Raw genomic sequence first — 288,358 nt, forward strand, 5'->3', positions numbered from 1 at the left:
TTCTTGCGTTGAGACCCTCTTTTCTTCACCTTTTTAACCGTGGAAGCACTGGCATTTGGTGAGACCGGGTTTGACATTATATCATTCTCCGTGCTGCTCCCCTCACCATAGTCAAGCCAGTCCTTACTTAGATTAGTACATCTGTTTTCAGAAAAGAATGTATTATTATTTATTCCCTAGTACTATTAAAGTATATGAGCATTCTGTATTATTGCCACCCACTTTTTCTTCATATGTCTTGTTTAGTTTCTGTGTGAAAAGTTACCTGTGTATGTTTATCGGAGAGTGAAATAATGAGCCTACACCTGTAAGTGGAAACATCCTGACCAAATCCTAGCAATACAAATATCCAGCTGAAGTCATGAATTTTGTGTTTTTCTATGTTTTTTTTTTTCAAAGTGGAATGGTAATGTGGAGGTCCACTGGAATTATGAGACAAGGCTGCAGCGAATTATGCGGCAGGGCAAATTACCTGGTACTGATGGAGCAAGGATTCGCACATGAAGCGACTTGCTTGTATTCATGAAACTTGAATAACGTTAATAAATTAATCAACATGTCATCATCATCATCTTTATTTCGGCATCATGTGCCATAAAAGGTACAGATAACATTGAATATAAAACAGTAGATATTAAGATATATGCAAGCATAAAAACATGTAAAAACGTTATACAAATATAGACATTCTTGGACTATCTGACTCAGGATTTTTCATTATAACAATTTTTCATAAGTCCCCATTTAGAAGATATCTCCTCTTGTGCTAGACGGACCCCAAATATTTGGCTAAAGCAAAAACAATATGACCAGATAGATCAGTCTTTAAAACCCTGTATGCTTGCAGGCAACGGGAAAAACCCAAGTTTTTGCATAGTGGGACAATCCATTTTCTCTGCGCCTGCACATATGCATTACAAAAAAACAATATGTGCAAATCAGTTTCCTGATCGGATTTGCATCCGGGGCAGTAAGACGGGGATGAGTCGGCCCATTTACTGGTGAGGGCGCGTAGCGGTAAGCTACCATACCTCCATTGGAGATTCAGTTTCCTAATTGATGTTGGGGCTATAATGTCTAGGATGACTTCAAACCTATATCTGTCCTTAATTATGAAAAAAGATGACGTTAGGGTGCCTGGGGAAGTTCCTTGCATATGGATAGCAAATTTACTTTCCTGGTACAGGGTAATAAGCTGCCTCCGTGTAACCCCGGGACAAGATCTAAGTGGGTCAAGCCATAAGGTAGGAATCCCCGATTTCATCAGTTCTTTCTTAATGAAATTTAACCAAGGGATTTTCCCGATGTTTGGGAAAGTGAGAATTTCTTGCAGTTTCACCCTATAGTTGTCTAACTCAGGAACTGTCCAGACCCTACACCAGAATACCAAGGGCCGCAGGCCCATGTCTTCGTCTAGAGGTCTCAGAGCCAGGTCGAGTCTAATAGGCAGCAAGGGTGTGCTAGAAGGTAGTAGTAGGAGCTGTCTGATAAAATTGTTCTCGGTTACTACCAGATCCCGGTTGCACGTGTGGCCCCACAGTTCACTACCATACATAGCCGCTCCCCTGGCTTGTGCTCTATAAATCTCTAGGGCGGGACCCACCGGCTTAAAAGTGGATTTATTCTTGGTGACTAGTTTGGTCTTTCCGCCTGCTATTTGGGCCAACTTTAATTGCGCTTTCTCCCGTTGGTGTGCCCATGACATTTTTTTATTTAGGGTAATCCCTAAATAGTCAAAGGTTCGGACCCTATCCAGCTTATTAGATCCAATACAAGGATTGGAGTGAACTCTAAATGGGGGGTTGAAGACCATATATTTGGTCTTCAAAGCATTGATCTCTAGGCCGTGATCTTTACAAAAAGCCTGAAAGCCGTTGAGAACACGCTGAATTCCCATTAGAGACTTGGAGAGCAGCAGGGTGTCATCCGCAAACATAATTGCGGGAACCCTGCTGCCTCCAAGTTTGGGAGCATCAGCATTCTCAACACCATTCAAGTGCGCTATTACCCCGTTGACAAAGAGGCAGAACAGGGTAGGTGTAAGCACACAGCCCTATCTAACCCCCCCTGTCAACGGGGAATTTGTTGGAGAGTGTCCCTTCCCGGCCATATCTTACCTGGGTGTAATTATCAGTATGTAGTCTGATAACCATAGTTAATAAGTATTGTGGGACCCCCAGACCAGAGAGCACGGACCAAAGTTTTGTGTGCGGTACCAGATCGAAGGCCGCTCTTAGGTAATCGAATACAGTGTAGAGGCTGCCACCCTCCTACTGTACCGTTTTCCAAAATATTATGGAAAGCCGAAAGACTTGGTCTACAGTGGACACTTTATTCCAGAAACCCACCTGGTATGGGCTCAGGACTGAGTGATCTTTGGTCCATTCTAGTAAACGGTCCAAGATCAGCCTAGCGAAGATCTTTTGGGGGACGTCTATTAGACTAATAGGCCTGTAGTTGGCTGGGAGCAGAGAAGAGCCCTTCTTGAAGATGGGTACAATCTCTGCCCCCAGCCAAGTAATAGGCACCGGCATCCCCTCCAGGATTGCGTTAAATAAAACCTGTAGATATGGGGCCCAGATCGTGGGTTCGCTTTTAAATAGGTCGCCAGGGAGTTTGTCCAACCCAGGTGCTTTTGCACTGGCAAGTCTAGCAATAGCTGCGCCTACTTCTGCCAGACTAATTTTATCCGTGTCCAGAAGTGGCGTAGTAGTCGTGCCTGTCATCGAATCTACTTGAGCCTGATCGGGATCCATGTCAGCCTCGGTGTATAGGGATCTGAAATGGTCCTCCCACACACTAGGTGCGATGTTGGCCTCCACTGCCGGAGCGGGGTCAGCCGAGCCGTTTTTGACGATCTGCCAAAATTTCCTGGAGTCTTGGTTTTTGAGCGCATCGGTCATGTCTGCCCAATTACTATAGTCCCATTCAGTCGTGGCGTTGGAAATGAGGCATTTATACTCCCTTCTCTTAGTTCTTACCAGGGAGATGTTATGCTGCTGCTTCATCGCCGCTAGTAGATCGGTTTTAGCCTTTCTACAGGCAGCATTAAACCATGGGGCACAAGTCCCCCTTCCTTTACCTTTTTGTAACATTGGTACATTTTTTTTTTTTTAGCAACAAATTTATAAATTTTATAACTATGTGTGACATTCATCAAATTGTTATGGTTTTAATTAACTAAACAATAAAGTTTAAATTTCCTTCCTTTACCTTTACATTGCTTCCGCTCCGGGTTCAGAACATCAGCTAAAGTGGTGCACATCTCAAGATGGAGTACGCCGAGTTCTCTATAAGTCTCCTGAGGCGACAAAGGGTGGGACATAAGGTTGCCGACTTTTTGCAAAACAGGAACAACCTTTGCATATAGCCTCTGGATGACCTGGGGATTTCCTGCAATTTTAGACCAGCGAACTCTACGCCGGTTTGTAGATAAAATCAATCTTGGGTCTGCACAATCACCACCACCCTGTTTTTGTGTGGTTATGCCCGGGGTTAGAATTTTTAAAATCAGCGCGTTGTGGTCGCTGTCGGCTCGAGGTATTACGTTAAAATCCACAATTCTGTCCCATGTACTCAAAAACAGCGCTAGTTCCTCGATGGTACTAGAAACTTTTGTTATACCCACTGGTCTTGAATTGACATTTATCAGAGCCAATTTAATTAAATCAGACCATTCCAAGAGTATACATTGGACGTCTAATGAATAAGTTAATAAAACCCTTGCTTTACAGCCCAAGTGGGAAGCCACCCAAATAAGTAATCCACCTGATGGGCGGTCCTTCCCCTTCCAATTCGCCCCAATTGAGAATGTATCAAATCCTACACGCCGATGGTCCTCTCTTGCCCATGTGTCTTGGAAGAGGCATACATCCTGTAAGTCTATGAATGCCCCCCAGTCAGGGGAGTCCAGTTTATTAGCTATACCAGCCAAGTTCCATGAATGGAGGGAAATGGAGCCCCTATCGCAATGGTCTGCATTAGGACAATTAATCATCCCATTTACATCTGAACCACCCAAGCCGGACATAGGCTGCAGAATAATCTCGTCGCGGGAGGAAGAATTTCTCTTAATAGTGTAAGGGCAAAATTCTTTGCTCAGCCTGGGAATAATGGGAATACTGGGCTCACAGTGCCCTTCTGTTACCTCCCTAATGACTTTTTTTGAACCCCCCCCCCCACTAAGGAATTACTAAAATTTGGCTGTCAGTCCACCATCTCTAGGCAACTAAACCTGTTGGCGGTCGGTAGGCCACCCCAATTGCCCCTGTGTGCTTCTTCCCTAGAGCCTTGTACACCCCAAGTGCCTCAATTTTCATTCCTAGAGGGATGCCCTACTGTGTACCAGTTGCTGTCATTATTCCAATTACGTGTTGATCCGCTCCTGGGGGGATAGAAAAAGGAGAGGCGTCATGTTGCGATCCCCTCATAGCTAACCTGAGTGTTCCAGGTGCATATATATTCAACAGTATGGGGGTCCACAAAATTAACCAATATGCAATCGCCCTTTACCGTTTTTCTTTCATATCCCACCCATGCTACCCTACGCACTGTCAAGATCTTACTAGTAAGGTTCAGAGGTAGGGGCCTGTTTGTATTTACCCAATACTGAACTTTGTTTTTTAAGGACCAATTAGGTTCCTTCTCAACTTCACTCAGTTCAGGGACCCCCGTCATGACCACCACATAGGGGCTTGCCTCAGGAGGCAAGTTAACCGGTCGTCTCCTATGTGGGCCGCTGCCATTACTGATCTTATTTGGCTGCAACGTGTGGTTCCTAGGGAGAGAGGGCCCCTCTTTCAACGGGGTAACACAGGCTCTTGTTTTGAGTGCTATTGCCTTCGTGGCAATGGAACCAGACTTAGATTCTGTATTGGTCACAGTTGCTAAAGATTTTTTTATAACAGGGGCAGCGGGTTTAACTGGGTTTGTGCTTGAGTTAGTTCCCCCTACTTTATTGGACCCCCTTGGATTTACTTTTTTTTGGGCATCGCACATGTCAGCTAACTGTTTTTCAATGCGAGCTAATCTTGTGTCGATGGGGGTGAGGTAGAGTTTAAAAAGTTCAGCAATCCTAGGTAGGAGTGCAATGTTTACCTCATCATCTCTGACACTAATCCTATCAGAGATGTCTGCACCTCCTGTGATCACACTGGAGGTTGCTTCGTTTGTAGGAGCGATACCAGGGGAATCAATGACCATGGACAGGTTTTGGACAAAGGCCTGGGGGGCCTTTATAGATTGTTTACCCCTATCTCTTTTATTTTTGGGGTTATGTTTTTTGAGAATAGGTTTTTTTGGAAGGCTCCCTTCCTCCTGGCCTTCAGCTGGGTGTTACTCAGATCAGTAGGGGGAGTAATATCAACTAGATCTTGGGTGTTATTCAGGTCCAATAAATCAATCAATCAATCAATCATAACACTTGTATAGCGCACTACTCACCCGGAAGGGTCTCAAGGCGCTTGGGGGAAGGGGTCCGCTACTGCTCGAACAGCCAGGTCTTGAGTTGTGTCCAGAAGGCGAGATGGTCCAGGGTCAGCCGAAGGTGGATGGGGAGGGAGTTCCATGTCTTGGCCGCCAGATAGGAGAAGGATCTGCCTCCGGCGGTGGCTCTTCGGATGCGTGGTACGGCAGCGAGGTCGAGGTTAGTAGACCGTAGCTGGCGGGTGGGCATGTAAAAGGTCAGGCGGTCGTTGAGGTACTTGGGGCCCAGGTTGTGGAGAGAATTGTGTGCGTGGGTGAGGAGCCTGAGCGTGATCCTCTTGTTGACGGGGAGCCAGTGCAAGTCCCCCAGGTGGCTGGAGATGTGGCTGCGTCGGGGGATGTCCAGGATGAGTCGGGCGGAGGCGTTCTGGATGCGTTGGAGTCTTTTCTGTAGCTTGGCTGTGGTTCTGGCGTAGAGGGTGTTTCCGTAGTCCAGTCGGCTGGTGACGAGGGCCTGGGTGACCGTCTTCCTGGTTTCGGTCGGGATCCATCGGAAGATCTTGTGAAGCATGCGTAGGGTGTGAAAGCATGATGAGGAGACGGCGTTGACTTGACTGGTCATCGAGAGGGAGGAGTCCAGGATGAAGCCCAGGTTGCGTGCGTGGTCTGTTGGCTTAGGAGCGGTGCCCAGGGCTGGGGGACACCAGGAGTCATCCCAGGCGGAGGGCGATGGTCCCAGTATGAGGACTTCCGTCTTGTCTGAGTTCAGTTTCAGGCGGCTGTTCTTCATCCACTCTGCGACGTCTTTTATCCCTTCGTGTAAGCTGGTTCTGGCGGTGTCGGGGTCTCTGGTGAGGGAGAGGATCAGCTGGGTGTTGTCGGCGTAGGAGATGATGTTGAGGTTGTGTTTGCGTGCGATGGCAGCAAGAGGTCTCATGTAGACGTTGAAGAGGGTGGGGCTGAGTGATGATCCTTGCGGAACGCCGCAGATGACTTCGGTGGCCTCGGATCCACACTTTGTTGAGGATCTAGTGAGAGATGGGAGACTGATAGGTCTACCATAGCAGGTAGGCTCTGTCTATGGGCTTGAATATCTGCATTGGATGTTGTAGGGGTTTCTTGGGTAGCCCGGGCCTTAGATTGTTCGGGAGTTATTGCTGTGCCAAACTGACCCATTGAGGATCTTTTTGCAAGCACTAGGTCTTGGGATACTCTTCTTTCCAAGGAAGAGATTTCCTGATCAATAAAGGAATTAGCCCTTAGAAGGAAGTTGTCTAATGTACCAGATTGTGGCAGACCCCCCGCAGCAGTTTTACTTCTGGACCCTCTCGTACTCATAATTATTAGGATAAATAACTAACCCACAGGACTCAACGATATAACTGTTCCTGGTATGACAAAAACGTATAACACTAAAGTGAACCAAACACCTATGTTATGTTATTTATTTTTTTTGTATAGCGCAACGGTTACTCAAAAAAGAGAATCCCGGCGCTTTAGGTAAGGTGAAACAGGTTTCAAGATAACACAACACAGATAAAAACAGTTCAAAAGTCCACAAAAGAAACAGAGCTACAGGCAAACCTATTGAGAAAACAGCCAGGTTTTGAGGCCTTTCCTAAAATCAAGAAGAGTAGTCGCCCCCCGCAAAGGGAGCGGTAAGGAATTCCACATCTGTGGGGCCAGCAGACTGAAGGAGCGGCCGCCTAGGCGAGCCCTCTTCACACGCGGAACAGCCGCAAGAAGTAAAGATTCCGACCTCAACGCGCGAGTAGGATGGTAGAAAGTGAGTCTCTTTTGAAGATGTTTGGCTCCCACCTCATGGAGAGCTTTATAGGCCAAGGTCAGAGCCTTAAAGGCAATCCGTTTGCGGATGGGTAGCCAGTGTAGCGTCACCAACAACCCAGAGGCGCTGGTGCGTCTACTTAGGCCAAAGATGGCCCTGGCCGCCGCGTTCTGTGCCACTTGAAGCCTCTGCAGCAAATACTCTGGCAGGCCCAGGTACAGACTGTTGGCATAATCCAACCTGGAGCCTATCAGGGCCTGCACCGTCAGCCTCCTGTGATCCTCGGACAGGAGAGGCAGAAACTTCCGCAACATTTTTAGCAGGCCGAAACAGGTGCCGGTTACCCCCAGAATCTGGGCTTTCATCGTCAGCCCCTTGTCCATCTTAACCCCCAGGTTTTTAGCCATGGGAGAAGAGCCGGACGGAGGGAACATGTCGATGGGCCACCAGGCCTGCCAGCAGGGCTCCGAATCGCACCCGAAGAAGAGAACCTCCGATTTATCGGAATTGCACTTGAGGCTGTGCAGTTGGAACCATGCGAACACAGCCCCAAGGCAATTCTGGATGCTCTCCCCGTCAAAGTCAGCCCCCCTCTCACATGAGAAGAGGAGCTGAGTGTCGTCGGCATACGACACGATCCGGGCACCAAAAGACTCCGCCACCGCCGCCAAAGGGGTCATATAGATATTAAAGAGGGTCGGGCTCAAAATAGAGCCCTGAGGGACCCCGACTCCCAAAGGCGGCATTACAGCGGTGTCAGATGATGTCCAGATCGTTTGCCGGCGGCCGGCCAAGAAGGAAGAAAACCATTTGAGCACCGTCCCCCGCAGGCCAATCTCAAAGAGTCTTGCGAGCAGGCCCTCATGGGGGACGGTGTCAAAGGCCGCCGACAGGTCCAACAACACCAGCATGACTTTGCCCCCGGAATCCAGCACCCCTTTGATGGTTTCCGAAACCTCAAGGAGCGCGGTCTCGGTGCTGCGGTTTGAGCGGAAGCCTGACTGGGAGTCGTGCAAGATCTCGTGAGACTCCAAAAAATTGGTGAGCACCGACTGAACGTGCTTTTCCAAGATTTTTACAAAAGCCGGCAGCAGCGAGATAGGCCTGTAATTGGCTGGGGCTTTCGGGTCAAGTCCCGGCTTTTTAAGCAACGGGATGACCATTGCCTGCTTCCAAGATGGCGGCACCTCTCCCGAACTCAACGAAAGGTTGAGAAGAGGGTGAGCCAGCGGATTAACCACCTCCGCCAATTTACCCAGAAGCTTAGCTGGGCAGGGGTCAAGCGGAGACCCAGATTTTAAATTGCCCATGAGCGCAAGGGAGGCGGAGGCTGGCAGAGATGGAAACTCCGCCAATATGGCGCCCTGCATGACTGGGGGGGGCATACCCGCCTCTGGCACCGGCAGCGTGACCGGTCCACTCGAAGGAAAGGAGTCCTGGATGAGTTTGATCTTGCCTGTAAAAAAGCACGCCAGATCTGCTGCCCAGGATTCTACAGGGCCATCTTCCAAGACGGTGGTCCGGGGTGAGATGAATTCTCGAACGATAGTAAAAATCTCCTTACTGGAGTTCGAAGCTGCTTCGATTCTCCCCGCGAAATAGGCTTTCTTTTCGAGGCGGATGTCGCGGTGGTAAGCTTTAACCGCAGCCTTATAGGCAGACCTGTCCTTACTGTCGTAATGTGCCCGCCAGGCCCTTTCGGCTACCTTGCACTGCTGCCGCGTAGCCCACAGAGCCGAGGTAAACCAAGGGGCCGAGACCCGCTTAGATGTCGGGCGGGGGGGCAGAACAGGGGCCAGGTCATTCAGCCTCTCCGTCAGCCACTTTTGCAGGGCCTCCAAGTCGCTTTCTAACTCGCCAGACAGAGGGCAAGGGTGAGTCACAGCAGCCTGGGCTAGCATCTCAGGGGTCACCCTACTAAATGCCCTACAGGCTCGTCCCCTCTGCTGTGGGACAGGGTTCAACGCCCTAACCTTGCCACTGATTACAAATTTGGCAAGCCAATGATCCGACCACAGGACCGGGAGAATCTCTTTCACTACCAACGGAGAGGTCGAGAAAACCTAGTCTAGGGTGTGCCCCTTCTCGTGAGTCGGACCCTGTAGATGTGGGGTCAGGCCCAGCGGCGTCATCGCCTCCAAGAGCTTAATAGCGGCGGGGTCCGATGGATCATCCATCCGGATGTTGAAGTCCCCAGACACTAAGCAGTGTTCTGCTCTCAGGGCTAGACCCGCCACCACCAAATCAAGGTCAGCAAAGAACGTCCCAAGCGGACCGGGGGGGCGGTAAACTAGCAGTCCCTTCACTGATTGGTGCGGCGCTAGCGCGATAGAAAAAGCCAGCGATTCAGAGCCGCGGATGTCCTCAGTGGGCAAGATGGTACAAGATGTGCCCTTCTTTACCACCAATGCGACCCCGCCACCCCTGCCCTTTGCTCTGTCCTTCCTGAAGACATCATAATCGGGCGGAATGGCCATAGCCACATCGGGATTAGACGCTTCGCCCCACCAAGTCTCCGTCAACATAAGGCAGAGTGGCCTCTCCGTCTCGAGGAGCTCAAAGATGTGTTGCGCATGGCAGCTAGCCGACCTGGTGTTTAACAGCATACAGGCATACTCCGCGCCAGCGATGTCAATAGGCGGAGTAGATGACAGAACCCGGGTAGGATGCCAGCCACAACCCGGACATCGCAGCTTGCCCCTATGGCGGGCCGGAAAAACAGTGCGGCAGCAGCACTCCCTGACATGCAAGGAGCGCAGCTCCATCGAAGAGTACCGCATCGAAAGGGCGCCCAGAGAGCTCAGTCTCGGTAACCAAGGCCCCACCCGCCGCCAAAACGCCTCCGGGACGCTGACGGGCGCCGACGGGCAGGACTCTGGCTTGACTCCGGCGCGAGTCAGGCGCTACCGCTGCTACCTACTTATGGGTACAACAGTAAGTCCGGAGTTAGGGGGATGGCCCAGCCCGGCCTTACACGGCCTCTAACGGGCTAAAACGGGCCCGCCCTTGGCCCGGGCTTAGCCCCGTGCTTGGTCCCGCGCACGTCCCGCATGCGCATTACAGTTACTCCTTTTGAGGGAGGAGTCGCAGGAGGGGGCGGGAAGAGGACCAGCTGCGGCCGATCAGTGCCGCTGGGCAGGCTGGTCCTCGCAGTCCCGCCTCTGTCCGTGTGTAGGTCAGGCAGTGGAAACAAAGTCCTCCGGTTCCCAGGCAGTCAGGGCCAGCAAAGTTTCAAAACCAATGAGCGGCCTCTCCGCGAAGCGGGGGCCGCGAGAAGTAGCGTAATGGCCAGATGATGAGATGCAGCAGCAAGTTCAGACAAGGCAGCAAATCTTTACAGGCACCCACCGGACACAGACGCTGCTGGATCTTTTAAGCAGGAGGGGGCGGGAAGAGGACCAGCTGCGGCCGATCAGCGCCGCTGGGCAGGCTGGTCCTCGCAGTCCCGCCTCTGTCCGTGTGTAGGGCAGGCAGTGGAAACAAAGTCCTCCGGTTCCCAGGCAGTCAGGGCCAGCAAAGTTCCAAAACCAACGAGCGGCCCCCGCGAAGCGGAGGCCGCGAGAAGTAGCGTAATAGCCAGATGATGAGACACAGCGGCAAGTTCAGACAAGGCAGCAATCCTTTACAGGCACCCACCGGACGCAGACGCTGCTGGATCGTTTAAGCAGGAGGGGGCGGGAAGAGGACCAGCTGCGGCCGATCAGCGCCGATGGGCAGGCTGGTCCTCGCAGTCCCGCCTCTGTCCGTGTGTAGGGCAGGCAGTGGAAACAAAGTCCTCCGGTTCCCAGGCAGTCATGGCCAGCAAAGTTCCAAAATCAACAAGCGGAACCCGCGAAGCGGCGGCCGCGAGAAGTTGCGTAATGGCCAGATGATGAGACGCAGCAGCAAGTTCAGACAAGGCAGCAATCCTTTACAGGCACCCACCGGACACAGACGCTGCTGGATCTTTTAAGCAGGAGGGGGCGGGAAGAGGACCAGCTGCGGCCGTTCAGCGCCGCTGGGCAGGCTGGTCCTCGCAGTCTCGCCTCTGTCCGTGTATAGGGCAGGCAGTGGAAACAAAGTCCTCCGGTTCCCAGGCAGTCAGGGCCAGCAAAGTTCCAAAACCAACGAGCGGCACCCGCGAAGCGTGGGCCACGAGAAGTAGCGTAATGGCCAGATGATGAGAAGCAGCGGCAAGTGTAGGGAATATGTCGCTTCTGCGCACTAGAGCTAAGATGGCTGTTCTGTGTCCTCACATGCGAGAAGCTTGCACTACTGCTTTTGCTAAGCTGTTCGTTTTGCCTAATCCTAATGCTATTGTTAAATATAAATTAATGGGTTTAGAGTAGAGATGCATGGTATACATTGTATTCATTTATTCTGTGTTCTAAAATTATTTCTCTTCTACTTTTCATGTATCGTAATGTTTGGGCCTGGGAGGTGTCATTACTCCATCTTGAAAATCAATCTGCGCATGTCAAGACTCCAGAGGGAGCTGATATCATTTGTCATTGAGTTTAGAGTAGAGATGCATGGTATACAGTGTATTCATTTATTCTGTGTTCTAAAATTATTTCTCTTCTACTTTTCATGTATCGTAATGTTTGGGCCTGGGAGGTGTCATTACTCCATCTTGAAAATCAATCTGCGCATGTCAAGACTCCAGAGGTAGCTGAAATCATTTGTCATTGAGTTCGAGCCAAGGACAGTCTCAGCCTAGATCCGCCTGGGAAGATCAACTAATGACCCCACGAGAGGAAGACTAAATGATATACAATGTATTTACCAATAGAACATTCATTGTTAGGTGGAATAAAATGTCATGTGAAATAAATTGATGGGCGGGAACATAAATTTAATATTCAACACTGAGGTATAAAAATTTGGTGTGGCGTGATGACCTCTCCTCACTCGTTGACCAATCAAAATTGGGGAACCCTTACACTTGCAACATTGGGGGGTGGTACACTGACCTGGAAAATAGTATAACTAGGGTAGGCTTTGCTAGTTAATTTGTCCGACTTGTCCGAATAGCTGACCTGTCACTGACCCAACGCACTCAATCGGGGACTAAGAGCAGAGGGCTGCGGAGCACTCTATCAGAAGATTCGCTGACCCAATCAGGGTTCTTGGAAGCTGAGGTGCTGGCGAAGCACTTTGTCTGTGAAATCGATAAACCTGACTGTTACCTGCAGAGAGGGAGAAGCGCAGGTGTTGCAACTGAACTGTGAGTGCTGGTCTTAATCTTTGGTGGTCCTGTCCTGATCCAAATATGGTTTCCCTGTCCTAATTCTGATCTGCACCGGCTGGCCTACTGGCAACTGCAACTTTTGGGGTTCCTGTCCTTTCAACTGACCCGTGGCCAGGGTTGGTCTTCACACCATTTTAGGTAAGTATAAAACTGTGTGGGTTTGTCATCATATATCTTGTTCCTTCTCTTAACCCTCCCTATACGTGAAAGCTTTGATTATATATATATATATGTTCCTTTTCTTACCCACCCTATGGTTAAAATCTTTAGAAAATTCCTGAATAGCATGTTCCTTTTTTCTTACCCGTCCTTTTAGTAAATGATCAATACATTTTGATTTAATAGTGTGTTCCATTTTCTTACCTTCCTTATAGTTGAATGATAAAATCATTTACATACTATGTTTCTTTTTTTCCTTACCCTTCCTTTAAACTTGACGGCTCATATTGTTTGAATATATATAATGTTCCTTTTTCTTACCTTCCTTTATTGTTAAATGATTAGTATAATATATCTTTTGCATAGTTATACATTAATTCTGATTTTCATTATTGAGAGACTTTTTGTGTTTAATCTCTGGAACATGACCATTTATGAAATTTAGATAAAGAGTGTAAAACTTCCAGAGTCTGTGGTTATTATATGACTGCAAATGCTATTGTTTATTGAACTATCTTTAAAACTAACTCTCTGATCCAATAGGTTACAGGTACTAGCGACAAGGATTGGTAAGTCCATGGTAAAGGACCTAGGAGGTAAAAATATCTGGTAGTAGAGCGAAGGTTACCTGATTAAGTAAATGAGGTATTGATTATGGGCCCAGGTGAGTATGGTAAAATTATAGTCGGGTGACCTGCGCGCTCTATCAGTACAATGCAGCACATATTTGGACAGTATTACTTCATTGTTTTGAAATTTGTATACATGGTAATAATGTCTGGGAATAATGTCACCTCATTAATCCTATTCAACAGCCAAATGCATAAATAAGCAACTGAAAGATGAACAGTTAACCTTTGCAAACACCTCGGCTACGTTTTTAGAAACTTTTTATTCATTTGAGCTAGAAAAAAATTTCAGTGCCTGAAGAGAGGCATATTGCGTTCAGTATGTCGGTTCAGGCTGCTGTTGAATTCAAAATTTGCTAACATGAGTGACAAGAATTTTCAATTCTATTGAGGACAAGGAGGCGAGGATTATGCTTTCTCATTTCTTTTAACAGAAATGCTCAGCAGCCAATTAGAAAACAGTATGTAAAAAACTAACCACAATACCAATGAACACCAGGGTATCACATGACCAACCATAGAGACAGTAGTATAAAACGTCATCCAGAGAATACCAGATCCTCTTTCTTTGGTGATGAAAACAGTTCAGATTCAAAACAGGCAGTCCAAAACGTTGAACATAAGGAAAGGAAGCAACCAGCAGCAGCAAAAGTCCATGATGAAGAAGAAAAAGGATGCTTGCAGCCATAGACAAATGGAAACAGAAGACAACCAAACGACAGGATAAGCCAGGCTGAACAGAGACCTCTACTTCGGGTCAGATCCTGAAAAGAAACATAGAGCCGTAATACACATCCAGTGCATACGAAATCAAGAAATAGGAGTGGGGGAAGAAAAAACAAGGAATAGCAATAAACAAATTTCCATATTCAAATAACAATATTCCCGAACAAGGTAACACATGCAGAATGCAACAAAGATGGTTGGGATAATCCTTGCCTCCTTGTCCTTAATAGAATTGAAAATTCTTGTCACGTATGTTAGCAAATTTTGAATTCTTTGTCAGGACAGGAGGCTCCGATTATGCTTGTTCAAAGCTGATCCACCACAACATAAGCAATATGCACAATTGGCTTATAGTAAAAGGTCTTAAACACAGAATCAGACGACCAATCAGCGGCCTTCATGATGTCCATTAACGTCACTCCCATGGAAAAAGCTTTAGAAGCCATAGCCCCTCGTGCAGAATGTGTACCAAAGATAGAGACATCAATACCAACCTCAAACATGAGCCATCTGACCCAACGGGCCAGCGTAGCAGGGGTGACATTACGAAATGGCTTTTGTTGAGCAATTAACAATTGACCATGCATATCGTGATGAAAAGGAGCAGTACTAACCTCATAATCCTGAACACATTGGACAACACAAAGTTTGGGATTGTTGGGAAAAGAAGGATAGGTAACAGAAGCAGTGTTACATTTCGTGCGTTTGGAGATAACAAAAGTAACACCCTCAGGCGTGAAACTGCGACCTGCCCGGCCCAGCGCGTGAACATCAGATACACGTTTGCATGAAACAAGGCATAAAACACAGTCAGTTTAGCTGAAAGTTGTTTGCGGGACAACAGAGAATTGGAAGGCCAGGGCCTCCAAGAAACGCAAAACAATGGAAACATCCCACAGGACCACGTATTTTGGACCTGGTGGTTTCACTAGATGAATACCTTTAAGTAATTTTGAAATCAAAGGATGTTCACCTGCAGGCTTGCCATCAATTTGGAAATGACCTGCCGAAATCGCTGAACGGAAATTATTCACCGTGTGATAAGCAAAACCGGAGGAGGTGATGGAAGCCAGAAAATTAACGATCAGAGAGACATCTGCCGAAGTGAGATCCACCTCCCACTGAGCACACCAATCACACCATCATTTCCAAGACCCTGCATAATGTTTGTGGGTGTTGGGTGACCATGCCTTGCTGATAAATCTGGAAGCGTCTCGCAAAAGGCCTGGGACTTGCCAGCAGTCCCCGAAATGCGCCAAGCTACCAGGAGAAGATGGTAGGGTGCGATCAAGTGATGAGGATGCCCTAGAGGGTCCAGCAAGAGTTTCCAACGATGGGGAAGAAGGAGCAGTACTGCACAACACATTTCCAGGAGAACTGGAAACCAGGCTTGAGCCCTCCATGGAGGAGTGATCAGAATCAGCTCCGACTGATAATGCTTTGTGCATGCCAGGACCCTGGGAATCATCATGCATGGGGGAAAGGCATAACACAGGAGCGAAGGCCAGGTGTGCAGAAATGCATCCGTGCCCAGGGCTTCCGGGCCCAGTCTCCAGCTGTAAAACAGGGGAAGCTGGGTTTTGAGACGTGACGCAAACAGGTTGATCCGACACTGGCCCCAAAGATGGGAGAGAGAACGGAACATGCGGGGTGAAGTCTCCAATCGCTGAAATCCCAAAGATGCCGCAAATTCCAATCCGCAATTAGGTTGTTGCGACCGGGGAGATACTCTGCAATAGCAGTGATCTTCCTCTGAAGGCAAAAATGCCAAAAGTCCTTGGTTATTTACGCCAAAATCTTGGACTTCATCCGCCTAACTTGTTGACATACCGAACCGCTGAAACATTGTCCATGCGGAGAAGTATGCAACAATTGGTCTGACATGGAAAGAAACAACGGATCGCAAAAGATCCCGCTAGTAACTCCAGGCAATTTATGTAGAGATTTAACTCCTCCCGAGACCACCAACCTCCAGTCGACAACGGACCACAACAGGCTCCCCAGCCCCATAGGCTGGCATCGGATTCTCTCACCACCTCCAGGGATGATCCGAACAGGGCTCGCCCATTCCAGGCTTCCATATGGTCCAACCACCATAGCATCTCCCACCTCGCTTCCTCTGAAATAGGAACCAGATCTGAATAGCAAAGGCCTTTCTGGAGATGCCGAATCTTCAAACATTGAAGTTCCCAGTAATGGAGGGGGCACAGAAATATTGCCTGAATCGAGGAATCCAACAGCCCTACAACCCATGCTAAAGATGTCAACAACACATTCTGTTTGAATAAAACCAAATTCAACTCCCTCTTGATGGAACAAATCTGCTGATTGGGCAAGAGGAGTTGACAAGGAAAGGAATTGATCTGGAAGCCTAGGAATTCGATCAGCTGAGAAGGTAAAAAAATCGATTTCTGAGGATTCACCAGAAAAACCAGAGATTGTAAGAGAGTGATGGACGACTCCAAATGCGTCATCAGCGTTTGAGGACAATCCGCCATAATTAGGATGTCGTCCAGATAGATAATCAGACTCACTCCCCGAGCACGCAAGGATTCCACGACTGGCCTCAGAAGTTTCATGAAGCACGAAGGTGCCGACGAGGGGCCGAACTGGAGAATTTTGTACTCGAACCAATTCTCCTGCCATTGGAACTGCAGGAACGGACGATGAGGACAGTAAATCGGGATGGACAGATACGCGTCTTTCAGATAGATGACGGACCATCCAATCTACCTTGCGAAGGAGATCCCGCAGAAGATGAATGCTTTCCATTTTGAAGTGGAGATAAAACACCCCTCCGTTGAAGTCTTTGAGATTTAGAACCAACCAGGACCCGCCCCCTTTCTTCTTGACAAGAAAAACTGTGCTTACAAAACCCTTGGTATGGTGTGCAGTCTGAAGTATCGCCCCTTTTTGCAGAAGGGAATCGATGTCTGCTGAAATGAACTCTTGATCCTGAAGGGAGAAAACTAGGGATGTAGGAGGGTGGGACTGAGACAGAGGATGGTAAAATTCTCTCTTGTAACCATGAACAGTCTCCAGCACCCATGCATCGCTGGAGATCAGACACCAATTTTGCAGAAAATACTGAATTATTCCCCCCAAAGCTACTTCCGAAGCCGAAATCAACCTCACCTGAAGTGTTGGAATATTGATGATCCCCGCCAAATCTTCCTTTTTTATACTGACCTCTCCCTTTGCGAGAGGGATAGAAATTTGACTGTGCATTGTAACCTGAATCATGTCCTCCACCTCTTTGGGACTGGAATCCCCGTTGGGAATTCTTGTTAGCGCAGCGGCCGAACGATCGTCCCCTGTGTCGTCCGGCCCTGGCAAAAGCCAGATGAAAAGCCCTTGGTATGGAGGCCTGAGCCTTGTCCAGACCACTAAAAGTGGCTATGAATTTTGTCAGTTCTTTCAAGAAAGGCTGGCCATAGAGCAGGCCCTGAGCCAACGGGCCGGACGAGGAGGAGGACAGCTCTGCCAATTTAGGATCCAGCTTGAGAAGAATGGAGCGGCGCCGCTCACACAAAATCATGCAATTGGCATTACCCAACTGGCAAATAGCCCATTGGGATCACTCAATTAACTCATCAGGATCAACAAGGGCCGAAGATTGCTTGGCCTGAAAACCTAGGTCCAAGATCTTAGTAAGAGGGCCCAGTAAGTCCAGCATTTTATCTTGGCAGGAACGCCAAGCTCTGTCAATACCCTTCTTCGGGTCTTTGGCATATTTCTTAAGATACGTGACCATCGTAGGATCCACCTGCGGAGTGTCAGCCAAATTGTCGACCAAATCTGAACGTGGACACTCAGACATAAGGCGGGCCCTGACATCCTTCTCAAAGGGCTGGCGAATATGTGCCGGAACATATTCCACCACAGCAGGGGATGGAAGCCAGGAAGACGAGTTTGGGTGAATGATATCAGAAGGCTCAAAAGTGAGAAGAGGAGGATGCGTGGGAGCATCAACATAGTGCACCTTACGAGCCTTCTTCCGTGGTGGAGGGTCATCCTGATCAGACGAAGTAGAGGAATGAGTGTCATCAGTATCCGTAAGCTGAATCTTGGAAGTAGAAGCCACTACCGACGTCTTAGAGGAAGACTTTTCAGAGGACAAAGTTTTGGCTAGTTTCAGAAAATCTGACTTATGAGGGTTAACAGGAGACTTAGAGGAAGGACGAGAAGACGGCAACCAGCCTTGCTGTTGCGCATATTGAGACAAGTGACGTTTTAAGGGAGTAATCTCACGAACAAGTGCTTTATTAACTAAATCCAAAGCCTCAACCAAATCGTGCTCCATAGAGCCAGAGGTGTCATCGTCATAGTAATAGTCATCATCTTCATAATATTCAGTCATAGTGACACGAAGTGTAATAATAATGCCCACAGAGATGACAACATCAAAGGCACAATGCAGGGGGAGTGAACAAACCCTACACAAGCCAGTAGCACAGCCAGAACCTGTGGAACACACTGCAAACAGTTAAATCGTGGAGGGAGGGCTTGCTGCAATGATAGTCACTCTAGGCAAAGCCTATGAAGGTTCAGCAGTCCAAAGCTTCAGTTTTGGCAAAAGGGCCTAAATGGGCCTTATATACCAAGGCAGTGTGCAAAGGACGCTAAAAACATCTTCCTCCTGTCAAATCTCCGTGTATCTATGGAGAAAAACAAACAAAATGGCCGGCCCGGTAAATGTAGAGAGGAGCTCTCACGCACCGGGCGTGAGTCTTCTAGCCCCAGTCTCCCGCTCCACACAATCAAGAGAAGGTGCGGGCGCAAAGCGCTCAGACCCAGGGAGGTGACCACACGCTCCCTGCAATGCCTGTGAGAGGAAAAGTGGCGAGCGGTAATAAGGGCACAAGTAAAACAAAGCGGCAATGAAACAATGCTGCAAAGGAACAACACACAGCGGCAACGTGTGTATACAATGCCCAAACAGAAGGGCTAGCAGGCACACGCGCAAAAGGCACAATAAGGCATGTAAACCACAAGCAAGAGGAAAGTATATAAAAGTGCACTTAACTGGCTGCGGAGCAGCAAAGAAAGAGGATTTGGTATTCTCTGGATGACGTTTTATACTACTGTCTCTATGGTTGGTCATGTGATACCCTGTTGTTCATGGGTATTGTAGTTTCTTTTTTAGCTACTGTTTTCTAATTGGCTGCTGAGCATTTCTATTAAAAGAAATGAGAAAGTATAATCAGAGCCTCCTGTTCTGACATAGAAGTGGCCCAGTGGCTAGCCTTCTCAATCAAGCATTATGGTGGTGTGTGTAGAGTTTAATGTTCTTCGTGAAATACTGTTAAAGTAGGGGGAGTGGAACGGTGCACAGAGATACGAATTTTTGAAGTAATTTTATTTTTTCCGTCACATACTGCTCAGTACGTTATCGAAATCGTCTTATACACTTCCATGTAGTTGTGTGATGAGCTGTGGTGCTTTAAGTAAAAACTAAAATGTGCCTCATTTTTTTACTCTTCATCTTCCACGATACAGCAGCAGTTGTTGGTTTCAACTACCCAAAGTTCAAAATTCCTTTGAAAAAAAGAAATATGACATGGTGCACACAATGGGAAGGCACGGTTCGTCTTCATCACTATTCTGCTGTGCATCTTCAGATCCCCCTAACTCCCAAATGTACCTTCACAGTGCAAATGATCTTTGAACCCCTTGTCATGATGCCGTTTTCATCCTTGAATTTAATGAACTTGCCACATCTTTGGCTCCCTCCTCCAATAAAAGCATTTGGACATTTGATTATTAGGATTGATGACGCAGCCCATAACTTAGTCGGCCTCCCTTTCCCCCCTCCCTTTTTCTATGCATAGGTCACACAATTCACACACCTGACAATCTCTATGCCAGATATTCTGTTATTCTCGCTCTTGTATCCGGTGGTCTTGTACAATCAGCTCTTTTTTTATTTAGCTTGAGAATTCACATCAATTTATTGCTAGCACAAACAGGAAGATATATGTGTTCTCACAAAGGCTACCACTAATTCAACAGTGCACTCAAGAATAATAATGCAAAGCATTTTCAAATTATATATACCATGCAGTATCCAATACTCATGGAATTAAAACACGACCCTCCTTATGAGCTGAGAAGGGAAGGAGGTATGACCAGGGATATCTTAAAGATTTTGGGGTTCCCTGTTCGGAACAGCTTTCATTTATAATCTGATTACAATGTTTTAATGCCCTCTTTGGCCAGGTCCCTGGCACCCCAACAGGAACACTGGTCCAAATTCGAAATGTGTTTCCATGTATTATTCAGGGATAGTGACGTGTGTTTTCAATATTTTAATAGAGCAACAGCTCACTAATAATATTACAAATATTCTGTGACCCATCTCCAGTTTCAAATATGTGAGGTTGTGATTCGATCTAAAATAATTTTTTATGATTGTTGGATTGTGTTAAAAAATATGAACATAAAATATTTCTGCAAAATGTCTATGACAGACTCCAACACATTACCCATATTAAAAATAATTTAAAGGAAAACAGTATTTATAACTATGAGGCATATGTACATGCCTCTACCACCACAGCATCGCCATGGAAACGTCACTTACGCTGATGTTTCTGTGGCGATAGGGGCTTCACCTTATTTACGACGCAGCGTTAAGCCTTGTACAACAGGATCCCTTTCAGGATATGCTTAGTAACCGTGGGCGTTGTTCGCGTAGTAGCGTGACACGTAGCTGCATGAAGTGCACTTCATACTACGCGAGCTACGCAAACTGCGTAGTGCACTGTGCAAAATGCTGTTTGCACTGATTAAACAGTGCCGGATGCTTGTCCGCACTGTGCAATCAGTGCAAACTGCATCTAGCACAATGCAAGCAGTTGTTTTCTGCCGCACAAGTAGATTTCTACTCGAGCTGCAGCTTTCTCAACACGGACTAGTAGTTTCTCATCACGAGCGGTCACGAGTATACGCAACCACTCACCATGAGAAACCTGACCTCCCCATGTTGAGAATCTCGCTGGGAGCTTTATTTTCCATGCTCACGATCGGCAACTTGATGTAACTGATCGCAAAAGAGGAAAAAGTCTTGCAGGGATGTCATTTTGCTCGCGGTCGCCAACTTGACGTTGAGGACCATGAGCAAGCAAAAAATTACTATTGTGCGTGTTTGCACTGTGCTACGTGCAATTTGCGTAGTGCGAAGTAGCGCAAACTATGCAAGCGTAGCATAGTACTTCGCCCAGGTTTAATGCTTAGCGTGAGGGGGTTGGGCAGTGGGTGTTGCAGTGGTCGTTCCACCGCAACACCCATTGATTTTGACGCTGCCCCTTATTTCAAGGGCAGCATAAATAGGAAGCAGCGCCAAACTTAAGACCAGGGAAATCCTGGTCTTAACTTGGCGCAACAAGGAGAAATGCTTTATTACTTCTCGTTTTTGCTTTTTCCATGTGTGCTGCCTTGTGCAGCACACATGGAAAAAGCAAAAAACCTTGGCTTGTTTATGTTCAGGCAGGTGACCCATCCTGCACATAACACTTTTTAAAGAGAATGACATTTTGTAACTTCCATGTGTGCTGCATTAAGCAGCGCACATAAAAGTGACAAAATGGCATTTCAAGATAGTTTATGTACAGGAAGGTGGACTGAACATTATCAGTAAGGAGGAATCGGCACTAGAGCGTAGTGAAACAAAAGGCCATTTATTAAGCATTCTTGAATGCGTCTCCATCTGACAAGTACCATAGAGCTAAGCAAAGAGCAGGCACACTGAACGATGGTAACATGGGTTTTTGTAGCAAAGATTCCAGAGAAGGAATGCCCAGAGGTAAATAGAGGTCTGGGACGAATACACAAATGAAACAATCGGTAAGAATCAACAATCTTGGTGTCTTGTGTAATTGTTGCATCCTGAAGCTGCACAACAAGATAGGCTATCTGAACAAACTTTATCTGAGGCTTTACCATTGTTTAATGAACCCAGTGGAGACATCAGCTGTTCTTTTGTGCTGACTTTGCTTTTTTACTCAGCCTACAATGTCTCAATTTAGATGTGTTATCTAATGTTTATGCAGGTGTGATGTCAAGCATACAGTCAGGCTGAAAACAGGACAGAGGTGAGCATGGATGAGGCACAGCTGAATTAAAAAACAAAAGATTCAGATTTTACATTTTCACAGTACTTCCTTTTCAGCTGTACTGAATCTTTTTTAGAAGGTACATGTGTTAGTTTCATATACTAATATTCATTAGTTTATCTATTTCAAGTTGTAAGATAATTTCTCGATTCAGTTCATGAGCACAGACTGGGGAAGGTTTAATACTATGGCAAACATTTATACAAGTGGTGCATATCATAGGGGCACATTGAATGCAGCAGCAGCAAGTGAGAAAGATGGCTCTTATGATTACTATTCCCATTATTAATTTCCAACCCCATGTGAAGATAAGTCCCTGTAACCACTCGGACCAGAATGTGTTCCTTGGTCTTGATGTATTTTTGCAGCTATTTTATGTAATTTGGAAATGGCATTATAGACTGAAGGAGCGTGGTCAGGTATGAACATGCAACAGCTGCTACCAATGATGCTGCATGCTCAACCACGATCGGTGAGCACTTCATCAACTACCATTCTATTCTGAAGAGTTACAATCCTTGTAATTTGGGGCTCTTCTGTAATATTTCCAAGAGCCATTGTGTCTGATTAGTTACTGCTTCTACTACTCAGGTTAGGCGTCTAATCTTCCTGCTGTTTAGGGCACCAACAAAAATAGAAGAGTCCCAAATTAAAATCAACGTATAGCTGTAATGCTGTATCAGGCTGATCTACTTCATCACTATTTATGGTCCTTTTGAATCTATTTAAAGAAATGTCATTAAACAATTTCTGTTTTTTATGATAGGAGGCAGGTGCTAAGAACACAGGGGGAAGCAAAAAGAACATAAAACAGATACCGGACCAAGTGACTGGTAGATGATAGTAATCCTTATTTCCACAAATGAAGTAAGTGTTATGGGAAGACAGAAGAGTGCTATTGTTTGTTCTAGTAATATTTAAAACATTTTAACAGTCACTTTTACCCACAGGAATACTGCCAATGCTGCTCACACAAAGTTCTGCTCGGGCTCTGGTTACAGCGATAACAGGAGGTCCATTACCATTGGCTGTTTGGGTGTTGGGGAAGACATATCTTGTGGAGGAATTTCCTCTGCGATATTCCTCCATTTCCCATACAGTTCCTTTGGATTGGGGCTCTCCTCCTTCATTGTGGTAACAAACCCTGTTGAGCTGGGCATTAAGTCTTCCTACATCAGCGAAAATCATTTGACTAATTTCAACAATGCAAACTAGGCTCTACAGGAGCCATTATGTTAGAACGGCAAGGGAATAAAAGGCGTTTCTCCCTTCTTCTGATGAGCTGTCCTCATTCCAGAAACCCAGCAGTTGATTGTATTCGTAGCGTTGTGGGTATGATGTAGAATTTGCATGAAAGTGTTATTGAGGTAGGACATTCAATGTTTTTTTTCATGATAGGGAAGAGAAAAATAGAAATGTTCTGTGGAGACAGGAAAAGTAGCAAGCAATAGGGTTCGTGCGGGAATCATTTTCTCCATTGTCCAAAAAACTGCTGCCAATATTATCAATAGAATGATCCGAGTCATCATACACAGAGTCTTATCTCTGTTTCGCAACTGCAACTTAGATCCCAATTTCTGCATTTCTCCTTCTCGGTATTAATACAACCACAGGTCGAAGAGAGATCCAGGCAACACTGAACACTTATCACAACCTCCTCTGAACCTAGCTCAGCCGATTCTGTGATCCTACCGTGTCACAGCCGAACCGTTCCACTAATTGAAATCAGTCTTGTGGTATCTCTATCTGCTCCTTCCTTCCTTGGTCTTAGATCGAACCTTGCTGTTGAATGTATAGTTTGATCAGGAAAAAAATTATCTTCATTTAAAGGAGCAACACGAGTATGTAAGATATCTTTCAGATCAATTCTGCCTTCTGGCTGGAGAACAGTTGGTGGGATTCGTTTGCAGTGTGTTCCATGAATCCAGTGACGTCTGTTGCTGACACGGACAGCAGTTCGGGTTGCCAGCCGCATTTGCTCGACGTTCTTTCAAAGAGGTTCCAGATTCTTAGAACGCTGGAAGTTCTTGACTAAGATAAAGTCACCAGGTTGGAGACCATGGGCCAGACCCACTGATTTGTGTGGAATAGCTTCATGCACCTGCTGATGAATCAGAAACCGTTTTTTCAGTTTTTAAGATAATCACTCAAAACAGGGTACTGTATTACTTTAATCATATTTGGTCTTGGGGGTCCCCATTCATTCATAGGCCTAACAAAAATCTTGCAGGGAGAAAATCCAATCTTACTACGTGGGATGGAATGAACAGATAACAAGGCTAGCGGCAAGGCATCTGGCCAATTAACCCCTCCACTACGCCGAACGTTCCGCCCTGGTGCTGAACGTTCTATTGCGCGGGCGGGGCGGCAACGTTCAGTGGACGTGTGCAGCACTACCGAGGTAGTGCACGCGACGTCCGCTGAACGTGCGCCGCACTGAAGGGGTTAAGGCCTGTTGTTACCTGTATTTTCGCAAATTCTAGTTTCAAAGTGGCATTGTACCTTTCTACCAAACCCACTGCCTGGGGAAAATTAGCTAAAACAGTTGCCAATGCTGAGACTGACTATTTAGTTTGTTAGATGGAATTCATGATACTAAACATGAAATTCAGCTTTAAGGATTGCTGCTTATTCAGACGTGCACTTTTCAATTCTTGTTTATTTTATCGATCCACAACGTTATTTGTGCATTTCAATACAAAACGATCATAGACATTACAAAAGACAAAATATTTACATAACCTGGAAAAGAAAACGTTTTAAACCAAGTTGTTTGACCACAAAAATTCTATACATTCAGCCAATTTTGCATTCATATCACAATCATACAAACAACCATCCTACAATACAAAACAAAGATCAAGCAAGGTTCCTTGCCACATTTCAATGTATGTTTTTTAACATTTGAAGCAACCAAAAAACACTTTAAAGATTCACTCAATGAACAGAGAATTATTTTCCTATGTCAAATGTTGACTTCTTAGATGGCAAGGGACCAGGTCGGTCGACGCGTTTCGAACCACTATTGTTTTACGGGTTCTCCTCAGGACCATAAACTTTCTAAAAACAAAACAACAAAACAACAAGTTTTAGACTAACTTAACTCAAACTAGACCTTTAGCCTAAGGTCTGACGCCACACCCCTCACGATGCTTCCCTACCTTCAGTAGATCACAATCTATTTGGGATCCTTGTGAACCATTATCCATACATCACGTATACCAACTCTCTGCAGAAGGAAAGTAAGTGAAATTCAGATATAGACAACCAAAGACGCTGTGTAAGTCTAACGTGTAATTCAAAGGCCTAAAAAGGCTTACCATGTGATATGGGATTAATCCTGTAGGTGGTGCCCCTCACTGTACTGTATGTATTACTTCTTCCAGTCTGTGCAAACACAAAAACGTCCTAAATTCCTAAAAGGGAAAGTAACAAACATTTACTCTCACAACCGACCTGTATTTGGCCGGTTACAACTTAGCCCTCCGGGATGCTTACCAAATGATTTGGAGTAACAGTGGGCAGTCTCGAACGCAGCGTCCGCTGCTTCACTCACAGATCTTCTGTGTCCCTGCAATAAAAATGCGTGCCGGGTGTAAATTGTCTTTTCTATTCGAATTCCTCAGACTCATGATCGCACCTTGCGGTCCCAGTCTTACCAAATTGACTATATTTCCTTCAAAGTCACGGCGATTAGAGTCCTGTTGTTTGAAGGTCGGCGTTCGAATGACAGCGTTGTGTTCGTTAGGGACTGATACTTCCTGTTTGGTCACGTGCTTCGCATATGGAATTGTGGATGCTGTAGTTTACTGGCATACAGAATAAAACGGGTCTCTCACTGTTTGAGGGAGCAACACAGGAATAAATTGCTTAGACAAACATCCAGTGCGTGGGATACACAAGTCAAAACAGAACCCACACTCAAGCACCCCCAAACGGGCATCGGCCAACGGTGCAGAGTGGAGGCATCGCTCACAGTTATATACTTACAAGGGTTTAAATATTTCTGAAAATTCATTTAGGCCATTTGTGGCAGTGTTAAATATCATAATAAGGAGGGCTTCCCTTTGGCTCAGACGTGCCTCCAAGTCACCTCCGCGAGGGTCTTTGTCAATTTTGGAAAGGACAGTCCATCTCAACTCCTCTTCCTTATGATTTCTGCTGATCCAATGATTGACTAGTGGCGCATTCTCAACTTGTCTACGTATACGTGATTTATGTTGAGTGATGCGTTGTCTAATCTCCTGGGTCGTTTTTCCGATGTACAGGCTCGGGCATGGGCATAGCACTCCATAGATCGCATTTCTGGTTTTGCAATTGGTAAATACCTCATGCTTCCAGTGTATCCCACCGAAGGTAAAAATGGAGTTCTCCATGGTTTGGTCACAGCATGTGCACATTCCACATTTCTGATGTCCAATCACGGGGGTTAAGCCCAACATGCTTCTCAATGATGGATTTTGTTCCAACAGAAGTGATGCCCGAATGATATGGTTAGCAACACTTTTTTCTTTCCGAAAGGCAAACAATGCTCTTCAACTTTTTGGATGTGAAAGTAGTGGCATCTGCAGGAACTTTGGCCACAACGTTGTTCCGTAAGGAGACGGATAGGAACAAGGCTCTCCATTATAGCAGCAATCACCCTCGGAGCCTCAGACAGAATCTACCGTTTGGACAGTTTCTACAGATTCGTAGAAACTGTTCAAACAAAGAGAGTTACTTCTACCATGCTAATCAACTGAAGGATCGTCTCCAGCAGCGAGGATACCCAAATAAACTACTAAAACATTCCCTCAAGAGAGCCTGGTGGACACCACGGGAAACTTTACTGGAGAAAAAAATCAAACCTGAACACAATCGATCAGTATGCGTCACCACTTTTTGTCCCAACGCGCATCAACTGAGGAAACTAATTCTATCCAATTGGCATTTGATTAAGGGTTTACATGAGGATTTTCAAACATTGCCATTGTTTGCCTTTCGGAAAGAAAAAAGTGTTGCTGACCATATCATTCAGGCATCACTTCCATTGGAACAAAATCCATCATTGAGAAGCATGTTGGGCTTAACCCCCGTGATTGGACATTGGAAATGTGGAATGTGCACATGCTGTGACCAAACCATGGAGAACTCCATTTTTACATTCGGTGGGATGCACTGGAAGCATGAGGTATTTACCAATTGCAAAACCAGAAATGTGATCTATGGAGTGCTATGTCCATGCCCGAGCCTGTACATCGGAAAAACGACCCAGGAGATTAGACAACGCATCACTCAACATAAATCACGTATACGTAGACAAGTTGAGAATGCGCCACTAGTCAATCATTGGATCAGCAGAAATCATAAGGAAGAGGAGTTGAGATGGACTGTCCTTTCCAAAATTGACAAAGACCCTCACGGAGGTGACTTGGAGGCGTGTCTGAGCCAAAGGGAAGCCCTCCTTATTATGAAATTTAACACTGCCACAAATGGCCTAAATGAATTTTCAGAAATATTTAAACCCTTGTAAGTATATAACTGTGAGCGAAGCCTCCACTCTGCACCGTTGGCCAATGCCCGTTTGGGGGTGCTTGAGTGTGGGTTCTGTTTTGACTTGTGTATCCCACGCACTGGATGTTTGTCTAAGCAATTTATTCCTGTGTTGCTCCCTCAAACAGTGAGAGACCCGTTTTATTCTGTATGCCAGTAAACTACAGCATCCACAATTCCGTATGCGAAGCACGTGACCAAACAGGAAGTATCAGTCCCTTCCGGCACAACGCTGTCATTCGAACGCCGACTTTCAAACAACAGGACTCTAATCGCCGTGGCTTTGAAGGAAATATAGTCAATTTGGTAAGACTGGGACCGCAAGGTGCGATCATGAGTCAGAGGAATTCGAATAGAAAAGACAATTTACACCCGGCACGCATTTTTGTTGCAGGGACACAGAAGATCCGTGAGTGAAGCAGCAGACGCTGCATTCGAGACTGCCCACTGTGACTCCAAATCATTCGGTAAGCATCCCCGAGGGCTAAGTTGTAACCGGCCAAATACAGGTCGGTTGTGAGAGTAAATATTTGTTACTTTCCCTTTTAGGAATTTAGGACGTTTTTGTGTTTACACAGACTGGAAGAAGTAATATATACAGTACAGTGAGGGGCACCACCTACAGGATTAATCCCATATCACATGGTAAGCCTTTTTAGGCCTTTGAATTACACGTTAGACTTACACAGCGTCTTTGGGTGTCTATATCTGAATTTCACTTACTTTCCTTCTGCAGAGAGTTGGTATGCGTGATGTATGGATAATGGTTCACAAGGATCCCAAATAGATTGTGGTCTACTGAAGGTAGGGAAGCATCGTGAGGGGTGTGGCATCAGACCTTAGGCTAAAGGTCTAGTTTGAGTTAAGTTAGTCTAAAACTTGTTGTTTTGTTGTTTTGTTTTTAGAAAGTTTATGGTCCTGAAGAGAACCCGTAAAACAATAGTGGTTCGAAACGCGTCAACCGACCTGGTCCCTTGCCATCTAAGAAGTCAACATTTGACATAGGAAAATAATTCCCTGTTCATTGAGTGAGTCTTTAAAGTGTTTTTTGGTTGCTTCAAATGTTAAAAAACATACATTGAAATGTGGCAAGGAACCTTGCTTGCTCTTTGTTTTGTATTGTAGGATGGTTGTTTGTATGATTGTGATATGAATGCAAAATTGGCTGAATGTATAGAATGTTTGTGGTCAAACAACTCGGTTTAAAACGTTTTCTTTTCCAGGTTATGTAAATATGTTGTCTTTTGTAATGTCTATGATCGTTTTGTATTTAAATGCACAAATAACGTTGTGGATCGACAAAATAAATAAGAATTGAAAAGTGCATGTCTGAATAAGCAGCAATCCTTAAAGCTGAATTTCATGTTTAGTATCATGAATTCCATCTAACAAACTAAATAGTCCGTCTCAGCATTGGCAACTGTTTTGTTTTATTATCGTATTGGCTCAGCCTTGCTGAGTTTGAGCCTAGACCCATCTCTGTTGTTAGGTATGGGGAAAATTAGCAGCATGATGTAGGAAGGTGGATATCTGACTATGGTTACCCCCAAACTTTTTGCCTGGTGTTTAGCTGGTTTTTGACTTAGTTGGCCTGGGATCCTGCTATTCAGGGCCCCAGGCTGATTGCTCTCTCCTTAAAATGGACTCCATGTACCTTAGGTGCATAACACAATTGGAATTGGTTCACCTTATAGGCCCCTGTAACAGTGTACCATAGGTACCCAGGGCATAGGTGTAGCCAAGGCCTACCAGGGGCTGCAGCATGTATTGTGCCACCCCTGTCCTGGCCTCCATATTTGACACAACTGGCTGATCACTCAGCTGGGGTAAGTTGGTGTAATCACCTCTTACTTAGGTACAGTATGCCTGTGCCTAACCCTAAACTGGACACATATGTTCCTATCAGCCACTCCTATGGAAGGCCTCATCAATCCTGGAGGCAGAGTGCTTGGAAATATGTGAGATGGTGCTCTAGCATGAGCTGAGCCTGTCTGCAGCTGTCGGGAACCACTCCCTAAGCTGTTCCGGGATATTGCCATACCATATACTCTTAAGTGCATTATAATCCTCGCGGTTAAATGCTATCTTTGGTTTGGCTTTATCAAAACATGTCGAGTAAGGTGTCATACGAATTGGAATACTATCCCCTCGCCAGTTCTGGCGACGGGGATAGCATTCCACCCTTCTAGAGGGACACGACATGTGTGTAGCCTTAACCCCGGTTAAAGTTAAACAGAGCCTCAGCATCACAAAATGGATGCTGCCACCACAGACACGAGTCTGGCCTCCTGCTGCTGACCGAAACTCGGCAGATGGTGGCCTGGACAAAGGGTTTCCTGCCTTGGGAGGTGCGAGCACCACCCCAGACAGGGTTTTGTGTATTGGGTAGGACAGGGCTGAATAGAATCAGACATGCCCGGGGCACACAAGGTGTCCCCGTGCATAGGCCAGTCCAAACCGGTCCTGGGACTTTCCAGACCCAGGCTTGGCGCGGAACTGGACAAAGGAAAGGGGGTGTAACTGCCCCCCTTCCTGGTTCCTCCCAGAGGAGGGACTTAGTAGGTGATCCACCCCTCAGATTGGGAATAAGAGTGGGAGCAGTGCCATTGCACAGCAGATCATCCTGAAATCAACTTTAAACAAGAAGAAGACTGGACTTCGACATTCTGCTGCACAGAAGACTGAAGAGAATCTCCCTTGTGGCCTAGGAGTGGCCACCCTGTGAACACAGGCACCAACCAGCAACTCGACGTCTGCTTTGCCGCCGCCTCCCGCCGGAGCCCGAGCCCAGAGCCCAACAAGAACCAGACTCCCAGACCTCTCAGAGCCCGATCCACAGTCCCTGCAAAGAAGGGACCCGTGGAGGCACCGAGTGACGTGGGACCGGACCTCTTGGAAGACACTCAAAAAGCTGACTGCGCAGCTTCTGAGGCATCCTCGACGTTGTGCTTTGGGGACTGAGAACCCCCACCACCGAGCAGCCCTTGCACCGAAGATCAGCCCTCCAGCATCTCCACGATCTGCGTGGGGCCCTTTTGCATTGTGCCACTCGACGCGCCATCCCGGCCACTAGCCACGTGGTCAGCGGCCATCTTGGCAACGAAACCGACGATCTACACAGCAGGTCTGGTTGCTCCAGACCTACCCAAGCTCCTGTAAAAAGGAGCACCCGCTCTGACCTTGCTGGTCCGAGTGTTAAGCATCTTTCAACTTCTGCCTGGCTTGCTTTTGCCAAGGCCTGTTCGCTCCGATCAAGTTGCCGACACCGCCAACAGCGAGAAGCCTGCATGGGACAGCTCGTGATCGACTCCTGGACGTCTTCGACCCCGGGTATCCACGTGGCTGCAGAAAGAAGCTACCCGACAACGCCTGTTTGCACCCGACATCGCCTGGTTCCAATCTGGTTCCACGGTAGTCACTGGCTAGTGACTTTGAACACTGTCCCCTCTGCTTTCAGGTCTTCACATCTTCAAATCCACCCTTGGATCCACTGGAACTCTTCACATCGAGCCGCCTGCAGCATCTTCAGCTCCAAGCACCATCGACCAGCGTGACGAAACCCGACACAACTTCGACCCTGTGCACCCGCTTCCTGTGGGTGAGGTAACTCAGCTCCGCCGGTGCTCCTGCACTGGTACACATCTCAAGGGCCTGTGTCTTAAGTTTCAGCTCCGTAGGTCACTCGGAAGGTTCCTAACTTTCTAACTTTGTACTTTTTACGCACCATAGACTTTACATTGGAAAGTGCGTGCACTTTGAAACCTGCACCCGAGTCCCGTGGGCCTCTCCCGACTTAGTCACTGCTAGTCTCGAATAGCTCCAGCGATTCCCAAAGCCCTAGGCCTGTTCCCTTTCCTATTGGTATCTCTTATACCACTTTTTAAGTATATGGTTTAGGTGGCCCCTAGGGCTCATCCATATTGTGCAACTTTTGTGTATTTTAAACTGTCTTGTGATTTAACGCTTGTGCTTCTGTGCTCATAAAGAGTCCAGGGGATTTTATAGTTAATAAATCAATATATATTTTCAATATATATCTGTGTGGTGTCCCTTTCATTTGGTATTCAAGGGGGTTGTGTATGGTATAACAGCTGGCTTCACATGCCTTTCAGAGTTTAGCCTAAGACTGCTTTGTCCACGTTACCACTAGGATAACTGGTCTACAAGGTTGAATTACAACCAATCATCATAAGGGTTGCTTGGCATGGTACAAAGTGATCACTAGAATTAGTGAGCATTATATACCAGGCCAACTTCTCACATTGGTGAGCAGCGGATTGGGATCTGAGCTTGCTGTTGTTTTACCATTACAATCTTTGAGATTATCATTTGAAAGATCATACAGGTACCTGCTAGGTACATATAAAACAAGACTAGTATACTTAAGTTCTACTGAACTTAGTTGTTATAGAGCAAAGGGAGTAGCACACCCTAGCTACAACTACTAGATAGGTTTAGTAGGTAAACACCAGTGTAGGTAGATTGCAACACATCCACCCACACTAGAGCAATGTCTGGAGCAGAAGGGTCCAGTGGACTTACTCCTGTTGAGAGTGACCCTTCAAGGGCACCATCCAAATTTGCTATTTTTTCCTTTAAGGAATTAAGACAGCTTTGTGTCTTAAGGGGTCTGAAGACAGGGCCTTCCCCTACTACAGACCACCTAAGAGAGCTCTTAGACCAGTCTGAGACTCTAAAGCCCTCTAAAGCAAACCCCACAGGGAATGCTGAAGGAGGCCATCCTTCAGAGGATGACACTGTAGACACCCCTGCCCCTATCATCCTGGTAGATGAGGAAGCCTCCACCACTGGAGCTCCTCAGGTAGATGAAGAGGAAGAGGAAGAGGAGGAGGAGGTGGAAAGCAGTGAGTCAGATGATGACAGAAATAGTCAGGTGCTGGTCAGTAGGCTGAACCAGGCTAACTTAAGCCAACTTGGGAATGAATCTGGTAACAACCCATTCAGACCCCCAGGTGGACTTAACCAGGGGCATAGGAGGAGGAGGAATCACTCAGGTGAATCCAATACCTCCCATGTCTCTAGAGGCTCTCATGGTCACTCCAGAAGGGAGATGACTAGCCCTCAGAGAAGGGAACATGAGGCCAAATTGAGAGAATCTCAAATTAGAGAGGCTGAATTGAGAGTCCAGAGACAAGAGTTAGAAATTGCCCTGGCCCAAGAGAAACTTGCTAGAGCAAGACAGCCTAGAGAGAGTGGATTAGGATCCACTGGTGGCAGCAATATCCAGAAGGATAAAGACAGGTCCTTTGATACAAGAAACCTGAGTAAGATTGTGCCCCCCTACAAAGCTGGGGATGATATCCACAAATGGATGACTGCACTTGAGAGAGCCTGCATGGTACAGCAGATCCCTCAGGAGCAGTGGGCAGCAATCGTGTGGCTCTCCTTTGAAGGTAGAGGCAGAGACAGACTCCTCACAGTTAGTTATGAGGATTCTAGAAACTACATGGTCCTGAAGAGTGCTCTGATTGATGGGTTAGGCTTAACCACTGAACAGTACAGGTTAATGTTCAGAGATACCCAGAAGACACAGACTCAGGACTGGTCTGAATTTGTTGAGTGTGCCACTAAGGCTCTGGAGGGCTGGTTGCTGGGAAGTAAGGTTACTGACTATACAGGATTGTATAATTTAATTATGAGAGAGCAAATCTTAAGTAATTGTCAAAATCAGCTTCTACATCAGCACCTGGTTGACTCTGATCTGACCTCCCCACAAGAATTGGTTAGGAGGGCAGACAAATGGGTCAGAACCAGGACCAGGCCTAAGAACCAGGGTGGTGACCAAAGGAAAGAGACTACCAAGCCTCAAGAGAAGGGTGGGGATAAAAGTAAGGAAAAGACTTCCCCAGGGCCCCAAAACTCCAAGAATGGGGGTGGGTCCCAAGACACTTCTACAACCCAGAAAAAGCCTTATTGTCATACCTGTAAACAGGTGGGGCATTACAAAACAGATAGCTGTTGTCCCAAGAATGGCAATAAGGAGAATATACCTCCAGGTAAGGCTCCAACACCTCCTGTCACTGTTAGCAGTGGTCCCCCAGGTGGTGGGAGCACCCCTAAGAATTTGGGTGGGTTTACTTTTGGAGGACAGGTGGACTCTGGCCTATCCAGGTCCCCTAACTCAGATACTCTTGTCTATGAGACTGGCATGGGGTTTGCCAATTTCACTGCTTGCCCAAACACTTTGAGCAAGTATAGACAGGAGCCCCTCATCAATGGCTTGAAAGTTGAGGCCTTCAGAGACACAGGGGCTAGCATCACCATGGTGGCTGAATGTCTAGTCCCCTCAAGGCAACTTTTACCTGATGCCAGATATCAGGTGACAAACATTGATGGCATAGAAACCAATCATCCCATGGCAGTAGTCAATCTTAGCTGGGGAGGTGTCACTGGCCCAAAGAGAGTGGCAGTGTCAGCAAACTTGCCTGTAGATTGCCTACTGGGTAATGATTTGGAAATCTCAGCCTTGGCTGAGGTTGAACAGCAAACCCATTCTAGAATGGTAAATCTCCATGGAAAGGTTAGTGGGGCTGTGATGGCTACAGCCCCCATCCAAGATGTCCTTCCTGAAAAGGTTGGTAGGACTGAGCAAACCTCAGCCCCATCTTTAGATAACTTCCCTCCTGAAAAGAGTAGCAGGGCTGTACTAGTAACAGCCCATACCCAAACTGAGTCTCCTCCTGAAAAGGTTGGTGGGGCTGTGATGGCCACAGCCCAAACTCAAACTGATACATGGGTAGTGAAGCCTGAAATGATGGATCACTCCACCCAAACAGAGAGCATTGAGGAGGAAGAGAAATCTCCCTCTCACCAGACTTTAGGAAAGGATCAGCCTCCTCAGGGAACTGATCTTACCCCTGATGAAGGAACTGTCCCAGAGGTTGTTAGGCCTGGCCTGACAGAGCCTCTGATGGCAGTGGACCCTTCTCAGGTGGGACCCAGTCTGGAGCAGGTAACCTGCCCCTCTCTACCTTGCCTTACTCAGTCCAGGGCTGCAGAGGACAAGAAGGACAGTGAGACCCAAAGGGCCCCCTGTCAAATAAAGCACCCCCATCAACAGATTAGGGGCACCAAAACTAGTAGCCCTAGTGAGGTGAAAACTTTAAAAACTCCTGAGGGATCCCCCTTAAAAGTAGTTAGGGACCTCCGCCAGATGGATATTGTTGGGCACAGCCAAACCTGGGACCCTAAGGGCCCAAACCTGATCTGTCCCTCCAGTAAGCCAAACAGAGGGACTCAGCCTCCAGCTTTAGGTAGCCAGAGATTGACCCTGAGAGCACAGTGCAACTCAGTCAGAGAAAGAAAGCCACACATGGTGGAGAGTGATTGGAGGAAGCTGAGCCCTACAGAGGAAACTCACTTCAGTACTCCATCTCAACACCAGCCTTTGACTTTGCAAAGACACACCACAGGTAGAGATTCCCTATGGTGGAGACCCTCAGATACCCTTAGGGTGAGGGATTGCTTAGTGGACCATGAGACAGGGGGTTACCAAGCCAGAGCTGGTACTTCCTTATATGGCCACTTAGGCAATATAGGCTTACCTGGTCAAGGATAGCCTTATCTCCTTTCGTTTGGGGGGGGTTATGTAGGAAGGTGGATATCTGACTATGGTTACCCCCAAACTTTTTGCCTGGTGTTTAGCTGGTTTTTGACTTAGTTGGCCTGGGATCCTGCTATTCAGGGCCCCAGGCTGATTGCTCTCTCCTTAAAATGGACTCCATGTACCTTAGGTGCATAACACAATTGGAATTGGTTCACCTTATAGGCCCCTGTAACAGTGTACCATAGGTACCCAGGGCATAGGTGTAGCCAAGGCCTACCAGGGGCTGCAGCATGTATTGTGCCACCCCTGGCCTGGCCTCCATATTTGACACAACTGGCTGATCACTCAGCTGGGGTAAGTTGGTGTAATCACCTCTTACTTAGGTACAGTATGCCTGTGCCTAACCCTAAACTGGACACATATGTTCCTATCAGCCACTCCTATGGAAGGCCTCATCAATCCTGGAGGCAGAGTGCTTGGAAATATGTGAGATGGTGCTCTAGCATGAGCTGAGCCTGTCTGCAGCTGTCGGGAACCACTCCCTAAGCTGTTCCGGGATATTGCCATACCATATACTCTTAAGTGCATTATAATCCTCGCGGTTAAATGCTATCTTTGGTTTGGCTTTATCAAAACATGTCGAGTAAGGTGTCAAACGAATTGGAATACTATCCCCTCGCCAGTTCTGGTGACGGGGATAGCATTCCACCCTTCTAGAGGGACACGATATGTGTGTAGCCTTAACCCCGGTTAAAGTTAAACAGAGCCTCAGCATCACAAAATGGATGCTGCCACCACAGACACGAGTCTGGCCTCCTGCTGCTGACCGAAACTCGGCAGATGGTGGCCTGGACAAAGGGTTTCCTGCCTTGGGAGGTGCGAGCACCACCCCAGACAGGGTTTTGTGTATTGGGTAGGACAGGGCTGAATAGAATCAGACATGCCCGGGGCACACAAGGTGTCCCCGTGCATAGGCCAGTCTAAACCGGTCCTGGGACTTTCCAGACCCAGGCTTGGCGCGGAACTGGACAAAGGAAAGGGGGTGTAACCGCCACCCTTCCTGGTTCCTCCCAGAGGAGGGACCTAGTAGGTGATCCACCCCTCAGATTGGGAATAGGAGTGGGAGCAGTGCCATTGCACAGCAGATCATCCTGAAATCAACTTTAAACAAGAAGAAGACTGGACTTCGACATTCTGCTGCACAGAAGACTGAAGAGAATCTCCCTTGTGGCCTAGGAGTGGCCACCCTGTGAACACAGGCACCAACCAGCAACTCGATGTCTGCTTTGCCGCCGCCTCCCGCCGATGCCCGAGCCCAGAGCCCGACAAGAACCAGACTCCCAGACCTCTCAGAGCCCGATCCACAGTCCCTGCAAAGAAGGGACCCGTGGAGGCACCGAGTGACGTGGGACCGGACCTCTTGGAAGACACTCGAAAAGCTGACTGCGCAGCTTCTGAGGCATCCTCAATGTTGTGCTTTGGGGACTGAGAACCCCCACCACCGAGCAGCCCTTGCACCGAAGATCAGCCCTTCAGCATCTCCACGATCTGCGTGGGGCCCTTTTGCATTGTGCCACTCAATGCGCCATCCCGGCCACTAGCCACGTGGTCAGCGGCCATCTTGGCGACGAAACCGACGATCTACACAGCAGGTCTGGTTGCTCCAGACCTACCCAAGCTCCTGTAAAAAGGAGCACCCGCTCTGACCTTGCTGGTCCGAGTGTTAAGCATATTTCAACTTCTGCCTGGCTTGCCTTTGCCAAGGCCTGTTTGCTCCGATCAAGTTGCCGACACCGCCAACAGCGAGAAGCCTGCGTGGGACAGCTCGTGACCGACTCCTGGACGTCTTTGACCCCGGGTATCCACGTGGCTGCAGAAAGAAGCTACCCGACAACGCCTGTTTGCACCCGACATCGCCTGGTTCCAATCTGGTTCCACGGTAGTCACTGGCTAGTGACTTTGAAAACTGTCCCCTCTGCTTTCAGGTCTTCACATCTTCAGATCCACCCTTGGATCCACCGGAACTCTTCACATCGAGCCGCCTGCAGCATCTTCAGCTCCAAGCACCATCGACCAGCGTGACGAAACCCGACACTACTTCGACCCTGTGCACCCGCTTCCTGCGGGCGAGGTAACTCAGCTCCGCCGGTGCTCCTGCACTGGTACACATCTCAAGGGCCTGTGTCTTAAGTTTCAGCTCCGTAGGTCACTCAGAAGGTTCCTAACTTTCTAACTTTGTACTTTTTACGCACCATAGACTTTACATTGGAAAGTGCGTGCACTTTGAACACTGCACCCGAGTCCCGTGGGCCTCTCCCGACTTAGTCACTGCTAGTCTCGAATAGCTCCAGCGATTCCCAAGGCCCTAGGCCTGTTCCCTTTCCTATTGGTATCTCTTATACCACTTTTTTAGTATATGGTTTAGGTGGCCCCTAGGGCTCATCCATATTGTGCAACTTTTGTGTATTTTTAACTGTCTTGTGATTTAACGCTTGTGCTTCTGTGCTCATAAAGAGTCCAGGGGATTTTATAGTTAATAAATCAATATATATTTTCAATATATATCTGTGTGGTGTCCCTTTCATTTGGTATTCAAGGGGGTTGTGTATGGTATAACAGCTGGCTTCACATGCCTTTCAGAGTTTAGCCTAAGACTGCTTTGTCCACGTTACCACTAGGATAACTGGTCTACAAGGTTGAATTACAACCAATCATCATAAGGGTTGCTTGGCATGGTACAAAGTGATCACTAGAATTAATGAGCATTATATACCAGGCCAACTTCTCACACATGACATTTTTGCTTTACCCCTAATCCTTTCATTCAATACTCTATTATCTGGCTAGTAAAGTGGGGGCCATTGTCCACTCCATAAAACTCCACAAACCCGAAAACGTGGAAAGAACTTGTTTAACAGAATTTTAGCTGTTGTCAAAGCTGTTTTGTCTTTGTCTTAGGATAGCCTTCTACCCACTAACTGAAGGAGCAAACCACAACTAGTACCTACTTTAGGTTGTTACAGCGCATTATTTGTATGTAGTCCATTTGGAGTGCTTCAAAAGGAACCTAAGGTGAAGAAAATCCACCCGTAGGGGTGGATACTCCCTTCCCAGGATTGTGCTGTAAGCAGATCATACATTTTTTAACCGAATGCTCAGATATTTTCCGAATGAGCGGACTATCCCAGACTGTATCTAATTGGGAAACAATGTTCTTGGCACTAACGTGAGCAGGTCCATGAGCCATATTCACAAATGGCAATACATAGGCAAAGTGCAATTTCTATTTTGACACATCTTTTGATTTCCAGCATCCTTCATCATCTAGCACTCCTTCCTTTTGCCATTCTGGCCTTTCTTGTTCAGTGGCTGACTGCTGTATGTCCTTAATCTCTGTATACATGTTTTCCCATCTTTCAGCTTGGGATCGTAACGCATACATTTTACTCATGAGTGCACTGGCAGTTTCACATGCAATGTCATCCGCAAAAGCATTTCCTTATCCCAGCGTATCATAACTTTCTTGTGGGCACTACATTCGATGATGGCTACACTCGTTGGCAATGTCAAGGCAGTAAGAAGACTGTTTACCAATTCGCCATGTTGTATTTTTGAACCATGGGAGATTAGGAATCCCTGGTCCTTCCAGAGCTTGCCAAAGTTGTGTGCCACACCAAATGCATACTGACTGTCCGCATAAATATTCACTCTTAATCCATGACTGAGTTCACAAGCCCTCAAGAGCGCAATGAGTTCAGCTGCTTGGGCAGATTTTTGTGGGATATGGGCTGTTTTCACCACAGTCTGTAATGTAGTTATAGCATAGGATGTAGAGGTTTTGCCATCAGGTAGTCTTAAACAAGAGCCGTCCACCCATAGTTCTCCCTCAGGGTGTAACAAAGGTGTATCCTTTGGATCTTTTCTTCCCTTTTTTTTCTTCTGTTAGGAAAATACAGTCATGCAAATCATGAGCTTGATCTGCTGGCAAAGGTAACAATTTAGCTGGGGTAAATGTCAAACATCTCCTAAGTGTGCTATGAGGTGCCAAAAGCGTAAGTTCGTATCCTGTGAGTCTAGCGCTAGTCAAGTGTTGTGTCTTAGTCTGATTCAGGAGTGCAGCCACAGAATGTGGTCCCATGACCTTAAGCTTGTTGCTCAACACTATTCCCTCAGATTGCCGTATAGAAATCGCTGTGGCGGCAACTGCTCTGAGACAACCTGGAAGTCCCCGTGGCCACTGGGCCTGATACAGCTGAGAAATAGGCACATGGACGATGCTTATTACCATATGGCTGTGTCAAAAAAGAATGCACTTCCTTCTCTCACGTGTACATATAATATGAAAGGCTTTGCATAGTCTGGAGTGCCTAACACTGTAGGAGAACAAAGAGATGCACAAAGCTTCTGATATGCTTCCTGACATTCAGATGTCCATGGTAGAGAATAGGGAGTGTCTTTAGTAACAAGGGACAATAGAGGTTTGATAATAAGTGAGAACTTCGGGATCCACTGTCTACAGTAGGAAGTAATACCAATAAGTGCCCTGACTTCTTTTTGGGTACTTGGAATAGGAATTTTTATGATAGTTTGTATACTGTCTTTAGTCAGAGGAGTGCGACCTTCTTAGACAAGAGGTGACCTAAATAAGTGACCTCAGACTGACAAAATTGTAGCTTATTCTTAGAGACGTTATGTCCCTTAACAGCAAGGTGATGCAAGAGAGAGAGAGAGTGGCCTTTTTACAATGCTCAACTGTTTCTGCGGCTAGCAAAATGTCATTGACATATTGCACAAGTGTAACCCCTGGTGGCAAAATAAGTTCATCCAACTGTCGCTTAAGTACCTTACGGTAAATGCTAGGGATTTCTGTATAGCCTTGTGGAGCCCTACAAAATATAAATTAGTGACCTCGTAATCAAAACCCAAAAAGATATTCACTGTTTTCATGTATAGGAATAGAGAAAAAAGGCATTTTTTAGGTCAATAACAGAGAATACTGTTGCTGTAGGTGACATTACTGTGAACAAAGTCCTAATATCAGAGACAACAGGATATTGGGGCATCACTATTTTGTTGCCCTCTCTCATATCAATCACAAATCTGTAAATCTTATCCCCTGTTCCATCGCCCCATTTTAGAATGGGGAGAATGGGGCTATTACATACATTAGAGGAAACTTCTTCAACAACTCCTGTACGTATCATGTCAATAACAGAGAATACAGTTGCTGTAGGTGGGATTACTGTGAACAAAGTCCTAATATCAGAGAAAACAGGATATTGAGGCATCACTATTTTGTTGACCTCTCTCATATCAATCACAAATCTGTAAATCTTATCCCCTGTTCCATCGCCCCATTTTAGAATGGGGAGAATGGGGCTATTACATACATTAGAGGAAACTTCTTCAACACCTCCTGTACGTATCATGTCGTCAATGATAGATATCAATGCATCCTCACCTTCTTTTGATATTTTATATTGTGGGACCCTTGGTAAAGAAGCATCCTCTCAGACCTGTATATGTACTGGGGAAATGTCCATTCTTCCCATATCTGTGTCAGCAGTAGCCCAAACACATGAAGGGACAGAATCAAGATGCGAACTTGGAGAAAATTGTATTGTTTAGGCAATTTGTTTTCCCCAAAAATGACAAGTACTCCAGATGGGGAACAATGTATAGAAGCATGGAAATATTTCAAAAGATCAAGTCCCATCAGATTACCTGGAGCATGTGGGGGAAGTAAAAAAGGGACTGTAGTGATCAAATTCTCAACCAGCAAAGGTAGTCTTTGGGACACAGGATTACGAGTTGGTTTTTCATCAAACCCTATTAATGTATGTGATCATTTAACCTGACAATGGTGTCCCAGGGACCAGTTCCTGAGATATCACCCTACGTATTGCCCCTGTATCCAACCAAAATTTCTGATCCAACCCAAGTATGGTGGCTATTATATGGGGCCCTGACTGATCTACAGGTATCTCAACTGGTCCTCCTTGTCCTACCCTGTCCTAGGCATAATGTGTTCCCACAGTTTCCTCTGATTCCCAATCCTCCAAGAATATTCATTATTTCGTTGATCAAAATAATTTGCTGACCTATTTCTCTTTGGAGCTTGAACCTGCTGTGGCTGCTGTCAGGGGGCTGAGATCCCCCGATTACTATTCACTTGTCCCCTTCCTCTCCCACAAGCAGCTAAAACAGGACATTCAGAACATCAATGTCCTTTCTCCTTGCAATAAGCACATTGATGGAATCCTAGTGGAGTTTGTCTATGCGGTGTCCCTACTGGAGTTGCTTGTCTATAATTTTTACCATAATTTTGACACTGCCTAGACTTTGAGGTCCATAGGCCTGAACCATAATTACCTTAGTTTTTAATTCTTTTAATTTTCCTTCTTTTCGTTCTTGCTCAATGGTCACCTGATTCTGATATTACTGAGCCATATCTAATATAGCTTTTGGGGTTACTGAAGCCCATGTGCTCTCAGAATTCTTTAAACGAACTGATATCTCTGGAGGTACATTTCCCACAAATCTATCTACAAATAAATGTGCACCCATATGTGTAGATGTGTCTTGCCCACTAAAATCTTGGAACACTTCCTCAAAGCGAGTAAAGAAATCAGAGACGGCCTCTCCCTGTTTTTGTTTACAAGCAGTAAGGAGTGCCCAAACTATTTTCCTGGCCAGAACCATCGTTTTTATGTAAGTAAGAATGCTACCAGGCAGATCCAGTATGAGCTGACTAGGTTTCTGACAAGGTTTATTATCTCTATCAGCTGCTATTATGGCAGCCCAATCTCCTCCCAAATCAACATCATGATTCTGTTTCTGAGTAAGTCGCCACATATTTGGTGGCAAGATCATGCTGAAAAACATATCAATATCTGCTAAAGTCATGATTCAAGAATCAATGGCTGCCTGTACATCATCATAAAATTCTCTAGGATTTTTCCGTATGTCTGGTAAAGAGGCTTTTAAAGTAAGTACATCTGCCCTTTTCCAGGGCGTATATATCCAATTATACAAAACAAATGGGCTCTAGCATCAGCACTATTTGGGGCATCATTATCTGCATTTTCTCTTCCAGTAATGAACTGTTGCACAGCTTCCCTCATAGGTCTTATTTGGAGAGAGGAAGAGAGTTCATTTTGGTATCCAAGTATCCTTGCTATGGCAGTACTAATTCTATTTACAGGGAAGGTCCCTATCTGACACTGTCGATTAATAGCTCTAACATCATCTGGGCCATTTTGTCCTGTAATCATCTCCCATGGAACCATAAGTTGATGAGAAAGCTTATTTATGAGACAAAGAAGCTCACCCTCAGAGAAATACTGTAGCTGATCTATCATTTCTTCTACTTCCATTTCTAGATCACTCAACCAATTTAATACCATCAATCTTATTGCATCGTGACGAAACTGGGGTACAGTAGAATGAAGAACCCAAGGGGTCAGGACAGATACAGGAAGTACAGAATCATCAGTAATTTCAGGGGCAGTGGCCTGAGGTGGAGGCGCGGAGGCATGGGTTGGGGGCGTAGTGGCCTGGGTTAGAGAGGGTAAGGAATGTACCTGGTACTGGTTGGAAAATAGGGAGCTGGACAACTGCAGGCAAAGGAGGGGAGCCGAGGGGACAAGGTGGCGAAATTTGGTGGTCCATGGAGAAGAGGTGTCAAGGGTACATATGGGGGCGGGGGTTATTCAATGAATAAGCCATTAATATCTAAGTCCACATCTGCTTGGTTGACCTGAACTGCTACTGTTGGACTAACTTTATATTCTTTAGATGTCAATAATTTACCCAATGGGGGTCTCAATTGAACAAAATGTTATTGAATCACAAGCGGGTGGTGGGTGCTATGGCCAGGGACCAACGTTCTTCAAGTAGATTGGTAGCCCCAGCCTTAGCAGTGTATGAAGGAAAAGCTGTGGGTTCAGCAATGTATGGTGCTGAGCTCTGGGGCTTCAAAAAAACTGAAGAGATTGGAAGATTAGAAGAACTAATTTCTTAGAGATCTGGTATCTGTCCCTATAATACACCACTCAAGCCTTTACTCTCTGACCTGGGCAGACGCCCTTTTAGTGAGGTGGCCAGACTTCGTCCCCTTTAATACTGGGTAAGATTAAGACGCACCCCAGAACTCCATAATTATGCGACTGGTCTCTCTGAGCGTATTACCCTGGATACTAACAAAAGGGTTAAATGGCTTAGGGATTTAAGGGACATACTGACCAAACTGGGTTTCGCCGAATCCTGTGCTAACCATGTCCCCCGACCAAGACCGAGTCAAAAAAGATCTATTGTAACTGGGTTAACCACCAGGATTTACACAACCCAAAACTTGGGAGACTAACTGATGAGTTCTTGCAGCACAAACTGGTTGGATCCTTTGAACCATATTTAGATTTCATCAGGATACCTAGACACAGGGCATTATACATGCAGTTTAGATTTGGGTCCCTAGTGCTAAATACCACACTGGCCAAATAGGATCCATTAAACCATACTCTAGCTATCTGCCCTTGCTGTGATGCTCCGCAAGAAACTATAGCCCATTTATTTTTTGTTTGCCCAACTTACAAACAGGCTAGTGCCAAATGGCTCAAACTGGGCACAAGAAACCATCTCGTTACTCTACGTATCCTGAGAACGGACTCATCCAGGTCCTTGTTTGTATGTGGTGTTGCCAAGTATCTGGGATGTACTTGGATTAAAGCACAAAACAAGAAAGAAAGTCCAAATAAACAAAACCTAATTAAGGGCTAGTAGAGTAAGCATAAATATAGGAATGATTTGTAAAGTATTGCTGATTAATTGATAAGTGCGAGATATATGTATTAGTAATTTTATACATTTTAAATCCAATGGTGGAACACCAAATAGGACAGGATGCTTAATTTTAGAGTGATTTAGTATAGCAAGGTTTTAAATGTTTTAACCATATGAAATGTAATTTTATACTCTTTTATACAATTGTGAAATGCTTTTATGATACTTGCTATTGAATAAAGCTAATTTGAAGGATAATCTTTGCTCTCTATCTAAAAATTCATTTTTCTCTTGAACTTCCTTATCCTTCAATTCCTTATACTTCTGATACTCTGTTTTCCTTTCCTGTTTCCTTTGTACCTTCTCTGCCTTGAGCCGCACCGCCTTCACTTCTTTTCTCCACATACGCAACTGTCAAACATAGCTGGCCTAACTTTCTTTATAAACAATCGTTTCTCTACATACTCAAGTTTGTGAGGGTCCATGGTTCCCTCTAGTGCCATTACAACTGGGGATCCCCTTTTGAATATTTGTTCCATAATGTACTATACATGATGGGACAAATGCTATATTTGATGTACATCTCGAAATTCAGCGTACCTTCCGACTGACTTGCTTCCAAAATGCTCTGCTTATCGCAGCCAAAACGAAAGAACAAGGGAACCCTACTCACTGTGGAACCAGGGTGTAGACTTTATATAGGAAACAGAGGTTCCAGTGAAGTGATATAATCTCTTTGTATGGTAACATTAGAGCATAATAGCAATAATAAACAAGGGTTATATGGGATGTTAAAGAGAGAAAAGGAGGCTCACAACGAAGAATTCTGATAATGCAATTACATTTATATAAATAAATCAAGATACATACATTTACAAGAATATATCAGTGCAAAAAGTGTCCCCAGTGTATATATGAAGAACCAAAGGAACAATTGAGTTATTACTGGTGACTGTATTTACAAGGTTTCTGAGCAATTATTGTGTCAAGGAAAGCGACCGTTCTGAATATGTACAAGAGAGATATGCATAAACTTTACACAATCATAAGTGCTGTTTGCAAGGTTCGTTTTCCTTTTTATCGTCAACGGCGTTTCGACCCTGTGGTGAATAGAGGGTCTCATCAGGACCAATGGTAAGGGCATATCTGAACGATAAGATAAAGATAAGGAAAGGACTGGACCTATGCTTATCGCAGCAGCAACAACAAAACTTCCAAAGGGTGCTAAACACAGGCATCTTATATAAGATAAACAAAAACTTATAAACAAAGAGAAATAAAACATATTCTCACAATACCTGTAAGAAAAAATGTTAATCAAAACAAATGGCAAGCTTCAATTACCAAGTCAAAAATAGATTTCAAATAGCAAGACAATTTCTAACCAAATGAACCAGTTCAATACAGATTCACCTTATGTGTAGTCTTCCAATCCCATCTGTGAATCCTCCCTGAACCCAGAAAAATTACCGTCCGAAGGCCCAAGTCAAGGAACATCAGTCGGAGAGCTGAAAAATCACCTTGAGCCATGAGCAACACTAGTCTCCTCAGGTGGGGCGCCCCTGAGCGAAGTTCATCTTACTGACACAATCTCCTCCCGAGGTCCGACTGCAAGCCTTTGGTGGGGCCCCACATTCGGACGCCAATTTGAGGAGCAGATTTATTTCAATCTGCTGGTGCAGGGTCACCACACTTGCCACGGGTTCATATCAAGTAAGGAGGAATCGACATTGGAGCGAAGTCAAACCACAGGTCATTTATTAAGCTTTCATGAATGGGTCTCCATCCAACAAGTACCATAGAGATACTCAAGGAGAGAGCACAATGTACGATGGATACATGGGTGTTTGTAGCAAAGATCAAGGACAAAGAACGCCCAGAGGTAAATAGAGCTCTGGGAAGAACACACAAATGATACAATCCGTAAGAATCAACAACCTTGGTGTCTTGTGTAGCTGTCGCGTCCTGAAGCTGTACAACAAGATGAGCTATCTGACCACACTTTATCTAAGGCCTTACCATTGTTTAAAGAACCCAGTGCAGACATCAGCTGTTCTTTTGTGTTGACTTTGCATGCTTACGCAGCCTACAATATCTCAATTTAGATTTGTTACCTAATGTTTATGCAGGTGTGGTGTCCAGGATAGAGCCAGGCTTAAAACAGGACAGAGGTGAGTATCTTTGAGGCACAGCTGAATTAAAAAAAGAAAGAATCCGATTTTACATTTTCACACACCCTTGCACGGTGCCTGCATTGGAGTTACACTGGTGGAAATGCAAGGCTGCACCATATTATCGTGAATATGGTGCAGTCTACCTTTCTGAAGTGGCAGAGTGAGACGTTAAGCCATGAAGGCTAACGCCTCACTCCGCCACTTCTTTGAAAATATCCCCCTATGTCTGTTTGACAATCATTCTTGGTACTAGGTCAGGGCTGTGTTCTGAACAGATCCAGCTCTATCAGGGGGCCCCCAGAAAGGCTAGGGCTCTGGAGCAGAGCCTACTTTGTTCATGCCTTAAAAAGTCTCTGGTCATGGCAGGGCGAAAATCAAAGGAGTAGTCTCCTTAAGAAAAATTATCAAGGCAGGCTATAACAGTTACCTCTAGATCCTGACCAATAACGAAACCATGAAGACAATAAGACTTTCTTTAGGGTCATTCACAGACAAATCTGAGATTATGTTTGGTGAGCAACATTGAATAACTTAGATGCTTATACTGCGGTATTCTGAGTGTCATAAAATATATATAACGAAGCTCAACTTATCTATGATGCCACTAAAGAACCCTGATGTGAAAAACATTCCTACTGGTTACATTTTACAAATCTATGATTCAATGTTAGTCATGCGCAACTCAGATCACCTCCCTGATTCAACAGCTATTTATCAGTTATATATACTTGAGATAACTATGGCTGTTGACTGTTGAATTTCGATGTTTTTGTTCTTTTAAACACTGTTTCAACTAGCATTTTCACCTAACTATAATGTCCCTTTAACCATTAGTTTTTCAGTGTATTTCTAAGACTTTTTTTAATCCATTGTACAATATTATTACCATGCATATCTCTAATGGCACTTTAACCTTTGTTTCTTAAAGGAAAAATCTCAGGTTATTTAAATGTGAAGTAACATATTACAATTCCTACCTATAACATCACTATAACCTTTGTTTTTTCACCATATATAAATACTACACCACATTGTAGTTATAATTAGTTTTGAGTTTCCATAGTAAAAGAGTTTTATTGTTTTGCTAATATCTTTGGTACAACTTGACGCACAAAGCTTTCCAAAAATAAGTTCATCCACCTCAGGTCCTTCCTTGAAAGTTTCAAGGTTATCTGTCATGGGGAGGTAGGGGGAGGGTGTGTGAGAAAAACGAATTGTCCCAAAACGTAATTTCCCCATTCAATTTCCCTAAGGAATTTTAAACAGGGATCCCGGAAGAAATGGATTAACAAAATTACACCAAATTTGGCAGTAAAATAGACCTTTATCAAGAAAGAGAGCATGCTCTCATTTGGGGTAAACTTGTTCAGCTGTTTTTGAGAGATTAATATTACAAAAAAGAGATATTTGGATGGGTAATGTCCAGATATGCTCTGATTGACAATTTTAAATGGGACCTGTCAATTCTGATTGGTTGGCCACAACCTTAACAATATCTTAAGGCTGCCATTACAGGACTTGCGGGGCATGGTCCCTGAGGCCTGGAAATGAATTACAAAAAATATATATAAAGGCGCTGAATGAGCACATCCTGACTCCAAAGGGCAAGTGGGGTACAGAAGGGTACTTCTCCTTGAGTGGCTGGCTACAACATGGAGAACATGTTGTGGCAGCTATTACAAGACTCTTTGACAGGGTCCTCATTGAAATGCATTGCAAAGAAAGCCTTTTTTTGAGTGACACAAAAAAAGAAAACATATAAATGTAATAAAAGATTTTAGCCAGAATATATATCATTTGTTGGTGATACCATACTAATTTTAGGAACAGTGGTGTATTTTAAAGTGATTTTAACCTGTGTAAAATGCTGATCACCTGCTGGGATTTGATGAACCATGAAAACTGTTTTCTCTCATGATTTTTTCATAAAGGTTATGGAATAGGCTCCAGAAGCTTAGATGAGAGCACATGTTCTGTAACTTCTAACTTCCTCAGCCATGTAAGAATAAAGTATGGCATGCTGAGTAAAACATGTGCTTCCGGCATCACTCTCCCTCTATCTCTTGCATGACTGATGGGCCCGGATAGTGGAAATGCCTCATCAGATTTTGTTGCTTCTTACTGGACATTTCTCCATTAAACCATTTATAATGGCAATTTCAATTAGGTGTGTAGAACCCCTTTCATCCTCCAAAAATGAGAGATGGCAAAGGGTTAAACCTTAAAGGTTTATTTTCAAAATGTAGTCATACAGAAATAGGACAATATAATCCATCAGTAATCGGAGTGCAAAGCTCAGGTGTATTGCAGAGTCAATAAAAGAACTCAGTAAAATTTCGGTCATCAAAATATTGATTGTAAAATGTTATAGCAATCCAGCATGAATTTGCCTTTTAAGTAAGTATGAAAGGGCTCCTAACACATCCATGAAGAGAATACTTTTATACAGATATTGAACAAAGAGCTTTATACATTCAATTAATTTATGCATGATTCTCGCAGTATTAACCAATCAGAATTTACTAGTGTGAAACAGTTGCAAATACATACATTTTGAAAGTCTCTCATAGTTCTACAACATGGAGCTTCTCACAAACACTACCTGTACTAGACTAAATACTGTTACATTAATGTGTGATTCTACTAAGACAGCTAGTTAGAACCTTGAACATTTACAATTCGGCAGAAATTACATTTTAATATTCTTGTGAACTCTGTTGTCTTGCTGGTGAAAATGCATTCAAATATTTTTAGAAATAAGAGTTTGCCCACATGACATAGGACATTAGCTTTAAACCTTTTATTAAATTGGAGCATGAGGGCTACAATTACTATGTTAAAGTTTGAGATTCATTAGTGTCATGCATTTATTTTGGAAACAATAAAATTCGCAAACGCCCACTGATGATTCAGTAGAATCATCACATCTTGCCCTTCTAAAATGCATTTTACAAAACTGTGATCATCAGCTTTGGATTCTTCTGTCTGGATTCTTCATGATCCCTTTTCTCATCATAAAGCTGGCTTTGCAATACCTCCAAATTGATATTGTTTCTATTCTGTTTATTTCCTACAATGTATCCCACCCCTTGACTAAATATATATCCTCAACCTCTGATAAAGACAATAACCCTTGATACAACAGAAGGATTATTAGTATGGGGTTAATATTAACGTAAGAATTACTCCTCTTGCGTTTCCAAACCACTCCCTTACCTGTGCAAACCCTCTTCCAGTGAGACTAAATAAAAAAGCTATTATTTCCCATGTACCAGTCTCCTCTAATTCTTTGACTTTATGAGGGATTTTAGTTATATTAAGCACAAACAAAGCTGTCAATCGGGTTTTGAATTTTGGGTACAAAAGCACAGCACAGTTGTAAGCTCAGCATGTATCAGACTCTACCTTCTATTTGAATGTTTATTGCAAGTACATTTTGCATTATCATGGCTCACATAGCAACTTATTTCTTTTCAACAACCTTTAGTGCTCCTGCATTGTTAGTAGCAAGCCTATGCACTAAGGTAGACAATGTTCTTATCTTCACATTGTTCAAGGCTACTCCTGAAGGCATGGAAGAAAATATCTCCCAAAATGTGTTCAAAGTTACAGCTACTTCTCCTTAAATTAGTAATGTTTCCTCTGCTAAAGTCAGCTGTATGGTATATTCTTGCAATACCTAATGCAGCATAGCAGCTTCCCACTCAATGATGTGCTAACTAAAAATATGTAGTTCTACCACAAACATATTTCCCTTATGCTACCTTCTCGTTCTGGTAACGCTTGATCCTTCACCAAATTAGTCTGTTCAAAATCCGTCCTACCCACCATTTGAGCAGTCTTGTCACTTCTCTTTCACTGATGATGCACATTTCTTTCTTCTTTACGAACTCCAAGTTTATCCTCAAATGCATTCCTGCTCTTCCAACATTTTCTTTCCCCTATCTAACTTACGATTATCCCATCATTTGATCTTACCTGCTCCTTCCGTATCCTGTTGTTAAGTTTAGCTATACAAATTCATTCAGCATGGTTAATATTACATTGACACTTACATTCCCTTCTGTTTGTTTAATTAAGTTGAAAATAAGACTGAAAATGCTTCACAATGTTTTCTCTTTTACTCACCCTTCCAAATTATTTTTGGATCTGAGAAATAGGTTTAGTCATCTATATGACCTGATAATAAAACAAATTCAAAAACACGCTACAAGAGGATATATAGGATAATGCAAGATTACACTAAGTAGTTTTCACAGCTACAGAGAAGTAACAAAAGCAAAGAGAACAGCAGTTTTCTACTTCCATTAACTTTATATATTCTACTAGAGTTTGACAATAACTATATTTTAAGATACTTTCAGACTTTGCCTTATGTATAAATCTTCATTCTAACTTTTCTTTACTAGTGTTTGATTGAACTTACTGTTACATGAAGCATATCTATCTACTCTGTCTGTTTTCTAAAGTGAGTGCCAACTTCTTCAGGTGGATTCCTCTGGTCTATAGAGTCCTTAAACTGATGACCTAAAGTAAAAATTGTTTATTTTTTGGTAAGATATTCAAAGTTAGAAAATCACTTGACATTATTCTTGCACCTTGACTACAGTTTCTAAACCACATGGGGGGTCTTCAAAGTCAGTTTGATGGTCATTTAAGTCAGTACTTTCTCTCACAAAGTAAGTTCATTCAGGTTCTGAGTAATTCTTGTTTGACTTTCTAAATCTTCTTGTTCTCTTACTTTGCAAGGGGTGCTTCATATGCTCATAAGTGCTAATGGGAGTGCATCTGTCCAGTAGAGCGATGTGGAGGTGATTGCTTTTGCCAGTTTATATTTAATTATCCAGTGAACCCTCTCTACCACTTCTGATGCTTTCATGCTATAACTGCAGTGGAACGTCTGGTCTATGTCAAAGGCTGTGCACAACAGCTGCATCAACTCACTTCAATACCTATCTTGATTTGATTCGAAATAAACAAGCATGTCAAACCTCAGGATTACCTCACTCAATAGTAGTTTGGCAACAGTGATACTATTTTATATTTCAGTCAGGTATGCCTCTAAATTACATGAAAACAAACATACTCCTATGATGATATAATGCAGCTGATTACAGCTTGACATTTCCAAGGAATTGTGCTTGTTGGACTTGACCCTTTTTACAGGGTCATCCTCAAACATTTAGCCTCCAGGCCTCCACTTTCTGCTGAATTGTTTTTTGTTAGCCTTAGGGCTCTCTGAACTTTACCTTCAAAAGAAGAGAGTTTCCCAGAAAACCAGAAAAGACTGGGTTTTAATTAACAAAAACAAAAGGGGGGGTTCCTTTCTGTGTTATTCAATTGGCTATTGAAAATTAGACACTTTGCAGATAATCACAAACCACTTGTAACTAGACATGTAAAGATATTTATAATCCAAAAACTCTATAAATTGCTCTTTGTACTCATATTTATTAGTAGGAAAACATTTAATTACAATTGTACAATACATAGTTAGGCACAGTCTCTATTCAGTGTTAAAACCTGCACATTTCATTACATAATAAGGTAATTGATATTCACATACATGTGTTGCACAAAATTTTACAAAAAACATCAAATTCAAAACAATATTGAACAAATATCACAATTGTCTTAAAATTTTTTATAAAAAATTTACTTTTAAAAAAATCACATGGAGTCCTTATGTCGACGCGTTTCGGTGCTTGAACTTTAATTTGTGTAAGCACCTTCCTCAGGACTGAACATTTATTTAAAACAAGATGTCTTCTTTCTGAAAAGACGAATAAATACAATTAGTTTTAAAATATCCTACAAAAGAGGGAAAATACCTATTTTTACATGTCATGTCTATCTGCTTTTATATAGGCTGATAACTTAGCTGCAATGAAGTTCCTTACTTTTATTTATTTGTGAGTCATTTATTTTCATTTGTCTCCTGGACCTTTTGATTAACTTTCAAAGTCCTCCTTATGGGTCTATTTCTGATATATCTACCTATAATAGTAAAGGGATATATGGTCAGATTTCTATCATTTGTTGACCACACAATTCTTTAATGGTTTACCTAAACACAACTACTTACTTCGCAGTTGGAAATGTGGTCATATATTTATACCCTGCACGCTCAATTCAGCATTCGTTATTTTCTGGCGTGCGCATCCTTTGCACCATTTAAAAGTCCTTATATTGCCATCATTCCTGAGGGATCAAAGAATAACATTAATGATGCCTCAGGGGACTATACATGGTGTTTTTAAAAAAAGTTGTGTATGAGCTGCCAGACTTACGTTGCTGGTTTAATTCCACATGGGCCTTCAGCTTGTCAGGCTCTCTCTTTTTATTGAAACTTGACAGCGTTGGAATGTCGGGGATTATTACTTTGTTCCCTTTACTCCCATCTTGCCCTGCTTGATAATGCAGCTAAATGAACCTGTTAACAAATAAAATGTTTTAGCTTTTCACCAAGTTCACTCTTTTAATCATAATGATTAATATCCGCCAGATTTATTTATTGCCCCTTCACTGGCTCCCGCCCGCTGGCTTTCCCTATTTTGGGGATAAAACCAAACGAACATTCCCATAACAGTATGTTGAATGTTAGCGGGAAAAGTGTCTTAGGGGTCCGGCATTGGTTTTACGTAGTTCGGTCTCCTACTTGGCGCTCTACTTTGCAGTGTATTAAGCTACATGTAATAAACGATTTAGTCACAGAAAAAGACGCAATTTTAAAGAGATTAATCTAATTACAAAAGAGCGGTAAAGATATTCTCTGAACTTTACAACTGCTAACCAGTGCTAAAGTGGTTGTGGCCTCTCCTTAAAACATGTTAAATTGACTTATAGCCAATTGGCATATTTAATTTATTTGCAAGTCTCCAGTAAAGTGGAACTTCATGTACCCAGGGTCTGAAATTTAAATGCTACTGGTTGGCCTGCAGCACAGAATGTGCCACCCACTTAAGCAGCCCTTTAAACATGTCTCAAGCCTGCCATTGCAGCCTGTGTGAGTGCAGTTTTAAACTGCCATGCCAACCTGGCAGAGAAAACCTTTTGCAAGCACAAACTTTTCTTTGTAATACATAGGTCACCCCAAGGTGGGCCCTTGGCTCCCCAAGGGCAGGGTGCTGTATATTTACAAAGTTGGGCATGTACTTTTAACCTTTACATGTCCTCTTAGTAAACAGGACAAGTACACTTAATCTGGACATGTGGATACCCTGCCAAGAAGAAGGACTAATGTGATTTCACAAGGGCTGCCACTCTGCTGGACTGCGTCTCTAAAGGAACTGCTGCCATGCTGTTCTTACCTGCTGCCTTCTGCCCTCTACTTGGGGAAGATGAACTGGACCTGCAACTTCGTCTTAAACCAAGGACCCGGAGTTATCCAAAGGGCTAGTCTGCTGGCCTCCTGATCTGAGCCTTGGGATGTAAAAGGCACCCCAATAACTCCTGGGCCTGTAGTCAGCAAGTACCTCACCCTTAAGTGGTGCCGTTGAGGTCTTGGACCCTTGGTAGGGCTCACAGGCGTTTTAAATCAAGCATTTGGGCCCTTCAAACTGTCCTGTTCACACCTGACCCACGCTGTGCAGACCAAAATCCAGTTTGAGCTGTGCACCAGCCTGTTTCTTCACCCAGCAGCATCGACAGCCCATGGGGGACTGCCTACATGAAGCTCTAGCCTGCCTGTTCAGCATGCCCAGTCTGCTCTTCTCATCACGCTGCCTGCCGCCCGTAACTCTCCTCTAAATCTTCATCACCCTCTCCAATGTGAATGGGTCACTTGACACAAAATTTGAGAAGGTAAACCTTTCAAGGAACTAATCTGGAATTGTAAATGACCCGCTTTCTATTGCGGTTGGCCTGAACCTTCAACTTTGACTTTGACTTGGTCTTGGTCCAGCAGGGTTGAGAACACTACAGCACCTTAATGACACATTGTCAGCTGCCAAAATCACCTGTTAATACTTAGTGAGGTGACTACTTGTCATTTGTTGGTTTCAAGTGCAAGTCAAGAGAATTGTACTTGATTGTGGGATCTTCACACTGTCCCCATTCTGCTGAATGCTCATACTGGCACAGTAACTAATTTCAGGCAACCAGGGAGCTCAGCGACAATTGAATTGAGTGTAGCTGAGAAGAATGCCACTGGCCATTTCTGAGTCTGTGCCATTGACACACAGACAGCATGCAACATTTGCACTTTTGGCCGTACAAAGTAAATTCTTTTTTGTAGTCTGGTATTCCTAGAGCAGGTGTAATGTAACCTTTTTTTAGCTCTAGGGAGGCTTCCATGCATTCCTTGGTACTAAATCACTGATGCTGCTGTGCATAAGCCTCTATAAAGGCTTCAGAACTATGGGAAAGCTGGGAATCCACTTGTGACAGTAGCCTACCATTCCCAAAAATATTCTGATCTCCCACTGTGAAGATGGGCACTTCATACTTAGGACTGTGGAAATGTGTTCTTATGACACCCTTCATGCTCCTTTCTCAATCAAAAGCCCTAGATAACGAAATTCTTTCTGACAATACTGCTTTTCGTCTGAAGAAACAATAACCCATTCACAATGAGGTGGTTGAACAGACTGTCTCTGTCCTGTCAGCAGGTTTCTTTTGTCACTGATGCCCCGTGTAGATTGTTGATGTACTGCACCAATGTCAAATCAAAAGGCAACTGTAAAGTCTCTAGATTTTTCTTTAGGATTTGGTTAAAGAATGGAGGACTTTGTGTATACAATTGAGAAGCTCAACACCACACAAGAGTTTCATCTTGGAATCTGAAAGTAAAAAGGTATTAGCTGTCCTCATGTAAGAAATGGAAAAGAATAAAAGACTAAAATCAATTACCATACTCCACTCAGATAAGAAAGAATTTGGATAAAAATAACACCTAGAATCAGGACCACAGAACAGGATGGAATGACACTTTGAGTTACTTGGGCTCTCAATTACTTATTTTAAAATGGCCTCTTCTAACAAGCCGTTAATCATTATACCAGCTACTCTTAATGTAAGAGCTTGTATTGGAGCATTTGTGTAAAGTCTGCATTTTGCCTTAAAGTGAGTTTAATTTCCTGTGAAATCCCACACTACCTCCTTCACTGTCTCTTAAATCAAGAGGTTAATCCTCCTCAGCATGGACTGGGTACAGCTTACCTACTGGCTCTTGAGACTTTATTTGAATTCTCCATCTGAAGCCTGAGTCTCCACACCTTCCAACATTCAGTAGCTCCCACATTTGATTTTACAGGGCAAGTCCCTTCCAAGTAGGTTCACAGAACTTGAATTGCATATCACAAATTGGTGATTTTCTCCCGTCAAACCCATTTTCACTGGAACTGGGGCTGAATTTTGTACACTGCTTATTGGTAATACCTATAACTTGGATCCCTTCTCCCTAGAGTGGTATGTTTGGAACTTCAACCATTGTAACAGTTGAGCAGGTACACTCTTTATAGATCAAGACAGATACGAAGTGACCATTCACCTCACCGTCTACATACGGCCCACTCTGGTCTATTCCTAGACTTGCACCATGTATGCAATCCTCTTCCAACCTCAGGCACCACCACTGATACTGATCGAGGCCAATAGGAATATTAACCTCCTGAGAAGCATGATAGTTTATCATGAGCAAATTGTGCTGACCTCTGGGATATGCAAAAGCAACAGTTGATTGACAGAATGCAGAACAATGTCAAACATTCACCCCAGTGCAGAGATCTGGGTCTCAATCCATCGTTTTTTTGCTCACCATGACATTCCAGTTTAGCCCCAGCCATATGCAAATTAGTCTTGACCCTGTGCCTCATGGGAAGAGTCCAGCCCAGAACTGCCTCCCTGGACTAGAAACAAGCATCGTAGGACAGGTTTCGGGGCTACACCCTCTTCAGCCAGGATCTCTTGAATCCAGTGGCATGGAGAGCACGGGACTCACACGTGAGCATACCCGTCCCGCTCGGGGTGACATATGGCCATGTCTGAACTGGGGTGGTGGAGTGAGCTAAAGAATGATGATGGATTAAACCCAGATCAGGTGACTGGGGGTAAGTGTTTGATTTGCTCAAGCACTCAGTCCATCATCCCCTTTGGTATCGCTTTGTTTGCCCTAAGTTGGCAGGGTATGCCCAGACGTGGGTCCCTTGCTCACTTTGCCACTGTATACAAGCTAGCCTGACTGATGACGGCTGATTAGCCAGAAACTGGTCCCAGGATGCTTGCTTCCGCTCCAGGGAAGACATGGCTTTGACAGTTTGGGCTGGACTGTTCCCATGAGGCACAGGGTCAGACTGATTAGCATATGGCCATGTCTGAACTGGGGTTGTGGAGTAAGCTAAGGAATGATGCTGGATTAAACTCAGATGAGTTGACTGGGGTAGAGTGTTTGATTTGCTCAAGCGCTCCATCCATCATCCCCTTTGGTATCGCTTTGTTTGCCCTAAGTTGGCATGGTATGCCCAGACGTGGGTCCCTTGCTCACTTTGCCACTGCATTCAAGCTAGCCTGGCTGATGACGGCTGATTAGCCAGAAACCGGTCCCAGGATGTTTGTTTCCGGTCCAGAGAAGACATGGCTTGGCAGTTCGGGCTGGACTGTTCCCATGAGGCAAAGGGTCAGACTGATTTGCATATGATCATATCTGAACTGGAGTGGTGGAGTGAGCTAAAGAATGATGATGGATTAAACCCAGATCAGTTGAATGGGGGTGAGTGTTTGATTTGCTCAAGCGCTCCATCCATCATCCCCTTTGGTATCGCTTTGTTCGCCCTAAGTTGGCAGGGTATGCCCAGACGTGGGTCCCTTGCTCACTTTGCCACTGCATTCAAGCTAGCCTGGCTGATGACGGCTGATTAGCCAGAAACCGGTCGCAGGATGCTTGTTTCGGGTCCAGGGAAAACATGGCTTGGCAGTTCGAGCTGGAGTGTTTCCATAAGGCACTAGGTCAGACTGATTTGCATATGGCCATGTCTGAACTGGGGTGGTGGAGTGAGCTAAATAATGATGATGGATTAAACCCAGATCAGTTGACTGGGGGTGAGTGTTTGATTTGCTCAAATGTCCATCCATCATCCCCTTTAGTATTGCTTTGTTCGCCCTAAGTTGGCAGGGTATGCCCAAACGTGGGTCCATTACTTACTTTGCAACTGGATTCAAGCAAGCCTGGCTGATGACAGCTGATTAGCAAGAAACCGGTCCCTGGATGCTTGTTTCCAGTCCAGGGAAGACATGGCTTGGCAGTTCGGACTGGTCTGTACCCATGATGCACAGGGTCAGACTGATTTGCATATGGCCATGGCTGAACTGTGGTTGTGGAGTGACCTATTTAAGGATGATGGATTAAATTCAGATCAGTTGACTGGGAGTAAGTGTTTGATTTGCTCAAGCGCTCCTTTCATCATCCCCTTTGGTATCGCTTTGTTCGCCCTAAGTTGGCATGGTATGCCCAGATGTGGGTCCCTTGCTCACTTTGCCACTGGATTCAAGCGAGCCTGGCTGATGACAGCTGATTAGCCAGAAACTGGTCCCAGGATGCTTGTTTCTGGTAGAGGGAAGACATGGCTTTGACAGTTCGGGCTGGACTGTTCCCATGAGGCCCAGGGTCAGACTCATTTGCATATGACCATGGCTGAACTGGGGTGGTGAAGTGAGCTAAAGAATGATGATGGATTACACCCATATCAGTTGACTTGGGATGAGTTTTTGATTTGCTCAAGCGCTCCGTCCATCATACCCTTTGGTATCGCTTTGTTCGCCCTAAGTTGGCAGGGTATGCCCAGACGTGGGTCCCTTGTTCACTTTGCCACTGGATTCAAGCTAGCCTGGCTGATGACAGCAGATTAGACAGAAACTGGTCGCAGGATGCCTCTTTCCGTTCCAGGGAAGACATGGCTTGGCAGTTCGGGCTGGACTGTTCCCATGAGGCACAAGGTCAGACTGATTTGCATATGGCCATGTCTGAACTGGGGTGGTGGAGTGAGCTAAAGAATGATGATGGATTAAACCCAGATCAGTTGACTGGGGATGAGTGTTTGATTTGCTGAAGCGCTTCGTCCATAATCCCCTTTGGTATAACTTTGTTCACCCTAAGTTGGCAGGGTATGCCCAGACGTGGGTCCCTTGCTCACTTTGCCACTGGTATCAAGCTAGCCTGGCTGATTACGGCTAATAGGCCAGACACCAGTCCAAGGATGCTTGTTTCTGGTCCAGGGAAGACATGGTTTGGCAGTTCGGGCTGGACTGTTCCCATCAGGCACAGGGTCAGACTGATTTGCATATGGTCATGTCTGAACTGGGATGGTGGACTGAGCTAAAGAATGATGATGGATTAAACCCAGAACAGTTGACTGGGGGTGAGTGTTTGCTTTGCTAAAGTTCTCCCTCCATCATCCCCTTCGGCATTGCTTTGTTCACTCTAAGTTGGCAGGGTATGCCCAAATGTGGGTCCCTTGTTCACTTTGCCACTGGATTCAAACTAGCCTGGCTGATGACGGCTGATTAGCCAGAAACCGGTCACAGGATGTTTGTTTCGGTCCAGGGAAGACATGGCTTGGCAGTTCGGGCTGGACTGTTCCCATGAGGCAAAGGGTCAGACTGATTTGCATATGGCCATGTCTGAACTGGGATGGTGGACTGAGCTAAAGAATGATGATGGATTAAACCCAGATCAGTTGACTGGGGGTGAGTGTTTGCTTTGCTAAAGCGCTCCCTCCATCATCCCATTCGGTATTGCTTTGTTCACCCTAAGTTGGCAGGGTATGTCCAGATGTGGGTCTCTTGCTCACTTTGCCACTGGATTCAAGCTAGCCTGGCTGATGACGGCTGATTATCGGAAACCGGTCCCAGGATGCTTGTTTCCGGTCCAGGGAAGACATGGCTTGGCAGTTCGGACTGGTCTGTACCCATGATGCACAGGGTCAGACTGATTTGCACATGGCCATGTCTGAAGTGTGGTTGTGGAGTGAGCTATTTAAGGATGATGGATTAAATTCAGATCAGTTGACTGGGACTGAGTGTTTGATTTGCTCAAGCGCTCCTTTCATCATCCCCTTTGGTATCGCTTTGTTCGCCCTAAGTTGGCATGGTATGCCCAGATGTGGGTCCCTTGCTCACTTTTCCACTGGATTCAAGCTAGCCTGGCTGATGACAGCTGATTAGCCAGAAACTGGTCCCAGGATGCTTGTTTCTGGTAGAGGCAAGACATGGCTTTGACAGTTCGGGCTGCACTGTTCCCATGAGGCCCAGGGTCAGACTCATTTGCATATGACCATGGCTGAACTGGGGTGGTGAAGTGAGCTAAAGAATGATGATGGATTACACCCATATCAGTTGACTTGGGGTGAGTTTTTGATTTGCTCAAGCGCTCCGTCCATCAAACCCTTTGGTATCGCTTTGTTCGCCCTAAGTTGGCAGGGTATGCCCAGACGTGGGTCCCTTGTTCACTTTGCCACTGGATTCAAGCTAGCCTGGCTGATGACGGCAGATTAGACAGAAACTGGTCGCAGGATGCTTCTTTCCGTTCCAGGAAAGACGTGGCTTGGCAGTTCGGGCTGGACTGTTCCCATGAGGCACAAGGTCAGACTGATTTGCATATGGCCATGTCTGAACTGGGGTGGTGGAGTGAGCTAAAGAATGATGATGGATTAAACACAGATCAGTTGACTGGGGTTAAGTGTTTTATTTGCTGAAGCGCTTCGTCCATCATCCCCTTTGGTATAGCTTTGTTCACCCTAAGTTGGCAGGGTATGCCAAGACGTGGGTCCCTTGCTCACTTTGCCACTGGACTCAAGCTAGCCTGGCTGATGACGGCTGATTAGCCGGAAACCGGTCCCAGGATGCTGTTTGCGGTCCAGGGAAGACATGGCTTGGCAGTTCGAGCTGGACTGTTTCCATGAGGCACTAGGTCAGACTGATTTGCATATGGCCATGTCTGAACTGGGGTGGTGGAGTGAGCTAAATAATGATGATGGATTAAACCCAGATCAGTTGACTGGGGTGAGTGTTTGATTTGCTCAAGTGCTCTGTCCATCATCCTCTTTGGTATTGCTTTGTTCGTCCTAAGCTGGCAGGGTATGCCCAAACGTGGGTCCATTACTTACTTTGCAACTGGATTCAAGCAAGCCTGGCTGATGACAGCTGATTAGCAAGAAACCGGTCCCAGGATGCTTGTTTCCAGTCCAGGGAAGACATGGCTTGGCAGTTCGGACTGGTCTGTATCCATGATGCACAGGGTCAGACTGATTTGCATATGGCCATGTCTGAACTGGGATGGTGGACTGAGCTAAAGAATGATGATGGATTAAACCCAGATCAGTTGACTGGGGGTGAGTGTTTGCTTTGCTAAAGCGCTCCCTCCATCATCCCCTTCGGTATTGCTTTGTTCACCCTAAGTTGGCAGAGTATGCTCAGATGTGGGTCTCTTGCTCACTTTGCCACTGGATTCAAGCTAGCCTGGCTGATGACGGCTGATTATCGGAAACCGGTCCCAGGATGCTTGTTTCCGGTCCAGGGAAGACATGGCTTGGCAGTTCGAGCTGGACTGTTTCCATGAGGCACTAGGTCAGACTGATTTGCATATGGCCATGTCTGAAATGGGGTGGTGGAGTGAGCTAAATAATGATGATGGATTAAACCCAGATCAGTTGACTGGGGGTGAGTGTTTGATTTGCTCAAGTGCTCTGTCCATCATCCCCTTTGGTATTGCTTTGTTCGTCCTAAGCTGGCAGGGTATGCCCAAACGTGGGTCCATTACTTACTTTGCAACTGGATTCAAGCAAGCCTGGCTGATGACAGCTGATTAGCAAGAAACCGGTCCCAGGATGCTTGTTTCCAGTCCAGGGAAGACATGGCTTGGCAGTTTGGACTGGTCTGTACCCATGATGCACAGGGTCAGACTGATTTGCACATGGCCATGTCTGAAGTGTGGTTGTGGAGTGAGCTATTTAAGGATGATGGATTAAATTCAGATCAGTTGACTGGGAGTAAGTGTTTGATTTGCTCAAGCGCTCCTTTCATCATCCCCTTTGGTATCGCTTTGTTCGCCCTAAGTTGGCATGGTATGCCCAGATGTGGGTCCCTTGCTCACTTTTCCACTGGATTCAAGCTAGCCTGGCTGATGACAGCTGATTAGCCAGAAACTGGTCCCAGGATGCTTGTTTCTGGTAGAGGGAAGACATGGCTTTCACAGTTCGGGCTGCACTGTTTCCATGAGGCCCAGGGTCAGACTCATTTGCATATGACCATGGCTGAACTGGGGTGGTGAAGTGAGCTAAAGAATGATGTGGATTACACCCATATCAGTTGACTTGGGGTGAGTTTTTGATTTGCTCAAGCGCTCCGTCCATCAAACCCTTTGGTATCGCTTTGTTCGCCCTAAGTTGGCATGGTATGCCCAGATGTGGGTCCCTTGCTCACTTTTCCACTGGATTCAAGCTAGCCTGGCTGATGACAGCTGATTAGCCAGAAACTGGTCCCAGGATGCTTGTTTCTGGTAGAGGGAAGACATGGCTTTCACAGTTCGGGCTGCACTGTTTCCATGAGGCCCAGGGTCAGACTCATTTGCATATGACCATGGCTGAACTGGGGTGGTGAAGTGAGCTAAAGAATGATGTGGATTACACCCATATCAGTTGACTTGGGGTGAGTTTTTGATTTGCTCAAGCGCTCCGTCCATCAAACCCTTTGGTATCGCTTTGTTCGCCCTAAGTTGGCAGGGTATGCCCAGACGTGGGTCCCTTGTTCACTTTGCCACTGGATTCAAGCTAGCCTGGCTGATGACGGCAGATTAGACAGAAACTGGTCGCAGGATGCTTCTTTCCGTTCCAGGAAAGACATGGCTTGGCAGTTCTAGCTGGACTGTTCCCATGAGGCACAAGGTCAGACTGATTTGCATATGGCCATGTCTGAACTGGGGTGGTGGAGTGAGCTAAAGAATGATGATGGATTAAACACAGATCAGTTGACTGGGGTTAAGTGTTTTATTTGCTGAAGCGCTTCGTCCATCATCCCCTTTTGTATAGCTTTGTTCACCCTAAGTTGGCAGGGTATGCCCAGACGTGGGTCCCTTGCTCACTTTGCCACTGGACTCAAGCTAGCCTGGCTGATGACGGCTGATTAGCCGGAAACCGGTCCCAGGATGCTTGTTTCCGGTCCAGGGAAGACATGGCTTGGCAGTTCGAGCTGGACTGTACCCATGATGCACAGGGTCAGACTGATTTGCACATGGCCATGTCTGAAGTGTGGTTGTGGAGTGAGCTATTTAAGGATGATGGATTAAATTTAAGCCTGGGCGTAGTTCGCGTAGCCGCACTCCGCGAGCTACGCGAAGATGCACTTGCACTCCGCGAACTACGCATAGCTCCGCGAGCATGCGTAGTAGCTTGCTTGACCCGTTCGCAAGCCATTTTTCGTCTTCGTGAGCGCCGTGGAACTCTGGAACCTGCTCGACACCACATCTCCAGACGTCGCCTTCCTCACGGAAACATGGATGAACGCCTCCTCAGCGCCCGACATCGCCGTCGCCATCCCGGACGGATACAAGATCACCCGGAGAGACCGCGTCAACGAGACAGGAGGAGGCATCGCCATGGTCCACAAGAACACCATCCGCATCACGACCAACTCAGACGACACCCTCACAGCCGCTTAACATCTTCACTTCCAGATACACACCGACCCCAAGACCACACTCAGAGGCACCCTCATCTACAGACCCCCAGGACCTCGCACACAATTCAGCGAAGACATCGCAGACTTCATCAGCCCGCACGCCCTCGCCTCCGCTGACTACATCCTCCTAGGGGACCTCAACTTCCACCTGGAGAACAACAACGACAACACCACCACCACCCTGCTGGACAACCTCACCAACCTTGGACTCATGCAACTGGTGAACACCCCCACCCACTACGCCGGACACACGCTTGACCCAGTCTTCTCTTCCAGCAAGTACATCTCCTTCAGCCACTCCACCTGACTCCACTGGACAGACCACAGCTGCGTCCACTTCAGCTTCAGAAAGACCACGACTCACCACCACCCGCAACAGGTTTCCCGCAGGAACTGGAACAAGATCACCACCGACCAGCTCACCACTTCACTGAGCCAGAACCCGCCCGCCAGCTCAACGGACCCCAACCAAGCAGCCAACAACCTCACACAGTGGATCACCAATTGCGCTCGCCCAACCAGCCTCGACCACTCGCAGTCCGGCTTCCGCGCCAACCACAGCACCGAGACCGCCCTCATCGCAGCCACTGACGACATCCGAGCCCTGCTCGACAACTGGGAAACAGCGGCCCTCATCCTCCTGGACCTCTCCGCAGTATTCGATACGGTCTGCCACCGCACCCTAGTGCAGCGCCTCAGCAACATCGGAATCCAAGAGAAGGCACTGGAGTGGATCATCTCGTTCCTCACCAGAAGAACCCAGAGAGTCCGCCTCCCCCCGTACAGATCCAAGGCCACCGAAGTCATATGCGGCGTACCACAAGGATCATCACTCAGCCCCACCCTCTTCAACGTCTACATGAGCCCCCTCGCAGCCATCGTACGCCAACACAACCTCAACATCATCTCCTACGCCGACGACACCCAGTTGATCCTCTCCCTCACCAACGACCCAGGAACCGCCAGAACCAACCTACACGAAGGGATGAAAGACATAGTCGAGTGGATGAGGAACAGCCGCCTGAAACTGAACTCAGACAAGACGGAAGTCCTCATCCTTGGATCATCACCCTCCGCCTGGGACGACTCCTGGTGGCCCCCTGCCCTGGGCAGCGCACCCAAACCAACGGACCACGCACGCAACCTGGGCTTCATCCTGGACTCCTCCCTCTCAATGACCAGACAAGTCAACGCCGTCCAATCATCATGCTTCAACATCCTACGCATGCTCCGAAAGATCTTCCCATGGCTCGCCACCGAAACCAGAAAGACGGTCACACAGGCACTCGTCACCAGCCGACTGGACTACGGAAACACCCTCTATACCGGAACCACTGCCAAACTCCAGAAAAGACTCTAACACATCCAGAACGCCTCCGCACGACTCATCTTGGACATCCCCCGACACAGCCACATCTCCGGACACCTGAGAGACCTTCACTGGCTCCCCATCTGCAAGAGAATCACGTTCCAACTCCTCACCCACGCACACAAGGCCCTCCACGACCTGGGCCCCAGGTACCTCAACAACCGCCTGACCTTCTACACTCCCACCCGCCAGCTACGATCGACCAGCCACGCCCTCGCCGCCGTGCCACGCATCCGAAGATCCACCATGGGAGGAAGATCCTTCTCCTACCTGGCAGCCAAGACTTGGAACTCCCTCCGCATCCACCTCCGCCTGACCCAAGACCACCTCTGCTTCAGGAAGCAACTCAAGACATGGCTGTTCGAGCAGTAGCGGACCCCCCTCCCCCAAGTGCCTTGAGACCCTCTGGGTGAGTAGCGCGCTATACAAATATCCTGATTGATTGATTGATTGATTGCCTGCATGCTCGGGATGTGTAGCACGCGAAGTTACCCATGAGGTTTGTCCCGCCCGCTCGCGTCCCCTTATTTCCGGTCACTACTAACGTGTTTGCGAGTTATTCTGTGCCAGATTGCAGTTTCTGCGTGTTCGGCAACTCGATCTTACCGACAAGCATCCTCGCGCACGCGAAAACGCTATTGAGCGCGCGAGAACTACGCTACGCAGCAGTTTGCGGAGTATTCGACAACTTCGCGTTCTCCGCGGAGCGCGGAGTTGCCGAAACTCCGCAAACTCCGCGAACGGAGCGTAGTTCTTCACCCAGGGTTAATTAAATTCAGATCAGTTGACTGGGAGTAAGTGTTTGATTTGCTCAAGCGCTCCTTTCATCATTCCCTTTGGTATCGCTTTGTTCGCCCTAAGTTGGCATGGTATGCCCAGATGTGGGTCCCTTGCTCACTTTTCCACTGGATTCAAGCTAGCCTGGCTGATGACAGCTGATTAGCCAGAAACTGGTCCCAGGATGCTTGTTTCTGGTAGAGGGAAGACATGGCTTTGACAGTTCGGGCTGCACTGTTCCCATGAGGCCCAGGGTCAGACTCAATAGCATATGACCATGGCTGAACTGGGGTGGTGAAGTGAGCTAAAGAATGATTATGGATTACACCCATATCAGTTGACTTGGGGTGAGTTTTTGATTTGCTCAAGCGCTCCGTCCATCAAACCCTTTGGTATTGCTTTGTTCGCCCTAAGTTGGCAGGGTATGCCCAGACGTGGGTCCCTTGTTCACTTTGCCACTGGATTCAAGCTAGCCTGGCTGATGACGGCAGATTAGACAGAAACTGGTCGCAGGATGCTTCTTTCCGTTCCAGGGAAGACATGGCTTGGCAGTTCGGGCTGGACTGTTCCCATGAGGCACAAGGTCAGACTGATTTGCATATGGCCATGTCTGAACTGGGGTGGTGGAGTGAGCTAAAGAATGATGATGGATTAAACACAGATCAGGTGACTGGGGTTAAGTGTTTTATTTGCTGAAGCGCTTCGTCCATCATCCCCTTTGGTATAGCTTTGTTCACCCTAAGTTGGCAGGGTATGTCCAGACGTGGGTCCCTTGCTCACTTTGCCACTGGACTCAAGCTAGCCTGGCTGATGACGGCTAGTAGGCCAGACACCAGTCCCAGGATGCTTGTTTCCGGTCCAGGGAAGACATGGTTCGGCAGTTCGGGCTGGACTGTTCCCATCAGGCACAGGGTCAGACTGATTTGCATATGGTCATGTCTGAACTGGGATGGTGGACTGAGCTAAAGAATGATGATGGATTAAACCCAGATCAGTTGACTGGGGGTGAGTGTTTGCTTTGCTAAAGCGCTCCCTCCATCATCCCCTTCGGTATTGCTTTGTTCACCCTAAGTTGGCAGAGTATGCCCAGATGTGGGTCCCTTGCTCACTTTGCCACTGTATTCAAGCTAGCCTGGCTGATGACAGCTGATTAGCCAGAAACTGGTCCCAGGATGCTTGTTTCCGGACCAGGGAAGACATGGCTTGGCAGTTAGAGCCGGACTGTTTCCATGAGGCACTAGGTCAGACTGATTTGCATAAGGCCATGTCTGAACTGGGGTGGTGGAGTGAGCTAAATAATGATAATAGATTAAACCCAGATCAGTTGTCTGGGGGTGAGTGTTTGATTTGCTCAAGTGCTCCGTCCATCATCCCCTTTGGTATTGCTTTGTTCGCCCTAAGTTGGCAGGGTATGCCCAAACGTGGGTCCGTTACTTACTTTGCAACTGGATTCAAGCAGGCCTGGCTGATGACAGCTGATTAGCAAGAAACCGGCCCCAGGATGCTTGTTTCCAGTTCAGGGAAGACATGGCTTGGCAGTTCGGACTGGTCTGTACCCATGATGCACAGGGTCAGACTGATTTGCATATGACCATGTCTGAACTGTGGTTGTGGAGTGAGCTATTTAAGGATGATGGATTAAATTCAGATCAGTTGACTGGGAGTAAGTGTTTGATTTGCTCAAGCGCTCCTTTCATCATCCTCTTTGGTATCGCTTTGTTCGCCCTAAGTTGGCATGGTATGCCCAGATGTTGGTCCCTTGCTCACTTTGCCACTGGATTCAAGCTAGCCTGGCTGATGACAGCTGATTAGCCAGAAACTGGTCCCAGGATGCTTGTTTCTGGTAGAGGGAAGACATGGCTTTGACAGTTCGGGCTGGACTGTTCCCATGAGGCCCAGGGTCAGACTCATTTGCATATGACCATGGCTGAACTGGAGTGGTGAAGTGAGCTAAAGAATGATGATGGATTACACCCATATCAGTTGACTTGGGGTGAGTTTTTGATTTGCTCAAGTGCTCCGTCCATCATACCCTTTGGCATCGCGTTGTTCGCCCTAAGTTGGCAGGGTATGCCCAGACGTGGGTCCCTTGTTCACTTTGCCACTGGATTCAAGCTAGCCTGGCTGATGACGGCAGATTAGACAGAAACTGGTCGCAGGATGCTTCTTTCCGTTCCAGGAAAGACGTGGCTTGGCAGTTCGGGCTGGACTGTTCCCATGAGGCACAAGGTCAGACTGATTTGCATATGGCCATGTCTGAACTGGGGTGGTGGAGTGAGCTAAAGAATGATGATGGATTAAACACAGATCAGTTGACTGGGGTTAAGTGTTTTATTCGCTGAAGCGCTTCGTCCATCATCCTCTTTGGTATCGCTTTGTTCGCCCTAAGTTGGCATGGTATGCCCAGATGTTGGTCCCTTGCTCACTTTGCCACTGGATTCAAGCTAGCCTGGCTGATGACAGCTGATTAGCCAGAAACTGGTCCCAGGATGCTTGTTTCTGGTAGAGGGAAGACATGGCTTTGACAGTTCGGGCTGGACTGTTCCCATGAGGCCCAGGGTCAGACTCATTTGCATATGACCATGGCTGAACTGGAGTGGCGAAGTGAGCTAAAGAATGATGATGGATTACACCCATATCAGTTGACTTGGGGTGAGTTTTTGATTTGCTCAAGTGCTCCGTCCATCATACCCTTTGGCATCGCTTTGTTCGCCCTAAGTTGGCAGGGTATGCCCAGACGTGGGTCCCTTGTTCACTTTGCCACTGGATTCAAGCTAGCCTGGCTGATGACGGCAGATTAGACAGAAACTGGTCGCAGGATGCTTCTTTCTGTTCAAGGGAAGACATGGCTTGGCAGTTCGGGCTGGACTGTTCCCATGAGGCACAAGGTCAGACTGATTTGCATATGGCCATGTCTGAACTGGGGTGGTGGAGTGAGCTAAAGAATGATGATGGATTAAACCCAGATCAGTTGACTGGGGGTGAGTGTTTGATTTGCTCAAGCGCTTCGTCCAAATTCCCCTTTGGTATAGCTTTGTTCACCCTAAGTTGGCAGGGTATGCCCAGACGTGGGTCCCTTGCTCACTTTGCCACTGGACTCAAGCTAGCCTGGCTGATAAGCCAGACACCAGTTCCAGGATACTTGTTTCCGGTCCAGGGAAGACATGGTTTGGCAGTTCGGGCTGGACTGTTCCCATCAGGCACAGGGTCAGATTGATTTGCATATGGCCATGTCTGAACTGGGATGATGGACTGAGCTAAAGAATGATGATGGATTAAACCCAGATCAGTTGACTGGGGGTGAGTGTTTGCTTTGCTAAAGTGCTCCCTCCATCATCCCCTTCGGTATTGCTTTGTTCACCCTAAGTTGGCAGGGTATGCCCAGATGTGGGTCCCTTGCTCACTTTGCCACTGGATTCAAGCTAGCCTGGCTGATGACGGCTAATAAGCAGAGATTGGTCCCAGGATGCTTGTTTCCGGTCCAGGGAAGACATGGCTTGGCAGTTCGAGCTGGACTGTTTCCATGAGGCACTAGGTCAGACTGATTTGCATATGGCCATGTCTGAACTGGGGTGGTGGAGTGATCTAATGAATGATGATGGATTAAACCCAGATCAGTTGACTGGGGGTGACTGTTTGATTTGCTCAAGCTCTTCGTCCATCATCCCCTTTGGTATCGCTTTGTTCGACCTCTGGGATATGGCTGGATGTTTAATCTACCATTCTGCAGATGATTCTTTGGGGCACATTTGTCCATTCATGGCCTTGATTCTGCATGTGATGGATAGGGGCCACCAGTATCTGGGATGCTACTTGCATTTTCCCCTTAAGAATGGCATTACTTTCTGTATCTGAGCTTCGACTTGCACTCTGTCAGGGGTCCAAATTATTTCTTAGAGAGCCACATTAACCATCTTCTCCAGTTTACCCCTAAAGCTGTGCCAAATGTCAGTATCAACATTACCTACTAACAATCACACACATAGAAATATAATGGGACAAGTTCTACTATTACAGGTATCCAGAGCCGAAACAATGACCTAGGCACAGTGGGATTATCTTTTTTTAATGCATAATAGATTAGTAAATACTCTGTTGAAGTGCTCTGCTTAAAAAACTGGCAGACAGTGCTACCTGTGGTTGATTTTCATAACTAAATATTGCGATAAGAATTAGGTGTCATTACTGAGCACTGGCAAACATCTGCAGTGCACATATGCTGGGCAGCTCCCCCACACGATCAGCTTCTTGTTTGTGAATTTGTTACTACCTCAGTTTAGGATTAAGTAGAATTTCAATGGTTTGTGACCACAATTACAGTCACAAACCATTTGTTATATTATGTTATGTGTACATGTATAGTGCACTATCACCTGCAAGGGTACACTGGCATTGAGCAAGTGTGTGCCTAGACTTGACTATGTTAGCGTGGTTAAATGAAAAAGAAGGTCTCGTTTTGTTCCCCCTAAGTTGGCAGGGTATGCCCAGATGTGTATTCCTTGCTCACGTTGCATCTGGATTCAAGTTAGCCTGACTGATGATGGCTGATTAGCTAGAAACTGGTCCCAGGATGCTTGTTTTCGGTCCAGGGAAGACATGGCTTGGCAGTTCAGGCTGGACTGTTCCCATGAGGCACAGGGTCAGACTGATTTGCATATGGCCATGTCTGAACTAGGGTGGTGGAGTGAGCTAAAGACTGATGATGGAATAAACTCAGATCAGTTGACTGGGGGAGAGAGTTTGATTTGCTCAAGCACTCCATCTATCATCCCCTTTGGTATCTCTTTGTTCGCCCTAAATTGGCAGGGTATGCCCAGAACGGGGTCCCTTGCTCACTTTGCCACTGCATTCAAGCTAGCCTGGCTGATGACGGCTGATTAGCCAGAAACCGGCCCCAGGATGTTTGTTTCCGGTCCTGGGAAGACATGCCTTGGCAGTTCGAGCTAGACTGTTCCCATGAGGCAAAGGGTCAGACTGATTTGCATATGATCATATCTGAACTGGAGTGGTGGAGTGAGCTAAATAATGATGATGGATTAAACCCAGATCAGTTGACTGGGGGTGAGTGTTTGATTTGCTCATGCGCTCCGTCCATCATCCCCTTTGGTATTAGTTTGTTCGCCCTAAGTTGGCAGAGTATGACTAGACCTGGGTCCCTTGCGCACTTTGCCACTGGATTCAAGCTAGCCTGGCTGATGACGGCGGAATAGCCAGAAACCGTTCCCAGGATGCTTGCTTCTGGTCCAGGGAAGACATGGCTTGGCAATTCGGGCTGGATCTGTTCCCATGAGGCACAGGGTCAGACTGATTTGCATATGGTCATAGCTGGACTGGGGTGGTGGATTGAGCTAAAGAATGATGATGGATTAAACCCAGATCAGTTGACTGGGGCGAGTGTTTGATTTCCTCAAGCGCTCCATCCATCATCCCCTTTGGTATCGCTTTGTTCGCCCTAAGTTGGCAGGGTATGCATGGTAAAATGAAAAAGCAGGTCTTCAGCATCTTGTGGAATTCAGGAAGAGAGGAGAAGGTTCTGATTTGGAGTGGGATGTCATTTCACACTTTTCGAGCAATGTAAGAGAAGGCCTGTGCTCCTGAGCTGGCTCTCTATTTACACATCGTATGTCGGTAAATAGGAGTTCTGCCGGGAGGAGGTGTATGGGTGTTTGCCGGAAGGAGATGCGACTGTTCAGTCAGGTGAGGCATGAGTTGAGTAGTGCCTTCAATATTTGTGTGAGTAGCTTGAATTGAGCGGATTTGTATATCAGGAGCCAGTGTAGTTCCCGGAGATGTGGTGTGGCTGCTGAATTCTGGATGGTTTGTAGTCTTCCATTACGTTGGTTGATGATCTAAGCATAGAGGGTGTTCCAATAGTCCAATTTAACTGTGACTAGGATGAGAGTGATAGTTTGTTAGACCTGGTATCCTTAGTGTGTTTTCCCCTGTCTTTTTGCCTCTGCCTCCTATATTTTTGCTCTGTGCTGATTTTTTTTGTTGCTGGTCTAGATCTTCCCTTTTCTTACATGTGAGGCATTCCTCAGGTATGTCGAAGGTACCACCATGAGCAGGGTGCATTGCATCTGAAAAGGTAGGACATGTACTGGTTTGTTTTAAATTTCCAGTTAGTGAAAGACTGTGTATTTCATTAATTTTTCACTATTGCAAGGCTATCTGTCCCATCGGCTGACATGGAAGTTACTTTGCAAACACCTTACGAGAATAATTTCCCATTGGGACAATATAGAGAAATTAAGTTTAGGCTCCCTGAACTCAGGATTTAATAACACATCTTTATAGAAAGATGGTTTTTAATTTTTGTGTTTGAAAATGCTCCTTTTGGAAAGTGACTAATACTTTCAATGAGCAAGCACACCTAGTTTCAAAAAGTCAAAAAGCTAGACTAGTGAATAATCAGATGTAATCAGATGATGCGTGCATCCAAGTTTGTGAGGGATGTATCCCTAATCCCTCTTAATACTCAAACAACAGATGGAGGCTATGGAAAACCACAACCTACGTAGAGCACAGCTACAGACAAAGTTGTCTCAAAAAAAATTACACAAACATTTAACTGCTCAAATACACTCTATTATTGCAACTGAATCAGTGATGTGTTTCAACAATGAAAGTGATAGTTTATACAATTGTTTATGAGTTTATACAATTGAGTTTATACAATTGATTTTAACAGACACAAAACAATTCTTCTTAAATGGTGTGAAGTGTCATCTCTTAAACACAAGAAGGCAAGTGTAGATTTCAATATCATACATGTATACAATGCGTTAACATGAACAATCGCAATGCATTTCGGGTTCAGTCGGAACCCTTCTTCAGGGGAAGAATTAAATCAAAAATAACTATATGGAATATGGTATATCCTCCTCAGGAATCTACAACACAATGATAATAAGCGTGTCACACATATTGTCTTGTCCGTTCAAATATATACATAAAAAAGGTACAAGTTGGTTAGTAGGATTTGCACTCAAAAGCAAACTGCAAAAAGCAAACTGACTGAACCCGAAATGCATTGGGATTGTTCATGTTAACACATTGTATTCTGGTCACAATTTGGAGCAAGGAGTTGTGGTCCAGCCTTGGAAAAGAGGCAATAGTCTCTTCCATGTCCCAATGTGGCTTCTACCTAGCTAAAGAGATCTGGCTGAGGGGGTGTTGCATATGTATGTTAGAATGTCCTTTACTTTGTCAAGGAAGAAGGTCAGGAACCTCTTACAGTGTTCCTAGCTGGTGGGTGCTGCCTGCATCTGCATTCAACTGAGCTCTTTCAGGATTCTAAATGGTTCTTTTTGTTTTTTGTCTGCCTCCGTAATCCTAAATTCATAGAATTCGGCCTGTCTTGTAAGGATAGCTTTTTTGTATGTGGCTAGTCTAGCCCTATACTCTATGAGCGCCTGCGGGTCATAGGCCTTATGCCACTGTCTTTCGTACTGACATATGGTCAGTTTCTGTCCACTTAGTTCTTCCATGAACGAGGGGGCACTCTTGCCCTTGTTTTTCACTCTTACTTTACGAGCCGATGTCTCCCTGTTGATGGCTACTCTCAGCTGGTTGGTGATGGATTGCCTAAGACTCCTCGGCGAGTTGCCTCGCAAAGAATCCCTTAGGCTATCTGTCTCAATTTAATTCCAGCTATGCACCATTTTCCATTCTGGAGGGGTTAGCAAGGCGCGACTAGCTTGGGGATCTGGAGGCTGATCAGGTAGAGGTCCGACCAACTACAGGGTTTAATATCTCGCAATTTAGCCTGTGGCTGAGTGGACTAAAGGAGGTCTAGGGTGTGCCCTTTCTCGTGGGAAGGCATATCCACGAGCTGCTGCAGCCCCGTTGTGGACATCGTTTCCTGTAGCTGCCTGGCCTGTGCCTCTCTCTGTCGCTGGTACCAATGGTAGTTGAAGTCCCCCACCACTAGGAGTTGCTGATATCGTGAGTGTAGATTGGTAACTATTTCAATAAGGTGGTCATTGAACCAGGGGGGTCGCTCGCGGGGGACGGTACACCACCATTCTTGCTAGACGTGATGGTTTGGTGCATACTTTTGCCACCAAGATTTTGGCGCCTCCCCCATTTCCTATATTGCCATAGGGCGTCGTACTCTAAGGGTAGCAATGCTACCATGTCTGGCCCTGAGTCGCCATCAAGCCACGTTTCTGTGATTGCTAGGATATTGTGGGACTCTTCTTGGAGGGTGAAGATCTCTAGGCAATGCTTCTGGAGTGAGTGTGTGTTAAATACTAGTGTTTTTAGGTGCTTACTATTACTAGGACCTATGCCCTTAGGGATCTGTAGCTGTGCGGCCCTCTCCTCCCCCCATGTGATGAGCAGTTTCTCAGCTAGGAGTATGCTCTCCACCTGTGGCTCCAGGGGAAGATCCCTGCACTCTATAGCCCTTAGCTCTTCCGCCGAGTATGACTGGATTAGGCCAGGGATACTGTGGTTGGGCCTGAATCCCGACTGTGCAATGTCGAGGAACTGGTGGTTGCTGAGGTGGTCGGGAGGATATGGTTTATTCTTTCTCTAAAACCTTAGCTTGGTATGATAGGAGGCAGATGGATCTGTATTTGAAAAGCATGGCAGGGTCAGGGAATAGTTTCTTGAAGAGGGGGATAACAGTGGCATAGTCCAGGTGTCTGGTATTGTGGCTGAGTGAATGGAAGCATTGAGGATGGGTGTTAGTGCTTCGCTAACCAGTAGGAGTCCTTTGGTGAAGGTGTGGTGGGGACAAGAATAAGACGGAGTCCCCAAGCAGATGGTCTTCGTGGTAGCTGTGATATTGATGGTGGTGATGGCAGGCCACAAGCTCAGGGCTCCCTTGTTATATGTGTGTAACAGCCTGACAAATAACTATAGTTAAGAACTAAAGAACTTGAAATGTGATACTAAGCTTTGTAAAAAGATAAAACATATTGAATACAATCACAGAAAAGAAGAAAATTTGATTAAGGTACCAAAAGGTAAACACTGAAAAATGCTGTGAAATGTAAAAAAGCTGAAAAATATCGAAGTGGTTTTCATGTAGTTGGCCACAGCCTAGGTACTCAGTGACTGACCCAAATATTACAGCAGCTTGGTAGCTGCTGCTGGGCAGTGCTGCTGAAAGATTTACCTTCATACCTAGAATGCCTGGAAGGTGTAGCTCAGAAGGCCTCCATACTGTTGGATGCAATGAGTGAGCAGTCCAGTAAAGCCTATGAGGTTTCATCTTTTTTGGCATTTATGTTGTCGGTTGTCCCAGTTTTCGGAGAGATGAAAAGTTTCTAGGTTAGAGCTTTTTCACAGGTTATATTAGCATTTCTTGTATATACTTATTTATGTAACTACTCCTCTGACTACAGTTACATTTTTCCCAGTAGAGATGGGTTCCCTCAACTCTGCTCCCTAGGCAACTAGGAATAATCAACTATTGTCCTTAAGTTGTTGCAGGAAGTTAACTCTTTCCATTATCATTCCATAGAGGCAAACAAGCTTCAATAGCTGTAGAACTTGAACCCTTCTGGGCCTGTGGGTTAGTAGGAGACTGGAACCACTAATCTTAGAAATATTCTGGAAAAATAAATTGAAGAAAGTGGCAACTTTCTCTATGATAGTTCGTCAGGAAAGTATTAATCCTTTAGGGCAGTGAGGTAAATATTTCCTCTTCTTCAGATCCAGGCAGATTCAGTCCTAAGAGTTAGCCAAGCAGGGTATTTTAAAGGATAGACCTGTCAGCCAGGGGGAACAACCTTTACAACGAAGGTTTTACAACACAGTACTGTTACCATGCAACTTTTACAATGCAAGTCGTTACAACGACTTGCGCTGGGGGGCGCTCCAGGATAGTAAATAGTTTAATTTACTATCCAACTCCTTCCCTACTATCCACGGGGACTGGAGTTGGAATAGTAAATTCAAATATTTACTATCCAGCACCCCCCAACGCAAGTCGTTGTAATGACTTGCGTTGTAAAAGTTGCGTAGTAACGGCACGCGTTGTAAAAGTACGCGTTGTAACGTCGTACATCCGTAAAGATGCACATTATTTCCTAGGGACATGTTTTGTGACAACAGTACTTTTCTAGAAGTCCATGTATCCAAAACCTTCCTTCTCTTTGTGGAGCTCGCTTCAGGCTCTCACTTCCATCATTGCCAGTTCCAGGTCAGTTGACTGGACTTCAAATAAATCCCTTCCAAAGTTACCAGTAGATAATGTATTCATTGTTTCTTGAGGGACAACTTCTATGAATGCAAAAATGCTATTGACCATTTTCCAAACAGAGAAGACCCACTTCACAATCTAGTGGGGTCTCTCATCGTAGGCATTATGGGCCTGGGGTACGAAAATGCAGTGGTGCATTTCCTAAATAGCGACTCCGTAGAAATTGCTATTTAGGAAATGCAAAATGAAATATCCAATTTCCTAATAGCTATTCCTACAGAGTAGGAATCCCTATGAGGAAATTGCAAATAATAATTCCCATGCCATTTTTTCCAATGGGCCAGGTTTGCATTTCCAAAATAGTGATTTCCTATTAGGAAATCAATATTTTGGAAATACTAAACCAAGGATGGCTGTGGGCATAAGGCCTACTGTGATGCACCCCAAAAATACCGGTGCCCTTATAGAGCACACCCATGCCCTAGTATCATGTGTGCGCTCTATCACACTTAAAAACAAGCATCTTTGGGTGCTTTTAAAAAAATTGCACATGGTTACCATCGACATGAAGTCGATGGTAAGTGCATTTCCTAAATGCCGAATGTGCATAGTAATGGCGAATAGGTAATCACTATTTGTGATTTCTAATACAGGAGATCACAAATTGCGATTTCGACTGGGTAGAAAGTGCAATTTGCAACCACTTAAGGACTTTAAACATATGAACAGCCCATTTACCATTTCTTAAGGGGATGAAATAGCAATTTGGTCCGTTAAGAAATGCTAAATGGATTTGTACATCTGGCCCTATTTGGCTGATCCTTTCAAGTAGCAGCTGACAGGCTAAAGCAAACAATGTGTGACTGGAGTGTGATCAAAAACATCAATGTCAGTGCTTCTAGAAGGGCAAATCAGCTGAGAAAAAGAAAAATTCAGTTCAAATTTCAAAACAAGCAATTTATTTTCGCCATTGGTCCACTTAGTTTCCAATATTACTCTCATACTATCAATACTACTTTCGTTTCTAAAGTTATAGATTTAAGTTTCATTACATTTTATGCCACTGGAAAATTAAAAGCAGGAGCATTTTCTATACATATATGTAATGTAAATTCCTATCCTAAAAGTAGGTTAGATTAGGGCGACCTTTCCAGAATCAGTTATGTTTTTAAAGCACAGCAAATCACCACCCGTTAAGGTCTCAAGGTGCTTAAGTTGCTAACTGCTAAGTGGAAATCTGTTCATTCGGAGCAATGCGGTGTTCCTGAGGTGCTAGGGTAGGTCGTTCCAAGCTTTGGCTGATAGGTGAAAGAAGGAGCGCCCTCTGCTGTTGCTTCAGCATATTCTAGCAGTGTCTGGCAGGAAGAGGAAGGCGGAGGTAGATGTCTGGGCAGTTGGTGGAATGCCAGATATGTCACTTTAAACAGCAAACAAGTAGCCTATTTAGCATGTAATAGTTTCGATGACTATTAAGAAAGGATGTATGACGTTAAAACGCATACTTTTACCACGCATACCATTACAACGCAATATTTACAACGCAGGATCTTTTACAACGAATACCTTTACAACGCATGACATTACATCGCAGATACTATTACAACGCATGCCATTACAACGTAAGTATAGGTAAGTATAATATTTTTTTATATTATTATATTATTTTTTTTAAAAATGTAATTAATAAATATTTAATTGATTTTATTTATTAAATACATTTTTTATTAATGTCATTGTAATTTTAAAATTATATATATATACTTTTTTTAAATATTAAAATTACTAAAATAAATTTATTTAATTTAATTTAAGTATTTTTATAAAACTGAACCCTTAAAATACCCCTGTACCCCAAAACCCAAACCCAGCCCTGAACCCTAAAAATACCCCTGTACCCCAAAACCCAAACCCGGCCCTGAACCCTAAAAATACCCCTGTACCCCAAAACCCAAACCTAGCCCTGAACCCTAAAAATACCCCTGTACCCCAAAACCCAAAGCCAGCCCTGAACCCTAAATATACCCCTGTACCCCAAAACCCAAACCCAACCTGAACCCTAAAAATACCCCTGTACCCCAAAACCCAAACCGAACTCTGAACCCTAAAAATACCCCTGTACCCCAAAACCCAAACTTAGCCCTGAACCCTAAAAATACCCCTGTACCCCAAAACCCAAACCCAGCCCTGAACCCTAAAAATGCCCCTGTACCCCAAAACCCAAACCCAACCCTGAACCCTAAAAATACCCCTGTACCCCAAAACCCAAACCCAGCCCTGAACCCTAAAAATACCCCTGTACCCCAAAACCCAAACCTAGCCCTGAACCCTAAAAATACCCCTGTACCCCAAAACCCAAACTATATATAAAATTACTTTAATTAACTTATTTAATTTATTTTTAATATTTTGGTAATTTAAAAAAAAGGTTAAATAAAATGATATACTTACCTATACTTACGTTGTAATGGCATGCGTTGTAATAGTATCTGCGATGTAATGTCATGCGTTGTAAAGGTATGCGTTGTAAAGGATCCTGCGTTGTAATGGTGTGCGTTGTAACAGTATGCGTGGTAAAAGTTGCGTGGTAACGGTTGCATACCATTAAGAAATATTCTTTTAGGAAGGTTCCCAATAAAATTGCATATCAAAAACATACTTTCATTTCGTTTTCTAGTAAACTGTTTTTGCATCCCATTACATTTTGAGACCTTTTATCAATGAAATTATTACTTTATATGTCTAGTTTCTTCTAAAGTCTTCACATGGTAATGGTGATATTTTTCACATTTCCTTATTTATGTCTGCTGCCTTGTAAAGAAGGAACAGCGCTTTTGTCCTCCTTTTTACTTTCCCAATTTGCACCACCACACTCACATCTCTACCTTCTGCTGTGTGGCCATATTTTATTGACTTACAATATGAACCTGCCACTGACTTCAAGAATCTATCCATTCAAATCCCTTTACTCCGTAGATGCATTTTGCAGTAAATATAGAAACAAAATACCTGGCATCAATACAGCCTACCTCTAATTTGCTTCCATACTATTATTCAAATTTCTCAAGGAAAGAGAGACAGCACTCATTTGCAGATTGTAGCTCGGTACTCAGAGGCCGACTGGAAAAAGGAGGGGCTGCAAAAAAAAAAAAAAGAGTTTTGGCTGGGCAGGAAAGTTGACACTGGAGACCACACTCAATACCTACTTCACTGACAAAATAACAGATATTAAAACCAGTATTCCTCAACCAGCGTGCCCATTTACTATTGGTATGGCAATCAAACCAACCCTTGGCACCCTCAGTAGGTTCCCGCTTATAACCCAGAACCAGTTCCGGGAACTACTGACAAGAGTAAAATCAGGTGCCCCCTCAGACTGCTGCCCCCCCCCACACATTTTGAAAGAGTGTTTTTCCACCTACCCGGCCCCTGCCCTTTCAATCCTGAACGATTCTCTGACTTCCGGCATAGTTCCTTCATCGTTTAAAGAAGCCACGGTCATACCGCTTCTGAAAAAACCTGGTGCTGACCCAGCTTGTAAGGCTAATTACAGGCCCATTTCTTTATTACCCTACCTGGCTAAAGCCCTGGAGGCCCACGTGGCCAAATGCCTCTCTCATTTTCTTGAGGACTCCTCCTGTTTTGACCCCCACCAGGCGGGTTTTCAGCCGGCACACTCCACAGAGGCAGTAGTAACCATAGTCCTGGACAAGCTACGAGACTGTGTTGACAAACACTCCCCACAGGCCTTGGTGCTCCTGGACCTGTCGGCCGCGTTTGACACGGTCGACCATAACATCTTGGTCGACCGTGTCGGACAGGCCGGCATACGGGGCACGGCGGCTGGCTGGCTAAGGTCTTTTCTGGAGAACCGCACGCAGGCATTACACCTCGGAGATCTAACTGGCACCAGGCAGTCTATCACATGCGGTGTGCCACAGGGCTCCTCCCTGTCACCCCACCTATTCAATTTATATATACTCCCTTTGATTCAGACTCTTAGAGACGCACAGGTGAGGGTTTACAACTATGCTGATGATTTGCAGTTACTCTTTACCATTGACAACACGGAATGCTCCATCCTGCATTTCCAGTCAACCATGAGGTTCATAAAATCTTGGATGGACCAAAATCAGCTGAAACTGAACCCAGGAAAAACCGAGCTAGTCCTTACTGAGGACAGTGTTAAGCACTGGGGCCCTCACTACTGGCCCCCGGATATAGGTCTAGCCCCGACAGCCTCTCCATCGTCCAAAACACTTGGAGTCATCGTGGACTGTGATCTCTCATTAAAATCACAGGTGGGCCAGGTGGTCTCCAAGTGCTTTTTCCAGCTAAAAAAAATCCAGAAAATTCGGCGTCTACTCACGCCCGAGGCAATCACCCAGGTTGTCATTGCCACTGTTCTGTCCCATCTAGACTATGCGAATGCCATCTACCTAGGCCTTCCCAACTACCTATCTAAACGCCTCCAGATGGTACAAAACTACGCCGCGCGGCTAATTTTGAACCAACCGAGGCGACAGGCAGCTACTCCCTTACTTAGGAAATTGCACTGGCTTCCAGTCACCCATCGCTGTGTATTCAAAGCCGGGTGTATGATATTTAAGTCTTTGCACTGTAAAAGCCCCAAATTCATCAACCTATTAATCACCAGATACATACCTCCCCGCAATCTACGCTCACTCCACCTGGGCCTCCTCCAGACGCCTTCTTTTAAACTTAAGCGCGCTGAAGGCCGAAGGTTCGCAATACTTGCTCCTTGCTTATGGAACACCTTCCCTCTGGAGATTCGGAACTGCCAAGACCTCCTCTCTTTCCGGAAAGCCTTGAAGACCTGGCTTTTCAGACAAGCACTGCAATAACTCCCTATTCCTCTTCCTCGTTATGTTACTGTCGATCCTAGCACCAAGAAACCAATCGGTGATAGCGCGCTCAATAAATATTTTAATAACATAACATAACATAACATAACATAACATAACATAACAGTGCCCAGGGCCGACCAAACCAGTCATAGTACTCTCTGTTTTCTTCATGTAGGCTGCTGCACAGCCTCCATGAAAAAAACATCCTCCCCATAGACGCCAGTAAGGATGGTTTTCTAGCCAATCACAACGATGCCACTGCAGCATTGTGATTGGCTATGGGGAGGAGAGGGAGGCTGCCTGCTTTTGCTTCTTGTAAGCAGACAGAGAGAAGGAATCGCGGCGTGGGAGTCCTGCACCAGAGGCGAAGGTACGTTTTTAAAAAAATGTAACCCTCTCCCCGAGCGAGCCCCTTCCCGTGATTCATGCCAGCTGCGACTGGTCAGCAGCCAGTCCCCTTCTGCTGGCACCTTTACTAGGAGTAGCCACCAGCATTTGAACAATCTCATTCTGATCCAAAGAGTCGCTTAACTCATGCCATGATAGCTCTTTTGATACATATGGGGCACCACGCTAACTGCATCTATCAAGATATTTCTGTTCACGGCCTACCATGCTTACCCATTCCATTAATTACCATCTTGTCTCCCCCTGAGGGCACTGACCTGATCCCTAGTCAACATTGTCACTCTCCACAATCTGATACTTGAAGGGCACTATCACTGCACAGCTGCACATCGGCTACTGGCGTCACCCTCACATTACATTAGGACAACATAAATATTCCTTGTTTGGGCATAACACCAGTTGTGGTAGACCCCCGGTATCAGGACACTTTGATTCCCCAGTTGACTTTCTCCACTCTTGATCACTCCCCTCCAAACTCATGCGTCATCTTGGCAGGCGGGCTTGGACATGCAGTTGGTTGTTGGGACAACTAGATACACTGCAAAAGTGTTGGATGAGCCTCCTCTGTGCCACTACCTACTTAGCAAATGCAAGGGGTGCCTTGGTCTTGGTGCGACCTGGGATGCCATTAAGGTGGTGATGTGTAGAGCCTGTAATCAACAGATTTCAGGGGTCGACAGGACCTTGGGGAGGGACATAGCCTCAGCTAAGTGCACTCTCATCGAACTGAGCAAAGCAGAGGATGTCCACCCCAAACTGGTCACGTGGCTTGCTGATGGAAAACCACCTACATCGCCCTTCTAGAAGATGTACAACTTCACACCCCATGTGGCAAAGGTCCATCGAGAGTGAGATAAGGCCGGCAGACAGCTGGCCTGGCTGGTCCAGCAGGAGTATGAGATCCGCCCCATCACCAAAGTGGTCAATTTCTTGGCAATACAGACTGCGCGCAAAGTGACATAGTGCAAGCCTTCTACGACTACTCCTTGTACATATATTGGACTCCACCTGATACGTCAGTGGAACTTGCCACAACTTTTTTCGGTAGGCATAATTCTCCCCTGCAACCCAGCCTCCACCAGGCTTGCTCTAGAGGCAAAGATCACATCCACCGACATATTGCAGGCGACCCGTGACCTCAACTGCAACAAAGCACTGGGACTAGACAACCTGCCCCTGGAGTACTGTGCCACCTTTTCTTCACTCCTGGTGCGGCGCTTGGCAGAAATGTTGAAGGAGGCACTAAACACAGGGGAGCTCCTGCATTTTGAGAATACCTTTTGGTTTCACTTCCTAAGCCCTACAAAGGCTCCTCAAGCTTCATTGTTATCCTCAGGCTGATTTTAAAATCCTAGGTAAAATCTTAGCTGATCAGTATGCCCAGGTCCTACCTGAGCTGGTGCAGATGTACAAAAATGGCTTTGTTCCCCAACGCAGCACAGAATATCCATCGCCTTTTTATGTCCAGGACCAGGTACAGGGTCGGTTTCTGAGGTCGGTTGCCTGATCCTTGATCTAGAGAAGGCGTTCGATATCTTGACATGGTCCTACCTGTTTGCAGTATTCACCTGCATGGGGGTTGGACCCAGGCTATTAGCTTATACTAGATGGCTAGCTTCCAAAGCAACTTCTCAGGTTTGCCAAAGCTACTTTGTCTTGGCCCCCTCCCCGATCGGCCCTGACATGAGAGGTGAAGCCCTCTTTCTCCCCTGCTGTGTGAGCTCACCATGGACCCGTTGCCATATGGTTGTGTGGAGAGCGTCGCCAGTGGGGCAACCTGTTTTCCGGCAGGATGCATGCGGTGTCCCTTCATGCGAAAGACCTACTCCTCTATGTATGAGATGTTGCGACTAACCTCGCACCGCTCCAGAACAACCTATCAGAATATGTCAATAGCGCAGACCTTCATGTCAACTAGGCAAATCAGCTGTCTTTCCACTATGGCCAGACCAACAGCCAAAGGATATTTTTCTTTGAGACATCTGCCTCAACTGGCATGCACAGGTGACTCGCTACCTAGGGGTTTCTACTACAGACCACAGAACCTGTACGAGGGGATACTCTGGCTGTATAAAACCATATGTGAACTGATGGCTGCCCCCTCACAGCAGTGTTAGGATGAATTTGGGAGCGTACTGCACATCAAGTTAGTGAGAATGGGCACTAGCACACCCCAAGAAGGTCTCTCGCAAATCACGTTTCAAAAATATACAGTTCTTAATCCTGCATAGGGCCTACCAAACCCAGACTCAACTACACCACTTTTTCCCTCAGACACAGTTCAAGTACACATGCTGCGGAGTATCGGATGTGGAACTCAGACACAAGCTATAGTCCTGTCCTGCCCTCCAGGAATATTGGCACTCAATCCACACCATAATGCATGAGGTCACAGAGCTACCAGACATTCGAACATGGGATGCTTGAAGTGACTGAAACTACAAGCTCACTTTGAGGGCCTGGCACTACTACTAGCCAAGCGCATACTCACACTTTACTGGCGCATTCCTGCGGCTCCCCCGGCATCACCAACTCGATCAAGCTGCAAACCGCCCCAGGAAATGTTTCAAATTGGTCAAACAGCAGTCACTGGTAGGTCCAAACCACTCTGATGCCAGAGACAGTCCAACCTCCTACAATGAACTAGCTTCTATCTTCACTGAGAAATCATGACTCATCACCATTGAACTCGCCTCTAAGAAAGCTCTACTGCCATCCTCTGGATCCGCACCACCCCTTGACCTCTTAGAAAAGACCAAACCTATCAGCCTGAACACTAAGACAATGCGTCATAGGGCACTTTTACCCCATTTAAGTGAAAAAGACATCAACAAATTCTTCAGAACATCAACCAATCCAACCACTTCAGTTACCCCCTGCCCCCAGGCCATCTTCAAAGAAATCAAGAATGTACTTATCCCCACCTGGACAAGGATTGTAAACGCTTTTCTATCAAAAGGCACAATCCCAGACTACCTAAAAGCAGATAAGGTGTCACCTATACTAAAAAAAATTAACGCAGATGCATCCGACCGCAATCATTTCCGCCCAACTCCAACATCCCCACCCTAGCCAAACTATTAAAAAAATGAGTACAATCCCAACATTGTGCCCACATAGAGAATTTCCAACTCCTTGACCAGCATCAATCTGGCTTTTGGAAGGGGCGCAGTATAGAATAGGCTCTCACTCACATTATGGATGACATTTTAAAAATGCTTGACCAAAATGATTCCTGCCTTGACCTTTCCTCCGCATTCGACATGGTTAATCATGACAACCTCCTATCCATTCTGAAGAACAGGATGGGTTTCTTGGGTTGGGTGTTACAATGGTTCTAGTCCTTCCTCCTCCCAGGGCTCATGGGACACCTTTTCCTGGAACCACTAGCTAACTCACTAAATTTCACGAACATTCTCTTCCATGTGTATGCAGACGACAAACAACTTTATCTGAAAATCTCATCCCTGAATAACATCATCTCGCTCAACACTACCCTAAAATCTACTCAAAATTGGTTAACTGAGAACCATATCCTACTCAGCACCTCCAACACTCAATCCCTTCTCATCTCTCCTCCTAATCACACCCCCAAATTAGACCTTTGGTTGATTCATCTGACTGCTTTCAACTGCACCCCTCTCATCATAGACTCAGCCAAATCTCTCGGTATCACACTCGACAAGCACCTGAATATGAAAAATCATATCAGCAATGTGTGTAAGGGAGCTAATTACTTGATGAGGACACTTAGAAAAATCAAACCATTTCTTCCACAACAGGATTTCAAGCAGGTGGTACAAGCACTGGTCTTGCCGAGGCTAGACTATGGCAGTGCTACGCTGTGTGGTCTTCCCAAATACACCCTGGCTCCACTAAGGGCATCACTGAACACTGCGGCCAGACTGGTCACTGGTACTAAACAAAATGAGCACATATCCCCAGTCCTAAAATCTCTCAATTGATTGCCCTACGAAGCTCGAATTCAGTTAAAGATTGCCGTTCTGGCGCACAAAGTCCTACATCTCAAAACTCCCAGGTACCTGGCGCAAAAGCTTGAATTATCCTGTGGTGGGAGAGACTCAAGAAGTGCAGACACATTCCTCCTGAAACCACTCATCCTTAGCAAAAAGAGAACTTGTCACCGAGCCTTCTCCACAGCTGCCCCAAAGATATGGAACTCTCTTCCACCTGATGTACGCAGAATCTCTTCAACAACTGCTTTGAAATTGGAAGCAAAACGATTCCTAATGAACACATTCTTACCTTAATTGGGTCTAGGTTTCTGCTGCTTGAATTCATTGATCTACAACCATTGCACCATAATTTGTTCCTGCTCTCCTTTACCGCATTGTGTGCCCCCCTCCTAGCCCGCTATATTCCTGTTTATTGTATTACTCTCCTTGATACAATTGTCTGGGTATGATGTGATTATTTCTGATGTGTATTCTTACTTGATGTCAATATTGGATTTATGTCCTACCTTCTATTCTTTTGAAAAGGGCTCTGATATCCTTTGGGATCATGTTCGCGCTATAGAAAACTTCATAAATAAATTAAAAAAATGGAAGGGGCGGTACGCAAGTGGGGCACAGCTGAGGAATACACCTTCCATTACGAAGAGGTTCCCCGATTGCGAAGGTAACCCATATCCCCCCAATGGGCCACTTTTCTCGCCCAATTCCTGCAGGATGACCCGCCTCCATGAAGCCCCAAGCACCTTTCCCACAATCAGCAAATACCCTTCCAAATGGAGATACACACATCAGAGAACAACTGCAAGATGCTGCATCCGTTTCTACTCATCCCCTGCACACCGAGTTACTTCTTCACAGGCCATCCGCCCAATCTCTCAAACAGTTTTAAACACCATATCATTGAAATTCACCCGCCTGACACTCCCCCACTAACACCACCTTGTTAACTCCCAGTTACACCTCCACAATGGCTGCTACAGCAAACCACTTGAATTTAGTACCCTAGGCACGGCACCTCTGGTAGCACTTATGACTGACCTGCAATATTGCTTACAAATTGTGTTTTTCTCTAATTGCTTTGATGTCCCTAGTATATACTGAAGGAACATGCTGTCCGATTCATGCATTATTGTTGTTTATGTTGCATACTCAATAAACAATATTTTTAAGTCAGAATTTAAGTTATAATTCTGACAATACTACTCTTAGAAAGTTGCCATTTCTTTGTCTCAACCAGTTGTCCCTTATGCCAGTGTCCTGGGTCACTTGACTGTGAATGTGTCTGCTTTTGGGGTTTGTGTGTTGCTTACAGACAGTAACACAAAAGGGGCTTAGGTGTGGACAGGATGGAGATGTACACAGCCCCACTTGCACTTCAAAGGTATTTGCCTCCTCTACAGAAAAAGGAACCATTCACAAGGACTGCCCTGCCTTTTGTCATCACCAGCCAGTTTGGCGGCATGACAGGTCATGGGGAGAACTTTACAGAAACAGATGTGGAGGTAGGACAGGGAGTCCCCCCCACCCCCCCCACAAAAATACTGGCAATATGTTTAAATATGGGACATCCAGAGCCATTTATCAGAACACTCTTACCTACCTGTGGATATTACAGCAGAAGAATTGCCCTGCTGCCAGAGGACTGCCCTGCTGCTACAAGGACTGTCTTGCTGTCTGTGAAGACTGGAGTTGTTTGTCTTCATCCCAGGCTATTAAGAGTGTCTCCAAGTGTCAGTTGACAGATCTCTTGTGTGAGCTACGGGAACACAACAAGCTTTAGAGGTCTCTCTGCAACTGCCCAGTTGACCTGCTGAAAATGGACATGTCTGACCTGCAGCTGGAACTAGCTGAGTCCAGCTTTTCTCTCCGGTAGTGAATCCCTGATCCCCAAGAGGAGCTCATCCCAGATTCTGGACCATTAGCTGACATCAGAGTGTACTCTTCTGAAAGAAATGGGGAAAACCCTAAAGTTTGGACTCCTTGCAACCACGAACAGGCCCATTTGTGCAAAGACTCTGTCGCCTGTGATGACTTCCAATTCCAAGTACCAGTGCGATCTGCTCTTCGCGTCAACAGCAACTGCCAGTAATAATTGGCAATGCAAGACCTGCACTTCACACTACAGCATTGAAAGCCCATGATGACTGTCAAAGCAAAACTACAGCAATGACAGTCCAGAATGCCCATCTGGCTCTCCATGCTACAGCAGTGAATGTCTTTAAGGCTCAGCCTGCTCCTCTCAGCATCCTCCAACAGCGAATGCAATGAACTCGGGAAGTAACTTTTCAGAGGGACTAACCTGGTTCCTGCATCTGACTTCCTCAAGGTCAGTCTCAAACGATATTTATATATCAACGCGAGAGATAGGGCTCGAGTAAACACTCATGTACCCCATAAAGTATATCAGAAACAACAAAGGAGTGCTTATGTGTAACTTAACATCAAAAACAAAAACAAAATAAAGTGACAGATTGTTCCCGGACCCCTACCTGGATCAGGCAGAACTGGGATTTAGCATGTCCAGTCCTAATAGTCAGGAGGCGACAACCCTGTTGACAAGAATGACTGAATCCAACAAGGCAAGGCAAGTAACCTTTTGTTTAGAAGGACCCTCACTCACCACTAGTTGGTGACATGCTTCATCATTGGGTCCCCGCTGGGGTGGCCGAAAGCCGCCCCAGCGTGCTACAATGCCTGAGTTACAGTGGAGCGGGTTGATGGTGAGTGTACTAGTGATTAAACTCAAATGAATGTGCAAAATATGTGAGTGCAAGGTTAAAAAATACAAGGTTAGAACTCAAACAAAATATTTAATGCGGGCCAACCCGTATTAAGGTTAAAACCGTGAAAGTCGGACAACCAATGGTTCTATATTAGGAGACCTGTGTCCTTAATTGCAATATCTGGTCAACATGTTTCTGCTGTCAAAAAGCGGGATCGCACAGCATTCGTCAGGACCACACCTAAATGGCACTCCGGTGGTATGTACGCGCTAAGGTACACCCTCCCATGAGGCACTTAATGTGAAAAATATAAAAATATCAAGTAGTGAAAAGGTAGTTACTCACGGACATTACCCGTGCCGGCACATTGTGGAGTACAGTAGCCAAAGATACAGATTAAAGGAAGAGCATCGACTTCCTGGGTCAGGGCGGAGTGGGAAATATTCACGCAGCGTCCTTTATACGCTTGCGACTCCCCGCCCAGCACCTACATTCAGGGACTGCCTCTGCCCGAAAAGGTCTCAAATGATAACCTTCCCCCAGTCTAGCAGGACCAGATGACCACGAGTAGTGCTTTGTGCTTTTATCTGCTAATTTCTCTAAAAACTTTCAAATTGAATACCTCTGGTTCTACTGAGTAGATTATGCTGTTCTGGCATCATTCTATTTAGTATTTAATCAGTTGAGGAGGGAGAAAGAAAATGAGATCCATCCAGTTTCCTCTGTATCTAATCTCATAAATCATTTGAGGAAGGATCACTTGTCCTGCATAACCTGGGTATACAGGAAACGTTTGTGTTAGTCCCAAATTAAAAAACCCTCATGCACGTATGAGATGGATCGAAGTACCGGTATATCTTGGTTCTCCGCTATTCATACATGTAACTGCATAATCATTGGGTTAGTTATTATGCACCCTCCACCCGGAGGTATATACCCTTGGTTAAAAGCAGTAGTGAGCAGTGGTAAGTGGTAAGTGAAAAAATATAAAATACTCGGACAGCCAGACTTAAATTTTATTTTTCTGGATTCGAGCAGTTTGTTTGAAAATATTTAGATGTGCATAAATTGAATTACAAGGGGTCATATGCAATCAATTTTTGTGAAAAAAAGAGGTCAACATGTTTCAGCCCTCGATTGCCAGTTTGGTCATGTGGGCTTTCTTCAGGACCATGTGAAGTGACTTAAAAATACCATCTATAAGGATTAGGTATTCTGGTGGGAAGGTGTTGCAAAATGACATATTTGTCCTTTGCTGCGTTGAGGTCTTGTAGTACCTGTAAAAATAAAACATTTAACTAAGGGGAGGGAAAACATTGACATGGGACTTGATAACCCTTTAGATATCACAATGTTCATATCCCAACTGGAAAATGGCAATACTTTGTTGAGCACGTTTCATTCGGCCAACATCACCCACTCATATCTAGCTTAAAACTATAAAGGCTCAAATTGTGCTGTTTATTATTGTCAAAAATTCTCTGCTCATTTTGTACCATGTGCCGTACGTTAGGATTGTAATATTGGTTCATGATATGTTAAGATACCAAGAATTGTGTTGCTGTTTTGTTAGTGTTCAATCTCACTTGCGTTTTTAACACTCTGATATCTTTGACTATCGTGAAGTCTGTGCTTGTTGGTTACCGCTACTCAGGGTTGGTTTGCGGATATTTATCAGCATATAGTTCTATGTACATTTGCAAGTGGTTGTGGTTCTCGTATACATATAGGGGTCTCAGTCGTTTGCATCAAGATACACATTGGCTCTCTATTGATAGGGGACCTTAGGTGAGTATCTGCTATCTATGGCACAATTGTGCTAGTGCTGTGTGGTAATAAATGTGCCGGTCTTTGGCACAATGTTCAATGACGAATAAGGTAGTCACTCAGGGGAGACACTATTGAGCGTCTTTCATTTCACGTTATCAAAACATACCTCAATAGCGATTGTTTGACGCTTCAACGGGTGCCAGGGGGTGCTAAGACGTGAGTCCCATGCTCTCCACACCACTGGAGTCAAGCTATCCTGGCTGAAGATGGCTGATAGCCAGAAACCGGTCCTAGGATGCTTGATTCTGGTCCAGGAAAGACATGGCTTGGCAGTTTAGGTTTGGCCTGTTCCCATGAGGCACAGGGTCAAGGCTGATTTTCATATGGCCATGTCTGAACTGGGGTGGTGTGGAGTGCAAAAAAATGATGGATTTAGGCCCAGATGTCTGTACTGGGGTGAATGTATGGCATTGTTCTGCATTCTGTCCATCAACTGTTGTTTTTGCATTTGTCACCCCGAGTGGAATGGGTATGCTCAGACGTGAGTCCCATGCTCTCCACATTACTGGAGTCAAACTATCCTGGCTGAAGACGGCTGATAGCCAGAAACCGGTCCTAGGATGCCTGATTCCGCTGCAGGAACAACATGGCTTGGCAGTTCGGGCTGGACTGTTCCCATGAGGCACAGGGTCAAGGCTGATTTGCATATGGCCATGTCTGAACTGGGGTGGTGTGGAGTGCAAAAAAATGATGGATTTAGGCTCAGATCTCTGTACTGGGGTGAATGTATGGCATTATTCTGTATTCTGTCCATCAACTGTTGTTTTTGTGTTTGTTCATGCAAAGCACATGTTTTTCTTCTCCTCTTGTCCTGGGAACGAACAAGGAGAGAGTTCCTAACTCCTCAGCAGAAGCATCCATCCGTATAACTGATTTATATGCTCATATATGTCTGAGTTCTCTATTCCTTTAGGGTTTGCTTTCAGCCTTGATTGACTAACTAGGAACAGGGTTAGTCTGATTTTATATTTAGCTTTTTCTGAAAATCCTTGGTAGCATTTATGCTAGCAAGCACTGCATATTTAAGATGCTCTCCAAAAATGCATCATGTATTCATGTTTCTATGCTTTAGCACTAATCTAAGTTATTCCTCAAGTGATATAGAAATTCTTGCTCAACCTAAACCCTGTATGCTACAGCTGTCTGTTTATTTCTCCTGCCACTAACATCTACTTCGACTTGCAATGTGGAAGAGGCACAAGATAATTTTCTCTTGACACAAGTAGCAGCAAAGTAACTTGCCACAAGCAATGAAAAAATGCAAGTGACAATGGGAGTGAAGACACGCCAAGTACCTTTATTAGGTCATAATACTCCAATTTGATCAGCAGCATCCTTTTAATTGTACAGTCAGGGTGAGTACATAAGTCAAATTATGTGTCTTTTTACTCTTTAAACTCTTCAAAAGAGATCATCATTTATCCTAAAGTGAAAGTTCTTCATCCAGTTATTGTTTTGAATTGTGGAACTTGTACTCATAAAGCTTTTATTAAAACAGGGCTGCATATGCCGCAAGGCATAACATAAGCTATGATGTTTTAGAAACACTCCAGGCATATGTATTTAAAATATTTTTGTTGGCTTTCAAACCCTACCTGGAGCCTGTCATCAGTGCTGAGTTATGTAGTTAGAGTGGGCCCTCTTTTCTGTGTGTAAGTGCCTCATGGGCACCACTGTAAAGATGGCCCTTTGCTCAAATAATTTGATGCCATTGGATCAATGGGGTTAACCCAATGAATCACAGGACCTGGGTAACAATTTGTATATAAAAACAAGGTGGTCCTTGATACAACTCAAGACGCAATTAATGTAAGTCTTATTGTTAGCATAAGCAGATTCCACTTAAACCGATTAAATCTGTACCTGAGGAGATGTGTAATTTGCAAACAGCAATATTAATTGCAACAACCCAACACAAATAGATCAAAGGCCAGACATGCTTGATCTCACTTTTATATCACAAGTTTATTTACATAATCCTAAAATAAGTGATCAAAGAAAAACTGCAAGATGCAGTGGACAGAAGGAAGAAAAAGGGGGTGCTCAAGTGAATTGAAAGGAAATTTAGCTCAAAGGGCAGAATTAAAATGATTCAGTACAACTAAAAAACACAATTTTTCAGTTGAACAAACAAAGGCCTACCCATACATTTGTATATACATCAATTATAACAAACACAATGAGGGAGGTGGGGGGGGGGAGATGAAGGTGTAAGCCTTTAGTTAGGGGGATAGCCGTCGACGTTTTGACCCTGGCGCAAAAAAAGGGACGGTTTCAAGGCCTCTGCTGCGGGTCTTCTTCAGGACAGGGATGGGAGGGACGGGTTGCGGGGGCTGGACCAAGGAACCAAGGGTAAAACGAAGGGGTCCCGTCAATACAATTTGGACAGGCCACCTAATATAGATGTGTCAAGAAATCCAAAAGATGGAATTGGTGATTACTCCGGGTATTTTTTGTACGTTTCCACGCCTTAATCCACAGACGTCTGAGCGGAGGATCAATTCGCTACAGGCAATCAAATGGAAGGGGAGGGGAGGGGGGCGAACCCACACAAAGCAACAAGACTGATAATTTGGCAATCCTCAATCAGGTTGCTCCATACAATATGGTTTCTTTAAGTCGAGGTCTGAGTAACTGGAGCGCTTCTCTTAGTCGAAGTGAACCGTAAGGAGAAATCTCTTCCGCGTTCTTCAGGTGAAGTCTGGCAGCGTCTTAGCCGAGTTTACAAAAACAGGGGGGCGTGGCCTAAGTTACACGCAAAGTAGGTTTGGCCCCCGCCCCTCCCCTTCCATTTGATTGCCTGTAGCGAATTGATCCTCCGCTCAGACGTCTGCGGATTAAGGCGTGGAAACGCACAAAAAATACCCGCAGTAATCACCAATTCCATCGTTTGGATTTTTTGACACATCTATATTAGGTGGCCCGTCCAAATTGTATTGACGTGACCCCTTCGTTTTACCCTTGGTTACTTGGTCCAGCCCCGCAACCCGTCCCTCCCATCCCTGTCCTGAAGAAGACCCGCAGCAGAGGCCTTGAATCCGCCCCTTTTTTGCGCCAGGGTCGAAACGTTGATGGCTATCCCCCTAACCAAAGGCCTACACCTTCACCCGCCCCCCCCCCCGCCCCCCTCATTGTGTTTGTCATAATTGATGTATGTACAAATGTATGGGTAGGCCTTTGTTTGTTCAACTGAAAAATTGTGTTTTTTAGTTGTACTGAATCATTTTAATTCTGCCCTTTGAGCTAAATTTCCTTTCAATTCACTTGAGCACCCCCTTTGTCTTCCTTCTGTCCACTGCATCTTGCAGTTTTTCTTTGATCACTTATTTTAGGATTATGTAAATAAACTTGTGATATAAAAGTGAGATCAAGTATGTCTGCTCTTTGATCTATTTGTGTTGGGTTGTTGCAATTAATATTCCTGTTTGCAAATTACACATCTCCTCAGGTACAGATTTAATCTGTTTAAGTGGAATCTGCTTATGCTAACAATTGCGTCTTGAGTTGTATCAAGGACCACCTTGTTTTTATATACAAATAATTTGATGCAGCATTTGTCTCTGCTGGTGTGGAGTCAGAAAATGCTGTGTTAGGTACTTGGAAGGACTCAGGGTCCGGTGTGCATATGGACCAACCATACATTACTCTGTCTCCTAAACAATCTAAGATTTGTGATGAATATGATCATCAACTGTCTCCAGTCAATAGCCTGCTTGCAACCTCCTGCCAGTGTCTAGAATGTGGGAAAGATAGTGAAAGAAGTAGTTACAATGAGAGGCAATTTTCACAGGGTTGCAGGTGGCCTTGAGATTCAAAAGTACTAACTGTGATATATGTGAAAGTGCTCCCTCCTTCTGTCATGAGGCTGGGGAGTGAAGAAAAGGAGGAGCCTTTCACCGAAAGTAAGAAAGGGAATTAGGAGGCACAGTGATGTAACTAGCCACTTGTATTAATTTTTGCAAATAACCAATGAACTACTTTTTTCATTTCAGGTGTTTTCTGACATAAAAATGCACCTGTAACATATAAGCTAATGTTCCATCAACTATGCAATGCTGTTACTATCTGTTACTACCATTTCAAACTGATTTTATTAAGACACCTCCAGCAATTTGCATTAAGTACAGAATATGCCACAAACAGCCACATTGCCTTTAAAATACACATAAAATGATCACACAAGCCTATGTCCCTGCCCCAGAGCCATCTAACCCCTCCCATTTACTAACAGAAAGCCCTTTCTGGCAACACAATGAAGACAAACAAAGCCCACTAATGGATTAGTTTGAAGACACTTAGGCTGGCAGACTTCATTGCTCTGGACACAGATGCCAACCCAAATTCCAAATCCCATGGTGCAATGTCAAGGACCGCAGAAAAGGATCCTTTTTGTGTCAGTCACTCGCTGATTCACACCATTCATAACAGTATATCTTATATAAGTAAAGAGAAAATTATCCTACCTACTGGAATGTATCAACACTCTCTAGACATCGATCACTGTATTATGTAAAAATGCCTGGTTTATTACAGATTGATATATATAAAATTATAATATACTGTATACAATATTTTATTCAAAAGATAAAAATTCCACATTTTAAAATTCCATTCTATCTATTATATGTAAGTAATTCATCACAAATCCCTCTCGAAATAATGTTCCCCTTCTTAAAGCTGTGGGTGACAGTCACCCTAAATTCCTCAAATACACAAATAATTAAAACAAATTCACATAAAAATGCTAATGTTTGTCCCAAGTTGTCAAAGCTGTTTTCTGTGTTTTTTTAGAATGGTTGACTCAACCTTCTTTAGGCCAAACAGTTCTTTAAAAGACATTACTTTTGAAACCCTATCCATTTTGGTTAGAAGGGCATCTCTCCCAAATTGGTTTGGAATATTTAGGACAGTACCTTTATATAAGAAGCTAAAACAAACAAAGCAGTTAAAGGAAGCACATTGCCTACCAAGCAACACTAGGCAGAACCCAACCTACAGTTTATAAATTTATGGAAGCATTACAAAAAAAGCTACCAACAAATACAAATGGAGCATTCTGTTTGCCAAATTGCATCAAAACTTAGCAAACAAACCAAGAGAATGTATGACATCCTAGAATTTAAAGTCAAACTCTTCATAAAAAACAAAGGAGTAGATTTCTTAGAAATATTATGCAAAAGCATATTCTAAAATAAATAGTAACCTAAAAGAAGTCCCAAAAAAACTGTCACAAAACCTAAACCAAGATCACAAATAATTTTTCATACAAATAATAAACACAATATCATATTACATCAGTCTAAACATTAAATAAAATGTCAATGTTAAATAAAACTGAGATAATACGATAATACATAAATTGTTTGCATTAAAAATTCAAACTTCACCAACCAAAAAGCTCAAATAACAAACAGTTCTTCACGTAAAGTAAATTCAAAACGTAAACTCCACATTTACAAATACCAATCAAGTACTCTTTACAAAAACGATAAAACATAACAAGCCCGAAAAAAATAAAATACACATGACAGATTCTTCTGTAAGTGCAGATCTTCCTCTGTATCCACATAGCTAAAATAATAATACTAAGGGTGGGAGGAACTCTCCGAGTTTTACTCCACAAAGTTATATGAAGACTCTGAAAGATACCATGCGGTTCTGCCCACCCCTAGTTGTGTGTAATTTATTGTGACCTGCATGCAGAAGCGCTCCTTTCCCTCCGATGTCACAGCAGCAAAATTCTAGAATCATGAAACAAGGGAGCAAGAGGGTGGCGTGAACATAAAGGAAATAATGCACCCATGGACCCACAAAGAATATATACAAAAAATAACCCTAATGGGAATCGGGTCTTTTACCTTTATATTGTATGTAGTTCTCAGCATTAGGCATATTAACCTGTCCAACTACCTCACCCATAAAACATTCCTTCATCAAGGTGGATTCACTGTTAGTTTATCTTTCTTTTTTGATCAGATGCATCATGCGGCCTTTTGCACCCTGGCATCTAAAACATTTTTTGCAAGGTGGTGTAGACCAAAGATTTTATATACACAATACTCCATAAATCATTATTTATCGATAAAATAAAATAACATTTGATTAACATTAACCAAAACTACAAAACCTATGCATTCACATTTAACCATTAACATATAAAATAATGTTTTAGCGCTAAAAATAAATAATATATTTTTTTAAATATTTACTGCCAATATTAAACTTGAACCATAAAAGAAAAAAGGAAACTCATAATAAAAAATTAACAATCCTAAAATTAAAAATATATAAAACTGATCTGATTCTTTAAATATTAATGTAAAACATATATATTTTATATATTTACAAGTACGTTATAATTTTCAACATAACATTTTGCAAAAATATTTTAATTATGGTACTTGTCCACAAACATTATAAAATGTAAACTTATTATTTTAAAACATCTTTTTTACCTTATTAAATTGAATTTTTGAATAAATCTATTTGTTTTTAATTAAAGATGTAACAAAATGAATGTAAGCATTCTATATTATGAATTTGCATGTCATTAACATAATTAACATTAGATTTACATTAGAATATTCACTTTTCAAATGTCTCTCCACCCTTACCCCCCTAAAAATCCAATATCCCGCTGCTGAAAAATATATAAATCCGTTATTCTATTACATAATACAATGTAAGAGACACATTTAAACAGTTTCATAATTATTAAATTATCTAGATAAAAATACAAATACAAAATTATTAAACACATAGATTCAAACACACTCCAATAAATTACATACAAAATAATACAAACAATACTACATACAAGAATATTTTCTAAATCAATCTTTTTTACTTCAATATTCCTTTTGAGGATATTTTTGGCATCCCGATATTCTTTTCAATTTTTTTTTGTATCTAACTTTATTTTATCTAAACACCCATGATGCAGCGGTTTCCACGCTTCTTGTCACTTTACCCTTAAATTTGCTGATCCAGCCCCATTACACTCATCATAATTCCTAATCTATGTTGTATGCACCTCAACATTTGAGATGAATTAGATAAATTATGAAAGCAACTTTGACTATATACCTTAGAGAAACTGAGGCTGTGAAACCATCCACAGAAACTATTAAGCAAGTTCAAACAAAAGGATACTTTTAAAAGATTTTCGAGAATTGCTGCAAATAAAATTACACATCTTTGCCATTTGTGCTGCCCACATTCCATAGGTGACCTATATGTCAAAAATTAACTACACTATATTCAGCATTTTTTCATAGTTATTCTCCCTCAATCCTCTCCATATAGCATGTCTGCCCTTCCTTATGCCAAGAATTACCTACAGTATGCCAGGACCAATGGCAAGCATAACACACTCTCTCACATGCTTACTGACTCGCATGCTCGCATTCTGTCCGAAACACATATTCTCCCTCCGTCCTGCACATGTCTGACTCAAATTCTCGCATGCTGTGTGACAGTAAAATGCAAAAGAATGAGAAAAAGTTGAGCCATTTCCCTCAAATGAATATTTGAAGGACATAACACCACTACAAACTTGGCCCACCCTAAAGCATTCTCTAACAACCTCCCTGCCTTATCCCACACCTACACTGGGTTATCTAAATTGTCACTGATTGCATTGAATATTGTACACACACTTCTATAATTTCTGGAATGCATAATTTGGGATACATTTTTATCATGTAAAACACAACGTGAGTAATAATTACACAGATGTCATACGGTTTGAATTTAAGTCTGACGCAGCCTAGCAAAAACGATATTGTGAAAATAGCAAAATAGACTAGCAGTGCTTTTTTGCCCACATCCAAAAGCATTCACTAGGTTATCCAGTTCACTATCACTGTTAATGGGTTGCTAAACTGAACCAATGATTGCTCATTTATTGATCTTTAGAGTAATAGTTAAGAGCAGAACTTGGTGCACTCAGGCATTTTCACGAAACAGGTCGATTGAACTAGAGCTGTGTTCAAAGATTTTCCCAGATACTATATGCCAAATAGCTCTTCGGAACCACTTGTAGAAGAAACCATGTATTAAGGGATTGCAAGTAGAATTGAAATATCCCAGCCATATAAGCATATCAAACAATACTATAGGGGTTGAGAAGCCCAAAAATGGATCAATTAAAACTGTGATAAAAGCAGGCAACCAGCAGGTTAGAAAGACCCCCATGATGATTCCCAATGTTTTTGCAGCCTTCCGATCCTTCTTTTTGGAGAATTGGCCTTTCGTTACATGGTTTGCATTTTCTGGCATGTTGTTAATCATCTTTGCATGTCTTTTAGAGACTGCAAAGATATTGATATAAATCCCAACCATTACTGACCCAGGGGTGAAGAAGCAGGCTGTAAATACAACTGTTCCCCACAGTTTATTAAACACAAGCGCACAGAAATTAAAGCATGAAACCAATGTCTTATAACCTTCAATCCCAGATGCATTTTCTTCTGATAAAACTAGTCCAAAAGCAAAAATACCCGGCACCAACCAGCAAAACAGTAGCAAACTTTTGATCACAGATGTTGTCATTGTGTTAGAGTAATGTAAGGGGTCACACACAGCACAATAGCGATCAATCGCTATTGAGCAAAGGTGGAAAATGGAAGTTACACTGAGCATCAGGTCAAGACTTGCATGGAATTTGCAAAATGTATATCCAAAATACCAGCAGCTCTCCACAGACCTGATCATGCTGTATGGCATTATAGCGACACCAAGGAGGAAGTCAGTACTGGCCATTGAAAGGATTATCGAGTTACTTTGAGATTGGAGTTGTTTGAAATGGGTGATTGAAATCATAAGACCTAGATTTCCCAAGATGGTGATGGTAATAGAGCTGCCCATAAAGAAATACATTGTTAGTTTGACTGTGAAAGGCCTTGAACTATTGGGACATGATCCATTTCCAAACTCGAAGCAATCAGGCAAATCCTTAGGGATGTCAGGTATATCCATACTCCTTTGTCAAAGATACATTTCCTGAGCATTATAGAAGACCATTTTAGATTCTGTGCCTATGGAATTGGATAGTTTCGAAGGATTGATGTTCCTAGTTTAGGAAGAGAAAAACAGTTCATTAGAGAATTTGGAGTCTTCATAAAAAAATATTTCATTACAATCACTATTTGGTGATTTAATTAACTGAAAAAAGCAAATTTGTTTCATACATCATATGCAACAAATAGAGGTCCTGTAGAAGAGGTAATTTTAGCCCATGTCTGTGAGGTACATGAAGGAACAAATAACACAAAACACACAAGCATTCGTTTTAGGAAAGACATTTGAAGCCATTGCTAAAATGAAACTTTATTTTAAAGAAACCAATGTTCAAATAAGTAAACACATTAGGCAACCTGAGTGTTATTGTGTTTTTCCCATTGAACACATGTATAACTTTGAATAATCTTGCAGTTTGGAAGGATATAAAACACTAGGCCTGAGGTGACCTTAAAAATGTCACTAATAATTTGGCTAATGCATGAGTGCAGGAATGTCTTTAATAAGCATGAACAACACACATAATTTCAGGTCTTCTTTGAAGGAAATTCACTTCAAGTTTAACGCCTTAACCGCGGTGGCAATTCCGACCCGTGGTGCGGGCGTTGTCGTAAGTGGGCGGGGCTACGACGGCCGTTCGCAGCACTGGGAGCACGGAAGGGTTTAAAAACTGAGTATATTTAAATCCCTGGAGCCAAAATGATATTCCTATAGAATATTTCAGCTGTGATAATAAACATAATATTGCACTTGAATGTGGAAACAATCAGCACATGATAATCTGGATAGAAACACAAACTACTGGGGGAATTTGTTTTTTTCTATTTATTGAACTTCCCGGAGGATCATGGACCATGATATTTTATTATCCAATAATATTCAAATTGCCTCTTGCGTATCTACACCAAAAAACTCTTTCACTCTGTAGAGGGAGCAGACATTCATACATTGATTCTGTTCAAGTTACTGAAAAGCATCTCCAGATTAATGCCTGTGATTGTTAAACATCATTGAGTGTCTGTGGGAGAAAAAATTATGTTGACAGCTAAACTAATGAGAATAATATTTTTTAAGAAAATGTTTTTAAATCTATTGAACCAATAAGCATTGACAAAGCAGACTGGTCCCATAATTTTGTAAAGAAATAATGTAATTCAGGTATTCATGTCCTTCAAAATCTTCAGTTAGCACTTTCCACAGTTCTTGCTGCTGTCCTCAGGCCATTATAACAGTCCCTAAAGTTAGACAGAAGCACTTTCCGTAGCAGGATTCAAGACCTTAAACCTGTCTAAACATTTCATAGGCAGAAAGGGTGCTGTTTTTCACAAAACTGCACATTACAGTGCAGGCATAAGATATAAAGATTTCAGAAATCGAGGTACATTAGGTAGGTATGTTTGGTTAGGCATTGCAGGCCCCCAATGTATAGTTTGTAGATAAAAATGTTAGAGTAGGTACGCTAGGTTGGGTACAGTAAATAAAGTATGGAAGTTTGTAAATAGGGTAGGTATGGCACTTAAGTTACTGTAGGTAAGTTGTAGTTGTCTTAGGAAGATATAGAAGGTATGGTAGGTAGATATTGTAGTTTTTTCTGGTAGGTAAGTAGGTATGGTAGGCAAGCAGGTATGGTAGTAAGGTTTGATACATATGGTAAGTAAATCTGCTAGGTTAGGTACAGTAGGAATGTTAGATCTGGTAGGTTGAATATGGTGGATAATTACAATGGGTATGAAAGTAACAGTAGGCATGTTAAATTAGGTAACAGAAGTTAAATGTGGTAGGTAGGTATGGTGGGGGTGTATGATAGAGGATCTACCATGCAGCCCGAACCACAAATGCATCTTAACCATGCATTCCATTACCGCACATGTCTACAATACAATTTCATGGTAAAGGGGTGTGCATGGCTAAGGTTGCCACTACTCCGACCCCCACCCTAAGCTACAAATCCCCTACCTGCCCCACACCCTGAGGCCCAACCCTGCCCACCCAACCCCCTCCCACAATCTACACTGCCCCTAAAACGACCCCAACCCCTTCCACTGCAGCTTCATAGTACTGTGTTGTATAAAGATGCCAGCATTGTTCATAGTAATGGATCACTCATACCCCAAGCCTGTCGATGATCAACAAAACAAGGGTTAAGTGCAGTGTTGTTTTCAATGCTAGTCTTTGAGGCCACTTGTTCAAAATCTCTTGAAGCAAAGATTGGTTAGAGCAGATATGACATTACTGGGTAATAAAGTGAGCTCTTAAGGCTGCCGAGCTTCAGGCGTTTGGAGAAACCATTAGCTTAAGACGTTGCTTTCTGCCAATAAGCAGGGATCACATAACTGTATTGTCAGGTGCCAGCCGGCAATGATCTAATTTCCAAGAAAACGAGATTTGCTAATGGAATATAAACCCTGGCATGGCAGAGGTCATGTTTTAACCCCAAACCCCCACCAAGCCCTGAAAACGACCCTGAATCCCCCACCAGCCCGGAAAACTACTTTGAATTCCCCACCAGCCCTGAAAACTACCCTAACTCAACCAGCCCTGAAAACTACCCGACCCCTAGCCCTACAAATTACCCGACCCCCACAACCCTGACAACTACCTCGACCACCCCAACCCTGAAACTAGCACTTCACCCTGAAAACTACCCCAAACCTATACAAACCTGGCCCCAGCCAGACTTACCTCACTGCATCCTCTGGGTCTCTTACTTCCTCTTTTTCTGCTTCGGCCTAGCAGCAGCCAGCAGGTATGCATGGTTAAGGCATATGCATGGTTAGGCAAGCATGGTAGCTCTTGCATAGTCTGAATACACGTAGCTGAGGCTGTAGTGCTACGACAGTTTCCCATGGTAGGTCTAGGGTTGGTAGGTAACTAGGCATGGTAAGTAGGTTTGTAGGTACCATAAGAATGATAGATTAAGCATTATGCTTTAAGTATAGTAGGTAGGTTAGGAATGATGTTAGGTATGGTGGATTACTTTCTCCACTCCCTCCTGCTGATCCCATTAGCAGAGTAATTAGGAAATAATAGACAAAAAGGGTGCCATAACACTAATAGCCACATTGCCCCAATTGATCACAGTGCTCCCCACTTCTATTAATCCATTGATCCTGGTCCCTACTACATCCAACCCTCTCTATTATCCCTCTCCTTTCTTGATAGGTAATGTTCAAATTCCTACTCTCCTACTCTCTTTCTCCCCCACACAGTCTGATGCACTGTGCCAGTCTGATATAAAACAAGTTTTTATTACAATAAAATACTCAAACCTACTACACAATGCTCAGTTGCTTTGTAGTTGTGTATATTCAATGTGCATCTTATATGTACAGGATCCTAAGTGGGTGGAAGTTAAAGATCATGACTTTTTAAATGAGAGTAGATGACAGTGTCAACAAACTCAGAAAAAATGTAGCCATTTAGTAAAAGTTATGGAGCCTTTCAGGATGAAAAAATTACAGGTCAATGCTAAAGACAGAATCCCACCATCAAAAAATGACTATGTCAGAGTGAAGGGATTTGGCGTAAAATTTACAAAGATATCCAACAACGCAGGACAACAACTACCATTGCTGTATGCATGTTGTGACAGGGAGACAGCAGCAAATCGCCATATCTACAAAGATGTATCATTGTCCTGATCCCTGCCTTGTGTGATGCATTATCAGGATGCCTAGTGCAATGCGCACCGACGAGCAAAGGTGTTTGCATCATGTCTGGCACAGGTTTTACATTGGGAGGGTACCCTTCCAGTACAAGATATTAAGGCCACCAATTCAGAGTTCATCGGAGTGAATATGCTTTTGTTGCACTATGTAAATAACGTAACCTATCCCCAAGGTACGTTATTTATTGAGTGCAATAATTAGCGCCTATTTGGAGTTTTTGAGGAATAACATGCCAACTTTGGTGCTTAGCGCACCAAAATATAAATGGTATGGTACATCCTGTGCACTTCTCCCCTGTCAAATTTCAACAGGCTTGAGCTGTTGAATTTTAACAAAAGGAGACGTATTTAATGGACCCAGTGGTTTCAAGCTAAATAACACCCAACTCAGAAGTCTGGCCCCTGCACATACATGAGTGTGTGCAATCAGGGCCTACGACTAAACAAGCCCTAATTCTTTTTCCACCTTAGATCTATGCTGTACAGTGCAGCATATGTGCAAAGGTGAAAACGTTTGAATAAATAGAAGCATTTCTGTAAATTAAGGCCAATGCCAAAGAAGCATTATTTTTTTGTGGCAAATAGTATCTACTATTGTTAGTAGATAGGGCTTTGCATGAAAAACTTTGAGAGGTTGCATTGGAATGACTACATGTCACTCATGGAATAGACATTTTCACTACTTTGCATTACTTGTATACACCTTTCTAGCATAAATACGTTTTGTACTTGAAAGTAAATTCTGAATAAACATGTGCGCCTAATTGCAGCACACTAATGGTGCAAACCCAGTGCATACTTTTTGGAAATATGCTCGTTCATGTCTAATTACGTAATCCTGCATTGCTTGCTGCTGGTTTGTATCGCTATCTTTTGTTTTTTCTGTTACAATTGCACAAAGCCTGCCTAAATTCACTACTTCATGAAGATCAATGCCTAGATCATCATATTAAGAGCGAAATGTCCCAAGCCCTTAACCCCAAGATATTAATCTTCTAGTCCACCACGAGTTACTTTAATTACTCTAAGTGTGAGCAGAAATAAGTTTATGGTTATTTATATTTTATATCCACTGAAATATTCCACAACACTCTCCCTATTCCAGTGTAAGTGTCATAGTTTTTGGCATCTTTGATCTTGTTCTTGACTAGACCTTCCAACTATGCATTATCAGCTAGAATCAGGAGATCAAGAACCCATGACAGCCTAGTGAGGTCATTAAACAAATATGAAGCATACAATCAAAAGAGCAATATTCGTGAAACTGACTGGTTTACGCCCGACCGCAATCTTCAGTGACAACACAAGGACAAACTTTACCCCAACTCTGAGTCCCTGCTCAGAGCTCAACAGCATAAAGACCCAAATTAGTAGGTAGCTTGACAACACAACAACCCAAGCTTGAAAAATCTATGAAACCATGAGTTGCACCTTTGATGACATGGACAATAAGCCCGATATCATGCCCATTTGACTCTCATGGACTTACACTTTTGGGGCCTTATTTATGAGTCCTTACACTGCTGTTGCGTCAGTTTTTTGTGATATAGGAGTGGTGTAAACAATGTGCCAGACTGAGCCATATTTACCAAGTGATGCGTCACTTTATAAACCCCTGCACTACATTATTCCTGTCAGGTATAATGCATGCAGGGTGAACGTTCCCCTGTAAAAAAAAGGCTATTAGAAGTAGCGCACTAAAATCTATGAGATTTCACTGCGCCACTTCCACAGGTTCACTGCATCAAATCCTTACGTCTGCTTCACAACAGGCATAAGGACTGATGCAGGCCCATTTACATGTGACTCGCCCATGTGTAATGACACATTGCTGGCGTTGCATCTGTTTAGCGGCACACTCCAGCAATGTGTCATTACTGCTCCACCAGATCCGTGACTATTCCTGACATATCTGGTCTATCCTTGTGAAATGAAGTGTCACTCTGTAAATACAATGAAAAGTGAGTGTTTTCAAACAGCAATATGACACTTTTAATAAATCAGGACCTTGGTTTCATCCCTTTGTCAAAGGCAGCATTGAGATCTCATAGGATGAGTACAGCTGTTTCTCCCTCATCCAAATGCTGCCTTCACAACTTGTTTACCCACAAAAGGGTAGATTCCGTAGAGAAACCAGTCCCAAAAACGGACTCGGAGGGATGAAGGAAATTCTGGGATTCCACAAAAGAGGTCAGCTGGTTATTAACATGTTTCTCCCAAAATTTTGAGACAATGTTCAGCAAAGAAATAGGACAAAAATTGGAGAAGTTAGTAGGGTCCAGATTTGATTTCTTTAGGAGAGGAAGGACCACTGCGTTTTCCACTTGTGAGGAACTACCCATTCATTCAACGAGGCATTAAGATCCACATTCATGAATAATAAGCAAGGGTCCAAATGCAGAAGCAACTCAGGGGGAAGAGGATCTGACGGACATCCTGATTTAATGTATTGGAGAATGCGATTAAAAAACATAGGTGATTCAGAAAAGGGGGTGGTGATGAACAGAGTGTCTGAATTAAGCAGACCACTCTTACCCAGTCCAAAGATCAGGGCTTGATCCATCACCGTTATTTAGCTCACTGCACCATCCCAGCTCAGAACTTGGCTATATGCAAATTAGTCTGTCCCTGGCCCAGTGCATCATGGGAACAGGGCAGACCAAACTACCAAGTGTGGGAGGGTATACTCAGATGTGAGTCCCTAGCTCATTGCACCATCAGGATTCAAGCAAGCCGGGCCGAAGACGGCTGAAATGCCAGAAACCGGTCCCCGGTAGCTTGTTTCCTTCCCAGTATAAGAATTGGCTTGGTAGTTTGGTCTGCCCTGTTCCCATGATGCACTGGGCCAGGGTCAGACTAATTTGCATATAGCCAAGTTCTGAGCTGGGATGGTGCAGTGAGCTAAAAAACGGTAATGGATCAAGCCCTGATCTTTGGACTGGGTAAGAGTGGTCTGCTTAATTCAGACACTCTGTTCATCACCACCCCCCTTTTCTGAATCATTAAAAAACATAGGGGCAGATTTATGTTAACTGGCGCATCCCCAGGGATGCGCCAGTTAACATGCGCCACAGTGCGCCACTGCTACGCCACCCATGGTGCGCCGCATTTATGATGCGGCGCACCATGTTGCAAGTAAGTGAAGATACGTGACGCATCTCTCGGCGTACGGGCGGCGCATTGCAGGAGTCATGTCGCAAGTGCGACATGACTCCTGCAATGCACAGGAGCCACCTCTTCAATGCCTGGTGCGTCACCCTTACGCCGGCTTCAAGCAGGCGTAAGGAATTGACGTAGAAAGTGACTGAGTGAAATCTCATAGATTTCACTCAGCCACTTTTAGGAGGCATTCCTGCGCAGGAGCGCCCCCCCTGCGCAGGAACGCCTCCTTATGGCGCAGGGCTTTCCAACGTGACGCATCTCCGAGATGCGTCACATTGTAAATAGGGCGCATTGTTTGCGCCGCCGTTGCGTCACATTAAGTGACGCAATTGCGGCGCAAGGAGGCGCAAGGGCCTTATAAATCTGCCCCATATTGTCCAAATTAAGACAGGTATTGAGTTTAGATGAAAGGCTAACAATAGGCCTGAGGGTTAGATTCATTGGAGAAAACGAAATTCTTAGTGATTGCCACTGACTCTGCATCATCTGATTGCACTCTCTGTGAGTAGTTGCTGGTCAGTTGGGAATGGATTTTTTCAACCTTCTGGTGAAAGAGAGGGCAAGTTCCTCACATTAAATGTGGGAAAGTGGAGGGGAGGTTAACGGCTTACTGGGGTCCAATAATTCCTCCACCACCTTAAAGAGTGTTTCAACATCGTTGTGAGCGCCTAAAATCTTTTGAGATAAGAAATCAGCGCTAGATTTGCAAAGCCCATGATATTTTTTTTAGCTATTTTTTAATTAGTTTTCGAGTCTTTTTTTAAGATTTCCTCCAAAGCCTTTTGAGGACCTTGCATTGTATTTTCTCTGATTTTAGCGTTTCATTGAATCAGGGGTTAGGAGGCACATGACGACCAGAACTTTTTACATAGGATGGAAGACATTTTTCCACAGCCCCCAAAAGCAAATTATGAATAATAACCTGGTACGAAATCTACCTTTATTAGATTCCGGTCTGGTGTCAGGAAGTTCATTTTTGAGGGCTGGAACGTTAAGCTCAGACCAACTCCTGGTTTTTGCCTTGGAGGCCGAATAAGAGGGAGAGAGGGACAATACCATTCTGAGCATGAATGGCCCTACAAAGTGGTAAGACCAGGATAAAGGGCAGGGAGGAGCGATAACCAAGTCGGACAAATTGGAGAAAATTGGGTCCAACAAATGACCTGCATCGTCTGTAGGACTGTGGTTATACAGTTTCAAGTTAAAAGCTCCAAGATCCACTATAAGAGAAGTACTTTTGTGGGATTTGGGATCCTGAAGATCTGATTTTAGAATATGAGGTGCAGCAAAATTTGGGAAGGTGAGAAACCTGTTCCCAGCTTTGCCAGGGGGGCTTTAAATCAGAATATAACGGAACATACATTTAGGAGTAAGTGCAAGAGCAGGGAATTCTTCTATTGTACATTTTATAGTATTTTTGAAGACAATTACCACACCGCCACCTATCCTATGTCGCCTATTCTTCCTGACTATGGAGTTGTTAGGTGGGACCGAAACCACTACATACGACACCAAACCCTCATGGAGCCAGATCTCTGTAACAAACTGTCTGATTGCATATCCTCTGGAAAATCTAAAATATGTAATTGATGTTTAAGCAAGGGCCAACAATTAATATTTACAAATGAAACTTATTAATGTCATTTGATGATCATAGAGGTAACCCTACTAGTAAGAGAATTTTTACCACTATCAGAAAGCGAAGAACACTCGCTGTGAGCGTTATGTTTAAAAAAAAGCTGAGCAGGTAAACTCACAACCGCTGCAGCCAAAAAAACGTGGGGCATATTATCAAGGACCGGTGTTAAAAGTATCGTCATTTTATCGGCAGGAAACTGCTGATAAAACGGCGATAATGGGATTGATAATACGATGTATGATGAGAAATCAGCACCCATCCAAAAAGTATTGTCTAAAAAAAGTTTCAAATGTCCACAGTACATATAAAAATGCACAATCTTGTAAAAAAAGGTCCGAATTCTTGCAGATTTTCCTATTCAAATTCTCTATTGTAGTGTTTCAACAGAAGAAAAATCCAAGAACACAAATGGATTTCCTTCTTAGCCAGCCAACGCGTTTCGTCTCTGACAATGAGATTTCTTCAGGGCTTCAATGTAAATTGGTAATCATAAATCAGTACATCATGGTAGATTTTCTCAAAAACAGCATATTATGGTAATTTCTCTTTGTCCTGACGAGAAGTGTTCCAGAAGACAGAACCCATACACAGTCAGGATTCCCTGTCTATTAGATATTTGTATTTCTCACACTGTTTTTGCCGTACTTAATCTTGATAGTCTTAAAAAGACAATACTTTTTGGATGGGTGCTGATTTCTCATCATACATTGCATTTTTGGGCTTTGCCCTTGAAGGAACAAACGGGGTTGTGTTCCTTGGAATCACAAGCACCATCACTTCTAATTATAAGCCACTGGTGAAAGCAGGTGCAATTTGTTTTACCTCAACCCTTGTTTTTTCACATAAATGGATTGATAATACGCCCTTGTTATTTCCCATAGAAGCCCATGTTCTGATGTTAACATGGGCTTCTATGGGAATTAACAAGGGCGTATTATCAAGCCCATTATCGCTGTTTTATCGGCAGTTTCCTGCCGATAAAACGGCGATAATTTTAACACCGGTCCTTGATAATATGCCCCCTAGCCTCATCATGGATGGGTTGACAGTTCGAAGAAGGCTCCTGTCGTAGAGCCATATGTTGGTTCGTAGAATAGCCATATCTCTCCATCGCAAAAGGATCTGGGGTTATAGGGCTGTAAGTTCGGAGCTAGAATGAACACTGCCAGTCTTGACGCTATGAATAAAAATAAAACGATAATAAACATGTTTTATTATCATTTTACTTTTCAAGTTTTTCATCTGCTGCTGCTAGCAGTGGAGGGGGGACACGGAGGAGCTGCTGCTGCTTAATAGGAGAGACAGTTTTACATAAATAAATAAGAGAATAGTTGATTTTTAATAGTCATAATGTGTCTGAGTTCCATCGCCTATCTGTTTCATTTAAGAAATGTCTCAAGTATGCGAGAGTTGGGCTAGGGAAATAGCGCGAGAGTGGTTTTAGCAAATCCCTTTCACAGTTGTGCCTGCACCTCACTTCGGTTGTAGGGTGTGCTTATTTTGGAAGGAATATCCAAAGAACAATGGTTCCTGTGGCATACCAATTTATAGAATATACAATGCTAAACAGCTTAAATAAGCAATATTCACTTGTAGCAGAGAAGGGTTTGGCAAAGAAAGAAGCACACATATGCAAAATGTATAAGAAAGACTTCTTATATTTCAACTCATGAAAAGTGTCCATATTTACAACAGCAACACATATACAAAAAGTTATATGTACAGTGTAAAGTGCAGTGCGTCCCAAGTGATTTCGTGAACAAAAACAAAACAAACACAAATAATAAATGATCTATACAGTTTTGCGTTATGGGTATTAACACAGGGAAATGACCAAGCAATATGATACAATAATTGCTAACAGTGACTATATGAAATCATAAATCACTGTGCTAAAAGGGTTCCTTCCCTATAGCGTCGACGGCGTTTCGACCTGCTTGATGGAGGTCTCGTCAGGCTAAACAGTGAGGGACATCTCGTAGTGTCTCAACTTAACGCAACCCATGCGTGATAAAATGAATTAAATCGGACTTACAGTGTACCCAGCCGGGCACACTGTGATTGCTCGTGGTAATGGAGTCGGGTGGCACTCAGGTTGCAGTTGGAGAGGCAGGGTAATACCTGCTCTTCGGACGCGGAATCGCTCGATCGCACTTTCCCGGTCGGCTGTTTGGTAAACCCTGCCTCTCCAACTGCAACCTGAGTGCATGGGTTGCGTTAAGTTGAGACACTACGAGATGTCCCTCACTGTTAAGTCCTGACGAGACCTCCATCAAGCAGGTCGAAACGCCGTCGACGCTATAGGGAAGGAACCCTTTTAGCACAGTGATTTATGATTTCATATAGTCACTGTTAGCAATTATTGTATCATATTGCTTGGTCATTTCCCTGTGTTAATACCCATAACGCAAAACTGTATAGATCATTTATTATTTGTGTTTGTTTTGTTTTTGTTCACGAAATCACTTGGGACGCACTGCACTTTACACTGTACATATAACTTTTTGTATATGTGTTGCTGTTGTAAATATGGACACTTTTCATGAGTTGAAATATAAGAAGTCTTTCTTATAAATTTTGCATATGTGTGCTTCTTTCTTTGCCAAACCCTTCTCTGCTACAAGTGAATATTGCTTATTTAAGCTGTTTAGCATTGTATATTCTATAAATTGGTATGCCACAGGAACCATTGTTCTTTGGATATACACTTTGCCCTGGTTCCGCTGTGAGTAGGGTTCCCTTGTTTCCCCTTTTCGTATTTTGGAAGGAAAGCTTAAAGAAATCCACCCCTACATGTGCAACATAAGCACAGACATAGGCATATCCTTCAATGTCATAAGCATGCCTACTGTACTGAATCAGGCCCCTGGGCCTCATATTCTCCCGACCTCACACAATGGCTATGCAGATGGGAAAAAAAATGCTTAACAAAAAGCCCGAGGGCACAACAGATGGAAGAGCCTGGCCACTATTATATGTTAAGCGTGGCTGACTTTCACCTCGATTGGAAACTCTCGTTTGAGGTTTACATGTGTTGCTTTTATTATATTGCTTTTGTGCAGCAAGCGCGGTTCATGTTTACCTTGTTACCTTCTTCCTGACATGATATTGTACTGGCAAACAATCACACAGCTGCGCTGGCACAGGGCAGAGCGAGCACCTATTTTTATGGGTTGGAGGTTCCTAAAGTTCATACATAAAACTCAAAATGCCTCGAACTTAATGCAGACAGCCCAAGTGGGAAACAGTGAGCATGTCATCTTTCCTCGCTCTCTCTCTGACTTCTGCTGCCTGAAATTCAGACCGAATTGTAAGTGTGCATTTTGGGCACTGTAAACAAGACGAGCATTGGCAACGCTAAAAGACTGACCTTGGCAAACTGATGCAATGCTTCATTTTTTATAATTTTTTAATTGCAGGAATACACCTCAAATGCAAACAAGAAGCTATGCCATCTCCTCAACCTGGGCACCTTATACTTGCAATACAATTTCAAATTTTACATGCATCAACACAGCTGCTTTACTAGTGCTGTTTTTTAACAAGAAGACATTTTTGATTGTTCCTTACATTTTATTATTATTATTTGTGAAGAAGACAAAACCATTTAAGTGCTTGGTCCTTAGGTGGTCACCATAGGAGCAAGCTCGTATGGGCATATTATCAAGATGCAGTGATAATAATCGCTGAACGTGCATAGCGCGTTTTTTTATAATACTGGCTAGCGCTGGAATTCATCGCCATGCTTGCGCTCTATTAACAACGCTTAGCGCAAGGCGAAAAAAGTTCCAGCAAAAGCGGGAAAATGGGCCAACATTGCTGGAAAATCAGCGATGTTTACTGAAAAACTGCGAAAAGCTTGTTGATACGACCTTGTGGTCCTAACCCTATAATCCACCTCCCATGGTAGGTGAGCCTTAGTCAGGTTTGAATCAGGCGTACAATTCCTGCAAAGATCGGGGTTTAGCACGACTTATGGTATCGCGGGACATATTTGCTAATAGAGCGAAGATGTTTAAGCGACCTTTTCTGTGTGCTTATTGTAAGGAATGCTTACCTTGCATGTCATTAGAGATAAATATCACTGACATGCTAGGTGATAGAAAAAGTGACAGCTAAAGCCTGAAAGCTTGAGCTAACGCATGTTAGCGCAAGCTTGATAATAGGGCGGTAAAAAAATCACTCTAACATAACTTAAAGTAAGTTAATTAACACATAAATAAAAATCACACTGTGGGGGCAGCTTTGGAACTGAAGAGAAATTATTTTTAGATGGATTTGAATAATGTCCATAGTCTTGGAGCAGCTGCTGAAAGTGAAGGGAGCCAATATTTAAGGAAAGTTGGGGGCATATTACCAAGCAATAGCGATAATTATCGCTATTGCTTGGTTAGAGCCAAAAATTTACTGCTGAGCTGCGGCGATTTTTATCGCAGATAAACCTTGGTATTACCAAAATCGGCCGCAATGCATGAATATCGCTGAAAAGTCAGCGATATTCATGCATTACTGAGCTAATGCTCTTAGCCATGTTATCCACCTCCCATTGGATAACATGGCTAGGAACTGCTCGGGACAGGTGTTAGCTTTTGGAGATATTCGCGCTTAGCGCGAATACCTCCATAAGTTGGTAATAGGAGATAGCGATGTTATCTTGGCACGCCACTTTGCATGTCATTAGTGATAAATATCACTGACATGCAAAGTGGGGCCCAAGATGGTTGCTATCTCCTACTAGCTGTTGCTAACTGGTGTTAGCGACAGCTAGGTAATAGGGAGATAATTTCATCTCTGCTTTCTTGGCTTTTAAAGCCAAAAAAGCAGAGATAAACCCCCTTGATAATATGCCCCTTTACTCTTTACCCTATGGTGTAGGCTGCAATTGGTGAAAGCAAAACGTGAGTGATAACTTAACAGACCAATAGCTGATACTAGCTGACCAAAAGCCATTTATGTATGTAGATTATGAGTGATATTTTTAAGAAAACAATAGCCTGGCCAGATATTAACCCTTTGCGTGCTGCCGTCGGCTGTTGGCCGTCGCGAGCACTCCCTACCCAGTGCTGCGCACGACCAACGGCCAACGCAGCCCCGCCCACCCTTTAGGACACCCGCACCGTGGCGGAAAAAACGCTGCGGTTAAGGCGTTAAATCAGTGTCAAAGGCCAGACCTTGAGAAACACTTGAGCGCTGCTCTTAGGTGAGCCAGAGCTCCTGTTTATGATGAGGCCTTCGATAGGCAGATTTGCATTTTCTCAAAGCATTATTCAGCACAAGACGCTTTAGGTAGAACATTATAATTCATGGGATTCTGTAATCTCTGTATTAATGCCAATCACTAAATTCATTATAGTCTGCGACATGTGACGATGCACCCAGTGTCTGATTACAAAGGACAGACGTCAGAACGCGGCTATTATTAGTTATTACAGGTGATTTCTAAAGTCACAACGCCTGCCAGGTGAAAGGCAGGTCAGGCCACATAGCATAAGTGAAGCAACTGTTTAGCAACTAGAAATAAATTGCTTTCTTTCTGTTGCTCTATTTTTCTGGTTTACAAAGATAAACAGATAGAACATGTTTATTTTTGGCATTCCTTATATAATTGGAGAAAAGCTATAATCTTTCTGCATGCTTCCACACATTCCAAAGTACTGCAGCTTTTGAACTTTTTTTTAACTAACTTGCATTGAACTGTTTCTAATATCTGTTTGCAACAAATCTCTACCAGGTTTTCGATATGTTTAAATTTGCACTAGTGTATTTATATTTTTATTGTTCAAGTTTGTAAACATGCGCGCTCTTTCATACGAAAGAGCCACGCAGCAAGGTTTTAAGTGGTTTGTGTGAAAGGTGATGTTGTGACCATGTACCCTCGGTGAACATAATATGGTTGTTGCAAGTCATCTCGGAATTGACTTGCAATATCCTTATAATGTGTGGAAGGGAGCTCCTTATCCCTTATATAAAGCGTGTGTACTCAGTGACTTTATAGCTTAATTCTCTTGTTTTTTTTAGCAGCAATGCAATATGCCGTTTTTCCCAGTCACAAACATGTCAGTTATGCCAATTGTAAAGAATAATTTCAAGAATGGTTAAACAAATCAATTACCTTATATTGAAAAGCGGTAAAGAAACCATATATGTTACACAGTATTCACATACCTACAGTTATGGTCGCAAATAAAAAAAAAAACATTTTCAAATTTTCTTCCGCCATAGAAGCAGGGGACATTATTATCTTCCAAATACAGGACAAGCCAACTGCCAATATTTTCCCCTCCCAGGGCACGGCCTTCTGATTTTAGGAAAATTACATTTTAAATGCTGTGCTTTTGAAATTTGTTCACATGATACATCATCTTTTCATAAAAATAAGCAATCGCACTTCGTATTTGGGTGCTTCATGAAAAACATATTCGTGAATAGATAAGATTTATTTTTCTGTTAGGCGGGGTCAGCAGTTCCAGAAGCGCAACGCAGTTACATTAGGCATATTACGTTTCATTTCGACCGTTTTATTCGGATCTTTTCTTCAGAAAGGCACAAAAAATATGTAGAAAAATAATGCATCGTGCTACATTAAAATGAATCCATAGTTTAATGACCCGTGTAGTGTAATACACGTTAATTCCCTTAGTAGAGTAGCTTGGCAGCAGAATACGTCCGATTTAGTTAATGAAAGTCTAACATGAGAACCTATTACCCAGAAAGCATTAGATAAAACGCATTTCCTGCCTACAACCATTTCAGTTTAAACTAATAAACCACATTGGCCCTTTTCTACAATTACATTAAAGAAAGGCAGCTGTTCCAACCCTTACAAAGCAACAGCATAAAATCAACTAACCAGTGTAGAGCTCACAAATCAAAGGAGGGAAACGCCTAAGCAATCTGTTCTTTGGAGGCTAAAAACAATATGGAATGAGAGAACACACAATTACCTGGTTGTGCTCACGGCATTTGTTCAGTTTTACCGTATGCACTCATCTATTTGCGGTCTATTGTAAGAAGATACGAACGGGCAATCGTAAGAGTTGCGTTTTTATGGGCTTGTAATCCAGCCTCCAGAGAACTGAGCGAGGTGTCGATCGATTGTGCAGAGCTTTTTAATAACAGTTTGGAGTGCTTTAATTAGAGCATGCCCACAGGGCAAACTGTGTGTCTAGAAATTAATGCTAAAGAACCCCTTGGTGATGGGAAGTTACGGCTTCAGGCAATGTTGGATAACGTGTGACAACACACATGACTGTTTATCAAGTTTGAAGAAATGAAAACATGCGTTGAGTGAAATCTCTGGGTAGCAAAGCAGTGGCAAAGCAGACCAGAGTGGGCAAACGCAGCCAAGAGTATGGTAAACTGATTACATTGGGGTCAGGTACCTTCTAGTTTTCCCAAGCAAACAAAAGGTGATTGGAGGAATGTTTGCAAATAGACTAAAATATGGCGATTGCTCTAGGTAGTATTCCAACCCTTTTTTTTATAGACCAGTGTACCACTCAAGACAAAGTCTGCTCCATGCAAATTACCACTGAACCTGGTCTTCATGGAAAGAGTTGATCTAAACTTTCAGGCTCAGTCACCCTACAGAAGGGAACCCCAGAAAACCCAGATCAGTGCCAGTCTTATTAGACTTTTTTCAGTAGCTTGGCTCATGTGACACAGCAAACATGTGGCTCATTTCTGGGCATACTATTGGACGCTTAGGGCATTACATCAAGCACATAAAAAGTGATGGGAGGAACACTTGCAAATAATCTAAATCGATTTTAATCATTCTGGGTAACCTTTTAACCCAGTGTTATAACAATCAATCATACAAATTTGTATAGCGCGCTACTCACCCGTTAGGGTCTCAAGGCGCTGGGAGTGGGGGGTTGGGGGAGTCGCTACTGCTCGAACAGCCAGGTCTTGAGTTGTTTCCTGAAGGAGAGGTGGTCCTGGGTCAGCCGTAGGTGGGTGGGGAGGGAGTTCCATGTCTTAGCCGCCAGGTGGGAGAAGGATCTTCCTCCGGAGGTGGCTTTGCGAATTCGTGGGACGGAGGCGAGGGCGAGGCTGGCGGATCGAAGCTGGTGGGTGTGTAGCATGTGAGGCACCTGTTGAGGTATTTGGGGCCCATGTCGTGGAGATCCTTGTGTGCGTGGTGAGGAGTCTGCATGTGATCCTCTTGCTGACGGGGAGCATAGGTCTCAAGAAGAAACTCTATTTATAAGGCTCAAATAGGCCAACACCATTCAAGGGTTGCTTCTGTTCCCATTCATATAAGACCTAGCCTGCTAGTTCTGGCCGGACTATTCCTACTGAAGAAGAATGAAGGCTGATTTATTGACAGCTAGTTATTGTTTGAGGTGGTATGCTTGTGCAAAAAAGGATGGACTTAATTGCAAGCCAGAGAAATCGCCAGTGGCTAAGATGAATTTAAGCAATGCAGCCATCACTCTTTTGTTTTCCTCAAATGTGATGCTCTGAGTGTGACTAGTACGTCCAGATGTAGGTCCTATGCTCGCTGTGATATAGGACCAATGTTCCACTCGACTGTGAGGTCTGGATAGCCTGTAACTGGTCTGCTGTGGCTTATGTTTCCTGGTCTGTCAGTTTGAGCCTGACTGCTCCCATTGGAGATGGTTCAATTGCAATGCTTGATTTGTAAATTAATAATTGCGAGACTTGTCTTCTGCCTTCTGCCTTCCTTGATGCTCGCCCCTACTTACTGCAGCCTAAACTTACCTCGGTGGGACAGGGGTCCCGAGGTCTCCAGAACCAGCGCACCGCCACCAGGTTGCTCCGCTAGGGGGACTACAAGCCCCAGAAGCCCCGGCTGCCCAGCTGCTGCTGCTTGTGAGGGGGAGCCGCCACCATCGCGCTATTTAGCGCAGCCTCTCCCCCCGCAGCGCGGGACTCATCTTCTGCCTTATGCCTTCCTTGCTGCTCGCCCTCACTTACTGCAGCCTAAACCTATCTCCGTGGGACAAGGGTCCCGAGGTCTCCAGAACCAGCGCTCCGCAACCAGGTTGCTTCGCTAGGGGGACTACAAGCCCCTGAAGCCCCGGCTGCCCAGCTGCTGCTGCTTCTGAGGGGGAGGCGCAACCATCGCGCTATTTAGCGCTGCCCTTTCCCCCACAGCACGGGACGTGCGCTGGCGGCGCCTGGGTGAAGCCCTGGCCAAGGGCGGGCCCGTCCGAGCCAGGAAGAGGCAGGGCAGGGCCTGGCCCATTTCATTTCCCCCGGAGCACAACGCATGAGGTACTGTCAATTTTCAAACCTGGGACTTTTCACAAGACCCTCATTCGCGATCCAAATTTGACCTGAGCTGATACTTTTGTGCTTGCTTCATAGGGCTTCGTGACATTTATTATTCCAACATTTTGTGTCTAAAAACTATCAGGTCAACTTATCGGTAATGGGAAAAAGGAAAGTAATGGAGGGAGCTGGGGGGGAAATGGGATACCTCCAGAGCAAAGGAATAAAAAGAGACAGAGGAAAATGTTAAAACATGCGGGGGCTAATTGTGCAATGGACAGGATAGATAACATAATACAGGAATGTGAAGAGATTCTAATTAATGAGCCCAAAACTTCTGTCGATGAACCCTCGTTTAAGAGCCCTGTAGAACCCCGTAAAAAAGCAGTTATTTCACTTATCTTTAACAAACCAAATCGGGGGGGGGGGGGAACAGGGGGCTGTGTGTTTGTCTATACCCGAAGCTAACTCCCCAGAGCAAGAGGTCTTGACTGCTCAATAAGAGAATAGGTCGTCTAATCAGGCGGGCCCACTGCTCAATATTCCAACAGATATGCCCTTCTGGATACGACATGTAATCACTCCCACCTGTTAGCAACATCTTTGTTGCCTGACACTTTTGAAAAGGCGCAAAGTTGCTCATGTAGCCTAGCTATTGGGGATCTTATAGCAGTTATAATGGCCCTTAGAGGGGAGGTCGAACAGATGAAAAACACGTTTTCAGAGCTCTGTGTAGCAGTCAATTCCAAACCTAGTGTTAAAACAAGTATCAGCCAAGTTGGATTGGTCCCCCATCTTGCTCAGGAAACTGCACATACCCAGGAGGGCCTAAGCCCGAATACTCTAGGAACAGAGAGGCTAATGTTTGATTCACATAGGGGGAGTGGATGAATAGCACAGCACACACCTACTAGATCGGTATGCACAAAAGAAAGTGCAGATAGACCTAGTCTCCCAGCACCTAAACAACCGCCATGAAATAAATATAACAGAACCCATATTTTGCCTGCTCCATTAACAAACACAGAACCTAGAAATTTGGTGAATCGAAATATAACTGCTAACATAGTATACATGGTTAATGTCCCCAAACTTATTGGGACTAGATGCCATGAAAATGACGAATCATTGATTAACAAATCAATCCATTTGATTTGCCACGTACGAGGGTGCCGTTCCGTCATCAGGGAGGACATACTCAAAGCCAGAAGATGTATAAATCCCAACACCACATCAAATAGTATAGAACTAATTCTGGCTGATGCTAGTTTGGCAGAAAATTTGGTAGCGTTAGAGTTTAGAACATCTTCCCCTGACTCGTCCCGTATACAACTAAGGCGACGCCCCACATAAACTGTAACTGTTATTGGTGGGGTGATGGAATACGCTCCAGGTACTGAAAGTCCCAAGTCAAACCTGGATGCAAATGACTGGCTCTACGAGATCATACCTGAACAAGGGGTGAGGAGCCGGAATTCCCTTTTTTGCAGCTCCCCTCTTCGGACCTGCCGAGGGTTCCCCTTGGTGCCCCGTATTTATGTCCCAGAAGGAAATGTTACACATAAGGAGGCCCAAAGGCTCACCTCGGTATCCTAAACCCAATGAAACATTTTGTCCTGAAATATAGCCGGGCTAAAGAAAAATATTTCAGTCCCCTCGTGGAACAAGCTTGTGGAAACCCATGGCATAAGCTTATTCCAGGATACTTGGAGCGTAACGGCACTGTATAAATCAGGCTACAGCACATTCCACATCCCGGCAGTGTCTACGGGAAAGGGCAGGCTATCAGGTGGACTAGCAGCTTGGATTAGATTAGATCTGGGCTGTCTAGCCCTCCAGCACCATTCAGGGAGTCCTGATATCATGTAGATAACCATAAAGGGCCCGAAGGGGGGTGTTCTCCTTGAACTCTTTAATGTTTACATAAGAGGGACAGCAAATGGAAAGTCCTCGACCATTCTAATACTGCTAGAAGCTCAACTAAACAAGTGCCCCCCCACTGCTAAAATCATTGTGGCCAGTGACTTCAACTGCACATTCGAGCCACTAAGCAGTGAAGATCTCCGAGGGTCAACTGAAGAGGATAGCAAATGGGCAGTTCCCCCCTAGCTTTGCCACCATTGAAAAGATGGTCCGAGATTGTAACCCAAGTCAATACCATAACACTACAATACGGGCTTAGGGCCACAAATGGCAGAACACCCTTTGATATCAGGGGCAAAACACTTTCAATAAGCTTGCATATCTCTCCTGCATCGATTACATCCTGGTGGACTTACGACTCTGGGTAGATGTCATTGATATGGAAGTGGGCCAAACTATCGATAGTGATCATAACCCCCTACTGCTCAAACTAAAGAGCCAGTGAACCCCTCCCAACAAAAATATGAACACCATTGGGAATCCCCCCGTCTTCACAAAGGAGCTAACCCTCTCCAATTGTGGTAGGCGTTTAAGATGGTCAAAGGTTGCAGGGGAGGACCAAAAACGAATGAATATTTCTTCGATACTAGTGTCAAGGACAGCTGAACTTGAGGCAGCATCACACGAAGTACAGGGGCGGGAGCTGATCCCTAGAATGCATTATGAGACAATTGCCCAGATTGGTGCCCACTTCCTTGACAGACGATGCAGTGGCCATACCAGGAAGCAAACGAAAAGCTCCAATACATGGTTTACAGAGTCCTGTAGGGAAAAAAGGAAAGTTTTGATAACAGCGGTAAAGGGGAACAATTCCACCCTAGTCGAAATTGCAAGGTGGGAGTATAACCTATCACTAATGCAAGCAAAATGCAACTGGGAAGAGGCACATTGGGAGGACTTGAAAAATGCTTGTAACAAGAGGGATTTCACCACTTTTTGGGCTTTAATTAAGATGAGAGATAGGCGGGATAATATCCCAATTCCGAACCACATTGGAAATCAGGCTTGGTGGGATCACTTTGCCCAACTATATACGGAGGAAGCTGAGACTCATTCCACCACTCATTTGCAGAGAGTTGATGTTCCACCTACACTAGTAGAATCCTACCTCTTCAATATGGAAGAGATCGGGAACACAATTAAATGTATTACTCTTGCAAAGGCAGCAGGCCAAGATGGTATCCAGGGTGATTTGCTTTTTTTATAACCACACAAGTGGGTCCACTATATTCTGCTTTAATAGTATAATAAAAGGAGCAGAAGTCCCTTCATCCTGGAAAGGAGCAGAGGTCATACCAAAATACAAGAAAGGAGACCATCAGGACCCTGCCAACTATAAGCCTATTAACCTAATAGATACTATGCAGAAAATGGTTGGCAGAGTAATTTCAAATCGGATCCAAAATTGGATGGATGAGGAAGATGTCCTCTCCATCTATCAAGCAGGTTTCAGGAAAGTCACTAGTACAATAGACCAAGTGTTTAGACTAATGCTTCTATATTAGAAAGTAGTTATAATTGGGAAGGGTAGTCTTTACCTTGCGTTTATCGATCTGAAAACCGCATTTGACTTAGTGCCCCGAGAGAAGTTATGGTCAGTGCTCCTAGAAATGGGTCTACCCCCTACCTTTTAAATCTCTTAATACGTCTTCATGATGACACCTATGCCAGAGTCAGATGTAGAGACCAGGGGCAAACCACAGACAAGATAAGGGTCAACAGGGGGGTCCGCCAGGGTTGTGTGATGGCTCCAACCCTCTTCTCACTATATGTGAACGGAGTGGTTAGTTTTTTGAGTCAAATTCCAACAGATGCTCCAACCCTGGAGGGCAAAGAATTCCTACCCTCCTGTTTGCCGATGACAACGTTTTAATCTCAAAATCACTGATGGGCCTCCAGAAACTCCTCACTCGCTTCCAACTGTTCTGTGCACAAAGTGGTCTAACGATAAAAATCACAAAGACAAAGTTTATTGCTTTTAATCCGGGGAAACAATTTCGAAACAATCTTACTCTTATCAGCTCCCCGCTAGAGAGAGTCCACTCCTTTGATTATTTGGGTATTAGGCTGTCCGAAAAAATGAATTGAGGGACCTATTTAAATAAAATGTTACTGAACCACAAGCGGGTGGTGGCTGCCATTAGTAGGGATCAACGCTCATCACAATCTAGGCTGGTAGGCCCAGCCCAATTAGTTTATGAAAGTAAGGCTGTGAGCTCAGCAATGTATGGCGCTGAACTTTGGGGCCTGAAAAAAACCAATGAGATTGGTCGTTCTGAGACCAAATTCCTTGGAGACCTGGTTTCTGTTCCTATTAATACACCACTTAAGCCCCTATGATCTGACATGGGCTGATTCCCCTTTAGTGAGGTGACCAGACTTTGCCCCCTCTTGTACTGGATAAGATTAAGACGCATTCCAGAACTTCATAGTTATGCGGTGGGTCTTTCAGAGCTCATATCCCTGGATACCAACAGAAGGGTTAAGTGGCTTAGAGATATGAGGGACCTGCTGATTAAGCTGGGTTAGCCGAAGCGTGGGCTAAGCATGTCCCGCCGACCAAGAGTGACTTAAAAAAGATCTATTGGAACTGGGGTAACCTCCAGGTCCTACACAACCCAAGGCTTGGTAGATTAACTGACGAGTTCCTTCAGCATAAGCCACTCGGATCCTTGGAACCCTACTTAGACCTAATCAGAACATCTAGAGACAGGGCTCTCTACATATTCAGTTTAGAATCGGATCCCTAATGCTAAATTCTGTACTGGCCAATCGGGACCCAACAATTTTCCATCTTAGCAAACTGTCCGAGCTGTGATGCCCAGCAGGACTCATCCAGATCCTCATTTCTATGTGGCGTCGCCAAGTATCTGGGTTTGGTCTGGATCACTCGCTTAAAAGCACAATCGAGGAAGAATGCTTAATTAAAATCCAGCAAACTTGGGGCCCAGCGAGTTGATACATACATAGGAATAACTTGTGAAGTAATACCGTTAGACTGCCTCGTGTGGGATATGTGTTCTAGCTAAACTTTCAATTTTATACTTTAAATCCTAAATCTAATGTCCAACGGTTGACCATGATATGTAGTTAATCTTACAGGGGATGGTATAGCAAGGTTTTAAAACTCATTTTATTATAAGCAATGTTCTTAAAGTCGGTTTCTATCATATGAAATGTTTTATAATTTTATATGGCTGTGAAATGCTTTTATGATACTTGCTATTGAATAAAGCTTATCTGAAATACAAGAAAAATAATAAGTACAGGGGGTTCAAACTTTCACGTAGGAGTCCATGGCTGATCCTATTGTATGTCAGAGTGCAGAATACCAAGGCTGTGTAGTCTTGACTCCACTTCATGCTTTTAATCCACTACTTGACAGTCTCTGCCTCTTTATCTCAGTCTTGCAGGTTCTTCACCCCCTCTGTCTCCCCTTGTCACTATTTTTACTCCTTTCTTCTCCTCCTTTTCTCCCTCTTATGGGTTTTGTTCCCACAAGCTCTCCATGAAAGCTTGTTGAGGAAAAATCAGTTCTGTTCCACAAAAATGAGTGCTGATGGGCCCTACCTGCATCCACTGACTCGAATAAGCACTGTTCAATGACTGCTTTACATACTGCTGTTACTGTTAAAGCGGAGATGAGGGCTAAAAAATGATTGACTGCACTGCAGCCCAGAGTAATTACCATCTTTTTAGATTAATTCAGGGGATCCATTCATCAATGTTTGTTTTCTTCTAGTTCTCCATAGTTGTCAGACACAATATTTAACCATAGGATGAGGTACTGTCCCTCATCCAGAGCATTTCTGTGTTGATACACAGTCTTTTCTGAAGTCAAATGGCCTGCGGTCACGGATATAATTGTGGCTGTGGTGAGCGAGACACGCCTTTGGACTTGTGCACTGTGTTTGTTATGTTATGTTATGTTATTTTTATATAGCGCAAATCACCACTGGTCTCTAAGCGCTTCAGAGAAAGAGCAATTCACTAGCGTAGCTGTGAAGGCGGAGCTTAGACAGATGTCAATGTCTCCCTAAACAGGTGGGTCTTTAGAAGCTTTCTAAAGGGGAGCAGGGGCGATTCCCTGCGCAGGTTCTCCGGTACATTATTCCAGATCTGTGGAAGGAGGATCGATAATGCTCTGCCTTCCTTAGTCTTGAGTTTGTACCCGAAAGAGGCTAGCCTGCAGGCCTCAGATGAACATAGGGCCCGGCCGGGAACGTACTGTGTACCCCCTCTCGCCCTCCCTCATCTGCCAGTTTTGCTCATTGGCAGATCCCTCACCTCTGTCTACATTTCAAGTTTGATTTTGTTTTTTGTATGTCTGCCTGTCCATGTGACTGTCCCATTGGCTACCACGTTTACTTGGTCTGTAGACTGCAAGCTTTCTGGTGGCTGGTGACTGTGAGCAGATCTGCTGTAATTCCAAGAGCACCATCCCTCATTCCTCATCCTAAGCACCCAGGTGAGAGTGAGCCTTGGTGAGGAGTCTGCCTTGGTGCCCGGGCGCCAGGTGATTTATCCTCCTCTGTCCACTAGGGGAGCCTGGTTAGGAGATGGTTGTGAGGAGTGTTGCAGTTATAGGGGCTGGAGCTTTGGGTCTCATAGTGGAATCTGGTGCTGATGTTCTGGTTACTGAATGGACCAGATGTGCAGCTTCCTGTGCTGCCTGGTGACCAGAATGATGGTTGCATGGGCGTGTGTTAAGGTGGAGAGCGCAGTTTGGTCTACCATGACTCTGGGCAGATGGTCTCATAGACCATATTGAAGGGTGCAGGTTTTGGCCACTGATGGTTACCTTTCAGAGTACAGTGGACTCTCGGTGTTCCGGTCTCTCAATCTCTTGCATGTTGGAGGCATAGGGAAAGGATTTTGATCTGTTTCTGTCAAAGGTGCCTAAATCTCAGTATATACGCTGATACATTTCTTCTACATCTTTGCTTCACATTCGTGTGTTGACAACATTTGTTGGTGCAAGGATTGCCATCTAACTACCGTAGAGTATACCATAAGGGTTACTAATTGATCAGCAGATTTTTTGCTGAGTCGGGATTGCTCCAGCAGCAGTTCTTATTACGGTTATTGACTTCTAACTATTTACAGTACTATTTGATGAAGGAGTTGTGAAGAAAGCATGTTATCAACAGGAAAGGGTCTCTGGGTCTCTGTCTCTGCAGCAAGAGAAGTTCAAGAAAAGGACTCAGACATCTCTGTTGTCTAAATCTGTCAATATCATACATTTGTCACAGAGAATGCCTGCCAACTTGCCAGACTTTCCATAAGAACAAAAGGAATCTGTCTCGTTCAGTTTTTGAAGTAGTTCTCTTAGTAGTTTTCCCACTCAATCTTTTCAACACACTACTTCCATTTTACACACAGTGACCCTCAACCTGCACTGGTCACTCAAATCAGTGTAGCTTACCTCTATACAAAAGGTCCACTCAATGATTCCCATAAGTTCCATACCCACAAAGTTCCCTGTCTTAGGTGTAACTGTTGATGACGTCTCACGACAACTCCTCAATTCTTTGGTCAGATAATAATGATCTCAATCTCGGTGTCTTCTGCACCTTTTATATATCCCGGGATCTTAGGCCACTTCGGGACCGGAAACTCAAATCTCAATCCTTGGACCACGTCCGGCCCGACACCACATTCACTTGACTCTCACATCAACTTAGCAAGAAATCACACAATCAAACCATTCCTGCAATCTAATTCATAGATACACCTTGTTGATTCTCACTCCGCCATCTGCCTCTGATCTTACTGAACCATTAAATGTCATCAGTCTCTTCTGAATTCCGTTGTGCCTTCTGTTCTCGGTATTGGGCTGTATTTCTGGCTTTGGGGTTCTAGGTTCCACTTATTCTAGACTAGTTCTAGATTCTTCCCTCACTTCATGTGTGAACCACACTCTGCTACCAACTGAAAGGGCCAGGCCCACAAGTTCTGAACCTGTTCTAGAAATACAATTTGATGGTTCCTTTTTGCAGTGTGGCGGGGAGAAAAGTCATTAGGGAGCCAATCAATGAATATATAATTCACTTAGTCACATAATAACTACAGACAACTACATAAGATTAATTTGATTTTTTACAAAGCCAGAAATAACTGAATATACAGACACCTCAATACAAGGGTGTAGAAATACATCAGAATCAGCATAAAGACAAATCTGCAGATCCAGTTATGATGATGCAGCATGAACAATGCAATTAGTTCAAGAAGTAGAATACAGAAGACCCTGAAGAAAGAGTCCAAGTTTCCCCGCATTAAGTGTTGATGAATAAAAGCATTCAATCTATTCTTACTCTAACTCTTAAGTGACATCATTACTTAAGCATTAACAGGAAGAAGGATAAAAGGTGTCAGCTTGGGGAGTCTTCATAAGAAGCCTCGATACCGTCAATGGGTCATGTAGCACAAAGCTACAGAGGCAGAACTTGCTCTAAGATGCTCTCTTTCCGAAGGCAAAGGAAGAAGTTGGCAATTTTCCTAATCCCAACAACATATTATTAGTAGGTGACATTCCCAAGATCTATTGCGGGTCACGCCATCTGCTTTGGGTAGGATCCTCGAGGTATTTTTTCATGGGACAACGGTGTTCTTTACTAGCTACATGTTGTCCTTAGTTCCCAGTCCTTCTCCTATGTGAGGCATGACGTTCCTTTATAACTCAAGCCACAAAATTGTAGCTTCTACTCTCCTTGCCTAACTACAAAAATAAAGACATTATTCCAGCTAACAAGAGTACATCTTTCACCCGCAACACAGAAAGTGGGAAAGAACAGATTCCATACCACACATGAAATTCTATCTCTTAATTCTAAAGTGAAAGTTTCAAAGGAACTGCATTTCTGACCTACAATTTTCAGCTAACATAAGCCAGAAACTAAACTTCAGTGAGACCTCAGACTGTTATTGCTGGTAGCTTTGACCTGTCAGGTTTTTGAATAGTCTTGTTTTACATTTTCACCGCATTTAATTGATTTGTATTCATTTATTAAAAATCCTTTTTCTAAAACTGCTTACCTGCTACTCTGATGTCCCCCTGGTCCATCACGGTGTGTGCCGATTGAAGGGAGGGGCCAAACACCAAACAGACTCACTTCTGGTTGGAAACGCCGGTCAGCACTCTACACACTGTTCTTGCGGTCCCGCCCACTCTCTGATTTAAATGAGTGCACCGAGCAGACGCGCGCAGCCAGAAACTAAACTTCAGTGAGACCGCAGACTGTTATTGCTGGTAGTTTTGACCTGTCAGGTTTTTAAATAGTCTTGTTTTACATTTTCACCGCATTTAATTGTTTTGTATTCATTTTTTAAAATCCTTTTGCTAAAACTGCTTACATGCTACTCTGGTGTCCCCCTGGTCCGTCACGGCGTGTGCCGATTGAACGGAGGGGCCAAACACCAAACTGACTCACTTCCGGCTGGAAACGCCGGTCAGCACTCTACACACTGCTGCTTGCGGTCCCGCCCACTCTCTGATTTAAACGAGTGCACCGAGCGAACCCGCGCAGCCAGAAACTAAACTTCAGTGAGACCTCAGACTGTTATTGCTGTTAGCTTTGACCTGTCAGGTTTCTAAATAGTCTTGTTTTACATTTACGCTGCATTTAATTGATTTGTATTCATTTAAAAAAATCCTTTTGCTAAAACTGCTTACCTGCATCTCTGGTGTCCCGCTGGTTCTTCACGGTGTGTGCCGATTGAATGGAGGGGCCAAACACCAAACAGACTCACTTCCGGTTGGAAACGCCGGTCAGCACTCTACACACTGCTGCTTGTGGTCCCGCCCACTCTCTGATTTAAACGAGTGCGCCGAGTGGACGCGCGCAGCGGCGCCAAAGGCAAGCCTGTCTGGGCCCGTCCGCGCCTGATCGTCGCCAAGCGCCAGCCCCCTTGTCCGTCCTAATCTAGCTTCTCCGATTACACATGGCCTCCCTGAGATACACTAGTTTGGAGCTCCTCTCCCTAAATCCAGCCTTGCACCCCCCCCCCGCTAGGAGATCGTTCCACTCCCTCAGGTAGATAGCTCTGCTACTGAAGCCCTCTTACCACCGAACAGCCTAAAGATAAAGCCGCCCAAGAAAGGTAAAGGTAGGAATAATAAGGACCCTCTACAATCACCAAAACAGTTTAACTGTCTATATGGCAACACCCGTTCGCTTCCCAAACACTCACTTGAAATCTGGGCATTGTTAGATTCAGAAAAACCTGACCTTTTCTTTGTCACCGAGACATGGCTCCAACATTCATCCATCCCTGACATAGCTGTTGCCCTTCCCTTGGGCTACAACATCTCCAGACTGGATAGGACTGGGAAGAGAGGTGGAGGCACAGCAATCATCCATAAGTCAGATATTAAGCTTCATATTATCGATACCTACACAGCTAACTGGGGTGAAATACTTATTTTTTCCATGGACTTGAAGAATAAGGAGTCATGGAAAGGCGCCCTCATGTACAGACCCCCTGGCAATAAAACTAACTTTACCACACAGCTTATGGAGATCATAGTTCCACATGTTTTGGCTTGCAGCAGTTTCCTCTTATTAGGGGACTTTAACCATCACGCTGAGCTTACACAAGATCCTCATACCAACAATCTGATTACTAGTATTTACTCATTAGGGCTAACAATGTTAGAGACCGGCCCCACACACAATGCCGGACACACCCTAGACCTCATATTTACAAACTCTAGGAAAGTGCAGATGATCGAGTTGTTTCCCGTTATATGGTCAGATCATCTTATAATCAGGTTCAGCATTTCCATAAACTTCACTCAACCCCACCTCAGAGAGGAAGTGAAAATGAGTTGATCCTGGAATAAGATCAACCCGGACTCGTTTTCTACTTACTTTGCCCCCCCCCCCCAATCACTCAGTCTACTCATCCCAATAAGGCAGCGGCCAATTAAGACCATGCCATCATCACTACCTTAGATACCATCGCCCGAAGCAGGCAACTAAATGCCCTAATAAACTCTCTCCCTGGTTCACCCCCAATCTAAAAACAGCCAAATTGGCTGCCAGAGTAGCCGAACGACTATGGTGAAAAACTAAAAACATAACAGATACACATCAGTATAAAGCCTCACATAAAGTCTACATGAACAAGATAGCTTCAGCAAATAAAGCCTACATTGGGAGTAAGATTAGCCAGGCAGCAAACTTGCATAGAGAGCTGTATACAATAGTAAAAGATTTCACAAACCCATCATCCTGCCAACCCCCACTCATCGAGTCTCATGAATGGGTCAATGTTCTCTCTACTTTCTTTAAGGACAAAATAAATAATATTCATAAACTCTTTCCCAAACCAACCACGCTACCAGTAACTAAAATTCTATCTGCTCAGATTCCTAGAGAACAACCCCCCTCACAATGTTCTCAAAGAATTCCATAAATTTTCAGAGGAAGAAGTGGCCATTACATTCAATAAAATCAAATCAGGGACCCAGCTGACGCCGGCACCTTCCAAATCCTAGCCAAAATTGTACCGGTTTTGATCCCAGATCTGACCACAATCCTCAACCTATCACTGTCCCATTCTACGGTTCCCGCCCACTGGAAAGAGGCCGTAATTAGACCAATATTAAAAAGAACAACACTGACCCAAAACAGCCCCTAAATTACCACCCAATCTCCCTCCTACCACTCTTTGGGAAGGTCATGGAATCCTTAATAAATAAACAACTAGTTAAACATCTGAAAGATAACAAGCTACTGGATCCATCACAGTCAGGATTCAGAGCATTCCACAGTACTGAGACTGCCTTGCTCGAGATAGTGGATAATATTCGACTTACCCTCGATGCAAGACAATCTGCCATCCTGATCCTGCTTGACTTATCAGCGGCCTTCGACACCATCTCACACAGCATTCTTTTAGAACGCCTAGTAGAGATCTGTGTTGAGGGTCCAGGCCTAATTTGGATCCAAAGCTACCTGACCAGAAGGCGGTCTAGGGACCAACTTCGGTCTTTTTCCTCAACATACGGGAAAAACGATAAGGGAGTCCCCCAGGGATCAATAATGAGCCCTACACTTTTCAATTTATACCTATCTCCACTTGCCAAGGTAATCAGAGCTCATGGCTTTGAAACAGTATCCTACGCTGATGACACCCAGCTGTTAATCACCCTAGGTCTGAACCTCACGGACACTAAAATCAGATTCCAACCCAGTACGGCCTCTATAAAAGAATGGATTACCAACGACTACTTGATCCTTAATGCCAGAAAGTCCGAGATAATGCTGTTTGGAAACGCACACAAACACTGGTCAGATGAATGGTGGCCACCAACATTAGGCCCCCGCCCTGCCCCATAGAACTCAGTCCAGAATTTGGGAGTCACTATTGATAATAAATTGTCCATGTCTGACCATGTCAACAAAGTAGTACATACCAGCTTTGGACTTATGCGCAGCCTTAGGAAGATCTTTAAGTGGATCCCTTTATCATCCTGCATGCCTTTAATCCAGGGCTTAATTATAAGTCGTCTGGATTACAGCAATGCACTACTTGCCGCCATCAATGAAAGTCTTTTGACAAAACTTCAGACCCTGCAAAATACAGCTTCCAGGCTGGTTCTCGATTCCCCCCCGCACTTCATCGGCCCGTGTCTCAGAAAGCTACACTGGCTGCCCATAAAAAAACACATCAAATTTGAAGTATGTTGCCTAGTCCACAAAACTATCAATGGCCAAGGACCTAAATATTTGAGAAAAAAGCTCTCTAACTACTGCCCGGCTAGAACCCTCCGCTCCTCACACAAGCACCTCCTAACTGTCCCGAAAGTCAGTACGGTTAGAAATGGTGATAGATGTTTTTCTAAAATAGCCCCAGAAACTTAGAACACTTTACCCCTGCAGATTAAAACAGATTCCAATCACAACACATTCCATAGAAATTTAAAAACCTGGCTCGTTTAGGCCTGCACACCCCTCTGTCTCCTCACTGAATTTCTGAAAGTGCTATGAGACCTACGGGTGATATACACGCTATACAAACTCAAATTCAAATTCAAATTCAAAGCATAAAATGAGCTTTAAGAAATTGCATAGAATTTAAGGCACCTTCAGTGAACAGATCTACCTACATGTAACATGACACAATTAATAAACACATTTAGTACATGAATACATGTCTGTTTCACAACACAAATTCTTCATGTTAATGTGTTCTGCTAGTTACACTCACTTTCTACGTTGCTTCTCCATGTTACCATTCCATGGCCTAGAATACATCATGTTTCAGGTTAATTGCCTTTCAAATTCTAACAAATCATGTTACTGCAACAAGAAGTATATGTGGGTGTGCTCTACACGTTATTATAATGCACCCTTTCAAATGAAATGTGATTTCTGTGAAATCACACACCTGCTGCCTCATGCTTTGCTGATGTGACTCTTTTGTGTAGGCCCAACATTTCTATAACTGTAGAGAGAAGCCAATAGTTAATGCCAGGGAGGTGATCTGCATCATGGCTAAGATTTCTTAATACTTTCGATTCCAGGGATCAAGAGCCACAGTGCCACAGAGATCTGCCAACTTTTCAAGAAGAAACAAGTGTACCAGAAAGCAGAGAAACATTTGTTTTTAACACCACAGGAATCACAAAGCATGCATTGGCAGACTGAGCTTGGTCAGTGGCGGTGCGTCCATTGGGGGCGTTGGGGCGTTGCCCCCCCGCCCGCACCCGCAGCTCCCTCGGCATACTGCTTTGAACTGAAGTAAACTCTCAGTTTACTTCAGTTCAAAGACGCCGACGGACAATGCCTGTCAGTCAGCATGATGCAGGACCGCCCACCCCCTTCAGAGTCTGAAGGGGGTGGGCGGTCCTATGTCATGTTGACTGACAGGCATAAGGCATTGTCTGGGGCAGGCAGCAGCACACAGGTGCGCATCAGTGGGGACGGAGGCACGTTTTTCAGCCTTGCCCACGCATGCGCACTTGTGCCTGCTCGCATGCCCATTAGAAGAGCGAAACCTCGCTCTCCTAATGGGCAGGCGGGCAGAAAGCAACCATGCCCTGTGTCAATCCTGGCTCTGCTCTGGCGCCAGGATTGGCTGAGGACGGAGGGCGGGATTTCCGCTTCAGCAGTTGTAGGCGCCAAGGTCCCAGAACCGAAGATCCAGCGCTGACCGGCGTTCAGGTAAGTTTTCTTTCTTTAATTTTTTTTGCGGCCGCCAATGCTTTTAATTACGATGCTTTTCAAAGTTATGCTGCCTGTTGCTGTTAATAGTATTTTTTTCTCACACTTTGGAGTTTTGTTAAGCCCGGTGATTCCAGTTGTGCCTCGTGTAGGTGCATTCAATGCTTAGCAAATGATACGTGCTCTGTTTTAATGGTCTCTAAATCCCCAATTTGGGCCGGTCGATTCGAGAAAAAGGTTGGAGGTAGAGGCTGTGAATAATGTTGGAGGATATAAAGGAACAGTGGGAGGGAAATCATTTTGAATAACGTTCCTCTGCCAGCTATGGTCGCTGGCAAGCCAGTGTGAGTGATCAATTTGTCAGCAGGATTCTGGGTTTAAAAAAAGACAGATTGTCTATTTCCGATTCCCCTCTTCAGTTGGCGCTTTGTGTGATCTTCGGCAACTTAAGTAGTGACAGTCTCCATATGTAATGATGCATGGGAACAGGTCGGGTCCGTTTTTCAAGGATCCCAGAGGCATATTGTGTTGCCCGCCAGCAGCTAATTGCACACAGACTAGAGGCGCGGCGCGGACCCGTTTAGTAGTTGTTTAATCTTCCCTGCGGGCTTCCCCCCACCCCCGGGCCCCGAGTATTGGGAGCAGGATTCGTGACTGGCTGCATTATGATGGTCACTTCACACTTGACCCAGCGGAGGCGGCAGAAGTGACCCTCTTGTAGGTGTTCAGGGTAACACCAGTGGAGGTGACGTTTGTGAAGGGTCACCAACTTATCTCCCGAACACCACAGCAAAGGGTGGTCTAGCACGAGTGTGGTTCCCATCACTGGCTGAAGAGACAGAAACACACTCACGCTCCAGTCCCCTGCCTGGATAGGTGCCAGGCCCAGGCTAATAACACAAATAAAATAGGATGTATGAAAGTAATGTTCATCGAATCCGCTCTTTTTATTGCATCCTGAGTGAGTGACCCTGGTCTTATATTTTTTTGCTGCGAGTTTGCCTTTGACTTAGTGGCGTCTTTTCAAGAATGCAGGAGGATTCGTAAAGATTATGGTATTATTCACAGAAGAACAGCTTTGCCCGGGGGCACCTTTAATTGTAAAATGCTATCACCGGCTGTATATTTTTGTTTTGTCGAATGAAACAGCCCTGAGCTACCAAGATGTATCAAATATTTAAAGTGGTTGATCGTTCCAACATCGGTTATTTAGGTGGTTGTGTTTGCCTGCACATTAATGTTGTGTTCCAATCATTTCAATTCACTTTCGAGATAGTGAGATCCTGAGACGAATAATGGAAAGGTCACTATAAATGCCATACTCAGGCTTTTCTGCTCGCCGCAGTTGCACATTTGTATTGCTTTTCCTGGGGGAAAAGTGGAGTTTTATTTTGTGTGTTTGTTTTTTGTTGATTTTGAATTTTTCAAAAGGAATTCAATCTTACACTTGTTTTCTCCTCTAACTCCGTAGATCCGTATGAAGGTGTGGAATTAGAGAGAGAGTGAGAAATACATTGGGAGACAAAATAAGACAGAAGGACACAGCCAGAATGATAGAGAAAAATAGAGGCATGCAGAAACAGTGTGAGAGAGTGTTGAAGAGTAATGTAAAAGTGAGTGTGCCCGGAGAGGCCCCGGCGATTAGGGGAATGCTAGGCAGAGAGAAGTGAAAATGCAGCAAACTTTAAATGGATGCACTTGATCTGATATTTCTTCTCGCACCAACGAGAAAGCAAAGTAAAAAAATGTCTTTCTGTGCTCAAATGCAGTGTCACAAGGTAAGCAAGTGCAGTCGGTGATGCTAACTATCATTCTAAGTTACTTACAGTAGTGGAAATTCCTCACTAAGTCTTGGGGGTTCCTCTAAAGTTTATACCGAACAGCCTGCCCACCTATGGCTCTGTACTGGGCTTGTCTTTGGGAAGGATATTTATTAAAGTATTAACTACACTTTCTCCATTGCTGTATTAACCTTCCTGCTTTTTCAAATTTGCTTGAAAATGCACCATTTGTCCACTCTTTTTTCAAAATTTCCCCTCCCATAGGTTGCTCTGGCTCGCTCGCTTGGGGTGCAGTATGAAAATAATTTTACGCCACACCACTTTCAAATGTCACCAGCCGCCACTGAGCTTGGTTGAGGTTAGATGAGCCGTTGAAGGAGGTAGGATAGGTAAAGCACCAGTGCCATGGCCTACCTTTGGATATGTTTCTGGGAAATATTAAACTTTGAGCTCCATTAATCATAAACGTTTTAAAAGCTGTGGTAAAACAGGAAACAGCCATAACATCGCATGCCTTACATGGCATGCCTTAACAATGCGGTCGTTACAACAACCGTGTTGTTACAACACAATATATTACATGACAAGCCATTTCAAGGACTTGCTGTAAGGGTGCCCTGGTCTTGAATTTACAATCCCTACTGTTGCACAAACTGGAGTAGGAATAGTAAATTATACTATTCCTAAACCCAGCGCCCCCCCAACAGCAAGTCGTTTAAATGACTTGCGATGTAATAGTTTGCGTTGTAAAAACTGCATACAAAAATGGTCGTACATATGGCCCTGAGACTCGTACACTATGCCTTCACATTATACACTTACCTTTTTACAACGGATTATTGTTTGCACATATTTTCAATTCATGGTTAAAAAGTCGGTGTTACTCATGAAGATAATTTAATCAACAAACGTTCATACATTTGCAACATATGTTCTCTTGCAGCGAACGATAATTGTGTTATCTTTTTGCTACAACAGCTAATGCATTATCTATGAGCAAAGAGCTGTGTTTTCTGTTCAACTGAATAATTAATTATGTTTTGAGACAGTGCATTCGAGTTAGCACTAACTTCGAAGACTTTCCAGTTTCCAGCATCGCCGCCATTCTCACAATTATCTGTGAATATGCCGCTGACCGCGCGACACGCAGGGGAGCATGGGCGGGACAGCGCCCTAGTCCCACACGACGGGCGAGCAGAGCCCTTAGCGCGGCACCCCTCCTTGAGCCGGCCTCCCTACACTAGCAGCCAAAATTTATGGAAAAGAGAGGCCTGGGTGTCCTTAGACATGCACTCCTACTGGAAGAGCTGAAGGGTATCATGCAGGAGGCCTTGGTAGCGATGGGCAAGGTTAGGAGCGGGCGAGTTCCTGTGGTCTGAGGGTGGCACTCGCAGGAGGCTCTGTCAGCGGCAGGTTGCAAGTAACTGGGTAGGTGGGGGGCTCTGTCATCGACGTGGGCCTCCTCCAGAGCTGTGGCAGAGTACAGGGCGATCTGGAAGCAGATGGACAGTAAGGGTACCTCTGCGGCAGAAGGATACAGTCTAGATACCTCTGCCTGGCAGCGTAAGGGTGCCTGAGCCAAGAACCTGGAGCCGAAGGAGGTTCCAGGAAACAGCGTCGGCACCCCGTTAGTCCTTCGGGCGGTCGGGGGGCCTGAACCGACCGGGGGTGTGCCTCATCGCTCTGCCCTGACAGGGGGGGCGGGAGTATAACGAAATGGTAATTTACTGCACCGTCAGAACTGTCTCGCCGTGCAAGATGGCTCCTTAGGCATGCGGGTCAGCGAGGGGCTGCCGCATTGGATCGCCTGTAAGATGACCCACCTTAACAGTTACCTGTGTTGTACGAAATAAACCTGCAGCACTGCTTTCCCAAAAATATGTCTCATGAGTTTCCTTTGGTATATAAGTGTATAATGTGCAATGCGGGGTGAGTGCTGGCAGTGTGGGCACTATGCCGCTGACCGCGCGACACGCAGGGGAGCATGGGCGGGACAGCGCCCTAGTCCCACACGACGGGCGAGCAGAGCCCTTAGCGCGGCACCCCTCCTTGAGCCGGCCTCCTTACACTAGCAGCCAATAGGGAGGGCTCACCTGGGAGATGGGGGCGTTCCTTAGGGTATAAAGTGGCGCAGCAACTATGCTCTGCCTCTCTTTCCCGCGCCAGGATTCCCTTAGGCTCTGTGCTGATCCCACCCTGAACCCTGACCCAGCTGCAGAGCGGCGAGGTAAAAGTTGTGAATTTTTAATGGTCATGTTTTGTGTTGCAGGCGGAGTCACAGGGCGATCTGGAAGCAGATGGACAGTAAGGGTACCTCTGCGGCAGAAGGATACAGTCTAGATACCTCTGCCTAGCACAGTAAGGGTGCCTGAGCCAAGAACCTGGAGCCGAAGGAGGTTCCAGGAAACAGCGTTGGCGCCCCGTTAGTCCTTCGGGCGGTCAGGGGGCCTGAACCGACCGGGGGTGTGCCTCATCGCTCCGCCCTGACAGGGGGGGCGGGAGTATAACGAAATGGTAGTTTACTGCACCGTCAGAACTGTCTCGCCGTGCAAGATGGCTCCTTAGGCATGCGGGTCAGCGAGGGGCTGCCGCATTGGATCGCCTGTAAGATGACCCACCTTAACAGCTACCTATGTTGTACGAAATAAACCTGCAGCACTGCTTTCCCACAAATATGTCTCATGAGTTTCCTTTGGTATATAAGTGTATAATGTTCAATGCGGGGCGAGAGCTGGCGGTGTGGGCACTATGGAACTTTACACCCCCCCCACTTCCCATTTGGGATGATTGGCATGAATTTATTCCAAACACAAAGATGACCTGCTTATCTACATATTGTTGGGGACTGATAAAGACGTCTCTTTCTGAAATGCCACATTTCTGCTTTGGCTACCATCTTAGCTTAATGAACATTTTACCTTCTGCAAAAATCTGCATGTTGTTTGGCATTAAAACCATTAACTTAGGCTTCATATGCACTTTATAAATTGAAAATTAAGAGCTAAAATTGAACCTGATAAAAAAGGAAACAATATTTAATGTTTTATATTATAGGCAATTTTACCACCTATTATTCTGTTAGCCCTCAAAATGCTACTCTCCATTCATTGCTTTTTTAATGGTGCTTAAAATGGAAACATAGAAGTGAAAGTATCCTGTACCATTGCATCTATTTTCTTCTGAGACGTGCTGCTACTCTCCAATTAAAGTTTTGCACCTCTGTTGAGAAGTACAGACACTCTACCTGCTTAAATAAAGAAGTGCTGGTACTCAATACCAGACAGTACTGGCCAATTTAAAACGCTATTCATAAGGTTTGATCCCCAGGTTTACGCATTTGCATTGGAGAAGTTTTCAGAGAATCACGAATTTGTAAACAGTTTCAAAATTAGTCCAGAAAATCAGCAACAATTACAAGCTTCCATTATTTATTCCTGGAAATGTTTGCGAAATCCTTGTTGCAACTATGGAAAAGGCTTTTATGTATTGGCACTAAGGGAGAAATGTCAGCACATTTGAGCAAAATCAATTTTTTTCCTTTTTTTCCCCTCATCAGTAAAATGATTTTCTCCATGAAGACACATCTTCTCGTTCACCTATTTTCTGGATGTTCCCTCCACAATACAGCACTCAAAAGGGATTTACTCCAGTGCATCACAAGAGCAAATCTCCAACTATGTCTAGGGTCACAATAGATACTACAAACTTTGTGAAAATACCCAAATCTTCAGGTTGTGGAAGTTCCAGAGCTTTCCAGGTTATCTCCACACTGGCCCCCCACTGCCCACCAGAATAATAATTTATTTATGTGCCATTTTAGGACTGTAATATTTTATTGGTATTATTTGCAACAGGATATACAACAATTAGCCCACTTACAGCCATAGGCCGTTGGAAGCAGGGAAGGATAAATATCAAATACACAAATTAGAAAGAGAGAGAAAGGGAACAGATGGGATGAGTAAGGAAAGGAGGAAAATCGTGAAAACCTGATTAGGACAAGACACTAGCCACATGTTGGACTTGGCTTTTTTGGCAGGTTCACCCCGAAACTTTATGCATTCTCCTAGCCTTTTTCTATAACCTGGTGTTGGTGATTTTAGGCCTCTGAGCACTTTAGCACTGTGGACCAGTGTAAAGTGTGTGTGCTCTCTGTGTATGTGTGGTGAGATTGGCCTGCTCTCTCATAGGAATGCATTGGGGATAAGTCTGTCTGTGGTAATTCCTGGTATGAGGGGAGCGGCTGGGGCGAGTTTAGTATGTATGAACTCGTGAGGATAAACGCTGCGCAATGGTGTGTGCAGATTTATGGTGATTGATGAAGAAATGCCACTTTTAAAAGTTGATGAGTACAGTGTGCCAGCAAGGGATTTCGTTTAGAAATGTGTACTCATTCAAAAAAGTCTTGAAATATTTCTTTTACAGCTGAGATGAATATAATATTATTCATCTCAGCTGTAAAATAAATATTTCTTATTTGAAAAAGAGAAAAGTGTAACTAATAGCACACCCCTTGAGAGATTTTGTCGTTCTGCTCACGGCCTAATCAGAACGAAATAAGAATTACCATTGAGTGCCTTTATAACAGCATCTACTCTGAAAATTACCTGCATGTTGGCCATATTGGAAAGGGTCATTGCTATATGCAGTATCTTTTTGTCCTGAAGATGGTCTGAAAGATTAACACGAAAGAAGACCGAAACGTCGACTACATTGTCAGTTTCCTTACCAACTGTTGTAGGAGTAATGACTATTTGTTCTAATATGACATCTGTCAAATTCTTGATTTAATGAGGAATGGACATTTTTATTCATGAACTATAGGTCAGAGTTCACTGTACCTTTTTCATGCTTTTGCATTTGAATGAATGTGATTTTTTATATGTACCCTATCAAATATATTCAGAAATTTTTATAAGATAATCCCATGTCTCTTCTACTCCTTTTCTCAATGTTTTCGATACTTTGTGCATTGATTGCATATTCTGCCTAATTTATTTGATTGTTGATTTAAGATTGATAAACTTTGAACCATTGAATAATTACATCAAGAATTTTTTGAATAAGTACACATTTCTAAACGAAATCCCTTGCTGGCACACTGTACTCGTCATTATAATTGGCCAATCTTCCAAGGGTATATTGGGTTAGCACATTTAACTATTCCACTTTTAGAAGTTGACATTTCTGTGTGCTATGTGTCTGCCTGCCTGATGTGAATTGCATGTCTGGCTTGTGAGTGACAGGAGCTGAGAGGTGTGGGTGGCTCCAGGGGGGGCAGGGTGAGTCAGCACTGAGCTGAATGGGACACCTGGAGGAAGAGTGGTGGGAAGGGTAATCTCCATACTCTGACTAGGCTGGTGTCTTCCCTAGTGAATGCTGGCTCTGCCCCCCTGTGGTGTGTCTGATGGTGAGCCCCCACCTGACAATGGGGAAGAGGAGCCCTGTCAACAGAGTGCTCCAATTCCGCCCTGAACCAGTTTCTGTTGGTTCCCCAAGCCCTGTGCTAGCGCAGACAAAGGAAAAGGGTGTATAAAAGAAGGGGCTGTGACCCCATAATGTTGTTCAGTCCTGGGTGCTGTTCCTGACGCTGAGCGGGCATGCTGCTGCTGGGGCCCAGGAGGACCTGCCAGGAGTGCTGCCTCTCTGGGCCCAGCATTGCCACCTGGTTTCTAAAGACTTTCTTTTGTTTGAGTCTAGCGCCCAGTGAGCTCTACACTTTCTCCAGGGAAGAGCGTGTGGACTTTACAGCCCGGAGCTGCAGCTGACTTTGAGGGAATCCCTACATGGGGACTCCCCCTGGACTATGCGGGTAAAGCAGGAGCCCATCCTGCTTTGTTCAGGAGAGCGGGAGCCTACCCCGCTTTATGGATATTATTTGCCTTCTGCGGGTGCCCACCCAGCGGTTGTGATTGGAGTGGTGAGCGGGTAACCACCCCATGTTGTAGGGATGTAGCAGGTGCCACCCCGCTCTATAATTGAAATTGCAAGGGAGCCTACCCCTCATTGGCACCACATGCAAAGGGACTCGCCACAACGCAACCCAGAAGTCAGGCGAGCGGCCTGACTCTGGGCGGAGCAACGGCCGTAAAAAGGAAGTGAGGGAGGAAGAGAGTACGGGAGCCTACCCTGCCTCCAAGAGAGCTAGAAACAAAGTCCCGGGTCCCAGGAGAGGACCCAGGTGAAGTGAAGAGGTGGCGGCTGCTGGGGCAGGGCTCCTGAGTGCCGGTGGGAGCCCTGCATGTGCCCCTGAAGTCCCGTGTCCCAGGAGGGGGCCTGGGCGAACTGAGGTGAGGCGTGGAAAGAGCCTGCATGCTGCGAGGAGACTGGGAGAAGTGAAGCCGGTCCTGCAGCGAAGAGGAGAGAGAGTCCCAGAGGACTGGGGGCTCTCCTGATTCCTGCATGCAGAGTGAGGGAGCATAGCAGAGAGTCCAGCGGAGACCCAGTGCATCCCGGTGAGTGGGGGCTGAGGTGGGAGCGCATATCTTGTGCTCCCCGTGAGCAGTTTTGGTGCTGGGTCCAGTGAGGGCTTTGCTTGGCACACTGTAGGTGCCTGGGGATTGTGGACAGAGCCCCAGTGAAAGGGGGCTCTGTGTAAACTTAGTGCTGAGGTCGGCACTAGAGGAACCTCGTGAACTCCAGTGGCTGTGTTTCAGCCTCCCCCCACCTGGCAGAAGGGGGAGGAGGGTCGCAAAGATTGCCATCAGTTTGTTGCTGGCTCCAATGAGGACACAGTTGTTTTAGGGCCCCAGTGGGGGATCCTGAGGGCCCTGTGGGGCCCATGCACATTTGGCCACAATTGGTGAAGAGAGTCCCTGAGTGGGACAGGAGGGCACTGTGGTGCCATTTGGTGATCCCAGCTGCCCAGCAATTAGTAGGTAGATGCTACGTTTAGGCCAGGGCGCATGGAGGAGTCCAAGGAGGGGTCCCAGGAGGCACATTGCTGCGGCGCTTTGCGCACTTTTTGCTCCAGCTGCAAGTGGCAGCTTAGCGCCCGGACATTCTGGACAAAGGGCATTCGAGCCCTGCTAGAAGGCCAGTTGTCCTGGGGTCATAGGTAGGATGGTGAAAGGGCGCAAGGCCCTCAGGTGATGTATGCACCTGGTAGTGGTGTTGCCGCGGTGCACTGCTGAGTTCCTGCCTGAGATGTAATATGTGCCAAATGTGATGTATGCACCCTGGTTTATGCCTCTCATGATGGTTATGTTCATGAGGTTCTTGCACAATGAGTTTATGTTAGTGAGGCCTAATGCGTTATGTGTTTATGTTTAGGCGGGTGTCTACGTTAATGAGGTTGGACTAATATGATTTATGCCTAATATATGTTATGATGTCTTGAGGAGTGCCTATTTGCGTAATGTGTTTATGCTTATGTGGTTAGTGCATAATGTGTTAATGCTGGTAAAGCCCATTACGTAATGTGCTTATGCTGATGAGGTTTGGGCCTAGTGTGGGTTCATGACTAATGTGATAATACTTAGGTCATTATGGTACCAGTAATTACTGGTTGTGGTTTACATTTTACTGACCTGTTCTGATGATTCTGACCGTGGCCCAATTGGCCTGGTCCTGTATATAGTCCCTTGTGAATATTGCCCGTGCCAGTTGGCACAGTGTAAATGTATGATTATGTTTCTAATGTGGTCATGAGAACAGAAAGGCTATTTTTATATAACCTGTGTGGATTTTCGTTTGTGGTGTGCCTAGTGTGGCTGCTGTGTCTGTGTTGCGTAAACGCTTTACACAATGCTTCTGACATAAGCCTGACTGCTCGTGCCAAGCTACCAAGGGGGTGAGCAAGGGTTATCTTCAGCGGGTAACTCCCTTGCCCAGACTAGAGTAGTTGTTTCTGCCTGGCTTTGGCACAAGCCTTAGCCAACCAGAAATCACCTTTAAAACACCATAGGATAGTGAATGGGAGTTGTAGAGCAGAAAGGGTAATGTCTCAGGCAATCGTTCAGGTAGGAGTACAGTCTGGATGTGAAAGGTGAAGGACCCGTATATATTAAGATATAAAACAATGGGGAAACCCAAATATCCACCGGACCTGGGTCAAGGGCAGTAAAAAATGAAGTGGTGACAGTGGAATTACAATAATCATTTAAATCAACATCACCTGAAATAAATCAATTATCCCATTCACTGTCATATTCCAATATATTTATATCAGCATTTTATGATATGCAGAACATCGATTTCATTGCACAAAGGTGCTCCAAGAAAAAGAGAAGTGAGTGCTCAAGGATGTGCTCAGATGAGGGTTTTAAAGAGAACAGAAGAGGAAATGTTGAATATTTACATAGTAGATTAACAAAGACCTGTCCGGCCACATTGTGGGCTACAGATTCATGATTGTATTGGAAACACACAGTAAATCAATCACTGCTCTCTATACGTGAAGATACCCATGGTACATGTGCAGAAATTGAGACCATTGACGTTTCGACCCCAATATTGGATGAAGGAAAGTTAGTCCTAAAGACAGGGCCCTCATCAGGACATGTGGAGACACCTATGGCTTATTTAAACAAAAGTAGGCATATTACTAAAGGTGATGGAAACAACAAATTATAAAACTAGCTAGAAAACAATGTATACTCACCTTATCTCCACCATAAATGTCTAGGTGGTTTCTCTCGCAGTGATTCGGCCTATGGGCTCCTAAGTCAGAAAGACGAGCGCCCAACCAAAAACAACCTCGCCTTCTGAACATCTACATCCTCCCCAAAGGACACAAACATTTAGAACACCTGCTTGGGCACCCTATATTGCCAGGGATGGATCACTATTGGAGCCACTGTGTAAATATGTGGACTTTTTTATGAAACCCTGAGCAGAGGCTACTAAGCATACCTGCAAGATACTATGGGGACCATCAGTCTGGTAGACAATCTGCCCTTTGATCCTACATGTTCAGCACTAACTTTCCTTCATCCAATATTGGGGTTGAAACGTCAATAGTCTCAATTTCTGCACCTGTACATAGGAATATGCCAGTGAATTGGATAATTGTACTTCCACTGTGACCACTTCATTTTGTACTGTATATATTGTGGGCTGGTCAGTTCCCTAAATATTTTCAACATGTATTAGATGCATGGTCTCTATGTCTTGTCGAACAGAGGTATCGTACATGATGCCACCGTCGACAGTTACTCCAATCACAATAGTTCCCATAGTTTGTGCAGCCAGTCTAGTTGTGTCAGAATTACCTCAGAGACCCCGCTGGAGAGCAAGAGTTGTTTGGAAGCTTGCAGTGTGAGTGTAATAGCACACCCCCTTTCAGATTTTAATGTGTATGTCAAGGGGTTTAAGTGGCCCAATAAAATGTAGCTTGGGAACCTAGGCAGGATAGCATCGTCCATTTCACCCACTGCCTTCAGGACCTCGGTTCAGGAGGAGGCTATTCTGGGACATTGCCATAGAATGTGCGTTAAAGTACCAGTCTATCCGCAGTGCCATCAACAAGTGCTGTCACTGCCTGTCTTACATTGTTCAACTCTGGCTGGAGTAAAGCACCAGTAATACACAATTTTAAGAAGCATTTCTTTATTAGAAGTACTGTAGGCCGAGGCTCGAGCCTGATGGAGGATGTTGCGCCATTCTTTATCAGTGATTGTGCTTTTGCATTCCACTTCCCATCTGTGGTGCACAGGTGTTTTGGTGGAATTCTGAGGTGTAACAAGAACTGTGTCAATATTGGAGAGGTGGGGCTATTTGAGAGAGTGGATAAGAAGCCATTTTTTGAAGGATGTCTACCAGCAAGTGGGTGAATGAGAGGACGAGATAACCAGTGGCGAATGGGAGTGTATTGCAAATGGGCACTTGGTGGAAGGCCATGCGCCAACTGAATTTGAGAAAAGTCCATGAGTCCATCCACTTCAAAGAGGTCCCCTATCCTCTCGCATTTGCCTCTTGCCACACAAGAAATGCTAGACGGCAATGCATGGAGGGATCAGGGTATCCTATGATTTACCATATGTACATAATTTCATTCTCTCTAGGACCCTAATATACTGTCTTGAATTTGTTTTACTCTTTACTGTGAAGTGCTCTGTTACCCTATATTGGGTCTTGTTTGCACTATAAAAAACTCTAAAACTAAAAATAATATAAAATGATTGGTGTTTGGGGCAATATGTTTGGGGGTATCAGTGGCATTGAGTCTGCACCCTGTCCCAGGGTTCATTTTTCCTTTCCGATTTGCTGAATGTGTGCACTTCATTTACAAGTGTTTACAATTTGTTGTATGATACAAAAGTTACATCCTACAGTTCTTTCTATTCATACTCTCCCTACCCCAGCTAGATTGTTACACAATTCACTTTACTTTTCCTTGCTAACTTGTCAGAAGGCATGGCTTGACATTTGATATCTGTCATGGAAGTGCAGCACACATGACAAGACAAATACAGAATTTAAAGGCAGTGGTGCCCTTCCAGGGAACACTAATCTGTATGATAAATATTTAAAATTTCTCAAGTATGCTATTGGTGATGAATGTAGTGATCAAACAAAAGGGTTTCTCAGCAGGTTGTTCCACTGTTTTTCAGAAGGGAAAAGCTGTATCTTAAAATGTACCAGCCTGAGCAATTCAGTAACTTCAAATCCCACTGAATTATGTTAATAAAGGATGACACAAATCCCTTTTAAATTAAATTTCATTTGTAAAGCTAGAAATCCTCCTGATACCCTCTCAAAATAAGGCTAGTAAGTTAGCCTAGATCCAAGCGTTCTCCGCTTAGCGATGCTGACATCATTGATACATCAACCACATCACCCAAATCTCTTCGGTATGAAAAGGGCTAGCCCCAAAAAATGTGGACGTGCTTTAGAATTATAATCCAATGGTTCACTTTAGAAGCATATAATCAATTCAATAGGAATTTCTCGGGACACATAGTAACCACAAACAACTACGCAAGGTTAGTTAATTTATTACAAAGCCAAAAGTAACTGAACATAAAAACACCTAAAGATGAGAGGGTAGAAATACATTAGAATCAGCATGAAGCCAAATCTGCAAATAAAGTTGAGGCAGTGCAACATACCCAAAACAATGAGCTCAAGAATTAGGATGCAGAGGATCCGAACGGATGAGTCCAAATTTCCCTGTATCCAAGTTTGATGAAAATTAAACATTAATCTATCCCTACACTAGCGCTAAAATGACATCCCTACTCAAGCATTGTCAGAAAAATTAATAAAAAAGGTGTCAGCATGTGGAGTCTTCCTAAAAAATCTCTCCACCATTGACGGGTTGTATGGCATAAAGCTATTGAGACAGAGCTTGTTCTAAGATGCTTCTCTCTGAAGGCAGAGAAGAACAAGTGGGCACTTTCCCTACTCATTATTATATGTATTTTTCTCTGGATAGCGGTGTTCCTGAACTGAAACATGATGACCTTAATTCCCAGGCCTTCTCTGGTGTGAAAACACAACAATTTCTCTTATGGGCTTGAGCTTATGATGTATCTCCTTCACTCCTTGCCCGACTATTAAAACAAAGACATTATTCTAGCCAACAAGAGCGTTTCTTCCACCTACAACACATAATGTGAGAAAGAATGAAATCCACAGAACACATGAAATTCAAATAATTCTAAAGTGAGAACTTCCAGGGAAATTGTATTTCAGGCCTACAAGATTCAGCGAACATAAGGAAATAGCATATGAGCTCCATGAATTTACGGTATTCAGTCAAAATATCGAGTTTGAAACGTCGACTTACACTAATATCAAGTTTTAAATATGTGAAACTGAAATATCGACAGCAAGAATATTGTGGTCAAGAATATCAACTTAAAATAGAAGTCTTAACATTGTTTGCAAAAATATAGTTGTTTAAAATATCGATTTTTTTATTAGTGTTATGTATATTAGTGTATATTTTAAATGTAAGTGATGTATTTTTTTGTATAAGTATTGATTGTGTGCTTTAATATATGTATATGTATATACATTTTAATTAGTTATTTTATTTCAATTACATTTACATTTTTTAGATCCGTAGCGGGTTGTAGGTTTATAGGGGAATAGAGTGAGAAGGTATTTAATTATAATAAATTAATGGATATATTTATTTATTGCGATTATGAATTGTTATTTGTGTTTAAATTTTTTGGGGGTACGTTTTAGGTGCGGGCTGTGAGGTTTGAAGGGATAAAGGGTAGGAAGGAATTTATTTTCAATTAATTTGTAATAGTTGTTAATTAATATTAATTAATTAATTAATTAATTGACTATTTATTATAACAATTGTGTAATTCATATTAGGTGCGGGTTGTGGGGTTTATAGGGTAAAGGATGGGAAGTAATATATTTAATTTAAATAATGAATAATTAGTTGTTAATTAATATTAATTAATTAATTGTTAATTAATGATGGTAATTGTGTGATTAATTTTAGGTGTGGGTTGTGGGGTTTATAGTGGTTAAGGGTAGGAAGTAATTTATTTGAAATCAATTAATAATTAGTTGTTAATTAATATTAAATAATTAATTGACATTTAATTGTGGTACTTCTGCAATGAATGTTGTGCAGGTTGTGGGGTTTTTAGAGGTAAAGGGTGGAAAGTATATTTAAATAATAAATTAATGATAAGTTGATAATTAATATTAATTAATAAATTGATAATTAATTGGTGTAATTGTTTAATTATTTTTTGTGTGTGGGTTATGGGTTTATAGGGGTGAAGGGTGGGCATTACACTAATTTTACTTACTTTATAATTCGATGTTAAATGCTATTAGTTATTTCATTGAAAATGTTTTTTTAATTCTGTAATTCATTTTTTATAGTTTAATGTTAGGTGTGGGTTGTGTAGATTTAATTCGTTTTTTAATTAGAAATATCTAATTGATAATTAATTATGCAAATACATTTTTTATTGATGTGGACTTTGAGTTGTGAAGTGTTATAGGGTGGGAAGTGAATAGACTACATTTATGTAACAATTAATGTTTTTGTAAATAAATATTTTCTAAATAAAAATATTTATTTGTTTGAAAATATTTATTTTATTTTATTCAATATATTGTGTGTATGTATTTGTGATATGTATTTACATTATAATATGTTTTTTTTCATTTTAATACATATCATTTTTTAACATATATAAATTGGTCATTGGAACATGGAGTAATATGTTGTAATGATATCCCTAAAACAACCGCATGATAACCTTGCTTGTTTGCAAATTATGATGGACAATAGGAATCACTGCCCACTTGGGCTGAATGTGGTATAATGGTTGTAGCCCTTAGTGGCTTATGCCCACTAGGGCTTGGACTTCGGTGAAAAACTAAAATACACTGGTCAGTGGGATATGGATAAACATGGTGTAACGATATCCCAAAAATAACCACATAAATGCCGCACTTGTTTGCAAACTTTTGATGGACGATAGAAACCTATGCTCACTTGGGCTGAATGTGGCACAATGGTCTTTGCCCTTAATGGCAAAAATTGCATATTTAAATGGGCGGAATATCAGAGACGACACGGCCAATTAGATGGAATAATAACGATTTTTCCAATTTTCGGATTATGAACATGGAAGTGGTGCAACTAAGATGTATTAATATAACGATTCGACTCTCTGCCGATAGTAAGATGTATATATACATTGATACTAGAATGAAACGTACTATGGTGGCACATTATAGATGTATATACTGACTGAAATAATGAAATAATGTAAATATTGGTAGGCCAAATGTCATTAACTTAATTAATATTTGGAATATAATTGATGACAGGTGATATTATATTTTGACTCGTTCAAGATGTCCGCCCCAACCAGTACCGACACACATGGTTGATAGTCCATTTTCTATGTTTTGGGAAAGGGTAAAGGAACACTTGTTTGGTTGAAAGTTGTAAACGTGATCAAGCTGTATTGCGAAACCCGTTGTTTTCCTGCTGATTAAATATTACGTGCACAGCAACTTTCGAGTGTCGGAGGCATCTGTTCGATTGAATGGATTATTGTGTTGAAGATAGTGGGTGACTGGGAGCCCTACTCCGACCCACTTGTGAGCGTGACTTGTGATGTACCGGAATCTCGGTCGCGGTCGCCAGTAGGTAGTTATAGTTAGGAATATTTTGAATAGGGAAATCGCAACATTCTATTGTGAATAGCTTTGGCCCTGAAAAATTGGGGGTGATTCGTCAAGCGGTGGCCGAGAAAAAAGGGGAGTGCCAAAACGTGTTTTCCCCATGTTAATTTCCATAGGGCGGTCAACCTCACTTTTAGCCCGAACGGCTGAATGGATTTCCACCAATCTTGGCAAAATTGTAGGGACTGGTAGCCCGATGTGCCTTTGCTATGTCTCAAGATATGTGCTTCAGTGGATTTTGAGTAATTTAGGTTAAAAAAAATATAGATATCTATAAGCGCGCTCCGGTACGCGCACCGGGGCGCAAACCAGAGCACTACGCGAGTTCGCTCGCGGAAACCTGATTGGCTCTCGGGTGGCTGTCAACATTCCAAACAGTCCGGAGCGGCCGCCATCTTGTGTCTCGGTAGGATCGAGACACAAGAGGTGGCAAAAACAAAGGGGGAAATGACCCAAAGGGGGCATAGTAGACCCCCCCTGATCCCCTAGGTTTGATGTGGGAGCCATAAAAGGGCCCTGCGGGCAAAACATTTTTAAATTTTTTTTTCGATTTGCGCGGGGGGAGCGCCCGGTACGCGCACTGGCGAGCGTACCATGGGGGAAAAAGAAGGACAGAGTTTTTAAAAAATTTAGCCTTTTTTTTATAAATTGGAGGTAGTTCTGAAAAGAACTGTTTTTTGAATATTTTGTACTTTTTTTGGCATTTATGAACTATTTTATATTTTTTTTGTTATTTTTATGGGGAGAAACAAAAAACAAGGAATTGAAAACGGCTCAACTGGAGCAAAAAAAAAAACAGGAAAAAATTATGGATTTTTGGGGCATTTGTGGTTGTCACCAGCACGGTTGATGAGCTTTATGCTTTGCTCACCATAGGTGATGGTTTTCCCACAAAATATACAAGTGATCTTGTATTTCCCAAACTGGGGTTGAATGTTTGAGACCATCTCCCTTGTCTCTGGTCTCGATGGAGTGGGTTTCTTTCTTTTTGAGGTGCTGGGTGAAGATTGGGGAGGGTTACTGGCCAGTTCTCTCACCTCTGCCGCAGCATAGTTGTTGGGATGCCTGCGCTGCATCTGGCGAATCATGGTGTTATTGCCAAATGAGTATTTTTTGTTAGGGTTCCCCCTTGAAAATTCCATGTTGCAGATTAGGCAAGTCACCTTTGGCACATTCACCTTTTTTTGGCCACTTGGGATGGAAAAAAACTCCCATACAATGTGTGGCTTTGGCCTATATGGGGTATTGTCTTCTGGCAGGAATGTCCTCCTCCCCTCCTCTTCCTCCTCCTCCTCTTCCTCTTCTTCATCTCCACCAGTGTGGTGTTGTGGTGGTCCTCTTGGGGGTGGTGGTGGTGGTGGCTGAGATGCTCCTGCTGCTGCTGCTTCTGAAGCCATTTTTCAGTCCAAAAAAGTACAGAGAGGTCTTTCAACAGGTCTTCTTCACTCAAAGTACAAAGTGAGAATGAGGAAAAAAGGTGGGGGCTTTCATCATTAGGAAAAAAAACTGTCCTGAACCAATGAAAAGTGTTAATTTCAGGTCACATGACCTGGGCTTTCATCATTTGGAAACCAAAACTGTCCTGCACCAATAAAAAGTGTTATTTTTAGGTCACATAACCCGACGCGCTTACTCTACGCGCCCAGGGGCGCGTCGCGTAAGCGCGTCGGATGCTTACGTTGCGCGATCATATGCGCTCGAGTGCTTCCGGGTGCATTTACGCTGTGCGTATCATGCGGACGCGGCTACGCGATACGTCACGATGATGTTTTCGTTCGCGGCAAAAGCGCTAACGGGACGCTCACTGGTACGCGCACCGGGAGCGCTCCAGGGCAAAAAAAAACCATGAACAATATACATAAAAAAATAGCATTACATAAATATACATTATAGGATTCATTATAAAAAATATTACATTTCATAGCTATAGAAATTTGCTATTAACAAACCTTTGAAATTCACTGAAAAAACCAAAGGTTTCACACCAGTTATAGTTAGGAATTAGCATTTAAAAAACCTATGAAATTCACTGAAAATACCATAGGCTTTACACCAGTTATAGTTAGGAATTAGCATTTAAAAAACCTTTAAAATTCACTGAAAAAACCATAGGTTTCATACTAGTTATAGTTAGGAATTAGCATTTAAAAAACCTATTAAATTCACTGAAAAAACCATAAATACCCATACCAGTTACAACAACCAATTCAGTAATACCACCATCTATATACACATCCACTCATTCAACAACAGTTCTATATAGTCACTCATACATATACTCACTCATCATATGTAGTGATCCACATATACATCCTGTTACACACCGACAGTCTTCCAAAAGTTACTCACACACATACTCACACATGCAAATAAACTATTGAACATCCATTTATTAGCATACACAACTATACACACACTACCACCTTACTTCTAAGGAAACTTACATATACTTACTCTCTTAAACAATCACAAAAACAGGTTTCCACTCTTACAGGAACATGCTTTGGGATACTCAGAATGTTGCGCAAGTTCTTTCCCCTTCTCTCGGAGGAACATCGGAGGATCACTGTTCAGGCACTCATAGGGTCCAGATTGGACTATGCAAATGTCCTATATCTGGGTCTGCCTGAATACCTCCTCCAGCGTTTGCAGGTTACTCAGAACGCTGCTGCTCGTGCAATTTTTGGCCTGCACCGCCGCACCAGTGCCTCCAATCTCCTCGTATCCCTTCACTGGCTTCTGGTTCGGAAGAGGATACTTTTCAAGGCCATGACTCTCGCCCATAAGGCCTTGCATGGCAATGGTGCCAAATATCTTCAGAGGAGGCTGGACTTTGATCGACCTGTACGATCCCTCAGGTCAGAAGCTTTGGCTTTGGCTCGGGTGCCACGCATCAAAAGGGCTCGGCTAGGCGGCCGGTCCTTTAGCTTTCTTGCTCCGCAGCTATGGAATTCCTTACCGGTGTCCTTGCGAAACACCGCTAACCTGCTTGCCTTCAGAAAAGACTTAAAAACCTGGCTGTTCACTGGATAATCTGCCCCCTCTTTAGGCCCCTGCTCTTTTTACTGTTATGTTTTCCAGCTCTTTCTTTGGTCTGGAGCACAAAAGCGCCGGGACACTCCTTTGGAGTAGCCGTTGCGCTATAAAAGTCCCATTTAACATAACAACAACAACAACTTATAGAAACACATACTTATTTAAACAGGAACTCTTACAATCTCTCACTCTCACATATACTCACTTATATCCATCAATACTCATATATACTACATTAAAACATATGTCGTTACTGATAAAGACACTAGTGAGACAGTCATTCACTCACTAACACACACATATACACACTCATCCACCCATACAGTCCTGCACATATGCTGTCTTCAAAACACAAACAAACAGTGAGTCAGTCATTGATGCATCTATGCGCTAAGTAATGCCCCCACCAAACCATACAGACACTCATACTGATACTAAAAAAAATCTAATAACCCATATACACACACATGTAGCTATTCACCAACCCATGCAGCCACTTATACACAAAGTGAAACACTGATACATATATTTAAATATTTAAACATTACTCGCTAATATATGTATTCACTAAGATACACTTAATAAGCCAGTTAACCAATCAATTTTTTTTTTAAAAAACATCCATTTAGACACTTATTTAAACATTTATTCTTCCATCGACCTTTACATATACATATATAAAACAAATTTATTTTTCAGAAAGACACACAATCACTGGATGGTGTCATCAGTGATGTCATGAGTGATGTCACTGACCATGTCATGAGTGATGTAATATGTGACGTCATCTGCAGTGCATTGCAGGCGCGCAAGTTATAGTGAGTCCAACTAACTATAACGTGGGAATTTCAATGGTTTTATGTCAGTAAAATGTCCAGCTAACTATAAATGGTGTCAAGCCTATGGTTTTTTCAGTGAATATATATATATATTTCTTTTTCCAGAAAATGTGTCCGACGTTCTGTTTGCTCTAAAGGATGAGAGCAGACCTAATTATCATGCTGGTTATTTTTTATAGAGCAGATACATCAAGTGCTATAAGCTGATAGCCTTCCTGACATTTGATCTTATCGATTTTCCTTATAAAATCACTGGTGTCCTGCACATATGGTTTAAGGTTCTGTACGTGTTCTTGTAAAAATGAATCAAAAGAGATGGACATATTCTAAAGTGGCCCATCACAAGCCGAAATGATGGGCCTCCCTGGTAGCTTATTTATTGATTTGTGAACGCGTGTTATGCGTGTATGCTAATGGGGTGGTGGGAGGAGCAAATGCTTTGGATTGATGAGAATGAAAATCTCACACGCCACATTGCCTTTTATACCCATTACATAGATGACATCTTTATGATCTGGGGTGGCACTAAAAAAGACCAGGATAGGTTCCTCTACTCATAGAATAGGAACAACATAAATCTCATATTTACCAACAAGCAAGATCAGGGGAAAATTAATTTTTTGGATATAACAGTCAAGGTTGAGGACGGGAAGTTACACACCAGCCTTTACAGGAAGCCCACATCTGGTAACAGTGTTTTACACGCTAGTAGCCCTCATCCAGTCAGCCTTAAGAACAGAATCCGGTACGGGGAGCTGCTTAGAGCTAAGCATAACTGTAGTTCCCAGACAGCCTTTGAGAGAGAACGTACATCCATGACTGAAAGATTCTGGGCCATAGGTTACAGCAACAAAGTACTCAAAGCAGCCACAGAAAAAGCCAAGTCTAGAGACAGAACAGAACTCATTGTTAAGAAAACTATAGAGACTAGATCCACTAACAATGTCAGGATGATAACCACATACAATGTGGAAGCACACAAAGTCTGTGATACCCTAAAGAAACACTGGCACATTGTGAAAAATGATCCGGTGATAGGGAGTGAAGTCAGCACCCAACCACAAGTTACCTACAGGAAGGCATGCTCTCTTAAAGATATGTTAGTCAGTAGCTATTTAGGGGCCCCCAAGAAATGGACCTGGCTGAAGGAACAGAAGGGCTTTTTCAAGTGTGGAAAATGCAAGGTGTGTGGGACAAGCAAAAATGTGAAATCATACCGTGTGCCTAGGGGTAAAACTGAACTCATTGGCAAATTCATGCATTGCAATACTGATTTTTGTGTCTATGTCATTGTATGCCAATGCGGGAAGTTTTACGTAGGGAGCACGATCTTCCCCATCAAAAAGCGCATCCTTGAGCCTATGAGGGCAATCAGAATGGGGATATGAGCTATGCCACTGTGCGCCACTGGTAGCGGTATCACAACAATGATGTTAATTGTCTCTCATTTTTTGGAATTGACAGAGTACCACCAAATCCCAGAGGCGGTGACAGAGTTAAACAATTGAGAATCCTTAAATCACGCTACATTGTTCACCTCGATTCCAAGAACCCCTTTGGCCTGAATGAGGATGAGGAGTTACATGTCCATATTGGATAAGTACTCTGTACATGAGCTTACTCTTTCTGAACTGCCTGTTTTAAACCTGGAATTTCTGCTGTTTTGATCGCCAATTTCTATGACCATACTGTAACTTGGAAGAGGGCTCTCTTCCTTGTCTTAACAGATAGGACATTGAAATTTCACAGAATAGCCTAATATACCTTATTGCAATTACCATCTCTGGACTACGGGCCACGATCCGTTCCCAGTAATACATCTTTACCTCTATCATGCTTCCATAATTACCTGACTAAAATCATCTGTAACCCTAGGAATTCTATGTATCCTATTTAACTCTGGGTTATTCTCTCTTTTTTTGCGTTCTTGTAATTTTTATATTTATTTTTGCACATTTCACTTGCACCCACCACTTTGCCCTGTCACTCTATTGTTGAACTTTAGATTTGTATATATTGAGTATAGGGGGTCACTTCATTGCACTATTTCGACTTTGGTTGGTTTCAGGCTTGGACCAGTATCGATTTTTCCAAAGGGCCATCCAACTGCATTATGGGTTTTGATTCCTATGATTGCATACCCACATTGACATTTGTGTATACATTTCCTTCTTCACTTAATGCCTTGTAAAATTGTACAGCTTTTTAACCTGAATGAAGTGTGTTTACAAATTGAAGGATTTACGTAATTAGGCCTCTTGGCCCAGATTGCAATCAATTCACATGTAATGTTTTAATGGACAGAATGCACAAGGCCACTTGGCATGGAAGCCTTATTTGTTTTTCTCATTGATCCAAAAGTATCCAATGGACAAGGTTATTTCATTATGAATTTCCATTTCATCACATGACTGCACAGAGCCATGCTTTAATCATTAATAATATTCATTATCAGTATTGTTTCTTATGAATTGGCAGCTATGACCCTTAATAGCATGTGTAATTGAAACAGGGTAACCAGAAAGTCTGTTTTCCAGCTCCATTGCAAATGTTGTCCCCTGGTACCTTGGTTCTACTACACTTTCTACTTTTTTGCACTTTAAAATGGTGTTGTCAAATGTGCGCCTTTGGCTAACGAAAAAGTCTGCCTGGTCGAAACGCGTCGCCAATAAACACTTTTGTTTACACAGATCACTGGAGTGCGAGTCTGCTTGTTCCTCGTATGAATCTATCGAGAAACTCTTCGCCGATATATATATTACCTACTGGCGGTCGCCAGTAGGTATATATAGCTAGGACCTAGTTACCATAGGAAATTCCGAATATTCTATTGGGAATAACTTTGGCGCCGATTGAGGGATCTGCCTGTAATTTTCCTTAAATGTGCCTCGCTGCGCTCCACTCCTTCTCTAAAAAGTTTCGGGGGGATTCGTCAAGCGGGAGCTGAGAAAAAAGGGCAGTCCTCAAACATGCCAAGAACAACCGAGAAACAGAACACAAACCAAAGGAGAAGACGGAAGGACAGCAGATGGGGCAAACACAACACAAAAAGCAGGGAAACCCACATACAGAAGAAACAAAAGGAGATGAATACACAAAAAGGAACTGACAGTTAATAATCTAATCAACATGGATCTAACAACAGAAGAAGAAAGAATCCTATCTCTAGGTTTATCGTTTTGTACTGATATAAACTTGCAAACTAGGGTTTATATACCAGTTCACACGCAGACTCAAACTATGCAAACATTTCTTCAACACTCTCAAACATTTCTTCGAACGAAGGCAACATGGAAGCATTGAACTCTGCTACAAGGGGAACTCTGCTGCTTTGTGTGTTGCCGATATGACTCTACTAAGAGACATTGCATAGTTGGATTGTGAGGAAGCAGCAAGCCAAATTTCCCCAATGAAAGCGGCAATCAGATCTGATTTGAACATTCTTGAGACAATCCTGACACCTTTTAAGCTTAAATACGTCTTCAGACCCTTAATGCCCAAAGATGGAATAGACATATTTTCAGTCAGTGTCATCAAAGAACTCAAAAAATTGGCCATAAAAAGTAGCAATAAATGAATCTGATCCAAACACAATCTGAGGACAAAATACACGAATGTTATGCAAAAATTAAAGAACGAACAGACATTGTGGTGTGTTGGTCTGACAAAGTGGGAAATGTGGTCCTCTGGCCCCTGGAAATGTACAATAAGGAGGCCTTGACTCAATTACAAGACAGAGATTGCTACAATGGCATCAGTGCCACAAGTATTATAAGCCTGAAAGAGAAATTTCATAAATCCCTATATGAATGGAGAGGGTCTGGGCTCTTCTCAAAAACAAGAACTTGATTATCTGAAAAAATGACTACCCAATAACACCGCAACTATACCTGATCCCAAAGATCCACAAAGACACCCTGTGCCCGCCTGGAAAATCAATAATCTCCGCAATTGGGGGCTTATTTGAGAACACCAGCAGATTCATTGACTTTTTTCTTCAGCCATATGTTCAAAAACTACCAGCCTATATCAGAGACACTGGCGATTTCTTATCTAAGATTGTACCTGGAATGAGAACTATGTATTCATGACACTAGATGTCTAGAGCTTGTACACCAGTATTAGACATCGGGATGGCCTGAATGCACCAAATCACTATATGGGCACTAGACACATAGGTCTGCATTAACATACTCTTATGCTACTTCAAATGGCACAATGGTGTCTGTAAAATAATATTAGCATTTTTGACAGACACTACTACAAGCAAACACAAGGCGCTGCCATGGGTACTTGCTTTGCCCCCAGCTATGCAAATTTGCATATGAGCTGGTGGGAGGAGCAAGAACTCATGTAGACACATCACATAACTATGCTTGAAAATTTAAAACTATATACGAGATACATAGACGATATCTTTATCCTATGGAAAGGCACGGAGCATAGTGCAAGGGAATTTGCTAAAGAGATCAATAATAACTGTCTCAACTTGAGTTTTACATGTACAACTAGCAAGGAATCTATCACATTCTTAGATCTAGAACTGTACCTAGAGAACAACAAGGTGCAATCCAAGGCATTCAGGGAACCCGCATCCGGTAACGCCATACTCCATGCTGATAGCTTTTATCCCACCAACCTCATTGAAAGCGTCCCCTACCCTGAATGCCTGGGGATGAAACAAAACTGTAGCACACCGGATAGTCTCCAAAAATCTACTGAGGGTCTCTTTAGGAAGCTTCAGAGTAGAGACTGAAATACTAGAACTCTGACAACAGCAGAACAAAAGTGTGGCAACATCAAAATGGAGAAGACCAAGGGGCATATTACCAAGCAATAGCGATAATTATCGCTATTGCTTGGTTAGCGTGAAAAAATTATCGCCGAGCTGCGGCGATTTATATCGCAGATAAACCTGGGTATTACCAAGGTTTATCGCAAATGCGATAAAAATCGGCAATAATGCATGAATATCGAGGAAAAATCAGCGATATTCATGCATTACCGAGCTAATGCTCTTAGCCATGTTATCCACCTCCCATTGGATAACATGGCTAAGAACTGCTCAGGGCAGGTGTTAGCTTTTGGAGATAGTCGCGCTTAGCGCGAATATCTCCAAAAGTCGGTAATAGGAGATAGCAATGTTAGCGACTGTTTCCAGTGGCTAACATCTTGGCAAGCCCACTTTGCATGCCATTAGTGATAAATATCACTGACATGCAAAGCGGGGCCCAAGATGGCTGCTATCTCCTACTAGCTGTCGCTAACTGGTGTTAGGGACAGCTAGGTAATAGGAAGATAATTTTATCTCTGCGTTCTTGGCTTTTAAAGCCAAAAAAGCGAATATAAAGCCCCTTGATAATATGCCCCCTAATGTTTAAACAAAGAGACAAGACACACACAAAGTCACAGACACAGCTTCCAGATTAATCACAGGATACAACACCTATCACAATAACCTATGGAAAATATTGTACAGGCACTGGCCGTTAGTCCACAGTGACCCCACGATTGGCCCCACCTGCTCCAAGCTCCCACAATTAACATTCAGAAGAGCAAAATCAATGCAACAAGAACTAGTCTGCAAAGCACTGCCACAAGACAAAGGAGCCAGTTGACTCAAACCTCTGAGAGGATTTCTCAATTGCTCAAAATGTAAAGCCTGTAAGCACAGTGTTAACACTAGCACAGTCCCTCTTCCTCTCAGAAAAATCCCTTTTGAAATCCAGGGTAGTTACTCGTGTAAAACAGATTTTGCAGTATACGTTCTTCATAGCACTTGTGACGAAATGTACGTGGGAAGTACCATACACCCTGTACATGTACGGATACTGCAGCATGTAAGAGCCATCAACAATAATGACCCAGCATATCCCGTAGCAAAGCGGAGGCTGAACAGAACAACTTTAATACTTTGTGATTGATAGCATCCCTAGGAACATAAGAGGGGGGAACAAACAACTGTCACTGAGGAGACTGGAATATAGGTACATAATTTTATTAGATTGCAAAATTCCGAATGGGATGAACGTGGATGAGGCACTTAATGTACACCTTTAATTAAGCCTCTACACAACAACAAGATGTGTGCTACTGTGTCTGTACCTTAACCCAGTCTGCAGCGTTAGGATCTCTTTCTTTTAGTCTTAATTTTAGCTTTATTGTCAAGTAGGCACCTGGTCATAATTTTGATTTTCTAATTCTTTATCATTATTATTTTGTAACCGAATTGTTCCACTCTGACACACGAGTATATATCCAAGTTAGCATAGGCTTGGCAGCAAATTCTTGGGCTTCATGGTCTGTCTGTCTGTCTGCCCACCGTCTCCAGGAAAACATATCTCCAAAGCCTGTGTCTATAAACTTAACCAGACTAGGTGGAGGTGCTCTTACGATTTAGCATTTAACAGATATTAAAAGGAGCGCTTCCTGTACTGATTACACCACCCTGGATTAACACTATTATGTCATATTTTCAATTAGACCTAGGCAGCATTGTCAGAAATACATTATGTATGCACCCTGATGATAATGGTAATCTCGGCAGCAGTAAATTTTCCAATGGCTCCATAACACGGCCTTGAACACCTGACAAGACTGCAACGAGATGCTCTTATTACTTGCATCCCATGTGTCTGTGGTTGTATTTTCAATTGTAAAAATTTATTTAATAAAGTTTGTACTTTGTTTTCAGAATAGCACGAGTTCATTTGTTGTGAATTAACAACTTATAACTTCAAATTTTTTCAAATTACGTTTTGGAATTCTTCTATGTCCTTTGATGAATGACGGTTGCTGTGACAACCATTTTCCTGTGTGCTAAAGACATTTAGATAAAAGCAATGCATTTCAGAGAAACCTGATGTAGTGAGCAAAGCTGTTTCACACGCCGAAATGCATGTAGGTGATCCTTATGGAATAAACACTCTTTGACAGCACGTCCCAAGGAGTCAGCGCCTGCTTTTGATTGTTTGAATCAGGACTGGTACGATATATGTATATATATATATATATATATATATATATACATATATATATATATATATATATATATGTATATATATATATCCTACTGGCGGTCGCCAGTAGGTATATATAGTTAGGATTTTTTTGAATAGGGATTTCTGAAAATTCTATGTTGAATAACTTTAGCATTGATGGACGGAATTGGTTGAAATTTTCAGGAAAATGGCACATTTTGTTTCTGAGCGTCCCCTGAAAGTTTAGGGGGGTTTCTTGAAGTGGGGGTTGAGAAAAAAGGGGGGTCCCAAAACGTGTTTTTAACATTGAGTTTTCCATAGGGCGGTTGGACTCACTTTTAGCTCGAACGGCAGAATGGATTTCTATGAAACTTGGCAAAATTTTAGGGACTAGTAGTCCGATGTGCCTTTGCTAGGTCTCAAGATATGTGCTCTAGTGGATTTTGAGTAATTTAGGTTAAAAAAATATATATATCTGTAAGCGCGCCCCGGTACGCGCACCGGGGAGTAAACCGGGCGTGCCACGCGACTTGCGCACGGAAAGCTGATTGGCTCTCGGGTGTCTGTAAACATTCGAAACAGTCCGGAGCGGCCGCCATCTTGTGTCTCGGTAGGATCGAGACACAAGAGGTGGCCAAAACAAAGGGGGAAATGACCATAAGGAGGCAGAGTAGATCCTCCCTGACCCCCTAGGTTTGATGTGGGGGCTTTAAAAGGGCCCCGCGGGGCCCAAAAAAAATTATTTTTTTTCCCATTTTTTTGCGGGGAGAGCGCCCGGTACGCGCACCGAAAAGCGGTCCGGGGAGCGTACTATGGGGAAAAAAGAAAGATAGACTTTACAAATATTGCATGTTTATTGATTGTTCTTTTTGTTGTTTTTTTTTGTTTTTTTTTATTTAAGTAGCAACATGTAGGTACCAATGCAGAGTCTATAAATTAATATACACCGTCTCCTTTGTAGATATCTTGCATGTTGTTTCAGAAGTTATTGTGGTATATGGAATTCATACCATAGTCTGTCAGGAAAGCAGAAACAATATGGAGGCAGGAGATGATAAAGAGATGTTAAATACACATTGGAGATAATATAGTTGGAGAAAGGAAGTAACTATGAGCAAACTTACTATGTAACACAAAAAAGTTGCACAGTATATTTTAAGTCTCACTTTATAATATATCTTTTTGGGTACTATTTCATAATTTTCATATAAAAAAGAATAATGTCTCAAACAATTTTAACTTTAAAAATTTTAATTTATTGTTCTGATTTTTCAAAATCTAAAAGAATTCGTAACATTAATTCATCTGGTATGTCCTCCTTTTCATTCCATGATTCACATTCTTCAACACATTGAATTAATTCTTGGTCTACAGAGTCATCCAAAAAGTCTATTTCTTCATTTTCTTCCTTAGGAATGTTTTCAATCTTAATTTCAAATGAAATATTATTTTCTTTTTGTTGAGCTTCCATTTTCTTTCTGTAAATTTCATTAAAAAAATATATCAGTAGAGATAGGGCACTGTTGGGTTTAAGTTCAGACAGGTACTTGTGAGTTTTTAACAGTGAAGTTATCTTTGGGCACTGTATGGTTTCAGGCAGGAAGTAGAACTATGAAAAAGTGCCTGTGATGAAGCCTAAGTAAATTCATAATTATACCACAGAAGCCTAACTCAATCAATAATTTAAATAATTAAGCCTTTCTCAATGACTAACTCTTATAGAGGGACAGTATATAACTATCTCAAAACGTTTTCCTAAATTAATTTAAAGTGCATCACATAGTTCTCCTTTCAAATTTTTAAAATAACATCTTACCTTTCAAAAACAAGTTTAAGTTGTCAGTGAAAATGCTCTTGAAATGTACTTCAGGAAGTAGTATTCAAAATGGCTGTGTTTCTCTCTCTTTCTTTATATATATTCAGGTACATAACCAATCCAATGTCATGAAATAATAGTAGAAAATGAAAGTAACATTTTAATTGGTTGCCAATTCTAACACTTCATATGTGTTTTTGTCATGTAATTTACCTCAGGATATTTAGTCAGGCAATACAGCATAAATGTCTCAATGGAATTCTATCAAATTTGGGTAAATGGTAGGGACTGCTATGTAGTAGGGCTTATTCTATATTTGATGAAAGTGTCTCCAGTGGTTTTTCTGTAAATTACTTTCCCACCTTTTTTGAGCGAGCGCTTACCGGTGCGCGCCCCGGTACGCGTACCGGCAGCGTTACGGGAGTCCTCCATTTTGAGTTACGGTAGAATTGAGACACAAGATGGAGGGCAAACAATGTTCGGAATGGGTAGAAGGGGGCAGGGTAGACACTTCCTGACCCTCTAGGTTTTCTGAGGGGGGCTTAGGACGCTCATATAGGCAAAATAAATAAATAAATAAATAAATAAATTCGCGGGGGGAGCGCCCGGTATGCGCACCGGTAAGCGTACCGGGGAGCGTACTGTGATGAAAAATAGTGAAAAAAGTTAGAAAAAGATAAACGTTTTGAATGATCAGAGGTAGGGTAGCTCTGAAAAGAGCTATTGGGTTCTGCGGCTCATTTAGGTACCTACAAGTAGGTTAAAATGCACAGTCTTAAATTCAGGAGGAATATTCTATTCCCCTCATCTGAGAAGTGCACACCTTCTCCTCTGTAGATGTCTTGCATGTTGTAACGTAAGTTATTGTTGTATATTGAACCCATTCTAAAGTCTCTCATGTAAGCAGAAACAGATTTATTCACATGTTTCCGTGCTTTCTCAAATTGTGGACAAATTGGTTGGACCGGTTCCATTTCTGTCTTTGGCATATATTGGAATATACCAAGGCAGTTTGGGGAAAAAGTGTCAACAAAAGATGAAAGGTGTCCTTTAAAAGCATTTCCAGACCAACCCCAGTCATAGTGCCCAAATCATTTCCACCACAGTGCACTATTAAGAGGTCAGGGTTTGGCAGATGCATAAAAAAATTATATTAAAAACATATAAAATATATTTTTCCTTTAAAAGAAGAATACATGTCATGTCATGAATGATGTAATATGTGACATCATCAGCAGTGGATTGCAGGTGTGCGATATATAGTTAGTGCAACTAACTATATATGCGAATTTCAATGGTTTTGTGTGAGTATAATAAGGTTTTGTAAATCCTAATCCCTAACTATATATGGTCTATAACCTATGGTTTTTTCAGTGAATTGTCAAGGTTTTGTAAATGCTAATTCCTAACTATATATGGTCTATAACCTATGGTTTTTTCAGTGAATATATATATATACATATATATATATATATATATATATATATATATATATATATATATATATATATATATATACAATCCAAGTTTCTCCCTTTACGAAGAAAATACGCAGGCTACTTCTGGATGTTAAAGTGTTCTTTATTTAAGGCACAAAATCTGGTTGCTGCCTACCGACGCGTTTCGCCACTGATGTGACATATTTTTATTTTGTTGATTTGTTGATGATATTTTGTTTGTTTTTAACTTTAAACTGACTTGAGTGAGAATAGCAAATTTTACCCCTTTGCAATCCAACACTTTCCCTATTGATGCACTGACTGGAGAGGGAATAGTAAATTGAATCGCTCCGCTATCCAAGACTTTCCCTACTGTTGCACTCACTGGAGTGAGAATAGTAAATGTTATCCCTCCACTATCCAACACTTTCACTACTGTTGCACTCACTGGAGTGGGCATAGTAATTTGTAGCCCTCTGCTATCCAACACTTTACCTACTGTTGCACTCACTGGAGTGGGAATAGTAATTGTTGCCCTTCCCCTATCCAACACTTTCCCTGCTGTTGCACTCACTGGAGTGGGAATAGTAAATTGTATCCCTCCACTATCCAACACTTTTCCTATTGTTGAACTGACTGTAGTGTGAAATGAAATTGTAATTTTTTTTTAAATCATTTACTATTGTATTTTATGAGTGAAGGGAAGATGGGGGATTGAGTCCCCCGCTGGGAGGATCGCATGCAGATTTGCTCCCGTATTACACATAGGTGTTGTGCTTGTAGCGGATATATTATTGCTATGCTGGGATAATGGAAAAGAAGAGTGTAGTTTAAACTAAGAGTACAGGACACTGAAGAACGAGACTTTTTGCTAAAAGAGATATTTGGATTCCGCTTACATGATATATTTGGCTGGCGGAGTGCCTTCGCGAGTTTTGCTCTTTGCTGTGGGAGGCCTAGGGGATTTTCTCCAGATTCTGCCTCACTGGTTTTCCCACAACGTCTTGCTTACTGGGCTGCTTCATTCTACACAGCTGGCCCCTAAATGTGAACACCCAGAGAGATAGACGTGCTGGGTCCTGCTCTGCTGCAGGAGCAGATGAGGCTGGAGAAGTGATTGCTGTAAAAGTAGGTCAACGCAGTCTGCTTCACTGGTAGGTCACCCTATCATGAAATTATTGCACTCTGCAAACACTTCTGAAGTAATTAATCCGTGGGGAGCAACCGTTTACCCACTGGAACCTGAAATTGGGACTGCATTAATTGGGGCTATACTGCCATCAGGAAAATATAAAATCCCTTGCTGACTCAGGACTGCTTTCAACTGCACAGTGTAAGGTTTACAGCGAGAATAAACTACAGGGAGTGGAGCTATCTCTTCTTTCTGAGAAGATGGGTATGGCAGTTGGAGGTAAAAGCTTGAGTAAAGGCGTTTTCAGCCTAAACTCTCAATCCACTAATCAAAGGTCTGAACTATCAAGCACTAGCCGGTTTCCACAGGATCAACCAGCAGTATGGCTCCTTCAGAACTGCTATCTGTGTGGGCTCTGAGAATCTTGCAGAAATGAGTGAGGATGCAAATATTGTAACTGCCATGAATAGGGAAGGAGCTGTAACTCTGCAACAGCTAGAACATACTACTAGCCCCTTACTTATTATGAATACGGATCTTTTAGAAAGTAGCTCTGTGGCTAAGGAAGGCTCTCATATCGCTAATACTACCAACCAGTAACTATCAATTGTAAGGAGGGTTTTTCAGAGTATAATGAAGATGGGGTCACATTGATAATAATAAAGTTGGAGCCAAGCTTAAGGCTCAGAAACCGCCCACAAGAAGGGACTTGAATAAACAATCTGATGTTAGTACTGTACTAGTGGCAGGGGTACTAATGGTCAGATACAACCTCCACCTTTTCTTCTTTCGATCCCCTCAGCTGCTATGGTTATAGCAGGAAATGATCGAATGATATACAGCCAAAACCTGGCCAGATTTCTGACCAGACATCACTTACAGAAATCCTACAGGCATGCAAATACAGAGGACAGAGGCTCAATATTATTACGCCCAAGTCAGGGCAGATAGCTCTGTAATCAAACAATCTCTATCTGAAAGTCAAATATCCTCTCTCACATTTAATATTACCGAGCTGCAGCAGAGGGTAGCTAACACCAAAGACTATGTGAGTAGAACAGCCAAACTTACAGAGGCACATGATGTTTGGCTTAGGTTTGTGCAACAGAAGATTGAAGATCTGGAGAACCGGCAACAACGTAATTATGTCCGAGTGCTTGGTGTAACAGAAGGACTGGAAGGCGTGGACTGCCAGGCATACATTGTAAATCTTTTTCAACAAACTTTCTTGGATTTGGCTGATCTGGACTGGGACAGTCAAGTTCAACGGGCTCATGGGTAATTGATGATTTCGAATAAAGCACCTGACTGTTGTCCTAGGCCTATCCTTATTTACTTTTTCAATATTTGTTAGGTCTGATTTTTGCAAGGCTTCAATGGACAGGTGAAGGAAATTACGCCACTTTATTGATCCACTGAAAGTTGCAGGAGCAAGGTTTATCTTCAGGAACCGGGTAATCAAAAAATGATCAAGGATGATCACTCCAAACTAGTATTTATGGAACAGGAGGCAGAGAATGTTCTGGACTCTTGGTGACAGGGTACTAACAAATAATTTGAAGTGACAAGTTTAATTCTTAATTATTCTTTCTTCCTTGTATCTTCCTTGTATTTTGTCTTCTTTTACTCTTGTTTTCTTTCCTGCTATTTTTTTTCTTTTTCTCCCAGATGACAGATTTTCTTCCGGATTATTTTGTAAATTTTTGCTAACTAAGACGGATGGACAATTTTTATTTTTATTTTATCACATGAAGATTAATTAGTTAAGACTACGCCCCTCCCATCCCCACCCCTCAAGACCAATCAAAACCAATAGTACAGATACAAAAAACAGAAAAGAAGAAGAGTAAAGGACAAAAGGTATTAGCAAGTAGCGAGAGATGTTATGGGTTCTTAAGGCATCACCTGCTGTACGTCCAGGCCGTATTGCCCTTTTTGCTCAGAGCCTATCCTCCTCTTTTTTCGTCCTTTCTTTGGTGTATACTGCTCTTTCTAGGTGGAATGTGGCTACCAGCCTGGCCAACCATTGTGCGAAAGAGGGGGAACCAGTGTCTAGCCATCCGGAGGAAGCACAGATCCTCCATACTGCCATTGCTATAAAAACCAGCCCTTCCTCCATAATCCTCGGTGAGTCAGATTGGGTCCCCAGGAGGATGATCGTAGGGTTTAAAAAGATCGGTTGGTTAGCTATTTCGCTAAGTAGGCTCTGTATTTTATGTAAAGTCAGAGCTAATTTTGGGCAGGTTGCAAAAATATGTATTGAGTCCGCCCCTGCTTCGTAGCAGCGTGGACATAGTGTTCCTTTCCCGGATCCCCATTTGATGATTTTACTGGGTGTCATATATATAAAAAAAAAATGTTTGAAATGTTGTGCTTGTAATTTGGCGGGGATTAAAATGTGTTGTGATAAAAGCAGAGAATTGTAAAAGAAACTTATGGGTGAATTGAGTTTGATATGCCATTTAGTGGAGATGGATTCTAAGTCGTCTGGGGTTTGCCTGTTAAGCATTTGATAAATACCGCCAATACGAGGGGTGATGATGTTGCGTAAAGTATGTAAAAGTTCAACTTCGGCGAATCCTGTAACTCCACCCACTTTCCTGGATAGGTAACCATGAATGGATAGATAATTAAATAAGTCTTGACTTTTTAGATTAAATTTAGATTGTAGATTTGTGAAAGATTCAATCCCCTCGGTTGTGATCAAGTCCCCAAGATTCACTATTCCGGCCCTATGCCAGTCAGAAAGGTAAGATGGGCTGAAAATAGCTGGCAAGTTGTTATTATTAATTATGGGAGAGTAAAAATTAAATCTACCAATTCCAAAGATTCTCCGGATGTGGCAGAAGACTTTATATAAGTTCATTAGTGTCTATAATTGTACACGATTGTAGTACCCATAGGTTGTTTCACGGAGTAGGCATCCCCAATTTTGTTCCCCTAGTAAGAGCTGAAAAAGTGAGGGTAGTAATGGCCCGGTTGTTGAGCCGCAAGTAGATTTTCTTACTAGTACTGGGCTGTACTGTAGTACTGATGCCCAGTAGTATAGAGTGATATTAGGAAAAGACCAGCCCCCTCTTTATTTTGGGAGTGTAAGTTGTTTCAGTGCTCATCTGGGCTGGGCATAAGCCCAAATAAATTGAGTAAAGATTTGCTGAAATTTGAGAAGGCTGTTTTTACTGAATTCGAGGGGTATTCTACGAAAGAAATAGAGTAATTTTGGAAAATATGTCATTTTGATGACGTTACGTTTGCCAACTAGCATTAAATGTAGGTTGTCAATCTGCTTTAATGCCTTCTTTGTCTGGGTGGTGAGGGGAGCCAGGTTGTCTGTGACTATTTCCTCCAGCTTGGGTGAAACAAGCTCCCCCAAGTATGTAGCCTTGGGTACAACCCTGTCATCGGTCCAAGTAATATTACTGTTTACTAAGATCTGTGTTTTGATTTTATTGAGTGCAAAAACCACAGTTGATGGAGAGAATGCAGAACAATGTCATACATTCACCCCAGTACAGAGATCTGGGCCTAAATCCATCGTTTCTTTGCACTCCACTCCACCCCAGTTCAGACATGGCCATATGCAAATCAGCCTGACCCTGTGCCTCATGGGAACAGTCCAGCCCGAACTGCCAAGCCATGCCTTCCCTGAACAGCAAACAAGCTTCCAAGAACCGGTTTGTGGCATTCCAGCCGTCTTCAGCCCGGCGTGCTTGAATCCAGTGATGTGGAGTGCATGGGACTCACGTCTGAGCATACCCATCCCACTCGGGGTGACAAATGCAAAAACCACAGTTGATGGACAGAATGCAGAACAATGTCATACATTCACCCCAGTACAGAGATCTGGACCTAAATCCATCGTTTTTTTGCACTCCACACAACTCCAGTTCAGACATGGCCATATGCAAATCAGTCTGAACCTGTGCCTCATGGGAACAGTCCAGCCCGAACTGCCAAGCCATGCCTTCCCTGAACAGCAAACAAGCTTCCGAGGACCGGTTTCTGGCATTCCAACCATATTCAGTCCGGCATGCTTGAATCCAGTGGTGTGGAGTGCATGGGACTCACGTCTGAGCATACCCATCCCACTCGGGGTGACAAATGCAAAAACCACAGTTGATTGACAGAATTAAGAACAATGTCATACATTCACCCCAGTACAGAGATCTGGGACTAAATCCATCGTTTTTTTGCTTTTTGCACTCCACACCACCCCAGTTCAGACATGGCCATATGCAAATCAGTCTGACCCTGGGCCTCATGGGAACAGTCCAGCTCGAACTGCCAATCCATGCCTTCCCTGAACCGGAAACAATCTTCAGAGGACCGGTTTCTGGCATTCCAGCCGTCTTCAGCCAGGCTTGCTTGAATCCAGTGGTGTGGAGTGCATGGGACTCACGTTTGAGCATACCCATCCCACTCAGGTGACAAATGCAAAAACCACAGTTGATGGACAGAATGCAGAACAATGGCACAAGGTCAAGGCTGATTTGCATATGGCCATGTCTGAACTGGGGTGGTGTGGAGTGCAAAAAAATGATGGGTTTAGGTCCAGATCTCTTTACTGCGGTGAATGTACGACATTGTTCTGCATTCTGTCCATCAATTGTGGTTTTTGCATTGATTTTATTGAGGGCATATCCAGATAGCATCCCAAATTTCTGGGCCTCCCCTTCTAATGCAAGTATGGTGTGAGCAGGGTCTGGAGAGGTGATGGCAAGGCCGTCGGCATAGGGCAGGGTTTTACAACTATTATGAAAATAGGTTACTGGTGAGATGTTGTCATTTTTCTCTATCTGTTTAATAAAGGGATCCAGTTAAAGGGCGAACACAACAGTAGAGGTGAGCAGGGACAGACTTGCCTGGTACCCCGGGAGATGTTAAAGGGATGAGTAAGCTGTCCATTTATGGTGACACTAGCTGTTGCCAACATGAGCTTGTCCCCAAACCCCATTCTGCACATTACACTCCTCAGGATTCACCAGGAGACCCGGTCAAAGGCCTTTTCGGCGTCTAGTAGCGTGAGTGACATCGGGTCTCCGGCAATATGTGCAGAGTCAAGCAAAGTAATCACTCTCCTGACATGTTCGGTGGTCCCTTTCTTGGGTATAAAGCCATGCTGCCACTCCAAGACAAGAGATTCCACTACTCGGGAAATTCTGGAGGCTAGCGCCTTGGAGAATATTTTAGATTCACAGTTAATGAGGGTTATAGGTCTGTAGGAGCTCATATCTAAAGGGAATTTATCTTTTTTCAAAAAGATAGAGATTCTAGTGCTGGACCAAGAGGCTGGAGGGGAAGCCCCGTTAAAAATAGATGTTATTACCTCAGTGAATATAGCTTTAATTTGAAGGGCAAAGACTTTGAAGAATTCAAGGTCTATGCTGTTAGGGCCTGAGGCCTTCCCATACGGAGGCTAGTAAGGGCATCCAGAATTTCCTCCCACGTGGGGGTAAGATCTAAAAGCTCGCTATCTTCTGGGCTGAGCTGTCTTAGTTCGATCTCACTGAGGTAGCTTTAAATTTCCAGATCTAAGACATCCCCCGTGGAGCAGTTTTCTTCCATGTATAATTTGGCATAATAATCCTGGAATCCCTTCCGGATAAGACTAGGATCAGTGATCTCAATACCGGAGGGAAGTCTGATTGTGTGGATTTCGCTGCTAGTAACCTGTTGTCTTGTCCTAACGGCTAGGTGGTGTCCAATGTTATTACTACACTCATAGTTCTTTTCCCTTGCGGCTGCCCACTTTGCTGTGATTTTTTCCATGAAGACAGCTCCCATTTCAGCTTTGGCCAAGACTGCTTCTTTTTGAGCAGGCTGGCAGTCTAGTCCTGCATGGATCGTTTGGGTTAGCTTAATTTCTATGTTTCTGAATTTTTCTTGTAAATCCCTAATTAGTGTTTTTTCCCCTTTATTTTTCTGGCAAGAAAACCTTAGAGTCTCGCCTCTGATCCCCGCCTTCAGCGTGTCCCAGACTATCATTTGAGAGGCAGAGCCAATGTTTATCTCCAGGAACTCTTGAATCCATCCCTGTATGTGAGTTACGTAGCTGCTGTCATACAACAGTGCTTTCTCGAAGCTCCACTTAGTAGTCTCTTCGGGTTGTCCGAGACCCTTGATGGTAATAATAAGAGGGTTGTGATTGGATAAAAAGCGAGATGCGATTTCAATTGTGTAATTGTTGGTAAATGAGGCAGAGATAAAGAAATAATCTAGTCTGACTAGGACTTGGTGAGGGGCAGAGTGGAAAGTATACCCGGGTAGCGAAGGGTTTTTGCTCGCCCAGCTATCTATTAATCCGTGAGTCTGAATAAGATTATTTAGGGCCTGAAAGACTAGGGGTTTCCTACCTTTATAGCTCCATGTTGGATTAGTAGCCCAGTCGCAAGGTAGATGTATATTAACCCCTCCCCTGCTGATGACGGAACCGCTCCGTCATCAGCTGCGGTGGCGCTGTGCTGATGATGGAGCGGTTCCGTCATGGCCCGCCCGACGCTCATGCGCGGCGCGAATTGCGCACAGTTCCCAAGTCTCCAACTCCTCCCTGTATGTCCGGCAAGTGTACCAAGCTGTCCTGCCACTCCTGACAAGACCCCCTGCGCACTCTGCAGTCTCGTGGTCACTGAAAGCTTGTGCGCCCTGGAGCCAAGCATCGCCGATGTACGCGCAGGGCAGCTAGCCGATCATCTCTGCGTCCGGTGACTGGCGTGAGCAGCCGAGCAGTGCGGGACTCACGTTGACTTCACCTTGCTCCTCGTAGATGGATAGACACTTTGAGGGCACTCTAAAGCTGTCTTTATGTTCACAGAAATGATGGGGTGATTCCTTTCTTTAGAAACGGGGTGGGTGACAAGAGGGGGGTGGGTGAGGGTGTGCTGGTGCAGGGTAAAAGCAAATGAGTCATGAATTAGATTTTTTTTCCATTAAGGAGAGTGTTTTTGATTGGTGATACTTTAGGAAAAGTTAATAAAGGTTATCTATTCTTTGTTATACTATTGGGATGATTAAATGTTTATGTTGGAATGTATGCGGTTTAAATGCTGCACGTAATTGCCAACTCGTATGAGAAGAGTTAAAGATATATCATCCCCATCTTATCTTTTTAACAGAAACTCATCTAGCGTACAAAGATCGAGCAGTGCTTAATCAACTTGGATATAACACTCTTGTTTGTTCACCTCAGACAGTCTCGATAACTCATCTAGCGTACACAGATCGAGCACTGCTTAATCAACTTGGATATAATACTCTTGTTTGTCAACCTCTCAATAAGGGGAGTGGTTATATTGGTTAGTAAGATCCTGGTATATAAAAATGGCCACATTTTAGCATATCCTAGGGGGAGGTGGGCCATTGTTCAACTGGAGACTCATGGAATTAAATATGTTTTATCTGAGGTTTATGGGCCCAATATAGATGATCCGGATGATTTAAATACACTTATGTTAAGCTTGTTGGATTTTCCGGGGGTGCTAACCATATGGGTGATTTTAACTGTGCTATGAACCAAACTATGGATTCAACTACTCAATGTTCTACTTTAAGAATGCCAAAAGTACGGGCTTCAATCTTGGAGCTTACACGTCTGCTTGATATTCAGGATGCATGGAGGGTTTTATATCCAGACTCTCCAGGAGTTTACATATTATTCTTGTCAACATGGACAATATTCATGGATAGATATGGCCTGGGTTAGCAATGCAGTATTTTGTACAGCCAAGATGGAGATTTGCCCTAAGATCACTTCAGATCATAACCCTATTTTGCTATCTATCCAATTGTTACCGTTTCCAAGGCAGGTTGCCCGTTTTCTTTTCCACAGTACTTGCTATCGGATGATGAATATATTTTACATATTGGGAAATTTTTGGCAGAATTTTTGCAATTTAATATTCAGACTTCTTCACCCCACATCATTTGGGACTCAATGAAGGCATTAATTAGGGGCATTACACAACAATTTATACTGACTGAAAACAAAGGCAAGGAGGCTTCTATTAAAGCAGCCTGCATGATATTAACTAGCTTATAACTTTCCCATGCATTGTCTGTGAAGGGACAATACAAAGATCAATTACAGGTTTATATTACACTAATAGAAGTGAACAAATCGGTATTGGGGATAATTAAGGAGAGAGCTGCTACTGCTTACAACAAATGTCGCTTACAACAATATGAATACAGTGAGCAAGTAGGTAGGGTATTAGCCTATAAAATTGCTGACAACAAGGCCAAAAGCAGAATCGCTGCAAGTAAAGGCATGGACAATGTCCAATACACTGAACTTTATGCGATTTTGGAACAATTTGCATCTTTTTATGAAGATCTCTATGCTCTCTCTGATCCAATTGTAATAGAGGAGGCCTCCATATATCTAGCCAGTGCACGACGTAGCTCAATTTAGTTGAGGATGCTACCCAACTGGACTCAGAGATATTGGCAGATGATATCTGGATGGCCTTGTCATCACTTCCTTTGGGTAAAGCTTTGGGTAAAGTTCAGATTCCTTTTGAATTTGATAAAGTTTTGAAAAACACCATAATCCCACTCTTCATTGGGGTTATTGTAGAAATAGGCAAACTGGGAACTGTACAACCTTACTGGGATATTCCTAGCATTGTTTTTTTTTAAATAAGACAATGCCACTGGTGGACTGCGGATCTTATCGTCGTCTATCACTTATTAATGCTGATGCATAACTGTTTGCAAAAATGTTAAGCTAACCATCTCTCTCCACTGGTGCTGGAACTGGTTTCTGGTCAACAGCATGGTTTTATAGTAGGAAGAGATGTGTCAACGCAAATCAATACTGCAATCATGGCATTTGATCTGGCTGAGCAAACTAATGTTAACCTAGGCATGATACTGTTGGATGCAAAGAAGGCTTTCGATCAGGTTGCATGGGGCTGTCTCTGGTCTACTCTTACTGCATTTGGACTTCCTGACCGTTTTTTGTTATGGGTAAAAGCCCTTTATCGTCTGCCTCAGGCTAAACTAAGCTGTGTTGGTTTACAGCCTAGGTCTTTCCGGATTAATAGGGGTACACAACAGGGAAGTCCACTTTCTCCATTATAGTTTGCCCTATATCTTGAACCTTTTATCCGAGTTTCATTGATGAATCAAGGTATTTCACCGTTAACTCCAGGGCCTAATGAACTAAAAGTTAATGCTTATGCAGATGATATTGCAATCTTTTCCATGGACCAAGGTCAATCCTTAGAACTAATTATACAAGAGGTGGAGAAATTTGGTTCCTTTTTGGGATACAAATTGAACACACATAAAACCCGGGTCTTACTGAACTTTAAGCCGGACAGTCCTATAATGGGAACCTGTCTAGAAGCTATTTATTTGGGTGTTTGTATCACCCCTCATATTGAAAATATAATTACATTAAACTACGATGTATTACTGGCTGATGTTATTAAAAAATTTAGGAATTGGCATAATTTACCTATTAGCATAATTGGACGATGTAACATTGTAAAGATGAAAATCCTTCCTAAGTTTTTATACTTATTCCGGTCTATTCCTTTGAAGGTTTCTAGTTTGTTTTTTAAGAAACTTGATGGGGCAGTGAGCAGTTTCATATGGGCTATTAGCGCGGTCGTCGGGCAATCAAATATTTAAAATATCCATTCAATCAAGGTGGTCTTACACTTCCTAATTTCAAACTTTACTTGGGCCTCCTTAACACACAGACTTTGTAGCCTTTTCTCTAACAGGGACCAAGATTTAAATCATAAATATTTGTCAAGCCAAGACAGCTGCCGGTTTCTTTATCGGATACATGATCCAAATTCCTTTAAGAGACTATGTTTTAAGACTCTCAGGGGTTAGCTGCAATTTGGCGAGAAATTACTATTATTTTTTTTTTCTACTGATTTATTCCAGTACGTTTCCACTGTGGGATAATCCACTTCGCCCAGACATTTTCCATGATAGGGTTGCGAAACAATGGGCTAGTTTTAGAGTGGATAAATTGGAAGACCTCTAGGATTGTTACAGCTTTCGTACTTTTCAAGATTTACAGGATACTTTTTTGATATCACGTCAACATTATTATAAATACTTGCAATTTAGGGAATATTTTGTGAGAGCACAAGGTCTTAAACCAGTAGAGACTCAGCAAGTATTTTTTATTTTTACATGAATCTCCTCAGAAGAAGGTAATATGTACTGCATTTCAGCTCTTTAGCCAGGATAGATCGGATCCTTCCATACATTTAGCTGCAAAATGGAGTGTAATTCTCACGGAGGAAATAACCACCATAATACTAGATGATGCATTATCAACATTTAAAGATGCTGTCTGGTCTATAAATCTAAGGCTTCAGCAATTTAAAACAATATGCATGCTGTACTACACGCCCGATAAGATAGTTATATGAGGGCATACAATAATTCAATACTCCAGCAACAGGACAAACTGCCCTAAATGTGGAGAGCATGGGGCTAATATTGTTCACATGTTTGCCACATGCCCCCAGTTAGTGGCATTCTGGCGTGAGGTCATGTTAGTCTCGAACAATCGTCTTAGATTAGAACTGACCTTTTTCTACCAAAGAGATATTGTTGGGCTATAAGATTGATCTTATTCGGGCGAGGTGTGAATTAATATTTATAGTTTTAGTCACTGCTAAATTGGCTATAGCTAGAGCATGGATTTCCCCAAGACAATGTAATGCAGCAGAATGGTGGTGCATTCTTATAGAGGTTTTTGAATGGGAAAAGGCTCTGGCTAAGGCTAGGGCGCAAATTCAATGTGGAAATATAACTCTATATGGCATGATATGAATCAGGATTGATTTTGATAAATATGTGGCATTTCATTTTGTAATATTTCTTACTTTTCTATTGCTTCCTTTTCTCCCCCCTGAAACTAGAATGTATGCACATTGAAAGTATGTAATATGCTAATATAATCTTTTTTCTTTTTGGTTTCTGTCTCCTTTGCATAAAAATGATAAAAAGATATATATATATATTGTATTTTATAATAGAATGTTTTTAAATAGATTTTTTGTTATTGGCATATATATATATTATAAATTATAAAATATATAATAATTATTAGTTTAATAATTGTTTTAAACTAAACAAATATATATATATATATATATATATGTATATATATATATACACATATGTATATTTGTATTAAAATTATGTTTGTTATATTTGTTAAAACATAAACTAAATCTATTTTTTTAAATTAATTTATTCTGTAATATTTAAAATGTATTAATTTATCATTTACATTTATATGTATATGTATGCCTGCAATGTGATCCTTTGATCCAGAGCGCTCGTCAGCGGTGCTCTGCAGTGGGGGGAAATCCTGGCCCAAAACAAATAACGCGGCATTCACTGCTTGGATTTCTGCTTGATTTAATCTCCATGTAGCACTCATAGCAACAAGTTCAGCCCTCTCACTGCTTTGCTCATGGTTAGTGAGTCCTTCTTTATTTCTACTATTTAAACCCACATTTGCCTTAATGCAGCATTATGGAAATTGTAATATATCACAATTGTTTTTACGACATATTTACATTTATACAAGAAGAATGATGCATTTTGTCAGGCTTGTACATTTGCTTTTAGCAACAGATCATATGTACTTTGATTTTATACAAAATCATTGGGGCAGATTTATGATAACTGGCGCATCCCCAGGGATGCGCCAGTTATTTTTCGCCGCTGCTCCGCCACCCATGGTGCGCCGCATTTACAATGCGGTGCACCATGGGGCAAAAGCGGCACAGATGCGTGACGCATCTGTGCCGTAAAGGTGCTGCATTGCTGGAGTTGCGTCGCAAGCGCGACGCAGCTCCAGGAAGGCTCGGGGGTGCCCCATCTTTACAATGCTGCGTCAAGACCTATGCCTGCTTCAAGCAGGCGCAGGGTTTTGACGCAGCATAGGCCTGAAAGTGACTGAGTGAAATCTTGTAGATTTCACTCAGCCACTTTTGCGAGGCGCACCTGCCCCGGAACGCCCACCCTGCGCCCTAACGCCCACAAGTGGCGCAGGGCTTTACAACGTGATGCATCTGCCTAGATGCGTCACGTTGTAAATGGGTCGTAGGGATGCGCCATGTTTACGCCGCAGTTGCGTGACGCAAATGTGGCGCATTCCCAACATAAATCTGCCCCATTGTCTTTAGTCAATCAATCAAAGTATAGTACCCATGATGGCGAGAATCAGATTGTTTTCGTCAATTGCATTTTTTATTGAGTATTATTTAAATAATATTTAAATATTAGAGTATAGTACCCCCTCTATAAAATGACATTTTCATTATATGCACATTAACATTTTATTAATGTCCATTTATCTTTGCCAGTTTTGATGGTTAGTTGAGTATCATCATCACAGTGTTTCAATATTCAGTACATCAGTGTCCTTTTTATCTAACGTTCTTTCAATTGTTTATTCAATCCAAGTGTACAAAAAGTTCTTCATGGCTGTTAATTCCTCTATGGGTTTTAGTTCTCAGCCTAATGATGAAAGGTGATTCCATTTGTCGCAGTTTCTTCATTCTATTGCCCCCACTTTCTTCCTGAAGTTTCATATGTGTGTATTCCGTAGTAATTCATGGCTCTCCAATCGCCTTTTTAGCAAGACGCATTACGTTTGGTCATTGCTTACGTCATGTCTTTATTTTTTACCACTTGAATGTGTTCGAGAATTCGTTTTTTTAGCATGCAGATGATGCTGCCAACGTATTTCATCCCGCAATTACATTCAAATATATGGATGACATATGTTGATGTATTCAAGATTTTATGATCAATCTTAATTATATTCCCATTTGGTTCAGTGATAGAGATCTTGTTTTTTCCAATTTTGCAGGCTTTGAAGAGATTGCATTTATTTAACCCTTTCAGTTGATTAGTAAGCCAATTATCCTGTTCTTTTTCCTTGAAATGGCTTGTTACCACCACATCTTTAAGAGCTATGTAACAGTCGGTTTCTCTCCAAGTGTTTTTCCTATATCTGAGTCACCAGAAATGAATACCATTATTTCCTGATTTTATTGACTATTTGGCCACTTTCTTTGCTGTAAGTTGTTACAGATCTCGGTGGATCATAGTCCTCTTTTTGCTTTGTTTTGGGTATTAGCGTCTATGTTCTTGGTTTTCTGTTGATTCTTTTCTTGCTCTTTTTCAGAATTCTCTCATTATAGCCTCTTGATCTTCATCTGTTCCTTGATTCTTGAATTTTCTCCTCTGCATCTTTGTCTTTTGAACAGTTGCGCTTCATACGCATAAACTCCCCGTAAGGGATGTTTGCTATTAATGATTTCGGATGGAAACTTGTTTCATGTAAATTACTGTTGGTGGCAGTTTTTTTGCGAAACATAGTAGAGTGAATCTGATTGTCTTCAATATATATTTTCGTATCCAGAAAGTCTATCTCTTTTTTATTTGAAGTACATGTGAATGCTAGGCCAATGTTGTTATTGCTCAATTTTGAGTAGTACTCATCGAAAATCTGTTGTGTTCCGTTCCATATTAAAAATAAATTGTCTATGTATGTCTAGATTTTCTTTATTTACAGAGTTCCAGGCTATTGTTCTTTCCCACCATCCCATGTAGATGTTTGCATAATTTTGTGAGAAAGAAATTCCCATGGCAGTACCGCATTTAAAAAGAAAGATGTTATTTGTGAGACACATTTCGATCATCTTTAGAAGCATTCAGGTGTGTTGTAATTCAGTGATGTTCCTTTGTTTTAAAAAGTATCCACAGGCTTCTAGTTCAACTTCTTGCTTGATGGATGTATATAGGGATTCTACATCAATAGTAACCAACAGGAGATGTTGACTCTAAGTTGTCCCAGTAAGAATTTGTAGGAAGTCCCCTGTATCTCTTATATATGAGCTCATGTTTTTTGCTATTGGTGCTAAAAATGTATCCACTTATTGTGAAACATTGTCATATAATGTATCGCAAGAACAGACTTTTGGTCTTCCAGGTGGGTGTTGTAAAGTTTTATGAATTTTAGGTAGAAACTATATGGTAGGTGTCACTGGAAAGTCTTTTGAAAGAAATGTCAACTCTTTGTCACTGAGCAAGTTACTGTTGTAACACTGTTGTAAGTAAAGATTTAAATCCACTGTCATTTTGTTAATCGGATTACTTTATATTCTATGTGATGAAGAGTTAAAACTTCTTTCAAAAGACTGTCCAGTGACACCAACCATATATTTTCTACCTAAGATTCATAAGACTTTACAACACCCACTGGGAAGACCAATAGTCCCTTCTTGCTATTCATTATATGAGAATGTATCACAAGAGCATGGCTGTCTGCACCCTCCATAGCGTCATCATACGCCTAATTATACTGCTCTTTATGAGACTGCATATTGCTTACTGGGGGATGTAGTCTGCAAAAATACCACTGATGGATGCTCTCCATGATGTTTGAAAAAAAAGCTAACTGAGCCCCAACAAGTGTTACAGTCCTTATCCATAACATGCACTCCACTTAGAGCTCTCCATTCAATGCACCGTGGCCCCCTCACTCCGGAGTGGTGCACGCTTAGCGGCAGTATGGCCGCTACATATTGTTCTGCTCGGTGGGGTGTGTCCAAAAATTAAGCAGCACTCGAGAGTAGGTTCGCATTTCCCCAGCCAGCGTTTATTGGTAAGGACACAACACGTAAGTCGGTATTACAGCAATTTGACCTGGGTCTTACACATTTCGAGTTTATCTGTTCTTCAGAGGCCATAGAGTGAAGAAGAGCATGGCAGGCTGCACCGTCCGTTTAAAGCGTCATCATATGCCTAATTAGGCTGCTCTTTAAGAGACTGCATGTTGCTTATTGGGGGATGTAGTCTGTAATAATACCACTGATGGATGCTCTCAATAATCTATGCGAAAAAAAACCTCACCTGAGCCCCAACATTCGTGAGGAATGTGCATGCGCAGTTCCCAGAAGAAAACGCGATGGAGAAGCAGGGAATCCCGGGGATGTCACCGATAAGGTAAAGTTATTCAATTTGTTATTTATAATGTTTTGTAAAATGTTAGTACTGCGGGCGGGAGGTGGGTTGGAAGCAGGCAGGAGGCCAGCTCCGTTTCGCCCGAGTGTGCAGAGATTTGTCTCGTTTCTCTGCCTACATCGCGGAAGGGGAAAATTTCTGCACATTCCGTGGGTGGATCGGAGTTGTCCACCCACCCCTAACTGACACCCATGCACTCACAAGCATACATGCATATACACATACACACCTAACACACTTACATATACACATACATGCTTGCATGCACACACCAAAGATTAAATAAAAACCTAAAACTTACCTTCTGCAGCACCTCTTGAGTATAGCCTCAGAGGTTCCTGGAGGGTTGGAACTACCATCTCCTCTCAGCAAGTGAGAGGAGGTGGCAATCCCTACCTTCTCACAGAGTGGGGTGGGTCAGTGAGAGTTGTTGACCCCACCCCACTCTGTGACTAAGTGTCAGTGATAGACACTCAGCCCAGAGTGGATCAGGGCTTAAAACTGAAGCTCCCAGTTCCAAGGCTGATTGGCACTCCTCCCTGTCATGAAGGGAAGGTCCTCGAAGTGCTTTGCAAAACTGAAGAGCTCACACCCACAGGAGCTGAGACTTTATTGCCTCTGCAAAGTTCAGCCCAGGCATCCAGGCACCTGCCCATTTAGCGTATTTATTGCACCTCTCTGCCTGCCCTGAAAATAAAGAGTGTCTGTTAGGCTGACCTTTCCTCAGACTTACAAATGCTCTTTAAGCTGGAAAAAACTGGGGGAGTGGCTCCTTCGCCCAAAAGGAGAGGCAGCTGCTGTGTCTGCGAAAGCTTCTGTTTCGTAATTCAGTCTGTTTCTTTAACAGCACCAAAAAATCTCAACATATTATCTCTTTTGCTACTCACTGAATAGACTACCCTTCAATGTCCTAATGTTGAAAATAACATGTCCTACATACCATGCCAAGCAGCTAAACACTTCCAAATACCAAACAGAATAACCGAAAATCACAGGAGGTTCCGGCTTAGTTAAACTCTTGCTTGATGCCCGTCTCGTCATCAAAAGGAGCAAATTGGGAAGATCTTTCTCAGAGATGTCTCGAATTCCCTACTACCCATAGCAAGAAAGCACCCAGCGTTAACATTTTCAAGCCACATCTAAAAAGTAGGCTTAATAAAAAATGGTTTGATATAGTATCCAATCAGTTTGCTTTTGGTTCCATTTTTTCACTCTTAATGCGTGTACGGAGTCATGATCTGATTCCAAAGCATAGCACTCCTCAAATGATATCATAAACCTGCATGCTAGTCTATGTAGTCAGAACAACAAGCAAGATTCCAATCACTCATCTAATAAGGCAGGATGGAAATGCTTAGGGCTACTCTTGATGACTTCTTTGCCATCTGAGTTTAGACAATCTAAATTGCTGTAGTACGCCATTACTGTGCTTGTACAACAGCTGAGATTAGGTCTGTGCTTCAAAGTAAGCATGGGCGTAAAATCCGTTCCGCTCGCGGAATTTGTGGATTTTCGGCAAATTCGCAATCCGCGAACTCTCGCAAATTTGCGGAAAATTCTCAAAATCGCACGCAGCAGCTTTTTTTGCTTGTTGATACAATATTGCGGCGCGCGGCTTTCACTTATCGTCATTCAGCGTTTGCAGAGTTGTTTTTCTCCATATTTTTGCGTGTGCTGCACCATTTTGGATCTTGCTACGGGATCCCGCGGGAGTTTGGCGACCGCGATTACGTCATCGCAGCTTGCCACCTTGCAGAGGACGCATCGCGAGAGTTCGCAATTGCGAACACGTAGATGCGGCGGGCTGCAACAATCTCGCACTCGGGAAATTGCAAAATTTGCAATTCTGCACAAGAAATCCACCAGCAAGCAGCATAATCCTTGTGAAGATTATGATTTTTATCAGAATAACTCCTCAGGTTGACATTTGCCTGCACTTTGTTTTGCAAGAAGTCCATTTTGGGGGGGGGGGGGGGGAAGTGCCCCACAGTCTCCAACTTCCTGTTCCTGTCCAGCAGGCTCCTCCCAGTGCTTTCTTCATGTGCTGGTCACTTTCATTTGGATCTTGACCTGGAAGGATTACTTTTTGTGGATGCTGCTGGATATTTGGATTTGAGGCCTTTTTGACTTTCTTTGGATCACTTTTGGATTAAAAATTTCACAAGTAAGTTTGTTTGGGGCATTACAGTTGCTGCAACTACAATTTTGGAATTTTCGATTGTTGGACTGTTGTTGGGGCCTTTTGCCCAGGGGTATTAAGTGGTGCATGGACTGAGTCTTTCTGTGGGTCTCTTTAATGTAAACATCATGGAGGGCATGGATGGCATGGGATTGTGCTGATTTTTGTGTGTTTTTCGATTTTTTTGGCTGCTGTTGGGGCCTTTTGCCCAGGGGTAGTGAGTGGTGCATGGACTGAGTCTTTCTGTGGGGTCTCTTTAATGTAAACATCATGGAGGGCATGGATAAGACTGTCTGGTAGAAGTTCGGAGACTGGTGAGCGCTAATGGGGGATTTGTGGGGCGGGGGAGACGGGAGTGGTATAGTGTAACAAACACCCTCAGAATCGGGCTGTGCCCTGTTGGCCCCTAAGGTCACTGCAGTGGAGACTGCGGAATATAGTGTTGGCGACTTGGGTGGTTCACCTTTTTGGTAAAAGTTTGGATGGGAACTATTTTGGTAAAGATGGGTCCTGTTCTGGGGGGGTGGTTGCCGAGAGTAGTTCGGGGGGCTCGAGGCGAGGGAGGTGGGGTTTGGGAAATGGTTGTTGGGGGGGGATCAGAGAAGTGCCAACATAAGCGCCTGGAAGACGACTGTTATTACCATGTTCGGGTATGCAAGGGGCAATGGCTAGTGCTGGCACATTGAAATGTGTGACCGGGAACGTGCGGGGCCTACACACCATGGCGCGGAGGCACAAGATACATGCTTATTTAGTCCGCAGAGGAGTTCAAATAGCGCTACTGCAGGAGACGCACCTTACGAAGCAGGAGGGAAGTGTGGCTCAGGGGTTAGAGGCGGCAGACCCGGAAGCTGAGATCGGCCCTGGACCAGGGTTCAATTCCCCGCCCCGACGGGGGTTGGGCTCAATAATTCCACGGACTCGATAATTCTCGCTCCGGTGCCTACTCGACTCACGGGTTCACACTCTGCGACTCTGGGCAATAGCTTGCTTAATCTCCACAACGGCCCCTCGCGGCAGGATGCCTGGCTTTCACCTTGTGGATACCCTGCCGGGGTGTCTCACAGGGGAATACCAGGACGGGTTCCCTAAGCAAGCGCATAGATGCCTGCGATGTGGGCGATTTGCGCTATATAAATACATGTACATTTACAAATTATAAATTAGGGCATAGCGCTGCAGAGGCGATGGCGAGGACAGTTGTTCAACACAACATACTCTGCATTCGCAAGGGGTGCTTTGATATGGGTACGGGCTGGGGTTCCCTTCCAAGTGACTAAACAGGTGATAGACCCGGAGGGCAGATTTGTGGCCGTAGAGGGGAAGCTCAGAGGTCGGTACATATCATTATGCAGCGTGTACGCCCCAATATAGATCAACCCGCCTTTCTGACGAAGTTATCAGGCAACCTGGCGAGCTACTTGACAGGTCTAATACTCGTGGGGGGCGGCTTTAATTCAGTAACAGACACCACACTAGACAGATCTCACCCACCACTGAACTCATCACCAGTACATAGAATAGCGAAACCCGGGCTAGAATGGCAGGGGAGATGGGGTCTGGAAGACGCTTGGAGGGCACTACACCCTACGATGGCGATGAGGGATTACTCATTCCACTCTGGGCTACATGACCTGCACGTTTGCTTGGATGTGTTTTTGTGCTCCTCGCGCATACTTCCCGCTGTAGCGACCGCAGAGTTTTTGTCCTGCACGCTGTCTGACCACAACACCCTACTTCTGTCCCTAAACTGGATGACCGAAATTTCGCGAGTCCCGACCCGGCAACTGCGACCAGACACCTTGGACGACTTACTGTTCAGGGAACGCCTTAGGCGAGAGGCTTATTCCTTATTTCGAGGAAAACAGTGGTTCCACGTCCTCCAGGGCAACGGAATGGGATGCCTTCAAGGTTGTTGTCCAGGGTCATTGCATAGGGGCATCTGCGGGCGCCCGCAAAACACTCTTAGATGACCTTGATAGGGCCAAAAAGGAGTTGCGAAAAGTTGAACGGGAGCGCCCTAATCACCCCTAATCACCTCCAAGAAGCAGGCCAAGGAAGCAGTGGCGGTGGAAATGAAACGGCTACAAAGTTTTGATCACAAGATCTACCTGACTAAGGCGCATGCAGAGGGTGACAAGGTGGGAACGATGCTTGCCTGCCTTGCTAACCCGACTAGGTGCAGCCACCCAATCTTGGCTATTGAGGAGGACGGGGGAAACATCTACAATAACCAAACTGAGATCCTAGATAGGTTCCGAGCATATTACAAAAGGTTGTATGAGAGCGGGTTGGAAGGCCAAGAATCTGAAATTGATGCCTTTCTGGAGGGGTTGCAATTGCCGCGGCTGGAACAAGAACAGGCGGATGATTTGGGCAGGAACATCACACTAGGGGAAATAGGGAGTGCAGTGAAACAGATGGCTCGGAACAAAACCCCGGGGTTAGATGGCCTGCCAATAGAGTTTTATAGTAGATACCTGGAGTACCTAGCTCCGCAACTACAAGCGGTCTATAATGAAGCAAAGTCGAGAGAGAGGCTGCCTTAGTCCATGTGTGAAGCTCTAATGATCCCGCTGCTGAAGCCTGGGAGGGAGGGCAGTAAACTCTCCTCATATCGCCCGCTGTCCATGTTGACGACGGACTATAAAATCCTGAGCAAAATACTGGCCAACAGGCTGCTGAGCCATATGACAGAGCTGATACACAGGAACCAGTCAGGATTCATTCCCACGCGGAACACTACCAACAACATACGCCGGTTAACACGGCTACACGAGGACCAACTGTCGGAAACGACTATGCCCTTTGTGTTCTCTATTGATATTGAGAAGGCGTTTGACATCCTGGAGTGGGGGTATCTCTACAGGGTGATGCAGTGTTTCGGCCTGGGAGATAATTATATAGGCTGGACCAAAGTGTTGTACACGGCGGCCACGGCGCGGGTCCGGATAGGCTCTCTCCTCTCATGTCAGTATCAAGTGGGCCGTGGAACCAGGCAGGGGTGCTCGCTATCTCCTCTGCTGTTTGCATTGGTTATGGAACCTTTCACGGCGGAGGCCCAGGTGGGGCGCTATTACAAGGGCCTCATTTATAGGTGAACGCCACAGGCCATCTCCTTATATGCGGATGACCTTTTGTTGTTCCTGGCAAATGCGGACAAGGAACTGGAGGGAGCAAAGCAGCTCCTCGGAATTTTTGGGAGGCTGTCGGGTTTGAAGGTTAACTGGACCAAATCTAGTTTATTTCCGCTACGGAGGGGGTAGGAAAGACCTGCCAATCTCCGGATGCTCAAATGGGAGCCTAGCTGTTTACAATATTTAGGAGTGTATATATACCACTCGGCGGCAGACATGTTGGACGGCAATGTGGTCCGCTGTATTAATGCATTGAAGGGAAGCATGGCATTTTGGGCCACTCTTCCGCTCTCGGTGCGGGCCGTATCGCCCTACTAAAGATGATAACGCTTCCACGGCTGCTCTACTACTTCCGCACGTTGCCGGTGTGGATACCGGGCTCTATCTTCCGACAGTTAAGATCACTGGTGATAGCCTTTCTATGGGGAGCAGGTAGACGCAGGATAGCGCTTGACACTTTACTTCGACCCAAGGATGAGGGGGGCATGGCAGCGCCAGACTTTGAGTGTTACTACCTGGTGGCTCAGTTACATGCCTTTACACAAGAGGTAGCGAAGGTGTAACGAGGTCCGGAACCGGACAGAGACGAGGGCACCCCACGGCATGTGCTTGCGTATATTACCCTGCAACAGAGGCTCCTCGTCAGAGACCTATCCCTGGAGGAGCAGACGTTTAGGCTATGCTGGAACCTAGCACGGCGGAGAGCGGGGGTTCACCGCATGTACGCACCGGAGATCCCGCTGGGTATGGTGACGGCACTCCCTCACGGTGGGGACTGGTTGCGACTGCAGGGTTGGGAAGATGCAGGTTTGCAGATGTTAGGTGATCTATATGAGGATGGGGTATTACTCCCGTTCCAGACCCTGCAGGAACTCTTCGATCTACCTAGAGGCGACTACCTGCTGCATGCCGCGGTGACCAGAACCATGCAGGAACACTGGGGGGAGGGGTTGCAGGAACCCGCAATGTCTATGGCCTGTCAGTACACAATGATGGCAGCCGCTACGTACAAGGCAGTAACCTGCCTCTATTCCCGAATGCTACGAGAAACACTACAACCACTCACGACACTGAAAGCTAAATGGGAACTGGATCTCCAGATGGAGATCCCTGACACCACCTGGGCGCAACTGCTACGGCGAGTGAGAAAGAGCACGAGAAATACCATATTTCAATTGATACATTTCTACATCCTCCATAGGGCATACCTCACCCCGAGGAAACTGGGGAAATACTTTGGTGTGGAGAACGCGGCTTGCCCTAGATGCAACACTGCAGAGGCAGATTTGGGACACATGCTGTGGGATTGCCCCCAACTGCGGGACTACTGGCGGGAGATTGGGGAGGCATTGAATAACGCTACGGACAGGGAATTGCAATACACTAAAGCGGTGGGAGTACTGCACTGGTTTCTTCACACACCCAAGAATAAGACGACTAGTAAGTTAATAGACATGGGCTTAATACTAGCCAAGCGGGAAATCACTAGGAACTGGAAATCCAGAAAGGGGCCCACATACAAGCGATGGTACAATGAATGTCTTAAATGGGCGGCGAGCAAAAGCACCCTGAGGTATCAACTAGCCAGACGCACTGCAGACTAAAAGGCGCTGGAAAGGGCGACGGCATGGGAGACATTTGTGCAGGCGCTCCGTGATGGAACGGGAGAGGGAGAGGGGGGCATACTGACTCAGAAATGGAAGATCCCACTAGCACACCAGGTACACACTCTTAGCGAATGATATATTCCTCCTTGCAAACACCAGAACCTACGTTACTTAGAGATCCAGGCACAGGTGCAGGCACTGGGGGGAGGGGGAGGGTGGACGGGGGGAGAGTTGGAGCTCTGGGCGGGCTGGAAGTTAGGGGAGGGGGAGGGGTGATAATGCAAAAGCAGACCGCAGATATCCTGACATATGTAATACAAGAATTTGGGGGCAACTGCTAAGGATGTATAACGAGTTGACGCCGCCTAGCCTTCGGGATGTGGGCTTATTGGCTGTGTAAATGATACGCTTGAGCAAATTCTCCGTCTAATTGCTGCAGTGGTGAAATGCCCATAATCGTATGATATATGTAAGATTTGGTTCTGCAATAAAAACGATGTTAAAAAAAAAAATGGAGGGCATGGATGGCATGGGATTGTGCTGATTTTTGTGTGTTTTTCGATTTTTTGGGGTGTGGATTAGGACTGGCCATGTGGGTGGGGGCCATTTTGAGTGCTGGTACAGGCAGGCCCTGGCCATGTGCTGGGGACAAGGGGCCATTTTGAAGGCAGGCAGTGTTCTCAGGCCTGCACCCATTTTGCCTAGCTTTCATCCATTATGCCCAGGGGTAGTGAGTGGTGCATGGGCCTAGTCATTCTGTGGGGTGTCTTGTATTTAAACATCATTGAGGGCAAGGATGGCATGGGATTGTGCTGATTTGTGTGTGTTTTTCGATTTTTTTGGCTGCTGTTGGGGCCTTTTGCCCAGGGGTAGTGAGTGGTGCATGGACTGAGTCTTTCTGTGGGGTCTCTTTATTTTAAACATCATGGAGGGCATGGATGGCATGGGATTGTGCTGATATTTGTGTGTTTTTTTATTTTTTGGGGTGTTGATTGGGACTGACCATGTGGGTATGGGCCATTTTGAGTGCTGGTACAGGCAGGCCTTATTGGCTGTGTAAATGATACGCTTGAGCAAATTCTCCGTCTAATTGCTGCAGTGGTGAAATGCCCATAATCGTATGATATATGTAAGATTTGGTTCTGCAATAAAAACGATGTTAAAAAAAAAAATGGAGGGCATGGATGGCATGGGATTGTGCTGATTTTTGTGTGTTTTTCGATTTTTTGGGGTGTGGATTAGGACTGGCCATGTGGGTGGGGGCCATTTTGAGTGCTGGTACAGGCAGGCCCTGGCCATGTGCTGGGGACAAAGGGCCATTTTGACGGCAGGCAGTGCTCTCAGGCAGGCACTCATTTTGCCTAGCTTTCATCCATTATGCCCAGGGGTAGTGAGTGGTGCATGGGCCTAGTCTTTCTCTGGGGTGTCTTGAATTTAAACATCATTGAGGGCATGGATGGCATGGGATTGTGCTGATTTTTGTGTGTTTTCGATTTTTTTGGGTGCTGTTGGGGCCTTTTGCCCAGGGGTAGTGAGTGGTGCATGGACAGAGTCTTTCTGTGGGGTCTCTTTAATGTAAACATCATGGAGGGCATGGATGTCATGGGATTGTGCTGATTTTTGTGTGTTTTTCGACTTTTTGTTGTGTATAACTGATGTTCCTCTGTCTCCCATTGCTTTTAGGTGCACAAGAGAACCACTAGTGCCAGGAAGAAGTCCTGCAGCGGTGTGTGCAGCATAACGTCACACGTGGCCACAGACAAGACAACTCTGCAACTCGTGCAACTGCGGCCTGCTGTTCTGACATCTGAAGAAGATGGCCCTAAAAAAAGTTTCCCGTAGCTCCTCTAGCAAGAAAGTTGCCAGTAAGGAGCCCAAATAGCAAGTGGCGCTACTTACCAAGGAGACTGGTGTGCCGCCCACCACATTTTTTGGGAATAAAAAAAAAAGTACACCTGCAGCAGCAGCGGGTTCTGCTGGGGACCAAGCTGGGAGCAGCACCCCCGCTCCATTGGGCTCATTTCCACCACCACCACGCCAACTTAAGTCCAAGCCCTTGAGTGCTTTAGAGGAAGCCAGTCTAGTTGTTCAATCACCATCGACCAGTGATGTTGGCTCGTCGCAAGAAAGTAGCAGCATCCCTCAATCAACACAGGTTGTTGTAACTCATGTGACGAGTGTTCAACAACCACAGCCGCAACAACAACCACATGTGCAAGTACAAGCCTAAGTACATGTGGAAGGAGAGGCAGCGCAAGGAGATGCGCAAGCAGAGGTGCATGGAGCGGCACAAGTGCCGACAGTAGTTGTTCCTCCCGAAGTAGGGGCACATCATGAAATCGACATTCAATTCATTCATTTGAGGAAGCCACTCCTCCTGAACATTCATTGTCTTCCAGATCCCTAGCAAGGAAAAGATCAAGGATGGTGTCTACATTTTCTTCAAGCCCCCTTCCTTCTGATGATATGGATCCAAATGCTAAGCGTAAAAGGAAGGTCCCCGAAACTCTCGTACTTATGGAGTGTGATGAGGACGCTGAAGAAGAAGTGGCGTATACTACTCCTGCTGATTAAGACTCTCACAACGACAACGCAGTCATAATAAACGTCACTCCAGGCTCAGCGGGCATGCAGCAAACAGACATTTTTACCCTAGCCCGAAATGCTGCTGAGCGTGATGTTGACGACTTGGGAATGGGACCACCATCATTGCAGTTGACTAGTACACCACCACCTACCGCTTCCATATTTTCTCGCCAGAAGGGACTTCCATCCACCTCGACCTCCATTTCCTCAATTAGTGGTGCTGCAAGTGCACAACGTAGTAAAGTTCGGCAACACACATCCTCCACTTCATCTGGCATTAGCATGACCAGTCTCGCCACATCCGCCCCCCACAGACATTTGAAGCCCGCAATTTGGGACTTCTTTAGTGTTAGCACAACAAGGGAAAACATAGCCATTTGTACCATTTGTAAGCTTGCAGTTAGTCGTGGTAAGCTTGGTACCAACTATGGTACCGGAGGCCAGAGAGGTCATCTTGAGAGACAGCACACTGTCAAATGGCATGCGCATCTAAATGAGATCAAGGAAGCCTGAATTGCAAGTCAACAAACTGTATCCGTTGATGTTTCATCTGATGATGACGAGGAGGAAGAAGCGTCAAACATTTCTTCACTTACACCCAGTACCCCTGTCAGCAGCACACCCCCTGTGAGCCACACTAAGAGTGAGACACCAATGCGAAAAAGTTCATCATCACTGAGCATAACTGGGTCGAAGAAGTCATCATCATCATCATCCCGTAAAATCATGGTCCAGCCCACCATTAGAAGCATGTTGTTTTCAGATGCGCCATTTGAACGCAACCACCCAATTACGTGTCTGTATAACACTAAGCTGGCTAAAATGCTAGCTCTGGACCTTCTCCCTTTTTCTTTTGTGGAAGGGGTTGTTTTTCTTGAATTAGTGGCAACGCTCTGCCCTAAATGGAAGGTTCCTAGCCGGCTCTATTTAGCCAGAGTTGCGGTTCCAGCACTACATGAAGATGTGCTGGAGGTGATTGGGGACGCTTTGCAGAAGAGTGCTGTTCACACTATACATCTGACAACAGACATGTGGACCAGTTGAGCAGCCACTGATTACATGTGCATCACTGCACAATGGGTCTCTTTTTCAGGGGTTAAAGCAAAGCTAAACGCAGGTGTTGACCCGGACAACGTTTTTAAAGCTGCTCGGAAACATGCAACACTAGCCATGTTTGGCATGGAGACAAGTCATGCAGGAGAAAACATTTCGCAGGAGTTTAACACAAAGGTCTTTCAATGGCTGTCCCCAAGAAAATGCAAGATTGGTTATGTTTCCACGGATAATGGCGCCAATGTAGTTAAGGCCATGGATATGGGTAACTATTTCAGAGTGGCGTGTTTGGCGCACTGTATAAACCTGGTTGTTAAAAAATTAATGAGTGAAGAAAGTCCAGTGTGCAAGTTACTGACCACCTACCGAAGAATGTGCACACATTTCAGCCATTCTTTTAAGGCCCGGAAGCATCTGAGGGGCCTGCTACATCAATGTAAACTGCCAGTGAAAGCACTCATCCAAGAGTTGGCAACACGTTGGAACTCAACCTTCTACATGCTTGAGCGTCTGTTTGAGGAGTGTGCGGAAGTCAATCAGTATTTCTTTACACAGGGTGCATCTCTGAAGGACCTGAGGATACACGCGGAGCAATGGAAGCTAGTTCAAAGCCTGACAGACATGTTTCGTCCTTTTGAGGTCTTCACGCGTGCAGTCAGCAGGGAGGACTGTAATTTGGGAAAGCTATCCCATTGTTGTGCATGCTAGAGCACCAACTGAAGGCGGTGTCTTCTATGTTTCAAAAAGATGAAAAAAAGCAAGAAGCTTTTGATTTGGCGGAGAAATTATTAGAGCGCCTACTTTGCGATGAACGTCTTCAAAAGATCCACACAGAACAGCATTACATTTGTGCTACTATTCTGGATCCACGGTACAAAAAGGCACTGGCAGGCAGAGTATTCTTTCCTTTTGATGACGCAGAAGTTTCAAAGTACAAACGTTGGCTAGCTGTGTCAGCCATGAGGTTTGAAAGAGAACGGCAGGAAATTGAAGGAAAAGGCAGTACATCAGCAGGCCATCCCGAGTCAAAAGAATCCACTTCTGCACCTGTGTCTGTGGCAGAAGTGAGTGATTTTCCCTTTCAGCCGTTAAAGACACCAGCAACTGGATCATCTGCACCAGACACAACAGTAACATTGTGTGAAGAAGAGGATTGGCTAACTCAGCTTGGGTTTGCTTCTCAAAAGGTCCCAGCAAAAAGTGAGCAAAGTTGAGGAACCGTGGAGAACCTTGAGTCGATAGTGCAGGACTATCTGAATGACTCAACAGAGGTCTATGTTCATGATGACCCATTGGCGTATTGGCATGGGAAAAAAGAATTGTGGCCAGAGATCTCAAACCTGGCTATAAATTACTAGTCTTGCCCACTCGCAAGCGTGTCTTCTGAATATGTTTTCAGTGCTGCTGGTGGCATTGTTTCTTGCAAAAGGACCCGCCTCTCGCCCAAAAATGTGGAGAGGGTAACAATGATCAAGATGAATCAGCACCTCATACCACCAGATTACAAAATACGGGAATACATGCAGGAAGAAGATGAGGAGGACACCAACTTTGATGAGGGAAGTTCTTCTCTGTTAGGTGACCTACTCCCGCCTGAATTTGCAGAGTATGAGGACAAACTCTTCTTCCCTGACACCGAGCCCTGAAAATGAGCCAATGAATCAATAACTTTCTATTCGTCCTTATTCACTTTTATTCCTGTGTGTCTGTCTTTCTTTGTTTTGCAAAATCTATATAAAAAACTTTAATCACCTAATCACAAAAACAAGCCCATCAGCAGAACTGTCTTCACTTATTTGCTTAGTGATTTGAAGGTGCCGCAGTCTGCATTCCTCAGGTTCACAAGTTTACAAGAACATGCTCCTCTATCCTCCTCCTCCAGACTCCTATTTCCCTCAAAGCAGATGGCTGGATTACGCCCAATGACGAAAGACTCTGCACTTGGTGGGGTGTTCTACTTCTTTGCGGGTGAGTTGACAGGTCTGGGTCCATTGCTGGGAAGGTCTAATACCGGATAAAAGTGTTTTGGAGAAAATCAGAGTTGAAAAAGTTTTTGCCTTTTTGCTCAGTATCATGTTTTCGGGGGCCTGTTTCGGTGGGTTCCTGGTGTTTGGGGGTTGGTTTTGGGGTCTGGGAGCACTGCTGGCACAGTCTAATGTTGATTGCATTTGTTTTCCAGGACATCCATGGTGGAAAAGTGGAGTTATGACCTAGCTGCACAGCGCGTTTGGACAGAAGGCCGAAAAATATTGTAAGTATGAGATTTTCCATTTTTGCTTTTTGCCTGTTTGGGGGTGTTGTGCTTTTTTGCGGGTGGGTTGGCGGGTCTTGGGGCATTGCTGGGAAGGTCTAAACCAGATAAAAGTCGTTTGGCGAAAATCAGAGTTGAAAAAGTTTTTGCCTTTTTGCTCACTATCAAGTTTTCGGAGGCCTGTTAGGGGGGCTTCCTGGTATTTTTGGGTGGGTTTTGGGGTCTTGGAGCAACGCTGGGTATGGATACTTTTGATTGCAAGTGGTTTGAAGCAAATCCATGGTGGCAAAGGGGGGCTAGGGCCTAGCTGCAGAGCAGGCGCGGAGTGATTTTGGAAATTTGCCTGAAAATTTCAAAGTCCCCATTTTTGTAGTTTTGCTTTTTGGCAGTTTGGGGGTCTTCTACTTGTTTCTGACTGGGTTGGCAGCTCTGGGGCCATTGCTGGGAAGGTCTAATACCGGATAAAAGTGTTTTGGAGAAAATCAGAGTTGAAAAAGTTTTTGCCTTTTTGCTCAGTATCATTTTTTTCTTTTTTTTGCCTTTGTATGGCGCACAGCCACCCAAAAAAGGGTTTCCCGGCGCCTTTGGCATATGGATGAACAAAGGTATATGATGAGCATGGTTTTAGCACAGTTGTTTCTGGAAAAGCCAAGTTTTTATATTCTTTCGGAAGCTGGCGTTGTTTTCTTCTTTCCGGATATGTAAGGGAAGTGTGTTCCACAGGATAGGCCCTCTGACAGAGAACGATCTTCCACCAATTCTTTGCAATCTAAACCTGGGAACAGCGAAATTTGCTGCAGTTTGAGAGCGTAGGTTTCTTGTTGGCAGGTAGGGAGTGGCTAATGCTTGCAGATAGGTTGGTGCCATTTTGGATTTGATCTTAAACATATAGCTCAGGGTTTTGAAGCTGATACGGTGTTCCACCCTGAGCCAATGTAGATCATTCAGATGTTTTGACACTCTTGCGGTTTTTGGTATTCTACACAGGAGTCTTGCGGCTGAATTTTGGATCAGCTGAAGTCCTTTGATGACTGCTTGGTTTGAACTCAGGTAGCGGATGTTGCCGTAGTCAAGAAGCGATGTAATTAATGTGTTGACTACGGTCTTTTGTGTGGCGGGGGGTAGCATCCATATAATTTTTTTCAGCAATTTTATTATGGTGAAGCATAGGCCTACAACTTTATTTGCCTGCTGTTTCATTGACAGAGCATTATCAATGATAACTCCTAAGTTTCTTACCTGGGTTGTTGGAGTAGGGAGATTTCCCAACTCGGGGGGCCAGTGAGAGGAGTTCCAGAGTTCTTTATTTTTTCCTAGCAGGAGGATCTCGGTTTTATCACTGTTTAGTTTCAACTGGTTGGTGGTCATCTAGTTGAAGATTTTCCGGAGCCCGATTTTGAGGAGAGAAGGAACTGAGGGATTTGAATCTGACAATGAAAAAATAATTTGGAAGTCATCTGCGTAGGTCATTAGAGTTAGTCCTACGCAGTCCGCTAGGTCAGCCAAGGGTCTGAGATACAGATTAAAAAACAGCGGGCTCAGAATGGAGCCCTGTGGTACTCCATGTGGGGCGTGGAAAGTGTCTGAGCAGGCAAGGTTAGATTTGATCTTTAAAGTCCTATCAGTTAGGAAGGACTTAATCCATTTCAGAGCATCACTGCGGATACCGTTTCTCTCTAGTGTGGCCAGGAGTATATTGTGAGAGATGGTATCAAACACCGCACTCAAATCTAATAGAATGAGTGTGACCTTTTGTCTCTCATCCAGGAGTTTCCTAATGTTTTCCGTAACACCCAGCAGAGCGGTCTCCGTGGAGTATCCTGCTCTGAAGCCCGATTGTGTGGGATGGAGGAGGTGGTTTTCCTCAGCGAAGAGGGTGAGAGCAGAATGTATGTGCCTTTCCATGAGCTTGGAAAAAGATGGGAGCAGAGATATTGGCCGGTAGTTTGTCAGGACAGCGGGGTCAGCTGATGGTTTTTTCAAGAGTGGGTTTACCATTGCGTGTTTCCAACATGAAGGAACTGTGGAGAGTTTGAGAGATTAATTTAGCGTGTCTGCTATAATGGTCAGGGAGGTGGTGTCAAGCTGTTTTAGGATACTAACAGGTAGTGGATCACAAGGGGAACCTGATGATATGGATTTCAAGAAGGCTTTTAGGGAGTCCACGGTTATAGGGGGCCATTTCTCTAGGGTGTTCAGTTTGTCCGGTAACACGGGGACATCGTCCTGTGGGCCATTTCCATTGGAGATGGAGCTGAAGTTAAGGATGATTTTTTCTATTTTTTCATTGAAAAAAGAGGCAAGGTCCTGACATTGTTTTTTATTTAGGGGACGAGTCGTAGCAATTGTTTGAGCACCTGCAAGGTCCTTTACTGTGTTGAATAAAATTTTAGCTTTATTTGCAGCATTGTTTATGGTGTTGGCCACATATAGGGCACGGGCCTTAATGCAGGAAGAGTGGTACGCATTTCTGGCCTTGTTATATATTATCTTTTTTCTTGATTGTATTCTTTGCGCCATTGCCTTTCTAGGGCTTTACATTTTGATTTTTCGGATTTAAGAAGTTCATTGAACCAGGGGGCTGAGGGGCGATGGGTGTTTCTTTTTGCCTGAGTTTGAGGAAGACATTTATTGGCTGCGTTTTCTAGCCATAGATTGGTGGCTTCGGCTACACTTTCCATATTTTGGCCATGAGTAGGTGTGCTATTTGTTAGGGTTTGGTTCAATTTTTCTTTATCAAGGAGTTTCAAATTTCTCATGGAATTTGCTGGCCATGCTATATTTTTTTGGGGGGAGTTTGTTTGATTGAGGCAGAAGCTAAGAAGATGATGGTCTGACCAACATATGGGGCTGGTTTGAATCCATTTTAGTTCTAGGATATTGGAGAAAATGGGGTCTAATAAGTTTCCTGCCTTATGCGTAGGTCCTGAGTTGAGTAGTGTCAGGTTGAGAGCAGCTAGGTCGTCAATTAGGTTACAGCACGCCGCATTTGTAGAGTCCTCAAGATGCAAAATTAGATCCCCAAGGAGTGTAAAGTTCTTGTGGTCTAAAAGAAAAGGGGTGATATAGTTTGCTAGGTTAGCAGCCCATATGTTGGCATTTCCAGGGGGTCTGTATATTAGGAGGCCGGAGAAAGTGAAGTTGGGGTTTAGGGTGCTTCTAAAAGAAGCAGCTGCACAGTCGGGAATATTGACTGGATGCAGATTGCAGATAAAATCTTTGCGAAAGATAATCGCAATACCTCCACCTACTTGGCCCTGTCTATCTCTTCTTAAGATGGCGTAGTTAGATGGGAGGGCGGTTGCTATATCCGGGCCGGAGCTTTCATGTAGCCATGTTTCCGTTAGGAACAGGGCACTAGGTGCTTCGTCTAGCAGGAAGGTGAGGATGTCAAGTTTATGTTGTGGCAGGGATCTGCAGTTTACGCTAAAAAAAGAATATTTGCAAGAGGTGTGCTTTGAGCGTTGGGACAGTATTTGTGTACAAGTATCGTGATCAGGATGTAGTTGGATATTAGTAATGAGAAAACTGCAATTCGTACAGTGTGTGCTACCAGATGGCTAAAGCACGATGCAATCACGATGTAATGCAGGGCGTAAGGCTCTGAATTGATCGGAGCTCATACCTGAGGTAGGTAGGGCGGACTGTCGGAGAATAATTTCCTACCCCATGTCCCGTACATTCCCGGACGGGCCCTGACGGGCAGGTCTTAGGCTTGTCTTTGGCGCGGCTATGGCGCGGTTGCTGCGCGTATTTGCTGCGCGTCATAGGGTGTATCTGGTTTATGTGAAGGACGGGCTAGTCTTCAGCTCCGCCTCTACACATCCGTTTTCCCAATCAGTGCCTGCCCAAGCCTGGAAGCCGGAAGAAGGTACCGTCCTGCACCCTCCACACAAACAAGCCTAGCGCTTGCGGTGAACCGGGGCTACAGAGGTCACAAAGTGTTTTAAAAGGATGGTCTTACCGAGGCAATTTCACAACATTTACATCACACAATGCAATTTTTTTAAATCAAATCGACGCGGTGAAGTTTAAAAGGCGAGGTGTTATTCGCGCTCAAACATGCATTCGTTTTTCAGCGCTGCTCGGCTCACATTAAGTATTTCTGAAAGTAAAAGCGGCGTAATTTGCAATCAATCACGCAGCTACAGCTTCGGCATATCCTTCACTCATCGAATGTCAACAGGAGGAATGCAAATATTAAAGGGCTTATGTAGAGGACGGGCTAGTCTTCAGCTCCGCCTCTACACATCCATTTGCCCAATCAGTGCCTGCCCCAGCCTGGAAGCCGGAAGAAGGTACCGCCCTGCACCCTCCACACAAACAAGCCTAGCGCTTGCGTGGACTGGGGCTACATGGGTCTCAAAGTGTTTTAAAAGGATGGTCTTACCGAGGTAATTTCACACTATTTACATCACACAGTGCAATTTTTTTAAATCAAATCGGCGCGGTGAAGTTTAAAAGGTGAGGTGTTATTCGCGCTCAAACATGCATATCCTTCGCTCATCGAATGTCAACAGGAGGAATACAAATATTAAAGGGCTTATGTAGAGGACGGGCTAGTGTCTTCGGGGGCCTGTTTGAGTGGGTTCCTGGTGTTTGGGGGTGGGTTTTGGGTCTGGGAACACTGCTGGCACAGTCTAATGTTGATTGCATTTGTTTTCCAGGACATCCATGGTGGAAAAGTGGAGTTATGACCTAGCTGCACAGCGCGTTTGGACAGAAGGCCGAAAAATATTGTAAGTAGGAGATTTTCCATTTTTGCTTTTTGCCTGTTTGGGGGTGTTGTGCTTTTTTGCGGGTGGGTTGGCGGGTCTTGGGGCATTGCTGGGAAGGTCTAATACCAGATAAAAGTGGTTCGACGAAAATCAGAATTGAAAAAGGTTTTGCCTTTTTGCTCACTATCAAGTTTTTGGGGGCCTGTTAGGGGGCTTCCTGGTGATTGTGGGTGGGTTTTGGGGTCTTGGAGCAACGCTGGGTATGGATACTTTTGATTGCAAGTGGTTTGAAGCAAATCCATGGTGGCAAAGGGGAGCTAGGGCCTAGCTGCAGAGCAGGCGCGGAGTGATTTTGGAAATTTGCCTGAAAATTTCAAAGTCCCCATTTTTGTAGTATTGCTTTTTGGCTGTTTGGGGGTCTTCTACTTGTTTTTGCCTGGGTTGACGGCTCTGGGGCCATTGCTGGGAAGGTCTAATACCGGATAAAAGTGGCTTGGAAAAAATTGAAGCAGAAAAAGATTTTGCGCTTTTGATCACTTGCCTGTCTTTAGGGTGCTGTTTGGCGGGCTTTTAGGTTGTTGTGGGTGGGTTTTGGGGTCTGGGAGCACTGCTGGCACAGTCTAATGTCGATTGCGTTCAATTTTTCAGGAAATCCATGGTGGAAAAGGGGAGTTAGGGCCTAGCTGCACAGCGCATTTGGAAAGAATTGAAAGAATGCGAAAATATTCAAAGTATGAGATTTTCCATTTTATTCTTTTTGCCTGTATGGGGGTGTTCTGCTTTTTTTGTGGGTGGGTTGGCAGGTCTTGGGCCATTGCTGGGAAGGTCTAATACCGGATAAAAGTGGTTTGGAGAAAATCCATGCTGAAAAGCGTTTTGCCACATTAACTTTGGGCTCGCTAGGGTTAGCACTAGCAGCAGGATTGTATGCATTTCGGGATGTTCTAGATTTTTGCAACTGAGTTCTGGGGTCTTAAAGCACTCGTGGGAATGTGTAATTTTGGTTGCAAGTGGTTTGAAGAAAATCCATGGTGGGAAAGGGGGGATTTGGCCTAGTTAAAGAAAGCGTTTGTCACTATTCATAACTTAGGGCTCGTTAGGTTTAGAATTATTGTATTGCATGTGTTTGGGCGGGGGACTGTTTTGGGGGGGGGTTTGCGAGTCTTGGAGCGATGTTGGGTTATGGATACTTTTGCTTGCTTGCAAGTGGTTTGAATACAATCCACGGTGGGTAAGGGGGGATTTGGGCCTACTTTACTTTCAAAGTATGTTTTGTCACCATTTTTCTACTAGGCCTCGTTTTTGGAGATCTGATTGGGGTCTTCTACATTTTTGCGACTGGGTTTAGTAAGGGTCTGGGAGCCCTGCTGGGAAGGTCTAATTTTGTTCTAAAACACAGGTTACAGTACACCTAGCTTGAGGGGAAAGATCCGCTAAATTAATTCGCCCATACTTATTTATCCTTCAAAAGGAGACTCAGACAGAGTACGCACTTTCAAAAATATTGTATTGTCTATTAGGAAACTCAAAGTGTGACTTTTTGCACTACACAGCGTACATACACAATATTTATTTGTCAGTGGTGTTCTAATATCACTTCCTGTTTTTCCATCAATAATTACAGGCCGGGTTTCAGTCTGTGCAATGGGAAAAAAAGGATGAAGTCAGGCTTCACATTAGCGACCCGCAATTCAGCATCCGCCAGGCAGGCAGTGGACAGGGTGTCTTCGGGCACCAACATTGATGGACGGAGCGTCAGCTGGAATGGAGGAGTCCCTCTAATAAGAGGAAAGGTTTGATGCATGCAACTTACCAAATTTAGCCGGACAACTACAACAACATACCGATACAGTGTCCGTTCTTTTCTAATTATCTTTTAAGTAATGTTATTGCTGTGAACTTCTATAAGTGTGACTCTGCATTTCTTTGATCTCTGCTTCTAAACTCATCCCTACAGCCATTCTATAGGTTTTACTTGTGCTATTTTTTAAACCTAATTTAATGTAAGAAGTGTTTCTCTGAGTGCAGAGATAGGCAAGTGAAAACCCATAATTATTACTGCAGCCCTGTACTGTTGCATTCTTTCATTCACGGTTGTCGAAAGTACTACTTACTTTTCAGTAACCATGCATGCAGTAGTGCATGCACTTCCTCTATGTCACTTAAAAGATTTATGGTTAGCTTTGTTCCCAAAGATTTCTTTATCTTCAATTATTGTTTGTCCATGCTGTGCTTTTTTTTTCTTCTCTCAGCAAAACTTTCCTAAAATCCCCCATTCCCATCCATTTTCCAAACCCTAACCCTCTTCCCCCGGGCTGTGTGGTTATTATTGATGTGTGACTAAATGACAGCAATAATTCCACACACTTGCTGGGGAGGATAAGGTCATAGCAACAGGCTGGTGAAGGAATCCAAGGATATATTCTATTCTTACTCAGCTTGACACTCAGTCACTATTGGCAAATGAAAGCAGATTTTCATGTGCGCCAGCAACTTGATTGGTCATCAACAACATCCTCCTCCTAGATGTGGTAAATTATTACGCTGCTGTGTCCTTCACCTTCAGTACTATTTCTTGTATCAGTAGCCAATGTCAAAGAAATTCAACGCAAGTACTAGTTATACTTTCAATATTTTACCATTTGTTAGGCTACATTGTGGCACTGTTCTAGTGTACTGTCACCTGCTATATTCTCTATCGTACCGTTCTAATGCTACGGTAAGGACAAACAAGGTTTCATGTTCTTTTTTTTCAGATGCTGCAACTGCCACTGTGTAACACCACAAGTACCACCGCAATGATGACATTTCATCCGCCCAGGATTGCCAACCTTAATCGCCATTTCGCATGCAGCCAGCCCTGTGCCTAGCCCTATTTCCAAACACAAATTACAGGTAAAATAAGCGTTTTGGTGGAGGTAGTATAATGGAGTATTAGGAGAGACGAGAAACTGACGGTCCTAGGATTATTGAATTAACTTACTCTGTGGGAGGCACTTAGTTTTGAAAACATTTGGGCCATTAGTACTTACACAACTTGAATCAAGATGCCACTTAAGTTTCTGGACTGTTAAACCCCACCCACCAGCCCCAAAAGCAGTAAAAAACACGTATGCTAAGATAAAGTTTAAAGTATATTTATATATCCCTAACATAAATAATCTCCCGCAAGACCCAACCCACCCCCCTCCCGAACCCCAACGAATGTCCCTGATAACTAAGTCCAAAAAAGTAGAAAACCCAGGGGGTGGGAATTGGTAAAAAGGGGCAAGGGACAGTCTCCTCCTACTGCTGGCTGCTGTTGAGTTTTTGGGCCAGGTCGGCATGCTTCTTGAGGAGGGTCTCGAGCAGGGTTTTGGTGTTGAGGAGCTCCTGCTCGAGGTAGGAAACCCTCAGGGAAAGGCGGTGCATCCTTTTTTTGCAACTGCTGTGGGGGGCAGCTGACTTCTTTGCTGCTCGGCAGTGGCGGGTGGCTGCGATACCCCGGCTCCGTACCGCTGGAGACCTGCTGCGCTGACTGACCCAGGGAGCGCAGAGGAGGATGCAGCTGTCCCGGTAGATGTTGTGGTCGACTGCGTGTCCCCCTCCTCCTGGGCCACCAGCCACCGATATTCGGCGAAAGTTGCCTCCAGCCTCCGTTGCCGGGCCCTTTTAGCCAGCTCCTTCCGTGTTGGTTTTGGAAGGAGCATCTATATGAAGAAAGAAAGACATAGTCTGTAACCAATGCTCTTTAAGATTAACACAAAATGATTCAGTAGAAAGTTGTGTCACAGTAGAACTAGCAACTTGCAAGCGCAGTACATAACTATTGTGGCCAGTATCTATCTAACCTCCCACTTCTTCATCCTTGCTCTAACATTAGTGGGAGTTTAAGGAATCAATTCTACGAGCACTATGGACTCACTCCATTAGAGTCGACTATCACAGTACACCAGTCTTATTCTTCTTCCCTTGTTTAGCAACATTACTACGTTAACTTCTGCAAGCCGGCATAATGCCAGCGCAGTCAACTTGCACCCGAGAAAAACAGACGCCCGCCATAATGAGTGAGACAGACTTGCGTTACTGTACCAGTCCAGTACATGCAGGTGGTGATGCTCTTACTTTTCTATTATGGGTGGCACTGAGAATACTCTGTTACAAGGGCTACTGCTTAATTAATTTAACTTTCACCCTACAGTGCCAATGAATACTAGAAAAGGAAAATGAAGAAGATAAATAATCTGATTATCTATCACTGCACATGGTATGTATTTGCTTACATATGGGATGACTTTAGGTGCTTTGCTTTTTATTGAGTGAACAGTGATACATCCACACATGAATGACCAAGTTCTACTAAACTTATTAACAGAGGTAGTGAGTGGCCATCGTAATAGCCGGATATATGCTGTGCTTGCAATACAAACTACTGCTACTATTCATGGTAGTATTCGGACAAAATTACAACTTCTTTTCCTTGCCTTTCCTACACTGGGACGGACGTGCGGGTGCGGGTGCGGTGTTACATGCTCTTCAAAGTAACACTTAGTTCATCTAGTGAATGTCCACTCTCTCTAGATATACATATGCTATTTAAGAGTCAGATAGTACCATGATCCAGGCATCCATCCATTCAAACTATATGTCAATCATTCTTCTACATGTCTCTCATCTGGACAAACCTTCCGTTTTCTCACAGGGAGCACACTATGTAGTCTGCAATCTCAATAAGTAAGGAATATAAGCGCTTACCACTGCCCGCCACTACCGTGGCAACCCGCACAGCAGTTTTGGCCCGGCACTTGCACCGCCTCCTCCCCAGAGCTTTCCTCCCCCGCCTCCGCGCTGGGCCCAGCACCAGATGTTCCACCTACAAAGTACATTTAAGAATGTTAGATGTCATAGACATACACCACTCACTAGTATTTTGCCTAGGAATAAAGAAATGTGAATACAGAAACCAATTTAATAATTTGTGACTGTCTACTCTAAAGTAAAAATGTCCCTTTTTCCAGGGAAGGGTGTTGTCTTGCTGCACTTTTTGGCACAACTGATGAATGCTTGCTTTTTAACACGCACAATTTTTCTCATAACAGACAGAAGCTTCACTTCTAAGAACAAATCATCATCACCACTAGGACAGAGGGACCAACGATTCAGCACCAAAAAGAAAAATTAAGGTTCCAACCAGGTGAGGGCTCGGCTCGCCCACAATAAATGTGTGAAATAAATCACTATAAGCACTCTTCCATTTTTAATCAACCATTTATGTTTTACGACAAGCTTGATTTTAATTAATATTTTTACTTTTAATAAAACTTTAAAACTTAAATAGACTCTCTGGTTTTTGGTCAAGAGTGAATGAGCAAAAGGTTTTGAAATTTGCAAGCATGAGTCCATGCCTCTAACACTTCTGGACTCTGACTCCGTACTCTTGTCCTGCGTTGGATAATCATCATCGGGGATCAATCATCGATGAATTCAGGAGCTAAATGACTCTGCCACACTATCTAGTCAGTAAGGAGATTGGGGGTTCAACTACAAAGTCTGTTATCACTGAGGTATGTGGAAAGTCTAACAGCACCTATTATAATTGATAAGCTAAGCAATGCATTATTTAGTGTCCATAGTTCTGTTTGTGCAGATTTGTCCCAGCAACAGTAGTAGAATGGATTGTCCTCCTATCCAAACCAAAAGTAAAGTAGTATCTTATTCTTTCTTGGTGGTCATTCACCTTTTTATTGTTGGTAATTGTCAAAGCATAAACAACTAGAAGACTTGAAAAGACATTATGGACAATCCCATAGGACTGCACTCAGTGCATAGAGCTATTGCTTACTAGAATGGGAATTTCGTTTAACACCTTTTGCTAAATGTGCAATCTTAGTTAGCTACACAGACAAACTAATAAGAATAATCTAGTAATACCACAGGGAGTCATAGTCGAGGCAGGATAAGAATTTAGATACAGTCTACAAGAAGATCAAAGATGATTTAGAAAAAATCGAATGAGGAACGCTAGAAAAAATAGGTACTCTATATTAAAATTAAAACTTACCGGGGCCAGCAAAGGAGCTCTCGCCTGACCGATCCTTGCCTTGTTCAGCAGCAGCAGCCTCCTCCACTGTCCTCTTGCCCTTGTTGGGAGCTGATGTACAACATGAAAGAAAGACCCTAAAACATGGATGATTGTTGTCAACCAAATCAAACATTACAACAGAACAATAACAAAATATTTTGGCGAAATAGCAAATAGACAACTATTCCACGGGATATATTGACCTATCTCATGTGGTCTACTACGATATTAGTATTGCTTGATTTGCGGACCGTCGACTTGGAAAGTTATGTAACTCACTAAACAAACTACTAAAAAGTTTCGCCTAGGGCTGGCAGGCAGCAGTCCGCAGCACGCGAAGTGACGGACAAACTCCATCGTGATTGCAGATCAGCGACAACACTAAAAAGTTTCCTACAACATTAACCAGTCATTAAAATACTCCAACTATCAATCCACCACCACTATTTCTTCTTAATGCCAGGTGTACAAAGGAAGGACTGGACTTGAGTCTGTAGGGGCAGATTTACAAGCCCCTTGCGGCTCTTTTGCTCCGTTGTTGCGTGACTTTTGTGACGCAGCGGCAGAACAAAAGAGGCGCCATGGTGCGGCATATATTAACAACGTGATGCATATGGGAGATGCATCACGTTGTAAAGCCCTGCGCCATCAGGGGGCGTTCTGGCGCAAGAGAGGGCGTTCCTGCGCAGGAACGCATCCTAAAAGTGGGTGAGGGAAATCTACAAGATTTCAATCAGTCACTTTTAGGACAATGATGCGTGACTCAAACCCTGCGCCTGCTTGAAGCAGACGTACGGCTTGACGCAGAATTGGGGAGATAGAGCACCCCAGAGCATTGCTGGAGCTGCACCATCGTTGCGACGCAACTCCAGCAATGCGCCGCCTTTACGGTACAGATGCGTAACGCTTCGGTGACGTTTTGGGCCCATGGTGCGCCGCATTGTAAATATGGCGCACCATGGGTGGTGGTGGCATGGCGCACAATTACTGTCGCATCCCTGCTACTTTGCAGGGTTGCGCCGGTAATTAAAAATCTGACCCTTAGTGTCTAGCATTACGCAGTTTTTTAAACTACACTCATACATAATTTCTCAGGCCAATGAAATGAACACAAAATCGAAAACAAATAGGAATAGTAGCAACGCTACTGAGAAGGAGTGCAGTGCACCTGAAATGCACAGAAGATTTTGAAATATAATTTACCTACAATGTAATCAGCAGCATTATTGTTCTTGATAAAAAACTAAAATTTGCAATATAATAACACACAGAACAGGAGAAAACAGAGTAGTGAAGAAATAGCTACTACTACTCACCAAGCCTGGGGATCTCGAGGCCGAGCAGGTCGATCGAGTCGCGTTCCCGGTCCAGGAGATCCGTCCGATGGTGGGTGGCCTGGTTTTAGGTGTGCCGGACCCAAGAGTGTTGGTACATGGCCTGGCACACCTTCTCCCACCGATTCCGTAGCCGCTAGCAATCTTGCCGCCTGCCATGATGGTCCTGGGGAGGCGGCGCTGGACATAATAAACTAGTGCGGCCACCTCCTCCGCTCTGAAGATCTGCCAGGCTGTGACTGCCCCCCCCTCAAACGCCCGCACGGGAGCCGTGCACGGTGTGCGGGACCCTTTCCCTTCGCAGGCTGCTTCCCGGCTCCCTTTACCATGGTCTGGGCAGAAAGGAAGGTAAATAATAAAGAAGAAATAGAATAGGGAAGAAGAAAAGAAAAGAGTTTAAAAAAGTAGTTTAAAATTAACCAAAAGTAGCAGAAAACACAAAAATATAGAGCTAAAAAAATAGAGGGATAGATAATAAGTAAAATAGATCCAAAAAAACTTCAAACAAGCAAAGGATGGCAGAGATTGACAGAGGATACAGAAAGCATGCCCAGAACCATAGCAATGAATGAAAAACAAGATGGCCGCGCCCGTTCACGACCGCGTGGGTAAGTTCGTGCAAGATTTTCCTCGCGATCACACGCAAACTTGTACTAGCGAGCCGCACACTTTGCGAGATTACACATAGCGCTCTAGGAAACGGAAATATGTCTCGCAAACAAAATGGCTGCGCCCGTGAACGACCATGAAGGTAACTTCGCGCCGTTGCGCTACAAGCGGCTTGCTAAAACGCACAAAACCTTGCAAACTTAAACGCCGCAAAAAAACAAAACGTATATTCGCACAAATTTGCGGCTTCCAAATTCGATCTCGTGCAAATTCGCGGCCCGCGTACCCCGCGAAATTGCAGAAAAACGTTTCTTGCAGAACTGAAAGCACTCAGCAGGCTCAAAAGTTCAACCTCATCATTAGTAACCATTCCCTGTAGTGATTCCTGAGGGCCCCCTCCAGAGTTCAGTTGCCTACTTGCAACTATTCTATGACCCTGCTCTGACCCTCACAGCAGGCTCCGAGAATAGCTACAAGTAGGCCACAAAGGTCCTGTGAAAAAAAACTTGCACTGCAACACAAAGCAATTACAGATAAGGAAGCAGGTGCCAGACTCAATGACACATTAATCAACCCCAAATTATTTCATGTCAGTTGAAGCAGGGCAGGTGTGCTGCCTTTTCCCCCCATAATCTACAGTGATGAACCAGAGGGTGGCAGTGATGTACCAGAGGGTGGCATAGGGGAACCAGAGGGTGGCATGGGTGAACCAGAGGGTGGCAGTGGTAAAACAGAGGGTGCTGTGATGAACCAGACGTAGAAACAACATAGTCGCGACCGTTGCGACCCGACAAGTAAGTTTGAGTTTGCGAACTGGTACAAAACCCTTGCGAACTGGCAGAAACCCTTGCGAACGCAAAAAAAAAGTTTGCGAGAGTTTGCGGATTTTGCGGATTGCGAATTTGTGTATACGCCAATTTGCGAACCGCGTATTCCCAAAATTCGCTCATGCTTACTTTAAAGACACTCATAAAAAGAAAGGAAAAAAGTGTCTCACTCAAATATGGATATTGGAGTTTACACTCAGCTGTACTCTACTGCTATGTTTTTGCCATTTATTGTACAAATTATTGTTCTTTTACATACAAGTTATTAAGTTAGTTTTGTATGAATTATAATGGTTTGTCCTCATATTACTGCTTTAGATATTCACAAACTCCGAGTTAATAGTTAAGTTACAACTGCAGAAACTTTATAGTCAGAGCAGAGTACTCAAAGATATGAAGATCTCTTGGGAAAACCAAAAGGTTCACAACTACTACTAATATTATCTGATTCCTCGTATTCCCATCCGAGATACGGTAATTCTTGTATGTCATTAATAGTTTGCACTTTTTTTATGTTGTGTCTCTCCTTATTATATTTGTATAGAATTGTGGTTTTAATGTATGGTTGAGTGGTGGATTGTTCCATGACTCTCATGAAATGAGACCTTTGTTTTTTTAATAAAGAGATAAATTCTTGTGGCATCGTATGTGTGTATTATAATTGCCAAGTAGAGTCCACGGTTTTCACCTGAGTGTGTATGGATGGTGTGTCTTCAATTCATTGAATACGAGGAATTAGATACTATTAGTAGTAGTTGTGAACCTTTTAGTTTTTCCCAAGAGATCTCCATATCTTTGTTTACCTGTGGTACCCCTTCCCTTGGGCAGTGGGGTCACTCCCTATTCTTTAAGCAGAGCAGAGTACTCTACACATAAAAAGATATGCCGGTCCTATCTTTTTATGTACTAGCGTTTCTGTCTTGACTGCGGAGTATCTGCATTCATAAGCTTAATACTTTTTGAATACCAAAAAAAAACCAGAAACTTACACAAAAGTGTAAGCTTACCTTTGCAAATCAGGAGATGACTCTCTAAATAACATGATTGTTCTGTCTCCACTAATTGATTTCAATATAGATTATTGTTTTACTTTAAACCATGAAATAAGTGAATTGACTTCATGGTTCAATCCTGGGGAACTTCTTGACTTGATTTTTAAACTATATTCATTTCCCATGAGATATAGTTGAGGCTGTTTATTGTATCATAAAGACACTGCTACATAACTGTGTAACAATGCTTTTCAGTCTCATGTTTTTTACTCAAAAGTTCAGCTTGTTGAGTGGGCCGTTCATTCTCAGGCACTAAAAGCTTAGGTAGAGGTTGCCAGAAAAGTATGATATGGTGGAAATCTTGCAATAATCTTTCTTTGGAAATGTTAGTAAATGGACACAATTACCTTTAATTATGATTACTCTTCTTTCCCGCTAAATTATATTTTCCAGGTGAGGAATCTTTGCCACTGTATTTTCATCAAAAGTGCTCCTTCATAATCAAAGGCAAGTGATCAAATGCAAGTGAATATTTTAGTCAATAATGAGAGTTGTGAGTAGTTTTAAAGGAATGTATCAACTAATTAAAGTTTAAGATTCTCTCACTCTTCATTCATTAGTCAGGTATCAATAAGGTTACAGAACTGATCATAGAAAACTACAGTTAGTACAGAGCATATCATAATTTGCACACAGCGTGTTGCATAAAAAAAGAATCGCTATTCTAAGAAAATGTGGCACAAATGATTTCAGTAAGAACTCATGAAGAATTCAAAATAAAGCAAGAGTGAGATTAGCATGAAACAAAATCAATGATTAATAATTGCAGAATCCCCCATAAAGACAACATAAAGCATAGACCAAATAAGCCTTGTCAAAACCAGTAACTCATATCATAATGCGTGGGTTTTTTAATAAAAGTCAGAATGAAACACATGGCTGACATCTAATCTGCCCTCATCCCAGCTGAATCTGCCTCCCCCTGTTCAGCTTTGTCTCAATATGTTCTGCTCTGCATCTGCCCTCTCCTTCGCGACTGGTCTCCATCTCTCAGTCTAAGTCCAAATCTCCAACTGAATACTCCAAAACTAGGTACCCTTATATAAATCAGAAAAGAAATGTTGCATAGCATGTGGTATGATCTCCATTCTTCATCCAATTGGAATACAGCATTCTCCAGAAGGACATCTACGCCAATCTGCTGTCCGCACAAGTCACCCATCCGCAGGCAAAATCCTTCGCACCACACATTCTGAATCTTATTTAATATAGCTTCATCTATTAACCTTCTTTCTAAGAAACATTTTATTTGAACTAAATACATGACATTAGTTGCAAAAGAACTTATTGTTTGAGCAGGAATCACTAAAACATTACATGGAAATACATATCAAAATGCATGTGTTCTCCATTCTTTCTAAAGCAGAGAAACAAATTCAACTTTGTTTGAAACATTTTCCAGCAACTAAATACAATAAGGCAGGTTATATGTGTGTGTGAATAATATGAGGCGTCCTTCTTTCACATGAGAGGAAACATTCCTCTGTTATCTCAAAGGTCAAGCTGGAGCTCTCAGAGCAAGCGTAATCATGAGCTCTTTCTGTGTTCTACACTTTAAAATGTGTTGTTAATTTGATATAAATTCAAATTTTATTCCCCTACTGCACACATTTCAAAAACAATTTGTATGGGGGCGTTCCCAGCAACATCCAAGGCCTTTTGACACTGCCCCAGATTTACGAGAAATCGTAACTCTGAAGCAGTGCCAAAAGCTTACGCCTCCCCAGGGGAGGCGTACGGGAGGCGCAACAGGGAGAAGTGTCTTTATTTCTCCTCGTATTTCATTTTTCTATGTGTGCTGCAATCTACAGCACACATAGAAAGAGGAAAAGCCTCTTGTGATTATTTTTGTACAGAAAGGTTTCCCTTCCTGTACAAAAATAATCTTCCCCGCAACGCAGGCACCCTTGCACCATTGTGCAAAGGTGCCTGTGTAGGCGCAGGCAGCCCATTGTGCGCCGGCGGAGGGGAAAAGGACAGGAATGCGCCGTATCTTATAGATACGGCGCATTTCTGCCCATTTCTTTTGCCGTAGGGAAGCGCAGCAGGAAAGCCTGCTGCGCTTCCCTACTGCAAAAAGTCATAAATGAGGCCCCTGGATTTTCGGTTAAGGAGACTAAGCAGGGTAAATAATGGTTGTAGTTGCATTTGTGCAACCCTATTTAGGACGGTGCAACTGTTGCTCTTTTTTCCTGCCCAGCATCATGATGCTTGTCATGGCAGTTCCTGGTAGGGAAATTGCACGATGGCCCCCAACGCACACTGAGAAAAATACTTGCATCTTGGGGGTTTGTAACTTTGTTCTGCAATAATAAACTTCTGCTTTGCCACTAAAAAGAAATCACAAAGGAACACATTTTTTGGGGTAAGCTTGGAACATTCTCTTGGCTTCCCTAAGAATAACATTTTCAAAAACGTATATGACTTATGTTTCTTGACTCTCAATGTCAGAACTGGAAACTCATTCAGCAGTGCATGGGTTCAGGTTGCAGAAATGCTCTTCATCAACACAGGTAATGGCTCCAGCCAACTCTTTAGTTCAAAATGGTTCCTTAGAATATGTCCGTAGCATCACTTGCTTTCTTTGTACATTGGGTCTATTGCATTGCCCGGGTACAGAGGAAACGTTCCACAGGCTCATGAAGGAAAAGTACCCAAATGATACTGTTCCAGAGGTTTTCTTCCAGGCAGGCCACAGCTTTCTCCATTCTATAACCTTCATCACTCTACACCCATATAGAAATGTTCCACAGTTTTAAATAGACTTTACTGGCTGGCGATTTAAACCCTTTTGCCTTGAGGATCAACAAGACTAGCCTGCAGGAGCAGCTTTCCCGTCCGAGAGATTCAAAACTAATCTCAATAAAAAGATGGATGCAGTTTGACAAGTTTGTATGCTAACATCAAAACCAGCGCAGTGAAAATTGCTACATGTTCCCTGTTGAAAAACAGATCTTTAATATTAATATGAGATGAAAGAAACATCTACACAATGTTGAAATACAATTTTATCTCACTCAACCTCTATCTAGCACTCGGGATACCGTAAGTTTCTGTCAGCTCAATAGTTCACTCATTACACAATCATTCCCATCACACCATTATGGTCTTACACAAGTATATGAAACACAAAGGGGTAGCTGTCCGTGTAAAATGTCAGGTCAACTAGGCATGCAAAAACAAAATAAGGGGGGGGGAGAAGGTGTCTCAGGCTGGATGTATAGGTGGGGGGAATTTCCTTATTATTTAGAAAAGAGCAACGTTTTCCAATAAGGGAATTTAGCCCCACCTATACATCTATCCTGATACACCGTCTCCCCCACTTATTTTGTTTTTCTGTCCCTATTTGGCATGACTCTTTTCAGGAACAGCTATCCCTGTGTGTCAAACAAACTTGTTCTTGGAAGCTAGGGTACTTGTCCTCTACTTCTGGTCCTCGTCCCTACTTGTCTCAAACAAGAATACTCACATTATAAACCACTGGCATGGCTTCTCCACTCAACTTATTTCACTCAATTCACAAATACTTTCTATTTAGTTTCAAAGGTTTAATGTTCAATCCAAGCCTAAAGTTTTTTATCCACACTGAGGGGTACATCATCTTACTCATAAAATTAATTAATGACTTCATAACTTTACCCTCTCACCTCAAAACATCTTATGAAATGTCTTATATAAAAAATACTGGTGCTTAGAACCCCATAATTCGCCATCATCTCCGACATAATATTTGACTTGCAAAATCATATCTCACATTTTAGAGGGAAATGTAAAGTGAGACATGCTCCCACCTGGGTCTCTGTCTGCTAAAAAATATCCAATACCAGGAGGTCAAAAAGATTTAAAATAAACCCCCCAAAACGGTCAGAAGAGGGTGCACTTATACCAGCTGTTTGTCCATTCAACATTACAATTTGGCCCGTAAGAAAACGCAATGGCTCCTGGAGAATGACGCTTCATTCTGCCTCAGTTAAACACATTAGCCTCTGCCTATAAACCTATGGTGCCTGTCATTCAACTATTATGTCAATACTTAGCAAAAAAGTGGGCGCATGGGATCATTGAATTGTTGAATTCTTTCTTTTCTATTCTATTCACAAATTAAGTCATGATCATTTTGCATTTACATGTGGCAAAAGACAGAACAATTTTAGTAAGATTGCCATTGGACAGCTACACCATCCAACTTTGTGTTGTACTTGTGGACTGCTAGATAGAAATTCACAGGCTGATGCTAGAATTGCACATTAGATTGATTATATCATAATTACTCGAGTCATTAAGGAACATGTTTTAGAGTTACACAAGATTAGGAACCTACAAAAAGATGAGGTGATACACTCTAAGAAGGTAAAGTAACTAACACAAGACGTGGATGCCTAGGTAAAGTGTCAGCAAGACAAATGCAATACCCCAAAATGTGATTGATAAAATACAGCAGTTGAAGGTTCCTAACACAAACGAAGAAGTACAGAACTGTATAGATCATAAGGAAAGTGTGCAAGGTGTGTGTGCTGTTCTTTCGTTGTTATATGTTCTGACTTGATGCTGGTAATTTTCTGTGAGGTTAGAGATGTTCATGCCATTCTGAGAGGGTTACATTACTTGATTGGGCATTATGATCATATCCAGTAGATAATGAGACACCATTTTCCAGTACTGCAGATCAATCAAAAATGGCCACACGAACATGGAATATGGCTGGTGTTGCCAATTAGCTTTTATCTGCAAGCTAGAATGGTGATGGATGCATTCAGTAGACTGTTACAACATGTTTGAGGAATTTGTCAGGAGATTACACACTGAATGGACGGTGTAAGAATTTGAATCAAGCAGTGTTTGTGTTGAACAACTCAACAGTGAGCAGATACTGTTCATTTTCATGACAGGGCAGACTACGGAGTAAACATCTACATTAATATTGTATAAAACATAACTAAGAGCTGGAATGATTTTAGAAGGTCCTGTAGAAGGAGGTATGTTCCCGAGCCACGGTGGAACTAAAGAATTAAGCACAGGACAGAATATCTTAAAATAGGGCATCAATCTTCTCTGCGAAAGGAACACTATAAATTCCAGAAAATGGAAAAGACACACCTTATAAGCAGTCCTTTCCAAGATATTGGTCTATCAATAGGATGCTATCTGAGATTCCCATTCAAGATATTCCAAATCATAAATGCAGTAGTTTGATACAATGTCAATGTTTTTCATTCTTGATTGTAACTGATAAGTCACTAATGACATTATATGTACACACACAGTTGTAATTCGCCTTTACTGATGTACAGCAGAGGCATTTTTTGGAGATGCAAGCAAAGCAACAATAAATACATATGGATAAGGACTATCAATATTATTCGGAGCTTGTGTAATAGGAATGCCTCCCCAGAACATTTTGTATTTTATTCTTTATTTTCAAAACCACCTCTCAAACAATTACCAAGTGAAGGGAATCTGCAGTGTTTGATGAATTTAGAATAGACTCTCACAATCACTCATGTTCCTGCCAAGTCACAAAGACATATGAAGATGCTTTTTTGTAATTTCACAGTTTATCAGTATTTGTTGCTATAATATCGGAATTGGTAAAGTAACAGAAGCCATTGAAATAAGTTGCAAACATATTACTATCTTGAACAAATTTAGATCCAATATTGTAGTGATGGAAAATAATTGCATTATCACAGTCTATATTGTCTGCTCAGGGATTGTGGTAGAGAGGTGTGGTGTGATATTCAAACAGGACCCCTGTATTCTTACCTTTGGACAATGAAAGATGTCAAATTCAAAATCCCCTCAAGATCTAGATAGAAGTAAGAGTGACATTGTGTCTCCATTTCTTATATAGAAGTGAGGAGCTATTTCAGTTTAAGTATGCTTCTATATCCTCAAAAGAAATCCTTTTTTTTTTATCAAAGATGAACTCCATAGAGAAGAGGCTTTGGCCAACACCTGACCACTCTAATATACACGAACTTAAACATTGATAGGCTACATATTGCTGTCTATAATTATCTGTCTCCCAATGTTGTGTTGGGCTCAATATGAAGGGTCACATAAAACCCTGGCACACTAATGTTTGGTACTTCATAAAACAGAAACTATTGCATTCTCTTGCACCGTTGTTGATAGTCTCTTTCTTCTTCTTCTTGCTAGGGGATTGTGTAGGGCACAGTCATAGAATTCCCTGCCTGTGTGAGTGAGAGAAAGAGAGACAAAGAGAGAGAGAGAGAGAGAGAGAGAGAGAGAGAGAGAGAGAGAGAGAGAGAGAGAGAGAGAGAGAGAGAAAGAGAGAAAGAGAGAAGGAGAATGTGTGTGTGTTTGTGTGTCCTCCCAATAACTTGTGACTGGGACCTCAGAATCCCACCTACATGATTGGTCACATTCCCAAGTAGCACCCACTCCAGGGGGCAGAGGGCAGGGTTTGTGAATGTGTACCCTCCATCACCCCTTGAAATGAGGCAAATGTCGCCCCAAAATACGTGGTGGCAAGAAATCATAGGCAGGTGGTTTGCTGTGACGCTTTGTGCTCACCTCAACAGGTTCCTTGGGCAAACGCTAAGTATCCACCACCTCATTGGTGGAAAACATCCAGAGCTTCGTCCACGGTTTTTAACAATTGGCACAGGCAATGTCAACTGTATCATTTTTCTCCAATGCAGCTACACATTATAAAAGGGGCCTTGCTGATTTCTGTAATTTGAAAACTTGGCCTCCAATGACAAATTGCACAAAGAAATATGTTCAAGTTTTCTATAAAACAGACTCTCATCTTTGGAGAATTTCAGGCTGAATCACTGCCAAACACAAAGCTGTTAATGGGTTTAGTAATAAACGTGGTCCTTAGTTTAATTGATGAGAAAAATAATCACCATCTTTTACCCAAAAAAGGAAAAAGGGAGATAAAATAAATGTTATAATTTTTATAACCCTGTCTGTTGCAAATCTTAAAAAATGAGTAATAACTACAACTAATATATTTAATTGTTAGAAAGAAAATAATTCTCTGGATTGGAATTTCCCATGATTTAAAATTCCCGAACCTGTATGATGTGTAACAAAAATTAATATGGCTAAGCATTTAAATATCAGTCTTTGTACAGTGTTATCATTGATGACTTAGCATGAAATATTTTGCCAGACAGAATCACCTTTAGAGCATTTCTAAACCAAATGTAGAAATAAGCATATATAATAGGATTTAAAGCGGAGTTCAAATACCCAAACCACACCAACGCATCTACTAAATCTGCGGGTGTGCTATAGCTCAGTATGGGATCTAAAATGTTACAGAAGAAAAATGGGAACCAACATGCAAGAAAACCTCCCATCACTATTCCCAATGTCTTGGCAGCTTTCCGCTCTCTTTTCTGCACTACTTGGTTCACACTATTTTCTCCTGTCCCACAACGGTTCATAGACTGAGCTTGTCTTTTAGCTACAGTAAATATTTTTCCATATACACCAATCATAATGATCCCGGGGATGTAGAAGGAGAGTAGAGAGGAGCCAAAAGCTGAAGCTCTATTAAGAAAGAGTGTGCAGCCACCAACACAATGTACAGATTGATAGTAGAACTCTTCTATCCCAATAATGTTTAGCTCTAGAAAGATCATTCCAAAGGCAAGTGTTGCTGAGGTCCACCAAGTCACTAGTGTCAACCCCAGTACAATTTTTTCATTCATTTTGACTCTGTATGTCAATGGGTGGCAGATAGCATAGTAGCGGTCAATGGCGATACAGAAAATATGCAGAATTGAGGCTGTGCTTAACATCACATCAGTGCTGCTGTGGATTTTGCAAAACAAATCTCCAAAGTACCAGCAGGTCTCCACAGATCTCATCATGCTGCAGGGCATGACAAAGGCACCTAGCAGAATGTCTACATTAGCCAAACAAAGAACAAGATAGTTTGTTGGATTATGGAGCTGCTTGAAGTGAACTATTGAGACAATGATGAGTAGGTTACCACATAGTGTGAACAAAATTGTTATTGTCATCAGAAAGTACAAAATGGCTTTTGTCCTCTGGGACCTGTTATCCCTCACACAGGAGCCATTTACTGATGCATAGCACAATTCAACCGCTACAGACATCTCTGCTTATGTTCATGAAGGCAGGCAGTCCAGGTCATTCTATGTTGAATTGAGTTTGCATGCCTGTGGGAATAAAGAAGAGAGTCTCAATGTATTGTATTGTACATCATTTTTAAATGTTTAAAATACACTCTGTAGACTTACCCTGGTGGAATTCCAGATAACCTAACATAAATGGGGTTTAATACAACCAGGTTGTGTCCTATCAAGTTTTAAATGTTTATTAAATCTCAATGGAGAATACTGTGGTGTTCATTCCAGGTTTACCTTGTCTCTGTTTTTGGTGTCTAATGTTGTCTTGTAACATTCACTTGAAATTTGCATTCAACCTTCAGGCTTGAATTCTGCAAATGCATTATTTTACATAGTGCATCTTTACCAGCCAAGAATGGCTGTCTTTTACTTAACCATCCAGCAAATATTCTGACATAGGGTAATTACGCTCTTCCTAAATGTGCGGACATTATGCAGTGCTGTTTTCATGACTACTCATCCCTATACCAATTTCCCGAGGGGAAAATACTAGGCCTTTTTTAAGGAGTAGGAACATACCTCTATCAGGATACACTTGCAACAAGATAGGACCTATTGACTCCATACAAAAAAAGGTAGTTTTCAAATTGTATGAGTACTTATATGTGAACTTTGAGCTTTCTGAAGTTCACAGGACTACAAGCTCCTACTTCTAACAACAATTCTGGTCAATTTCAACAAATACCACATCATAGAACACAATATTTAAAAATAGAATATTTTATGAAGTAGTAGACATCCAAAAGCAGTGGCATGTCAAATGAAAGACGTTCATTATGAGATTACTCTGGCCTTCAGCAGTTTACTAAAGATTAGGACCATATGTATCATCAAACTATTTTGCATTTCCTAAATAGCGAATCTAAAGGAATCGCTATTATGAAATGCAAAATGGTATGTATGAACAAAATCGCTTTTTATTTGCGATTCCTTAAGCTTCCTTATTTGCGAATTCGTATTTTGCGAATTCGCAACTAAGGAATATTCCCAATGCATTCCTATGGGCCAAGAGGCCCATAGGAATGAATGCAAAATAATTCTCAAATTGCGAATTCGCAATTTGCTAATCGCAATTTGAGAATTATTGCAAGGGTGCAGGGGTGTCTCAAAGACACCCTGCTGCACCCCTGAAAAGAACATGTGTGTGCATATGGCGCACATACATGCCCTATGGGCATGTGTGTGCATCACATGCCACCTTTATGTTACCTGTGGACGATTTGCCGAGTTGCCACTGGAGGGAGCCCGAGAGTCACTGAACGCCAGATCGCCATCTTTCGCCGAACGAACGAGACAGGTGCAGGCTGCTGCTGTCTCCACCCGTTGTGGACCTGCGGGATTCGGGACCCAAGGAAAAGGAAAAGAAAAAGATTCCTTTCAGCGAAAGGTACAGCGGAGTAGCGGAGCAGAGCGGGCCGGCTTCAATCCACCTGCCAGCCCGACCATAAGGTCTGTCAGGCTGCATAGCGATCCACGAACAGGAGCGGGGGTAGGACGGGGCATCGCGGCTGCAGGCGGGTTGAAGGCAGGTGTGAGCGCTGTTCTAAGCGCTGAGAAAACAACATCGCCTCCGCCACTGCTACCGCCTCCCCCTCCCCCACTGCCCTCACGAGTCTCCAGCAAGGCATATGGGACAAGGTGCCACAGGCGGCACGATCGCTACCCCAAGCGCCGAGATACCAAACCCAGCCCCCGTCGCTGAGGCGCTGTAGGAAGGTGTGAGCGCTGAGTTTCCAAGTGCTGCGACAACACCTCCACAGCGGAGGGGGGAGCCAGCAATGTTTGGCCTTTGAGAGGCTCGGTCACCAACAAGCTGAGCCAAAAGCCTGAAGCCGAGAAGCTGTGAAGCTGAAGAAGGGTCCCGGGGAGAGCGAGAGAGAGAACTGGTGCTGGCGCCGGTGGACAAGCCGGAGGGCAAGAGGACTCGTGCACTGATTATTGCGCATGTGCAGAGAGTTGATGTTTGGACGTCGGTTGTAGATCACGGTCTGGTCACGGTCCGTGGTGAAACTTGGGGAACTGTGGCCACAGTTGCTTGCACCTCCGGAGCCACTCATCCGCTTGAGAGACGTTGACCAGTGGCCTGGGGTGGAGCCAGAGAAGAAGGGAGCCAGAGACCAGAGACCACACCGACCGTGACCATGAGTAGGTGTGATTGCAGGGTGGGAGAACTTACGTGGGTGTTAGCGCTGTACTGAGCTGGGGCAATAATCCAACACGGTCCCCACGCTGTCGCTGACACACCACTGTGACGTGCTAACGTCGTACTGAGCTAGGATAACAATCCAACACGGTCCCCTCGCTGTCGCTAACACACCACTGCGGCGTGCCCACCAGAGGTACCCAGACGGGGAGCGCCTGAAGTTCCTGTAGCCCACCCACGCAGGAAGAGGGTGATTAAGTGAAAACAAAACAGAAACGGTCTAAGGCCTCCAACCAGGGTACAATGAGGTCGGGGAGAACGCGACACCTGGTGGAAAATAAGAAGACCATGAAAAAGTTAAAGAAGTTAAACGTAGGGGATATACCTTCGGGGGCACAAGCCGACCAAAGGGAGAGGTTGGTCTCAGTACCCACCCCGGAAACAACGTCAAATATCTCAAACAAGTCAGGGCTCTTAAAATTCTTCTACTTAAAGGACCCAATTGCAGCAATCTACACGTCATCAGTTGAAGCAAGCAATTTACCAAATCCAATTTTGCCAATTAGTGCTCTACCTTCCTGGGATAACAACAAGTCAAATATGCGCAACCCCTGTACATTATCCAAGGGCTTCTCTCCTAAGGGAAGCAAACTGACAATTGCCGCACAAGTACACCATTCAAATGCCCACGCAGGGGAGAGTGATCCCTCAGAAACTCATAAGCACACTATGGCGGTAGACACCACAAAGGTCCATAGTAGAGCATCAACTGACATTATAATCCCAAATGAGGTTTTGGAAGTAAAAAATCCTAAAGGTCCAATAAGACCCCAGGACAGCCCAACATCATCCGACGTGGTGGAAGTAAAAGATCCTAATAGTTCGAAGAGTTTTAAGGAGGGCCCAAAAGGCCAGGCAAATTTACACGTAGAATCCATGTTCGAAACTGATCCATGGCAAAAACCATTGTTTTTATCAAATGACACAGAACTGGAAGAACTAATGGAAAGGATCTCAATGTACCTAGAAACCCAAGGCAAAGCATTACAATCTGAGCCAAGTCCGAAAAATTTACATCCGAGTCTAGGTCCGGCGATGTCTACCCCTCGAGGGCCAGTAGAAAAAAGAAACTTCCAAGACTGCACCATAAACAACAGTACCAACAAGTTAATAAATGATCCTTACATAAGTCCTTCTGCTCCAATCACCATCTCGTGAGGCAGTCTGATGGACACTGATTCGAAAGTGGCAATTGTGTCTCAAGAAGATCAATCGCCCATTTGGACTCAGTCACTACTAAACTCTCTAGATCAAGCTATAAAAGCTTTGAACTTTCAATCAAATAAAATGGAGGTGCAGATAGACCTTATCACTTTGGTGGCAGGCCACATTGCAGGCTTAAACTCAAAAATGGATGCACTTACCTCCCTATTAAGAAGTCAAGGGAAACTAGTAGCCCAACCAGAGTTTAATAAAAAACATCCTTGCTGCGGTTGTGGTTTAATAATTGAAAAACTAGCAAGTTTTCCAGCAATTCTTACGGATATTCTGCGGGAAGTAAGGCAACAGCACAACACAGCTGAAAAGATCACAAAATTCTCCCCAGAAAAACTACATTTCCGCAGCAGGTCAATTTCAAAGGAGCATTCAACTAGTAATCATCTGAAGGTCTCAGACCACATCTCAAGGGAAGCGGGGATAGAAAGATCAGCACAAGAACAGGAACCAATATCGTCTTCCCAAATTATAAGTGAAGAGGAAAAAATTGCCATCAAAGAGGACAAAATAGTAACAAAGAGACAAAAGAAAAAGGCCAGGAAAGCTAGACTAAAGTATAAACAGCAACAATCCTTAGATCCAGGGAAGCTGTTTTCAATTTTCAACGTAAACTCTGCCCAGGTCTTAAATTCCGATTGTCCCGCCACGCCTCAAGACGGCAAGACAGGCTCAACCCAGATGTCAGTGAATCAAGAGTCCCAACTTCCACCGAGAGTGGATAACCCCAGGCAGAGCTCACTCACAACATCTGTTAACCATCACAGCATAACAAATTTGGTTTTAGCTGAAGCTCCTAGTGGCCCAATGGAAAATCCGTCAGTACCGAAAAACATCTGGACTCATACGGAAGGAACCGCCGAAAATGGAACACCTGAGCAAACAAGGCCCAGAAAAAACACGGGCAACCATACAGGGGGACATGGTCAGTCTAACCGGGCCAACAATAAGAGTCCGCAGCTTACTGGAAAACAGCCTAGTTGTCAGAAATCTGGACCCATTTAAAAAAATAATTCAGGAGAATCAAATGGATCACAGCCAAAAAACGTACCTACCCGCATGTGTGTTACCATTACGGAAAAACACCGCACCTGTGCCCTAACTCAAACTCGGCATAATTTTCCTTCAAAGGTTTATCAAAACCCAGGTACAAATCAAAGCACAACCAACCTGACGTCGTCAGCAATTACGGACCAGGGGCAAGAGTCCTCCGCATTATCTCCGAAATCCAACGGATTTATAAAGCCCCAACAGTCTAAAGTCGATAAAAAAATACTTTTCCATTCTGAAATAACACCCCACAAATTAACATTCATTCCGGAATACTCATCAAAGGGGCTTCAGGATTTCCTAAACCGGGGTAATCTGCTAAGATTATTCCAGGAAATAGAGGAGTTAAAAGAGATAACTTCTCAGGACCTCCTGTCCGTTGAATTCAAAAGAATCCCCTGGCACATAGAATCTGAAGTCACCGTCACAACGTGGGCTTCAAAAGCCATTGCTGACAAAATACTCTCCACTAGAGATCACTTCGAATCTTGGGGAATTTCGCTTTTAAGAATCATAATCCCAAAATATCCTTTTCCGTTACAAAAAATCACCAATAAAGAAACAAAGGATATCGGGGATAATCGCCTTCCGTTTTCCTGCCTATTAGGGGCCCGTGCTACCTCTCCAGCCGATGCAAGCGTAGCTGAAGAGGTAAATCTGACAGACCACAAACACCCAAATAGGCAGCCCGGTTGGGACACAACAGATTGGTCCTGGGTCCCAAGGTTCCTGTGTAAAAAGAGTCCCTAATACGGAGAAAAATTCTTCCCGGTCTCCACGTAGGAGGGTGGAAGCGCAGAGTGCCAAAACCACTTCAACAAAAGTCTCGGTATGCACATGGAATGTACATGGTTTCCACGAAATGGAGCTGGACCATGATACCCAAATTTTTTTTCCAACCAAGACATAATCCTGATTCAGGAGACATGGAAACTAGCTCCAAGCGTAATACCAGGCTTTAAGACCCGCTACATCCCTGCAGAAAGACACTCAAAGTTTGGACACCCTCGGGGTGGTTTATCAACTTATATCACTCAAAAATTTGATTGGTCTTCAGAAGCATTGGATGTAGGCCTAAACTGGGTACAAGTGATCAGAATCACGGAATCTACGTCAGCCGGGCACAAAAAATGGCAAATTATAATCTTTAATGTTTATATCCATCCTGACCGTAAGCTACAACAAGGTAAACAAATGTGCCTGACGTCGCTGATCAAAACGATGCAAAAAACCTGTAAAGGATGTCCTCTATTAATCTCAGGGGACTTTAACTGTGATCTCAACGGAAAATTGAGGGCAAAAGAAGTCAAGCGACCGCCCAAAGGAGGCATTGGGTTAGCCTTTGACCCAAAAGCGCTGGGTCTGACAGTTCTAAACGGCAACATGACGGGGGACAGGCTGGCTGGCGTCACGTTCCTGAGTGGTAGGGTCCACTCAACAATAGACTATACAATAGTAGGTGACAAATTAATCCCAGTCATCGAGACCTTCAAAATCGTCCAACGATCAGAAAGCGACTATTTCCCCCAAATAACCTCTCTAAACACTGCGCCAAACTCGGCACCGAAATTAGCAAGTCTGCTTCACCAAGCCACTAAATTCAACTTAAAGAAACTAAAATGGAGAGGAGAAATGTTGGAAAGAATTCATTGTGCCGCAATGGCTCGAAAATCCGAATTAGGGATGCAAAAAAAGGAGGACCTTGTAAAAAATTGGGAGCTACTGGTCCTGGACCTTCTTCACAAATTTACTGCAATTTCAGGTGTACGGAGTAAATCCATCGCTAAAAAGGAGCCCTGGTTTACCAACGAACTGAGAACAAAGAAAAGGAGGGTAGCAAATGTTGTCCGTCACCTCGCGTGGAATAAAAAGCTGGGGTTACCAACAAACAAAGGGGTTCTGACAGAAGCCAGAAGTTCCTACAGGAATGCTTTATACATTGCAAAATCTGCCCATAAGGAGAAGTTATGGAATAGACTGTTAAGTGCCGGAAAACATCCCAACAGTCGTGAATTTTGGGGCATTATCAATGACCTAAATAAAGGACAAAAACTCTTTCAAGAAGCGGGAGTAGGAGCCGACACTTGGTCTCACAACATGTGCAATCCCTTTACTGCACAAGAACAGTTGGTCTTCCAAATAATACGCAGGTAACAAACATAGCAGAGAATGGCCAGTTGGAAATCTACAACCCAGGCACGGAAGGACCGGTGATAAAGGATTGCGCGAAAGAGGAATTGACAGTCCCAGAATTGACAACTAGAGTGGAACTGTGTAAAATCATTATTAGGCTAAAGGTTGAAGGAGCACCAGGTCCGAATGGACTGCCCAATGCCATTTTTAAACATGATCCGGAATTTTGGGCAGAAATGCTGACACCATTGTTTAACCAAATATATCGTGACACACAGGTTCCTGCATCATGGATGGGGAACGTGATTCACCCAATCTTTAAACAAGGCGACCATGGTAACCCAACAAATTACCGACTAATATCATTGATAGATGTGGAAGACAAGCTCTATGCCTCTTGCATCCTCCTCAAGCTGCAAGATTTGATAGAAGAATCTCAGAGAATCCCCTGGTTCCAGACGGGATTTAGGAGGGACATGGGGACAATCACCAACTTAACTTGCCTGTCAGTTTTAATGGAAAGGGGCGACCACTCGGTCCCCCCGAACGTATGGCAGAGTGCCTCGATCCCCCCGGGAAGACATTTTTGGGCGGGAGGCGCGTCTCGGCTGGTATGCCCGAAGCGGCGTAGCCGGGGCGCGCTTTTTTCCCGCCCTTGAGTGGGCTGGCCTAGACACGGACGCCGCCGGCCACGCCCTCGGGGCAGGCAGGGGCGGGTTTACGCCCGCCCTGAAGATGGATAAAAAGAGACGCAAGACCAGAAGACATCCTCTTGTTCCTGTGCTCTGAAGCTGCACCTCCCCGCTGCACGTGAGCTCGAGACGGAACGAAGAGCCAATTTTGAGCGTTTTAATCGTTCTTGTTTGTTTTTCAGTTACTTTGTTGGAGAATGCCGAAGAAGGTTGGAAAGCGCATGAATACCGACCAGATGCTGCGTGTTCTCATGAAGGAGATGTCCGAGCTAAAGAAGCGGGTGGACAAGAATGAAGAAAGGGGTCCAAAACGTCCTTTGGCGGGAGCAGCCCCGGGGGGGAAAAACAAGAGGCCCAGGAGGGGGGCAGCGGGAGAGGAGATCCCCGGTCCCAGTGCTCCGCTCGAGGCTCCAACTCCCGTGCCAGAGGAGGGGAATCCGATCACCCCCGTGTCCGAGGATGATATGCCGCCCGAGTTGGCAGCACAATTGGCAGCGTGGTTGGGAAAAGGTAACGAGGGCGCCACGGCTGTCGAAGCGCAGGAGCTGATTAAGCAATTGCGTGAGAAACGGGAAGCAGCCAAGGTGCCCGTGCCGGCTGCAGTGGGGGACAAGGCACCAGGGACGGTGGCGACCACAGAGGCAGCGCCAGGTGCAGGTAAGCGGCCATTGCCGATCGCGAGGGATGAGTCAACACCCTCTCGGAGGGAAAAGTTGGGGCAACATGTTCCTTTGGCAATTAAGGAAAAGATTTGGGCGGGGGAGTATGTGAACATTTTTTCGTTACTTGTTGATCATTATGAGGTGGAGCATGTAAAGAGTCAGAAGGACCTAATGCATCCGAGTGTTTGGCGCGCAAAAATGGCCGCCTTCAAAGTAAATGAGAATATCGCCAATTGGGGCAATGCCTGGGGAATCTTTACATCAATCCTGGGGGAACGTAGGCCTGAGTTGCTTTCCGAGTTCCCAATCTACCAATCACGAATCATGGGGTACTCGACATCGCACCAGGGGAATCATTGGTTTTGTTACGATAATATGTTCAGAAAGGAAAAGGAGCATAATAAAAGTTTAACCTGGGATTGTTATGATGCCTTGACCTGGGATAAAATGAAGGAGTCAGGGATGTTAAAAATGCCGTTGGTGGGAAGTAATGTGGGTGAATCCTCACGACAATATGCGGGGACGCCCTTTCGATCAGGTTCGGGGGCCGACGATCACTCGAAACCTACCGGCAATACCGGAAGAAAGGGTTTCTGTTTTAATTACAACAGAGGAAAATGTACGAGACCGCAGGGATCGTGTAAATTCAAACATGAATGTAGTGGTTGCGGGTCGTCCCATCCTGAGGCCTCGTGCAGAGCCAGAACGGGTGATAACGGGGGGAGAGGAGGTGCCAAACAGGTCTAATATAGTCCGAGGGGCGCCTTTACCCACTCCCATTGATACCCTGGCAATGATCCCTTGGCTCAGTGATTACCCGGATCGTACTTCTGCTGGGGTGCTGCGAAACGGTTTTTCGTATGGTTTCCGCATCCCGGTAGGGGACTTTCAGGGTGTGGATAAGTGTAAGAACCAACTTTCCGTCCTGCAGCATACAACCGTAGTACAGGATAAGATCCGAAAAGAGGTGACTCGAGGTCGGGTCGCTGGCCCGTTTAGTGTACCCCCAGTCCAGAATTTTGTTTGTTCTCCCTTAGGGGTAGTCCCCAAGAAAGACCCTGGAGAGTTCCGACTAATTCATAACTTATCAGCTCCACGAGGTCTTTCCGTCAATGAGGCAATCGATCCAGAAGTGTGTTCGGTGCGGTACGCATCCTTCGATGAGGCTGTAGCCATTTTGAATCGCCTGGGGCCCGGGGCGCTGATGGCGAAGTCAGATATCGAGTCAGCGTTCCGATTGCTCCCGGTACACCCAGACGACCAGCGTCTCCTAGGTTTCATGTTTCAGGGTTGTTATTACATGGATAGGTGTATGCCAATGGGGTGTTCTATATCCTGTGCTTATTTCGAGAAATTCAGTTGTTTTCTACAATGGGTCTTCACAAAGAAAACGGGTTTCCAAGATGTAATGCACTACCTTGATGATTTCTTATTTCTTGAGGCAGCCGGGGGTCTTGAATGTGGCCGGGCCTTGGCCGAATTTTGTGTGTTGATGAAACAGTTAGGCGTGCCATTGGCGCCGGGTAAAACAGTGGGTCCTACGACTTGCCTCGAGTTTCTGGGGATCGAGTTGGACTCCATTGAGGGGTGTTTCCGTTTGCCAGCCGAGAAAGTGTTGAAGTTCAGGGCTGCGCTGCAACTGTGTATAAATGCAACAAAAGTCACGCTGCAACAATTACAGCAGGTGGTGGGACAGTTGAATTTTGCCCTGAGGGTAATACCAATGGCCCGCCCCTTTTCCCGTTCAATTGCCCAAGCGATGGTCGGCCTTAAAGAAGGCCATCATCGCACGAGACTATCGGCCGAGATCCGCCAGGACATGCGTATTTGGTTAGCATTCTTGGCGGATTTCAATGGTAGAATCGTCTGGAATAAACCAGCCGTGTCTTCTGAGGAGCTGGGGCTATGGACATATTCGGCGGGAAGCATAGGTTTTGGCGCCATCTTCGGCACAAAATGGTCGGCACAAAGATGGCCGACTTGGTGGCATGAGAAGGGTCTGACGAGTAATATTGCTTTCCTCGAACTGTTTCCCATCTTGGTGGCCTTGAGAACATGGCCCGATGGGTTCAAAAATCACTCGGTCATATTTTGGTCGGACAATATGACTGTGGTCGAGTGCATCAATAGTCAGGCAGCACGTTGTAAACTGATCTTAAGACTGCTTAAAAAAATTGTTTTACTATGTATGCAATTGAACGTGCTATTCAGAGCAAAACACGTGCCAGGGGTGATGAATCAGGCAGCTGACGCACTGTCTCGTTTTCAAATGCAGGCTTTTTCGGGTTTCCTTCCCTCAGCGGACCCGGAGCCGGCACCCTTTACCGAAGCTCTCTGGTCTCTCGGTGCCCCGAACTTCGTCACCTCGTGGGAGAGAGTCTAGCACCAAGGACGAGGAAGGCATATGAAGGGGCGTTTCGGGCCTATTTAGCCTTTTTGGGGAATGATAGAGAGCGACTTTGGGGTCAGGAGGAATGGGTGGTGAATTTCCTGATGTCCTTACGTAGGGCTGGGAAATCGGTGGCTACGGCCCAGAGGCATCGTGCTGCCATTTCCTTTGTTGCCAGAGCACACGCTATCCAGGACCCAACAGCGTCTTTCGTTGTACAGAAAGCGCTGCGTGGGTGGCAACGCCTTGAGGGTCGCAGAGTAGATGAAAGGCGCCCGATAGGTTTGGATAGATTGTCCCAGTTGTTGGCTACACTTCCTGCCACATGTTCATCTCAGTTTGAGGCAGTGCTGTTCCGAGCCGCGTTTACGCTAGCATTTCACGGAGCAATGCGGGTAGGCGAACTAGTTGCAAGGAACAAACTGGATGTGGCGGGGGGTTTGTGCCGGGAACACGTCCAGATCAGGGGAGAAACAATGACTGTCTCCTTTGTAAGGTCTAAGACTGACCAAGATGGGATGGGTGACTGCGTCATCATACGCAGGATTCCTGGGTCCTCCATATGTCCGGTAAAGTGTTTAGAGGATTACCTAGCACGAAGGGTGGCATCATGGGGGGGGACTTTGTTAAGACACGCGGACGCCACCCCACTGACGAAATTTCAGTTTCAGCGGGTGCTTGCGATGTCAGTTGCCGCTGCGGGCTTGAACCCGGGCGAATTTGGGACCCATTCCTTTCGGATTGGGGCTGCTACGGAAGCTACAGCCAGGGGTCTTAATGTTGAGCAAGTGAAACGAATGGGGCGTTGGTCCTCCAATTGTTATAAAAGATATGTGCGGTTGCACATGTTGTGAAGCTGTAATTATGTACTCTGTACTCACGCTTCTTGTTTTTTGTTTGGTTTCAGTTACGCAAGCCTACGAGGCGGGGCGGACTATGCAGTCGACCTTACACCGGGTCAGCGGTCAGACATCACCGGCTGTGAAAAAGGAGGTGTGGGTCGTGGGCCACTCATACGTGAGGCGTGCCGCAGACGTATTCAAAGCAGGTGACATGATTCACGTAGCTGGGGAATACGGGTACAGGATGTCCTTCTACGGAAGGGGCGGTCTCTGTATTGACCAGTTTCAAACATTTTTTGAGGGTTTGTTAGGGCGGACAAGGTCACCGCCGTCTATAGTTATAGTGCATGTTGGGGGCAATGATTTGGTCACCATCGGTAGACGACTACTCCTGGAGGCAATGCTTTCCACTGTAAGTTGGTTGGCGAGGAGAGTTCCGGGGTGCACGATTGCATGGTCCCATTTGATCCCACGAAAGGCGTGGCGGGGGGCTATCTCTATACCTGCTTTGAATCACTCTGTTAGAAAGCTTAACAATAAAGTGAGTAGGTTGTTCCGTTCCAGGACATTGCATTCTATTTCTCATAGCTGTATTAATGATGACAGGATGTATTCGGGGGATGGTGTGCATTTGTCTTGGGTGGGGAATGAGTTGTTCTTAGGAGACCTCTTAGCATGGTTGAAATCTTTGAAACATGACCTTTAGGTAGGAGTTTTGTGGGGGGTCCGGATAGCCGGTCAACTATCCGGCCTGTGGCGGTAAGGTCATGATCGGTAAGCACTAATTGGAAGATCCCTATGAGTGGGCGTCACCCAACACGGATGGGAGCGCTCGGGGGAGGTGGCCTTTGGCCCCTCAACGGGGAGGCGGTCCCTTCTAAGGATGGGTCGCCGGAAGAAGAGGAAAGGCGGTCAAGGCCCCTTCCTGTGTAGGAGGGGTTACAGCCCCCTCCTGGGGAATTTCCCGGGGCCAGTGACATCTGCGACGGCAGATGCGGTAAGTTGTGTGGGGTTGGGGGGAGGTCTACGATACCTTCTAGATACCTCACACGAGTCTTCGAACGACCTTTAACTGGCGTCGAGTTGATAAGTGCCCCCGTCAAGACAAGGGAAATTGTAGTAGTTGCACGTGAGTACGCCTCAGTGCTGTCGCCCCTCCCAAGTGGGGGGGGTATGTCTGGTTAGGGATCTTGACACCGGTTACGACCTTGCCGTTGGCCCTTAAACGTTAGGATGTACAATTTCAATGTTTCAAGTAAATGTTTTGTAGGATGTTAGATCGGCTAGGAGAACCTCTGTATTAGAGAATCTGTTAAGGTTAGCCAAACATCGCAGTGTGGTATGAAATTGTACATTAATGTTTAAATGTTTTAATTTTGTTTTTAATAAATACGGCCGGGAGGGTCACTCCCTCCCACTTCCAAAAACTTCAAGAACTGTTTCCGGTTTCCCTCATTTGGGGATTGTGTTGAGAGGGGGTGGCGGGTATCTCAGCCATATGGACAGAATAGCAGTAAAGGGCGCACGATTATACGCCTGTTTTGTCGACATCAAATCTGCATTCGACAGAGTAAATCGAGAGCGCCTATGGGAAAAATTGCAGCGTTGGGGGTTGCCTTTAAAATAATACAGGCAATAAAAGCTTTGCACAAAGATACATGGGCAAAGGTTAAATTGGGAGACGGAGCGTATACAACGAGGAATATACCAACATTCCAGGGCCTAAAACAAGGTTGTGTTCTAGCGCCCACCCTTTTTAATCTATTCCTTTCTGATCTCGCAACAGTGTTGGACACAGATGAGGTGCATCCACCCTCATTGGCAAACCGGCGAATTCCTTGTCTGCAATATGCAGATGACATTGTCCTGCTGAGCAAAACTCCAGTGGGTCTGCAAAGAGCTTTAAACATCTTAGCAGAGTACCTAAGACAAGAAGGATTGGACTTAAACAAAGAAAAAACAAAAGTAGTACGTTTAGTGGACCAAAAAAAACTTAGTTACACATGGTCATTTAACGGGACAAAGGTTAACGAACAAGGCTCGTATAAATACCTTGGAGTTACAATATCCCAGGGAGCAAAACTAACAGAGCACAAAACCGCAATTCAAGCAAAAGCACAAAAACTAATCTTTGCTTACCGATTGCTAAAAGTAAAAATGAATTGACCAAATCACAGTCACCTCCTGAAGGTCATGTCAGCGCAAATATTACCATCATTATCTTATGGTCTCGTCACCTGGTGTGGCAAGGAAGCAGACCTGCTAAACGAGCTCCAAACAAAAATTTACAAAGCAGTTTTTAACTTCCCTAATAGTGCTTCAGCACCGCAAGTAAGGCTGGAATTCGGTCTGCAAAACCAGAGATATAGGAGCATGAGCGGCTTCATAAAACTGTGTCACAAATTAAGATCTGCAGATCCGTATTCAATGGATTGGTTAAACTGGGAAGCTATAAAAAATCAAGGAGCAACTGGAACCCCTTGTCCTTGGGGAAAATACCTGAAAACCTGCGTGAAAGAGCTGGGGCTGGAAGGAATTTAGGAATCTGTGACGGACAAAGCAACAATAAGTAGACTAGCCAATAAGGCAGCAAGGTCGAAATCTTTTCAAGAGGGCAAAGCGTTACTGCTCAAGCGGCGACATGGTTGGACCATAATCAACTCCTTCAAAGCCGGACGACCGCTTGCATATTTAACCTCTCATTTTAATGTGCACATAAAAAGAGCCTTTATGGCCTACAGGATGGGTATGCACAGTTCGAAAGACTTAGCACCTTCTTGGAAAGGGAAACACCAGACCGAGAGCTGTAGACTTTGTGGCTACAAAACGGAAACATTAGCCCATTTTTTGTGCGTTTGTCCGGCTCTCCTGGTACAACGTTGAAGATTATTGAAACAGATCTGTAACGAGTTAAAAATTCCTACCTGTAGGCAAGCTGTAACTTGCTGGCTAGGAGGGAGTTCAATCATTTTAGCATGCCGGGGAACAAAATTCCTGGCAGAAGTGAATAAATGCTTGAGTTTTGTGGAACAAGGACATGATGATATAAGGGGTGTAATAACTCTGCCCTGATCCCTAAGACCGGTAAACCCTGCACTAACATGAACCAAACATTTTGACCTCTTAATGCCGATGGGAGTTTACCTGAGGAATATTGTTTTAAAATTGTGTTATATCATTTAACAAAGGAAGAGTTCAATCTTCTTTTTAGTAGCAATTACTTTTTGTATTATAATATTGACATGTGGAAATTGTAATGATTTTAATTAATTATGCAATAAACATTTTGACCTTTGACCTTTGACCATATGCCACCTTTAAAAATGCCAATTTGTGCATTTCTGGAAGAATTCGCAAGTTACCATCAACTGAAAGTTGGTGGTAATTTGCGAATTCTTAAACAAAATTCGCAAGCTAAAATTGCTACATACATAGCATTTAAGGAATCGCAAATTTGCGATTCCCTAAATGCTATGGTAAAAGAAGGAATCGCACAAGTTTGCAATTCCTTATTTTGGGAATGTTTCATATATTCCAAAATGCAAATTTCGGCCTTTGCAATTCAAAAACGGCTTGATACATATGGCCCTTAGTCACCAAGATTCTCTCCAAATGAATAAAGGAGCACCTTCCATTTAAAAAGCTCTACCACCCCATTTCCTTTCCTTAGACTGAAATGGGGAACCTTAAACATAAAGTGTTCTATTGATCTTTAAGATTAAGGACTATATATTGTATATTTCCGTAACAGCTAAGATCATGGCCACCTCTGATATGGCACAAGGAAATAGTGAGCCTTAAGCCTGCCCTTATGCCTTTCATTTTCTAATAAATGCTGCTTTTGAAATTCTTTGGACTTTCCTGAATATGAATTTTGGGATGTACCTACTGGATAAAGTGTTTGTAGCCATCTTGATTTTTCTGTCATCGTGTTTTTATCTTAATATGTGTTATTTTTTTTTTTATCTTGTCCTCCTTTGCCACCTAGGTTTTAAATGTGCAGTCTGTAGGTTTACAAGCATTGTGCTGCCTCAGTTCTTTCAACTGGTGGGGACAGAAATGGAACGTAAACCTCATCCCTCAGCAATAGTGCTTCAACCACCAATGATCGCTGGAATAAAACCTTACAGAGGTCGCAGGAGTGCAGCCAAGATACTAGAGAGAGCATCTGGACCCGGCTATGCCCAAGGATGGGAATGATGGCTTAATAAATGGACCTGGGGAAAAAAAAATCCAAAAAAAACAAACCAGTTTCTCAGTGATCCCACTTCAGGAGATGCCAGAGAGATCTTTTGTCAGGGTTCCCAGCTCTGGCCAAGTCCAACCTGGAGACCTGCAAGGCCGAGGCGTACCAGTCATTAATGGAAGGAGGTAGAGAGTCTTTCCATTTCCTGCATATCTCCCTCCTAGCAAGCAGGATAGAATAAAAGATTAACTTACTCGCCGGCGTTGGAACCCCTTCTAAAAGTCCAAAGATTACCGAAGAGAGGTCCAGAACGATATTGGAGCCAACTGATATTGAAAGAGTCTTACTTATGGCTTCCCAAAATAGGGACAAGTGAGGGCACTCGAAGAACATGTGAATGTCAGAAGCGGCCACCAGCCCACATCTCGCACATGCCACCATATTCCCCTGAGTAAATTTAGAAAGTCAAAGGGGTGAGTAGTAAGCTCGGTGAATGGTAAAAAGGTGGTTCCTGCGTAACCATGCCGGTTTGACGATGTCCCACATCGTTCTGCATGATGCACTCCAAAGGTCTTGCAAATTAGAGTTACTCACATGCGATGACCAAAGCTCATCTGGTAACAGGAATTCACCATCCAATTCTTCCAAGATTAAATTATACCAAGATGAAATCTCCATCTTAGCGGGAAGTTTATCAGCTAGAAGGGTTATAAGGTATCTATACGCACCCAAGGGAAATTTGGTTCCTCGAGAAGGTTGAGCAGTGTATGAACAAGACCAGCTGGATATTTGCAGATATTTAAGCCTGGTGAAGTTTGGGCCGATTTTATTGCTTAAACACTCCCAGGAAAGCAGGACGCCGTCAACAAATAAGTCTCCCCACACCTCCAACCCAGCTTTTCTCATATATACAGCAAGTGTATCTCACAACCAAGCCAGGCTGTCGGGAAGACCCCACAGAGGCGTCCAGCTTCCATAGTAACCTATTTTATTAGCCTTAGTTAGCTGGGCCCAAATTATTGCCATTCCCCGTAAGACTTTCAATGTAATTTTTTTTTTAATTTGGGATCCCCAAAATTAAAAAGAAAACCTGACTGGCTCACCCCGTCTCCCATCAGCAACATAGAATACATAGAACCCACTCCATACTCAAATGGATTCTTTAATAACATCCTGGCATGAGATAGCTGGAAAGCCCAGGCATAGACCTGAAGGTCTGGGGCAGCGAGCCCCCCCTTTTCTCCTGGTTTTTTTTCCAAGAAATTCTTGGAAGGTGTTTTTTCTAAATGAAGGTGTTAATTTCGGACTGTAATTTTTTAATAAGAGAAGGATCAAAATATAAGGGGATAATGTTAAATAAAAAAGAGAACTTGGGCAAAATGGACATTTTGACCAGGTTGACCCTTCCCAATAAGGATAGAGGGAGATGAGCCCAAGTTTGAAGCAGCTTACGACATTCTTTGGCCACCTTCGAGAAATTATTGGTGGTGATCTTGTCAATATCCCCTACAACGTTGAGGCCTAGATACCTCATCCCTTTTCCCGGCCGGATGCCAGAGCTAAAAAAGCTCTGGTCGATGTTCCAAGTCATCATCTCTGTCTTTGACGTATTAAACTCATAACCGGAGATCTCCCCAAATTCAGAAGCCAGCTTGAATATTGCAGGAAGGGCCGTATGAGCTTCAGACGTAAAGATGAGGATATCGTCTGCATAGGGGGCCACCTTTCTCTCCCAACCCCTATACGCAAACGCCTTGATGTTAACACTGTCCCTCAAACTCTGGGCAAATGGTTCAGAATATAGATCGAACAGGAGTGGAGAGAGCGCGCAGCCCTGCTATGTTCCCCTTGAGATGTTAAAGGGCTCGGATAATACACCATTGACTAGAACACAGGCACTAGGGTTCTGGTAAAGAAGACTAATTGCCCGACGAAATCTTTCTCCCACTTTGAACTTTGCCAGGGCCTCCAACAGGTACAACCAGTTAACCCTGTCGAAGGCCTTGGTGGCATCCAATGTAAGAACCGCCAAGGGAAGAGATTCCAAAACAGCCAGATCTACAGCTCCTATTAAATCAAGGTTAATTCGAAAAGCTGTCGCCCCTTGAAAAACCCTTTCTGATCTGGATGTAGAATAGTGGGGGCGACTAGGGCCAGTCTGTTTGCAAGAATTGAGGAAAATATCTTGTAATCCCCATTTAGGATCGAAATTGGTCTGTACGAACCACATGCAGTTGATGGCTTCCCTGGTTTTAAAATTACGGTTATGGAAGCATTGTCCCATGACACTGAAGGATGCACACCATCCAGTAGAATCTGATTAAACAATATTACCAAAAAAGAGACAAGATCCTGCCCCAAAGTTCTATAAATTTTATCAGGTAGGCCATCTGGTCCTGATGCTTTCCCTTTCTTGGCATTCTGAATGGCTTTCCTCACCTCTTCTTCCAAAATTTAACTTTCTAGCATCTCACTCTGATCAACAGAAAGACCTGGGAGGGAGATTTTACTAAGCCAATCTTTAATAATATCAAGGTCCAACTTCCTGTCCTCATGGTAAATAGATCGAAAAGATTCTCAAAAGGCTGATCTAATGTCAACATCTAAGGAAAGAGGAACATCATTGACATTAATCAGGTCGATGCTATTACGGACCTGATCTGTTTTGGCTTTCCATGCCAACAACTACCCAGCTCCCTCCCCATAGTGAAAGTGTGCAATTTTGCTGGCCACCCATCTTTCTTGTATCTGCTGATTAAGAATCGGAGCTAATTGGCCCTTTAGGGAAAGTAATCTTTCGCGCATAGGTGTTAAGACAGCGTCTGCGGCGGCGGAATTAGCATCAATATCAAGCTGGATCTTAGCTATATTCGCCTCCACCGAGGCCATGGCCTCTCTATACTCTCTCCTTCTATAAGCCACTTTACCTGTGATAAGGCCTCTCAAAAAAGCTTTAAGGAAGTCCCACACCACTCCTACATCAGCCGAACCTACATTTACCTTTAAAAAAAGTGCCACCTCAGCCTTTAGAAAGAGAACAATGTCAGGATGGGAGAGTAAAGAACGATCAAAAGACCAAGGGCCTGATGTAGGTAAATCCCAATTACCGATTTTGAAATACCAAATTTTACCGATTCGGTATTTCAAAATCGGTAAATGGGATGTAGGTCCCAACATCTGGATTCGTTACCGAATCCTAAACAATTCATTAATTACCGATTCGGTAAATACCGAATCGCTAATGCCCATTCATTCCTATGGGGTTTGAAGCCCATAGGAATGATTAGGCATTACCGATTCGGTATTTACCGAATCGGTAATTAATGAATTCACAAGGGTGCAGGGGGTGTCACTTTGACACCCTCTAGCACCCCCAAAACGGGCATGTGTGCAATGTGGCACACAGACATGCCCTAAGGGCACGTCTGTCTGTCACATGGCCCATGTGTACAAGCACAGATGTGCATTAACACAGGAATCGGTATTTTACCATGGATTTGTATTCCATGGTAAAATACCGATTCTGTAAGCCATGTGCCAATGGAAAATTGGCTACCCACATAGCATTTTCGGTAATTTTACCGAATCGGTAAATATTACCGATTCGGTAATTATTACCGAATCGGTACTTATTACCGATTTGGTAATAATAACGATTCGGTAAAATTACCGAATATGTGCACCTACATCTCCCTAGCCCTTTACCGATCGGAAACGGCCGAAAATCGGTATTTTCGGCCGATTCCGATCGGTAAAAGGCTACCTACATCTGGCCCCAAGTCCTTACGGCGCGGCAAGAGGCGTTGTGAGTTCCAACACTACTGCAGAGCGATCTGATAGATGTAGCGGGAGATATTTAATGACTTTGACGGCGTCAACCAACCTCTGATTAATTAATATGAAATCTATTCTGGACTGATGATGATACTTATAGTTCCTGAAAGAAATGCCCTGCTGTTGGCCTGCCCTTAATCTCCAAATATCCACATACCCGTACTGCTTCATTGCATTCAACAAGAAGGATCCGATTTCGACGGGACCCGGGATCGATTATTATGAGATTTGTCCAAAACCGGGTCTAAGACAATATTAAATTCTCCAGCAAATATTACAGGCTCGGGGAAGGACAAGAGATGGGAAAAGATGAATTCCAAGGATGATGAATCGTCATGATTGGGGCTATAGTACCCAACCATGGTAAGTTGAGCACCCAAAATACACAGAGAAGCAATAACCCATCTACCAGCAGGGTCCACCTTCAAGTTTAAAACCCTAGCCTTAAGTTGTTTCTTGAAGATGAGCGATACCCCTCTAGAGGTCAGAGACTGAGAGGTAGAAATTGCAAAGTCAGTCCACTTGTTCCCCTTAACTAACGTGTCAATTTCAGCCTGGATCAAATGCGTCTCTTAGAGGATGATGACCTGTGCATCTGAGTCGCGGAGGTACTGCAACAACGTTCTGGCCCTAGGTTTAGTACGCAGGCAGTTGACGTTCCAAGACATTATCTTTAAACTAGTCATCACCACTGTCCCAGACTCCGTCCAACCTTAATTTGATGCAAGAGACAATGTTAGTCTGCCCTGCCCCTATAAAAAATGGCAACACAACATGAAAACACTTATAGCCAACGTGATGAAATAAGACACAGAATTGGCAAATGAGGAATTTTTAATGACATTTTTGCTCCCCCCTAACACCGTGCTCCCTCCACCCTCCGCCCCCCCCTCCCATGGAGAACCTATGGTGTATCTAACCTGATCAAGTCCAGTAGATGGCACCCCTACCTCAAGCACTCGCTACACCCCCCCAAACCCTGAACCAAGATTCCCTACCAAAGTGAGCTTCCTACCGCTAAAGAAATGAAAATGTGTGTGTTCCATAACAGAGTTTATTTTTTGATATTTAAATATTTTGATATTTTTACAATTTTAAATTCATTTGTTTGTTATAACTGTTAATGGTGATTATTTATATCTATGATAACATTCACATACTTTAGTTTACCTATGTCAGTAAGAGAACCAAATCCTATTTACCCGATGCCTTATTGCCCAGGTCTAAAAGGAGCTCATCAGCGGCTTGGACTGACCTGATGTTAACTATCTTATTATTGTGCATCACCTTTAGCAAGGCCGGAAACATAAGTTGAGCAGTAGCACCCAACTTCCTAAAGGCGTCCAGCCGCTTATCAAACTCCCACTGCTTCTGTAGCGTAACCCTAGATAAGTCTGACCTGATAAGGAAAGTGAACCCCTTACCAGGTAGGGTCTTCTGTTTTAGAGCTAAGTTAAGGATCTGCTCTTTAAGTGTATATATAAGTATAAGTGTATATATAAGTGTGGAAGTTAACCAGGATTTTACGCGGTTTCGACCTTTGCGGATTCTGTCTAAATGGGTCCCTGTGGACCCTCTGGATGTCAATGGCCAACTCCTCCAAGGATTGATCCAAACATAATGAGTCCTTCAGTAAATGGACAACAAACTGCTTGACATCAGAACCTTCCGATCCCTCTGGAATATTAAGAATGCAAATGTTCCCCCTTCTAGCAGTGTTCTCCAGCACCTCCATCCTGTCTAGAAGGGCCTGATCCTCTTTCTTAAGTTTACCAACGTCCTCTTCAGCTTTATCCAAATGTATCGACATCGCAGCCACAGTCTCTTCCAACACCCCTGTCCTTGATGTTAACCCATCGATCTTATTGTCAAGGGACACGCAGTAGTTCAGAATCTCCAGCTGAATAGCCGAGGACTCCTCAAACCCCCTTTTTATGTCCCGAGACAGTGTTTAAAACATTGCCAACAAAGAGGCAGCCGAGATGCTGGTAGTTGTGCCACCTTCCTCCAAGGATGGGGCGGGACCTGAAAGTTGCTGCTGGGCAAGGTCAAAGGGTAAATCAGGTACTTCCACTACGATGCCACCCATACCTGCATGCACGAGTTCCACAGGGGCTGGCATAATAGGACCGCCTGCCCTATCTCCTACTGCCACGTGACCACAACAGGCATTGTCAACTAACAAACTATCTCTACCTTCTATGAAGGGTGAAACTGCATCAGTAGATACAATTGTAGGTGAGGGTACAACTGACAATGCCATAGTGGTACCATCAGAGGACCCGTCAGACCCGTCAACGGCTAGCATAGGGACCAGGGCAGCACCAGAAGGGGACAGGGCAGCAGGGACCGGGACTAGAGAGTCATGAACAGCTACCTCTGACTCAATCAATGTAGACATTCCCTGAGCCTCTGTGAGATGAAGAACCTGTGGGACTACTTTGAAGTAAGAGCGAAGAGATGGCGTGATTTTGGAACCTGGATCAAAGACAGCAGTAAGGTTCCGTTTTAGTTTAGCTTTTCCTCTAGTGCCCTTGGATTTAACTTCGGTCGAGGGATAAGAAGAGTCTCTCTTACCTCCAGGGGGTGAAGCGACATTACTGACTGATTTTGCGCTGGGGGCAGGCTCCCTCGATTGGGCTCTAAGAAGCGCCTTCGCCTTGCCCCTTCTGCGGCTGCCTCTCCCCTTACCTTTAGACTGCTGTTGGTAATGCTGGAAGTGCAAACCTTCTTCCTCGGAATCACCCGACACCCTATCCACACATTACTCCTTCTCCTTAATGCCGTCGGGTTCTCCCACAGCCTTTACACCCTCCACTGTATCCTGCGAGACAGACTCGAGGAGCCGAGCTTTCGTGGGACTGGTACACCAAGCGCGCACCAAACTGCGTGCCTTCCTGCCACGCAGCAGCTCCAGGGCGACAATAACGGACACTGCACCACTGCTGCCACTGCCTCTACCGACGCCCTTTCCAACGCCGAAAATGCTGCCGAAGAGTCCTGTCATGGAAACGGAAAACAGACCTCGCTCCAGGTATATTCACATAGTGCCTGTGAAGAGTTACCAAGCAGACGCCCAATACCCTTGCTTTTTTGCTCTTTTTTGCGTCCTAGTACCCAGTTTGAGACACCGTGATAGTGTATCAATCGGTAGAGAGAAAAAAACGTGCCATTTCGAGCTTGTTAGCGTTCAGGTGGGACAAACGGTAGCCTGATTCAGGGAGCACCACGGCAGCTCAGCCGTCTGCCGCCATGTTCTCCCCCAATATGTGTTATTGTTTTTAAAACGTTTTTAATTTAGTTAATTTTATATTAAACTGTGTTTTGTGGTAATATATATTCTACATGCTAACCATTGTTTTATTCTGTGCTTTTATGGTTGAAAAAACTAATAAAGCTGATAATGTTGATAGTATTGCATATTTTTTGCTAATGATAGATAGTTTTAGTTACAGAATACCAGGTGTGTGAAGCATAGAGATTTACAATGAATTTACTTTGCAAGTATATACCAGTGTAACTGGGAAAGCTTTGGGGAGACAATACAAAACTTATTTTTTTATATACATTGAAGTTCCAGATATGCTTTTATGCCAGACCAGGATAGGACTCCTAGTCATGGCCCAATATAAAGGTACGACTGAATAAAGGCTTTGTATGCCATATCTTTCTTGGAAAAAATTAATAAATAGTAAATTCTCATCATAACTCATCAACAGTAACAATTAAATTTACTAACTTGCTGCTGCCAACTGTGTCATAGAATAACTAGACTTGGTGACAATGCCTAAGATACTGACCCAATCAAGGGGAGTGGTGGAAGTTCCTAAAAATGAAGACATAAATTGTGTATCTCAAATGTTTGGCCAATTTGGAATTATCATAATTTCAGTTAGAGATAGATTACATTTTTTTAAAGTGTACAATATCCAGAATTGCACAGCATTAAGAGTCAACAGGAGAAGATCTTCCAACTTAGCCTAGTCCAGCAACTTTGTCTCTCAAGGAGAGTCTGTGTGTTTTCAGCATATGAGATGGAAGTTTTGTACTTATTCTGCCAGGGGATGACAATAGAGATTAAAAAGAAGGGAGGATAATGCAGAACGCTATGGGATTCCCCAGACCATACATTTTGATTGATATCTGAAAGACATTAGTTGACCTAATTTTGATTGTTCACTAAAAATGTATCACGCACTCCGAAAATATTTACTCTGAAAAAAAATATGATAGCCATGAGAGAAAGGGCCAATAGTCTAGGAAATGGAGTCAAAAGAAGCACACAGTTTTAGCTAAATCATTGCCCAACACCAAAACCATTGACAATCATCCTCTGATCAGCCACTACCATGGTTGTCACTATCTCGATACTAAAGTGAGAGGCTGAACATGCCTGAGCATCATCCATGCAGGTTTTAAAGGACATAGGCTTTTTAAAATGCAGATTTATCTATTTACTTATATTTGATGGTGAGATGTTGTACACATCTCAAACAATTGTTTAGAACTATTGTTAACTGATGCATGTTTCAGAATATAGATACTGAGCACAACATCGCATTATTAGAAGATGTCTCATGGGAAATTGTCAACAACAATTCCCATGCTCTGCAGACAGTTTATGTGTGATTTGAAGCATTCCACACACAGATTATGAATTGTCTTGATAGCACTCCATGCCATTGCTTTAAGCTGCAGCATTGGTCAATGTTAGCAATTTAAAGCAAATGTGTTTTCTGTAGGAGCATTGAGAAATATTCTGTCCATCATTTTCATGAAAATTAAATTTACCTGTGTTCTCTTGCAGAGCTGAACCTCACCTTGGGTGATGCCTAGAAATGAACAGTTTGACCCTTTATCATGTGAGGATCCTTCAAGTTCAATTTGTTATATAGTTGGAGAAGTCTACTATTGCGGTATACTGTCTCCCTCATCAGTCTGACTTTTTCTGGTGATGTGTTCTCCTATTAGATATATCTCAAGCATGTAGGTGTGCTGAGTTTGCATAACATTATTCGCACTTTGCAATTCAACTGAACCAAGATTTTCATTTAAGTACTTGGTGGATTGCAGTTTGTGGGCTGTTGTTTACCTCTGGGAACGTTGATGTTCTGAACTGCTTTGCTGACTACAGTTACCATGTATCTTTGCTCCTGTGCACCAATGTCTGCCTTATGACTGTGCATGTTACATTAGAGTGTGCAGTCAGGTCTTCTTAAAGTAGAATAAAGGGAGCCACATAAATAATCTACACCACTTGCATGTCATATATTGACCAATTTGTAGTGTGTCTAACATGTATGTGCAGGCCCCACCCTGGATTAAATCCTGTGATGTGCTACTTGCAAAGCACATTTTACTTCACATGGGGGAAGGCCTTTATCTCGGCTTTGACTTTAGTAACAATTCTAGAAGATATTATTTGAATTGGAGGCCATTTATTTCGTTTTAGAGAAAATAAAGAGGAAAATTAATCGTATTACATTTATCGATCAATACAGAGGGTTATAGTGTCGCAGGAGGTCTTAGGGAAATAACTGACTTATACCTTCTTGGTGTAATTCGGCAAATATTTTTACACAGTGACTGAAGGAATACTGTCTCCGTTCCATAGAACCAAATATTTAGTAAACCAAATTTGTTCTTGCAGATTCCAGGTAAACTATCATAAAAGTGGAAGCAATGGCATCATGTCTGTGAGAATTTTCTTGTTACCATTGACGAGGAAGAGTTTTCACCTGAGTACCATAAGGCCCTTATGTTCAGTTAATGGGGCATGCGGGCAGGAATTCTTCGATAACTTAATAGAAATTGAACTATCAACAGGACAGTTCATTTTAACACGATGCATACAAAGAAGCTGGTGTAAGGTTGCAAATGTGGTACACAGAGAAACCCGGTGTCATGCTGGAGAGGCACAGCTTCTTCAAAGGTAAACAGTTTTCACATCCATCTATGGATATTGAAGAATATATAATTACATTAAGAATTCTGGGAGTCTCCTGTGAGTTTGGTAAACTGTGGCCACTTGACAGAAAAAATTGTTTTTAAATGTTTCTCTAAGCAGATATAAGAAAGTTTGTTAGCCTGTCAGAAACCTACATTGATGGAGATAATAGAAGTTGCTGAAGGTATAGAACATTCAACAGTGTTTGCCAAAGCTTTGGCTTTGGAGGATTCTGGGGGTTCTGCAGCTATATATGCCCCTAGTGACAGGGATAAAGAGTTTAACGCAGTGCCAAAGGAAAATGTATGCTATAGATGTATTTATGAGGGGCATTTAGCGGTCACCACTGAGTAGTGATAGTTAAGCCTCATAGTTCAATGAACTGTTTTTCTGTTTTGCCTGCACCTTTGGTCCCCATGGACAAATCTGTAGCAAATTTGACCCTCCCACACAATATTTACCTAAGGTTTGGCATGCCAATATTCACACAATTGTGTGCAGGGGAAAGGTTGCAGGTTAAAGAGTTCAAAAGATGTATTTTTTCCTTTTAGCTTATAGGTACTTTTGTTTGAAGCCACAGCAAAAACCACTGAATAGATTTTTGCAGAAAATTGCCATAAATGGTGAAATTTACCTAGAAAGCAGAATTTTTGTAGTTTGGTGAAAATCTGTTTGGTAATTTTTTAGATATTATTGTATGAAAAATGAGTCACATGATCTTGAAAAGGTTAACATTTGTATATATTATTTGCTGTAAAGCTACAAAAGATGATTTTCTTACACCTTTGCACATCTTGACAAGAATATATGACGTTACAACTCATGCAATTACAACGCATTCTTTTACAATGTAGTCTTTACATCACAACTACCATCACTTTGCATGATTTTACAACACATTTTTAAAAACTACCATCACAACGCATTTCAATACAACACATACCATTACAACGCATACCATTATAACGCATAAAACATTTAAGGCAACCGTAGGGTAAGTGTTGGATAGTGTAGGGGTAAATATTACTATTCCCACTCCAGTGAGTGCAAAAGTAGGGTAAATGTTGGGTAGTGTAGGGGTCAAAAATACTAAGTGCTGGATAGTGCAGGGGTAAAAAGTACTATTTCCATGTACCCCAAAACCCATACCCACCCTAATACTAGATTTATGCAGAAAATTGCCATGAATGTAGAACTTTACCTAGAAAGCAACATTTTTGTGGTTTGGTGTAAATCTGTTTGGTAATTTTTTAGATATTGTATGAAAAATGTGTTGCATGGTTTTGAAAAGGTTAACATTTGCATATATTATTTGCTGAAAAGCTACAAAAGATGATTTTCTTATAACTTTGCACATCTTGACAAGAATATATGACGTTACAACTCATGCAATTACAACACATGCTTTTACAATGTAGTCTTTACATCACAACTACCATTACATTGCATGATTTTACAACACATTTTTAAAAATTACCATTACAACGCATTTCAATACAACACATACCATTACAACGCATACCATTATAACGCATAAATCGTTTAGGGCAACAGTAGGGTAAGTGTTGGATAGTGTAGGGGTAAATATTACTATTCCCACTCCAGTGAGTGCAACAGTAGGGTAAATGTTGGGTAGTTTAGAGGTCAAAACTACTAAGTGTTGGACAGTGTAGGGGTAAAAATTACTATGCCCACTCCAGTGAGTGCAACAGTGGGGAAAGTTTGATAGTGTAGGGGTAAACATTACTATTCCCATGTACCCCAAAACCCATACCCATCCTAATACTGAACAAATCTTCATTACTTACCCTATAATGCATTGTAATGGCATGCGTTGTAATGGTATGTGTTGTAATGGCATGCGTTGTAGTGACATGCATTGTAATGACATGCTTTGTAATGGCATGCGATGTAAAGTCAGTTGTGTTTACAACTCAGATGTGTTGCAAAGGTGTAGTGTAGTTCCTATATTCCCAATAGGCTCTGTGCATTGGAATAATATATCCTATAGATGTGATGTAGGATTTATGTCTACTCGGTCGCTGTCGAATATATTAGACTTAATTGTGAGTGAAGCTAGCTCAGAGGTCACTAGAGACTTTCTCGAATTCAGAAGAAGGGATTTAGTTTCTGACAACTCCATAAACATGACAACTTTGTTTCCCCAAGATAAAACTGATCTTCAGAGTTGTGGAAACAATAGATAGATATTTTACTCAGTCATTCGTGCATGCTTCGTTTCACCAGAGGTGCAGAGAAATAAAGAGACGGGCGTTTTCAATAAAAGTATTTATTGAACAGTCTTCTTTCTCATGCAGAAGAAATGAACTGCTACAATAGTAAGACTTGTTGAAAAGTATCATGCGTACAGTAAGAAGAGTAGGATACAATGATATTGTAAAAGCATTGCATGGTTCCTAGACCATAGATAAATATGTACATAAATAACATAGGTTAAAAAGTACTCAAATGGTGCTTCTAAAATACGCCTACCCCGATGTACCTAACCTGAGTCTAGTACGAGGGAAGAATTAAGTGAGGTGTAGCATAAATCTAGTATTCTTTTTTGCCAAGAATCTATCCAAGATTTCTCTTAGGGTCTAACCAGCTCCGTACCTTGGTTTAGAATGAAGGAGGTCAGTCTCAGGACTAAATTTCCCAACAACCCGCAAGGGTAGCTTGGAAACACTGGAGCTGGATTTCTCGGCCAGAGAAAAGATAGCGTCTCTCTCAGTGCGTCTGCTGGAGGGTCGGCTTCCTTCGGCACTTGCTGTAGCAGGATGCGTCGGGCAAGTAGATAGTCAAACTTCTCCAAACCACTGTGTGTTTGCTAAGGCAAGTGTGGGCATATTTATACCTTGAAGGTGCCGAGATTGACATAATAACGTCATCAAAGAGTCTCAGTTCTTTGAAAACTCCATGAGTTCTTTGATAAATCAATATTCAAGCAAGGGGAAGTCCCTAGCTGCTGAAGCCGAGTTTTCCAAGAAATCGTTGTGGATTTTCAGAACTAGTGGAAGTAGCCATGCCGTATTTGGACTGCATTAGCTATGTCTAAATATGGTTATGATTTCTATGCCTATATGTGGACATGGTGATTTATACCTATATAAGGGCATGAATCTGGAAAACTGCACTAGGGTCTTAAATGTTCTACAACAAAGGTAGGTCACTGTAATGACTGCGTTGTGATGGATGTTTACCCATGACAAATATACATGAAAGTTGATAGACACTTAGTATGTTGAAATAACGCTAGGTATTTTCAAATTTGTTCAGATCCATCAACGGTGGTAGGGGCAATTAAAATAGTTAAAAGGGGTTCGGGCCAAATGTTAATTTGCTAAGAAGTTTACACAACATTTGTCAGAAGGCTAGTAGGATGTATTTTCTATTCATATATAACAAGTTTTGTTTTCGGGGTGGGGCAAAGTTGGGGGGTAGGTCAAAATTTTCATTTGCCTATAACTATCGGGCTGTTGATGTATCAGCATTCATTTAGCATCTTAATCCAGAGTAGATATACCGGGCCTGATTCACAAAAGTAATCTTAAACGTTTATCGAAGTTTACAACTGTTTGCTATACACAAACAAATTTGCGAGTAGTATTTTTACAAGTGCGGGTCTCCACACAAATAAAAACGTATGCAGAGACTGCACTCTCATAAAGGTACTACTCATAAATCCTTCTGTGAATAGCAAACAATCATAAACTTACAAAAAAGTGTAAGTATACCTTTCTGAATCAGGCCTCAAGTTCAGAGACTTTGAACTCGAAACTTTACGAGTCATAATTCCGTTTGTGAATGGGGCCCATCAGGTTTTGTGTTGATCAAATTGGGGGAGGGGCAACGTTAGAGGGGGGGGGGTCGTACTTTTTGATTCACTTATAAATTTAGTACCATTTGAGGGATACACAGAAAATTTGGCTTAGCGTATTTAGCCTTCTCTTAATATTTTCAAATTGGTGCAGATCAATCAGAGAAGGGTTTTTTAAAATTAAAATGCAATAAAGTGCTCATTTGATAATACAACTGGCAGTGGGTGACAAATCTGCACACAATTTGGCAGATGTTTAAAAGGATTGGATTTCTATCAATATTTTAAATCTGGTGCAAATCCATCAGGGAGGGATGGGGAAAAAATATTAATTTACTCATAACTTTAGTTGTGTTGGCTGAATCTGTATCAAATGTGGCAGGCATTTAGCAAGTTACACCTAGTACAGGTATTTCAGAATTCATGAAAATCCAATGAGAAGAAAAGATAAATGGGAGAAGAACTTTGATAACAACACTTTATTGCTTTTATGTAAGACACAGAGCAACACACACATTATTGCTCGACTCATCGGAGTGCATCTACATTCCCAGGCACTGCTCACATTCAACCATCCCCACCCCTGGTAAACACGTGGATCTGGAGTGTCGTCCATAATAACACCACCATTTCGGCCATATCTTTAAATGTTTCTTGGGACATCCTTGGGCACAATATAATGGCTGCGTCTTTTTTCATTTTCACGCTTCACATTGGGCCAACTCATGCCCTGAAGTACAAACTGTTAGCCGATTTTTGTTATCAGTTTGTAGGACTCTAGGCTATACTACCTAGAACTGAGTACCTCCCAGTAGGGACCACCACTGGTCCTGATGATCAAACAGTAGGGGACTGTCTGTGAAACATGTCGACCCGGTAGTTGCTAAATAGCCCTACCCCACAACCCCTTTTTAATATTCCCAGGCAGGGAAGCGAATAAAATTATTTTTTCCACTAGCCAGGGAATTTTTAGCGTTTTTAATCACATCATTAGGTCCCTACACCTCACCACCTCCACTGTCACTGCACAAACACATAGTCTTTCACCACAAAATTAAAGTGCGCCCGCGTAGCTCGTAGGTCGTAGCACGCCCCGCCCCGTAGAGGGACGGGAAGACCCCCATGATGAAGCATGACACTAAGGGACTCTTAGTGTGTGAGGGGTATTTTAAAAGCACATAGTGCCTTCATCCCACTAGTCCGATGAAGAGCCAACCTCCTTTTCAAAAATATATATATGAAAACCCTTAAAAATAAACACTTGCACTTTTTCTTGATAGAATCTCTTTGTTTATATGAATTTCCAGCATCTGTCCATGTCTTTTTTCTGCAGTAATACGCCCAGCCCCACTAGCAAGTGATCACCTCTCAGGCCCACCAGGTGGTCCACCAGACCCAACAACGTGATCTTGGGGGACATCTCAAGGTTCTGGCCCAACACCTCAAGCCAAGTTGTAAAAGTAGGCACCCAGTATTTGTGACTAATGGGGCACTCCCAGACAATATGGTAGAAATCCCCAGAGTCCCTCCCACATCTTGTGCAGGGGGGTTCAGGGAGCCTTTGAATCCTGCACATGTGTATGGGCATGTAATAGGTGTAATGGAGGAATTTCACCTAGATGGGCCGTAACCGAATCGAAATAGCCAAGGCAAGGGGGCATACATACTTCCTTCCTCTCCACCTTCTCCAATGTGCTCAGCCTCAAGTCCCAATGCTCCCTCTGGGATAGTAGTGTGCAGGGGGAGTGGTTGGCCAAGGCCTGCTAGACCTGAGAGGTAGCCCCTTCAGCCAGTAGGCCCCAGAAAGAGCCTGACCTCCAAGGTAAGTAACCTGGGGGATTTGGTCAGTGCTACTTGGTATCCAGAAAGTGCGTGGTGGAACTAGCGATAACGAGAAAACTGCCACTTGTGGAGGGAGGCTTATAAGTACTTCATGTGGTCACCCTCCCAGAAATTCCTGAGGTGAGAAATTCCAATAGTATTCCATCCTCTGAACCCATTCCATTCATTGTAGTGCAGTCCTGCAGGCCATGAAGATCACTTGAGGGAGCTAGCGGGTGTCAAAGAGACTTCCAGCCTAAAGGCTGGGTCAATCAACCCACTATTGATCCAGTCATTCCTAATGGTAAGTGCCGCCCAATAGTAGAGACAGATGTCAGCCTTTGTCAGGCCTTCCTCATATGTAAAACAAACACATTTGTAGAAGGAGATCCAGGAAAGTTTGTTATCCCAGAAAAATGTCCTCGCTCTGAAGGTCATGTCAGAGAACCACTCGCTAAGCACAGGGAAGGGGAGCTTGTGGAGTACATAAAGGAGATGTGTGAGTACCACCACTTATACAGGGCTACTCTACAAGCATGTTAAGTGGAAATTTGGGCCATTGGTTTAGGTCTGCCTGGATGGCCCGGGTTGGGGGACTGAGGTTGAGGCTCCAACCAGGTCTGGCTCCCACGTCCCTCGTTACCAAAAGCTTAAGTGCCGGATTAACAGGCCTGGATGCCAAGTCTCAGGCCAGTTCACTGTGATGCCCTATGCGTCCCATAAGTGTGGCAGGATATGCTCAGACGTGAGTCCCTTGCTCACTTTACCACTGGATTCAAGCAAGCCGGACAGAAGACGGCTGGAAAGCCAGAAACCGGTCCTCGGAAGCTTGTTTCCGGTCCAGGGAAGACATGGCTTGGCAGTTCGGGCTGGACTGTTCCCATGAGGCACAGGGTCGGACTGATTTGCATATAGCCATGTCTGAACTGGGGTGGCAGAGTGGGCTAAAGAACGGTGATGGATTAAACCCAGATCTTTTGACTGGGTGTGAGTGTTTGATTGATTCAGATGCTCCGTCCATCACCACCACCTTTTGTACCGCTTTTGGCCGCCATAAGTGTGGCAGGGTATGCTCAGACGTGAGTCCCTTGCTCACTTTGCCACTGGATTCAAGCAAGCCGGGCTGAAGACGGCTGGAATGCCAGAAACCGGTCCTCGGAAGCTTGTTTCTGGTCCAGGGAAGACATGGCTTGGCAGTTCGGGCTGGACTGTTCCCATGAGGCACAGGGTCAGACGGATTTGCATATAGCCATGTCTGAACTGGGGTGGCAGAGTGGGCTAAAGAACGGTGATGGATTAAACCCAGATCTTTTGACTGGGTGTGAGTGTTTGATTGATTCAGATGCTCCGTCCACCACCACCCCCTTTTGTACCTATGCGTCCCAAAAGGCATCAAGAATAGAAAGAAGGCAGGGTTCCTTTTCTTCCAGCCGGGCCCTAAATGGAAGAACATCATCACATATCAGCCTATTCTGTCCTCTAGTGCCATCCCCCCAGTCAAACCCCCACACCTGGTGCCTCATTAATGAGGCCAAGGATTTTATGGCAAGGGTAAACAGAAGTGGCTACATGGGACATCCCTAGATGGTGCCTCTGCAAATAGGAATATGTGGCAGAGTTTGACATTCACTAGCACCTGCAGCCCAGCGTACAGGGTATGGGTGCAGGCTCAGAATCTGGGTCCCCGGTAGGGGTGAGCGGATTTCCACAGAGTTACCTAAAAGCTCTGCGTGATTCCACGGACTTCCATGAGTGGCAGAATTCCGGCTCATTGTGCTGATTTTTATCACCAGGAGCTTGTCCCGTGTTGTAAAATCAATGCAAATGGCACCACAAAGTGAGCCGGAGGGTGTTACATCTTTCTGCAGCTCGAGTAGATTTCCTTCCTGAGAGGCAGCTTTGGCAACACAAACTGTAACTTTCTCAAGGTGAACAGTAGCAACCTTTGTGTGTTAAGAAATCTTGCTGGGAGGCGGACTAGTGCTCATTTTCATTTGCACTCTCCAACTTAAGGTTAGTGAGACGCTTACGAGAAAAATTCCAATAAGTGGTGGTTGGTGGAGTTTTTACCTAACTCTGTGCTCCAAGCAGAGTGCTGAGTGGGCAAAACTCACAAACTCCGCAGGCAGAGAGGAGTTTATCCCCACCCCTAGTCACAGCCCGATTTTGGTCAGCACCTCCTGGACAAAAGGTCTGGTTCAAGGAGTTGAATGCTTTTTTTAAATTCAGGAGCATAAGTGCCATGGCACAGTGAAGGTCCTGGAATCTGGCAAAGGCAAGGTACAGATACAGTGTCTGGTGTTACAACGGGGGATAAAGTCACATTGATACATTGATCTGGGTGGACCAGGCAGCCCAATACGTGGGTCAGGCATCACACCAGCAGTTTAAAGTATATTTTAATTTTAGCATTGATAAGTGAAATGGGCAGGTATGAGGTTTGTTGGTCCAGGGTTTACCTGGCTTCAACAGGACCACAATAGTAGCTAAGAAGAGGTACGGTGGGAGGTGGTCCACTCAATTGCTTAAAGGAGCATTTCTAAGAGAGGGGGAAAGAGGAGAGTTTGTAACCTGCTGTGGTATTCCATGGGGAACCCGTCTGGGCACAGAGTTTTGCCCAGAGTGAGGTCCATTCGGTCTTCGCCAAACTTCTCTACAATCGGGGGTTGTTCACAAGGGACTCTGTTTCAGCTAATGTCACAGACAGTATGGGATTTCAGCAATATGTGGATCCACCTTCTTGCCTGGTGGCCATGATCTTGCGTCATAGAGGGCTCTACAGTACTTTGCGGATGTGGAAGCTATCTCTGGCCCGACGTGACCCATGTAATGTTCTGGCCTATGACACTGGCTATCACCCTCGCTGCTCAATCCCTAGTGGCCAGCCAGTGCAGACATTTGCCTGAGGTATTCCCTCATTCATATACCATACTGGCTAAGGCCTCCCAGCATCTGCAGGCTTCTTCCAGACAAAGCTGGCAAAAGTTAGCCCTCTCTACCATAAAGCGACAGCCAGGGAGTACCAGTAAGCACCTCCCACCCCAGGATTCAAGTTGTAGAATCGAGGCCTCCAATTGTGCTATGCTGGACTGTGTCTCGCCACCATGGCGGCTGAAACAGAAGTGGATGCGTGCATGGATGGTGGCCTTGCAGGCTTATAAATAGAAAAAACTTTTCTTTTACTACTGACTTTGGCACAGTTTGATGAATCCACACAAAATGTATGAAAGACCTAGCATATTTAGCCTGTCCTTGTTTTTTTCAATTTCATGCATATCTATTAGGAGGATGGGGGCAGATTTAAATGGCGGTTAAAGAAGTGTTCATTTGTTTATAAACTTGGTATTGTTCAATGACTCCTCATGACATTTGACAGCCATTTAGCAGGTTGAGCTTTCTGGTGGTTAGACAAGGTTTTGAGCACATCAGTCAAGGGGCAATTAAAGGTTTCATTCAGTAATAACTCTGGCACGGTTTCATGAATCTATGTCAAATTTGGCTGGCAGCAAATTAAGCCCAGTGGAAGGCCAGGCAGCCTTTGTGACAAACCCCACTCTATGCAGCCAAAATAGGTTGGGTACAGCTTCTGGCTCAACGTCATGTGTAGCAAAGAATGGTACATGGCAGGAGAATATGGCACCTAATTAAAATAAATTAAATGTACTAAAAAACACAAATTAACAGTCAGCTACGTTTCAGCACACAGAAAAATGAAATTTGACAGCTATGGTGCACAATGCACAATGGCCACATTCGAAGAATTCCTCAATTTAACTATGGTATTTTCAATTGATATATGTCTATTTCTATACCTACATACTGATGTACATAAATATCTATGTATATCTAATCCATATAGGCAAAACACTAGCAGCAAACCACGGGTAGTCCCCTGTCTTTAGGTGGAGTCTGCACTTATATTTGAATAACATCTATAACAACACAGACACTTTGAATGTCATCACCTCAATTCCCTGTTCTTCTAGGCAAATATTTGAGTTCAAGTAAAGAAAGAAAAAATCCTATGTATCAGTGATGTTTTGATGTACTGGTAAGATGGACTACGGTGAGCTGTAGGCCTTCAAAATGCACTAAGTACATCTTAGCAAGTGGTACTGATAAAAGGATTTTTTGTATTGCATTTCATAACGCACATTCTCTGTAAGTGTGAAATATAATAGATGCTAGTCCCTTACTTCCATTAAAAACGAGAATCAAATTTCAGTACTTACCTAAAGTGTAAGCCATTTCTATTTTTGTGTCTTTCAGCATATCTAAAGACATTTTAAGTTGTCTTACTTACTGGGAAATGCGTATACTATATTTCGAGCGGCTGTTCTTTGGCTATTTTTATTTTAATTCTCCCTTTTAGCCATAGTTATGTAAGTGGTTTGTGCTAACCCATAAACACATAACAATGAATGCCATCTTCCTCTAATTTGATCAATCACATGCCTATAGAATCTGGAAAATGATGTGATCAGGTCTAACTCGTTTGAATGACTTTGTGCTATGGACCATGATAAAATGATAAATATTGTTTAGTTGGATCTACTAAATGCGTTTTTATTTTATAGCATGCTTTACATCTGGCCATCTTACAACTGTGGTTTTAAAAGCAGTTCATAAACAACAACATGATTCTCTATAATAATGTTTCTAACCCAAATTGAACATACACTATAAAGGCAGGCTGTCTGAATCATCAACTAACTGCCTTCATGCAGAAATGTGATATTGTGATAAAACGTGTTATTTCTGCAATGAGGAGACATGAGCTCTAATCCCAGGATCACTCTATTTTCATCTCTTTCATTTGCCTTCAGCAGCTTATTGCAGGCCAATCATTTATATTGCACACTGCTTAGAAATCTCAGGGGCAGATTTATGTGGATTTGGCATAGGGCAGTGCAGCTAGTCACCTTGATCCACTGCCCTACATTAAAGTGAAAGTGCAGAAAAGCACTGCATTTATCTAATACAGTGCATTCGTGTCCTTCCCTCTTGCTCTGGAACCATTTTGGGATCTTAGTGTTATTGCAGGCACCCTTGCACTATGTTGCAAGGATGCTTGTGTTGTTGGCAGGATTGCTTTGTGCAGAAAGGAGCACCTTCCTGCACAAAACGAATCCTAGGAAGCTTTTTCATCTTTGGATGTGTGCTGCAGAATGCATAACACATAAAAAGAGATAAAAACAAGAAGAAATAAAGTAATTTCTCCTCATTGCACCTCAGTGGGGAGGCATAAGGTTTTGGCGCTTCCGCAGGTTTACATGGTCTTGCAAATATGGGGAAGCATCACAATACCATAGGTGTTGCGTGGGAACACCCCCCACAATGCCCATGGAACACCTACCTTGTGCAGAGTAAGGTAACCCAGCGAGTTCAACTGCTTTGCCTTACCCATATCTATGAGGCAATTCAAAGCCACACAAAATGGCTTTGCCGTGTCTCATAAATGTGGTTTTGTGTTTTGTCCTGCCAGAGTCACAAAAAGTGGCTCTACAGCAGCGTAAGGGGTTCATACTTATGCCCCTCTGTATTTACAACCTGAGTTGGATAATCCTTAATTGAATAATTGATAACTCACAGCATTATTTATAATGATTTTTATGTTATGTTATTTTCTGCAGTGTTACTGTTATAATACGAAATATTACACAGTGCACTGCTGCCATTTACACTATGTAATAAAAATCTTCATTTTTTTTAATAGGCAGTGTGTCCATTGCTCGATTTGATTTTCCATTTAAAGTGGCCTTGTTTTTGTGTTGTAGGCGTTGTTATATTCCTCAACATCTGTTGCGTGTTTGCAGGGCCATCTGTGTCCCTTGTCTCGGTGATCGTGCTTTCATGTGATCTGCCAATGTACTGGCCTTCCTTTATCAGTCCAGGGGGCTCATTTATGAGCCCCTTCGTCACTTTTGCACCACTGGTGCATCACTTTTTGTGACGCACCAGTGGCCTAAAGAATGAGCCATGTTGCGTCATATTTACGAAGTGACGCATCTAGGTAGATGCGTCACTTCGTAAACCTGTGCGCTACATTATACCTGTGCCAGGTATAATCTATGCAGGGTGGGCGTACCCCTGCAAGAAAAGGTTGTAGAAGTGGCGCAGCGAAATCTATGAGATTTTGCTGCGCCACTTCTAGGATGCCAATGCGTCAAAACCTTACGCCTGCCTCATGGCAGGCGTAAGGGTTACGCAGGCCCTTTCACATGGGGCTTGCCTCATGTGAAAGGAACATTGCTGGAGTTGCGTCAGGCTTCCGACACAACTCCAGCAGTGCACCACTTTTTGCGCTGACAGATACGTCAGTTATACTGACGTATCTGTCCTTCCTCGTGACATGATGCGTCATATTGTAAATATGACGCATCATTGGTGTTGCAACGGGGGCGCACTGAGAAGTGGCGCATCGCTGCTTTCATGCAGCGATGCGCCACTTCTCGTAAATGAGGCCCCTGGTGTTCATGTTTGCTACTATGTCTACCAGTGATGTGTGATCACTCAGTCGCAGTGTCAGAGGCCCTGGCTCTCTGTCCCAAGGCCGGTGTTCTCCTTGCTATTTTAGGTGTCTTTATTTGTCAGAGTTCTTTAACCCCTGCCACATTCCTGAGCAGCACATCAGTGAACATTTTAAAATAAGGCTCAGACACTAAAAAACAAATTTCTGAACCAAAAATGACTTTTATTGTGTCTAACAGTCGATGATTCAAAAGCCTGAGCTAGAAAGGAATGTATCAAACTTGTTGAGGAGGGTCTCAAATTCTAACTAATATTTTAACTTAATCCAATTAACCCAAAATCTCAAGGCAACATTTGCTTCCTTTCCACAGTAGTACAATAACATTTCAACTAACAGGATGATAAAAAAAGTTAAAATAATGTTTGCAACACCAAATAAGGACCAAAGAATAGAAAAAAGACGACATGCTTCAAAAACAACATAGTAGATATAACAAGGGGAAGTCTGACGTACCTTAAATGCACAATTTATCGATCAGCAGAAAAATTTACTACCGAATGATGTGAGTAAATAGGAAAGTACAAATTAAGCGACTGCAGATGTGACTGACCGATGGCTCCCTCCCAATCCCTGGTTTGATATTGAAACAACAGTTACAATTGGAGTGCATTTGACTCCTCCAGCCCTTGGACACCGGGACCACGGCCCAGTATGACAGGCAGCAATAGTTAGGAGGGAGGAATTGGTAAGGTAAAATTGCAAATGATGCCGCATTCAACTAACCTGTCTAGGCGCGTGCTTGTGATTCGGATGTCACACAGCATTCACAGTATCCGAGTGCTGAGAACGCTTTAAGTACCAGCGCATCACATCATATGGGACTGCGGGCTTCAACCTAGTCCCCTGGCAGTTTCCTTTATCATTACGCCACTCCATTTTCCCTTTAGGGCGAGTAGTGAAACCAGGTTTTAATGATAAATTGGTTGCCCTGCAGGCTTCCTGATTTTAGCACCTTTAATGTGCAGCACGGACCAGGACACATTATTCTGACATTGAAGACAGAATCCAGCTACGCCATAGGGAAGAAGTGTTATTTCAGAGACATTTTTTGTGGAGTTTTATATAGGCGAACTAGACCCGAAGGTATCAGAACTCTTTGCATAAGCACCAGTTTTGTTACAGATGGACACATTCATTTTTGTTAGGCACGGGGAGATTAAGTGATTTGCCCAGAATCACCGAATGTTGAGCGTCCCTGCCTCGAACCTGGATCCCCAACTGCAGTTCGACTGCCCTAGCCGTCAGGCAACTTCCTCTTAACCAATTAGGATAAAGAGTCTGGGTTGTAATCTGATTAAAATAGCTGGTACATGGCTGGTCATACTATTTCATTTAATTCACTACATTTTTTAATTTTTCCTAATAGTGTATTCTGAGGTCTTTAATAATATCAATGGGATGGTTGTATTTGTTTTTTGTAAAAACATAGATATCTCCAAATTCAATGCCAGTACAGTATCTTACATTCAAGGAAAAAGACACTGATTAAAGTCTGCATGATTAGCACCACAGCACATGCTGTTGACTGAGAAGTCGGTCAGTCAGAAGAGCATGCATATGCTGTGGTCAAGGTAAGGGTCATATGATAAGCAACTAAAGTGTTTCTAACACCTCCCCTGCATTTCCTTTCCCCATCTGTCCAACCTTTCAATGTAGGAAGCTCAGCCTCTGGTGAAGTGTGACAATGTTCAGCACTCACAGTTCACTCCCACTGCTCTTCAGCTAGGGGCCACCTCCCAAATGCATCCCCAATCAAGCAGACCAGTCACCATCACACCTAGCCACCGGAGCCTTCATACATTAACCCTTCAATCACCACTGTGTCAAAGGCCAGCCCACAGTTATAATGTTACTCTAAACACATATCTTTTACTGATTCACCCCGGCCTCCCACATTCACAAGTCCGCCGTACTGCTCCTGCCGGCATATGCCAAATATTCTGTGATAACTTCATATACTGATATTCCATATACCGGTATATTATATGTGATAAAACTATGATGAACCACCACAGCATTCAGCTCTCACCCTCAAGAAATATGACCCTGCACTAGCATCACCAAAAGCAAACACACACAGCCAAAATGTATGGGACTCTGGAGCAATATCCAAACTGCAAATGGAAAAACAAAGGTAATGAAATCCCTGCTGTTAGAAATTGGGTCTCTAGTTGGCAGAGGAATGCATCCTGTCCAAGTAGGGACCACAATCCTAATGAAGGTAAGTCAGATACACACCCTAAACTAACCTGTGCTGCACTTAAAAGTAAAACAGCGAAAACACCACAAAAAACAATCCACACTAGTTTAGATAAAAAGAGCCTAATTCAATAAACAAAAGAAGATCAAAATGGCAAACATCTAAAAAGTAGAACCGGAGCTATGAATGTATTTAAATGTAATTGAAATGTAGTGCTTAAAAGCATAAAGCATTAACCAGGGACATCTGGTCGCGCTTGGCTAGGGTAAATCTAAATGTTCAGGCTGACTGGGTTGAAGCGCAGGTCGGTATAGGGACTTATAACAACAAGGGGGACAGATAGAGGACAATGTTTTCCGGGGTCCAATGTACGTGTCCTGTAACTAGAAGTCAAAAAGGGTGTACAGAGTTCCCCACAAAGGGTTGAGTAGATTGAGGGAATGACTCTCTCTCTACAATGTGTTGTGTAATAGGGAATAAGCTAATCCCTTGACGGAATTAAGGATGCCTCACACAATTCAAAGGTTGGACGACTGTTGCCATCCCACCCGATGATTGTATCGTGTCATCATTGGCCTAGGGACTTACCTTGTCCCACTGAAAAAGTACCATTGGATGTAGGATGCATCGTCATCAAAGCCCTGATAAGAGGAGCAGAGAAGGCAAAGCGTTGTCGATCTGGCGAGGCTTCGGTTCCAATCTGCACAGTCAGAGATGCGTAGTCTGTGAACAGGGCCGGCCTTAGGCATGTGCAAGCTGTGCACCTGCACAGGGCCACCAAACCCCAGGGGCCACCATGCCAATATATATCCTTAATATAATAATCCTCTGAGGATGGATACATATTTGCGTGGTGGCCCCTGGCAAGAATTTGGTGGCCTCCGGCTCTGTTCCACTTTCAAACACCCTGAACCCCCCTCTTCACTGGCCTCCACGCTCCCCCCCGCCCAGACCCCCTTTTCCGGGGCCCCCTACCTACGCTCCCTGCCCAGGGCCGCCATGAGCCTAGAGCCGCCCCTGCTGTGAACACCTCTCGATGAAGGCGATGCAACGTCGTCGAGCCGTGGACCACAGCCGATGATGTTCTGACAGCCAGAAAACCCACTTCCGAGGGCAAAGGACTGGATTGGCACCACTTGGCAGGGCAGGACCCACAGTTGGCAGAGTCTTGAGGCTGCAGAATGGTTGTTGGAAGTCTTTGATGTCTCTGAAACTTCAGAGCAGGAGGCAAGGCAGCAAACCCTTGAAGTCACTTTGGTTCTGGGGATGTAAAGATGCAAGTCCAGTCCTTCTCACTCAGGCAAGGTGGGCAGCAGTCAGCAGGGCAGGGACATCAAAGCAGGAGTCTAGGAAAGTCCAGAACAGTGGCAATCCTTTCAGCAGCACAGCAGTTCTTCTTCCTGTCAGAATGTCCTCAGGTCCAGAAGTGTAGTGAGTTGGTGGTATCAGAGTTCCAGGACTTATAACCCGTTGCACCTTTGAATGGGTGTAGGCATTTCAAAAAGTTTTTGAAGTGCACAAGGTCCCTGTGCTGACTTCAGACTTGCTACAAGCGTATACGCAGTTCTTTGAATGGGGACACGCACAGCTCTATTCAGGTGCAAGTGTCAGCTTCTCCCTCCCATACGGCCCGGTGTGGCCCATCAGCCTGGTGTTGGACCACCAGGATGTGAATGGCCCATCAGGCACACCTAAGCTCTCTAACTGTGTGGATGTATCTAGAGGTAATGCACTTGGCCCAGCTGTCACCCTCCCCAGATGAGTATTAAGAGAAAGGCAGAGGCACAGAATGGTTAAAGTGACACAATGCCAACTTTCTATAAGTGGCATTTTCAAGGCTCGCAACTTAAAATCCAAAGTTGTGATTTCGAGTCCAGAGACACCACATTCAAAATGTCAATCTTTTCCAAATTGGAAATTGCACTTATAAAATGTGATAAGGTAATCCCGATATTAACCTACGGTAGAGGTAGACCTTGCAGTAGTGAAACACTCTTAAATTCTTTTTTCACTACCTGGGCATGTAAAACTTAAAATACATGTCCGACTACATAAATACACTGCATCGGGGCTGCCCAAGGTGACTTATATGTATGAAATAGGATGGTTTGGGCCTGGTAGGATGCTTAACTTAACAACAAAAGAACTGGGGGTCTATAACAGAGCTTCAAGTACTCCGAGCTGCTGCAAAACTCCTACATAAGTGAGTTAGGCGCTAATAGAGCTATATAAGTCTCTATATCAGAATGTGTGCCAGGACAAACCTGTCGAAGGACCTACTGAGATTGTTGGTAAGACCCGTATGAGATGTGTTGGATTCCCATCAAATAGGTATGTAGATCAAGTGTTCTCATTTGGTCATCCAAAAATGGGGTGGTATGTCTCTTGATCAATGAGACCCATCCATCGCCCTTACTCAATTGAGTCGTACCATCAATCGCTAAGGTACCCATGAACAAATGATAAAGATGGGATCGAGTGCAGTGCAAAAATCAAAAGATGTGTGAGTTAAAAACAAGGGGTAAAAGGATCAATAGGCGAAAAACTCTAATGTAATTTGTCCTTTCCCTCAAACAAACAAGAACAATCCAGAGGAAGCAGTCTACACATATAACTGCATTTACAAGGCCAACATGTTTCAGCCGGTAGGGAGAAGATCCCATGGCTTTCTTCAGGGCCAGAGTTCTAAGCATTAGCTACTGCATACATAAAGTGAGCGTAACGACAATCTGTAAAGGATATACATAAATAGTCCAAAATCGTGTTCCTCTGTACCAAACGGTGTCTCTTACATCTGAATAGTAGAGAGGTGTGGCTCACTGGTTAGAGGCGGCAGACCCGGAGGCAGAGAACGGCCCGGGACCAGGGTTCAATTCCCAACGCGGCAGGGTCGTGGACCAGGGTCAGCGGACCGATAATTCTCGCCTCGGTGCCTACTCTGGGCGGGGATCACACTTGGTAACTCTGGGCATTAAGCTTGCCTCATCTCTACAACGGCCCCCCACAGACGCCCGGGATGCCTGGTTTCACCTTGGAGATACCCAGCAAGGGACCATCTCACAGGGAAAGCCAGGACGGGTTCCCCAGCGGTCTTCCGCGCCAGGATACTCCGGTAGTAATTGAGCGCGCTACAAAACAGCATATTACATTACATTACATTACAATAGTACAGGGAGTGTACCTCACCTCTCCTGGAACCCAGCTCAGGAAAAAGGAGGCCCCGCTCTGTCCGGCGTTGTCTCATTGTAGGACCCGAGCTTCGTGGGAGGACGCTTAACTTGCCAGGTTGAAATGGCAGTATAACATTGCACACACAAGCTCTGCAATGGAAGCCGAGACGTGTAGGCCCTCTAATAGCAATTCATTTAAAGACCATGGGCACATGCAATTCACTTTACTAAGGAGTTATAAATAAATTAAATATGCCAATTGTGGGTATGCCAAGGTTACCATGGTGTAGGGAAAGAGCACATGCATTTTAGTACTGGTTAGGTGTGGTAAAGTACCCAGAATAATAAGGCCAGAAAAAATAAAGTCAGAAACACAGCAGGTCAGAAGGCAAAGGGTTAGGGGAAAACACTCCATGGATGACAGGTCTAACACCTGCTAATCGCAAATCCACCTTTACTAACAAGAGATAAAGGTCTCTTTTTGACTAATCATTTAAAAAAGTCTTCAATGCATATGCTTATTTCCCAAAGGGCAATCATTTTCAATATTACCAACAGCAATTTAAAACACTGTATCCCTAAATGGAGATACTGATCAGGTCCGTTATACACTTGTCATAAGATACTTCTTATTTTATGATGTTTAATAAATACAGAACATACTATGAAAATATAATGTAACATATTCGAAGCATCGTCACAACCTAAAATGCAGATTATAATACATGCAGTTTATATTTCCAGATGTAATCTCAAATATCAAAGTAAACACAAGAAGGGAGTGAAGAGGTAATGCTCAAAAGAGCAGAAGAGGTGGATACGTCCTACTCAAGCCGCGACGAGGCAGTGTCCTGGTGAGGAGGTAACCTTCATATTTGTGTAACTATGGGTACCCCTTCCTCCCATTTTGAAGGCTCATGGGGCATTATCTGGGTGATATAAGAAACCCATTCAGCAATATACCTACTGGGGTATGGTATAATGTGCATGTTGTAGTATATTGTGTATGTTGTAGTATATTGTGCATGTTAAATGTATATGCATCACTTAGGATTATATGTGAATACACAGTTGTTTTGTTTGAGTGTAGAAGGGATACTTCTAGGTCCTGATGAGAAGCCAGGGGAGGGCTTTGAAACATGTCGACACAGGACACACTGCACATTAAAGCATAGTATCTCCATCTCATTCCCCACTTTTAACAATATCAGCTCATGTGTTCCACTGAGCCAGGAATTTTTTAATTTTTCACTATTCACTCACTTCCAACCCTTCCACTCACACTCCTACACCATACATAGTATTTTTTTCATAACCAGTGCTTCCATGTAGTCGTAGGTCGCAGCAAGTCCCGTTCCGCAGCGGGGCGGGCGGGAAGATCCCGATGATGACGCATGCCACCAAGGGTCCTTTTGGGGGGTGAGGGGTATTTAAACAACGCTATGTGCTTTCCACCATTGTAGGAGACACACACAGTCTGGAGAAACACTTCTATACTTTCCCATAAGTGTGAATCCCTTTGTTTTTTTTACAGTATTCCCAAATATCTCTGGTCTCCAGATATCACAGCAAATCTGATGTAACAACTAGCGACTATCCCATCAGGATAACAGATTGTGGTTCTTTTAAATTAATCACTTATGATTGTGATATATTATGAGGAGCGTCTGTCTACCTCACCCAGTATCTTGCAACCTCTCTCCGTGCAATAAGCAATGCTAATGCTACAGACTTGTGACACGTAATTAATTTAACCCATCCCACCAGTGAAATTTGAGGTGTGTTGCTAACGTTAGTGTTAAACATCGAGGAGAGGTGTTGCGTTACCTTTTGCCAAAATTAGTAGACCTTAAGGGAGGACCATGCAACATGCATGAAAGCGGGATCCCAATCTGGACAACTGGCACATCTGGAGTCTGGGTTTAGGCCCCACTGACAGAGCGGTCTTGGTGTGTAATAGAGTCCTTGGACTGATTGCTTAAGTGTAACTTTGGCAGTTTGCTGTTTGGTAATAAAGAACCTGTTTATGAGCAGCATTACCTCCATGACTCATCTGAGGTGGTTGCTCCATATGCCATCTATCTCTAGTAGAGATGACCTCTTTAGGGTCTGTCTGTGTATTATTTAGTTATGTGTTTTTTTGGGGGATTTGGCATCCATAAGTGGTTTGAAAGTCAGAAGTTTCTTCGGAAATGTTGATGTGAGCACTCTGGTAAGCCAGTTTAAAGAAAATGTCAACGTTTAATCTAGTCCCTGATGAGAGAAGCCATATTTTCTTGTAGAATTCAGGGAAGCAGTTGTATCCTTGGATAAAGCACCATCTTCCACAAATGTCTGATGATACCTCTCAGTGAATCTCAGATATACTGTTTAGGACCAGTAGATAGACCATTGATATGACACTATTTTTCATGCAGTGTTTATTCGATTTTTGAGGGCAAAACCAATAGGGTTTCATATTTTTAATTGTTCTTTTTTTCCTTACTTGAAATGAGTGGCTACAAGTATAACTGTTACATCAGTTCTACTCTCGTATTATTAAAAAACAATAGGACAATATCAGAACATAAACACGATATCAGAAGGAACAGATGAACATAGCAAAATGCCTAATTACAAATATCCGTATCCCTGTTTCCCCCTTCCTAGAAAAAGAGAGACCCAGTCCAAATTAGTCCGATCAGTTCATTTTCCCCCTGTGAGTTTAACATAGCTGATTCCATCTGAAACGTCTAGCACCTGTGTGTCTACCATTCGTTGAATGTCAGGGGTTTCTTATAAAGCCAATCATGCACGATATATATCTGTGCAACAACAATTGCAATTGATGCTATCGCAGACAAGTAACTAGTGATGTCAATTTTTATTCGAAGCATTATATTAGCTGTAGTTAGCTCGATGTCCTCGTCTAAATGTAAAGAGGTATTGAGTATCATCAGAACAGAAAGCAAACATCACTGGGTAATTTGAAAACCTATGAACAATGTCAGCCTCCAATAGTCCCCATCTTGGGGACCTTTAATACATATTATTAGTGTTGCTAGCACCCAACCCTACGATTGTTTCCAGCATATAGCACAACATACAAATAGTTTTATACTTTGGGAGCATATGACCGACAGATGACAGCAGGGTGGAAGTTAGCTGATGCAATACTTCTCTGTCTTCTGATCAAATTTCCTGCAAAACAATTTTACTTTGATGATTCACATCAGATTAAATTAGCACAAAGGGATTCCTTTAAGGCTACTTTTTGATTTAGGTTTATGAAATTCTTCATCTGAAATGTAAAAGACTGCTTAAGGAGGAGAATAGTACTCTGCATGCAAATGACATTAAACACATTCTATGACAGCGATCTCAATTAAATAGATATGTTTTCTAAAATAATTTGATATGTATTGACACCAAGGTAACAACATTGTCAGAAATTTGAGTATTACAAGAAATAGTGAAAATGTTGGCCTGTATGGTAAACGAGCAGAGCAGTCACAAGCTCCCCATCAGCGTGATGACTCAACATGATGCAAAGATGTGTGATGTTTTAAAACATCTTAGTAAAAATGCAATTGCAAAATAAGGAATCGCAAATTTTGCGATTCCTTATTTTGCACCCAAATTCTTTCATACATACCATTTTGCTAAAATGAGTTCGCAAACGCCGAAATTCTGCGAATTTCAGCGTTTGCGAACCCATTTGGCCTTGATATATATGGCTCTAAGCACTTACATTCAAACACTAGCTATTTCTCCTGGCATACTAGGGAGGCCTGAAAAAGGACATGAGTAGCAGACCTTAGTGCTTTGTATAAAGAGTCAGGCATGGCTTCCCTTTACTGGGCAATGGGCTGACTTATACCCACGTTGTTTCTTGAAACTTTTTTCAGTTTAAACTAAGATTTGCAACACAGACACTTGCGAGCACCAGATTCTTCTTTACCAGAGGTCACAATTAGATTTTATATTCGGTCCACCAAGGTCTGGAGCTCTTAGGAGTTGAACATATCATACACTCCTTTCAGATGTAAGGGAGGTTTCAACGCAGAAATCCTCTATTTTAGAAGATCAAACAGGGTTCACAACACTTTTAAGCCTTGGAAAAGTTGTCGGCACGACAAAACAAGTGTCGGCTGTGCGCATCATCTATTGACCTGCGTGTTAACAGACTTTCCGGCTAATAATACTGTTTATCTATAGACTTTTATATGAATTTGTGTTGCTTTGGAGAGTTTTATAAAGTAACACTGTATCTGCAATAGTGACATATGAAAATGACTCTACTGTTGTGCTCTGAATTTCAAAATATTTGTATAAAAGTTGAAATTTCACTTTCCATATATTAATTTTCACTATGATGGCACAGTGTCTATTTATTTGAGCACACCATACCTATTCCTATATTGTGCCTACCATCTTAAAAGAGGCGCTGACAGCCTGTTATACCACTGCCTTCTTGCTTCTTTTTTGGGTATAAATTATTATGTTTGTGTGTTTATTTTTTTTATGAAGTTTATTTGTTATATGTTGTTAAAATGTATATTCAAGTACAAGTATTTTGTTGAAATTCATATTATTTAATATATTTAATATATATTATGTTATGTTTTATACATATATATACATATATATATATATATCTATATATATATATATCTATATATTTAAATCAATATTTTCATGAGACTTAACCTGCAGCGTAAATAAAAACTTGGAGCACTAGAATTGGTCCATGTCCGTTGGATTTCTTCCTGGCTGGAGCAGATCCAGAGCGCGAGAGGAGTGGCAGTGTGTTCGATATATATATATTTTTTTTTTACATCTGAATTTTTGATTCAATATTTTTGTACTTACCTGTGTAAGTATGGGAATCAATATTTTTGTATTCTATATTTTTTTCGATATTTTTAACTTCAATGTTTTTGTCATCTTTTTTCTATCAGTGAACCCACAGTACAATCTCTTGTCTGTGATGGTAATTAAATGTAAAAAATGTACATTTCATATACGTGCTGAAGCTGATTTTTGGTGCTGTTATCTCTGTGGAACTAGTTAGGGATCAATGAAGCACTGTACACAAATAATCAGTGCAGAGAACGATTTGATACTGTGGGGCCTATTTACCAGCGGAGTTGCTGCACTTGTGGAAGGTGGTGCAAGAGTGACACATGTCCTAACTGAGATTAATGAAGTCATGCAATGTATTCTTGGCATGGCCCTGAGTGACGTCATGAATCTGGAGTGAAGCACAACAGCATAAATCATTGCATGGTTGTTCCCAAGCATATCCTATGGTTTTTGACGCATTTCAATGATGACCAAAACTAGTAAGCCTGGGAATGCACCAAAAATATACTTCCTCCATGGGGAGGTGTAACCAGAAGAAATATCTTTATTTCTCCTTGTTACTTCCACTTTCTATGTGCTTTACATTCTGAAGCACTCAGAGAAGAGAAAAATGCCTTCAGAAGTGTTTTTGTGCAGGAAGGAGGCCCTTCCTGCAAAAAACAATCCTGCATGCAATGGAGAAACCATTGCACCATTGTGCAAGGGTGCCTGAATTTGTGCTAGGCTGCCAAAAAAGAGCCAGCTCAGTAGAAAAGGCAGGAATGTAGCGTATTGACCTAAATACAGTTTGCTCTTGACCTTTCCCTGTAACGCAGGGTAGCACAGCATGGTGGGTTGCGTAAATAGGTCAATGTAAGATTTGATGCTGAGGAAATGGTTCATAGCCGTCTTCATAATAGGAGCAGGGCATATAGGTAGTATCTCTCAATAGTAGGGTCAGAAATGCTGCAACAACGGCATGTTTCCTGTTACTGTCAGTTGAGGTATTCCTTGAAGAGATATGTTTTTACTTTTACTAAAGAACAAAGAGGTGAAACTGAAGTGTTGAAGGATCTTGCGTTCGCGGTCCGTGCAGGTAATAGCGGTGGGGTTGTGTAGCCAGTTGGTGGGGGATTCCGACAGACGATGATGAAGGAAAATTAATTATTTATTATATTTTGCCTCTGCATGATCCCTCGAAATACCCCCCACCGCTGTTACCTGCACAGACCACGGCTGGGATCTTGACCCACATACTGAGTGGGACTAATTGAAATGTAAATTAAGCAAGCTGATGAGCATGCGCCAAGCTGTCTGAGGTTTCTATTCAATGTGATGTGCCCAAAAAAGTGCTGTTAATGAGGACTTAAACTTGCAATTCATTAGAACAGGAATCTTTCTAGTTTCATATCTGAAAGCCATTCCCATATTTGGACCTGTCAGGGGTTACTGATAATGAGTTTATTTTTTTTCCAATTCACCTTGTGATGAGGATTTAACATCCAGGCTTGTATGATGGTCAAACAGTCTTTAGGCACATTGAGGTCAACAATAGTATTAATCTTTAATTACACTTATATTTTTTCCATGTACTGGTAAATCTTGACATCTTGTTGGGTGAAGAGTTTGCCAAGTAGCTTTATGTGCATGTTGAAAGAAAGAGAATATAGATCATCAAAATATTACACAGGTGATCCGTAGCCATTGAGTACTGAAGATGCTCACCTCGATCGGCTGATGGCAGTTGGAGAGACTGCGGTATAACCATTGTAGTTCAAAATCAATGAATGCCAGTGAAACAAGGGACAAGTAGAAGATGAATTATAAAAAAAACCCAAAGAAAATGATTATGAAGAGATACAATTTAAAGACAACTTTCTTCATTACGTCCAACTAAATGGCATCAAAATCTATGGGTCTGATTATGATATCTATTGGATCGTAATTGACAAGCCGTCTGACCGACATCTGCCCCTGCCTTCGGCCCTCCATATTATGATGCAGTGGTCAGAGGCAGCATGCATTGGGACTGACCGTTGCTGTTACAACGGACTGAAAGAGCCTTTTGGCCCAGCCACTGGAAAGTAATCCCCGCAATAAAGGCGGTGACTTATCAGGCACTGCAGTAGCGACTACAATGTCCCTTTCGGTCTGCCTTTCTATGGTGTATCAATCACCATAGAAAGGCAGATAGAAATGGACTTTGGGGACTCCTAGTAGGGTCCCCGTCCCTCCTTGGCTTCCGCTAGGAGGTCTGGGGTGCACATATGGTGCCCCTCAAACATCCATGCACCTTGTAGCAGGCACCTTGTGGTGCTTGCCACACAGTGCATGGATGTTTGCAAACATCCATTTTCTTGATGCGGGTTGTTTAGTGGCCATTTTCCTGCTACACAAGTCATATTAGGTAAAAATGGATGTTTCATGACCTCCACATGGGTTGTCACATAAAACTGCTTTCAACTGTTACACAGAGATAGAGTAGTCATGGGGAATAAAATATAACATAACTTCTCCCCACTGTCCCAAATGTAAAAAAAATATAACTGACATAGCCTCCAACCACCCAACCTGTCACCATTTGTGCCATCCTGCCTCTTTCCCTCCTGAAGCTGTGCCATCTACCCTCCATCAGTGTAGAGAGCAAATGTTGCCCGTCAGGCTCTTAAGAAGGCCTGTCAGAGCAGCCTGGAATACCTTCAAAACATAGCAACAGTGGTTATTAACTGTTTCTACTCACTATTGCCACATTATAGCCCGTAATAACCAGATTTGGAATCTGCTGTTTATGCTAGTGACTCTCAATACGAGCCATACATAACATAAAGAATTACAGATGGTATGTTATGTTACTTGTATTTGTATAGCGTGTTATCACCCTTGAGGGTACCCTTGCACAGTCCAGTGAGAGACGCAGTGGAACTGTAATACAACACAACGGTGGTTTATGAATGTTGGTAACCATCGTCGTGATGCAATTGCAGTAAGTTATCACTTTTAGAAAACCCTGTTTAAGATAGTGAAAGGGTATTAGATGGATATATATATATATATATATATATATATTACCTACTGGCGGTCGCCAGTAGGTATATATAGTTAGGATTTTTTCCCTATGGCATTTCTGAAAATTCTATGTCTAATAACTTTAGCGTTTGTGGACGGAATCGGCTGAAATTTTCAGGAAAATGGCACATTTTGTTTTTGAGCAGCCCCTGAAAATTTGGGGGGGGGTCGTCAAGGGGGGGCTGAGAAAAAAGGGGGGTCCCAAAACGCGTTTTTCCCATGTTAATTTCCATAGGGCGGTTGGACTCACTTTTAGGCCGAACGGCTGAATGGATTTTCACGAAACTTGGCAAAATTGTAGGGACTGTTAGCCCGATGTGCCTTTGCTAGGTCTCAATATATGTGCTTCAGTGGATTTTGAGAAATTACCGTTTAAATCAAGATATATATCTGTAACAGCGCTCTGGGCAGCGATCCGGTTAGCGAACTTTTCGCGTATCGGAACTTTGCGAAGCGAAGCTGATTGGCCCTTCGGTGTCTGTCAACATTCTAAACAGTCCGGAGCGGCCGCCATCTTGTCTCTCGGTAGGATCGAGAGACAAGAGGAGGCAAAAACAAAGGGGGTAGTTACCATAAGGGGGCATAGTAGATCCTCGTTGACCCCCTAGGTTTTATGTGGAGGTTTTAAAAGGGCCTAGGAGGGTTAAAAAAAAATAATATATATATATTTTTTTTTGCGTGGTAAGCGCCAAGTTCGCGAACCGGAAAGCGTTCTGGGCAGCGTACTTTAAGGATAAAAGAATGATAGACTTTTCTAATACTGTATGTTAATTATTTGTTGTTTTTGTTCGTTTTTTTTATTTATTTATTTATTTTGATTTTTAAAAAAATTATTTATTATTTTCATAGTTTATTAAAACTTCCAGCATTATATCATCTGGTATCTCGTCGAACATGGATGTTTCTGTCTCTTGTAAGGTTTGAATAAATTGTTCGTCAAAAGATTGATCCATAAAATCTTCATCCACATTTTCTTCAGTTACAATGTCTTCGGATGTAATCTCGAAGGAAACATTAGTTTCTTCTTGCTCCCCTTCCATTTTTTTGCTGTAAATTGCCTAAAAAAAAAAATTATATTAGAAGACTTAGGGCACTGTTGGGTTTAAGTTCAGACATGTTGTTCTGTTTTTTTAACAGTGAAGTTAAAGTAAGTAAATTCATAATTATAGCAGAGAAGTGTAAGTCAATCAATAAATGTAACAGAGGAGGTTATCTGTATCTATAACTATAGCAGGGGGTCAGTAAATAATTATCAATAAACATTTTTACAAATTAATTTAAAGTGCCACTTACAAATTATCAAATAACTTTACAGGGAGGTGAAAAGGCTCTTTAAATGTAGTTCAGGAAGTAGCAGTGAAAATGGCTGTGTTTCCTTCTCTTCCTTTATATATATTCAGGTATATAACCAATCAAATGTCAGGTAATAAAAATTGTAAATGAAAGTAAAGTTTTCATTGGTTGTCAATTCCAATATTTTATATGTGTTTTGTGAAGTAATTTACCTCAGGGTATTTAGATAGGTCTACAGGCTAAATGGCTAAATGAAATTTCAATCAAATTTGTGAGAATGAAAGGGATTGTTATGTAGTATGAGGTAATCTATATTTGGTGAGAGTGCCTCTAGTCGTTTTTCTGCTAATTACTTTCCCACCTTTTTTTAGGACCGCTTTCTGGAAAGCGGCCCGGTTAGCGAACCTTAAGCGTCACGGGAGTCCACCATTTTGTGTTTCGGTCGCATTAAGATACAAGATGGAGGGCAAATAATGTTCAGAATGTGTAGAAGGGGGCACGGTAGACTTATCTTGACCCCCTAGGTTTTCTGAGGGTGGCTGACGAGGTTTAAATGTGCGGAAAAAAACATTTTTTTAAAAAATTCCGCGAGGTTAGCTTTCGGTTAGCGAACCGGGGAGCGTATTTTGTGGAAAATTAGCGAAAAAAGTTAGAAAAAAATAATAATTGTGAGTGATTAGATGAAGGGTAGCTCTGAGAAGAGCTTTTGGGTTTATGGTACATTTAGGTACTTATAAGTAGGTACCAATGCACATTCTTAAATTCAGAATGAAAATTCTGTTGCCCTCATCTGAGAAGTGAACTCCATCTCCTCTGTAGATATCTTGCATGTAGTAACGCAAGTTATTGTTGTACAGGGAGCCCATTCCATGGTCTCTCATGAAAGCTGAAACAGATTTGTTTACATGCTTCCTCGACTTCTCAATTTGTGGACAAAATTGGTTGGACCACCTCCATTTCTGTCTTTGGCATATATTGGAATATACCAAGGCAGTTTGAGGAAAAAGTGCCATTAATTGCTCAAAGGTGTCCTTTAATAGCATTTCCAGACCTACTCCTGTCAAAGTGCCCAAATCATTACCTCCACAGTGCACAATTAACAGGTCAGGTTTTGGCAAATGCATAAAGGTTTTCACCAATGGTATCAATTGGTGACATTTTAATCCTCTTTGGCCCAACCACTTAATTTCCACATCTTGTAAATTGAGGTTGTGTAAATTTCTGTTCTCGGCATACCTTTGAGCCCAGTGGATGTAACTATGTCCAACAATCCAGACGTTAAACATGGTGGGAGAAGGTTGTGCTGCAGTCAGATGAAGTATGGTAATGAAAGGGCAGTTGAAACAGTAGGAGTTTGTAAAGAAAAAAAACTGTGGATTTCCAATGCTAATGATTCATTAGCAGTGATTGGTGTATTTCCATTTCTGAAAACAGAAAGTTAGGGTGCATGGATGTGTTCTTTGAAAGATGTAATTTGAATGGTCAAGGAAGAAACTTTTAATGAAAGATTGCACTGGATACTCAGGTGCACTGAGAGTTCAGAGTTCAATTGAAACATTGTTGTGTGAATTTGCAAACGTGAGAGGTCTTCCAGGAGGTCGTTGCTATGGAAAAAAGGTAGAGAGGGCAGAGGGGGGAAGGGTTTTGATTTGAAAAAAGTGAGGGAAGAGTTATGATTGGCTAATATGAGAGATATGTGAAATGAATATCTGTATTTCTGTGCTTTCAATAGCTGCAGCCTCTGGAGTGCATCCTCTTTCTTCTGCTGAAGACAATTTGGTGTATTTCTGAGACTGTTTTCAAAACTCAAAAAGTATTTGCTAAGGTGAGAAAAGATTTATTTATTTTAGATAGAGAATAGTATGAATTAAGGAGAAAATGATGAAGAAAGCAGTGTTTTTAAACTGTGGCTTTGTCTGTAGTGATATAGAAATAGATTTTGTTACTTAGAGAAATTGTAATTGCATATTCGGTGTAGCATTCTGGAATGCAGTTATACAAGTTATTGTTGTATATGAAGCCCAGTCCATGGTCTCTTATGTAAGCTGAAACAGATATGTTGTTTATAAAAATAGTTTTTGAAATCAATTACATTTCTGCATATGTACTGCTAGAGCTTCATAGGTTGTTTTGGGTCATATTTAAAAGGCATTTGAGTGTCTTTGATGTTATTTTTCCTTTTTAAATGGAAAGCGTTCCTCATGGGGCCCTGAGCAGTTCTTAGCCATGTTATTTAATGGGAAGTGGATAACATGGCTCAGAGCATTTGCTGGACAATGCATGAATATCGCTGACTTTTCAACGATATTCATGCATTGCGGCCGTTTTTTTTGCATTTTCGAGCAGTTCTTCGCCATGTTATCCAATGGGAGGTGGATAACATGGCTAAGAGCATCTGTTGGATAATGCATGAATATCGTTCACTTTTCAGCGATATTTATGCATTGCGGCCGTTTTTTTCGCATTTGCGATAAACCTTGCTAAGGAGAAAATGATGAAGAAAGATGTGTTTTTAAACTGTGGCTTTGTCTGTAGTGGTATAGAAATAGATTTTGTTACTTTGAGAAATTGTAATTGCATATTCGGTGTAGCATTCTGGCATGCAGTAACACAAGTTATTGTTGTATAGGAAGCCCATTCCATGGTCTCTTATGAAAGCTGAAACAGATATGTTGTTTTTAAAAACCATTTTTGAAATTAATTACATTTCTGGATATGTACTGCTAGAGCTTTGGGTCATATTTATAAGGCATTTGAGTGTAATTGATGTTATTTTTTTCCTTTTTAAATGGAAAGCATTCCTCATGGGGCAAGTGTCTTGTAAATACGTTGCCACCTGCGCTTGGCAAATTTAGATTTTGATTATGGGAGTTACAAAGCCATGTTAATAATGTCCAAAAAATGGTGCTAGGGCATTCCAGAAAACGCTTTCATGTGTCTCAAGGATATTTTCAGTCATTTCCTCTTGAATGCAGGTATACAATTGATTTATATGTTGTGTTTAAAAACGATTCTTTTCTATAATGTTATTTTTTTGTTTTTAAATGGAAAGCGTTCCTCATGGGACCATGAGCAGTTCTTAGCCATGTTATCCAATGGGAGGTGGATAACATGGCTAAAAGCATATGCTGGATAATGCATGAATATCGCTGACTTTTCAGCAATATTGATGCATTGCGGCCGCTTCTTATCGCATTTGCGAGCAGTTCTTAGCCATGTTATCTAATGAGAGGTGGATAACATGGCTAAGAGCATTTGCTGGATAATGCATGAATATTGCTGACTTTTCAGCGATATTCATGCATTGCGGCCGTTTTTTATCGCATTTGCGATAAACCTTGCTAATAGCAAGGTTTATCTGCGATAAAAATCGCCGATGTGCGGCGATAATTTTTGTCTCTAAAGAAGTTATCGCTAGTGGTTGGTAATATACCCCCGCGTTTTTGGTTGCAGGAATCGGGAGGCGGGAGAGTAGCACTGAAATCAGTAGTCTGACGCTTGAATCGGGAGGGTTGGTATGTGTGGATTCTCTACAGCTGGGGCCATAAACTACATCCGCAGGGCTAGGTGATAGCCTGGGACCGGCCTGGCATCTAAAATGGCTACCGTGTACGACAAAATTGTGGCATTGTAAAAAAGACAAGATGGCGCAGACAATGTTTATCAATAAGGATTCATTTATAACGAAATATTTTATCGCACTGACAAAATGGTTGTCAACACTTCCCGATTTCCTTCGAATCGAACGTTAACAAACGTGACGCAGCAAAGAAAAAAAAAAGCTCACACAGAGCCGCTTGAACACATGTATCAACATATATGAGCCTTCTCAGCCACCCTCAGAAAATATAAGGGATTAGGATACGTCTTCCGCACCCCCTTATACTTAGTAATTTAATTAAAACGAAGCAAAAAATGGTCTCCCGCACCCCCTTATACCTATTCCCGTTTTGCCAGCAGTTTGCGGCCCAGTTCGGTGTTCGGAAAGCGCTTCTACCGTGAAAAATATATTTTTTTTATTTTCCCCACGGGACCCTTTAAAAACCCCAACAACATTCCTAGGGGGTCAAGAGGGGTATACCTTGCCCCCTTTCATTAAATTCCCCCTTCGTTTTTCACCTCTTCTTCTCTCTCGATCCTACCGAGAGATAAGATGGCGGCCGCTCCGGTCTGTTTAGAATGTTGACAGACACCGGAGAGCCAATCAGCTTTCTGCGCGCAAAGTTCCGTTTCGCAGGTGGAAGCGTATTTATAAGAAACTTGCACCATGAACAACGCTTTCCATTTAAAAAGGAAAAATAACATTATAGACACTCATATGCCTTATAAATATGACCCAAAGTAACCTATAAAGCTCTAGCAGTACATATCCAGAAATGTAATTGATTTCAAAAAATCGTTTATAAACACGGCACATAAATCAATTGTATATCTGCATTCAAGAGGAAATGACTGAAAATGTCCTTGTGATGCAGTGCTGGTGCAAAAGATTTTCTATGTTAAATAATAAGTAGGACGTTAAGTTTTTGATGACTGTTATTCATTTACTGTTTGGTAATAGTGCTTAATAACATTTTTCATTATATTTTTCCACAGATTCAACTGCAGATCTTTTTTAAATTTGAAAAATGCCTACGAAAAATAGAATTCGAAAGGCTAGAAAACGTCAAAGACAGCAGGATGATGTTTTATTGCAGCAGTCCTCTTCCCCAAATACTTATCAAAACACCAAGAAAGCTCCGGGTAAGAGCACAAAATCATTCTTAAAAAGTATTTTTAGAAAAAAAAGTATTTTTCGCCAAAATGTTTCAGTTCAGAAAAAGAAGAGTAATTTAAATGGAAATGAAAGAGCCATCAAAAATGTTATTGGTAGAGGAAGAGATAACTCTGTGCATGATAGTAGAAGGAAACAACAGTTTAGGGACATTCGACATCGAATGTTCCGTAACAGGATAATAGTTAATTTATTAAGAAATATTAAAAAAGGCCAACAGAAACGGCATTTTATAAGAAGAAGAAAAATGTAGAGAAAATTATTGATCATGCTTTTGAAATTAAGCGGAAGTTGTTTATTTTGGTAATCAATAGAATTAGGAAACTAAGCAAGGTAATTTCTGATTTCAAAACAAACAGTAGATGGAAGAGAGTAGTAAATCGTAGTAACTTTTGTGAAGTTTTTTCCGGAGAATGGATTCATAGTTCAAGTTCTGAGGCATTTTTTAATGAGGAGAGTTATTTTCAGGATAATGATTTGGTGTTTGCAGTTGACACCAGTGGTCGAGCTTATGAAGTGAAGGATGGTTGTCCTGTTGAAAAAGAAAAACTTGTGACAACAGAGACAGATGAGGTGTTAGGTCATGAGGTTTTAGGAAGACGTCCTAAGGGTCCTGTGTACATTTGGAAGTGTAGTTCTATTTGCAGTGTGCGACAGGTTTCCATCAATTTGCTTTGTGATTTTATACGGACATTTAATAAGAAAAGTTTGAAGCAGAAAATGAAGTTGTTGCAAAATTTAGATCCTTGCAGAGTGAGACAAATGACAGGTTTGCGTGGTCATTCACTGGCTTGTCTTTCCAGGAGAGTATGCCAGAGTGTTTTTCATCATTTCAGGATGGTAGCAGTGCATCATAATAAAGTGAGAAAATTAGTGAGAATGTTGTATTATGCTAAGAGTCCAGCAATTATGCTTAAACAATTATGTGCTGCTCTTTTGCATGGTTCAGAAATAGATGTGAAGAATATTTGTGAAGAAATTGAGTTTTGTTACTTTAGTAGTAAAGATGAGAATGTTCAAATTGACCCTGAAGTAGAGGGTAATGTTGAAGATAATGTACAGGTTTCCAGTACAGATAATTTTCAGAAGGAAATTGCCACTTTTCAGATGAAATCAAGTGAGAGGCCTAATTTCACTTGTGTATGTTGTCGACGCACTTATTATAAGAATCAGACTAAAGTAGTGGATTTATATGGAAAAAGTGAAAGGGAAAATAATAGTGAATGGAAGGATTTTGCCACATACTTGATGGTAGAAAATTATTTTGATTTAGGATCGGATCAACGTGTGTGTACTTATTGTTGTAATAAATTAAACCAAAAACAGATGCCTGCTAGGGCAGTACATAATAATCTGGAATTGGTTGAGATTCCTTCTGAATTGAAGGATTTAAATACTTATGAATGTATTTTGATTCAAAGTATCCATCCCTTTCAGGCTATTGTAAGAATGGAGCCAAAGACAGGGAAGTTGCCTCCAGCAGATTTACAGCGAGGATTAAAGGGAAGAGTTGTTTATTTGCCTCTAGATTTGAACAAAAACATTAACACAATTGGAATAGAAAAAGTGGAAGAGGAACCTCTGGTTATCTTAGTTAATGGGGTTCCGACAAAGAATAAGAAAATATGGCAAGATTTAGTGGATGTTAGGAAAGTCAAAAAAGCAACAGTGTATTTGAAGACAAATAATAAGTACTATAAGAATGTATATGTTGCAGAAGAGGAAGTAAGTGATGAAGAGGATAGCGATTTGTGTGTTGGCCAAATTGAGAAAGTAGAGGATTCTAAAAGTGAAGAAATATATGAACATTATAGTGTTCATCCTTTGCATTCCAAGGAAGTCATGGGGAATACTATTGAGTTGTTTCAAATGAAACAAGCTAAAGGGAGTCCCATTAGTGTTTGGGAGGAAAGTTTGGAAGCTCGGTGTTTCCCACAGCTATTTCCAACAGGTCGAGGAGGAAGATATGATGAGCGACCTCATCAAATTCCTGCGTCTGAATACCGGACTTTACGATTGTATGCAGGCGATCCTAGGTTTCGTCAATGCATTCCATATTTGTTTCATCTCCTGTTTGAAAGCGATCTGTCTGGACTGTCAGATGCGAAATATCTCGGCAAGGGACTTTATGCATAAAGTCAATGTCCAAGACAGTATTTTGGATTCTCACTTAATTAATCTCATGGCGTGTCAGCGTGGTACTAATGAGTACTGGTACCGTCGTCATGGTGATTTAAAATGTATGCTGAGGAACTTAGGAACTCCGACATGGTTCCTCACTCTGAGCTGTGCCGAGTATGGCTGGGAAGACTTACTTGAATTTCTACGGGAGGCAAATGGAAATATTGAAAACATTGAATTCAAGACACCTGGAGAACTGTGTTCTTTGGATCCTGTGAATGTATGCAGGTACTTCAATCATAGATTTGAAGCTATGATGTCTTTCATCACAAATAAGAAGAATCCACCTCTTGGAGAGGTGTTGGATTTCTTCTGGAGAAAGGAGTACCAAGCAAGAGGTGCTCCTCATATACATATGTTGTTGTGGATCAAGGATGCACCTAAATTTGGAACAGATCCGGATGACTTAGTGATGAATTTCATAGAACAGTATTCTACGTGTGCTGTTCCAAACACAACGGAGAAGAAAAGCCTAAGAGAACAAGTTTTACGTTTCCAAAGCCATCGTTGTGGAAAGTACTGTCGTCGTAAATTCAGAAACAAGGACAAGTTCTACACCAAATGTCGTTTCAACTTTCCACGACCGGTGATTTCTAAAGGAAAAGTGAACAGTTTGATGTCTTCACTGCGACATAATGTGACGAGGAAATCACCCAAAAATACATACAATTTGAAAAGGAACGAAGAGTCCAAGTACATCAACGACTACAACCCAGTGATTTTGTCCATGTGGAATGCTAACATGGATATACAGTTTGTGGGTGACAACTGTATGGCTGTGGCTCGGTATGTGACATCTTACATCACCAAAAAAGAAAAGACAGAACTGAAGGATATGTGGGAGGACATTTCCCATGAAAAGAGCCTCAGCAAGAAGTTGTACAGTTTCAGTCTGAAGATGTTGTCGCATCGAGAAATCGGAGCTTACGAATGTTCAGATCGATTGTCTTCAGCAAGTCTCTATGCCAAATCCAGGAGTATTGTTTGGGCGAGTCTTGGTCTTGCTGCAACGTGAAATCGGGTTCTAAAACCTGTCCGGGAAATTGAATATTTGGCAGAAAAGGAACCAAACAGTACTGACATTTTGAAGACCAGCATGTTGGATACATATTATCCAAATCGAAGCAGTCACCTTGAGAATGTTTGTCTATATGAGGTTCTACAAAATTATATATTCAAGAGGAACATCAAAGAAGATATTGAGAAAGGAGTGTATGCTGTAATTGGAAGTGAGGGATGCCTGGTCAAGCAAAGAAAATGCCAATTAGTAAACCATCGAAAATTGAGTGGCGAATCTTCAGAAACAAAGGAGTTTTTCTATTTAGCACTTTTGCAACTTTTCAAGCCTTGGCGTGCAGAAGAGGAACTGCTTGGAGATTTCCTCTGTTATGAAGACTCTTTCACTGCTGCTAAGGATAGCATAGAATGTCCTGCTTTTCTCAAATATCAAGAAATGCTAACTTTGGAAATTGAGCAGGAAGCAACGATTGCAGCCGAGATTGCCAGAGACAGTTCTCAGGACAGTCAGAGTTCTGTTTCATTGAGTCAAGATCCACTTGGAGGACCTATTATCGAAAATGAAGCTGCCACTGCTATGAATGAAGTGGAAAGAGCCATGGCACATGCTCAGGAGGATTCAGTTAACTTAGAAGACTTGGAAAAACAACTCAATGTTGAGCAGAGGAAAATATATGAAGAAGTTACCAAGCAAATTGAGCATGGATTAAGTCATGAGAAGAAAGAGTGCTCATGTACATCGTTGAAGCCTGTCCGACTGTATGTGAGTGGAGAAGCGGGAACTGGAAAAAGTTTCCTTATTAAAGCAATTTCATGCTATTTGCAGGAAAGGACTGAGTCATCGCTGTCTTGTGTTGTCACCGCTCCTACTGGACTTGCAGCACATAACATTAAAGGTATTACTTTGCATCGTCTACTGATGCTGCCGGTGGAGCATGACAACAAATTACAATATCACAAGTTAACTGGGGATGCTTGCTTTGAAGTTTCAAGAGTCTTGAGGAAAATGAAACTACTTATCATTGACGAAGTAAGCATGGTTTCCAATATCATGCTTGCCTTTGTGCATTTGAGAATGCAAGAAGTACTTAAAACTGAATATGATGTGTTATTTGGTGGCAAACACATCATTGTTTTCGGAGATCTTCTGCAGCTGACACCAGTAAAAGGAGAACCTGTGTTCAAAATACTCACGCATGAAGATACCAGGAAGTGCCTAGGGAGCATTGGCAACGTCAATATATGGTTAAACTTCAATTATGCTGAACTGCATGAAAATATGCGTCAGGCAAAAGATGAAGATTACAAGAATATTCTACAAGATATTAGAATTGGAAAAGTGACCGAGCATGGAAAAGAAGCTTTGAATGCACGATTACTTTCAAATTTATATCCCGAACAAGAGATTGTGGCTGAGAATATTTTTCAGAAAATTACTGAGAAGAAATCCGGAATATGTTTGATGCCAACTCTTGCAGAATGTGCCATCTTCAACAACAAAATGTTGAATTTAGAAAAGCAAGAGATTGTGAAACTTGAAGCTATTGACAAAATAGAGCACATGGGATCAACAATTATTTTGTCAGAAAATTTGAAATCAAAATTGGATTCATTAGAGAAGACTATATCTAAAACAGCGGGTTTTGAAAAGACTTTGAATGTGTGTTTAAATTGCCGAATCATTTTGAGAAGAAATTTACATGTTGAAAGAGGTCTGGTAAATGGATCAATGGGTAATGTTGTTGATTTTCAGAAGTACAGAAGTAGAGATGGAATAGAATTTTTAAAAATTAAATTTGATGGCATTGAGGAAGTACAGCTAATTAGTCGTTGTTCTGCTAGGTTTTTGCTTGTTAAAGACTTATATGTTCGCCGTAAACAGTTTCCTGTTTGCTTGGCATATGCGGTAACAATTCATAAATCGCAAGGTTTAAGTGTAGACAGTGCATTGGTGAATATTGGCAGTTCTGTGTTCAAGGAGGGTATGGCATATGTGGCATTGTCACGAGTAAGAACTTTATCAGGATTGTACTTGATTGACTGTGATGTCACAAACATTTGTGCGGATCTAGATTGTGTTAAGGAATACAATAGGTTAAGAAGAGAGTATGCGCCACATTTGCCTCAATATCCTTTGTTTGAGAAACGTGTGGTAGGCCGGAAACGTAGAAATATCAGTAATAGTAGGGAGGTTGTTGTAAAAAGACTAAAAGTTAATGAACCGAAAATTGTTAGCAGAAAGAAAGTGGATTCTGTTGAAGATGTTGTCGGTTTTCAATTTGAAAACAGTTCTGGTGTCAACTGCTATGCAAATGTAGTGGTTAATGTTCTCTTTTCACTAGAGAGTTTAAAAGAACAGATTCTGTTGAATTCAGAACAAATTTTATGCTGTTTATTGAATTCTGTTTTCGAGAAATGTAGCAGTGATCGAACAAAAGTAGAAAGTGTGTCTGAAGTTCGTTATCTGTTAGATGAATGTTCAGGGCAAACAGACTTCTCTGAAAATAATCAGCAAGATTGTCAGGAGTTTTTAATGTATATGCTTGATGTATTGCAAGATGAGGGTGTAGATGTAGATCACCTGTTTGGGCTTTCTTATCAATGGCAGCATGACTGCGAGAATTGTAGGGTATCAAGTACTACTAGTGTAGACTCAGAAAGATTTATATATTTAACTTTGCCAGACAGTAAATCAGTCTCCTTTAATAAGCTAGTAAATGCAGCGGATCACAACATGGAGTGTAGCCAATGTAAATCTGAAATGATGTCAACATTATTTATACGTAGATATGGACAGTATGTCATTTTAATGATTCAACGATGTAGGCCTGATGGATCAAAATTGTCAACTTTAATAAAAAATTTTGTGGCTTCTCAGCTTTCAATATCAGGAAGGACTTTTGTAACTGTAGCAATTATCTATCACGATGGTCCTTCAACAACATCAGGACATTATACAGCTTATTTAAAGTCTGGAAACGGCTGGTCATTCTGCAATGATTCCGTTGTAACTTTCAAAAAAAAATTGCCGTTTGACCTTAAAAATTCTTACCTGGTGTTTTTAAAACCAAAATTTTAATGAAAGAATCTCGGGATTTTTTGTGAAGAATTGCAAAAGGTTCATGAAGTAGAGGGAATGTAAGTCTGCAATGCTGTCTAGATTATTGGTCCAAAACTTTTAATTATAATGTCAATTTAAAAATCCAACTATATAAACCTGATGCAAGTAAGTCTGCTTCATAGTAAGCAGTATCAGTGTCATAGGAAAAGGAGAACATGAGTGACAAAGAAGGGTAAGATATTAGTAGTCCAGGATTGTGAATATAATCTCAAATGTTTTTTTTTAGAAAGTTGCGAAAATAGAAAATGTCGGGATTTGATTGGAAGAATTACAAGAGTAGCGAATCGCGGCAACATGATTTGGCCTAGTGGAAACATGTGATAGAATGAGAGAACTGTTTTCTTCTATGTAACATATTTTTCGTATCGATGGAGGTTTTATTTCAGAAAGTGGCGGGCTGAAAATATTTATAGCACAACAGACTGAATGCTGTTCATAGGAGATCCTTCGACGTCATTGAAAGTAAGTTAATTTTAAGGAGTTTTGAAATCAGATTTCTTAGGTTGTATGGGTTTTTTAAACACAGTCATTTTGATTGTGTTTTTTTTCCCCGCTGTTACATGATGAATACGTTCAAGTCACTGATTTAAGTGAAATTTGATACATTCTGAGAACAGCAAAAATAAACCATAAAACATGTATAATTAATGTTCTTCTGTTTGTACTTATGATATACATTTAGAAATGTGAGGTAGATATGGAAAAACTGAGTCTTCTGTAAGTGTCAATTTTAATGCTTATAGTGCTGTATTTCCGGGTACTGTTTTTTTTAAAAAAAGGAATAGGCCTCACCTCAAAGAAAGCTCTTCAAAGCACACATCTTATTTGCATCCTGAAACTATCATTTAAAATATTAGAGACAATTTTATGATGGCTTTACATCTTTTTTGCGCTGCTATTGCATCAGTATTGTGAGACATCAGCAGTGCAAAAGAAGTACCATGTTGAAAAATAGGTCTCAGTTCATCAGCATGAAGATACTGTTTATTTAAAATATATATCTTTAGGATTGTGTAGGGGACGTAGAGAAGCAGAGGCTTCTGTAAATGTCAAAATTGTTGAAAAAGTGTTTCTTCTTGAACCTTTTCCCTTTTCTTTTGTAATTTTTAAATACATGTAGTAATATTTTTGGAAATGTATGTTTTCTCTTTTACAGATTGAAAGTATGAAAAAATATTTAAAAAAGGTAACAAGAATTATAAGGTAAATGTTTCCTACTCTTTTTACCCGCAATGCACTGCTGATGATGTCACTGACACTATCTCTGATTTACTCTCTATAGCTGTCTTTCTTTTTACATTATTCTCTGTTTACTTCCCTTATACTAACTCTTCTTTTTTTTTTAAAAATATTTTTTTGGTTCGCTTCAAGTTCGCGAACCGGTCAGCGAACTTGAAGCGAACCAAAAGAAATAGAGCTTGCTAGAGTGTTAAACATTCTAGCAATTTTATTTGAAAGGGGAGGTAGTTCTGAAAAGAACTTTTTTTTAATGTTTTTGATGTTTTTTAATTTTTTTTTATTTTCTGAACATTTTTTGTTTTTTTTGTATTTTTAGAACAGTTTTATGTTTTTTTTGTGTTTTTCATGGAGGGGAAACAACAAAAAAACAGGCATCGAAAAGGGCTCAACAGGAGCAAAGAAAAAATTACTGCTTGGGTGGGTTAGGGCAGTTATGGTTATCATACACCAAGTTTATTAAGTTTACGCTCATGTTGCCACATGAGAGCATAGCACCACAATGTATGCACGTAAACTTCATGTGCTTGAAGTTTGGCTGTATGTTTGGCACAGTTTCCTGTGCCTCTCTTACAGTCAAATTTATATTAGAAGTTGATTTGGCCACAGGAGTTGTCGGGGGATTATCTTGCAGATCCCTTAACTCTGCCCGGCTGTAATTTAATGGATGCCACCTGACCATATGGCGATGCATAGTATAGTTGCCCATACTATACTTTTTCTCTGTGCCTCGAGATAATCTTTTTTTGCAAATTAGGCAGGTGGCATATTTTGCATTAACTTTCTTCTCCCCTCGAGGAATTGAGAAAAATTGCCAAATGAAACTTGTTTTCCTTCTGGAAACACGGGGCAACTCCGGAATAAATTCAGGTTCATCAGTGTCCTCTTCTTCTAAGTCGTCTTCTTCTTCCTCTCTGTTTGAGATGAATTGAGATGGTGGTCCTCTCTTGTCATGAGGAGGTTGAGGTGGTGGTGGGGGTCCACCAGCTGAAGCAAAGATAGAAGCCATTGTAATCAAAATGGAAAATGGCCTTTCTCTCACCAAGATGAAAGTCAGAGTGAGGAAAGAAGAAGGGGTTTACGTGATTTTGGAAAAGCAAAAGTTCGGAACCAATGAAAAGTGTTATTTTTAGATCACATGACCTAGTCATACATCATTTGGAAACCAAAAGTGAAATGAACCAATGAAAACTTCGATAATCAATTCACATGACTTGTTCCGCTCACGTTACGCGGTGCGCGCCGCGTCCCGCATCGTTTCCGGTTCGCGGTCCCGAGCACTTTCGGGAGTGCTAAAGCGGCGCGTCATAAGACGCATTCGCGACAATTATACGTTGCGCTTCCGCGACGCGTCACAGTTCCGCTAACGTAAGGTTTACCGGTTCGCGTACTAGATCGCGGCATCAAGATGAGCTAACGGAAAGCTTCCCGGTTCGCTTACCGGAAGCGAAGAAAAAAAATATTTCAATTAAAATTATCAATAAACATCTGAAATATATTTTGGGTTTTGAAGTAGAATACATTTTACAGCTACAGATGTTAGCTTTTAAAAAACCAATGAAATTCACAGAAAAAACCATAGGTTATAGTCCATATATAGTTAGGAATTTGCATTTACAAAACCTTGAAAATTCAATGAAAAAACCATTGGTTATAGAAGATATATAGTTAGGAATTTGCCTTTACAAAACCTTGAAAATTCAATGAAAAAACCATTGGTTATAGAACATATATAGTTAGGAATTTGCATTTACAAAACCTTATTTTACTCGCATAAAACCATTGAAATTCCATATATAGTTAGATGCGCTAACTATATATCGCGCACCCGCAATCCACTGCTGATGATGTCACATATTACATCATTCATGACATGGTCAGTGACATCACTGATGACATCACTGATGACATTATCCAGTGACTGTATGTTTCTGTAAAGTTAAAATATGTCTTACATATTGAAGAATGAGTGGATGTATAAGTGTCTGGATAAAGGATTTAGTAGGTGCATGACTGACTGTATGAGAGAGTGATTAAATGTGTCTCACTGAGTGCATTGGTTAGTGACTAAACTGTCTGAATGTGTGCATCAGTATGTCTGTTGTTGTATAAGATGCTGCATGTGTTATTCTGTACCTATATGAGTAACTATATGGGTTATTGTTTGGTTGCCCAAGTATTTGTATGGGAGAGCGAGTGTGTGTGTGGGTGTCTGGGGGTGTGTGACTCTGTGCATAGATGTGTGAGCAGTGGATTCACTAGATGTATAGGTTCAAAAGTGCATGTGGAAACAGCTGTATGGGTGGTTGACTGTGTGCATGAGTGTATTGGTGAGTGAATGGATATCTCAGTGCTACATGTCAAAGTAAGTACATATGTAAAACACAGTACATGTGAGAGTTGACATATATAAATAACTGTGCATAAGAGCCAGTAAATGTGTGAGTGGCTGTATGGATCATTGTGAACTTGTATCAGGGATTGTATAAGCGAGTAAATATGTGTTAGTATATGTTTGAATAAGTAAAGTTTGTATAACTGTATAGTTGAGGAAATGGAGGTGTGATTGATTCTTTGCATGACTGACTAGGTGTGTGAGTAACTCCATGGATGAGTGACAGTCTGTGAGTGTCTGTTTACACTGATTGTATCTAAGGTTATATTAGAGTCTGAAGAGGTTCATCGTATTATCACATGAATGATGTCATCAGTGATGTGATCAGTAATGTCAAATGAGATGTCATCAGTGATGTCATCAGTGATGTCATTTGAGATGTTGTCAGTGATGTCATTTGAGATGTCATCAGTGATGTCATCAGTGATGTCACTGACCATGTCATGAATGATGTAATATGTGACATCATCAGCAGTGGATTGCGGGTGCGCGATATATAGTTAGCGCATCTAACTATATATGGAATTTCAATGGTTTTATGCGAGTAAAATAAGGTTTTGTAAATGCAAATTCCTAACTATATATGTTCTATAACCAATGGTTTTTTCATTGAATTTTCAAGGTTTTGTAAATGCAAATTCCTAACTATATATCTTCTATAACCAATGGTTTTTTCATTGAATATATATATATATATATATATATATATATATATATATATATATATATATATATATATATATATATATATATATATATATATATATATATATATATATATATATATAACAGGGCTTTTCTTTTTACAAAGGTGTCCAAGTGGTTCTACAGACAAGCTATCCCCACCTTCACTTACAGTTCATAATTACTACTGTGACGAAGGATCTTCGTGATACTCAATCTCCTGGAGAACTATGTACTTCATTACCACAAATTGTTTTTATTCAGGAGCTGGATACAAACATCTTAAGGATCTATACGTCAATGTCGCTATAAAGAATAACATGCAGCCATACATTTGGAAAAAACTATCCACATTTTTAAAAAATATCTTACCTTCTCACAATAGGACATGAGGCAGTGTTTGATATGTTTCAACGACTATGGATTTCCTTTGATTATAGGTCTGCACTGAGTGGAGGGCCTCGCTCATTCATATTCACTTGATGTGCTACAGCTTTGCACATAACTTGGACAGCAATGTATTTTGTCCTTAATCCTTTTCTGCCTCCAGCTGTAGATAAAGTAAACAAGCCCCTTTAAGACATCCGAGCAGGCCTGCGGGTGACACTGCCACTACTATTTATAATATTCAAGGTTCTTCATTGACTTTGCTTGAATTATTCTTCTTCATCTATCTTAGAGGTGACTTTCGTTTCATTCAATTATTGCTATTATATTATCGTCAGTTTTTTTTATAAGTTTAGACGATATGGAATATGTAGGCAGATTAGCACTGTGATTAGTAATGGGGTTACTTTTGGTGCACCTAAGGTTACATTGCACAAAAAGGGCATTTACATACCTCAAGGGGAATATGTCTATGCTTTCACTGAACAGTAGGGGAGTAGGATTGGAGGAATGAAGTTGAGATTGGGTAAGCCACTGATTAGGAGTAAAATAATTGAGATATCTTTGTATAGTTTATTCTTCAAGCATTTTAGAGAAGCGAGAGCCTGAGTTGTAGATTTAGCTTATCCCAAAAAGGATTTTAAGCTTTATGAGGAATAAATATGGAGGTAATTTTTTGAAAATTACATCTGGAGATTAAGAGTTATTTGTGAGAGCAATTTAGGGTCACAAGACAAAACAATCCTCTGAGCACAGTTCCACCTTACTAACCACAGAAGTGAGCATTTCCAAATTTTCTGGTTTGGTCGGGGACAGGCATCATACAAATGAGGAAATCAATGTGCTTATGTACATGCTCCAAATTACTGTAGAATGAGCACTGGCTAAAAGGTTCCTGGTTTTAGTGTACCACTCAGTGCCATCAATAGCAGGAGGCATGTGGGGTCCAAGGGCCATTCAGTTCCTCATGCAGAGCTGCATCATTCAGCAGCCCCCCAATTTAGGGGGAGGTAACTGGCACCACTGCACGTTCAGCATCTCAGGATGGGCACTCTTCCCTTCAGCCCTTGTGGAAGACCCTCCAAAGATGGCTACTTTTACCTTAATTGTGGTTTTAAGGGCCCCTCTCAAGAGTCAGAGAACACCTGCAGATGACCAGAGAGAAGAGCGTAAACCACTGATATCTGCTTGTGCTCTGCACTCTCTTCTGATTTAATTATAGAATGTGCTCTAGTTTGTATTTGTGTAATGGTTGTACATGGCAGAGACTGGCAATTCTTCAAATAAGGTAAATTTAAATGCCAAACACTACCCTAGGTGATTCAGTCTCATCAAGGGGTCTGTGAATAGATACACGTGTCCATTAACACACAAATCATGCTCACAGCTAAATGGCCTAGAGAATCCCCACAAGAATCCCCATAAGAAAACACTAGAATCTCTCCATCATTTTAATGTTTTCTGCACTGCTGTACGGGTGATTGTCCTAACCCTGATGAACTATGTTAATTTAAATCTCTCAGGCATTCCCAGCTATTCTGTAGTACCCATTAAAGTCATCCTTCTCCTTGTAGCCAGGATGTTCTTGGGAAATGGAAAGGATGACATAATATTCAAATCTCAATGGAACTTCCCTGAATTCCTCTAGTGGACAGAAAAACGCTACAATTGAGGAAGGTTTATTTTAAGAAGGCTAATTTAATGTGAAAGAGAACAACTTATCCACAATGATTCTAATTTATGGAAGGGCAGCAGACCCATCTGCTTTCTGATTGAAATCAAAAGTATTTAGCAAAGCATTCTCCTTTTTTATGTTAATCTCTTTAATAATGGTGATATAATGTGTTAATCTTGCTAACAGGCAATGACAAAGTATGTTTCAAGTCTGTGAAAAAAGCAGATAAATATGATAGTTATTGATCAAATTCTTTGATCAATACATCAAATATTTCATTCAAATGCACTCAATTCATTGGCAGGGAAATGACATCAATATCAAAGTCAAAGTCAAAGTCAAAAGATAGCTTTATTCGGTATTTGACAAACACCATATAAGCAGACACAACAAAATACAATAAAAACACAACTTTTAACACTTGGATAAAAAAAGGGAAATCACTGCGACAAACTCTTTTTCGTTACACTTGTCAATCAGGTAACCTAATATTGAAAGCCATAAAATCATTTCATAAAAACATTTGGTACAAAAATGAATTCATAGGATTATTAAAAAGGTTGAGGTAAATATAACATATTTGTGTATTATGTGGTGTTATTAGGCACAGAATAATACTCCAACAAACCCTCAGCCTTCTAGTCATTTCTCATGGTTCCTCTACATTTTACAATGAACGACAAGAATTTTATCACCACTACAATAGTGAGCTCATCTTGGAGCAAATACAGTCTATGAAGGGCAGTCTTACAGCTTCTCAAACCCCACAGCTTTAATAGTGGCAACAAGTGTTTTTTCCTCCCCCACTGGTAATACTTGCAGAAAAGAATACAATGAATATTGGACTGGCTACCATGGAGGATCTGACGATGGGCTATGATGGTAGGCTTATTCCCATCTAGATAATATCTCCTCTCCTCCAGTAGACCAAGGCATGTCTCTTTTATTACTTTTTTTGACACTTGGGCACATGAGGTTGGGTTCGAGAAGAATTCAGGTTGGCCGATAGAATTCAGAAATTTTTTAACATAGGCCAGCCATGGCTGTTTAGCGCCGTTAGCTTGCTGCAAACAATCATGAATTACTTCCCTATTGAGGGTCGTGTCCTCGCATGTCCAAATCTTGTGCCACAACATGACTGGCGCTATCTTTATCAGATCACTAATGTGGGATCTGTCAAGTTCATTGTGGCATATAGTAGTAGATGTGGAACGCGGGACACCTAAAAGATACCTCAGGAAAGCATTTTCCACCCTTTGGATTTCCGAACTATCTGCAAGTCCCCAGATCCCCGCCCCATAGACAGCTGTAGACACACATTTTGCTGCATAAATCTTAAGTAGTGTGTCTACCGGTTTCCCGCCAAGTTTTTTAGCAAATTGCTTGACCGCCCCTATTGAGCGGGCAAAGGCCAGGTTCCGGGAGGTAATTGCTGCAGACCATGTCCCCCTATTGTTAAAAATAATTCCCAAATAAGAAAAGGTTTTGGTCATTGCTATCTTTGAATCGTTAACAAAGGTTTTGCAGTCAGGTGCTTTTTTCTGGTGGTACAAGACATCGTGAAAGTTTTCCCCACGTTTATTTTTAGGCCTCTAGAGCTCATGAAGGTTGCAAAGCCCATTAATGCCTTTTGGAGTCCCCGCTGAGTGCGGGCCATAATCACCGCATCATCGGCGTATAACAATAATGGGACAGCGAGACCATTTATCTTGGGGTAATCCACTTCCAGATCACTCAAGAAAGCTGCTACCTCGTTGATGTATAGGTTGAATAAAAAAGGCGCAAGTATGCAGCCCTGGCGAACGCCTTTTGCTATTGGACATTTTCTAGTTCGCTCGCCATTTTTGCCAAATCTCACAGTGGCGCCTGCGTCTCTATACAGCTCTTGGATAAAGCTTAAGATGTTTTTATCTATTCCCATTGTGGTCAGGGTTTTCCACAGTATTCCATGATCCAAACAATCGAACGCCGAGGTTAAGTCGACGAATGTTAGGAACAGGTTCCCTTTTTTCGAACCAATGTATTTGTTCATTATGAGGGACAGGTTTAAACCCTGCTCTATTGTTCCCAAACCCGCCTTAAAACCATACTGGAATTTAGAAAGTATCCCATTGCTCTTGGACCAAGTTTGCAATTTGGTTAGCAAAACCCTGCCTGCCACTTTCATTAGGTTGTCTAGCAGGGAGATGGGGCGGTAACATTTTGGGTCTTGTCTGTCCCCTTTTTTAAATATCGGGATGACTATTGCTTCATTCCATGTGTGGGGGAAACCTAGTTTAGTGTAAGCGTTTAATACATTTGCTAGTAAGGGGGCCCAAAGATCTACATTCCCTTTGAACAAGTCAATGGGGACTCCATCAGGTCCCGGGGCCTTTAAACTAGCGCTCTGGCAAATCGCTTGTTCCAGGTCTGCAGGAGTGAACATTACTTGTAGTGGGAAATTTCCCTGAAGCTGTGGATGGACCTCTCGCCCCACATCCATCTCATCTCCCAAAGCAAGTGATTCTTTCTTGTAGAGGGAGGTGAAATAATTGACCCAAACGTCTTCTGATATGCCTATTTCCAGGGAGTCTACCTTCCTATCCAGGAAGAAGGGGGCATTAATTTCTTTCCAGAACGACGTGTTATCCCTTAGGGCGCTTGCCTTTATCAGGGCTTCCCATGCTGCATTTTTAAGTTCATTCTTTCTGGTCAGGAGGGTCAGCTTGTAAGCTTGTCTAGCCTCCTTAACTCGGCCGCTATCCCTGGGGACGGTCTTTAAAGCCTGTAAAAGGACTTTGTGTGCATTAGTACAGGCTCGATTGAACCAGCCATGGAATCTCGTATCATCCCTTACCTTTAATTTTTTAGTTAGATTGGCGTTTATTGTGGCTTTAATCCCTTCATACGCCTGTATTATTGGCCCGGGGTTGATATTTGGTTCCAGACAGGTGGCAAATTGACTAGATTCTTTCTGCACCAGATCTTTCAGGAAGTTTGTGGGTTCAATTTTTGCCCATTTGATGGCGTAGCCATTTTTTCTGGCCAGGGCCACTGAACGACCATGCAGAATATTCATAGTACTTATTTTTTGGGTCCCAGATTTCCCTAGTCTAAGGGAGGTGCTAATAGGAAAATGGTCGCTTATTGCTAGCTCCTCCGTATCAAAACCCCTCACCCAGCCTTGATTCCTATTGGAGACTAGGATGAAGTCAATTACAGTGCCTGCCCCGTGGCCAAAAAAAGTTGTCTGAAACGCTACGGGTGGCTGACAAAGTTCATTTGCAAAGGCAAAATCCCATTCATGCATGAATTGATTTAACAAATTGCCCCCTATGGAATGTTCAAAGTGCGTGGTAGGGTCCCCTTTTAAGTCAAAAATGCCACAGTTTTTTGTTTGACTATAGGGGCATAGGTGACAATTAAAATCCCCAGCTATAAGTAAGCAGTCTGCCGCCTGCCCACCTCTCTTTAACAATAAGTCCAATTCCACTATTAAGGTTTTAACCTCAACTTTTGGCGCGTTATTATAAAGGTTAATCAGAAAAACGGAGCGCCCATTTGATTTAATAAACAGGCCTTGTAATAAGCTCCCTACGCCTGCTTTTGGTCCGCTTGCCTCATGCATAGTCTGCTCTACGTTACAGAGGTTAGAAGTAAAGATACACAGTCCCCCAGAGCCTCTGCCTCTGTTGCCCTGGATCAAGGGAACATAAAAAGTGCTAAAACCCTCAATGTGGGTCTCATCTAAGTCCCAGCACTCCTGTAGGCAGATTATGTCCTGCCTTTCCATAAAAGTTAGGAATAGCTGGTCCCGCACTTTTTTAGCCAGCCCAGCAATGTTCCACGATGTTATTTTTAGCGAACATTTCTCCACATTGGTTGTACTGGATTCTTCCTGACTAGTTAGTGCGACAGTACCCACGGGCAGGGCTCCCATCTCATTTACAGTTTGAGCCTTAGTCTTGTCTGCTGTGCTCAAATGTGGATGCGTGCTGGTGGTTTCAGTTGTAAACTCAAATCCGCACTCAATCAGTGCCTTACTAGGTTTTTCTATTAGATGCTGGCCTGACAAGTTTCCACCACCCGTGTCAAGCTCTAATGTAATCTCTGTCATCATGGGGTTAGTGTTTCGGGGACAGGCATCATACAAATGAGGAAATCAATGTGCTTATGTACATGCTCCAAATTACTGTAGAATGAGCACTGGCTAAAAGGTTCCTGGTTTTAGTGTACCACTCAGTGCCATCAATAGCAGGAGGCATGTGGGGTCCAAGGGCCATTCAGTTCCTCATGCAGAGCTGCATCATTCAGCAGCCCCCCAATTTAGGGGGAGGTAACTGGCACCACTGCACGTTCAGCATCTCAGGATGGGCACTCTTCCCTTCAGCCCTTGTGGAAGACCCTCCAAAGATGGCTACTTTTACCTTAATTGTGGTTTTAAGGGCCCCTCTCAAGAGTCAGAGAACACCTGCAGATGACCAGAGAGAAGAGCGTAAACCACTGATATCTGCTTGTGCTCTGCACTCTCTTCTGATTTAATTATAGAATGTGCTCTAGTTTGTATTTGTGTAATGGTTGTACATGGCAGAGACTGGCAATTCTTCAAATAAGGTACATTTAAATGCCATACACTACCCTAGGTGATTCAGTCTCATCAAGGGGTCTGTGAATAGATACACGTGTCCATTAACACACAAATCATGCTCACAGCTAAATGGCCTAGAGAATCCCCACAAGAATCCCCATAAGAAAACACTAGAATCTCTCCATCATTTTAAGGTTTTCTGCACTGCTGTACGGGTGATTGTCCTAACCCTGATGAACTATGTTAATTTAAATCTCTCAGGCATTCCCAGCTATTCTGTAGTACCCATTAAAGTCATCCTTCTCCTTGTAGCCAGGATGTTCTTGGGAAATGGAAACGATGACATAATATTCAAATCTCAATGGAACTTCCCTGAATTCCTCTAGTGGACAGAAAAACGCTACAATTGAGGAAGGTTTATTTTAAGAAGGCTAATTTAATGTGAAAGAGAACAACTTATCCACAATGATTCTAATTTATGGAAGGGCAGCAGACCCATCTGCTTTCTGATTGAAATCAAAAGTATTTAGCAAAGCATTCTCCTTTTTTATGTTAATCTCTTTAATAATGGTGATACAATGTGTTAATCTTGCTAACAGGCAATGACAAAGTATGTTTCAAGTCTGTGAAAAAAGGAGATAAATATGATAGTTATTGATCAAATTCTTTGATCAATACATCAAATATTTCATTCAAATGCACTCAATTCATTGGCAGGGAAATGACATCAATATCAGAAAGCATAGCTTCCTAATACGTTATAGTTTGGCTTAACCCGTGCTTTGAAAAGAAGATTTACCTGACCTTTTCAGACAAAGTAGCTTAGTCATTAGACCTATAGGAAGAGTTTTATAGGATCAGGTTTAGATTTTAAGGTGAGGAAATTCATAAGAGAGGAAGAGTGGCACACAATTTAAGGAAGCGGTTAGATCTTCTTCCATCACGTGACTTAAAAAAACGAGAGGAATCCGACAAAGATATCTTCCCTCACAAACATTATTTCTTCTATGCTTTGTGCCAATGTCCCAGTTTATGAGACATACTTAAGAAATCTCACAATTTTGGTGTTCAATTTGAAAAGGAAAAGTAGCATTGAAGGTTGACAAATGAGCTGCACACACAATTGCATGTCTAACACCACAAGAATTTTTTGTGAGCCAAATGTATTTTAAATTTTAGCCCCCTACCCTCGATTCTATACCTTTGAACCCTCGGCCATATATGAAAATCTTGTGGAACCATAGAGTAAGGGAAATTTTTAGTGGTCTCACTGAAGAAATGGGGGTTATGTAGAAGGTTTTAGGTTTGTACCAAGGCTGCTCCAGACCTGGCTGAAGCTCTTGTGTGGCTATTTATGTGCCACCACCACCTACTTTCGGTCTCTGAAATGTCAAGGATCATAATAATACTGTATTTGCAGACCTACATTGCACACTTACCTAGAATAAGTAAATTATAAGCAATTAAGGAAATAGTGAGTATTTTAAAGGACAAGTTGAGATCTTAAAGGAAATTTAAATAATGTCTCTGATTTTGTGAGTAAATATACCTGATCCTTTATTAGTTTATTACATTGTATATCAGATATAGTGTTATCATTTCCATTAAAAAATATGATGCTTGGACTGCTTGATAAAGTTCAACAATAGAATTCCTTGGCTGTTCATAAAATTGTAACAACAAAATGGCAACACATATTTGGTGATAAATGAAATGAATAACCATTTCTTCAGATTAGAAGCAATCTATTACAATGTCAGTCTATGTTTTAAATAAACACCAATGGCAGCTGCTAATTTTGGCAGGAAGGTCAGCTCTATGAGGGAAGGCAGCAATCCCTAACTTATCAAAGAGTGGAATGGGGTCAGTGAGACGGTTGACCCCACCCTCCCCCACCATGTGTAGATGTGTCAGTAATTCTCACTCAGCCCTGGGCACTTCAGGGCCTAAAATTGAAGCGCCACGTACAGAAGCAATCAGTGACACTACCTCTCATCATGATGCGGACAACTGTGGAAATCTACAGCCTTACAATTTTAGCTCAGGTAACCAGGCACCTAGGCAATTAGTGAATTTCTTACTCCTGACTGACTCACCTGAACAAGAAGAGTGTCTCTCAGCTGACCTTCTCTTACCCTGACAGACACTCTTCCTCTCCAAAGAAAGGTGAGGAGGCATGGCCCCTTCACCTATATGGATGGATCACAGCTGATAACCATCATATTTAGAGTGGAAAAATAGAGGAGGTAACAACAGATAATGACAATTAAATTAAAAGAGTGACAGTAAAGACAAGATAAAGCACATTGGGGCCTATTCACAAACTGCACTTTGTAGAACCTTTAGAAGCACTACAATAGTACTACTCACATACTACAAAATGCTATTCAGAAACATTCGGGCAGTCAAATTTCAGGATGCCGAGACCCCCCTGTCAAAATATTTTAGGCGTAAGGACCCCCTATGACAAAAATGTCTAGAACTTGGTACTCCTCAACGTTGACAACTATCTACAACAATAAACGCCCCCAATTCCCAGAGCAAATCATTTTTACAGTGGGGAAATAATATTAAACAGTGTTTATCAAGTGAAAGATCAGTGAGCGTGGGTGTGTGTCAAAGGTGTGACCATAATCAAAAGGCAAAGACAACAAAGTAAATAAGGGTCTCAGGGGAATTGATTAATTACTAAAAACACCTCTGCTCCCCAATCACAGTCAAAACAACTAGTAGGAGGTGGTCAGTCAGTATTTAAGGAACAGAGAAGTGCTGAATGCTACTAAAGTGCAAGGACCCAATTCAAATAGTTTGCCCACCACCTGGCTAGAATACAGAGTCCATCGGCCCACCCTTATTGGCGGAAAATCGTCATCTAGAGCTCAAGGAGAACTAGATCTAGGACCACTATGCTAAGCCAACTTGCTCTACTGGGTACCTGTTCTCATGCTCCTAAAGGCTCTTGCCAAGGTGGATGTATCAAACCATATGAACTCAAGTGAAGTGCAGTGCTCAAGTGT

The 288,358-nt window shown here is 43.3% G+C and overlaps 2 protein-coding genes across 2 annotated transcripts; both read right to left on the reverse strand.

Annotated features, from left to right (window-relative positions):
• Positions 1–96,842: 96,842 nt before the first annotated feature.
• LOC147708815 (trace amine-associated receptor 3-like) lies at positions 96,843–97,874 on the reverse strand. Its single transcript, XM_086925396.1, has one exon. The coding sequence runs from the start codon at positions 97,872–97,874 to the stop codon at positions 96,843–96,845; it is 1,032 nt and encodes a 343-aa protein (XP_086781522.1).
• A 112,510-nt stretch (positions 97,875–210,384) lies between these two features.
• LOC147708816 (trace amine-associated receptor 1-like) lies at positions 210,385–211,392 on the reverse strand. The gene has a single exon (XM_086925780.1). The coding sequence runs from the start codon at positions 211,390–211,392 to the stop codon at positions 210,385–210,387; it is 1,008 nt and encodes a 335-aa protein (XP_086781906.1).
• Positions 211,393–288,358: the final 76,966 nt, after the last annotated feature.

This window comes from Lissotriton vulgaris, chromosome 6, assembly GCF_964263255.1.
Source record: "Lissotriton vulgaris chromosome 6, aLisVul1.2, whole genome shotgun sequence".
NCBI classification, from domain to species: Eukaryota; Metazoa; Chordata; class Amphibia; order Caudata; family Salamandridae; genus Lissotriton; species Lissotriton vulgaris.

What these genes read in the sequence shown, in the direction of transcription:
- LOC147708815 (XM_086925396.1), bottom strand. Translation starts at nt 97,874, where the DNA reads ATGGATATACCTGACATCCCTAAGGATTTGCCTGATTGCTTCGAGTTT.
- LOC147708816 (XM_086925780.1), bottom strand. Translation starts at nt 211,392, where the DNA reads ATGTCTGTAGCGGTTGAATTGTGCTATGCATCAGTAAATGGCTCCTGT.